This window comes from Dermacentor albipictus, chromosome 3, assembly GCF_038994185.2.
Source record: "Dermacentor albipictus isolate Rhodes 1998 colony chromosome 3, USDA_Dalb.pri_finalv2, whole genome shotgun sequence".
Classification (NCBI taxonomy): Eukaryota; Metazoa; Arthropoda; class Arachnida; order Ixodida; family Ixodidae; genus Dermacentor; species Dermacentor albipictus.
The window spans coordinates 119,783,380-120,002,536 of NC_091823.1; the positions used below are offsets into that span (position 1 = coordinate 119,783,380).

The 219,157-nt window shown below is 47.3% G+C and overlaps 2 protein-coding genes across 4 annotated transcripts; one reads left to right on the plus strand and one right to left on the minus strand.

Moving 5' to 3' along the window:
* Nucleotides 1-425: 425 nt before the first annotated feature.
* Nucleotides 426-39,044, minus strand: LOC135919468 (streptococcal hemagglutinin-like). Of its 2 annotated transcripts, XM_065453303.2 has the most exons (14): nucleotides 38,853-39,044; nucleotides 38,665-38,744; nucleotides 36,840-36,934; nucleotides 36,433-36,588; nucleotides 35,347-35,478; nucleotides 28,067-28,163; nucleotides 24,939-26,132; nucleotides 22,010-22,250; nucleotides 21,287-21,554; nucleotides 17,458-17,567; nucleotides 14,380-14,718; nucleotides 3,718-3,993; nucleotides 3,070-3,255; nucleotides 426-2,349 (listed from the first exon to the last, which is right to left on the minus strand). In XM_065453303.2, exons 1-14 carry the CDS (start codon nucleotides 38,943-38,945, stop codon nucleotides 493-495), a joined length of 5,124 nt encoding a protein of 1,707 aa, XP_065309375.2. In that variant the 5' UTR covers nucleotides 38,946-39,044; the 3' UTR covers nucleotides 426-492. The 2 variants fall into 2 exon arrangements, with proteins under 2 accessions (XP_065309375.2, XP_065309376.2); XM_065453304.2 differs by lacking the exon at nucleotides 36,433-36,588.
* A 23,323-nt stretch (nucleotides 39,045-62,367) lies between these two features.
* Nucleotides 62,368-200,709, plus strand: LOC135919475 (uncharacterized). Of its 2 annotated transcripts, XM_065453309.2 has the most exons (7): nucleotides 62,368-62,594; nucleotides 79,231-79,352; nucleotides 103,746-103,941; nucleotides 132,117-132,275; nucleotides 182,864-182,973; nucleotides 187,825-188,047; nucleotides 200,448-200,709. In XM_065453309.2, the coding sequence occupies exons 1-7, from the start codon at nucleotides 62,496-62,498 to the stop codon at nucleotides 200,469-200,471; spliced, it is 933 nt and encodes a 310-aa protein (XP_065309381.1). In that variant the 5' UTR covers nucleotides 62,368-62,495; the 3' UTR covers nucleotides 200,472-200,709. The 2 variants fall into 2 exon arrangements, with proteins under 2 accessions (XP_065309381.1, XP_065309382.1); XM_065453310.2 differs by lacking the exon at nucleotides 132,117-132,275.
* Nucleotides 200,710-219,157: the final 18,448 nt, after the last annotated feature.

Here is a 219,157-nt window from a genome sequence, read left to right on the forward strand (position 1 = left end):
GACCCCTCTCGCGACACTAAAAAGCTACCTTTAGATATTTGTCGCTGTGCGCTCACTCGCTCACTGACTGCCTTCGTTCGAACTCTTTATTGCGCTAAGGACGTATTGTTGCAAACCTGACGTGGACGAGCTTGACGTGGAGAAGCCCTGAAGCATAAGTAGCTCGGGTACACAAACCTAAATTTATCCATCACATACACCCCATAAAGTCGTTAGATACTGAAAGCACGATGAAATGATTCTACTTCGTGCAATTTAACACATCCGGCCACCCACGCAGGCACATGTTCGTGTTTCTCTTTGCGCTGAGTCTGCGTGCCGGCGCATTTTTTAAATGTCGTCGACAAAAGCACACAGGACACAGGATCGAGCTCAATAAGTACGCCGAATCACTAACAAGCACTCTGTGAACACAAAACAAGCTCTTTAGCAATAAACAAATGTGTATATATTGAAGTAAAATTGACGATAATACGTTGCACTAATAGAGTCTCAATTCAAATGCGATTTCTTGGGCTTTTTAGCACTGGATATAAAGAAGTGGGGTCGGCGCTCTGACAGGCGCGATGAGCACGAGTAAAAATCGGAAACCGCCGTCGGCGGTCGACCCCGCACCGGTGTGGCTTTCGGGGTGCAGCAACCGAAGGCGCTCTCTGCGGTGGGATCCTGCCGTGGCTCGGCTGTGTGCCGTTCAGGAGCCACTTGGCCTTTCTGCGTGTACCCTTCCTCCCCTGGAAGCAAGCCTACGCGGGCAGGCTTGATCGTCGAGAAAGATGTCGAAGGCTCCGATCGCTCACAATGCACTCCCGCGGAGAAGCCACTAGATGGCAATAATGTCAGGAAAGGCGCCTCCATTTCCCTCAGACTGCCGCTACCACGGACTTCGCTAGAAGGACCAAGCGGGACCAGCACGTCCGAAAACACGTCGGTGGCAGCAGCAGACGGCGGCTGTTCTTGCAGCTGGGGTGGAGGGAATATGTCCAGCTTTTTCATGAACTCCGAAAGGTACAGGCCGCTGATGAACGTCCCGTTCGTCTCGAAAGCTGCGCCGGAAGGATCGCCATCGTCGGTGTGACGACCTCCTTCGAGCGAGAACGACGGATCGCGACTCCTTGTTGTGGTGCCGCTTGCCGTGCTCTTCGTTTTCGCTGCTCCGTCGGCCGAACCGGTCGGTGACGCTGCAGAACACCCGACTCTGCTGCTCACCATCTCGGTAGCTTGGCGCAGGCTGCCAGAGGAAAGCGACGGAGAACGCCGGCGGCGAGTGTTGCTCTCTCGAGTTTCGCAAGCAGACAGCGTTGCTGTTCTGGACACGGCAGACGGCATGGTAGGATAAATGTCGGGCGCAAAAGGCACCGTCGGTGCCTCGGATAATTTTGTATTGGCTTCGCTACTGCCCAGAACGCTCGACCAGTCTTTCAACGAAGAGGACACGAGTAGTGCTGTGCACTTCTTTTCGATGTTCGCGGAAACTTGCGCAGAAACAACCAATTCTGTAGTGTCATTCATTTTTGACATTGGTTCCTTTAAGGAACCAGGATGATCGTCGAGTTCAAGGCGAGGTAGTGGCACGCCAAGGGCAGGTGACGGGTCTGTAGAGCCGATGGCGCCGCCTAGCTGAATGTTCTTGGTCTTTCTAGGCGGCACCGCTGGCGGCACGATGACTGATGCCTGCGTTCTCGTGCTACCGCCGTCGTTGGATCCCTCGTGTGGACGGCTTCTCCCTGCTGTGGAGGGAGCTCGGCTATTCGACACGTTCCCCTGCCTGTCACCCGAGAAAGCCTTCAGCGTGGCTACATCGGAGGCTTCACTGCCGGCTGCTGCTGTACAGGTGTCTTCGGGCGTCGTCGATAGGGAGGCGTGTCTCTCGGGCAGGTCAGCGATGGCCGCGCTGTCGGGGCTGGCCTGTGCCGTAGCGACGAACGCGGCCAGGCCCGACCAAAAGCGAGACCAGCAGTATGACGGAGGCTCGCCCTGAATGGATGGCGCCAACTCGTTTCGCCCTGCTGTGCCGCCGGTTGTCGGTATCGTCGGAATAAAGCTGGACGTGAAAGCCTTGGTGTCGTAGGCTCCGCCATCGATGCAGCTAGAGTACGGCGAGACGGAACTGTGCGCAGACACATTTCTTTCATTGGGCCGAAACTCTCCGCCAGAGCTGCCACCATCCGTGTTCCTACTGACGGCAGCCTGGAACTCGGGCAGTGGCTCTGCGGTATGCGTCTTTACGGCAAAGGGGCTGCGCGACCGCAGAGGCTCGTAATGGACGTGGCTCGACGCATTCGGTGGCTGCATCCTGCGTTCCAACGCCACAGCGCAGCCATCGGAGAAATGGTGCGGCGGAGAGGAAACCTGCGATGAAACAGCCACAACAAGCTTGTTTGTTAAAGAAGGGCGACATCAAAGTACAATATTTACACCATGTCATTGACATCTCAGTGCAAAGCTTTCCCGGCGAACCTTCAGTCATTCGGCAGTGTTTAAACCAGCCTTGTATTAATGGACATGACCATTAGCAACTCAGAGCGCTTCTCAGTGACGTTCTCGGTAACAGGGCATATGCGCCGGAATTATCTGATTGTCACGCTCCCCAGTGCAGCGCAACGAATACATTAATTAAATTATGGAGCTTTTGCGCCAAAACCACGATCTGATTCTGAGGCACGCTGTAGTGGGGGACTGTGGAATAATTTGGACCACCTGGGATTCTTTAGCGTGCACGTAAATCCAAGCACACGACGGGTGTTTTCGCATTTCGCCCCCATCAAAAATGCGGCCGTCGTGGCTGAGATTCGATCCCGTGACCTCGTGCTCAGCGTCCCGACACCATAGCCGCTAAGCAACCACAGTGGGTACAGCAAACAAAATAGACGCAATGAATATTACGCGTCGCGATCACAGCACCGTGTTCCCTCCCGACACACAAATGTATACGCCGCCCGCATGGGCGCCGACGGCTCCGACTCTCTAAGCGCCTGTAGTGAGTGGTCGGTGGTTCGAGCGGCGCTTGCACACACGTCCAAATCGTGATCAACCGTTACTGACTCCGACACGAGCGCCTGCCGCGCTTACCCTCTCTATCGACTGGGAGTGGCCAATTGTCTCTTTGCTCCCCTCGCCGTGCGGTACCTCAGGCGTGCCCTTCCGCTTCGCCGAATCTGTGCGGACTGCCTCTCCCTCGCCAGAGAAGGGCACCTTGGAGCGCAGGGGCACAGATGGGGCCTGCGTCTCGACGCTGTGCAGCACTTCGGCGATTACCTGCGAAAAAGCAGGCATTTTGAAGAAGACACGCGCGCTTCTGGCTCTTCTCCACCATTCACCCCTCCACCTCCACCCCATCAACGGTGCGGCGCTTCCCAAAACTCAGCACATTACGTGACCTCCAACACTGAGCACGCGGGAAGACAGTGCGCATCGAGCCGTAGTATTCGTTACACTATAAGTTAGCCGCCAGGATTCTCGGCTCGCTCTCGAAAGTTCGTCTGGCAGCCGCAGCAGACACCTCGAACGCACTGCGCACGTGCGCTCGGCCACGCGGGCGGAGCATGCTGGGTTGAGTGGTGGTGCGCCGCGCATACCCGGGATAGCCCGGCGGTGCCGACGGCTAAGGCGCGAATGTGCTTCTGGTGTACGTATTGACTGCTCACTACGGTTGCTATTGCAGGGGAAAAAATATTTCACTGCAAGCCGTGCCTCTCCCAATGCAACGCATCAGCGCACCTGCAGCTGGCTCGACGCGGTCCTGCGGAAGCGGATGGACCTCTTCTGCGGCGCTGGCCTGAAGGTGGGGGCCGCGGGGGGCACCAGGCGACTGTTGGCGGTGCGATTGCGGTGCAGCTGCGCCAGCAAAGACCTGCCGCGGTGCTTCGAGGGCGGCTGGGACGACGTCGTCGCGTCGGCGGTCTCGTCCTCCTCGGAAAGCGAGGGCAGGGCCGGAGGCGGCTGGTGTTCGGACGAGGCGCACTCCGCATTGTCCTCCTCCTCCTTGTCGGCACGCTGAGGACCACATGGAATGACAAAATCTAAGGAAAAGGGAATCGGCTTTCTCGAAAAATTATGCTGCGGGCTGAAACTGACATTGTTCGCCAACTGTTCACGAGGTATATAGTGTTCCGAAACACCTGCTAATTCACTGTGAGCGTCATATGAGTATACATACATCACAGTACTTGTTTTTGTATTTAGCGCCTCCTTGTATGCTCCTGATAAAATTCCTTTCCCGTGCTTAGTCATCTCTTTTGCTGAGGCGATGAGAAATTACTAGGGCTGTGAGAAAAGTAGTTCCAGAGTGTCTGAGACCGAATCGAACATGAATCAAACAGTCCCAAAGGCAAGAGCTACCAAATATCGAATATTATTTGAATAGTTTGACTATAGTTTACAGCCTTCTCGCCATTTATACCAAACAATTTTTATATCAACAACATGAAAAAAGGTTATGTTATTTGGCCGCACACTTGAAAAGCATGCTAGATTATATGCACAAAGGAAGCCGCTGAAACAAGTAAATTATTAGCAAGTTAAGGTTAAGAGCATACGGGGTCATGCATTACCCCATAAAGCTTAAGAAGGCAGCCTTATGGGCCAATTAGGTTTCGTGCATACCTTCGCGACCAAAGCCGGAATGTATATCGTCGGTGGCGTCGACAGAGTGAAAAAAAGGTTGTTTTTTCTCTAGAATGGGCGCGGCAGATAGGGGCACTATAATGTATCAAGTAGGTTGAAATGAAATGTATTCGAATATAAGCCAATGAGATGACACAGGTACTGCCACTATGAACAGGACGTGGAAATACCTACTGCGGAATGTCAAAACGAAAGTTACAGAGGCACTTAAGTCTCCTTACGTGCAGGTAATGCGAAAGCAGTATGACTTTTCCGCGCGATGCTCCTTACTTGGTCATCTGGTCGAATCGTGCAAAGTCAAGCTCGTGGGTGGGTCAAGTCCCTTATCGGAGTGGGCCAGGTCGATTTTGAACGAGGGTCAACTCAATGTTCGAGTTGGCCAAAGTCAGTTTTTTTGGGTGGCCACCCGAATTTTGGGGGCGGGCCAAGTCAATTTAGGGAGATGGCCAGGTCAGTTTTGAACGTGGATCAATTCAATTTTCGAATGTGTCGTAGTTGACGCCGTACGACGCCATGGCTGTTCACTGTGGGATCGGACAGTGCGAGCCACAGCAGGTCCAGCACCGGGAACGTGACATCATTACTTGGTCACGTTGGTTTTCTTGCTATTCGTTGGTAACGCCGGACGCTGGCCGGATTTTCTGCCTTGTGGGCATATAAGGCTCTCACCTTAAAATTTTATTGCGGATGACGATGGTTAAGCCGGAAAAGTATGGTTTCACGGGAGACGCGGACTGCTCTAGTACGTAATGTCCACTGTGGATGAGATGAAATTCATAGCATTCTGAATTCAGTTGTGTGCTTGATCGTGCACAGTCGACGATGCCTCTGTGTTTTTAGAAAACGATTCCAAAAATACTCCGAATATTGAATTGTGACCATTTGGACTGGTATAGGGATTGCAGGACCGATGCGAATGTAGAAGAATATTTGATCAAATATAGAAAATTGCGAATAATCGCGCAACCCTTAAATTACATTTCGCTGTGACTTTGTAGATTGTTTTCATTGCATCACTCTTAAATTATAATGTAGAACTTATTTTTTCTATATATGCTTTTGTTAATGTTTTCCTCTTTGATTTCAACTCACACGCTTGTTAGTGCCCATCAAGCCCTGCTAGAAAAGCCTTATTGGCGTTGCACACCTGGGGCCCTGTAACATAAAACTATTCCAATATGTTTTTATTCCAATCTCCTGACGTCAAATTTGCGTAACAGCTGACGCAAGCATCGGGAGGTCACCCGCAGGGTCGTCTCAACAGGCCAATCAAACGCTCTCCTCGTTCACAGGAAGTCACTTTTGTTTGCTTGAAAAACAAATAACACTGCCTACACTGAGCGGCTTGTCTTATCTAATTAGCTCACAAGAGGCGAGGAGCACGCTGAAGTGGAGAGGTACTCGATGGGCCGAGCCACCGCACTGAAAATCGATAACCGGATGAAGAGGGTGGTGCCGGCATCTGCGATTGGTCCACTTTCCGTTACTTAGCTTGCGGTGGCTCGTCGACAATCGCGGCGGCATGCAACATAAGCTTAAGAATGACGCTAAAACGGATCCTCAGCAAAGAAAAGTTGGCACAACGAGGTCTTAAATGTGCTGAAAGTGCTCGAAAACGTTACACGGCCACGCAAAAAGCTTTATTACACGCAAATAAACCCATGCTCTCCGCAGGCGCGAGTAGCAATTGGCTGAGCGATCGGCGACAGCCATTTTTTATTCTTTCGGAACGGGGCAGCCTGCGGCTATTCAGAAAAAAATTCAGTTTTGTTCGGCATATTAATGCATCTTTAACGCGTACAGGTCACTTTAACGAGGTGAGTTTTTGCGGTTTTGTAACACCGTGTGACAGGCAGGTGAAATCGTTGCAGCCCGAAAACTCTTGAGCAATAGCCGAGGGCTAATGGCGAAAAGGCGCCGAATCAGAAATAAGTATTTATTTTTCTTCGGTCAAATCATGCATAATGAGTGTGCACACGTCACATCAGATGAGGAGCTATCGCGGTTTTCGTGACGTCGCGTGACAGAAAGAAGTGGGGGTGGTCCAAAAAAGTTTTTGACCAATCGCGGAGGGCTGATTGCAGAATTGGAATAGAAAAAGTTTGGAATAGTTTTACGTTATAGCGCCCCTGATATGTGCAGCGTAATTCAGTTTCGAATAATAAAAGCTTATTGATGCGAAAGCATCAAATGGCCCTATGAGGGAAACAGCCGGCGTCTGCCGTCTGGACAAGCGAAAACCTGTACCGAAATTTCCATTGGCTGCGACAGCACGTCACGAGAGCGCTTCGACGGAACAGAGCGGGTGTACGGGAAGAACTGCTGTACGATAGCGCGCCAGGTGTTGCATAATGGGTGAGGGCATCGCCGCGACGCCACGTCATCCTCGCTCTGGGAAGCCTTTGTTATGCGCGCGTTCTTTTGTAAGCGCAGGATTTATCCTGTGCTTTAACCTTACTCGGTAATCGTTGCAAAAAATTGCTGTATAAAAAATTCGCAGTTCCGGAGGAAAGGCGAAGCACCGATTGCGATAGCAAATTAGTAGATATCTGTGCGAAGTAACGATAGTTGTTTTATCGGTCGTATAAACTTGTAAACATTCGCTTACTAACTGAATTAACAATGATGGAATGTATGTGTAAGCATGACTCAACACAGAGACAGCGCTGTCCTTATGTGTCTGATTCTTTCTACGTCCTTGTTCAGTCGCGCTTATGCATTATATCATGAATTCAAACCAACTAGCCCGCTACGGTGTTTTAACTGAATTAACCAGCACGCGTTCTCACGCGCGCGAAGGTAAACATGAACACATCTCATGACTCAACACAGAGACAGCGCTGTCCTTATGTGTCTGATTCTTTCTACGTCCTTGTTCAGTCGCGCTTATGCATTCTATCATGAATTCAAACCAACTAGCCCGCTACCGTGTTTTTACTGAATTAACCAGCACGCGTTCTCACGCGCGCGAAGGTAAACATGAACACATCTCATGACTCAACACAGAGACAGCGCTGTCCTTATGTGTCTGATTCTTTCTACGTCCTTGTTCATTCGCGCTTATGCATTCTATCATGAATTCAAACCAACTAGCCCGCTACCGTGTTTTTACTGAATTAACCAGCACGGTGTCACGCGCGCAAAGGTAAACATGAACACATCTCGCTCGATGAGCATGGAAACTCACCGTCAAAATTATGGAGTGTGCAATCGCGGCAGCACAAAGCGAGTCGAACTTCATGCATCTCTGGCTTCTACGTGAACGAAACGTCGAAAGTACAGCGCGTACGAAGCTACTGGCACTACGCCCACTCTGCAAACATCGCAGATCGCTTTCAAGACACACGAGCGCCGGCAACGCGTGCCTACTGCGTCTGCCGAAGGGGTCTACTACGGCGTCCGTGATTCCCGTGGCCAACACCGCAGTAGACGCCGCGCTTGTCTCCACTCTGTACGGAGCGGCGGTCGAGGAGGACATCGAGACACCTTAACAGCCAGCCGGAGAAGAACGTCCCTCCTCCCTTGCCTCAACCCCCTGCCTCGCGCGCCACAGGAGAGCGTAAGTAGAGAGTTTTAGCCCAGCGGGTTTACGGCCAGCGGAGCGGAGCGGTCTCCACCGTTGCGCCAGCGGAGCGGCTCGCGAAAAAAGAATTTTAGCCCAGCGGATCACCCGCTCGAGCGGAGTAAAGAGCGGGGCGCTCTGCTGCCCCACCTAGTGGTTCGAATAGGAGTTACTGAGAAATGAAATTGAATTACTTTTGCATTTATTATGCAAGAAATGTTGAATAAAAATACATTACATGTTCTCAGTGCATTATTTGTTAATAATGTACTGAGTACTAATGTACGGGTCAGCGCGGCAGTCGCAGTCTTCGTTGCAGAACTGCCGGCGTTCATGTTCGCGGCTGCCGTCTTGCATTTCCCATACACGCCCGCGCGCCCTTACGCACGCTCGCGCGCTGCGTATACCCTCCGCTGGGGAGTGCTTTCCAGCGGGCGTAAACGCTGCTCCGTAAAACCGCTGGCCGTCTCAGCGTGGTGCGCATGCGCAGTCGCGTCTCCGCTCGCCCGCTCCGCTCCGCTGGCCGTAAACCCGCTGGGCTAAAACTCTCTAGTATCCGAGCAGTATTCCTCGCTCGCGTACGCGAGATTGAACCGCCTTGGCCGGCTCACCCTGTCACGCTTTCACTCGTACGGAACCTTACGGCGACGCCAATGGCAGAAATGCACCTGGAGTGTCCATGTAATTGCTATCGCAACAGAATTTGAAAGAAAAAAAAAAACGTTGGTGCTAGCGAGTTTCGAAATTACGACCCCATGCTAGGAAGCCGAATGTCTTACGGACTGGGCTAAACCAGCGCTTCCTAGAGAGCAGGACTGTGCGCTGCGCTTTATGACGTCATGCTATTTGGACCAAAAATATATATATTGCCAAGCCCGACGTGACGAAAGCTGTACCGTCAAAATCACCGCGGCTTACTCGGGAGCGCCCCTATTAGATCCTGTAGCAGTCGCGCAAGGTAGCATGACGTCACGGAACGAAGTACAGCAGCCTTGTACTATCTAGGAAGCGGTGGAAAAGCGTCTCAACGCACTTGCTTGCCCACGGGGAGTTCAACACTTCGAAGGACCACTCAACGGCGTTCGATTGGACATTATTGCTTTGGCATTCACAACTCATAAGAAGTTTCCCGTTTTCTTCTCTTGTGTGTGTCTGTTTATTGGCGTCTTCATATTTTATAATGAATAGCTACCAACAAGCCCAACAAGAAGTGCTTTTAAGTCATAAGAAGTACTTAGGTGTCCTGGGACTTTATGGTGATCGCAATTATATGGACACTCCAAGCGCATTTCTCCCGTCGGCGTTGGCGTGGGCGTCGCTGTGAGGTTTTGTTATAAAGTCCAAGGGCGATAACACCGCCCGTACGCTCTGTGCGCGATTGAAAGCGTGCGAGTGGAGCCGACTGTAGCGGCTCAATCTCGCCCGCGCGGAAGGGACGAATGCGAAGAGAAAGCGCGCCGTTGTTCTCTCCCGCGCGTGGCACCCAACTTTGCGAGGCGCCGGGGGGAGGGGAGGAGGGCGGTGTTCTCTCCGGCTGCAACTGCGCATGTGCGTATCTTGAGAGCGATCTAAGTTGGAGCCACAGTCGGCGCATTCATTCATTCATTAAACTTTTTTTGCCGAAAGATGTCGGAGTCGATGTGGTCGGGGCCCTCAGTCCAGGGCTCCGCTGGCCTTTGCTGCCCGCCGGACCGGTTGGATGAGGGCTAGTAGCTCTCCTGGATCAGAGCTGGCGAGCAGTACCTCCCACTGCTCCTTATTAAGGGCTCGTCGGCGGCTCGTAGCTTTGGGCGTACTGCGTGTTCTCGGCGCTCGCTTTGCGTTGACGCGATATACAGCACGAATGTCACTTCGCTCGCTGCTGCTGCGCGTGTCCTCACGCCAGCGCTTTGACAGCGAGTGTCCGCAGTCAGCGAGTGTTATGTGTTCATATTTGCTGTGCGCGCTGACACCATGCTTATCAATTTAGTTAGCAAGCGAACGTGTACAAGTTGATACGGCCGATAAAAGTACCATCCTCACTTCGTATGGCTGTCCGTTAATTTGCTATAGCAATGGATGCTTCGCCTTTGGGCGAAAATGCGTCTTTTTTAATGATTCTTATTGATATTACTACTATTATTATTATACTCAGGCCAAGGTATAAAGGTGCAGCTACTGCTAGGCATTTGCGATGTGTTGCGTAAGCGCATGTGCAGAACTAAGGCAATGTGGAATGGTCCAGTTATTAATTTCAGCATTAAACGATTTCGCAGCGAACAGGTTAAAGTGCTGCGTTCGGCAGCGACACCAACCGACCCGTTTCGAAACCATACTCGCCATCACTGCCCCTCCCTCCCTCTCCCTCTCCAGGCCATCTCCGCGCCCCGTCATTGCGGTTTCTTGCGTTTCTTATGTTGTGGCCATCTCTTCGGCTATCACTGCTTTGCAGCAGTCCGAGCAGCCCGTATAGCCTGCGGTAGGACATCTATTCGTGACATGCAGCCGCTGATTGTTGTACGTGTTAACCGCAGCAGTTTGCCAATAAAGTGTGCTGTATTCAAAATTACTGAATTCAGTTTGCTCAACTCTGCGTTCCTCTCGTTCTTCGAGGTGTGCGCTTTGACTAAAGCAACACATGAAGTAAAATTTCAGTTAGTCACATTTCGTTCAATTTACACATTTCCGCAAAGAAGGTACAGGTGCCATTCCCCATTTTTCACGTATGCAGCTAAATAAAAAAATTGGCTGAGGCTTAGCTTGGTTAAGCCTAGTCAGATGCGAAGCATATTGGTGGCGAAACTTGGTAAGTAACTTGTCGCCGAGCCGCATACTGAGCACGTTGCTTGGCCAGACGTTCTTCCCGCTCTTCATCAGTCTCTGTAGCACGCCTCAACCTTCGCTTCTCATTCCAACGAGCAGCTCTGTCTCCAGGAGGCATCTCACCTCGTGAGTGTCTAGCAGAGGCAAGCGTAGCTGCTTATATACCGCCGCGACGCCGCGAGCGACGGCGCGAGTTGGAGCCCCGTTTCTCCTCTGTCGTGACGTCACGGTGTCACGTGGTATTGAAGGCGACACCGCCGCGCCTGAGGAGCTGGGTTGAGCTCTAGTAATATGCTTCGCATAAAAAAGTTCGTGACGTTTCACTTCGCCAATGCGGGTTACGCGGAAGCGTATGCATATGCACACACGAAGCTATCAGCCATCGATCGGTGCGCTTAGACGCCTAGGCTGTCCGCGTCGCAGATGGTTTTCAAGATACTGTTCGCGCGGCCGCGCCATACGCAGCAGCCGCCTCAGTATGATCCCCCCCCCCCTTCAAGTGGGAAGACGGCGCGCATCCTCCCCGCTTTCCTCCCTTGCGCATGCGAGATTGAGAGGGCAAACCATTGCGCCTCCGCCTACCGTCCTCCTTCCCGACGATTCGCCTCTGTTCTCCTTACTCGCTTCCCTCAACGCCCCCTAGACTATCCTCTAGGTGGCGTCTCTTCGCCGCGCGCTCAGCGCGCTCCTTCGTGCGTTCCCCGGCGCGCGATTCACTGCACCTCCAGGCGCATCCCTCCCTCTGGCTTTCCCAAGCCACTTCCAGAGAACGGCCTCTACAGAAGAGACCATTCCACACTCCTGCGCTTGCGGACTGGCTGCACCTGGACTGCGGCCCGGCTGTACGCCAAGGGCCGCGCAACGTCGCCTGCCTGCAAGAGGTGCGGGGACCCCGAGACTCTGGAGCACCTTCTCTGTGCTTGCTCATCCTTGGCGCAGGAACGCTCCACAGTGATCAACACCTACAGACGCCACGGCCTTCCAGCGGCCACAGAGACTGACCTGCTGTTCCCAGTGTGTCCACAGCTCCCTGCGCTGCGAAGCCTGCTGGAGTTTATAAGTTTCACGGGAATAGACACCCTATAAGCGCCCGCTACAACGCTGGCAACTTTACTGAGGACGGCCACCTGTCGCGCATAGTGGAGTCTATTAGGCCACATCCTTCCTCTTTCTCTGTCATCTTTCACTACCCATTCCCTCTCCCCTGATGACGCTTCGCCGTGCTCCCTGAGGGGTTGCAGAACCAAGCGTCCTTCCTTTCCCTAGATCATTATCACTATCTCCCTCTGGCTTTCGCCTCCTTCTTGACTTTAAACTTAGCTCCGCCGATTCCAATGACAGGCCACTTATAATTTCGCGCAAAAACACAGAATTTCTGTCTGCAAGATACGTCCACCTCAAAAGTGAGACAGTCGAGGTGACGCTGCTGGACGCGCAATAACTTCTATGGACCAGAGTCAATGCCACCGGGCTTTGTAAGCTTTCAGCTGCAGCCATACAGCGGAGGCTTACAGTCGCTGCGTCATTTGTGAATAATCATTACCAGCCCTTGTGCGCTTCAGCGATCGTCAGTTACCCGCGTACTACGACTGCTGACGCCGGCCTACGCTTGCGTATTTCCTCACCTTATCACTCCTCCGATTCTATTTCATTTTCAACTGCGCTTAGTTTCCGTTGTTTATCAGACGATCGGTTACCGGTTCCACAAATCACACGGCTTGGTTAAGAGGAAGCTTTAGCTCGGGTCCGACTCCGACGACACCTATTCAAATACATGTAAAAAGGTAGAAATGCCTTTCTGAGATAAACCATGGACCGATTTTAATGAAAACGGTTCAATATGAGAGAGGAAATTACATTCTAATGTCTGTTCAAAATCTTGATTTAAGGGTTGAATGTTTTTAGACGAATTGCCAAAGATCGTTTTGTGAAAATATAGACCAACGCAGTTTACAAATCCGTTAGTCTGTACGAAGAACAGATATCGCCATTCTGTAAACTCCATCCGTTAGAACACCAAAAGCGAACACATTTTGTACATTGTTAATATATCATACGTGAATTTGTTACAACGTTTACAAGGGTTTTTCAAAAGCCCTAGTCCCACATTAGTGGTCAGTTTAAGAGCCATGTATCATACATCGATTTTGCCATCTTTTAATACACTATTAGATGAAATTTACAGCATTCTTATGTAACTTTTCATTGTTGAGTTACAAAGTTTAAACTCGGTAGTGTCGTTCTCTAAAAATTTTGCGCTTTTCAACAATTTTTATAAACGCATCGGCGGTCAAAATCTAAGATCCCCTTATACCAGCCACTAGATTCTGTCTTTATTTTTCAAATGCAATTAACTTCATAAAGTTTGGTGCAGTGTTTGCATCGAAAAACTAATTCTCCTGTCCCATGTATTTAGATAGGAGGCCCCGAAACAAAGCTTCCACTGAAATCAACTTTCTTCCTCTTAATTAAAAATAAGATATCGGCGGCATACATTGGTCTCTGTTCCGTAGTACCGTCTTGTTGCCCCTTATCTTTACATGAACAGCTCTCCGTTACATCTCTTTTTGCGCCGTCATTAACTTCTGCTGATTTTTAGCCCGACATTCGCGTCCCATTACAGCTTTTAATTGACCCCCTCACCCGGTTTATGCGGCGTGAGCAAAAAAGTGCGGTGCGTTAGGTCGCACAGTGAGGTTGGCATCTGCAAAGTAGTACACTGATGTACTCACAGACAGGAGCCAATAATTAAAACGAAATCCCACGTGTGTTTCTCGGTTCTCGCGGAATCCACTCACTCCGCCAGCAGAAATGACGTCACAGGCGTGGGGCTTCTATGCCAAAGGCCTCTGCAGCGCTCAAATAGTCAGCAGCAGCGCACACTCTGGAACTCCCGTGAAATGCATAGCGCACAATAGCAAATGCTATCGCTTCGCAAGTGGGGGGAAAAAAAGAAAGAGGCTAAAGCCATGGCGTAAACGTGATGTGGGCCCTAGGCTACCATATGGGAGAGGGTGCTGGTGCTTGCCTTGACCAGCACCTACAAGGGTGCTGGTGAAGGCAATGGGAGACAGAGCCCCCGCTACGATTAAGGGCAGCTCGCCGCCTCGCACTATGGCCTCGAAACATTCCTTTCGATAGTATCTCGGCTAGCACTAAATGTTCTTTGACATTGCTTGCTTCAAAATGTTGCCCGCACGGCACATTACGAGTTCTACAATATAGAACCAAAATTTCAAACGGGCCCTGCAGATAGGGTCACCTTAGGGAGTTGCCGTTGATGACTTGAACGTGCCTGCCAAATACTATCACGCCTATTCTCCTTGCCAGAATTGATGTTCGCCCCCTTCCCCAGCAACTTGCTGGTCTATAAGTGTCAGGCATTGCCTCACCTTTCTACCGGAGTCCGTGAGCGGCGATAACTCCGGCACCGCAACCACCACTTTAGCTGGCTCGGGCACGGAAAACCGTGCAGGTACGGCAGGTGTTGCTCCCGTTTCGACATTACGCGCTGTTTGCTCGGCTTCACACGCGTCTTCCAGACGCGCTGGAGCGTCGATCACTGCTGCTGCGTGCGAAGCCGATCGTGTGGAGCGCAGTCCATTTGCAGAATCCGCTCGCGTAGGAAGCGAGGGTGCCGCAGCCGGTGCAATCCTGTTCACCATGCCAACAGAATACTCGCGTAGCAGCGTACGCTCGGCCCGGCGGTGGCTGCTGTACAGCTGGGCGACCTGCATCATCACGTCAACACGCCAGCATGTCCGTCAGACTGCGTGATAATAAGAAAGAAAGGCTAGCTGACTTCTTTCTTCGCTATGTCAACATTGGCTTACACCATTTCTGATTGCTATAGCACTACATTTAAATTTCATTTCACTTCATTTTGTTTCACCCAAGGGGTGGCACGTGGAAAGGTTTAGTAGTATTGCTTATAAAAAGTTTGTGCTTACTCGCTCACTCTCTCTCGCTGGCAACAGCAATTGCTCATCACAGCTGCTTGCTTTTCTATTGCTAGTGAAGCTGCCTGCAGTACCTTCCGCACAAACAGTTGTATACTTCTTTGTGTATCTTGAAAGATCATCATCATCATAATCTTAATAATGTCCACTGCAGGACGACGGCCTCTCGCAGCAGTTCCCGTCTGCTTGTTTGCGCCAGCTGATTCCATCTCATGCCTGCAAATTTTGTAAACTCTAGAAATCCGACATTCAAATTATCCGACAAAGGCACTCCCCAAGGCTCAGTAATTTCGCTTCTCCTGTTTTACATAGCGATGAGGCAGCTGCCTGAAGAATTCAAGAAAATGTAGGGTCTAAATCCTGCCCTTTACGCCGACGACATCACACTGTGGAAAAGAGCCTCAAGCATCGGCAAGCAGCAGGACATTTTGCAAACAGCAGTTGATCGCATCGAACGATATCTCTGCATACGCGGCCTACACTGTGCCCCAGGGAAATCTGAACTCCTATTCAAAGCGGGCACCCGAGGCGGACCACCCGCCTGCGAGATGCCTGACCCAAACATTACACTAAACGCAAATGAATTCACGAAAGAGAACTCCATACGTAACCTCGGTCTCGTCATACACAAGGTCGGATCAGGGACTGCGGCAGCTCCCTAGCTGCAGAGATGGCTCAACCAAGTGACGCATCTCATCAAAAGCATTGCCAATGAACGGCACGGTCTCAAGAAAAAAGACACGCTACAATTCTACAAGCACTCCTCACCACTCGTATAGTCTACGGAACTACCTAGCTGGCCCCAAAAAGTGCTCAAGTAAAGAAGCTTAAGATTATCTTACGCAAATACATTAAAACAACTCTAAGGATTCCCGCCGCAGCGTCCACAACACGACTCCTCAAACTTGACCTCCACAACACTTAGGAGGAGCTCGCTGAAGCGTATAAAACCAGTGAAATTGAATGGCTGAAATGAATCTTGAGTGACACAACTATCCTACGAGGTCTTGGCTACAGAGTAGACCTCACGGCAACATCTGACGGGAAAGTCGGCATCCCGACACATATCAGAGACTCCATCACGATAGCCCTATTACCGCAGAACGTGCACCCCACACACCACGAATGAAGAAGACAGGCAAGCACAGGCGCGCTTCACAACAAATACTCTGCAGAGCCAAACACACGATATACGGATACCTCCAAGTACCGAAATCTCGCCGCCTACGCAGTAAGCTCCACAAACTAGCAAGAAGAAAAGTCTCTGCTACTATTCTAGCACAAAGCCCCGCCATAGCCGACGAAGTGGCTGTCGCGCCAGCTATATCAACGCGCACCAACACCACCATCGTACTAAGCGTCTCCAACTCAGCATGCAGCAACTCCCAGAAATGTCTCATGTCCACGATTGTGCTTAAAACAATGCAAAATATCTCAAAACAGAAGCAACGTTCAGAGACCTTCGTTGCCTGGACCCCGCGTCCTGAACTCTTGGCGAGAAACGAAGGGGCGCATACCGCAGCCCGATGTCAAACAAGCCAGGCCTTCCTGCAAGAGGGGACTCGTAAGGTGACGAGGCCTGAGGACAGCCCCAGGAAACATTTTAGATACCCTATAACATTACTAACTAGAAAGAAGCGAATATCCATCGCTTCATCAACTCAGCAGGGAAGAGACAGTCGCCCTTTGGCGCCTCCACACTAAAACTTAAGTGCAAAGCATTATATTTCACAGCTTGCACCTTCCGCCACATGGCGGGCTAGTGTCTGCGGCACCCAGTATCTAACAACCAAGCGGGCACCAGAGAAAACGAGGGCGAAGCATAAGAGGACCGTGATGATCCGTGAGAGGCTTCGCTCGCAGCTCTAGAAATGCAAGGTCGGCGCATCCTGGTGAACCAGGCATGGGAAGCCGCGATCACCAACGATTTTCTGCACTAAGGGAACCAGTCACTTTGGGGGAAGATATAAGAACTACTTCACGCTTATTCTCTGTCTTTCTCTCTCATCACACGACTTAGTTCTCTGCCATCCTAGACTGCGCTTCTCTTCCCTCGACAGAAGAATAAAAATGCGTTGGAGCGCATGTGGCAGGCATTACCCAATCATGATTGGCAGCTTGCGGCTGTCCTTGAAAGAAAAGTGTGCAATATTTATAGTGTTCTGGTGCTAACATATGGGGCAGAAAGGGTTAACAAGAAACTTGGGAGAAATTTAAGGATCGCGCAGCGGAGCGATAGAACGAAAAAATGTTAGGCGTAACCTTACAAGACCCGAAGAGAACGGGGTGGATGATAGAGCAAACGGCATTAGCTTGATATTCTGACATTAGGAGCAAAAAACGGATTTGGGCAGGCCACGTAATGGGCAGGGCGGATAATCGGCTAGTGGTCTGCTAAAGTTACAGAAGGGGTGCACGTCTTGTAACGGGCACATGCGGCCGTCATACAATATGTCCATGCTGCTGGACAACAACAAAAGGTGTAATACAGGTGTCCCAAGGCTGGTTCACCTTGAGGCTGGTGAGCATCTCGGCCAGGTTGTCGATGTCCGTGGAGGACGACGAGCTGTGGTCCGCTTGCACTTCCTTGGTATGACCGTTCGGTGTCGTACTACGAGAGCCTGTCCAAGTAGAAGCGCGCAGAACTGCTCATTTTCTATTTCCGGGGAAGCGGTGTGTGACGGCAGTATGTGCTTTGCACCACAAACGTAAAAAGCAGTCCCATCGGCAGCGTTAACAAAAAAAAGTCGTAGTTTCACCCGTAAGGGAAAGCACCGATTGCGATAGCAAATTAGCAGATAGCTATACGAAGTAAGGATATAGTTATTAAACATTTGCTCACTAACTAAATTAACGAAAGCATAATATGTAAGCCGGACTAAACGAGAACGTAGAAAGAAACAGACACACAGAGACAGCGCTGTAGCTGGGTGCCTGTTCCTTTCTGCATCCTTGTTCAGTCGCGCTTACACATTCTATTATGGCTTCAAACCAACTAGCCCACCAACGTATTTTAATTAAATTAACAAGCACGGTATACGTGAACACATCTCGCTTGATGAGCGCGGAAACTCGCTGTCAGAATGCTGGAGTGAGGAATCCCGGCAGCAGCAGTGATCGAATTGACCTTCGTGCATCTGTCGCTTGAAAGCGGACTGAACGTCGAAATAACAGCGCATACGAAACTACCGTTACTACACGCACTCTGCAAACATCGTAGATCGCTTCGATGATGAGACCCGCGCGGGCGCGCACTTTGGCCACGTCGCAGATCGCTTTCGAGATACGACGCCCGCACGGCCGCGCTGTAAGCAGCAGCCGCCAAAGAATACCTTTACCTGCCAGTAGCTCAACGCTGGCTTTACCTGCCAGTGGCTTTAGCTACTGGCTTTACCTGCCAGTAGCTCAACGGCGTGGTGCTGCCGTCAGTTGTTGAATATGGCGGTTGTGCTTCACATGTCCATGGCGTACAAGCAACGAATTGTGATTCGTTTGCTATGGAGCAAGGGACGAACGCCCATCGAAATATACAGGGAACTGCAACTCACGTATGGGAAAAGTGTCTTTTCGTTCCGCTGAAGAAGTTCCGGGCCGGAGAGCGATTCGCGTGGAACGATGAAGCCAAGAGACAGCAGCCCGACGGTGGTTCCACAGTCAGATGAAAGAATTCTATAACAGGGGCATTTCAAATTTACTGCTGCGATGGGACTAATATCTGAACTGGTGTTGGGACTATATGAAAAAAAAAACTCCGTGCCCTTGCACTCTCTGAAGGATGACCAGCGAAGGTGTGCATGTGAGGCCGGCCCTTAATGGCGAACTGCACCTCCGCGGCGGGTCGGCCCAGCATTTCCCTATCTTCGGGATCTGCCCACTTATGGGGAGTGCTTAACGCCTGCTTCACCTCCGGGTCGGGATCGGCCCACGTATGCGGAGTGCTTAACGCCTGCTTCACCTCCGCCGCGAGTCGGCCCGGCATTGTACTATCTTCGGGATCGGGCCACGTATGGAGACTGCTTAACGCCTGCTTCACGTCCGCCGCGTGTCGGGCCGGTATTGCACTAACTTCGGGCTCGGCCCACGTATGGGAAATGTTTTGCTTACCACAAGGTCATGAAAGTTTCCTTGGACGGTAGAAGTGTAGAGATTCGCTGTGGAATAGTGTGATGTACGTAGAATAGTACGTAGATTTGCAATTAACTGTGTGTACGAGGTTGAATCAGAAAGTATTTGCCCTTATTTTTTTATTAGCCATTATAAGGTACAGATCCGGAATTACAAATATGCGTATTATTCTACGTACTACTACTTTTCTACTACTTTTTTTCCACATAGTCCCCAGACCGGTTCATACATTTCTCCCATCGCAGAAGTAAATTTGAGGTACCCTTGTGGTCTGTCAGCGACGCACGCGGCTTCCCCGAACGCTCATTGTCATGCGAGATTTCACGGCCTTATGCGTACTCTCAACACCACCACCTCACACTTCTCACAGCGAGACTCCTTTAATCATGCGTGGGCTGCATTTTTCTGTGGATTTATATGGGCGTTTGTTCTTTGCTCCATAGAAAACGAATCACGCTTCGTTGCTCGTACGCCGTGGACGTGCGAAGCACAACCGCCTGCTTCAACAACTGACAGCAGCGCCGTGCCGCGGTGCTACCGGCATATAAGGCCGGGCCGGTCCAAGGAAGGTCCAGCGCTGGGAATGAACATGTTTACTTCGCATTTACGGCCGTACTTTGGCTAAAGAACAAGGGGCAAATACTTTCTGATTCGCCCTCGTATAAGCATGTCGCACGCATATACCAAAACATAAGCAGAGCCTCACGGCGACTGCAACAACGACGGCAAAAATTTGACTTACACGACCATATAATTGCTCTTGCAATGAAAAGAAATTAAAAAGAAACGCGCAGATGCGAGTTGAAACTCCGTGCGTTGTGCTCGAAACAATACGGTTAAGAACAAGGATCATTTCGCTGGAGCTTGCTAGGAACTAGTAGAGGCAGTGTAGACAAGCCGTGGATTAGTTTTTTAATAGCTGGATAACTTATACAGAGTGTGCTTATCAGTTCATATTGTTGCGTTGCAGAATTCACATATAAAGATATGTTTACGAGATCTACAAGAAAATCAGCGATGCACAAACAAGGTGGCTGTCGAGACCGATTGCACCTCTACACGCCAAATCGTGTTTTTCTGACGGGTGCCACTCTTTGTTGCGCCGTAACATAACCCCCGCCCGCAAAGATGCCGTCTCGGCGCTAACTATAAGGGAGGTGAACTCGCGGCAAAGTAAGGCTCCAGCCGGGACACATGCACAACGTCCGTGGGGACACGCGAGTCCAGCGGAGCGATCTCGTAGTTCACATCACCAAGCTGACGCAATATCCTGTAGGGCTCTTTGTAGCGCGGCAGCAGCTTTTCACACAAGCCGACGCGGCGACGTGGTCTCCATAGGACAACGGAGCCGTGAGAAAATCGGACACCCCGATGTCGGTTGTCGTACTGAATCTTGCGCGCGGCCCGATACTTAGTGAGCCGGGAGCCGGAAATCTTGCAGGCCGTGTGAGCCCGGGCTAAGAGTCTTGCGCATATTCAGTGGGAATGTTCGTCGAGGAAGGAAGCAGTGTATCAAAGGGCAAAGATGGGTGGCGGTAGAACAGAAGCTAAGGGTGAAAAGCCAGCGGTCTCGTGATTGTGCGAATTATATGTGGAGGTAAGGACGGGTAACGTGCTGTCCCAATCACTGGTCGTCAGAAACGCACAAAGACAGCATTTCTGTCAACGTGCGATAGAGCCGATCCGTCAGTCCGTTTGTTTGTGGGTGTTACGCGGTGGAAATCTTTTAGACCGCGTCGAAAAGATTACACTCATTCGTCCATTCGCTTTCAAACAATGCGACACCCTCGCACTGCGATACTCAGTCTAAGTGAAGCTGTGGTACGCCAGAAAGACGAAAAAGCGCATCTCGACAAGAGACGCGTAGCGGACTTCGGCGATGAACGCATTCCTTAACCTTGACGCCAAACCGGGCGGCAGAGTAAAAGGCAATAGAACCTAACACGCCTGAAAGCTCTCGTGCGAGAGGACGTATCTACCTCTCAAAGAGCTGTACTGTAGTTCGGTGAAGAACACGACTCGCAACTCGGCCGCACAAGAGCACGTGCCCGTTGCACTAAGAGGGAAAGCACTGTCACCAACCACGAAAACAGCTGAAAGACCCGAAGAAAGCTGTTCGCTTTAATACATGTAGTCACGCTGCAACGACTAACACACAAAGCTCGAGCTGCTATAGACGCCGTTACTCGAGCAGGAAAACGAATTGGCTACAAACCATTTCGACCTCTCCGAGCAGCAATCGGGAACAGGCGCTTCAGGGAAGTCTGCGACGAAGGGTTAACCTTCCACCCGCGCGCTGACGATCCAGGTCTTGATGGGGTGGCGCGAACACACCGTGCCTCGACCATCATGGCGACGCGCGCTTCCTCGTGAGCCGCCCGATCCGCACCACTCAGTGGCAGAGGGGGCGGCGCCCCGTCGCTCAAGGATGCGTCTTCCAACGCCGAGGCCACGAACGTCTCCACCAGTCGAGCGTCTCCCGCCTTGCAGATGTAGATACTTGGAATTGGTGGTACGTACCCACTAAGGGGAATTGGACCCGAACCGGGTCTTTCGAAATAAAATACGAATAAATGTAAAAAAAATTAGACCAAATTGGGGATAAGGTAGGTTGGAATTAATATATGGATGACAGTTAATAAATGCATGTGACATGAAGAAACCAATGGGACGAAAATTGTAAATGTCGAGGAGCTTAAATCGCAATGACCCTACAAAAATCCTGGATGGCAGCGCAAGCCTTCCCATACGACGGTCCGACTGTCCATGCATCCGAGGACAACAAATTAGTAAGTCTTATCTAATCCGAGAAAAGAAAGAGTTGTTTATAATGTTCTTTTCTTGAGATAATATATATCGTTGATAAGAAAGCAAAGAATAATGCCGTCTGCTATAATATTTCTTACGAAAAAGAACCAAATAGGTGAGGGTGCCCGACCAGATCTTTGGAGGCAACGCCATCATCGTCCGTCTCTACCGCGTCCGCCGCCCTGATCATGGCGCTATCGATGTCCGGCCTGGGCAGCGTCACATCGCTGCTGGGCGACGATGTCGGCGAAAGGAAAGAGAGCGCAACGGACGCGGTGTCCGAGAGAGGGTCCTCGCTGATGTCCGCGAAGGGGGTGGCCAGGCCTAGCCGGTTGCTGACATCGGGTGCGAGGATCTGTCCCTGCACCTTCCTGCACAGGGTGCAGCGAAAGCGTCGGCTAGATAGGTGGCTCTGAAGCCGCAGGTGACTTCGTACATTAATCAATTACGTTTGCAATATCGTACAGTCAGGTACAATTTCACTCACGATATTGATTCGAACTCTGACAAAAGAAGATCCCGTGGCAAGATGCAGGATCGTGACTGAACGAAGAACGCAGAGTCATACGAAGTTAGGTTAGTTGGTAAGTTAGACTGCAAGATTGCAGCTCAGTCTCCCCGTCGTCTGAGGTTTCCGTAGTAAGACAGACAGACGGACGGAAGGACAGACTGACGGACAGATATGCAGACATATAGACGGACGGACAGATAGACAGATAGACGGACGGACTGATAGACGGATGGACGGGCAGACGGACGGGCAGAAGGTTATTTAAAAATGTGGTGTGAAGTGTACATTTCTTGAGAGTGATTTTTGTCTGAGTACCTCATTGCGGTCAAAAGAAGAAAACAGCATGACGGCGTATTAAGGAATGTACTTCCTCTCCCACTGTACAGAGCCTAATATAGTGGAGGCTAGTGTCAGAACGTACTAAAACAGGTAAAAAGAGTGCCGGTTCCTCCAGGTGTGAAGCCGTTTTTGTTGAAATTACGCACAAAAACGCTTTCTGTCGGAAGAACAAGGTTTTTAAATGCAGTGGCGTTCACGCAGAAACAATAAATCTCGTTTTTCTTCAATGCTGGGAAGACGTTTATTTCTCAGAGGTAATAAAGTGCACAATAAAGAAAGAATTTTCTTAATATTCACAGGCGCATCAGATATTTAGCAATAGAGAATGAAGACGGAACACCCTTTGACCTTATAATGCTCATTAACCTCTATCGTACATGGCGCTCCCATATGGCTGGCTTCTACTGCGATACCGATAGAACGCCAGCTCGTATGTATTTTCGAGAGCACATTAGACGTTATATAGACGTAATTTAAATGCGGGATTGTCCTTCATTATGGCTTACCAGGGTGGAAGCTTTCAGTACGTTGAAGGACTTTAAATCACTATGCCAATCGCAATGTGACCGAGGCGTTAGGCGCTACCAGTTTGGGATTGTTATTAGGTTGCGTTCAGTTCTAAACACTTTTGTATACGTAATAGCCGCCACGGCGGCGTAGTGTCGTTTGGGTTGCGCTGCTAAGCCGCAGGGCATGGAATCAAATCCCGGCCGCGGCAGTCGCATTTCGACGGGGGTGAAATGCAAGAACACCTGTGGTACCGTGCATTGGATGCACGTTAAAGAACCCCAGGTGGTCCAAATTAGGGTCCCCCATTACGACGTGCCCCAAAATGATATAATGGTTTTGACACCTAAAACCAGTGAATATAATTTTTAATGTGTTATTCACTTTCTCACTTGCCGAAATCCGGCAACACACACACACACACACACACACACACACACACACACACACACACACACACACACACACACACACACAAATATATATATATATATATATATATATATATATATATATATATATATATATATATATATATATATATATATATATATATAAACACGTTCTTTTAATAATATATACACGCTCTGTTTACAAGAACTTGCTTTCACGTACGTCGTGTGCGTGCTTTTTTCGCCGCCACAATTATGTACATATAGTTCGCGGCGCAGCAGGTAGCTGGTGCGTTGGAGGTTGTAAATGACGTGTTGTATTTGTAAATCAAATGGCTAGAGCGAATAAATAGCAATCTCGTTTAAGAAGGGGGCCGCTAACAGCAGTCATCCGTGTCTTGTCTGTGTCCTCGTTTAACCTTCGCACTGTACCCCGGTGCTATAAATTGGGGGAGACGGGAAAGCATAGATGGTGCTCCTAAATATTGGTGTGTCTACAGCATTCACTCCTTTGCATGTTTTTTTTCGAATTTGTTTGTCCCGATCAGTGTTTAGCTCCTGTCTATTGATTATGGTTCCTTTCTAAGTTCCATATTGAGATAGCACCTATTGTAGCGCAAATTGTCCGCTGAAGTGCCACGTGAGCCACGCCCCAGTACACACACAGTCATCATGCGATGTGTACGCCATATTTCATTCACCATGCTGTACACACTAACACTTGGCGCACGTTCTTGAGCCGCCTCGTTTTCTACGTGGCTACGCTTTGCAACTTTCGGCGCTTCCCAACGTGCGGGCTTCGTCATCGCCGCGCAACCTTGCCGCTTCGAGATCAAGGATGTCGCTCGGCGGCATCCTTCGGTGACCTCCTCGTCACTTACACTTCGGTTTGGACATGCAATTCCTGTATGTACCTCTGTTTGGCCAAGCATCAGCGACGCAAGTCTTGAACCACAAACTTATCCAAGACAAGCGCTTTGCAGATCGCCGGCGACAACACACTTAAGCACTGTCCGAACCGACAGTGCTACTCCTCAGCTGGGGGCGCGCGGATAATAAAACACGGGTGAGCCCGGATGAGTGCGCTATGCACGCGGTTGGAGATATACATCTCCAATCTGCGGAGCACTGCTGTAGCATTGCCCGTCCTGTAGAATGCGCCCGCATTAAAAGGACAAGTTACACCGTGCATGCCACCCTGTCCTCATTAACTTGCGTCTCCTCGCGCTCTACTTTTTAATTGCGAATTTCGACCACGTTTGTCGGCGGTAGCCGGTGTAAGAACGTTCGCGCACATATACATGACGTACCTCTCTTGCCCGGAGATATCGCGGTCGCCCAGCGCCACGGGAGACGCGTTCGATGCCCCTAACGGAGGTGCCGACTTGTGCCGCTGCTGTGGTCTGGCCAATGCCAAGCGCGCTCGTGAGAAGGGGGGCCCCACGCTTTTCGAAAGCCACCGCGTCTCTGCCTTCAGCGAGCCCAACCTGACACAGCTCCGCTCGGCGAGGGTGGCGTCATCGGCGTTCTTCGGGATCGGTACGGACGCAGGCTGCAGGGAGTATCGCGGCGGCGAAGAGGCCTTCTCGACGTCCCTGGACGGGTGAAAAGGCAGCAACGATGGGGTAATCTCGAAGGGGACGTCATTTGCGGGTTCATCGCTGTCTCTAGTCTCTGGGTCAGTGGCCGACGCCGCAGGCAAATTGCACTCAAGAGAATTTCCACGACGGGTCGCCAATGTCGTGTCCCACTCGATGGGCAGTGACGAACTGCTGCCGCCGCCTTCGTCGGGACCCTCGCCTTCTCGAAGTGTCGCGCGGGTCTTGGAACTGCTGTCGGAGGGCGGGAGGAGTGAACGCTCGTCACGTCCCTGCGGGGGCTTCGACTGCGACGTAGCCGTCGGCGACACTTTCTGATCTTCCCGTAGGACGCCTACGTCTGAGCGGTGGTTACGTCTCTGCGGAGGGTGCGCCTGCGACGTTGCCATCGCCGACGCTTTCTTGTCTTCCCGCTGGACGCGTACGACGATGCCATCGTCGTCATCGGCCCAGGCGTTGTGCAAGTTCGAAGCGAGCAGCTTCTGCGCGAGCCATGCTGCGGAAAGCGGCGGCGGCTCCTGCAGTGGCGGCCCCTGAACCAGGGGCGACTTCTCGCAGGGAGCCCCGGGTGACGTCTTGTCACTGCCAGACGCCCGCGTTGCCGCACTGGTCTTGGCGCTCGTCGAAGGCGCCGGTGAGCCCCCTTTACGGGGGCTCGAAGAGGTTTGCTGCCAGCGGTCAGGCGGTATGCGGATGATGCGGGGGAGGGGAGGCTCCTCCGAGCGGCTCCACTCGCCGTTCTCCCACAAGGCCCGCAGTCGCCTCCTTACGGAAGGCGACGGCACGAACGATCGTGGCCGAGACATAGTCGCGCTCTTCGGCCGAATGCCATGGCGGTCACGGTTCTGGTTCCACGGTATCTCGGCATCGCGTTCCGCTTCCTCCCGTTTGCCACCAAGAAACAGCCTGCATAGAAAAGTGTCATACGCAGAAGATAGGTGACCTGGTGGGCGAGGTTAGCTGATCTCGACGAGTCAACTGTCGCAACACGAGGGTAACTGGAGATCGCTGGGAAAAACCTCGGCGTAGCACCGGACTTAAATAGGCAGACGGTGGTACGAGCAGTTCTTCTGTTTCCTTGCCTTTACAAGGTGTCAAAGGAATAGGAGAAGGAAAGCGTCATTCCATTATAGAAGATACGGAAATTACTGTATGCTGCGATTATAGCCTTTTTCAGGTTCTGTGTTTTCTCGCTATCGTAAGATGGCCACGCTGAATGGGCCCTCTTGATACGCGCAAATCTTTGCTCATAGCAGCGCGTTGAAACTGTTGAATGAAACATTATATGTAGGGCAGGGAGATTGCTATAAATAACGCTTTTAAGTGATCGGTTAATGCTCAAATCGCCACATTTTTTTTTCGTTACGGTTAATATGTTGAGGTAACAAAAGCAAGGACCCAGGCAAGTCCGCACCGGCGTCGTAGAATAGCTAGCTCAACAGGAAGGAAGGGAACCACAGACTGATCGTCAATCTCACGGCCACAGTTACAACCATGGCGGCGCCCGTAAGCGTGTCGATCGAAAATCAAGTGTCACCCAAGAGTGCTGCACGTCAGCCCAGCGGCGTGGACAAGTGGTCGAGTGGACACTCTCGCTGCAGCTGGACTTAAGTTCAGGTCTGGACGAATTTGATACCCTTGATGAACGTGTGCCCACTCAAGCAGGCTGCCGGCCACGTGACATTAAAGGTAATTGTTCTTCGTACTAGGTCAGTGTATTCGTCTTCGAAGTTCACGTACGAAATCATGCCGTTTGGATTTTTCGTCGTTCCTAAATGCACAAATACGATTATTCGACTGAAAGAGTCCGACTGAGAGGTTGGGTTTCAGTTTTTAACCAACATCGAGGCTTACTTACAAACAGAAATGTGGCACCAATGATATCTCATTGCTTTCATTGTTCAGATTATTAGCACCGGAATGTCGCTGCGTTGAGTTTATGTGAGCAGCTTTTCATTAAAGGCAAGGAGTTAATTTTTTTTGGCGAGTACGTGTATGCTTTCAACGACGTAAACACATTTGTATCACAATACAGTTTCTTACACTGCGGGTTACAATCCAATTACAAGCGTAATTTGAAAAGTTAGCACACGTCTTCTGTACAACGTAAATCGATAACGGAACTCTGTGTAGAGTTTACTGCGAAAATTACTAGAGCGAAACTGTGGCATGGGAACTGTTCAACTACAACGAGAACGCGTAATAGTGCATGTGCATGTGTTATACTCGTGTTATACTGTGGGTTCGGTTCCCACCTGCGGCAAGTTGTTTTTTCATCCACTTTAATTTCCATTAATTTATCGTTTCTTTATTTCATTTACTAAGCACAAGTAATTTCCCCTATGTTGTCCTTGGTATCAGTGTTTGTTGGCTTCTTATGATATGACTAATAAAAATCCGGCCCCTCGGTTAACCCCCCTTTCTTCTCGTGATTACCTACAATCGTAAGATAAGTGTTTAACCTTTATTTTTGTAAATATCCAATATACCGCAGTTTTATTAACACAGCGATGCAAGTGCCTATACACACGCAAATTATAGCACATTTGTAACGCAATAATTTTTGAAAATGGTCAATCTGTTAAGTCGTCATGCTGTTTGAAGCCAGAATCAGGAGGTTTAGACAAATCCACGCGTATACGGTGCCCATAATTTCGATGATTGCTCAACCTGGACTCTCTTGGCTCCTGTAGAACTACGCGCCTCCAGGGTTCTCTATGGTAATTTTTATTGGAAACTCTACGGTATTCTTCGTGTCATAACGGTCCTTGAGTACATTACTAAAATATTGCATCGTGCGTTTGTTTCAAGTAAACATCAACCAGATCAAGATAGAATACCTCCTAGAGATGAAGGCAACTGCGATTCCCAACGTGATAACGAGTAAAATGGTTGCTGGTGCGACCGAAGTGAAGGTCTTGCCCGATGAGGGTCTGGCTGAAAAAAAAAGAAAACAAACAAATGAAAAACAAACAAAAACACACATACTGGACGTTGCAGTTTCATTTAGAATACAAAATAAAAACGTACAACAGAATCTACGAGTGTGGGATCATCAAATAACTACAGAACTCTTCGTAGCTCCTCCACTGATTTCAACGGCAATCAAAGCTGGTGTCAAGCCCCCCCCCCGAAATTTTCTCGTGCTGTCAAGCACCGCCGACCTAAACAACCCCCGGCGCCGGAAATCACTCTGGATTTTGTCTAGAATGTACTTTTCACGCTCAAAAAGACATTTCGGCTTTGTGAACTCGGGCTGGATTTCGTGGCAACGCCAATGCACCTGAAGTCACATGACGCAAAGAGGCCCATTCGAGCGCAAAGTTTCAAGGGCGTTTTGTTGGTGAGCGGGCTCGTCGCGGCATCTCGCGGATGCCGCGGAATCTAGGGCGAGCATGTATTTCAATTCCGAAACTTTACAGGTATAAAGATCACATAAACTTTTGATGCGAAAGGTGCATTGTAGGGTTTAATGTTGTCATAAACATTTGACGCCAAAGGTGCAGTGACTTCTCTGAAGTCGTACATCGAACCATACAACGAGACAAGCCAAATCAACACACTATAAGACATGTTGACAAAGCACGCAGCGAGGTGCGATGAAACGGAGCGTGGTGGTGGTTGATTTGTGCCATCATGTCAAAGAAAAGAATATCTACATTATTTCACCTCCGCCAAAGCATCCATGTCAAGACACTAAAGCCAGCAAAGGTAACTGCGTTCTTATTTCTTTTTTCTACTTTGTCTTTTATTCACAAGGACACATTGAGCCTCTACAATTTTCTTGTTCTCACTAACCGCAGGCTGCCATAGCCAGCCAGAGGTCTTACGTATTTCGCGTGTTGTCCTGAGAACTACGCGGCGCACTTCGGTGCGCGATCGTTTTTCTCTGGCCGAGTGGATTTCGGCCTCACAGAGTTTTGGTCACGTTCTGGCTAGCCGCCGAGAAAAAGAAGCAATGGTCGCTCGCCGCCATCACTGCGGGGTATCGACGGATTGCAACGCGTTCGCTTGAGGGCACCACCTTTAATTCGATGTTATCGCAACCTCTCCGGAAGGTCTTTTGTCTCGCCAGTGGAGGATAACGAGCAGCATGCATATGGTTCTTTGTGGACCAAGCGTCTCACGTGTTCTTTGATATTACTTCGGTAGCCACATTAGGTGCCCAAACTAGGCATTGGATTGTGACCAACATCCTTTGCTTTGCATTTTTTCCTTTCGGTGCCCCCGCCCCACAGAAGGAAAAAAAAGTATGAGGCGCAGCGAATCGTCGCATGGTGAAAGTTCGATTTTGTTACTTCTTTTGTGGAAAGGAATGGGCCATGGCACTGTTCAGTTGCCGGATACTCTTACTATATATTATTGCGATAGCAACTATATGGACACTCAAGGCGTATTCCTGTCGTCGCCGTCGCCGTCATGTTTTGTATGAAGTCCAAGGGCGATAACATCGTCACCGCGCGCCGCACGCTTTATCTGCGACTGAAAGCGAAGGGGGGGGGGGATGAGCCGACGATAGTGGGTCAGTCTTGGGCGCGCAAAGGAGAAAAGCGAGAGGAAACGCGCCGCCTTCCGTCGCGCGCGGTGCATCGGAGCGAGGGGCCTTAGGATTCTGTGATCAGTGAATTTATGATTGCGCAACATGTTAATTTGAATTGTTTGACCCACTATACTGGGTGTTTGAGCGAACTTTAGCTAGAGTTTAAAAATATGCCGATGCACTTTCAGACGACGCGACCAAATGCATGTCGGTCCCTTTTGCATGCAGTGTGTCATGCAATTTTGTATTTTGTTTAGTTAGATAATTAGTCAAGATGAATTAACCTATTTCTGAAGCAACGAAGCTAGAAAAAAATTCAATTAGAATGTTGCAGAGCAGTTTGCACTACGTTCCAATAAACAATTTCTGTATTTCCGTCTATTAGGTGTTATTGTTTTTCAGCTTGCTGGGGATGCCCGCGAAATAAAAAAGACAACACATGCCCGCTTGCGCATCGTGATTGCACTACTCCCAAGCATTCTGCGCACAAACAGCCATAGGTGCGCTGCCACTTAAAAAGCGACAAGGCCGCGACGCAAGCGTTGGCTGTTCGATTTAAGCTAGCAACCGTTATCGCTTGCGCTGCGTAAAGCGACTGACGGACGTGGTTGTGGTGGTAAGTGGTAGTTCCAGACAGCGATAAACTGTCGTGCATCGGCTGTTAGAGCACGAGCAATTTCGTGATGCCTTATTCCAACGAGGAAAAAGCACACATGATCCTTGCCCTAGGAGCTGCAAGTGGAAGAGATGGCAGGCTGCAAGAATATTTCAAAGCTGGCACCCAGGTACGCGACCGAGACGGATGACAATATTCAACACCTACGGGTTGCTGAAGCAAACCAGAAGTTTCGCGAGAAAGAGTCAAATAGCTGCAGTCATAAATAATTGAATTTAATTCTGGTGTTTTACGTGCCAAAACAACTTTCTGATTATGAGGCACGCCGTAGTGGAGGACTCCGGAAAATTTGACCACCTGGGTTTCCTTAACGTGCACCGAAATCTATGTACACGGGTGTTTTCGCATTTCGCCCCCATCGAAATGCGGCCGCCGTGGCCGGGATTCGATCCCGCTACTTCGTGCTCAGCAGCCTAACACTACAGCCACTGTGCAACCACGGCGGGTAGTCATAAATAATGAGGTTCACTCCAACGTTTTGTCTTTCATGGCGGCTAATCCACACGGCAGCACGCGCAGCTCGGTGTGTCCAACTGAACTACCTGGAGCATTTTTAAAACAGCTCGACTGCACCCCTCTCATCTGCAGTTGCATCAGTGCCTGGAGTCAAGGGATCTACAAAAGAGACTCGACTTTGCGAATAGGATTTTAATTCAGGAGGAGCAGGATTCTGACTTTCTCACCAAGGTACTCTGGACTGATGAGGCAAACGTTTCCCGAAATTGCCAAGTAAATATCCACAACGCACACTATTGGAGTGAGCAATATCCCTACTGGCTAAATATCCCGCCACCAATATCAGTGGTCCTTTAACGCTTGGTGCGGAATATGTGGCAGCACAGTCATTGGCCCAGTTTTTTTTAACGACACTCTGACCGGCAATACGTATGTAGGTTGGTTCCTCAAAGGGATGCTTGAAGACTTCTGCTGCAATATGCCACTAGCCCGGCTTGACGCAATGTGGTATCAGCGCGACGGGGCTCCAGCCCACATCTGCAGTCAAGCACGAGTATGGCTTGATGTTAGCTTCCGAGGGCAATGGATAGGGAGAAACGGGCCTGTCCTGTGGCCGGCAAAGTCACCCGGCCTCAACCCTCTTGACTTTTTCTCGTGGGGCTATATTAAGGAGCACGTATACACGACGGCAATGACGACTCCAGAAGCCTTGCAGGAGAAGAAAATTGAAGTCTGCCACAACATTTCACCGACGGCGCTCAAGGCAGCGACAGCAAGCCTTCTCAGAAGATACCGGTGTTGTATCACTGCAGAAGGTCACCTCTTCGAGCACTTGTTGGGAAAGCACATGAAAAATGAACGTAAATTCAGTGAAAGACGGCGTCTGGCCATTTGTGCTACTATTATTCTACCATTTTCATCCTTCTGAAAACTGAGTTCTTTATTTAGGGATGTTCCATTTTCTTACAGCTGTGCGAAGTGACGGACTTGTTGCTTTCGGAAGCACAAGCGATGACCTCTGCGTTTGCTTATCGCTATAACGAACTGTAGCGAGGGGAGCAAGCACATCGTTGGCGTAAATCGCACAGCCAACGCCTACGTCGCTGCCCTGTCGCCTTTTAAGCAGCAGCCCGCCTATGGCTGTTTGAGCGCGGAACGTTTGGGAGCAGTGCAATCTCGACGTGGAAGCGGGCATGTCAAGTAGTGTTTTGTATTTCGCGGGCATCATGAGTAAGACGAAATACACTAATACATGATGGATACCAAGACAGAAACTGTTTATTCGTACGTTTCGCAAACCACTCTGCAACTTTCTAACTGGAATTTTATCCTAGCTTCGTTACTTCAGAAGTTGGTTAATTAATCTTGACTAAAAATCTAATTAAGCAATGCAAAAAATGGCGTGACACACTTCACACAAAAGCAAGCAACATGCATTTGGTCGCGCCGCCTTAGGGTGCATCGGCATATTTTTAAACTCTGGCTAAAGTTAGCTGAGACTCCTTCTATACACTGATTTTTGCTTAGACACGCAGATTTATTGGAGGCTTATAAGTATATTTAAATATCTTGTTGTGAGGTTTTGTGGACTGCACATGCATACACATACATGCACTGCATACACACACATACATGCATACACATGCATACATGCATACACATACATGCACATACATGCACTGAACTTTGTTTTCAGTGGCACTTTATTGCCCTTTATCAAGCTGTATCTTCGCATTTGTGTATTCCATTGTATCTGCGCATTTCCAACTTATATTTTGCAGAACTCCTGCTTTGTATATTTAATCTGCTGTTGCGACTATAATTTCGGTGCAATTACAATCCAGAACTGGTAACAGCTGCTCCTGCGCAATACATTGAAACGAAGGACAGCGTCATTGAGATTTTTCCCTGGCCGTTGCATATGTACAAAAATGTAAACAAGGTTCTTCAATTACAGAGTTTCATTAAAATATTTGTCAACTCGTTCATTTCACGGCCTTTACATTTATCATATGAGCAGCATGCACTGCTTTGCTGATTTCGAACTTATATATTCTAAGGTCCGTGTGATATTTTGTTTACTTATTAAATAGATAAAAAACGTGGAAGCTTAAAGAAAATTTTTTGGTATATACGAATATAATCTTTAATGAAGAAATACATATTTTACGTGCGCAGGCTGCCGCGTTTCGAATGCTGCAAACGGACTTGCATCCGTCACGAGGCCTACTAAGTCACTACAACTCAAACATCCCGGCAAATTGCCCAGACTGCCCAGAATTTATTGCTCACTCTCGCACATGCTATGGTAATGTACCGCGTTACCAAAGGGCCCCCTCTCCAGTGAGCCCGAATGGGAAGAAGCCCTCAAAAGCCCGGACCTCAAACTCCAACTCAAGGCCATCCAGAGGGCCCAAGAATTGGCGGAGTGTCACCGCGTTCCCGTCCCGACTTGGGCGTCGCCTACGGTTTCGGCCCGAGGAGCTCCCTGCGTGGGATCTCCAACGGCGCAAAACACTCCAGGACCTCAATAAAGTTCTCTGACCGACTGACCGACCGACCGACCGACTGACTGACTGACTTGCTTTGACAGTGCGTAGCGTCCAAGGATTCGTATGCAGCATGTTTGGTAACGGAAACGCAGTCATTATTCATGTATTTGATCCCTCGACAAATTCTGTAAGGAGCAGACCGAGCTCCAACGTGAGACCCCCCCCCTCAACGAAATTTCTGGCTACGCCACTGGTTACGGGGGATGTCAACGAGCGGATCACACCTTTGAACTATTTCCTGAAATACTTTCAGCAGGATTTCTGGGAGGAGTGTGCATATCAGACCAATCTGTATCCTGTGCAAGAAAGAGGTAAATCTGTCGAAACAAATTCAAGAGAACTGAGGATTTTTGTTGAGATCCATATTGCTATGGGCGTACTGAAGTTCCCAAGAGTACAATTGTGCTGGTATCGCACGCTCCGGAACTACTTGCACTTCGTCGACAAGCTGGCCTTAACTCAAGAAGAAAAGGAGCAGAATAGGCTTTTTTTAGTTAGGCCAATCATCTAATATTTCAGACGCGCATGTTTGCAGCTGCCTCGTTCTTTGGAAGTGTGCATAGACGGGCAAATTATTCGGTTTTCAGGGCACTGTCCTGTGCGGCAGTATGTGCCCTCGAATCCCAACCCTGTCGTGCTGAAAAACTTCATCGTGACATCCCTAGAGGGCTTGGTGCTTGACTTCACTGTCTATTAGGTAAAGGCACAGTATCAGAAGATGATATGCGGGAGTTTGGACTTGGCGGAAGTATAGTGAAGAAGCTCCTAGAAACACTGGGAGGAAGTGAGCAGACTTTTCGTTTCACAGACAGATAATTTACAGGTATGAAGATGGCAGAATATTACAGGTATAGATGGCAGTGGAGTTGCGGCGACATTTCCCTATGACCGATTGCTGCAGCAGGGTGAGTCGCACTTTAAAACGCGCAGGGACGATAAAATATGCATCGTCAAATCGAAAGACAATAAGTCGGTCTTGCTACTGTCGATTGCCTTCGGCATTGAGCCAGAAGGCTCTTGTGACAGTTGGTCGAATGACGAAAAGAAGATGAAGGTGAATCAGCCAGACGTGGTTGCCAAGTACAAGTTCATGGGCGGGGTAGATTTAATCAACCGCTTTGCGTCCTACTGCCGCATTTTTTCGCGCACAAGAAATCGCATGTTCGCACACTTTTTGGATATGGCCTGTTGTAATGGTTGGATCAATTATAGGAGGGAGTGTGAGCAGGCAGCGGTCTCGAAACCCAGAGACTAGACCTGCTTGAATTTGAAATGAACATTGCAACATCTTTAATTCAAGCGGCAACCGCTGTGTCCAAAAGACAACGAGAACAAGGAAGCGAAGAAGGTAACGAAAATGAAGAAAGGCCGGCTAGCCGACAGTGGAGCAAGATGATCCCGTTGCCTCCCGACGATGTGAGGCATGACATGAGAGGACACTTCCCTGAACACCGAAAGCTTTGATCACTTAGCAGATGCAGAAATCCAGGGTGTGGAGGTAAATCTAGAGTGAAATGCCTCAAGTGTGGCGTTATTTTTTTGCCTCCAGAACAGAAGCAGTTTTGTGGACTTCCACACCTGCTAAATGCCACACGGCCCGTTTCGGCACAGTCAAATTTTGCAAGGTTTCTTCGTGGTTCACGCGATAAAATCTTTACCCGTTTTTTTCTATACTTAAGGGCGAAATAAAGAAGTTTGAACGAAATCGACCAAAAGTTTTCGTCTTGGGACTTAAGGGGATATACTTATGTGCGTTACGCACATTTTTGCCATCGCCCGCTTGTGCGCCTAATTCTTTGAATCGCAACCTGAGCAAAAGTGCGAGAAAATCGAAGTGGAGAGCCTGCTTTTACCGGCTTCCAACACGAATGTCGGCACGCTTTGCGGCTCACTCACACTCGAGGCATTCGCCGTTCCCTCCCAGCTCGAAGGGCTGCGGGCAGTAGCAAACGGAGTCGACGCAGCGCATGTTGGCGCTCCGGTAGCTGCACTCCTGGTGGTAGTGGCACGACTCGTACAGGGACTTGGCTGCACGCATAGCCGCACAAGATTTACTTGAAGTACGTGCTCAGTGAACCAGAGACGTCTTCTCAACGTCATCTTTGTGTCATGTCAACGCGTGAGCCTTGTACACACCATGTGCTTACCTTGAGACTGTCGTAAGGAAATGGTGTACAAACTAGCTACAACTAATCCAGATACCACACTCATACGCATTTAAGAAACCTTGTTCTCCCATTATGCCTCTTCAACCTTGTTTCCGAGGCAAATATATGTCTTTGAGCAGGCGCACTCACTTGAGAGTATCGAATGTAATGAACGGTCTCGAAGCAAAGAAGTGCTAGGTGCAAACCAACAACGCGTATTTTGCACTGGTGTCTTGTATCTACGGCGCAGCTTCTTTAGAACGAGAAGCCACTCTGCCTGTTCGGAACATCATGGCATCGGTTTGCCAAACAATTCGCGCAGCATCATCGTTCACCCGTTTCATCAAGCACGCATTTCACCTACTCGATGGTGAAAAGAACACCTTAAGTACTTAAATACATAAGAACGCCAATTCTAGGAGGCATACCTAAGTGTAATATCCGAGAATCGGTCACTGTATATAGCAAATAGCCGGAATTTGGTGACCAAGCAAAGTTTAAGCGAGAACCGGCTTGTTCGCCGCAACCTTTGATGCTTATTTTGCTGGTACTCTGAATTTCGCCGGGCGCCTGATCATCTACGAGCGGGAAAATGGCATTACTGTGACTCTTTGGCCATGCTGGTCGGAAAATGGCATGACAAGTCGGAGACGCACAACATCACCGTGCTAATAATGAGGTGGCGTTTACGGGCTTCGAGACGAGTGGACAAGCTGGTGTGCGCACACTAAACCTCAGTGCTCCCGCATTCGTTGTCTTATCCCCGAAAACGCTGCTGTGCAGGTCGTGCGCTTCTAGAAATGGCCGCGCTCCTGGTCAGTGACTAAGGACGTACCTGACAGGCAGGTGTCCACTCCTCGGACCTCGACCCTAACCGGCGTGATGGGGGCGCATGCGCACAGCCACTCCTTGCACGTGAGGCCCCTCGTCGCTATGCAGTCGCCGTCGCGGGCGCACGGATGGCCCAGACCCCGAGGTGCCGCACTGGAGTCTGTGGCGTTTGCGTAATATTTATTGACGATATGTAGACGGAGGGGCCGACTGAACTGAATCGTTGATTAACTAACTGACTACGGTTGACTGACTCCCTTCTTGAAAATCTTTGAAAGTTAGAATCCTTGAGCTTTTTTTCTTCGATTTTTTATTCAGCAGTGAAGCTGTTCTCCTTAAGAAAACTCGCGTATGTTTTTTTATACATGTAATTTTGCGGAGGAATGAAGTTGAGAGGAGGAAGCTCCCCACCTTGTCCTTCGGCGGTCGTGGTGGCCGTCACGTTCTCCCTCGTGACAGGTTCATCCGGGATCTCGACGCCGGGAGCATCGTACCTAAATGGAGAACTGCGGCACGAGAAGGTGGGTGCATGGATGCTGCGCATCATAAGTAACTAGTAATTTGAAACCTACAATAAGCGCTGTAACTTATCCGATGGACGTAGTACTTTAGCATAGTGCTGTCGTTATACCGCTACAACGTCCACCCAACTGCGCATGCTCGATCAGCGGCAGATGGCTGACTCTGACGAAAAATGGTCATTCAACTTCAAGAACGCGGCAGTGGAGGTTTTAGGCAGCTCAGTCTGCAGTGGTGCGCGCGGTTAAGCGTGAGGTCCCTCGTAAGAAGGCGCGCTACAAGGAGAAATGTTCGCGCTACTAAGTGTACCACATATCATAAGAAGCCAACAAACAATGACACCAAAGACAACACAGGGCATATCACTTGTACTTACTGATTGAATTAAAGAAATGATAAATTAATGGAAATGAAAGTGGATGAGAAAACAACTTGCCGCAGGTGGGGAACGATCCCACGTCTTCGCATTACGCTTGCGATGCTCTACCAGATGAGGTTCCATGGCTCCGTTTTCCCATCCACTTTCTTGGGCATTTATGTTTTACCGCTAGAACTAACCCTGGGCGTGTAACCCTGGCTAACACTCCCAGGGTTAGTTTTAGCAGTAAAACATAAATACCCAGGAAAGTGGTAGGCAAAACGGCGCCGTGGTAGCCCAACTGGTGGAGCATCGCACGCGTAATGCGAAGACGTGGGATCCTTCCCCACCTGCGGCAAGTTTTTATGCGAAGCATATTACGAGAGCTCAACCCAGCTCCTCAGGCGCGGCGGTGTCGCCTTGAAACCACGTGACACCGTGACGTCACGACAGAGGAGAAGTGGCTTTGGCTCAACTCTTGCAAGACGGGCTGGGTGGGAATCGAACCAGGGTCTCCGGAGTGTGGGACGGAGACGCTACCACTGAGCCACGAGTACGATGCTTCAAAGCGGTACAAAAGCGCCTCTAGTGAATGCGGTGTTGCCTTAGAAACGAGCTGTTTCTAAGGCGTGCGTCTCTTGCCAGGCGCACATTTCGTTGCCGCGCCGAACGCTGCTTTGCTCGACGCTCACCGCGTCCAATGCGGGGCGCGTAGTCGCTGCCCTGTAGCCCATTGTCTTACACCCCTTGGCGGGTCGACGGGAACGCTGTCGCGTTCCACTCTTGAAGGCGAAGCAGTAATGCATGAGTTGTTTCTTCGTCTAGCCGAACCAAATATAGCCAAGCAACAGCAGTTCACCAGGCTAAACAGTGGTTCAACAACTAAAATAAAGGCTAGTATGATTCGCATCCTGGGCTTAACCTTACCTAAGCCACAGCCATTTTTTTTTTCATTCACTTTCACGAACTAGGCTAACTAGTACAGCGCTTTCGAAATGATAGCACAAAAAAAAGAAAAAAATTATGGAGTGTCACGTGCCAGAACCACGATTTGATTATCAGGCTGAAGCGTTCAAACGTAGCAGTTACAAAAGCATCTACGCGTGGCCAGGTATGTGCTTAGGGAATGACATGGCCTGCTCAAAAATACCTCTAACGTTTCCTCTTAAACGAATACATGCGCTTTCATTTTCTATTCCGTCACCGGAAAATGATGACAATTTGTATGTTAGGTTTGGGGTACTCAACTCCACGGATAAGGAATGAAGCAGCACGTCCGTTGCCCGATCATGGCGTGGTTTCCCTGATCACGTAAAATCGCAGAATATCCTTTCGCATTTGACTTCAGGAACAACTTACAACACATCTTCAAAGCCTTCTTTCGTGAGGGCAGGCTGCAGGAGGGGCACAGCTGTGGCCAAGAGCGCGCTCAGGAGAACCTGTATCGTGGGATACAATAGAAAGCTATGAATGTGGACAACGGCACTAGCATCATCGGAACGTAACATTTCGTTGGCGATTCATGCGTTCCATCGGAGTTTACTTACGAAGAGCCTGGAGCAGCAAGGCATGTCCGTCATTTCGTTCTCGTTCACCAGGGAGTGGCACGTTCTTTCGGGCGCAATGACGATGATGATCATGACTAAACGTTGCACGTACCCACAATGTGGGATAGGCCTGTGTTGCGGCCTCAAACATGGCTCATATCCACGACGGGCACTGGCCCCACCGAAGGTGATGAAATGTACATGCAAGGGCAGCATAACGAAGCAAATATTTTGTTTGAAAACAAGAACGGAGAACGGAAATATAACTAAGCGTTCTTCAAAAGAAAGAAAGAAAGAAAGAAAGAAAGAAAGAAAGAAAGAAAGAAAGAAAGAAAGAAAGAAAGAAAGAAAGAAAGAAAGAAAGAAAGAACAAACATCACGGTAGGCACGACTAGCAGTGTTATACATCCGAACGCTTGAACGAACATCTGCAGAGCTGCTGTAATGAACGTGTGGACGCTACCCGAACAAGTCAGCTGGATCGATATCCACTTTTGTGAGACCACACGACGTGAATTTGAAGTGATGACGATGATCTCAAAACCAGAGCCACGCACCTACTGAAGGCATAGAGTTTCTAAATACATACCCTAGAGGGAAATGTGGCGCTAGTGTCTATGGGGGTTCTCATGAGCGTTGCCTCAACCTACATGGGAATGATGGGAAGTACAGGCTTCGGATTGACTTCGATCTTTAGACTAGTGGCGTTTGCTTCTGGCGCAGTAAACAAAGCTATACTCAAATATTATCGTGTAAAATCTAATTCTATTTCTGCAGTATGTTATGTAATGTGCAACACGCTACATAAACTTTGTATGAATTTGAGATGAAAGTATGGTTTACTATGGTTTGTCACCAGGACACACCAGGGTATGCATATTTGTGCGATTCTGTTCTCAATTTAACGCCAAAGAATAATTATTTATTCATTTTTGTAACAGCAAAACAACCGTGCATGTACTTATATACAAATACTCACCAAGTATTTCTGGAAATAAAAATGTTGTATTGTGACAAAGCGTTGCGCCCTTGAGCGGAATGCTAAAAGTGTCGTCTGCTACGACGCCTGCTCGCTGCAAACGCGAGACTTTTCTCGCAGACGACAGGCACTTGCGAACTCTCTCGCTCTTTCGAAAGGTTGCGTCGGCTGTCACGATTGCTGAACGTCTTCAAGTACTTTTAAGCACATCTGCTGCAGTGCTAGCTAGGACGCTAGTGGCCTCCTACGAGTATGCTTCATCATATTTTATATTGGCGTACCGCTTCCGAAGCGTTACAGCGTGGCTTTGCGGGTACCCATTGTGCGACACTAGACTACAGCTCGGAAGCAGCTATCTTTCCTACCACAAGTAAGTTTGTGTTCTCAAAGTCCTAAAACACGCATGTCAATGAGCACACGAACGAGCACATAATGAAGCCAAGCCCTCAATAAAATTTGATTTTCAAGCCAAAAGTACAACTGTATATGTCTTGTATCAGTAGTGCCTTCTTTGTCCTATTCTGCAGTTTCATAAAGCACGTAACGCTATAGTGTCAACCTAACACACTTAACCAACCAAGGTCCAAACGCTCAAAACATGTTCTTTCAACGTTTATGATGCCGCCGCTTTCTCGTCACGGCTTCGACGCCACACCGCGACACAAGCATCGTCCCAGTCGCTGGCCCAGCGCTCTATCACCACTCCGAGCAACATAACAAAGGCAGAGAGCTTTGCGTTGAACTGTCACACTGCAGGTTATAGCAATTGCGCTTGGAGCGAAACCAAAACTGCCAAAAAAATACTTGTAGACTAGTTCGCCAGTCAATAGAATGCCAATCCGAAGCCTGTACTTCCCATCATTCCCATGATGGTTGAACGATCGCAGCGCCAGATTTGCCTCTAGGTATACTAATATGAAACTCTATGACTGAAGGATACTGATTCGTTAAAGCAAGAAGGAAAAAAGATCGCTGATTGTGCGGTTGTACACGTTTGTATAAGAATGTAACAAATAATAAAAGTACGCCACCCTGGTAAAATTGTTACTGCTCAGTCGGTTTTAAAAACAAGGCTGTCAGCAACAGCCATACTTGCATAATGTCCACATCCCTGCCCATCCCCCTTCTTCGCTATTCTGAATCTCGTAGGTGCTAAACATTTACTCTAATCTGAAGCCCAGGAATATGTAGGAAAAAGTGTGAACGTGCTTATAAGTTACCTCATGTCGAGGATGCGACGTCGGGCTCAGTCTCAATTACTTTGTTACGTAAACAGTGCCCCTACCTGCTTTTAAAGAAGAAAAAAATGATAACGCGGGACAGATGCTGGTGACGCTTGCGAGCTGTAATGGTACGCCCACACTAGCGACAAGAAAATTGGAGGACGCTTAAGCTTCGCCTTCAAGAGTGGAACGCGATAGCGTTATCGCACCCCATTCGCACCGCCTACTCAAACGCGCTACGCCAGCCAAACGTCGCGATCGGCAGAGATAGCCGGGCCCCGACGCGCCATGAAGGCGGACGCGGTCAAGGGGCGAATGGCGCGCCACGTGTCGGGGCAGCGCCGTACATTGCGAGGAGGGGGTCTTCTGTGTTTGCCGCAAGATGGCTCTGCGTGTGCGCAGAGCGCAGAAGTTTAGCGGAAACGTACTTCGCTACTCGTGAAACTGCGACTTCTGTAACTTACATGGTCATAATTACCGATATACACCGCAGTATAACTTTCTACGGCACGTTTCTAAGGCAACACCGCATTCACTAGAGGCGATTTTGTCCCGTTTTGAAGGAACGAACTCGTGGCTGAGTGGTGGCGTCTCCGTGTCACACTCCGGAGACCCTGGTTCGATTCCCACCAGCCAATCTTGCAATGTGTTTTTTATTTATGAAGTGCCTTCTGGGATTTATCGCTCACGGCCAACGCCGCGGACGCCGACACCGACGCCGACGACACCGGCTTTTCTGCGACACGAGCTCCTTAACGCTGTCGCGTTAAAACGCGCGCGACACGCCGCACGCGGCAAGCGCCCGCGCGGCAGACGCATGCGGGCAAGTCCACAGTCGCGTTTTGCGGCACGCGGCAGCGGCCCGTGGAGTCCCGCGTTGTCTCGTTCCATTCGATACTTCTCGCGACAACGCGCTCTCCGTTCTGCCCACGACCGGGTCGTGGTTCTGCCCATTTCGTCTTCCATCGGAAGTGTGTGTTTTTTTCCGCCACTGCCGGCCACGCTCAGGCATGTCGGATACGGACGAGGAGCTACTGGTGACTGTGAACACTATAATACTTGTTTGTTCTTTACTTGTGCGACGCCGACGTGCCAGACAGCGGACAAGAAAGTTTTGAGTGCGGTACAGGGACACTGAGGGCCAGGCGCACACTCTGCTTCCCCACCTTCACCAATTACTCACCTGTCATGCCAAACTGCTGTCCATAATGTGCCAGCGGTTGGCGCGCAGCTCCTTGTCCGACGCTCGATTTATCATAGAGGTACGCATATCTGCGAACGGTTTCCAAAAACGCCTCCATTGCGAGGCGAATTCTTCGTCGACGCCTCAGTGGCGGTGTGGTAAGGCTTAACAAAAACAGCCCCCTTGACTGGAAATGGCCTCTGAGATTTTACGGCGCGCGTGTCACTGTTCAGTCTCGGAGCCCATAGATTATGATTCTTTGCTTATGCGACAGGTGGCGCCACAACAGCGCGGCTCGTAAAGCGGCTCGCTTCTGATTGGTGGACGTTTCGCGTCTGCCGCGAAAAATGGGTCTCGCACCCATTCGCGCGTTTGCCGCGCGTTGCTGCCGCTTTTCGTGAATCTTGCCGCGCGCGACAGCACCGCTCGCCGCGCGCGTTGTGTCGCGCGCGTTTTTGTCGCTAGTGTGGACGTACCATAAACGTAGGGACCACGTTGACGTTTATCGTCGGCACTAAAGATATATAACTTTGCGCCGCCTTTCACTGTGTTGTGGCGATCTTCTTCATCTGCGTCGTCTATAATGTAACCCATGCAACCCATGAGGAACTAGCGCTGAAACTTCGCGATGCAACGGCAAAGCCGTAACACACAGAATAGAAATGGGGGGGGGGGGAGTTCTCAGTAGCACACGCTGCACTTTCGCATTAGCAAAATTTCCGTTCATCTTGAGGCACCCGTGTCTGGCTTCTGACATGAAGGCGTCCGGCGTGTATAGAACATATGTAGCACTGCATATGCTCCTTGCGCACCGCGTGACGCTCCATTTATATAGAGCTCGGCTGGACGCATCTGGCGAAAGCAAAAGTTGATAAAGATGCGGTAGCTGTTATCGCCCAACTGTCGTGCCATTTTCGTGTATTCCGTACCGGATGACGTTACGCTATTTCTGTTTCACAGTCAAACTGGGGGCGGCCGAAGCCCCTCTGCAGTGGTGACTGCCCATACGAGCACGCTCAGCACTCACATGTGCGCCACAGGGCAAGCGGGGACATTGTAAGCGAGTGTTCATAAGATGACATATACCAGCATTTTGTAGTGAGCAAGAAGAAGAATGTGTATAGTGATACTATCGCGACATTTCTACCGCTTGTACAGAAAAATGCCTTATCGGGCAGCACAGTGGACCATGCCCGCTTACATATATTATAGTCGGTTCACAAATCGCGCATCTTGACTGCTCGTCGCAAGAGTTTTTGCAAAGGGCTGTTGCACGCTTTCGCCACACTGCTGCTGCATTGTCATGCTCTCTACGGATTCATGCTTGAAGTGAGGGCATACATTTAAATACAACATACAAAGGTAAACCTAGAATAAAAAGAAAAGCGATCGTGTGAGCATTTAATTAACCTTACCACGCTTACTTAAGTTAGTTTTGGAGCTGTCTAATTGAGATTATCAAAACATCTTGATGAATGCATGGTTACGTGAAGCCTTTCTTACCACATGTTTAGTGCAAGTACGTATCTGGCCGATGGCACGGCATATATAGTCAATAATGTTGAACTGCTAGGTAGTACATTGAGCGCGCACTTCCCTTTTGTGTATTAAAACACTATATCCCGACAAAAAAGAGCAGTGCACGTAATGTCAGCTCATAATTCTGCATAAAGCACGCAGCCGTCCTAATTGAATCAGCGCACTGCATTCAGAGTATTCTTCTAGTTTCTTACATCTGCGTTACCTATGTGTTGGTCCACTTCTTGTGGAACTGCATAAAGAAGCGTGTTGGTGTGAGACTCGGCATGCGCGGCCTTGAGGGAAGGTTGTGGCAGACAGCTGCCGGCAGAGAAGCGAAACCACGGGGCGGGCGATTGGGATGGGGAGAAGGACATGAGTGAGAGACGTGCGCGCTGGTGTCTCCTGCAGCTTGGTTGCGGTTCGTGCTCCACACATCTACAGGTCTCGTGCACCAGAGTACATGTGCAGTGCGACGGCTTCCTCGTGATGTACTGGCATTCGTTTCTTAGTGCGCCACTCCGCGGAGGCAATGGTCCCAGGCTTGTTGCACCGGCTGAAATTGCTTGTCACGCTTGTACATTTTTTTTATATTTCATCACCAGCGTGACGGTTCAATGACTACTACGACGGCGTCCTACACGGCAACGTACCTGGCGAAGTGACTCAGTAGATATAGCGTTCTGGCGATTGCGGTCCCTGTTTTGAAGCAGGGGAAACACCCATCCATGGTGGCAAGTTATCGCCCGATAGCTCTTATAAGCTGCCTCTGTAAGCTTTTTGAAAAAAATATTAATCGCAGACTCATACATTTCCTCGAACTCAACAATATATTTGATCCCTATCAGTGTGGCTTCATAGAAGGGCGGTCGAAAACAGATCATCTTGTGCGCATTGAAGGATATGTCCGTGATGAATTTGTCCATAAACAGTTTTTCTTATTAATATCAGCGGTCTGTGTTGATTGTTATGTTTTTGACCTTTGTTCTTTTCTACCTTGTACACGCTCCCCCCTTAGGTAATACCCCGACAGGGGCCTTTAAGGGACAATAAATGATGATGATGATGACGATTCCTCGATATGGAGAAGGCGTATGAAACAACTTGGCGTTACAGGATCTTGCGAGACTTGTCCGGAATGGGAATCTGTGGAAATATGCTGAAAATTAGAAGCTATTTGTTGAAGCGTATCTTCCGCGTGAAAATCGGCAACGTGTTATCGCGACCTTTTATACAAGAAACTGGTGTACCCCAAGGAGGCGTACTCAGTTGCACTCTTTATCGTTAAGATGAATACACTTCGTGCTGCACTGCCACCAGCTATTTTTTATTCTGTCTACGTAGGCGATATACACATAGGTTTCAAATCCTGCAACCTTAGTGTGTGAAAGACAGGTACAACAGGGCTTAAACAAGGTGTCCAATTGGGAAGACCAAAATGGATTTAAAATCAACCCCACAAAAGCTCCTGTGTTCTCTTCACAAGAGAAGCCTGGTCCCAGATTCTTGTGCTCAACTGTGTGGACATCAAATACCTATCAACAAAGAACATAAATTTCTAGGTATTATACTTGACTCCAAGCTTACTTTCATTCCACACCTTAAATAGCTTAAAGAAAAAAAATGGCTACGGACAATGAACTTACTTAGAATTCTATCCAAGAGAACATGGGGTAGCGACAGGAAGTGTCTGATGAATTTCTATAACAGCCTAATTCGATCACAATTGGTCAATGGTGCCGTCGTATATAACTCCGCCGCTCCGAGCGCACTAAAGTTGTCACACCCCGTTCATCATCTGGGTATCCACCTGATCACTGGCGCATTTAGAACAAGCCCTGTTGAAAGTCTATATGTAGTCAGATGAGCGGTCACTCCATTTTCAGTGTTCATACATCAGCTTCACCTATTTTCTCAAAGCGCGCTCTAATATACATTCGTGTTTCACAACGGTTAACGACTTGATCTTTGAAACATTTTTTCGTAATAGACCCTCTATTCGACTTCCTTTGTCACTGCGTGCAAGAGAAATTAGTGAGGCAATGGATGTCCCAGTTCTCGAACATCGCTTAATGCCTCCAGCTAAGCTATTACCGCCGCGGGAGTGGCAGGTGATAGTCTGTAATGTATACTTTGTAGAGGTCACAAAGCACGCACCTGACCTCAAAATCCCTATGCATTTCTGTGAACATAAACCGCAGTACTCCTGCTCCGAATTCTATACAGACGTGTCAAAATCACATTCTGGTGTATCTTATGCTGCTGTTGGTCCCTATTTTTTCTGAATCTGAGGTACTGGCCCCGCAAACAAGTATCTTCACTGCCTGTCTGCGGCAAAACATGTAAAGAAATGAAGCTCGACAGCGCAATAGTATTCAGACTCGTTAAGTCTTGTAAAAGCATTAATTTCTTTACAAAAGCATACAAATCCTGTTTTCATTGAACTTTACTCACTCTTACGCTATATTTATCGATCACGTAAACATGTATGTATGTATGTATGTATGTATGTATGTATGTATGTATGTATGTATGTATGTATGTATGTATGTATGTATGTATGTATGTATGTATGTATGTATGTATGTATGTATGTATGTATGTATGTATGTATGTATGTAAACGTGTAAACATCACGTAAACGTGTATGTATGTAATATGCTGGGTACTTGGCCATAGAGGCATCGAGGGGAATGCACTAGCTGATAAAATAGCAACATCACTCGCATCAGTATCTATTATTCCTACGGCTGCTGTCCCTGTCGCAGATCTGAATGCTTTCTTACGAAAGAAACTGCGAAAAGACTGGCAACGTATGTGGAACGCGGAACTAATAAACTGCACGCTATAACGCCACAGTTAGGTTTTTGCCCCCCTCCCCCCCCCCCCAAACAAAATCACGGCGAACAGATGTCCTATTCGGTCGTCTCAGAATAGGGAACACATTTGGTACCCACAATTTTCTGCTTACTGTAAATGAACCTCCAACCTGTGCTCGATGTGGTGAGAGGCTGACCATCCCCAGCTTCGCCTACAGGGTACTTCTTAGACAATACAGGTTTTTAATGAAATATGCTATAAGCACGGCAAACGTGGCGTTTTCCAGACAAGTTCCTAGGTCAGGCGGACATAATTTACCGCTAAGAGCGTGAGCTTCAGATGAATGAACGAACATTTCTAGTTATTTTTTGTTGTGCATTAGGGGCAGCGTTAAACGCCGAATTTGAAGGCAGTAACATTTTAATGCATCCTCACTGTTTAAAGATCTTGAGAATCGCACCTAATTACACACATTCATCGCGGAATTTCAATGGTGAATTTTGGCAACATCAAAACCAAGCGCCGCGGGAGCGTAGAATAGCCGGCCTCGCTATCACATCGGATCGAAGCACCCCGTGCCGACAAGAGCGAGAAAGTTTGAAAACGCCTCCGTCAGTCGCGAAAGCTGCTGATACGTTACGCTTTGCCCGGCGAGCATGCGCTGTAGTGCACTCTTAGAAAAATTTACACCCTTTGGGACGTATCTTGTCCCACAACAATAATTGTCATCCGTGCTGCCCGCGTTTCCTTTCTTTAACGCTGCGAGCACGGCACTTTCCAGTCACGAACGGCATGCGCCTTATCAGTGTGACGCAGCATTCTCCACAGGAAAGTAGCGAGCGCCGAGTTTTAGGAAAGGAAACGCAAGCAAGGCAGATGACGATTATTGTTGTTGGACAAATATACACCCCAAAGGGTGCAACCGTTTTAAGAGTGTGCGTTGTGGGAAGATTTTCTGCAGCATGCCATCATTCGAACTTCGCTCCACACTTCTTTACGGGGCGTTGTCTAACGCGCAGCGGGACGCGTTCAGTCTCAATATTCTCTGGAGTTGGACTTCAATTTCGCTGATGAACATGTGAAATTATGTGCTGCTCTAAGGATTTCTAAGAAAATGAGTCTGCCATAAATTGTGATCCCCACAAGTTTTTCATGTACGCGAGGCTACAAGTTAGTAGGCAAGCTTATTAACAAATTAATTTTACCAGTGTAAACTAAGCAGCGGCAACGTATTTCCGCCTTGCCGTAGAGCTCGTATGCGAAAAAATACTCTGTAGATCTTCGCCTTCATGTTGCACTGGAGGAAATTGTACGAAGGGAAAGAAAGGCTCCACAAGAAGGTGAGCAGAAAGTAACGTACATGGTTCTTAACAGTATAAGTCACCACAATTTAGCTTATTAATTTGTAGTAAGCCTCGCGCAGCATGGCGAAATCCCGTGTTAACATTTTTAAAAAGTTAGTGATAGGAAATAAACATGTCGCAAACGTCGGAAGCCTCCTTTACGACATTTTTCATCTTAGAAGATGTAAAGGCACGTTTATAGTCCGACGTTATCGGTGCGCGGGCGAGTGTCGTTCGCGGTCAGTCACGCTACGTCGGTTGCGCTGCGCGAGCCGAGATGCCATCCCCTCTATTAGCCCCAAGAACGAACACGAGCGGCGCTGCGAGCGCCGCTCGCGTGACGTCAGGGCACGGACTCGCGCCTGTCGTCTGCTACAGTTCGTGCGTTGTACGGGCGCTTTCTGCGGTGTTTTCGTTTGTTCGCCCTCGTTCTCTCTGCTTGTATACTTATGGTGGTCGTCTCAAATATATTTTTATGACGTCTTCCTTTGCGAACATTTATTCAAAGAGCTAATTTCTTAGACAACAATGCAGCTCTCGAAGGCAACGCTACAGTGCCAGCCGAAGCGACGCAGACCAGCCCATTGCGGGTTTTTCATACGCGAATAGACAATCGCAAAAGCATAGCCTATAGGAATCCAGTTATGATACCATACCTGCCGCGGTGCAAACAAGTATGTCACAAAGCTGGCTATATATGACTTCTACACCAGTTACGTTGATTTTATTCCGCTAAAACAGGTTTGCTCACGACGAGTAGTTCATGGTATAATATCGAATTTTTGCATTTCCTCACAGAAACGCTCGGCAGTAGCACGGTGACTTAACTAATACTGGAGCTTAGATTCTACACGCCTCACTTGCTTCTTTAACTGCTTGTCCTCATTAGGCGGTTCTTCACGTGTTTATTTTTTTTTTTAAGCGGCGGAAATTTGAAGTAAAGTTAATGAAGGCTTACAGCTATTTACAGAGTACAAATAGGAATGCACCAATATATATTCCTTTTTCCGTGCTACACGTTCAACTCACCTCTTTAGAGCGCGTTTGTTAATGATTAATAATGCATGTTATGTTCCTCTTTTTTTGTCTATGTTACCAAGTGTATATCATTTATTTATTTCAATGCCGCAGTGTGTTTTGCATTGTTATCGTGGAAATATTTCACTGTGCTTTCATATATTGTAGAACTACAATGTTTTATGGCCACTATATAAATGTAATTTATATGGCGCTTGATGTGTTACCCCATGCAGCCATATTGTACCTAAGAGGGTGAGATTACCTCAAGCCGCGTCTGTGCGGCTTTTTTCCCTCATCCTCCTCCATTTACCACTCCTCTGTACATGTGTGTGTGTAAATGGAAATTAATAAATCAAATCAAATCAAACTCACTTGAGAAATTTACTGGTGCTTGTTGCTTGAGGAATATACATGACGAATCTGTTTGGCAAACTGACACAGGCTGCTCTGCCCAATTTTTTTAGTGAAGTATGCCTGATGGACCGCATAGCTGCAGCCAGAAAGCAGTCGAAGCGTCAATGACTAGTAGTATGGGACATATTGAAGATATCGAAATTCCCCCTGTGGAGGGTCAGAAATCAAGTGAAAGTATATGCAAGGCTTGTGGTGCTTTCTTTATGAATGTTTGCGATTGGATTGGAGCAAACTTAAATTAGCCTGCAAGGTTCTCTTTTATGTACCGACGAAGCGAATAGTTATCCGTTTGTATAATTAAATAACGCTGGATCGAGACATGGTGAGACAAACGGTGCTTGAATTTTCCTTTTGTAGGCAATCTAAGCTGCGTAGTAGTAGCTCGAGAATGCTTTAGCCATTCCAGTTGGCGCTGTAAAAAATGCTTTATGGTTTTAATTCGAAGTTGAAGTGAACTGATGGGTTTCGCGAACATAGCGTGCCTCGCCATACGGACAGTCGATTGCTACCGTTACGTGATCAGGGGTGTGCCATATTGTCGATAAAGGCTACTGAGGGCCACTATGATACATTTCATCACTTTCAATTGAGTGGCTGTCGATCTAAACAACGAAACTTTTCTCTCAGGTGATTGCCACTATGGTGTTTGAATTAACTATGTAAATACTCTACATGACACGCCGTCGTGTTAGCAGCCATGAGCAAATCGTTTTTTGGAGGCCTGTTTCAGAGGGTGATGAAAGTAGCAGCAAACATTTTCACAAGAAATGCGCGCCTAACTATTTTTTTACGCATTAATGAATGGCCATATTTGAATAGAACAACACACCAGAGTAATAGGAATCATGATGACAGCTTCGCTGGGCAGTGTCTTTCTAACATCGGATAACACGTTGACGCCAATTACCAAATTTTTCTTCCACGTAAAATGCAATACCTCTCATAGCTAAATACTAAAGGAATGTTAAGTGTTTAGCGAAGCATCACACACAACTTCGCGCGTTGAATTTGCAGACATTCTTTTTTTAGTCAAAATTTACCGATAGACACGGCGCATATATGCATTGCAAAAACTTGTAGACCCCTTTAACGCTACTTAGCTTGCGATATCCAAGTCGCAAAGTTTCTCGACTCACACGCTTTTGAAGAAGAAACTGTGGTTAAGGTATTGCAGCTGAAAGAAGCCGACTTATTCTTCAATACGTACGGCTCGAGCCCCAAGCATACACGAAGGGAACGAGCGCGCGCGGCAGCCGAGCGAGCCGAAGCGAGCGGCGTCCTGGCCGTGACGTCACTCGCGAGATGGCGCCATTCCTCTTTCTCGGGGCTAATACTTCAACGCGCGCGCCGTTGGCTGCTATCTTCGGAGCATGCGCAGAAGGTTCGCCAAGTCGCGCGCCGTCCGCAAAAGCCGTCTGCGGAGTTGAGTTGGCGCCTTTTTCTTCGCGCGCAATGCATTGTGGGTCGACGCAGTCGGCGGCGCCGGCGTGCGAATGGAGCAGGAGCCAAATTTGCGCCGGGCCCGTCGGGGCGCGCTGGCAGCCGCCGGTCACGTCGGTGCTGCAGTGCGTCGGACTATAGACGAGCGCACGCCAAGTTTCGCCCGAGACGCCAGCGCTCGTTTCTCCCCTGGCGGCACGGTTTCCCCTCCCCCGGGTGTTTGCTTCCGCCGGTTCCCTTCGCTCGCGCTGCGCCAGAGGAGGCCAGGCTGAGCGCGCGCTGCACGCGAGAAGGCTTTTGTTAGCGATGGCGCCTCGCCGGAAGACTAGTAATTACTGTTGTGTTGTGAACTGCCATAACAGCAACGCGAACACGAAGGGGCAGCAGCTCGAGCAGGCGCACACGCTTGAGGGGCGGTGTCGTGATCTGCGTCGTCTGCTACGGCGGCGCGCGCTGGCCGCATTTTCGGGAAGCGTGGTACTGTCAGGGGCAGTGCACCGATTTCATCGGTACTGCGGGAACTGAGCAGATATTCTTTACTAAACGTTGTGCGTCGCCACACTCTGATCCTTCATTGGCGCTAATGGAGTTCCACAAACTTCTTTTGACAACATGGTTCATTTGTTCTTTCGAAGGGCCGGAGTACTGAGCGTACGTATATTTCTTCACTGTGTGTGCTACCGTAATGAGCAGCGACAAAACGCACCAAGATGTGCGCGCAACGTGCTCAGTCTTTGTTTGACTCGAAAGGAAAACAAAGCACTCAACAATGGGAGTCGAACACGGTGAAACAAACGGACACGATTAAATGAACGTTTTAGGTTCAGACAATGAGCTGGAAGTCATTTTTCTCGATAATCATTCGCTACACCAGACAGACCCTGCCCGCCGGTGGGGAATTGGACACGTCACGCTCGGAACTTCAGTTAGTATCTCGTTATGTCCCCAGCGGCAGCGATGACAGCGCTCATCCTGGAAGGCAGTGAAGTGTAGAATGACTTGATCAGGGATGTGTTCATTCGGAGCACGTCTCAGTCGCTGACGATGGTGGATCGAAGGCTATCCTCGGGCGACTGATAGAGGGGATGTTGCGCCAGCGATACTTTCAACGAGCCCCAGACATTTTAAATGATGTTGGCGCCCGGGGATTGAGGCGGCCGCTCCAAGAGAGTGACTGCGCGCTTTTCTAGCAGTTCTTGCACAGCACGAGCAGTGCGGATCGGCGTCCTATCGCGTTAGAATATATAGTCGCCTTCCAGAAACGGGCCGTCAAGAATGTATGGAATCAGTACGTCGTCTATGACTGCCATGCAGCGATGAACTTACATTCGAGGCGTATCAGTGGGCGTCGCGCAACGCTTAGCAAAGAATACCGGCTCCTTTCACGCAGTAACGATGTGATCAGCGCCCTGCACCTGACAGTAGAACGTTTCTCGACAATGCGGCCAGCGTGCGCCGCCGTAGCAGACGACGCCGTTCAAGATCCCGCCCCTCGAGCAGCTGCGCGAGCTGCTGCGCTTCGAGTTTTCCCCTAAATGTGAGAGAGACTGTACACCGCCCTTCGAAGGAAATGTCCACGCGCACACACCGCGCGCGGCGCGAAACGTGCCCAAACACGCGCAGTGCAGGAGGCAATCAAGGCGGCGCGAACGAGAGATGGGAGAGGGGTACCACCGCTAATAGAATTTTGCTCCGCATGCGGCGCTCTCAACGCCGGCGCAGCAGCGCCGCTCTCGGTGCCGTTCTTGTCTATTAGCCCCGAGAAAGAGGAATGGCGCCCTCTCGAGAGTGACGTCACGGCCAGGACGCCGCTCGCTCCGGCTCGCTCGGCTGCCGCGCGCGCTCGTTCCCTTCGTGTATGCTCGGGGTATAGGTGGCTCGAGCCGTACGTATTCAAGAATAAATCGGCTTCTTTCAGCTGCAATACCTTAACCACAGTTTCTTCTTCAAAAGCGTGTGAGTCGAGAAACTTTGCGACTTGGTTATCGCAAGCTAAGTAGCGTTAAAGGGGTCTGCAAGTTTTTGCAATGCGTATATGCGCCGTGTCTATCGGTAAATTTTGACTAAAAAAAGAATATCTGCAAATTCAACGCGCGAAGTTGTGTATGATGCTTCGCTAAATACTTAACATTCCTTTAGTATTTAGCTATGAGAGGTATTGCATTTTACGTGGAAGAAAAATTTGGTACTTGGCGTCAACATGTTATCCTATGTTAGAAAGACACTGCCCAGCGAAGCTATCATCATGGTTCCTATTACTCTGGTGTGTTGTTCTATTCAAATATGGCCATTCATTAATGCGTAAAAAAATAGTTAGGCGCGCATTTCTTGTGAAAATGTTTGCTGCTACTTTCATCACCCTCTGAAACAGGCCTCCAAAAAACGAATTGCTCATGGCTGCTAACACGACGGCGTGTCATGTAGAGTATTTACATAGTTAATTCACAAACACCATAGTAGCAATCACCTGAGAGAAAAGTTTCGTTGTTTAGATCAACAGCCACTCAATTGAAAGTGATGAAATGTATCATAGTGGCCCTCAGTAGCCTTTATCGACAATATGGCACACCCCTGATCAGGTAACGGTAGCAATCGACTGTCCGTATGGCGAGGCACGCTATGTTCGCGAAACCCATCAGTTCACTTCAACTTCGAATTAAAACCATAAAGCATTTTTTTTATAGCGCCAACTGCAATGGCTAAAGTATTCTCGAGCTACTACTACGCAGCTTAGATTGCCTACAAAAGGAAAATTCAAGCACCTTTTGTCTCACCATGTCTCGATCCAGCGTTATTTAATTATACAAACGGATAACTATTAGCTTCGTCGGTAGTTAAAAGAGAACCTTGCAGGCTAATTTAAGTTTGCTCCAATCCAATCGCAAACATTCATAAAGAAAGCACCACAAGCCTTGCATATACTTTCACTTGATTTCTGACCCCCCACAGGGGGAATTTCGATATCTTCAATATGTCCCATACTACTAGTCATTGACGCCTCGACTGCTTTCTGGCTGCAGCTATGCAGTCCAGCAGGCATACTTCACTAAAAAAATTGGGCCGAGCAGCCTGTGTCAGTTTGCCAAACAGATTCGTCATGTATATTCCTCAAGCAACAAGCACCAGTAAATTTCTCAAGTGAGTTTGATTTGATTTGATTTATTAATTTCCATTTACACACACACATGTACAGAGGAGTGGTAAATGGAGGTGGATGAGGGAAAAAAGCCGCACAGACGCGGCTTGAGGTAATCTCACCCTCTTAGGTACAATATGGCTGCTTGGGGTAACACATCAAGCGCCATATAAATTACATTTATATAGTGGCCATAAAACATTGCAGTTATACAATATATGAAAGCACAGTGAAATATTTCCACGATAACAATGCAAAACACACTGCGGCATTGAAATAAATAAATGATATACACTTGGTAACATAGACAAAAAAAGAGGAACATAACATGCATTATTAATCATTAACAAACGCGCTCTAAAGAGGTGAGTTGAACGTGTAGCACGGAAAAGAGAATATATATTGGTACATTCCTATTTGTACTCTGTAAATAGCTGTAAGCCTTCATTAACTTCACTTCAAATTTCCGCCGCTTAAAAAAAAATGAACACGTGAAGAACCGCCTAATGTTGACAAGCAGTTAAAGAAGCAAGTGAGGCGTGTAGAAGCTAAGCTCCAGTATTAGTTAAGTCACCGTACTACTGCCGAGCGTTTCTGTGAGGAAATGCAAAAATTCGATATTATACCATGAACTACTCGTCGTGAGCAAACCTGTTTTAGCGGAATAAAATCAACGTAACTGCTGTAGAAGTCATATACAGCCAGCTTTGTGACATACTTGTTGCACCGCGGCAGGTATGGTATCATAACTGGATTCCTATAGGCTATGCTTTTGCGATTGTCTATTCGCGTATGAAAAACCCGCAATGGGCTGGTCTGCGTCGCTTCGGCTGGCACTGTAGCGTTGCCTTCGAGAGCTGCATTGTTGTCTAAGAAATTAGCTCTTTGAATAAATGTTCGCAAAGGAAGACGTCATAAAAATATATTTGAGACGACCACCATAAGTATACAAGCAGAGAGAACGAGGGCGAACAAACGAAAACACCGCAGAAAGCGCCCGTGCAACGCACGAACTGTAGCAGACGACAGGCGCGAGTCCGTGCCCTGACGTCACGCGAGCGGCGCTCGCAGCGCCGCTCGTGTTCGTTCTCGGGGCTAATAGAAGGTGTTGTTTTCGCCAACGTAACGTAGCGTGCGAGGGCGCGCGCGCGCCCGCGCGTTACGTCGGACTATAAACGGCCCTTAAGAGTGCAGCGTCATCGTAAGCTGGCCCTTTGATATACGTTCGCTACATTTCACTGCTTGTCCGCGCTGTCTTGCTTTGTTCCCGGCTAAAGCACGTCTTTTTTTTTTTTTTCGTTGGCCATACCACAAATGAAAGTTTTCAGAATGAGCGACTGCAACAGCAACTGAATTGCTGAGCATTGCGGGGGCAAGCCCGCAAGCGCAATAGAAATAAGAATTTTACGAGTGGAACAATCTACAAATGTTTTCAGTATAGAGCGAAGCGCTGGAGTGTTATTTCTTGCGAGGTATGCGTTACCAGAACGTGCGCTATCCAGCACATGAATATCACACGCCCGCTGCTTCTCCACTCTGGAGCGGAGGCAGGGCTGGAATAATCAGCAATTTTCACCTGGGAGGCTTACACTTATGAAAGAAACCTTAGACGTTTTGGTGTTTAGCGATGATTATGATGATACGAAATTGAAACGGGATGATGAAATGTGTCACCAAGGGCCAGTACACCACATTCAAGTTCTTTTTCGCAATTCAAGTTTTTATGTTCCGATTATTACAGATTGTCCGCACGGCTTTTTTTTTTATTGCTAGCAGAATTTGTTAAATTAAAGGTTGAAGGTTGAACTTAAGTAGCGGCAGCATGGTAGATCAAATAGGGTATTTATTCTAGAAATTTCGCTAATCATCTTTAAAAGAATTACTTTATATATGGCAAATATTCTAATTTACTAATGTTAGCCGGTCGTTTCGAAAGTCATATCCACTTTGAACGAATAATAAGGATATGATAAATTTTGAGACATGGAATCACGAAATTTGTGTCTAAATTTATTCGTGCCGCAGTAATCTTTTAGCTTCGATTCGCAAAAAAGGCGTTTTACTAAAAACAAAGATAAGTTGAGCAACAGTGCATTTTACTGCAACTTTGACAGTGCGCATGAAAACTTCTGCTAGTACGAAAGTCCGTTCTAAATGTTAGTGCCTCCTAAAATCACTAGCTTGAGCTCGTATGTTGCAATATATACGCTACACTAATCACTTAAGAAGCTGATTTGCGAAATTTTATAATTTGGCAATTACATATTTTGTTTTCCAATGTAAATAATGTACGCTGCCTTTTGAGTAATCCAGCTGAATGAGTGGGTTAGGCTATATGCCTCAGGGGATTCGAAAAAAAAATTGAAAAAGAAAAACACATGAGCACGCTTAAACACCTTAAGCCCATGCGTACGCTATCCAGAAGCAGTCTACCTGTTTTTATTTGACGTCACTCTGTTGTTCTCCAATTAGGCGCCGCTAATCTTCCAACCGTATCTTCCTTACTTTCACCACGATAATGTTCACGACGCTCATTACGTAAATTCTGGGGTTTTAAGCCCACACCGCAAGTACACATGCAGGCGTGCTCAAGCTCGCGTCTACGCGCCTAGCGCCTGCCGGGCCTCGCGAGAAATGGCGGTGTGCATCCAAAAAGGCGCGCGACAGCGCGCGCTCACTAGGCTCACTCATAGACGCCTTCGCAGACGGCGCTTCTTTGTTATTAAAGGTGTTTCAAAATGCTTCGATATCTATAAACGTAATTGTTACATTTTTATAGCTCTTAGATCAGCACAAAACGGAAAGAAGCACTTCCTTGCATGGAAGAACTGCTTCGCCGAGAGTTGAATGTACCGCGCCGCAGCTGCGTAGACAGGCGCACCGACGCGAAGCAGCCCAAGCCCGATAACACAGAGGAGCTGTTCCCTGAGATCACTCTGCGTTTCGACGCGTACGAGTCGGGCCACACCGTCTGCGCTTGTGTGGGCGCGGCGAAACGAGCTTGCACGCGTCCGCAAGCGTAAGCGTGGTCTCGGCGTTACGTGCCAGAACATGATCCGATTATGAGGCGCGCCGTAACCGGGGACTACACACCAGTTTTGCCGGCCTGCCTGGGGTTATATAAAGCACAGCCTAAATTTAAGCACGCGATCGCTTTTTTTTTCTTTTTGCCTACACTCTAAAAACAGTTTTTACGTATTTCAAGTAACTGCAGCACCCGATGGCATTACTGCAGGGGGGAATACACAGTGTACGTAAGCTCGACAAAATACAGAACTGGTCAACCAAAAAATAACACAACAATAGAAAAGTTCACGCCGCTATAAGCTCAGCAGAAATGTTCTGAACGATACTTCACTGCGACAAGCAGCAATTTCCTGCGGTAGCTGATTCCACTGTGATATTGTGTGTGGAAAAAAATGAATGCTTGAAGACGTTTGTTCTACAAATAAGTTCCCTTATTCTTAAAGAGTGGTCACTTCTGTGAGATAAGAATTGAGGAGGTAAAAGGTAAGTTTCCCTATCTATTTTAAGCATACCGAAATAAAATTTAAAAAGCATTTCTAATCTCATGTTTTGTCTGCGTGTGCTTAATAATTCCCAACCCAAGTTATCCTTAAGTGCTGTAATACTAGAAGTAAGGTCATAGTTATTACAGAGAAAACTGGCTGCGTGGTTCTCTACATGCTCGAGCATATTAGACAGAGTTTTGGTTTGCGGGTCCCAGGCCGTACAGCCATACTCTAATATGGGTCTTACGTTCGAAAAATAAAGTAGCTCTTTAATTTTGGGAGGAGCTAACCGGAAGTGGCGTTTAACAAAATTTAGCGTTTTACAGGCTTTCGCTGTAACATATTGAACGTGCTTAGTCCAAGGTAAATTGGATGAGAAATAAACACCGAGATACTTATACTGAGTTAGTCGCGATAGCTGGACATTGTCTAATGAATAATGAAATAGATATGGATTTTGTTTACGTGTAAAGTACACGTACTGACACCTACTGGGGTTCAAAGACATTTGCCACCTAACACACCAGCGTGTAATACAGTCCAAATTGCGTTGCAAGCACTCGTGTTCAGTTGCAGACCTAATGCAGTGATAAATCACACAATCATCCGCATACAGACGCACTTTGGATGGCACAACCTGAGCAATGTCATTGATGTAGACAAAAAACAGCAATGGCCCCAAAACAGATCCCTGGGGAACTCCCGACGTAACAGCAACATAATCATATTGGGAGCCATTAATTACAACATGTTGCATGCGTTCTTGTAGATAACACTTAATCCAATCAAGCAATGAAGGAGAGATTACCAAGGGATGATAGCTTATAAGACTGTAAAACATGGTGAACAGAATCAAATGCCTTTCTAAAACCCAGAAATATGCAGTCAGTCTGTACATCGAGATCAATACGAATGAAAAAGATCGTGGCTGAATTCTAGGAGCTGTGTCGGACAAGAACGACCAAACCTAAAACCATGCAGATATTCACTAAAGAATTATTGTTTTCTAGATGTTTTATTATCGCACTGTCTACAATGTGCTCCAGTGTTTTACTACACACACTCGTTAGAGAAATTGACCTGTGGTTGGAGACAATAGTTTTTGGGCCACTTTTATGGATTCTTACCACGTTTGCAACTTTCCACTCCTTAGGTAAACAAGAAGTACTTAACGATTTCTCAAAAATAATAATCAGATAGTGGGCGATTGTGTCAGAACAAGCCTTTAACACATAAAAAGGTATGCCATCAGGAACACTTGCAGAAGAAACATTTATATTGCCAAGTAACTGAAGTATATAACACCATGTGTCACGACCAGTTCCGGCATAGGTTCGAACACATTGTCGGAAATACGCGGTAATTCATTATGACAGGGAGTTGTGAAAGAAGATTGGAAATAAAGATTGAAGCAAGAAGCTTTATCCAAATCATCAGTAAGAAGTACACTACCGTTTTTTGTGCTCGGGATGCCAACTGATTCTTTGCTAATTGTTTTTAAACACTTCCACATTTCTTTCGGGTTATTTTGTAACTTTAGGCCCTATGCTAAGAAGTATTTTTCCTTAGCAACCTTGTTCTTTACTTTAATATCTTTTCCAAGGGTTTGAGCATAACAAATACAGAAGGGTTACGCTGCTTTCTATAAGCATTCAGAAGACGATGTCTCTTATTAATCAATTGCTTGACTTCCCGAGTTACCCTAGGCTTATCACTACATTTTTTTGCAGACAAATGTTTACGTGGAACATGTGTGTCAACCAGGAGCTTCAGTGTGGAGGAAAATGTATCCCGTAGGGTATTGCAATCTGCGGCCTGAGCTAAATGACTGAATTTTTGCAGGAATATGGAAGATGATTAGATAATGAAACATAATTGCCTTTCTCAAAAAATATACCTTCCTTGGGTGATCATGTACACATGAGAAGGGGACAATCTGCACATGCGCCACAATGCAGTCATGGTCACTAATACCGGGAATTACGGCGTTATCAGACACAAGCAATGGCTGGTTTGAAAAAAGCAGATCTGAGGCAGAAGAGCTATTCGGACCACACCTAGTAGGTTCAGTAACAAACTGATAAATATCATTGGTAACGATTGCCTCGCGGAATACTATAGACAGAGCGAAATAATTAGGAAGGACAGGCTTATAGTGAACCCAGCTCACGTCAGGCATATTGAAATCACCGCCAATAATATAGTCATTATTTACTGCAGAAAGAAACTCGGATACGCTTGTGAAGGTCTCAGGTGATGTGGAATCGGGGGAACCGTAAAACAAGCCAACTGTCAGCAACTGCCCAGTTTAAAATCGGATATTGCACCAAACTGACTCGGGACAGTCAGTTGGGATTAACACGGGAGAGGATGGCAAGCACGAGTCAACAAGTAGAAAGACACCACCGCCATGCGCATTGCGATCGGAACGGTAGACGTGAAAACCAGGTGGAAAAACTTCGGAACTACCAGCAGATTCGTCGAGCGAAGACTCCGTACCTATAATCACGTGGGGTTCTACTGAAGTGGTCAGAGTAGCAAATTCATCAGTTTTGTTTTTTACACTTCTGCAGTTCACGACTAAAATGGTAAGCTCTGAAATTGGATGACCGGAACGTCCTGTGTGCACACATTGCTTTGAGGACTGATTGTTCGGGCACCGTCTCTTCCGCTTCATTTCTCAGTTCAACAGCAATATCCTGAGTACCATCATAAACGTAGCATTTCTTATTAATGAGTAGCTTATCATGTCGAACTTTGAAAGAGCTATTCGATGTTTTTGCATAACTTACAAGTTTGGATCACGCAAGCCTGACGTCAGAGCTGAGATCCTCACGGATCGCAAAGTTAGTACCCTTAAGCCTGATACCACGAGATAGGATACGTTCCTTATCCTTGAAGTTTACAAACTTAATAATGATAGGCTTGTTTTTGCTTCCGTGAGATTTACGAAGCCGGTGAGTACGCTCTATACTTTCTGGAGTAATCTGTTCATCCAGTTGCGTTTCGACGATAGACTACTTTTTCCTCCGATGCAGACCATGTCTCATCGGCTGAATCATCCAGGCAAAAAAATGAGGTTGTTTCTTCTGGATCTGTTGCTTCCGCTATCAAGTGACGCCCTAAGCTTCATCATATCATGACGAAGGGCGTCAAGAGCGCATGGAGCTGAGGCTGCGTTGAGCGTATCAATCTGTTTGAGAGAACGCATATAAGTTTCCAGAAGATTCACCCTGCTAACAAGGGCTTGCAGTGACGTGTTCAGTACATTTTGCTGTTCTTTAGCAACTTGTATTTCCTGAAGAAACCTCGCCCGATTCACTTCCAAGCCTTTAACAACTTCAAATATTTCAGTGATTTTGGCACTGTCAGAGCCTGTAGGTGCAACATTGGTTCTGGGGCCAGGGTTACTCTCGATATCTCCCGAGAGCATTAACAGAACACTCGATACAGCAACAACAGCAGAAACCAACCGTACAAGGCACTTTCGCAAAAACATATAGCAAGTTGGTGGGGCACGACACCGCTACTGCACAACAATTAGAACTACGATAACATTTGGCAGGTAACATTTGGCATTTAACATGGCGATAACATTTGGCATTTAACGGACCTGTGCGTAGAACGCGTGTGAGAACATAGCCAGAGCGACGTCGTGCCCCGGACGTTCAGCTGACAAGTGCTGCTTATATACCCGACCCTCGGATTGCGTGACGCTGGAAGGCTGTGGTTGCCAGGTGAGATCAGATGTCGCAGTCAGTCTTGGATGTTGGCACGGAATTGGCTGGGAGCGGTGAAACTCAGCCAGCAAATCGTCATCGATGAAGCTCGTCGAAGGCCGCACCAGTGGTAAGGGAATGCCCGGCGTAGTGAAGCCCCCAAAGGAAGCTTTCAGGAGGGACAGCGCCAAGACCTGTGCGTAGAACTGGTGTGAGAACATAGCCAGAGCGATGTCGTGCTATCGTGATGTCGTGGAAACGCTGCGCTCGTTACTTTCCTGTCGGGAATGCTCTGTCACGCTGATAACGCGCATGCCGTTCGTAACTTCGAAGTACCGGGCTCGCAGCGTTAAAGAAAGGAAATGCGGGCAAGAGAGATGACGATCATTTTTGCGCGGCAAATATCCGCCCCAAAGGGTACAACTGATTTTAGAGTGTGCATCGAAATGTGGCCGCCGCTGCCTGTGTTGAACCCGCGACATGGAGCTTGGTAGCGCATTGGCATAGCATCTCGCCTACCGCCGAGGGTACGCTCTATTTAATGTATTTTAATCTCTAAGGCCATAAGGAGACTGACTCCCTTTTTGTATACTTTCGGATATATAATGCGACTTTCGAACGAAGCATGTGCAACTGCCTATACAGTATCGAGACCATGCAACACCTACAGTGGACGTGGCGGCGCAGTGTCATCGACACCAACGATTTATGCTGGTTTGCGGGCGCGCCGCCAGACCTCGGACACCATGCGTCCACTGCCTTCACAAACTATCCGCCCTGTCGCGCGCGCACCGACTGTTGCGTTCGAAATCGATGGGTACGCCATGTTGACACGGCGCGTAACTCAAGAGTGGAAAACGATTTTAATGAGCGAAAAATAAGGCAAAATAAAGCACCCTTCTTCCTGAAGTATTCCCGTTTGCAGGCACCATTCGTACGTCTATATTGTTCCATAATTTAAATTTTGCTGTAGAATGAAATAAATAACGTGCATTGAAGTACCTCATCGTTTTCAAGTGCGTTTCTGTTTCATTCACACCATCGGCGAAGAGGTACGCGTCAGCCATTCTTTCACAGTTATAAGCTAATGGCTAAACCCGTTGCCCTGGGTGAAGATAAATGGATGCTCCTCGGAGAACGCTACGGCGCCTACATACATCAAACCGGGTCGCGATTGTTCTGTACGTACCGTCGCAGGTGCATCTCCGGTGCTCTTCGCAATAGAAAACCCCGATTCTGTGCACGGATTTCACCTGAAGCACTTCTGAGCCATCCAGGCCCTGGCCAGTACGACAGATAGTGAATTCGCAAAGTCACATTTGTAACGGTTCTCACGATGGCGTACCACCTGACACCACTTGAAGATCTCACGGCCAAACAACTTGAAGTTATCGCTGAACAAAGGAACAGGAACGGTTTTCACGCCTACTACACTGTACGTATGAACAATCCTAGTGCCCCGAAAGAAAATTTTCGTATTCGTTAAATGATTCCGTTCATATTGAACTTGTTTTTTATATATATCCACAAAAATCATCCTTATTGAATTTTTAATATAAATTATTATTGCTGTAACATTGAACAGAACACATTGCTTCAAGTGCCTCCAGAATGCTTGAATGAAGTCAATCTGCTAAATCTGTTACACTCGCCCGATCCTTTCTATGTTTCCATAGTTATGCCTGGTCGTAGTTACGAACCGAATATGGTTGTGGCTTTGTGTACAGGCACGAACACCAACACATTCACACCATACGCAGTATATATATATATATATATATATATATATGTATATGTATGTATATGTATATTAGCAAAATAGAGAGAACGCGACAAATAACACACGCAGCGTGTAGAAAGAACGGAACGTTTCTGATGTTTCGTCAGCCGCCGGTGCGGCCTTTGTCGCAGCACTGCCCTTCAGAAGGCCGTTTCCGCGATCGAAACATCGGATAAGTCCTGTTTTTTTGTACATGCTTCTCGTCATTTTGCCCTCGTTTACTGCCTGATTGTGTGATATGACCCTTCACCGACTACTCGAGCACACGAGGGTTGGAGCCTGCCGCGGGTAGCCGTGCGCGGCTTAGCCGTGTCCGGGCAAAGGGGGTTCCTGGGGGTTGAGCCGATACCGGGTGTTCGGACCTTTCAGGCCCCCTGGCGGAGGTAACGCACCTCTTTGGCCTCTGCTTCACATAGACGGCACCCCCGGACTGGCCCACCCGGGGGAAATCAGCAGTCAGCTTTTTCCTCTCTCCCTCTACCCTCATCTTCGTCTTTCTCTTCCACTTTCAACCTTTCCTCTCCATTCACCTTTTCAATTCGCTCCGACTTTTCCTGGCGGCAAGGGTTAACCTGGTGTGGCTGTCCTACCTTGGGTATACCATATTGGGTTATAGTAACGGCATACTGTTGGCGCTCTGTAGACTTGTTTACATGTTCTGCCACGCCCCCTTGTTGCGGTCCGTGGTGGGTGGCAGACGCCGTTGCTGAACAAATAACTGTTTTACATGGAATCCTCGAACCCTTTTTCAACCGATCGTGCCTCGAAAAGCGTGCGCACCGACGCAACCTCGCTATTCTGGCCCAAGAACAAAGAAACTTTCCCGAAATTCCACGTCTTTCACTGTGAGCCATCAGCTACAAAAACTAGAGCAATTTCACCATTTCTTGTGGCCAAGTAGTTAAAGGAGATCATTGGAACTTGTTATGAGGTAACAAAGATGGTAAGTGGGGATTTGCTCCTCGAACTGAATGACAAGGACCAATACAACAGACTCGCACACCTCGTAACCTTTGGTAACATCCCTGTTTCTGTGAGCGCACATCGAACTATGAGCAGAGTCAAAAGCGTAGTATCACATGAAGACTTGATGACATTGAATGAACAAGAACTTCTAAATGGATGAAAGGACCAAGGTGTAATCCATGTGCAGCGCATCAAAATTAGACGGAATGACAACGAAATTTCAACAAAGCATTTAATACTCACTTTCAGCTCAACTACTTTACCCGAGACTTGAAATCGGTTGTGTGAAACTTCATGTTCGACCTTACATTCCGAATCCGAGACGTTGCTTCAAATGTCGGAGATTTGGTCACGCATGTCAGAGGTGCCGAGGGCAGCTTATGTGCGCAAAGTGCGGCACAACCGATCACTCTGCTGACGACTGCAGTAATGACGAGGTACATTTTGCGAACTGCGATAACAGTCACTCAGCTTGCTCCAGAGGTTGTCCAGCCTGGAAGAAAGAAAAGGAAGTAGTTACCGTAAAACTTAAGGGAATATAACATTCCGTGAAACACGACAACGGATCTCCTCGCTATTCTTACTGAAAACATCTTTCGTTGAAGTGGAAGAACAGGGAGCGGCACCACAACGACCTCTGGCGGCAGCCCAGACCACGCCTAGTGTGCTGAGGCCAACGTCACCCGCCCCTACGGTAGGAGCAGCCAACGCTACCCTGCCATCTCTCAGAGTGTCCACACCAGTGGACTCTTCAAGCTCCGGCAGCAGCCAGGGCACTGCAGATGCCACAGGGATCCTGTCAACTTCCTGCCCGGGGGGGGGGGGGATGGGGGCGAAGGCTTCGTTGCTTGCGATGAAGTGTGCGCGACGCACACATCGCTGTATGGAGCGGGTGTCCAGTGCCTCGCAAGAGGCTATGAACACCAGTCCAAGCCAAACGGTGCAGGTAGCGTTGAAGGAGCGGCGAGGAGGTTCTCTTGACCGCTCCAAAAAAGACAAAACAGCAATTATGAGGATGTAACATGGCTCTGTAAAGTAGGTCACTCTCCTCTCTTTTGAGACACACACCACAATTTGTTTCTTTTCAACATGGACGACATCATGCAGTGGAATGTTAGAGGACGTCCAAGAAATTCTCTAAGTTTAATCCTAAAGTGCCGTGTGCGCAAGAAACACGTCTAACTTCCAAGCACACCAACTTCCTCCGACAATACATGACTTTTTGGAAAGAGCACGAGGATGTATGGATGTATGTATGCACTGTAATTAATTTTTTCCCAGTTTTGTTTTTCCATTGTAATTACATTTACGCACTGTTCACCTCACCTATGTAACATTTACCCTATGTATTAGCCTCCCTAGAGGGCCTTTAGGGTTATTGTGAAATAAAAAAAAATAAAATGTTGTCGCATGATTTAGTGGTGTAGCCATCATTGGTGATAGTAGTGTGGCGTGTCAGCATTTGAAGCTCCAAACGGCCCTTTAGGCCATGGCCGTTCGAGCCGTACTTTTAAATAAACTCATCACCACCTGCTCTTTGTATATAGCACCACATTATCAGCTTCACAGACGCGACTTAGAATCATTAATAGATGAGCTCCCAGAGCCCTATCTCATTCTTGGGGATTTTAATGCACACAGTAGTTTGTGGGGCGATTCACGCTGTGATGCGTGAGGTCGCATTATTGAACAGCTGCTTTTTTCCTCTGGAGCATGTCTCTTGAATACGAAGGAGCCCACGTATTTTAACCTAGCTAACAATTAAGTCATACTCTACCACAGATCTTAGCATTTCCCCGCAGGGGCGTCTGCGTCAGCAGGCGTTTGGTGTGTTGCGCCACCACGTACCCGAGCACACAAGGGTTGGACCCTCCCGCGTGTAGCCGTGCGCAGCTTAGCCGTGTCTGGGGAAAAGGGGATCCTGGGGGTTGAGCCGATGCTGGGTGTTTGGACCTTTAAAGCCCCCGGCGGAGGCAACACACCTCTTCGGCCTCGGCTTCACACAGGCGGCACCTCCAGACTGACCCACCTGGAGGAAATCGGCAGTCGCCTTTTCTGTCTTTCTCTTCGCACACCTTCGTCTTTTCCTCCCACGTTTAGTCTTTCCTGTCTTCTTTTTCTTCTGATAACTTCCAACATTCCTGACGGCGAGGGTTAACCTGGTGTGGTATGACCTACCTTGGTTATAACATATGTGGTTATAGCGACGACGTACAGTTGGCATGGTAGGGCTTGTTTCACCATATACCTTGCCTTGACCCCTTGTTGGGCTCGGTGGTGGGTGACTGGCATCGTCGCTGAATACTCAACATATTTCATGGGAATTTCCAACCCTTTCTCAACTGATCGTCCCTCTAAAAGGGGGCGCACCGATGCTACATTTCAGTTTTCTCTCAAAGCCACTCAGACTTTCCCGAAATTTCACGTTGTTCAGAGTGATAAACCTGACAAGATGGCAAGAATGATTTCACCATTCATTGTGGTGAAGTATCTCACAGAGACCATTGGAGGCAGCTATAAAATCACAAAGCTGGCCAGTGGCGACTCATTACTCGAATTGAAAGACAAAGCACAACACGACAAGGTAACGAACCTTGTAGAACTTGGAGACATCTCCGTCAGTGTAACAGCACACCGAACCATGAATACGGCCAAAGGCGTAATTTCTGACATTGACTTGATGGACTTGACCGAAGAAGAACTCCTGGAAGGATGGAAGGATGAAAATGTAATACACGAACAAAAAATAAAGATCACACGGGACAACAAGGAACTGCCAACTAAGCACCTGATAGTTACCTTTGGCTCTAGCACGTTACTAGAGACATTAGAAACTGGAGATACCAAAATCAGAGTACGACCGTACATCCCCAACCCGTGACGCTGTTTTAAATGCCAGAGGTTTGGCCACGCTTCCCAGAGCTGCCGAGGGCGGCTAACATATGCGAAATGCGGCATCAATGATCACTCTGCAGATGACTGTAACGCGGAGCCCCGTTGTAGTAATTGTAACGTTGGCCACCCTGCATATTCTCGATCATGCGCAGTCTGGAAAAAAGAAAAAAGAAATAATTACGATAAAGGTAAAAGAAAACATAACTTTCAGAGAAGCAAGACAACGCATCTCACCAACATTTGCAAAGAGCACATCGTACTGCCCCCCGAAGTGGTACGTCGGGGGGCAGTACCACAACGGCACTTGGCGGACGCCAGCGCCACTCATAGCGAGCGTGCGGCAACGCCACCCGCCCCCACGGTGGGAGCAGCGAAGGCTGCCCTACCTCTCCCGAATTTTACCCCAGTGGAGGCCTCTGCTAGTGCTGGCACCAGTCAGCACAGATCGGAGGTCAACACAAGCCCATCAACCACCAGCACGGTGGGCTCCAGGCCTTGTCTCCGAGACAAGGCCTCCATGGAAAACAGACCGCTCGCAAGAGCACGTGTCCAGTACCTCGCAAGAGGCCATACACAACACCCAGTCAGAAGGCGCAGTTGACGCCTTAGGAGCGGCACGATTTTCTGGACCACTCCAGGAAAGACAAAATTCCAATTACAGGACCCCAAAAGGGCACTGTAAGCTAAACGAAGTACATTCTCTTTGGAACATAGCACAACATTCATTTTAATATGGATACACTAATTATTCAGCGGAATATCAGAGGCCTGCTTTGCAACCTCGATGATGTCCAAGAAATCCTTACTGAACTAACTCCAAAAGTGATGTGTGTCCAAGAGACTCATTTGAAATCTAAACATAAACACTTCCTTCGTCACTATGTTATTTTTCGGAAGGATCGCGATGGTGCCCTCGCATCATCAGGCGGCGTAGCCATCATAGCTGACAAATCTATAGCCTGTCAACACACACAGCTACAAACACCCCTTGAGGCAGTGGCCATTCGAGCTGTAATTTTAAATAAACTGATAACCATCTGCTCCCTATATATGCCACCGCATTTTCAGCTCCACAAACGAGAATTCCAAACACTAATAGATCAGTTACCTGAACCATGTAGTGTGCTTGGAGATTTAAATGCGCACAGCAACCCATGGGGCGACTCGCGCTGCGACGCGAGAGGTCGCTTGATTGAACAGTTCCTTTTTTATTCAGGTGCATGTCTTTTGAATGGGAAGGAGCCCACGTATTATAACATGGCAAACAAAACATACTCCTCAATAGATCTTAGTATAGCATCTCCTACTCTTCTACCTTTAAATGGAAAGTTATGAAAAACCCTTACGGGAGCGACCATTTCCCTGTAGTTCTAAGCAAACCAATGTCTAATGAATGCCTTCCAGAATTACCTCGCGGGAGAACTGACTCAGCTGACTGGGAAAAGTTCAAAAATCTTGCTTCTTTATCCTGGGAAGGCATGTGTGCTTTACGCATAGACGCTGCGGTTAAATATTTTACGGTTTTTCTCCTTGACACCTCCTCCAAATGTATCCCAGTAACAAGTGGATTGTCCACAAAACGCCGTCTCCGGTGGTGGAACGATGACTGTCGAATAGCGCGTAAGAAGCAGAACAAGGCATGGGCTTTACTTCGGGATTCTCCGACGGCAGAAAATCTAGTCAATTTCAAGCAGGTCAAATCCCAGGGTCGGAGAACGCGGCGACAAGCTAGGAGAGAGTTGGAGAAAGTATATATCGGGCATTAACTCTTATACTGATGAAACAAAGATTTGGAATAGAGTGAAGAGAATAAACGGTCAACAGCCTTACTCGCTGCCTCTGGTAAATACTCAAGGCGACAGCATGGAAGATCAGGCGAACTTTGTTGGCGCACATTTCGAACAGATATCCAGCTCATCGCCCTACTCTGAAACATTCCAAATGTACAAAAGGCAAATAGAAAGGCAACCATTAGAACGGAAAAGCACAATATGCGAGGCATACAATATACCTTTTTCCATGGCGGAGCTTCAGGCAGCACTAAATAGCTGCAACAAATCTGCACCAGGTTCTGACCGCATCTTATACGAAATGCTAAAACACCAGCAGTCTGAATCACAAAAAAAACCTTTTTTGTCTTTACAATTCTATATGGTCTTCCGGCCACATTGCCTCTGCCGGGAAAGAGGCCATCATAATTCCTATTTTAAACAGGGTAAGGACTCTTCTTTGGCAAATAGTTATAGGCCTATAGCATTGACGAGCTGCTTATGCAAAGTTTTTGAAAAGATGGTAAACAGTCGCCTGGTCCACTATCTAGAAATAAACAAGACATTATATCCATATCAATGTGGCTTTAGAGAAGGCAGATCGACGACAGATCAGCTTGTACGCTTGGAAATGTACAGTGACGTGCAATATGACCTGCAATGCCTGTGCCCGTGGTCGAAGGGGCTCCAAGACTGTACGGCGGCACAGACACATGGTAAGTTCCGGACCTAAACACAACTTCAATTAGTGGTATTTATTAAACCATGATTTCGCATGTCTGAGCCGCCGCGCAGCCCTGGAGCCCCTTCCACCACGAACAAGGGTGTTGCTAGTCATATTGCACGTGACTGTACATCAGGGATACGTTTGTCCACAAACAACTTGTGTCGTCAGTGTTTCTTGACATGGAGAAGGCGTATGATAATACGTGGCGCTTCGGGATCCTTCGGTACCTTTCTGCAATGGGCATTCGCGGCAACCTGCTGAGAATAAGTGAAAGTTATCTCTCTGACAGGACATTTCGTGTTAGAGTTGGCAACGTGCAATCGCGACCATTTATACAGGAGACAGGTGTACCGCAGGGTGGAGTACTGAGCTGTACGTTATTTATTGTTAAAATGAATTTCCTCCACACCGTATTACCTCGCACACTCTTCTACTCCGTCTATGTGGACGATGTACAGATAGGGTTCAGGTCATGCAATCTTAGTATTTGCGAGAGGCAGCTACAGCTTGGCTTGAAGAGATTCTCAAGGTAGGCGGACGAGAATGGTTTCAAATTGAACCCTCAAAAGAGCACGTGTCCTATTTCCAAAGAGGAGAGGTGTACTACCACTACCAGATATTAACCTTAATGGAGAAAGACTAACTGTCAGCCCTGAACACTAATTCTTATGTGTTATACTGGACACAAAACTTAACTTCATTCCCCACCTAAAATATCTTAAAGAAAAGTGCCTGAAGTGCCTGAAACTCCTTAAGCTGCTCTCTCATACAACCTGGGGCAGTGACAGGAAGTGTCTGTTTAGCCTGTGTAAGAGTCTCGAACAATCACGCCTCGACTACGGAGCCGTGGTGTACCACTCCGCAACAGAGAATGCGCTAAACATTCTCGACCCAGTCCACAACCTCGGTATACGACTGGCAACAGGCGCCTTTAGAACGAGCCCTGTTGAAAGTCTCTACGTTGAGCCCAACGAATGGTACTTACATCTACGAAGAATATTCTTAAGTTTATCATGCTATACTAAAGTAAAATCAGACACCGAACATCCATGCCATTCCATCGTTAGCGACCTGCGTGCTGCCAGACTTTACAGTAACCGCCCACGTATTAGAACTCCTTTGAGCGTACGCTTGGAAGCAATGGTAGAAGAAACAGACATCCATCTCTCAGAAAATATCCTAATGCCTCCCACTCGCCTTTCACCGCCTTGGGAATGGCAGACCGTGGAGTACAATATCTCGTTTGTCGAAACAACAAAATATGCATCTGAGGCACACATACGATCACACTTCCTCGAACTCCAAGTGAAGTATTGCTGTGCCGAATATTATACAGATGCTTCCAGATCATCTGCTGGTGTCGCGTATGCAGCTCTTGGGCCATTTCTTTCCACCTCGGATTCTCTAAATCCTAACGCAAGTATTTTCACGGCTGAGGCGTACGCGATACTCTCAGCTGTAAAACATATCAAAGTAATCTCAATAAGGCCACCATTTTGAGATTCATAAAGCGTAGTAAGGGCCTTAAGGAGTTTTCGAAAACATAAGAACCCTGTTTTTAACAAACTATACACAGAACTATGCTTAGCCTTAATATACAACCAAAACATCGTCCTACGTTGGGTACCTGGCCATAGGGGCATAAAAGGTAATGTAGGTGCTCACTAAAGTGCAACGTCAGTCGTCTTTAATAAAACGGATGTGAATAAACCCATAGCAGTAACAGAACGTAAGCCATTCTTACGCCACAAGCTGAGGAAGCACTGGCAGGACCAATGGGATAATGCAAAAGAGAATAAGCTGCACTTTATCAAACCAAAATTAGGGAACTGGATATCTGAAAGAACAGCAAGACATAAAGAAGTTCTTCTTTGTAGATTAAGAATAGGACATATTTACGCCACTCACTGCTTCCTTTTGACGGGAAGCGAGCCCCGAACATGTACCAAATGTGGCAAGAGGCTTACAGTTATTCATGTTCTGATCCAATGCACTGAAATAGAGGCAGAAAGAAACAAGTACTTTCCCTCCGCTTATATCCAACACATACCTTTACATCCAGCAATTTTTCTTAAAAATGAACCCCTTTTTTCTTTTCAATCAGTATTCAACTTTTCATTTGGAAATGACACCCTAAACGTGATTTGGCCAGGCTACTTGTAGCACGGCTGGAGGTCCTGCAGCTACGACCTGGAGGTGTGAAGGAGATTATTTCGCATTTATCTGTATTCAGCGAGATAAGCCATTTTTTTACACCAGTTGTTAATGCGGTAAAGGTCGTTTTGCAGCGTTAAGTGGTCATGGGCACAGGTTATTGGACGATATATGATGCAATCGTGAGCGAAGATTCGCATGCAGGAAGAAGTGTTTTCTGGCAAGTGGTTTATGTAGATTAAAAACAATAGGGGGCCGAGGACGCACCCCTGTGGTACGCCCGAAGTTACGTGAGAAAGAGAGGATTGGAAATTGTTAATAACCGTGAACTGCTGGCGGAGTGAAAGGACGTTACGGAGACAAGATAAGGTTAGCGAGTCTAATCGAAGGGCAGATAATTTAGAAATCAGACGGCAATAGGCGATGCGGTCAAACGCTTTTGAGAAATCAAGAAAAATACAGTCAGTCTGGAGGTTATTGTTCATGTTGCAGTGTAGCTCTGTACTTAGTAGCTGGGTTTCGCAAGAGAAATGTTATGCTATGGCTATTAAACATTAAAAGCTGGTTGTTCCCAACGAAAATAGGAACTTCCGAGTATTGATGACGTTCCCTCCTGATACAGTATGCGAGGATATTCAGATTTCGCACTAAAACCAGTAATACAAAGATACACGTAGACAAGTATCTGTCTGACAAAATGCGCAACTATGGTGGCATTGTACATATCTCTGTCGTTCCGAGCGCGCTAAAGATGCAATATCCTATCCATAATCAAGGTATCAGAGCAGCCACTGGCTGTTTTAGGACAAGCCCTATTAAAAGCCTATAGGCGGAATCAAATGAATGGTCACTCCATCTGCAGAGAACTTACATCAGCCTCACATATTTCCTGAATATGCATTCCAATAGTGAACATACATGTTTTAATACCGTTAACGATATGACGTGTGCTACAATTTTCCGTAATCGTCCCTCTGTAAGACCGCCTTTCTCGCTGCGTGTGAGGTAGCTTAGTGATGAAATGCATGTCCCACTACTCGTGCATAGCTTGATGCATCCAACCAAACTGTTTCCTCCTTGGGAGTGGCAGGTGGTAGAATGTGACATATCCTTTCTAGAACTTACAAAGCACGCTCCAGAGGTCGAAATCCGAATGCATTTCCTAGAACATCAGTACAAGCACTCGTACACAGAGTTCTTCACAGACGCTTCCAAGTCACATGCGGAAATGTCCTATGCAGCCGTCGGTCCATTTTTCTCGGAATCCGATGTACTGCATCCGGAAACAAGTATCTTTACGGCCAAGCCCTACGCACTATTGTCGGCTGTGAAGCATATAAGGAAATCAAAATTCCAAAAAGCGCATATATATATAGGCCTTGATGTCACTTAGACAAGCGGCTGTGACCGTGATGTCACGTACCGCACAAGTGTGACGAACTGTAACTGACGATGCGTGTGCTGTGTTATCTGCTCTCTCCCTCTCCTCCCCATCTTTCATCCCCCCAACCTGCTCCCCTGTGTAGGGTAGCAGATCGGTTAAACTAAACCGGTTAACCTCCCTGTCTTTCCTTCTCCACTTTTTCCTTCCTTCCTTCCTTCCTTCCTTCCCTGATGTCACTCTGTAAGCACAGAAATCCAGTACTAATTGAACTCTATTCCTACCTGTGTAAGGCGTATCCATCTAATTGGCATATCATTATATGCTGTGTACCTGGCCATAGGGGAATCGAGGGTAACGTTCTGGGGGACCAGATGGCCACGTCGCTTGCATCACATGCTGTTAATCCAGCCGCTGCGGCCCCTGCCACAGATCTGAAGCCTTTCTTACGAAAGAAACTGCTAAACCACTGGCAACGTATGTGAGACGCAGAAATGAATAAGAACCTGCACGTGATAAAGCCACAGTTAGGTTTCTGGCCCTCCGCAACAAAATTACGGTGAACAGATGCCCTATTCTGTCGTCTCAGAATAGGACACACATTTTCGACCACTCATTTTCTACTTACTGTAAATGAACCTCCAAGTTGTAGCAGATATGGTCAAAGGCTGACCGTAATCTACGGCTTCCGGAAATGTCGGGTAGCCGAAGCTGACAGAAAGAAATATTTTTCCTCTTGCATACCGCTATTACATCCTTCTTCACCCGGCTATGTTTCTTCGTAACGAACTGCTTTTTAATACTAAAGCAGTCCTCGATTTCTTGAATGATGTCCTGCGTGTTATAAGCCCATTAAATGCACAGCGCATCCTCTTCCCAGAGGATGCTGCTGTGATACTGTTTTGTATAGCACATGCCTCCAGGCCCGTATGCTACAAGGGCCCTAATGACGCAGTAGTGCTCTAGCAAATAGTCGCATCAGACATATTTGTACATCGTATCATTATTTCGCAGTGCATCTTAATGCTCATAGTTCCTACCATTTTCAACGCCATAATCTTATTAGACATAGATTTTACGCACTTTAGAGCGACTATTTTAAAGGCCCCTTTACAGCCACTTCACATCAACTTCTTAGAAATCGTACCTCAACGGCAAACCCATTAACACTGGCATGGCGCTCTTTGGCCATACCTGGCCCTTGCGCCAGTAAACATCACACATTGATTCGCTGATTTTATGTCGAACAGACCATTCCAAATCCGTCTAGGCACTGTGCTATCGCGCATATTTATCCAGGAAAACGGCATGCCACAAGCTTGCATAATTAGCACAGTACTCTTTATGGAAAAATGAACTCTATTAACAAAGTCATTGCCCCATCTGTTATGCACTCCATATACGTCGACTATGTGCAAATGGCTTGCCGCGCCTCCAACTTACCAACATGTGAAAGCCAGCTCCCGATAACAATAAATAAACTAATAGAGTGGACTGAGAAAAATAGCTTCTGCTTCTCTACTCAACAAACTGGCTGAGTAGTGAAAGTATCGCAAGAGCGAGTATTGTACTTAGACCGGGTTTCAAAATTGTATGATGTCGCGCTGCCTGTAAAACAAGAATACGAATCCTTGGGAGTAATCTTTGACAAGAACTAAACTTCCTACCCCACATTAAAACGGTGAACATTAAAGCGCCAAAGATTAAGCCAAATAGAGCATTGAATATCCTTAAAGTTGTATCTCATAAGCACTGGGGTTCCGACTGAACGTGTGTTTTACGTATTTACCGGTCTCTAGTGGGTATAATTTTACACTACGGCTCCGTGGTTTATCGCTCAGCCAGACAGTCCGACATCCGACGATTTGATCCAGTGCATAACCTGGGACTGCGACTGGCAGGTGGGGCCTACAGAACAACACCCATTCCAAGTTTATACGTTGAGTATAATGAACCCTTGCTACAGCAGCGCGAAGCGTTACTCACTTTTTCCTACGCACTAAGAATTCAGTCATCATAGGAACATATATGCTACATCATCCTCACACAATGCAACTCACGCTTACACTATACAAATAAACCGAACATGATTAGGCCGCTTGTCCTGCGATATGAGGAATATTGGCGGGATTAGGCCATTCCTCATGAATTCCTCGAGATTGCCAAAAAACCACAAAGGTTGCCCCCATGGTACGATTTCACAGTTAGGGGACTGGACGTCAACGCATCTGAAAAAAAGAGACGCTCCGCGCGAACACATTGTACAAGAATTTCGTGCTCTTCAGGACAAACATCAAAATACCATAAAATTTTCCACTGATGGCTCGAAATCGAGGGAACATGTGCGCCTAGGGGCGTAATGGAAAATTGGGAAACAAGTGCTCGATTGGCCAATTCATGACTCTGTTTTCACGGCTGAGGTTTACGCTATATGGGGTGTATGTAGTTAAGATCATCACTGACAAACGCATAAATGTAGTCATACACACTGAATCTTCAAGTACACTAAAGGCTCTAGATCTGAAATATGAGTGTGAACTCCTGATAGGGGACATTTTAAACATGGTGGCGCTTAACAAATACGGGAGGTCAATTCATTTAGGCTGGGTCCCAAGCCATGTTGGGATACCGGGTAACGAAGCAGCTGATAGGTGTGCATCGATGGCAGCGTGCAAAGACATAGCAAACACAACACTTGCATATTAATATAGTATCCGTGCGATTAGGAAAGCCTTAACGTCAAAATGGCAACACGAACGGGACCGTAATGTCGACAACAAGCTACATCTCATTAAACCCATACTTGGTGAATGCAATTCATGTTACCATATGGAGCGGTTCTTCGAAGTAGTTTTATGCCGACTACGCATTGGGCGCGCACACCTCGCAAACAGTTATTTACTTACGGAAAAAGACACACCAACATGTGAGAAATGCGAAGAACCACTAACAGTTACGCATATATTACTGACATGTACACATAATGAAATACACAGACGAAACCTCCTGCACAACTTATATCAACTACACATACCTTTACACCCTGCTTTAATTTTAGATGATCCGCCAGTCCCATTATCTGACGTGCGTCAATTGCTAGACGATGCTGTATTGTTACATAAAATATGGATTATTAACACAGGATTTTTCTCCTAAATTGGACTTTAAAACACCTCGTTCTTGGCTGAGCATAACGTTAGCCACTTTTGCGGCTTTAAACCACATTTAACTAAATAACCGTTTCTAACGTCCATACAGTCCTAGGTTTACTGAAAGGTGTTTTATTTCATGTTACGAGTCCAATAATTCATAGCGGATCCTCTCTCGAGAGGATACGGATGTGAATGTAGTTCTGTATAGCGCATGCTAAAAAAGCATAGCACATGTTTTGCATAGCACGAGGGCTCTGTTAAGGCAGTAGTGCTTCTTGCAAACGTCTGCCTGTGACCTATTTTAGTGTATCATCGTTGTTTTACCATTTATATTACGTATGCACAATACACATCATTAGGCATTGCCATAATTTTATTACATGTAGTTTTTACACACTTTACAGCGACCGTTTTTAGGCCCCGTTGCAGCCGCGTCACATTTAACTCTCGTAATTCATCGCTCTAGTGCAGCGTCATTAACACTGACCTGGCGCTCTTTGATCATACTTGGCCCTTGCGCCCAGAAAACACCACATTAATCACCATCAGGACAGTAAGGCAAGAAAAATCACTTTGCTAACCACGAGGCATTGCGATAAATGCACGCGTGAAGTAGTTGAGTGTCTTCACATGTAAAACGATTGGGGGTGCGCATGAGCCACCACTGTGCAGGTGTAAAAGTAAGGTGGAAAAAAAGCAGGGAACAAATTCTTATGGCCGGATCTCTTCAGTGATTGCTTGCAGTGCAAGGTAGATTTTGAAGAGAAATAATAAGATTAAGGAGATGTATACAAAACTGCTAGATAAAAAAGATATACAGCGTACCTGATTAAATCAAGCAGTCTAGGTGACCATTTGTCACCGCCTCATTTCAAAGGGGATGCCATAAAATGATAATCATAATAATTGATAATAGTGTCTGTGTAGCTATAATATTTGGTTTGAAAGCATATACACACTTAACAGAAAGAAGAAGAGAGCGGGATGCAGGCTGGCAAGTACCACAGAAAAGGGCACAAGTGAGTGAGTGAGTGAATAAACTTTTATTTGGTCCAGCGAAGCGCGATAAAACGCGCACCCGGCTAATCCCACGACGGGACTGACAGATCTAGTCTGCCGGTCCGATCGCGGGTGCGCTGGACAGCCAGGATTTGGTCCTCAACGACGGGACTTCGCAGGAGCACATCCCACTCTTCCTTGGTGAACTTCGAGCCCAGCGACGCGCACTCCCAGAGCATATGAGGCAACGTAGCTACCTCACCACAGGCCACGCAAGAACAATAAGTACACCTGCACATTCAGCTGTAGGAGGGTTAAGGAAATTTAGAAATTAAAAATAGGAAAAAAGAAAGAGGCCTTTTATTGATCACTCATGACTCTTGCTCATTCAACATTAGAGGGTTTTCTTTCCTATTGTATATATTAGGACATTTTTCTGAATAAACATTCAGTTGACATAATTCGCCTTGTGGTTTCTTGTCGACTTCCTCTGTTTTCTAGCTGCTTGCAATGGAGCTTAACAAAAATTGGCGGAACTCGCCTCACCATGACTTTCGACGGCAATGTGTTAGTATTGAATTAATATAGTTACACAACGTATTGCTATTGTCGAAACGATTATAAATGAAAGATAAAAAAGATACACAGCGTACCTGATTAAATCAAGCAGCCTAGGTGACCATTTGTCACCGCCTCATTTCAAATGGGATGTCATTAAATGATAATCATAATAATCGATAATAGTGTCTGTATAGCTATAATATTTGGTTATAGATGTAGACTGCAGCGGGGCTCCTCTTTCGCGCTCCTCTAAGAACACTCAGCGTCATCTAGCGCTGCCTGCGCGAAGCCTGGGGTGGCATCCCAAATGCATAGCGCGATGGTGCGTGCGAACACTGAGAAAGCCGTCATGTAGCAACAGGGCTCCCCTTTCGCATTTCGTTGTGGACTCGCGGCGCCGTATGTTGACACTGCCGAGAAGTACGCGTGCTGCCTCCGAGACGAGGAGCGTGGTGCGCCGGGGCCTGCGAACGCTGACAATTGTTCCCTTGCTTGCCGCTCGCTCAGTGGCAGGTACTAGGGGACCCAAGTTGGCTAAAGCTTCATTGAAGAGTGGCACATACCCTACGTATTATGTGCTGCTTTTGCCCCATTCGTGGCGCAGCATGCTAAAGCGGTGGCATGAAAGGCGTTCATTGAAAGCGTCCCCTTGTCCAGGGCATTTGGGGCGCAGCCTGCTAAACCATCGCGTTGTTGTCCTTGAGGAACCCTCGTGGCGTAGGTTCCATTCCGCTCAGCGTAGGAGAACTTTAAGAGATCTTTGTCGTCAATGTAGAGCGGTACATTCTCAGTGGCACACACCTAGTTACTCAAGTTGGCTTCAATCATGTTAACTGAAGAGCGGCACATACCTACTGGTAGATAGTCAGCCATACAATTTGGCATAAAAGAGGTTTATTAGGCTATTACATACCGAGTGGCACATACCCCATGCTCCAACTCGGTGTTAAGGAGTTTCTTCGATCAATGGTGCCGACGCAATTCCGTATATAGTGACCCACGTCCCATGGCGAACAACCGATGCGCTACCCAGTCGACCCTGTAGTACCCAGTGTCAGAGGCAGGCATGAAAACAGTTAGACACAAACATACATAGATACATACCTACAAGCAAAGCCCCAGCAAAGTGCATGACATATCCCAAGAATGATAACGTATTTACCTTGTACGCAAGCGACATAGCGCACTCAAATGACCCAGCGCACTCAAGTGACTAGCGCACGCAAGTGACAGCGTACGGGAAAGGCCGAATTCCCCATGTGTTCTTTAGTACTCTTCTTGCGTTTGTTTGTGTGAATGGCCCATGGCATCTTCTAGCTCTGGGTCCTCTGTTTCTCCAAATACCTGTTGTAAGTTAGACTATTGCCGAACAGTGTGCTCACAAAGTGCACTAAGTTGCATAAACTTTCGCTACAATAAAACTTCTCGACTGCCTTTGTAGATCATTGAAAAATCTTTATCAGGCTCCTCATACACTGGTGTAGGCCGGCTTTGAACAGCTAACGTTGCCATCTGAGCAGTCACCTGCCGCCATAGATGTAAATGAGGCGAGGACAGGGTGCGCGTGAGGCATAAGTCAAAACTCGTAGCAGCTGATGTGAAAGGAAGCATGCCGTGGATGTTGTTCACCAGTTTCTGAATGCCCACTGACACCACCAATGACAGGCAGTGCTCTAAATGTTCACAGGGCGGCTTCGACGCCAGCAAGAAGTTCTTCCAGGTCACCTGCCCCAGCTACATGAGGACCGGGTGCATCTTCATGACAGTCTTCGAGTATCCAGCTCCGAGCGGCCTGAAGGGTGGACCTGAGTGAGTTACGCTTTCCTTAATTTCTGCTCCTACTACGACGCGCGAGAGCGCCCCGCTCATGTCCCTGCGTCGAAGAATTATCAGTGTAATTTTGTTGTCCCAGCGACAGTGGGTGATCATAGAGGCTCAGTTAAACAAAGCGCAATAGGAAACGACCGAAATTTCCCTAACGACGGCCTTCACTATAAATAATCTAAGGAAGATTGCGCACCCAACCACGTTCATTTTCAAAAAAATTCGAAAAATGTCACTCACTGCAAGTTGTCAGTAAGCTAAATGAGATTTACATAACTTTGAAATCCCCTGTTTGACATCCGAGCCCTAATTCACAAATCTTTTCTTTTGTAAGTGCCCTTTGTCACTGGTTCGCAGCCTTCATTACTAATACTATGTCCAGTATCAGGATTGCCTGGAATTTGATCTTACGATCAATTGTAGCGTAACCGTTTTTGTGAATACATACTGTGCATTTAATATTTTCGCGTCGTTTGGTGCGCTTTGTCACGCAGCAATGCTGCGTCAATGTTGCTGTCATCACAGCAGAGAATCCATCCCTCTATCTCAACGTACCACTGCTTCCACAAACCACAGATCCCCGCGCAAGAGCACTTACGTCGCTACACTTTTGTAAATACTGCCCTTTCCAACAATATTTATCGGGTGGAGCCAATCTCCACGTGTAAACCTAAGGTCCACGACGTGAACACGACTGGTAGTGTCAGAATTTTTCGACTCCGGCGTTTTCGCCGGAAGCACATCGTATGCTTTCAACGTACCTTGAGACAAAGACTACCAGTGAAAAAGCACTCAGTCCTGTCATGTTACGAGATCGCCTATCCCACAACTCTATGCGATGGCTGATCGACGACACAACGAAAGTCTGTCATATGGTAACTACATAAAACGGCACTAAAGGTGCCGACTTTTGCCCGAGAAGACGGACATGTCCGATTTAGTATATCGTCACCGTGCCTGTAAAAGACTCTAGGAGAGGTTCTTTGAAGTGTATAAATAGGATCTGCAGATTTTTAAGCCAGAACACGAGCTTAGAAGTCTGAAACACAATTAATATGAAGCAACAACACCTAATTCATTGACAAATGTAATTTTTCGTAAAGATCAGTACATAACTAACCCGACCCCGCAGAGGCATCTGCGTCAACAGGAGCTTGGTGTGCTGCGACAGCGCGAACCCGAGCACACTAGGGCTGGACCCTCCCGTTTGTAGCCGTGCGCGTCTTAGCCGTGTCTGGGGAAAGGGGAATAGTGTGGGGTTAATCCGATGCCGGGTTTTCGGACCTTTAAGGCCCCCCGGCGGAGGCAACACACCTCTTTGGCCCCTGCTTCACACAGACGGCACCCCCGGACTGACTCACCCGGGGGTAATCGACAGTCGCCTTTTTCTGTCCCCCTCTTCAATATTTTATCTTTATCTTTAACTATTTGACCTTTGCTGTCTCCTATTTACTTCAGTTCATTTCCATGTTTCCGGGCGGCTAGGATTCAGCATATCGGCGTCGCGTTGCCTCGTTATGGTCATATGATTAAAGCAGTTATGCATCGCTAGTGGTTTTTAAAACACTCTCGCATTGGGCTCCATTGTAGGGGGCCAGCTCAGCAGCCGTACGTATATGTATTTTCATGGATAGAAGGACCTCTTCAGCAATGTCTGATCGGAGGCCGAAAAGGCACCGGACCGAGGTAATAAAGTTGAATAAACCTAGAGGTAGCTTGACAAAGTTTTTCTGTCATCACGTCTAAAACTGAACGAATAATTCATGACATATCCCCTTTCCTCATCGCCGAAGCACTTAACGAGTGTATTGGTCAGATCTACAAATCGAAGAAAGTGAATTCTGGAGACTTCTTGCTTTCATTAAGATACTTGAGGCAGATTAAGAAACTTGAGAAGGTCGGCGACAACAGTGTGTCTGTGTCGCCACATCCCCACCTGAACTACGCAAAGGGTGTTATCTCAGATACACAACTGCTAAAATGCAGACGAGGAAATCGAAGAACCCTTGAGAGATTGGGGTGTTCTAGCTGCAAGACGAATAAAATTTAGAAAAAATGACAGTGGAATTCCGACCAAACACATTGTACTGACCTTCAACTCTATAACGCTTCCACCCCGCAGGGGCGTGTGCGCCAGCAGGAGTTTGGTGTGTTGCGACACCACGTACCCGAGCACACGAGGGTTGGACCCTCCCGCGTGTAGCCGTGCGCGGCTTAGCCGTGTCTGGGGAAAGGGCGATCCTGGAGGTTCAGCCGATGCTGGGAGTTCGGACCATTAAGGCCCACCGGAGGAGGCAACACACCTCTTTGGCCTCTGCTTCACATAGACGGCACTCTCGGACTGACCCACCAGGGGAAATCGGTAGTTGCCTTTTCCTGTCTCTCTCTCCCTGCAACCTTCATCTTTTCCTTACTTTCCACCTTTCCTGTCTTCTTCTGGTTTCCTTTTATTCCAATTTTTCCGCGCTTCTCCCACTGCGGAGAATCTTATTAACCTTAAGAAAGTGAAGTCTGGAGGCAGGAGAACGCGCCGACTGTCCAGACGAGAGAGTTGGCAGAAGTTTTTATCGGGCATCAACTCATACGCAGATGAGGCCAAAGTTTAGAATAATGTTAATAGGATAAGATGGCGACGAACATATTCCCTCCCTCTGGTAAACACAGAAGGCGATACCCTGCAAGAACAGGCAGACTCACTTGGGGAGCACTTTGAGCTAGCGTCGAGCTCAATGCACTATTCTTAATCATTTCTTAAGCATAAACGAATAGTACAACGTAAGCCAATCATACGAAAATCCAGGCAGAATGAACCCTATAACCGGCCTTTCAGTACTGTCGAGTGGAGAGCTGCCTTGAACACATGCAAAAGCACCGCTCCGGGACCTGACAGAGTCATGTATGACATGATCAGAAACTCACATACTGACAGACAAATTACACTACTTACACTTTTCAACACTCTGTGGGCTGCGGGATACCTCCCATCTACATGGAAAGAGGCGATTGTGGTTCCTGTCCTGAAGCAGGGAAAAGACCCCTCTTTGGCGGCAAGTTACCGTCCGATAGCTCCAACAAATTGTCTGTGTAAGCTTTCACAAAAAATGATAAATCGCAGACTTATACATTCCCTGGAGCTCAACAATACGCTCGATCCTTATCAGTGTGGCTTCCGAGGAGGGCGATCGATAACCGATCATCTTGTGCGCATTGAAGGAAATATTCGCGATGCATTTATACATAAACAGTTTTTCTTATCGATATTCCTCGATATGGAGAAGGCATATGACATGGCATGGCGTTACGGGATCTTGCGAGACCTGTCGGAAATTGGCATCCGTGGAAATATGCTGAAAACAATTGAAAGCTATTTGTCAAATCGTACCTTCCGAGTAAAAGTCGGCAATTAACTGTCACGTCCCTTTACGCAGGAAACTGGTGTACCCCAGGGAGGCGTGCTCAGCTGCACTCTCTTTATCGTTAAGATGAACACACTACGTGCTTCACTGCCACCGGCCATTCTTATTCCGTATACGTAGACGATATACTAATAGGCTTCAAATCCTGCAACCTCACAGTACGCGAGAGACAGGTACAGCAGGGCTTAAACAAGGTTTCCATGTGGGCAGACGAAAACGGATTTAAAATCAACCCCCACAAAAGCTCTTGTGTTCTTTTTACTGGAAAGAGAGGCCTGGTTCCAGATCCTTGTGTTCAACTGTACGGTTGGCGCCTGCAGCCTTACGCATTAAGGCCTGCAGCGTCCCCATGTTGGGCTCCGTGGTGGGGGGCCGCCATTGCTGCCGAAAACGAACCGAAATACCATGAGAACACCCGCATTTCCCCGCCTACTTGATCGTCACCCTCAGAAGAGGGGACGCACCGAAGACTTCAGCACATGTTCGACCCGCACAAAAGAGAACTACCCGAAATACCATGTTGTACATAGTGAAAATCCTGAAAAGCAAGCCAGATTCATTTCGCCATTCACAGTAGCAAAATCTTTGACCGAAGCCTTAGGGTCAGGTTAAATATCTTAAAGAAAAATGTCTAAGGACAATGAACTTAAAATTCTATCCCACTCAACATGGGGTAGCGACAAGAAGTGTCTGATGAATGTTTATAAGAGCCTAATTCGATCACGATTGGACTATGGTGCCGTCGTATATAACTCTGCCGCTCCGCGCGCACTAAAGATCCTAGATCCTGTCCACCATCTAGGTATCCGCTTCTCCACTGGCGCTTTCAAAACAAGCCCGATTGAAAGCTTATACGCGGAATCAAATGAATGGTCCCTCCATCTACAGAGAACTTATATCAGCCTTACATCTTTCCTGAAAATACATTCCAATCATCAACATCCATGTTTTAACACAGCTAACGATATGGCATGTACTACACTTTTCCATAACCGTCCCTCTGTAAGACAGCCTTCCTCGCTTCGTGTGAGGGAGCTTAGTAATGAAATGCGTGTCCCACTCCTCGAGCTTCGCGTAATGCATCCAACCAAGCTGTTACCACCTTGGGAGTGGCAGCTAATAGAATGTGACATATCCTTTTTAGAAGTAACAAAACACGCACCAGAAATAGAAATCCGAATGCATGTTCTAGAACTCCAGCACAAGCACTCCTGCGCAGAGTTCTACACAGATGCTTCGAAGTCAAATGCCGGGGTGTCTTATGCTGTCTTCGGCCCATCCTTCTCAGAAGTGGTGTGCTACATCCGGAAACAAGTATCTTCACGGCCGAGGCCTACGCAGTATTGTCTTCTGTAAATCATATAAGAAAATGAATACTTCAAAAATCAGCGATATATACAGACTCCCTAAGCGTCGAGAAGGCCTTGCTGTCACTCTATAGACACAAAAATCCAGTACCTAACGAACTGTACGCCGTCTTGTGTAAAGCGTACATATCTAACCAGCATATTATTACGATATCATCGAGTGATGCTGAAGGTACGAGCCGCCGCTAGAACGACGACGAAGTGGATCTGTGCCTTTTGCCGCGAGCGAGTGTCGGCCTGGCGATCTGGCTCCAGTGTAAATAACCTGTATATAGCTTCTTTATTCTGTGTTTTTCCACCCGTAACATTCTGGTGGAGGTCGGCGATCCCGTCCTCACCACGGAACTCCGGAGTGGTCGGTACATCGAGCTTGTCACCATGCGTTCCGGTGACGAGACCGCCTCTGCAACGGCTTCGGCTTGTCCGACGGCTCCGATTATCACGGTTGCCCAACATCGCGACCCTGGTGTGTTCTCTGGCCTGGAGGGAGAGGACTTTGACGTATGGATCAAGCTCTACGAACACGCCAGTGCTAATAACAGGTGGGACCCAACGATCATGCTCGCCAATGTCATCTTTTATCTCGGCGGCACCCCACGCGTGTGGCACCAAACGCATGACGACGAGATAAACAGCTGGGACAGTTTCAAAGAAAAGCTGAGGGAACTGTTCGGCGACCCCATTGGGCGCAAGGCTGCCGCGAGAAAGGCTCTTGCGTCTCCTGTTCAGACATCTACGGAGGCGTACGTTTCATACATCCTCGACGTCTTGGCTCTCTGCCGCAAAGCTGACGATACTATGTCTGAGGCAGATAAAGTGTCGCATGTCCTCAAAGGCATCGCCGACGATGCTTTCAATTTGCTTGTTTTCGGCCACGTCTCGACTATCGACGCCATCATCAAAGAATGCCGTCGCCTTGAACAAGCTAAGAGCCGCCGTATCACACATCAGATCACGCGGCTCCCCAACACTGCCGCTACGTCGACATGTGAGGGTCGACCGCGTCAAACCACCCCCTGTGACGATGTAACTCGTATTGTTCGCCGCGAGCTCGAGGCCGCCTGTTTGCCAGCTTTCTCCGCGACGCCTCCCGATACACCAGCAACCACGATTGCGCTGATTCAGGCCATCGTCAGAAAGGAATTTGAGAACATGGGTCTCAACTCCGTGTGTCCATCGTCTACACCAACGGTTCCCCAGTTCTCTAGCAGCCCTCCTCGTGCCCGGCAGCCTTTCGCTCCCACACCGCGCCGCAACCCGTCCGAATGGCGTACCCCTGATGAGAGGCCGATCTGCTTTCACTGCTGTCGCATCGGCCACGTCGCTCGTCACTGCCGCAACCGATGGCCACCACCTCCTCGGACATACACCGCCGCTCATTCCCGCCCCTTTGGACCTTCTGTTTTCTATGCCACCCGCCATGACCCCATTGCCGCTGATGCTCCTCCCCCGACCCTTTGCTACAGCCGCTCGCCCTCACCGCGACGCCATCAGTCTCGTTCGCCTCAACCCCGTCGCTTCTCTCCGTCGCCTATCACCTCCCGTATCCAGCCGGAAAACTCGGCACTGCAGCTTCTGGAGGTGACGCTGCCTTGTCCACTCTGCCCTCAAATCCACTGCTGATGTTACACACGAACCAAAACCTTCTTGACGTTGACGTTGATGGCTATCCTGTCTCGGCACTCATCGATACAGGTGCACATCTTTCTGTTATGAGTGCTGCCTTCCGACGACGACTGAACAAGCTCCTCACCCCAGCGTCGGCAAGCGTCGTCCGCATTGCGGATGGCGGTACTGTCCCTATCATCGGCATGTGTACGGCACGTGTCAGCATCGCCGGCCGCCGCCACACTCCTGTCCTCTTCACCGTGATTGCTCATTGCCCCCACGCCCTCATTCTCGGCCTCGATTTTTCTCTCCGCGCATTCTGCTCTTATTGACTGCTCTGCCAGTACTCTTCGCCTTGAGTTGCCGATTCTTACAGAACCTTCTGACGCACCCCAGTGCCGCCTACGCTCCACCGGCTTTATTCGCCTGCCGCCAAAATCAATAGCCTATATTGAAATCTTGTCTTCCCCACCAGTCCCTGATGGCGAGTACCTCGTCACTCCTCTGCCCGACATTCCGCTACAGTATGACGTTACCGTGCCTCACGGTATACTTACTATTACGGCGAACCGCACTTTCCTACCTATCTCTAACTTTGGATTGGCAAAGCAAATTCTACCGCAAGGTATTTGCCTTGCCAACGTTGATTGTCTCGGCGACCATCACGTGGCAACATTACCGACCGATGCTTCTTGCGAGCTTAGGGGGCCCATCATGCCAGCCTCGGCCGCCGACCCCCAAGATACAGAAAATGATTGCGACGGACCTGTCTTCTGCGCAGGCTGAAGACCTTTCCCAAGTGTTATCGTCCTACAGAGATATTTTCGGCTTCGACGATCGCCCTTTAGGCCAGACGCTCGCGGTCAAGCATCGGATTCTTACTGGAGATGCTACTCCTATTCACCGACGACCAACTCACCTACAACTCTCCACGCGCCTTGGATATTTAACAGCACCGTGACGGCGCTTTTACCGCCGGGAGGTAGTATTACGATATCATCGAGTGATGCTGAAGGTACGAGCCGCCGCGAGAACGACGACGAAGTGGGTCTGTGCCTTTTGCCGCGAGCGAGTGTCGGCCTGGCGATCTGGCTCCAGTGTAACTAACCTGTATATAGCTTCTTTATTCTTTGTCTTGCCACACGTAACAATATCATTATATGCTGGGGGCCTGGCCATTGGAGCATCGAGGGCAACGTTCTGGCGGACGAGATGGCCACGTCTATAGCATCACAAGCCGTTAACCCTACCGCTGAGGTGCCTGTCACAGATCTGAGGCCTTTCTTGCTAAGGAGGCTGCGGGCCCACTGGCAACGCATGTGGGACGCGGAAACGGATAATAAGCTCCACCTAATAAAGCCACAGTTAGGGCTCTGGCCCTCTACAACGAAATCGCGCCGAACAGATGTCCTATTCTGTCGTCTCAGAATAGGACACACATTTGGCACGCATAATTTTCTACTTACTGGAAGAGAGCCACCAACCTGTGGTAGATGCGGGGAGAAGTTGACCGTACTCCACGCCCTCCTGGAGTGTCGGGAAGCCGAATCTGAGAGAAAGAGGCACTTTAGCATACCGACAGCACATTCCTCTTCATCCGGCAATGTTTCTCGGTCCAGAACCGCTTTCTAATACAGACACAGTCCTAGGTTTCCTCAGAGATGTGGTCCCATTATTCCATACAGAATCCCATACATTCGTAGCGCTTCCTCTCTTTAGAGGATGCCGCTGGGATAGTCGTACTCTATAGCACATGCCTCCAGGTCCTTGTGTTTCAAGGGCTCTAAGAAGGCAGTAGTGCTCTAGCATACCTTATAACCTGATAGCTTTTTACATATCGTATTATTTTCTGAAATGCATCTCAATGTTCATAGCACACATCATACATCATCGCCATAATATTATTATGCAGATTTTATGCCCTTTAGCGCGACTACTTTTAAGGCCCTTTTACAGCCATGTTACACCAATTTCATAAACTCATAATTCAGTGCGAACTCATCACCAAGGACATGGCGCTCTTTGGCCATACCTGGCCCTTGCGCCAATAAACATCAATTATCATCATCAGCATGAATCCCTTAACAAGTGTCTTCACTGCAGAAGCCTATGCAGTATTGTCTGCAATAAAACATATCAATAAATTAAAACTCGAGAGAGCAATAGTATTTACAGACTCGTTAAGTCTTGTAAAAGCGTTATTTCTTTACAAAAGCATACAAATCCTGTTTTGATTGACCTTTACTCGCTCTTATGCAATATTTATCTATCGCATAGGCACGTAGTAATATGCTAGGTGCTTGGCCATAGGGGCATCGAGGGTAATGTGCTAGCTGACAAGATTGCCACATCACTCACATCACTAACCACGTTTTGTACAGCTGCTGTCCCTGCCACAGATCTGAGGGCTTTCTTAAGAAGGAAACTGCGACAACACTTGCAGTGCATGTGGAACGCAGAAACAAATAATAAACTGCACGTTATAAAGCCACAGTTAGGTTTTTGGCCCTCCCCAACAATATCTCGGCGAACAGATGTCTTATTCTGTCGCCTCAGAATAGGGCACACATTTGGTACCCACAATTTTCTGCTTACTGGAAATGAACCGCTAACCTGTGGTCGATGTGGTGAGAGGCTGACCGTCCTTCACGTCCACTTCGAGTGCCGGAAAGCCGAGTCTGAAAGAAAGAAACATTTTCATCCTGCATATCATTATTGCGTCGCTCTTCACCTGGCTATGTTTCTTGGCAGGGAACTGTTTTTTAACACGAAGGTAGTCCTCAATTTTTTAAATGATGTTGTCCTGCATGTTATAAGCCCATTAAACTCGTAGCGCATCCTCTTTCCGGAGGATGCTGCTGTGATAGTTGCTTTGTATAGCACATGCCTCTAGGCCTTTGTGCTTTAAGGGCTATTATGAGGCCATAGTGCTCTAGTGAATTTTAGAATCTTATACATTTTTTATATGGTATCATTATTTCTCAATGCACCTTAATGCTCATAGTACACGTCATCTGTCATCGCCATAATCTTATTGCATGTAGATTTTGCGCACTTTACAGCGACTATTTTAGGCCCTTTTACAGCCACGTCACATCAACTTCACAAAATTCATAACTCCACTGCAAACTCATCAACACTGGCTTGGCGCTCTTTGGCCATACCTGGCCCTTGCGCCAATAAACACCACACATTCATTCATATGGAAAGATAATTCTATCATCACCACAACATATATGCTATAATATCGTAACACAGTGCAAATCACGGGTACACTACACAAAGAAACCTAACATGATTTGGCCACTTGTCTTAAGACACAAGGAATATTGTCCCACCAATTGTATTTCTCCTGAGCTCGTGGAGGTTGCTGAAAGGCCACCATGGTTGCCCCCGTGGTGCAATATCACACAGCAATATGAATGGACACTAACACACCTAAAGAAAAAAGGCATTCCACAAGAACACATAATACAAGAGTTCCGAGCTATTCAACAAAAACATAACAATTACATACAATTTTACACTGGCGACTCTAAAACACAAGAGTACGTGGGTGTCAGAATCATAAGGACAAATTGGAAAAATACCCTGCAGATAAATAATTTTTCTTCTTTCTTTACTGCCGAAGTTTATGCGATATAGACGGCAGTGAAAAAATTACCACCGACAAGCAGAAGAATGTTATCATTTATACTGAATCGTTAAGTGCACTCAGAGCTCCAAACTTAAATTCCGCGTGTGAATCTCGGCGCGGCGATACCGTAAACATGACGGGCTGTAATATATACTGAAGAACCATACGATTCTCAGGGTCCGAAGCCATGTTGAGATACCAGGGAATGAAGCAGCAGATAGATGCTCGTTCATGGCAGCAGACAAAGGCATTGCGCACACAAGACTTCCATACAAAGACAGTATCCGAGTGATTCGAAATGCCCTGGTATCAAAGTGGCAACTACGATGGGACTCTCGCATATACAACAAGTTACATGCAACAAAACCCCTGCTTGGCGAGTGGAAGTCGTGCAGTCACCAGCAACGCTTCTATGAGGTGATCCTATGTCGACTTCGAATTGGGCATACACACCGAACACACAATTTTCTACTTCGAAACGAATACCCACCAACTGGCTTGAAGTGCCATGAACCACTTACATTAAGGCGCATCATTCTGACAAGTCCACATACTAAAAGACAGAGATGGAAGCTTTTGCAGAATCTCCATAACTTACACATACTTTTACACTCCGCGTCAATACTGGGAGAGGATCCGCTATTTTCTTTCACTGACTTGTTGACCTTTTTAGAATAAACCGATTTTTTCCCAGACTTTAACGTAATGCAGCGTTCGCTGCTTTACCATTTGATTTCTTGATATCTAGCGGCTGGAGCAGCATGGCCTTAGTCGCTTTTGCGCCATTAAACCAGAATTAACTAACTTTGCACCCGATTAATTTATGGAAATATGCTTGCCGATTTTTTGCCTTTTTTTCTACCCTGACAAATTTGAAGTGTCATAGTATGCATCTTTCTTGTCGTCGTCTGGTATTTTCTTATGTTCTTATTTTTTGCCCCACTGAACTTCTTAGTTCAATAAAATTACTGCTTGAATGTTTTTCTGTTCCTGTCTCTATATATTACTCACCGATGGAATTGTGAATAATTGTACTTTCATTGCAATTCTATTGTTCTTGTATTTGGAATACTATTTTACTACAATTTGTGTTATTTTTAATTACATTTATCCACATTATATGTCCACCTGCTATGATCCCCTTGAGACTGGCATTATATTAAAAAAAATAAACGAATAATGCGTAACGTTCGTAGTACTGAACCTCATCGATGGATAAATAATCTTGGTTGCAGCCCAAATTGCGGAAGAATGCATGAGCTTGCGTCTTAAAGGCAAACATTGAGAAAGAAAGTTGGAACTAGCAGCTGGTGCTCCGTGCCACAGCTTACTTAAGGACTAATTATTATTTAAGGCAAAAAGCAGTGGGTTGGTCCTTTTACAATTCGTAATAATCATGAAAATCGCACGACATATTCTTATTTTTCAGCTGTTGTTCCTTCTTGCTTGTAACCTTTCGACGGCCGCCTCACCATGCGTTATGGTCCCTCGTTTTCTGTTCATGGAAGGTTCTAGGTAAAACGCGTTGAACTTTAATGGGTGGAATTTAATGGATTGTAAGTAAACAACGCTGAAACAGGACAAAAGAAGATAACGCTACACAGCTTGCTGCTACTGCCAACTGAAACGTTTATTTCGTGAAAGGTGCCTTGTATGCCTCCCAAAAGTAGTCAAATTGTTACGGATGGGATGGGCTTATTTACAAGACGATAGATGGTTAGCATAGAGCACGGGGCAAGACGGTCATACAAGGCCAACAAGCAGCAGCCAGCCCCTCGCGCGCAGCTCTAATTTTTCATCCTTTGGCTGTGTCGTGCTGCGTGACAGCTTCTTCGGGGGCAGACGAAGATGTCCGAGAGAGTTATGTAGCCCCATGGTGGTGCAGTTTGAGTCGGGAGACAAGCGCGACTTGCGTTTTACGTCACCGCCGGCTCTGCGAAGTCATCTTGCGATGGGGTATGTCACGTCACTCAATCGTTACAGTATGACGTATGAGGCTGTGTATAATGACAAAAATTGTGTGCACAGCCCCCTTTTCCATACAAGTGTCCAAAGCCAAACAAAGTCCCCTGGAGCAAATGTGACGAGCATATGTCCAACGTCATAATAAGCCTAGGCACGATATTGATAGGAGGCTGTATGTCCGGAGGTGGGCCAGTCGACAGGCTTCTTCGGCACGACATAAAGTCTAGCCTATGGAAGAGTCATCATGTTGAGACCAGGGAAGGATAGTGTCGATAAAGCTTTGGGGTCTGCGAGCATACAGAAGGAAGGCGCATAACCTGTGGTTTCATGCTTGGCAGTATCGTAAGTGCACGTGACAAATCGTAAAATAGAATGCCAGTTTTGTGCTTTGTGGAGACATACATGGCAAGCATGTTGGTCAGGTTACAATTCGTGCGGTCAGTGAGGCACTTCGTTTGCTGTTGATAAGGGGTGGAGTACCGGTAATCACATCTACAAAGACGTAGTAGTACTTCAACAACGTCCGCAGTAAACTGCCGTCCACGATCACTAATCACAACACGCGGAACAGCATGACGGAGAATCACGGAGTACAGCAGGAAAGATGAAACGCCAGCTGCTGTAGCCGAAGCAAGTGCCGCCGTCTCAGTGTGCCAGGTCGAATAGTCCACATACACAATAATCCAGTGGCGTCTGGTAGTAGACTTGGGGAAGTGACCCAGCAAGTCGATACCAGCTTTTTCAAGTAGCAAGGTTGGCGGCTTAACTCGCTGCAGGGTGCCCGCAGAAGGCATTGTTGACTGCTTATGGCATGGTCAAATTGCACAGCTGGAAAGTTATTCCTTCGCCGTCTTCCAGAGCTTGGACCAATAGAAACGCTTGAGCAGTCGTTGGAGCGTCCGAGCAAAGACAAGGTGGCCTGACGTGATGTCATCATGCATGGCCTGAAGGATCATAGGTCTCATTGTTTGGGAACCACGGGGAGAAGTGGAGTGCCGTCAGTAAAATAATTTGTCTCATACAATAAATCGTCCGCAATAATGAAAGGTGAGCCCCGTGCTGGTGACCGAGCGGCGTCAAGAATATGTGTAATAGAAGGGGTCATGCTGTTGTTCACGCTTGAAGGCGGTCGCATCAGGAAGCTGTTTAGATATGATAAGGAGATATTCATCTAAATCATCGTCCGTATGTCGTATGCTTACTGACTCAGGGCTGGATAAACAGTCAGAATCGGTGTGCAGCGACCACTGTTGTATGTGACAGAACAGTCATATTCTTGAAGCCGTAATGACCACCGACCTAATCGGTTAGATGGATCGCATAGTCCAACAAACCAGCGGAGAATGGTGGTCTGTCACTATCGTGAAGTGGCGGCCGTGTATGGTCGAAACTTGTGGGTGGCGAAGACTACCGCGAGGCATTGCAATTTGGTTACGATATAATTTCGCGCAGCCTTGGTAAGAGTACGGCTTGCGTATGCGATGATTTCTTGGCGTCCGGCACGTATCTGTACTAGTACTGCTCCGACGCCCAGACCACTAGCATCAGTGTGAAGCTCAGTTAGTGCCTCAGGATCAAAGTGGCGCAAAATTGGAGCTGAAGTGAGCAGAAATTTTAGTTCACAGAATGTAGACTCACAGTCAGTAGTCCATGTATGTAAGCAGTGTGTCCTCGTGAAGGAGTGCCGTGAGCGTCTGAGCTAGGCGTGCAAAGTCCTTAATGAAACGGCAAAAGTGCGAACATAATCCCTGGAATCTGCGGGGGTCTTCGGAGGTCTTCGGCTGGGGAAAGTCACGAACGGTGGCAACCTTCTGCGGGTCTGGGCACATGCCTTGTTTGTCGTCAAGGAAAGCCAAAACAAGTGTTTGACGCTCACCAAAGTGGCACTTTTGCAGTTTAATATCAGTCCAGCTTGCTGTATGCAGTTAAGGACAACTTCCAGTCGTTGGTTGGGCTCATGAAGTGTCTTGCCGTAATGACAACGTCGTCCAGGCCACAGATGCGTATTTCCCATCGAAGTCCGCGCAGCCTCGTGTCGAGAAATCGTTCGAATGTTGCTGGGGCATTACACAAACCACCCCCGCAGGGGCGTCTGCGTAAGCAGGCGTTTGGTGTGTTGCGACACCACTTACCCGAGCACACGAGGGTTGGCCTCTCCCGCGTGTAGCCGTGCGCGGCTTAGCCGTGTCTGGAGAAAGGGGGATCCTGGAGGTTGAGCTAATGCTGGGTGTTTGGACCTTTAAGGCCCCCCGGCGGAGGTAACACACCCCTTTGGCCTCTGCTTCACATAGACGGCACCTCCGGACTGACCCACACGGGGGAAATCGGCAGTCATCCTTTCCCGTCCCTCTCTTCAACCTTTTTCTTTCCGATCTTCTTTCTTTTACTATCCTATCTTCTCTCTTCCGTGACTTCTTCATTTTCTCAGGCCGCTAGGGTTAACCTTGTGTATGTGCACTCCCTTGGGTATAATATATTAGGTTATAGTGGCAATGTACGGTTGGGGCCTGCAGCCTTACGCGTTAAGTGCTGCAGCGTCCTCAAGTTGGGCTCCGTGGTGGATGGCCGCCATTGCCGCCGAAAAGAAACTGAAATACTATGGGAACACCCGCATTTCCCCGTCTACGTCATCGTCAGCCTCAGAAGAGGGGACGCACCGAAGACTTGAGCACATGTTTCACCCGCACTAAAGAGAACTACCCGAAATACCACGTTGTGCAGAGCGAGAACTCCGAAAAACAGGCCAGATTCATTTCCCCTTTCATAGTTGCAAAATCTTTAACCGAAGCCATAGGTTCAGGTTATAAAGTAACGAAAATGGCTAGCGGGGACCTTCTCCTTGAGATCCCTCAGAAACATCAGTACGAGAAGCTTGGCAGTCTTGTGACATTTGGTAACATACCAATTTCTGTTACACAACACCGAACAATGAATAGCTCACGGGGAGTCGTGTCAGAGGCAGACCTCCAAGATTTGACAGCTGAACAGTTGAAAGCTGAACTCCTGGAAGGGTGGAAAGACCAAAATGTCACTAATGTAAAATGTATTATGCTTAGACGAGACAACAAGGAAATCCCCCCTAAGCATCTTGTCCTAACTTTTGCATCCAGTGTACTGCCAGAAACCATCGAAACAGGATACATCAGGTTAAATGTGAGACCATATATTCCAAACCCCAGACGTTGTTTCCAATGCCAAAGATTCGGGCATGGCTCGCAGAGCTGCCGTGGTCAAATAACTTGTGCGAAGTGTGCAGTGCAGGGCCACCCCTCCGACAACTGCAGTGGCACGCTTCACTGTGCAAACTGCAGTGGTGAACATCCACCCTACTCACGCTCCTGTCCGAACTGGAAGAAAGAAAAAGAGATAATCACCCTTAAAGTCAAGGAAAATCTTTCGTTTAAGGAAGCCTGTAAATGGTGCTCACCTTTCCACAACACACCTTATGCTGATGCGGCGTGTCGGGGGGCAGCGTCGCAGCGGCCATTGCCAAGTGCCCAGCCCACGAGGAGCGAGCAGGTACCTTTGGCCCCTGCCCCCAGGGTGGAAGTAGGTAAGCCTACTCCATCCAACCAGCAAACAGACCAAGCTGCCCTTGGGTTGCCGGCCACACAAGAGTTATCTGCGGCAACCTGCGCTACACGCAGTGAACCCGGAAAAGCGATAGCGGCCCAGAAGGTAGACGCAGCCGAGTCTGCCCCTACCTCCCTGGCCCCTCCCAGCGCTGGCAACAGCCGGCGCAGCCAAATCCCCCAGGGAGCCCTATCGACCTCCGGGCTGGTGGGCGCAGAGGTCTTGCCCTCCAAGGCGGGACCCTCGCTGGTAACTTCTCGCTTGCAAGAGCACGTGTCCGGCGCCTCACAAGAGGCAATGGACACTACACGTATCCTCAAGGCGCACCAAGCGCCTAAGAAGCGGCGAGGCTCCCTCGAACGCTCCAGGAAGGGCAAAACCCCGATTACAGGGCCTCGAAAGAGCTCTGTAATCTAAGGCACAACTTCTGTCTCCGTACACACAGCACTAATTTACTTTAAATATGGATACACAAATATTACAATGGAACGCCAGGGGACTCTTACATAACCTAGATGATGTCACGGAACTCCTGCGTAAATATAGTCCAAAGGTGCTGTGTTTACAAGAGACCCATTTCAAACGTACACGGACAGGCTTTCTACCACAATTTAACATTTCCCGCAAAGACCAGGACGATGCTCTCGCTTCGTCCGGTGGTGTCGCTATTATAGTGGATAAGCGTGTAGCATGTCAGGCCTTGAAACTCCGAACGCCTCTTGAGGCAGTTGCGGTCCGAGCCTTACTGTTAGGAAAACTCGTTACAATCTCCTCTGTGTACATACCACCCCACTATCGACTCAAAAGAACAGAATTTCTTAGCCTAATCGATGAGCTGCCTGAGCCCTACGTACTCGTTGGGGATTTCAACGCGCACCATTATCTCTGGGGAGACTCTCGTTGCGATGTAAACAGCCGCCTAATAGAAAATTTTCTTGTTTCTTCAGGCGCATGCTTATTAAATAAAAACGAACCGACATTCTATAGCATAGCACATGGCACGTACTGTTCGATAGATTTAGCTATGTGCTCGGCTACACTTGTACCATGCCTGGAATGGGAGCTGGTTAAAAACCCCTATGGGAGTGATCATTTTCCCATCTGCCTCAAAATTTTGAACAAAATGAATTCCTACCACACCCCCCTCAATGGAAAGTTGCATCCGCAGATTGGAAAAAGTTTAAGGCAATCACCCAGATGCAGCGAGATGCTTTTAAAGATTTTAGTGTGAACGATGCTATTGCTTAGTTTACCGCTCTTATAATTGACGCTGCAATAGAGTGCATTCCACAAACGCAGGGGACTACAAAAAAGAGGCGCGTGCCGCGGTGGAATGAGCAATGCAAGAATGCGCGTAAGGAGCAAAACAAAGCCTGGCGCTTACTACGTCGATCTCCAATGGCAGAAAACCTCATCAACTTTAAGCACGTGAAATCCAAAGGCCGATGAACGCGTCGGATCGCTAAAAGAGAAAGCTGGGAAAAATAGGTCACAAGCATAAGTTCCTATACACAAGAAGCAAAAGTCTGGAACAGGCTAAGAAAATTAATTACTCGACAAACCTACAACATGCCTTTGGTTGATGATGAAGGCCACAGCCTTCAAAACCAGCCGAAAACTCTCGGAGAACACTTCGAGCGAGTTTCTAGCTCTGCGAACTACTCACAGTTATTCCAGCAACATAAACAGATAGCTGAAAGTAAGGCGCTGAACCGTAAAGCTAGTGGAAGTGAGCCGTACAATCATCCTTTTAGCATTGCTGAGTTCAGTGCTTCCTTGAACGGCTGCACGAAATCGGCACCAGGAGCCGACAGAGTCATGTACATAATGATAAAACATCTTCACCCTGACGCACAGATGGCTCTATTGTCTATTTTCAACACTATCTGGGAAACAGGAGACATCCCATTGACATGGAAAGAGGCGATTGTAGTCCCTGTCTTGAAACAAGGTAAAGATCCTTCCTCTGTGGCAAGCTGCCGGCCCATAGCGCTCACAAGTTGTCTATGTAAGCTCTTTGGCAAAATTATAAATCGCAGGCTCTTGCACTTCCTTGAATCAAACAAGCTCCTTGACCCATATCAGTGTGGTTTTAGGGAAGGCCGATTGACGACAGACCACCTCGTTCGCATTGAAGCATACATTCGCGACGCTTTCATACATAAACAGTTCTTTCTTTCTGTATTCTTAGACGTGGAAAAGGCTTCAGATACCACGTGGCGGTATGGAATTCTACGTGACTTATCGGAAATGGGCATCTGCGGGAAAATGCTCTATGTAATAGAAAGCTATTTATCAAATCACACGTTCCATGTTAAAATTGGTAAGATCCTCTCGAGGCCATTTCTACAGGAAACTGGGGTACCGCAGGGTGGCGTGCTTAGCTGCACACTTTTTATCATGAAAATGAATTCTTTGCGCTCATCAATACCACGTAATATATTTCATTCGGTATGTGTTGATGACGTTCAGATTGGATTTAGGTCATGTAATCTCGCTATCTGTGAGCGACAAGTACAGGTCTGTCTAAAGAAGGTGTCTAAGTGGGCTGATGAAAATGGCTTTACGCTCAATGTCAGCAAGAGTACCTGTCTTCTTTTCACACAAAAGAAGAGGTCTTATAGCAAATCCTGAAGTTGAACTTCAGGGGCAGCATATACCTTTGAGCACAGAACACAAATTTTTAGGCGCAATTTTACACACAAAATTAACCTTTATTTCACGCCTTAAGTACCTCAGACACAAATGCCTAAAATCCATGAACATTCTTAAAATTTTGTCGCACACAACGTGGGGTAGTGATAGAAGATGCATAATGAACCTTTACAAGAGCCTCATTCGAACATGCTTAGATGATGGGGCAATATGTTATCAATCGGCTAGCCCGAGTGCATTGAAGATCCTAGATCCGGTACATCACCAAGGTATCCGCCTGGCGACCGGTGCCTTTAGGACAAGTCCTGTAGAGAGTCTTTACGTTGAAGCTAATGAGTGGTCGCTTCATCTTCAGAGGTCGTATTCAAGTTTTATGTATTTTTTAAAGGTAAATGCAAACCGTGAACATCCCTCTTACTCAAGTGTAAACAACATGACATCTGCAACTCTATTTAATAATCGACCGGCAGTTAGAGACCCTTTCTCACTGCTTGTACGGAAATTCACTCAAGAAATGGATGTTCCACTTTTTGAAAGCCCTCTAATTGCTCCTGTCACGCTATGTTCGCCGTGGCGATGGCAGCTAGTTGAGTGTGATACTTCGTTCGTTGAAATAACGAAGAACGCTCCCCAGGTGCACATTGAAATGCACTTTCTTGAACTTCAATCGAAGTACTCTTGCCAGGAATTTTACACAGATGCCTCAAAGTCACATGCCGGCGTTTCGTATGCAGCCGTCAGTCCATCATTTTCAGGCTCTAACGTCCTGTACCCAGAAACAAGCATATTCACTGCTGAGGCATATGCTGTACGGACAGCTGTTAAACATATGAAGAAAATGAAATTACAAAAGGCCATTATATTCACAGACTCCCTTAGTGTCGTAAAATCCCTAATGTCATTCCAGAAACGCAACCATCCTGTACTCTATGAGCTATATTCGCTCCTGTGTACAGCATATACATCTAATCAGCACGTCATAGTATGTTGGGTACCTGGGCACAGAGGCATTAAGGGCAACATGCTTGCAGATGAAATTGCCACATCCATTGCAATGAAAGCTGGCAGCTGTTCCGTAGGTATCCCTACCTCAGACTTAAAGCCATTTTTGCGCAAAAAACTTCGAAGGCATTGGCAACACAAGTGGGACACCGAAACCTCGAATAAACTCCATTTGATCGAGCCACAATTAGGAAATTTGCCACCGATAACGAAAATAAGGCGAATCGAGGTCAGTTTCTGCCGCCTTCTTGGCGCACTCTTATCTCTTGACCCGTAGCGAACCTCCCATATGCTGTAGATGTGGCGAGACACTAACCATCCTCCATGTCTTGCTGGAGTGTAGAGAAATGGAAACTGAAAGGAAAAAACACTTCCCTCTAGCCGACCGACAGAACATTCCTTTTCATCCTGCAATGTTGCTTGGTGCTGACCCATTTTTTCACAGAAAGTCAGTTTTTAACTTTCTGGAAGATGCTAATTCATTGCACGTTATAGGCCGAAGAGATGCGTAGCACAGCACCTTACCAGACGCTACTGCTGCGATAGCAGCATTTTGTAGAGCACGTGCCTACAGGCCCTTGCATTTAAGGGCCTCTTGAGACAATAGTGCTATTGGTATTTGTATATTTTATTCCATCCTTCCATCAGAACATATCTTTTAAATTCATAGTACATCTGAAAAAGTCACTGTGACAATTTTAATATATATATATATTTATTTTACTATTGTTTTTAGGCCCATATACAGCCAGGTTACATTGTTATAACAACCACGACGCCATTGATCATTATTTGCATCACTGACTGCATTAAAACATTGCTTGGCGCTCTTTCGCCTAGAGTGGCCGTTGCGCCATAAAACCCCACATATCATCATCATTACACAAACCGAAATGCATTACGTTAAACTCGAAGATTTCATCCGGCGTTATGAGGGTAGTCTTCTCCTTGCCGGGGGTGCATAAGTATTTGGCAGTAGCCTGAGCGCAGATCAACAGAAGTAAGAGACAGAATTTAAACAGTCAATGACGTCATCCATACGTGGGTCCTTCTCTGTCACTGCGTTTAGGCGCCTGTAGTCGACGCAGAATCGCCATGAGTCTTCTTTCTTCTTGACCAATATAACTGGAGCCGCCCACGGTCTATTGGACTCCTGCATGACACCGTTCTGTAGCATGTGTGTAACTTATTTGGCGATCACTGTGCGTTCGGCTGATGAAACGCGGTACGGCTTCTGCCGTATTCGCGACGCTGTTACGGTATTGATGCGGTGGTATACGCGGGACTGCGGCGATAAATATGGACGCTCTTGTGCAAAGTCAAACACTAAAGCATATCGGGCAAGGAGCTTTTGCAGCGCTTGGTGGTGAGAAGAGGCAAGCGATTTAATAATCATGCTTTCTAATTTTGAAGAGTGATCGCTGAGCGACGAGCTTGCTTCCATGGAAGTAGCAAGTGCATGAATGCTTGCGACACTATCTTCCTGGAAGCGTACTACTTTCAGTCCGGTAGGCAATATGACTGACTCAGAGGGCACATTCACCATCCACACGTCAGCACAACCTTCTACAACTTCGGTAAGTGAGCGAGGGACAAATACATTTTTCTTTAGAGGGTTGACGTGTTCGTTTTCAATTAAAAACCAACGCGGGCGCGCGACGAGGTCACTGGGATGAACATTGCAGTCTGCGCAGGCACACGTACATCAGGGGACACGCAAAATACTATCCCTCAAGTCCTGGCTGTCCAGTACGCCCGTGATAGGGCTAGGAGGCTTGACCTCCCGGTCCCAACATGGAACTAGCCAGGCAGGTGGCAACACCTTGTACAGGACCAGAATAAAGTTTTTCCTCCCTCCTCCTCCTCCCTCCACTACTTGACAATCTCATGGCACGTCGTAGAGCGTTGGTGGTCTGACATCGCTGCTGAGCGAAATTTCACCAGCCCTGAAGTCGAATGTTGCTCCACACTCCCGTAAAAAGTCGATACCAAGAATGATGTCATGCTTGTAAAGTGCAAGTACAGTGAATTCCCTTCGAAATGCCTTTCCACCAACGGTTATGACAACTGAACGTACTTTCACAGGACGTAAAAGTTCACCGCCAACTCAGCGAAAAGTGGTATTTCCGTCCTAAGCAAACATCGATCACTTTCGGTCCTAGGATGTTCTTGAAAGAAAGGCACATCCCAGACACGGAAGCACCATTATCTACCAAGGCCAGAGTATTTACACCATCGACACAAACAGACACTTTGTTCTTTAACATTACGATAGGCGGAGGAATTTGAAAAACTGACCGTCTCGAGACCTCACTTCCATCGGTCGCACCAGCTAGTTTCCCAGCTGGGGCGGCGTAAGCGTGTGGCGACACCGAGATGGCGATTGACGTGTCCGGGTCGGCTGTGGAGTCAGACTGCGGTCGGATACTGGGGAGTCATTCCTTGACGTGTATTCTCGAGGTAGCTGAAGAAAAGGGACAAATGGTTGCCAGGTTGTAGCATTTTGCATCCGGGATGAATATGCGCGATCTCGCAGAGCACGCTGTGGGTGACGGCTGCAATACCTCGCGATGTGTCCCTGAGCCGAACAGCTGAAGCAAACAGGTGGCCTGCGATTTTCGATGAAGTTGGGCACAGATCTCCAAGACGTCTTGTGGACGGGAGACGTACGTCCCGGCTGTCTGTCATGTTGACGTTAAAAAATCTTGGGCGGAGGCTGGATCATGGGGCTCTGGGCATGGATGTTGTCGCAAACGAAACAGTCGCTATCGGCAGGTTATGGCCAGGCTGCCTGTGCCTCGCAGTAGCGCTCTTCAACGGAGCATTGGTGGCATCCGCGGTTGGCATCTGGGCCTTGAAAATGAGCCAGGTCAACTCTTATAACTCGTCGTACTAAGGCCGCGAGGCCGTTAGAGGCAGATACGTCCACACTTGCTCCTTTGGTCACATTGTCTAGGCGACTAAACTTGGGAAGAATGCAGCATGTTTTAAGAGCCTCGAACGTACGACAGTGACGGCTTAAGTCGGAAAGGGTAATGAGGGCGTCCTTAGAGATGGAAAAATTGTATACATATTCGGCAATTCCCGTGAGTAGGTGTCCAACCTTTTCATCGTTCGACATACTTGCTTGCAGAATTCCGCAAACTTACGGACTTCCTCAATGTAGGTAGTGCACGGCTCTCCCAGTAATTGAGCCCGTCGTGAAAGTGTCTGCTAAGCCCCTTTCTTTTTCGAAAGCGAATAACGAAAGCATTTCGTTATCTCCATGACGAAGTTGCCCCAAGTTGTCAGCGAGCCTTCGTTATTGTTGAATCACATAAGGGAAGTTCCGGCAAGGAAAGAGACAACGTTAGAAAGCTGCGCGTAGGCGTTCCATTAATTCTGGTGGCTCACCCTCTAGTAGTGCCTTAACCAGTCTTCGACGCACTCATTCGCTTTACCTGGGAATGTGCGTGGTTCTCGGTGAGGTGTCCAGTAGCCAACTAGCCTTAGGCGAATGCTTACTTCCGCGATTTGCTCGCGAACGTCGCCTCCGTCCGAATCACTCATGTCAGCGTCTCCCGGTGGTAACCCGGCGAACCGCTTGCTGCGTCGAAGGGGTAGTATACATAGGTCGTGTAATTGTTACTGGTTGAATGGGTTTAGCTGCAAGATGATAGATGGTTAGCGTAGAGCAAGGGACAAGACGGCTATGCAAGGACAACAGGCAGCGGCCGGCCCCTCGTGCAGGCCTCTACTTTCTTTTCATTCGGCTGTGCCGTGCAGCGCGACAATATTCTTCTCCTGTGCCATTTTTTTGCTGTTTGCGTCGGAAATATAGACCAGCTTGTTCACCTAGTCGTGTTATAGTAGCCTAATGGATGCCTCGCGCAACATTGAGTCAGTGCGCCGCTCTAGTGCTTTATGGGCGCCGCTTTTGGAAGTCAACGCTTTGCGAAGTGTAGCGCAATACCAAGCTGACTCCGGCAATCTCGGCGATGTCTTGCAATTTCCGCATTTTCACCGAGATATTAGGTGGTGCCATTGGGTGTGTGATGCCCACGTTGTGCGACTCTGGGGCGCCTGCTGAAGACAAACTGAACAGCGGTTGAGGCATAACGTGGGTGGAAAGGGATCCGAGCCTAGGTGCTAAAGAGCCGGCCTGGAGAGCGTTTAACATTTTACGAGATTTGGTGCCTGTCGCGGCAAAAGCAAAGTGTGATTTGGAGCTCTGTGAACAAGGGCTGCCTAAGGCATTCATGCAACTATTTGAAAATTTTTTCATCGTACCGCGTTGCAGCCTATGCGAAATAATGATGACGATAAAACTGTTACTACTCGTATAATTAAAACCTACCTTCGGAGGGACATATGGGGACTGGAACTACCTTTCCACAAACATCATTCTTTGTTGCAGTTCAGCTCAGTCGCGAGAACAGTGTTAAATTTACAGCTATTTCGAAATTACCCATCCCAGGCTATGGAGGCATTAATATGTTTCGAATTAATGAATGAAGATGCGCTTGGTTTGAAATAATTCCGAGGTGCATAAACCTACATCAGTATGGACAGTAACCCAGCAGATTGAAAGGGTCGTCGAATGTGGTCGGATGCTACGCGTTGTTGGCGGACGTTCAGCGCCATCTGGCATAAACAGTTGCACGCGGTGGTTTGGTGATCGCGTGGTGCGTACCTTTTTGCAATATTGACACGTGTACTTATCTTTATCGGGCGACCAAGCTTCGCCACCTAACAAACGTTGTCGCACAGCGCGGGACGCGCCTGCGTGTATCCGAAGTTTCTGGAAAGTTATCGATGCTTCTATCCGCTGTCTGTTGTCGCCGAACCTTATGTTATCTGATGTCATCGTGTGACGCGAATGGTGTAGAACTTTGTGGAAGGCACGCAGGTCCCAACGATTAGTCTGGAACATTCGATGACTGCTGTATAAAAGCCGACGCGCTGGACCCACTGATCAGATTTCCGACGATCGCCGACCGTGTTCGCCGCTATCGTTGTGCTATAAGTGTAGCCTGTTTTTGTGGGCACAGGTTCGCCCAATAAAAGCTAGTTTTGTATTCCACCGTATTGCTTATTTCTTCACCGTCACTACTACGTGACAATATAGAATAAAATAAAGCAGGACTAATTTCGCGCGTTGTTGTTTTCTTTCCAGCGAGGACTACCCGATTTCCCTTGGCACGTTTAACGACCACGAAGGTACCTTTGTGAAACTGATCTTTCGCGGAACAGACGAACTGAAAGTGGAGCAACGCCGCAACGGAAATACAATGAATATTGACACTTGGAAAGAGAGGACTACAAAAGGCTTACATGTTCTCCATTTCGTGAAAAAAGAGGACCAATTGGAGGTATGTGGTGCAATGCTTCCTTTATCTGGTTTCTTACAAACTAAAGGGATGTATGTCTACACTAAGGCAACTAGTTGTGTGTGTGTATGCGGGTGGGGACGAGGAGTTCGGGTTAGCAGGCGGACAGTGCTCCCAAATCAAGCTCAAACAAGTAACGTCCCTTGTCCAGAAACAGTTGAAATTGAAAATACCGAAAATCAATAATTGCATGGCTTGCAGTCTTGTCGCTATAAGTTTTTCTTCCTGCAGGGGCGCCTGCGTAAGCAGGCGTTTGGTGTGCTGCCAAGTGTTTGTCAAGGTGTGTTGCCAAGTGCCAAGTCATGTGTTGTTTGTTGTGGTGCTTAGCCGTGCGCGGCTTAGCCTTGTCTGGGAAAAGGGGGTTCCTTGGGGTTGAGCCAGTGCCGGATGGAGGCAACACACCTATCGGGCCTCTGCTCCACGTAGGTGGCACCTCCAGACTGACCGACCTAGAAGAAATTGGCAGTCGTCTTTTCCTGTCTTTCTCTCCGGTCTTCGTCTTTCTCTCTCGCCTTTTCACCTTTCCTCTCTTCACTTCTCAATTCTGAATTTCTGGGCGGCAAGGATTACCCATCTGTAGTTATTCAACTTTCACATTTTATATTAGGTATAGCGGCGATGCATGGCTGGCATGTGCAGGTATTCTTAGAACCTTGTAGCGTCCCCTTGTTGGGCTCGGTGGTAGACGGCTACTATCACCGAATTTTTCGACGTTAAATGGCAAGCGTTCTTGCACCATTACCTGATCGATCCGTGAAGACGGAGCGCGCTGCTGTAACATTCAGCTTTTTATGCAACCAAAACAGTCGTTTGCTAAGTTTTACGTTGTACACTGTCAGCACGATACCCAAACAGTAAGATTGATCTCATCATGCGTTCTTGCGAAATGTCTCACGGAAGCAACTGGTCTAGCTTACAAATTAACGAAGATGGAAAGCGGTTACCTTCTTCCAGAACTTTGCGACAAACTACAATATAACAAACTGTCGAAACTTGTGGCATTTGGGAAAATTCCCGACTCAGTGGGCCCACAAAGCACGACGAACACCACGCGCGGAGTCGCCTCGGAAGATGAACATCTCGAACTCAGAGTGAAAGCGAGCTACTTGATGGCCCCGCAGGGACGTCTGCGTAAGCAGGCGTTTGGTGAATGGCGCCATCACGTGCCCGAGAACATGGGGGTTGGACCCTACCACTTCAAACTGTGCGTTGCTTAGCCTTGCCCGGGGAAAAGGTCATCCTGGGGTTTGAGCCGGGGACGAGTGTTTGGTCCTTTAAGCCCTTTCGGCAGGGGTACACACTTCTTTGGCCTTGGCTTCACGTAGAAGTCCTGGCCCGGACCGACACACCTGGGGGAAATGGCCAATTGCCTTTTCCTGTCCCCGTGGCGAATCTTCGTCTTTCTCTCACACTTTCAGTCTTGCCTGTTTTCCACTCAATTAATTTTACTTCTCGTTTTCCAGGCACTAAGCGTTAACCATGTGTACCTCCCCAGTCTTGGGTACATATTGTTATGGAAGGATGAAAGAAGAGAGAGGAAGAAAAGATCGGAGACGCTCGCTGCTGCGTGTTGTTGTTGGTGATCCATCTTAACTACTCTGACTCATCCTCTCTATATATTGTAAACATAGTCTTCCTATACTCGCAGCATCCCCGTAACATGTTGGTGGAGGAGCGGGCTATCGCGGCTTGAAACGGAGCTCGGCACTGGACGCCGCATCACCGTCCGCACCATGAATGTCGGTGAGCACGCGGGATCAGTGTCGTTGCCGCCTCCAACGTCACCGTCGCCCGCTACATCAGTGTCACCTTCGGTTGTGGTTGCGCAACCTAAAGATCCTGGAACGTTCTGCGGCCCCGATGGCGCCGACGCCGAAGAGTGGGTGGCTATGAGTGTAATCAACAGATGGGACCCAACGCTAGTGCTAGCTAGCCTGTTCTACCTATGAAGCTCGGCAAAGGTGTGGTAGGAAAAACACGAAGTGGAGCTAACCAGCCGGGACCAATGCAAAGAGAAGTTGACAGAGTTGTTTGGGAAACCAGCCTGGCGTAAAATTGCCGCAAAGCAGGAAGTGGCTTCCCACGCCCAATCCCCAACGGAGTCCTATGTCTGCTACATCCAGGACGTGCTGGCACTTTGTCATAAAACCGATCACAACATGACAGAAGTTGAGAAGGTCGGGCACGTGCTTAAGTGCATTGCTGACGGCGCCATTAATCTGCTCATGTGCAAAAGCTGCTCTACAGCTGATGCTATCATTAAAGAGAGCGGACAATTCGAGTAGGCCAAAAGCCGGTGCCTCTTGACCCATTGACCAGATTTGCCAATAACAATACTGCCGCAACGTCGACGTGTGAAGATCAACCCGCAGTTGATCCACAGCGTGCATCGCCCTCAGAGAACATGGAGCGAATCGTTCCACGTGAATTGGATGCGATGGCGCTCGCAGCTTTCTGTTCGCGTAGCCATGATGCTACCACTTTTTCCGTTCCACTCGTACAAGCCATTGTTCACCAGGAACGTGAAAAGATTGGTTTACATTCTGTATGTGCTGTCGCCAATCCCAGAGCTAACGAACAGCCTTGCAGTATTTTTGCTCCACCCCGACGCTTCTCTGTGCGTTATTGCAACCCGACTGAGTGGAGAACTATGGACGACCAGCCGATCTGTTTCACCTGTTGCCTCATTGGTCATGTCGCCCGATACTGTCGTAACTTGTGGGCCTCAACGCCTCGCACGCCTACCAACCTGAGCCGTTTTGATGCAAATGTCCACAATGTTTCATCCACCGCAGACTGTAACAGCGCCGACAACTCTGCTAGGAACACATGGTACAGTTGATCCCCATCACCTCGCGGACACCAGTCTCGCTCACCACAAACACGTCGTCCATCTTCCCGTTCGCCGCAGCCACGTCGCCTTTCGTCCACTGTGACGCTTGGCCGCACCCTTTCGGAAAACTAAGAAATGCAACCCTCGAAGGTGGTGCTGTATTGCCCACTACCGCAGCAAATCCTCTGTCAGTGCCCACAAGGAGAAGCGTAATAGACGTTAAAATAGATGGCGTACATATGCAAGCACTCGTCGACACTGGAGCCCACATATCTGATCAGTGCTTGCCTACGCAGATTTTCAAAGAAGATCCTCACCCCAGCTACTGCCCGAGTGCTTCATGTCGCCGGCGATGGCCTGCTGGTTGTTCTTGTATTGTGTACTGCGCGGAAGGTATAGGCGACCGCCCTACTTCTGTTTTATTTGCTCTGATCGACAACTGCCCTCACGACGTTATCCTTGGATTGCACTTTTTATACACTCATTCTGCTCTCATCGACTGCGCGACCGTTCTTCAGTTGGGACTGCCTCAGCTCGCCAATGCTCCGAACACCGCACTTGTACTCGCTTCACGTTGAGCGTCTGTCACCCGAGGCAGTAACATACGTCACATTCACCGCCCAGCCAGAGGTTCCTGACGGTGAATATGCGCTTCACCCCATCATCGACGTGCTTTTGAACTGGAACGTTGCTGTCCCGCCTACGTTGGTCACAGTTACTAATAACGACGTCGTTCTACCGCTTCTGAATTTTAGCCTGTGCCCTCAAGTGATTCTGGCCGGCATGTTCTTGGCCAGCGTTTCTAGTGGTTCCAAATCTGACATTGAGAGTCTGAATGCCGAGAGTGGCTTATTAGCGCCAAGCGCAGCTCACATCTCTGGTTCCTTAACGGATGACTTCGCGAAAATGATTGCACCTGACCTCACCTCTGCACAGGCCACAGATATACGTCTCCTGCTGGAATCGTGCAGTGAGATCTTTGATTTCGGCGACAGGCCTTTAGGCCAAACATCTGTTCTTCACCACGGTATAAACACTGGAGACACGAATCCTATTCGTCAGCGTCCCTATCGGGTATCGCATGCTGAATGTCGGGTCATCCAATCAGAAGTGGACAAAATGTCCCGCAAAGGTGTCGCCGAGCCATCAGCCAGCCCTCGGCCTTCACCTGTTGTCCTTGTGAAAAAGAAAAATGGTACTGGGCGTTTTTGCGTCGATTATCGTCACTTGAACAAGAGCACGTGAAAAGACGTTTGCCCACTCCCAAGCGTCAATGACGCCTTGGTCTGCTTGCACGGAGCTAAATACTTTTCGTACATCGACCTCCGATCCGGCTATTGCAAAATTTCGCTTGATGAAATGGGCCGCGAGAAGACGGCCTTCATCACGCAGAATGCCTTATATCAGTTCAAATTAATGCCCTTTGGTCTATGCAACGCTCCTGCGACATTTTAACGTATGATGGGCTCTTTTCTGCGAGGCTACAAATGAACCACCTGTCTTTGTTACCTTGACGACGTTATTTTTTTCTCTCACGTTCGGCAGCCACCTTACCCGAATCGCTGCAATTCTTGCGGTCTTCCGAAAAGCCGTCCTTCAACTGAACTCCACGAAGTGTCCATTTGGGCGCCGTCAGATTACCGTGTTGGGACACCTCGTTGACGCATCGCGTGTTCAACCAGATCCGGAAAAAGTTCGCGCCGTAGGCAGTTTCCATTAGCCACGTTCTGCTTCTGACGTGCGCCGCTTCGTGTGCCTGTGTTCTTACTTTCACCGTTTCGTCAATAACTTCGCCGACGTTGCTCGGCCGCTGACAGATCTTCTAAAGAAGAACACGCCATTCTCATTGGGCTCGCAGCAGGCTGAAGCGTTCGCCGCTGTCATCGGGTTTCTGACCAGCCCTCCGATACGTGCCCACTTCGATCCATATGCACCGACGTCCACGCTGACGCAAGCGGCTATGGCATAGGCACTGTTCTCGCCCAACAACAGAATGGTACCGAGTGCGTGATAGCTTACGCCAGCCACCTGCTGTCGCCTGCGGAGGAAGATTACTCCATCACCTAGCGGGAGTGCTTGCCTTCAGTTTGGGCTGTGGCCAAGGCTCGGCCATATTTGTACGGTCACACGTTTTCGGTCGTCACAGACCATCACGCACTCTGCTGGCTGTCTCCCCTTCGGGACCCATCTGGACGGCTTGGTTGCGGACTTTGCGGCTACAGGAATATTCATTTAGTGCGCATTACAAAACTTCGCCTTCTGGTTATTTCAGTCATGAGACTGAAATAATAAGAAGAATAAGAATGGGCTGGGGTGCGTTTGGCAGGCATTCTAAGATCATGAACAGCAGGTTGCCATTATCCCTCAAGAGCAAAATGTATAACAGCTGTATCTCAACAATACTCACATACGGGGCAGAAACCTGGAGGCTAACGAAAAGGGTTCTACTTAAATTGAGGACGACGCAACGAGCTATGGAAAGAAGACTAATGCGTGTAACGTTAAAGGATTAGAAAATAGCAGATTGGGTGAGGAAACAAACGCAATTTAATGACGTCTTAGTTGAAATCAAGAAAAAGAAATGGGCATGGGCAGGACATGTAATGAGGAGGAAAGATAGCCGATGGTAATTAAGGGTTACGGACTGCCCCGTAGTGGCGTCTGCGTCAGCAGGCGTTTGGTGTGTTGCGACACCACGTACCCGAGCACACGAGGGTTGGCCCCTCCCGCGTGTAACCGTGCGCGGCTTAGCCGTGTGTGGGGAAAGGAGGATCCTGGGGGTTGAGCCGATGCTGGGTGTTTGGACCTTTGAGGTCCCCGGCGGAGGCAACACACCTCTTCGGCCTCGGCTTCACATAGACGGCACCTTCAGACTGACCCACCTGGAGGAAACCGGCAGTCGCCTTTTCCTGTTCCCTTCTCCAATCTTCATCTTTCTCTTCCACTTTTCCATCTTTCCTGTCTTCGCTTCACTTCTTATTACTTGCGTATTTCCTGGCGGCAAGGGTTAACCGTGTGTAATATATCCTGACTTGGGTATATATATATATATATTAGGTTATAGCGGCGATGCATGGCTGGAGTCTGCAGGTATTCTTCCAACCTTGTAGTGTCCCCTTGTTGAGCTCGGTGTTGGGTGGCCACCATCGCCGCTGAAATTTCCAATGCTATATGCAAGCAACTTTCCTCCGTTACCTGATCGCCCCCTGAAGAGGGGGCGCACCGATGAAACATTCACTTTCTTAATGCAGCCAAAACAATCTTTTCTAAAGTACCACGTTGTACATAGTCAGCACGATAAGAAAACAGTCAGAATGATCTCACCATTTGTTGTTGTGAAACCTCTCACTGAAGCAATTGGCCCAGCCTATAAAGCAACGAAGATGGGAAGTGGTGATCTTCTCGAACTTCGCGACAAAGCGTAATATGACAAACTCTTGAAACTTGTAGCATTTGGGGAAATTCCAGTCTCAGTGGGCCCACAAGATCCATGAACACAGTGTGCGGGGTTATCTCAGAAGATGACCTTCTCGAACTGACTGAAAGCGAACTACTAGAAGGATGGCAAGAGCAAAACGTAGTAAAAGTGCACAGAATAACGTTAGGGCGAGATGACAAACAAATAACGACGAAACACATAATCATTACTTTCGGAGCCAGCAACCTGCCTGAAACAATAGAAACCGGCTACTGAAAGCTTCGTGTTAGACCATAAATCCCAAATCCGCGTCGATGCTTCAAGTGTCAGCGTTTTGGGCATGGGTCGCAAACCTGCAGAGAGCGTGATACTTGTGCTGAGTGTAGTTCTTCTAAACACGCTTCTGACATCTGTACTTCACCAAACCACTGTGCCAACTGTGAAGGAGATCACCCCGCCTACTCGCGATCGTGCCCCTCGTGGAAAAAAAGAGAAACAAATAATAGAACGGAAAGTCAAACTAAACCTATCTTTTCCAGAGGCACGTAAACGTTTCGCTCTCCACAACCAGTCTAGTCCTTCGTACACCGATGTGGCGCGCCGGGGGGCCGCGCTACATCCTTCGGCGGCTGCCCAAGTCACACGGAGTGTGACAGTGGTCACGCCATCAGCTCCCCAGGCTGGAACACCCAGCGCCGTTCCAGCCCCCGCAAAGGAGGAACAGCAGACGCCGGGCCTCTTGAACACAGGGCCACTGCCCGTGCAGATAGGCCCAACACCCCCGCGAACGTGCCAGCTCCGCAGGCACTATCCACCGCGTCAGACGAGGTGATGGGTACGAGTACAAATCCGGCGTCTCAGAGGCCCAAGGAATGGCGCAGCTCCCTCGAGCGCGTCCGGAAGATAGAGAGATATCATTTCATGGGACCTGGAAAGGTCTCGTGAGCTTATATAATCTATATTTCTTAGACACACAGACCAACACACATACATTATGGATACGCAGATAATACAATGGAATGTCAGGGGTTTACTCCACAACCTCGACGACATTAGGAACTCTTAAAAAAGTACAACCCAAAGGTGCTGTGTGTCCAAGAAACGCATCTTAATCCTTCACACACGAACTTTCTCCGGCAGTATGCCACTAACCGAAAAGACCGAAACGACGCCCTTGCCTCGTCTGGCGGTGTGTCAATAATTGTAGGTAAGGGGGTTGCTTGCCAGCAATTACAGCTTAAAACACACCTAGAGGCAGTAGCAGTCCGTGCGATACTGTTTGATAAACTGTTAACAATTTCCTGACTATACATCCCCCCAAACTACCATCTTTCAAAAACAGAATTCCAAAGCTTTATGAATGAACTGCCCGAACCTTATATTGTCCTCGGTGATTTTAATGCGCACAACACCATTTCGGGAGGTTGTCGTTGTGATCCCAGGGGACGCTTAGTAGAAAGCTTCCTCTTCACTACAGGTGCATGCTTGCTAAATAATAAAGAGCCTACATTCTATAGCGTGGCAAACAATACATTTTGATCGATCGATTTAAGCATTGCATCTGGTACACTCGTACCGTATTTAGAATGGAACGTGCTTAAAAATCCATATGGGAGCGATCATTTTCCAATTGTCATAAAATTAGCAAAACGTGATGAATGCTCTCCATGCGTCCCCCACTAGAAAGTCGAGTTAGCCGACTGGAAACGTTATAAAGAACTCACCCGCATGACTTGGGAAGACATCTCTGCACTTTCTATTGATGACGTCGTGGCATATCTGACAGCATTTATTGTTGATGCGGCGTCACTATGTATCCCTGAATCAAAAAGGTCGCCCTTCAAACGACGTTCTCCCTGGTGGAATGCGGAGTGCAAAGAAGCTCGTAAAATCAAAATAAGGCTTGGAGTCACTTTCGCGAATCTCCAAATGCCGAGAATCTTATCAATTTCAAGAAACTAAAGTCACTAGGCGGAAGAACACGCCGCCGGGCTAAACTGGAATGTTGGCAAAAATACATCAGTACAATCAATTCATATACAGACGAACGGAAAGCCTGGAATGGGGTCAACAAAATAAAAGGCCGAGAAACTCATCCTTTACCTTTAGTAAACACACAAAGAGACACTATTGAGGACCGAGCTGATTCGCTAGGGGCACATTTCCAGTACATCTCGAGCTCATCCCATTACTCAGATACATTTTTAAGATATCAGCGACAAGCGGAACGACAGCCTCTGAACCAGAGAGTAAATAAAAATAACCTTACAACCGGCCATTTAACATGGTAGAATTTCAAGCTGCACTGAACTGTTGCAATAAATCAGCTCCTGGAGGCGATCGAATAGTTCATGAGATGATTGAACACCTACACGCCGAAACACACAAAACACTACTATCACCCTTTAATTCCATATTCTCTGTCAGTTACATTCCATCTGCCTGGAAGCAAGCAGCCGAAATTCCTATTCTCAAAGAGGGCAAGGATCCAAGTTCGCTCTGCAGCTACAGGCCTATAGCCCTGACAAGCTGCCTATGCAAACTCTTTGAGAAAATGGTAAACACACGCCTAATTCATTATCTTGAAAGCAACAAAATACTAGACCCCTTGCAGTGTGGTTTTAGGGAGAGTAGATGTACGACAGATTACCTTGTCCGCATGGAGGCGAATACCCGAGATGCCTTCGTGCACAAGCAGTTTCTATTAGCCGTATTTTTAGATATGGAAAAGGCATACGACACAACCTGGCGTTTTGGAATTCTTCGTGATCTGGCTTGTATGGGTGTCAGAGGCAATCTCTTGAACCTGTTTCAAAGCTACCCCTCTAATTGTACGTTCCGTGTGAGGGTTGGTAAAATGCGGTCTCGTCAATTTACACAAGAAACAGTTGTGCCACAAGGTGGTGTGCTGACCTACACGCCTTTCCTCGTAAAAATGAATTGCCTCTATAGCGTCATACCACGAACAATGTTTTATTCAGTTTATGTGGATGACGTACAGATAGGATTTAAACCATGCAATATTTCTATCTGTGAGCGACCTATACAGCTTTGCCTAAACAAAATATCTAAGTGGGCTGATGAGAATGGATTCAAGTTAAACCCCTAACCCTAACTTCTCTAAAAAGAGAGGTATAGTACCTGACCGTGTTGTCCATCTTAATGTACAGCCGCTATCTGTCAACCACGAACATAAATTTTTAGGAATAATCTTAGACTCGAAACTAACATTTGTCCCTCACCTTAGGTATCTGAGAGCGAGATGTCTTTAGACAATGAATTTACTAAAGCTCTTGTCCCGCACATCTTGGGGAAGTGACAGGAGATGCCTTTTGAGCTTCTAGAAAAGCCTTATACGGTCCCGCCTCGACTATGGAGCAATAGTATATAGCTCTGCTGCACCTAGTGCTTTAAAGATGCTACACGCCATTCACCACTTGGGTATACGCCTGGCTACAGGCGCTTTTAGGACGAGTCCCGTAGAAAGCCTGTATGTGGAGTGTAATGAATGGTCATTACATCTCCAAAGGACATATTTAACTTTTTCCTATGCTCTCAAGGTTAAATCAGACGTACAGCATCCATGTCACTCACCTATTCTTGAAGTGTTTTCAGCCAGATTATTTTGTAACCGCCCAGCTATTAGAGCTCCATTGAACCTTCGTTTGATAACACTGGCAGAAGAAACAGGTGTCTTAGTCCCAGAAAAGGTCCTAATGGCACCCACACGCCTGCTCCTACCATGGGAATGGCAGACCATTGAATGCGACGTCTCTTTCGTAGAAATATCTAAGAGGGCGCCAGAAGCACATACACAATTCCACTTTCGTGAACTTCAGGAGAAGTACTCCTGCACAGAATACTATACAGACACTTCCAAGTCCTCTAAAGCAGTTTCCTACGCAGCTCTCGGTCCTTCATTTTCAGTATCCGGGGCGCTAAATCCACACACAAGTATCTTTACAGCGGAAGCCTACGCTATACTATCGGCTGTTCAAAACATAAGGCTCACAAAACATGCTGGGGCTATTGTGTTTACAGATTCATTAAGTGTAGTCAGAGCCCTACTTAGTCCAAGAATATATAAGAACTCAGTTTTTAGTGAGCTGTACAGTCTGTTGTGCTCCCTATATATGTGCAATCAAGTGATTGTCATTTGCTGTGTACCTTGTCACAAAGGTATAAAAGGCAACGAAGCTGCTGACCAAAGCGCTAGGTCAGTAACGTTTAGCGATACAGATTCAAACCTAAAGCCTTTCCTACGCAGTAAATTGAGGAATCATTGGCAAGGCGAGTGGGATTCACAAGCAGTGAATAAGCTTCACATAATAAAACCAAAACTGGGGAACTGGATAAATGGGAAAATAGCAAAGTAGAAGGAAGTACTTCTTTGCCGATAAAGGATAGGCCACACATACGGTACCCACTCTCATCTCTTGACTGGGGGCGATCCTTCAACTTGTGTTAAGTGCGGCAATAGTCTCACAGTCCTACATGTTCTTATTCAATGCCCTGGAATAGAAACAGAGAGGAAAAATATTTCCCTGCTACATATCGCGAGAATATACCCCTTCACCCTGCATTTTTTCTTAGTGATGAACCGCTTTTTAATCTGCAAACAGTCTTAGGGTATTTAGCAGAAACGGACACCCCGAAAATCACTTAGCTAGGCAACGTTTAGCACACGACTAACAGCCCTGCACTCATGGGCTCTCTTGAGACTCTGGTGTCAGTGTTATGTTTTATTGCACCATGTTTTAACGAAAGCCCATTGCCATAGCGCACATCACATCCTAGTCACCGTCATTATTTAACACCTATATATTCTACGCCACTTACAGCGGAAGTTTTTAGGCCCTTTTACAGCCATATCACATCCACCATGATGAGTTCACTGTGCACGTCATCCACAATACATCGTCAACATTACCACTTGTCATGGCGCGCTTTGGCCAAACCTGGCCCTTGCGCCATAAAACACCACACATCATCAAGGGTTACGGAATGGGTTCCAAGGGAAGGGAAGCGTAGCAGGGGGCGGCAGAAAGTTAGGTTGGCGGATGGCATTAAGAAGTTTGCAGGGACGACATGGCCACAATTAGTATATGACGGGGTAGTTGGAGAAGTATGGGAGAGGCCTTTGCACTGCAGTGGGCGTAACCACGCTGATGATGATGATGACAAACCTGGACGTCTCCACAAGGACGCTCGCGTCACCACGTGGATGCTCCCAATCCTGTTGCCCATGATCCGGTGACCTGCGTGATGGCTTTGACTGACATGACCGACATGCGCGCTGAACAACAATGTGACGCATCCTTGCAGTCAATTATCGCCGGAGTGTAATCTGGCGGCACCGACGGCACGTGCCGCATGTTCGTGCTGCATGGCGGCATCCTCTACCACCGTACTATCAACCCTGATGGCCCTGAGTTGCTCCTTGTCTTTCCTCGTCATTTGCGATCTGTTATTCTCGAACAAGTCCACGATACACCGACTGCGGGACACCTCGGGGTTTTGCATACATACTACCGCGTACGATGCCGGTTCTTCTGGGCGGGTCTCTACCGCTCTGTATGTTGTGGTGTCGCAACTTGTGAATTGTGTCAGCGCTGGAAGAAACCTCCCCTGGCACCTGTCGGACGACTCCATCCTATTAGTTCCCTCTGAACCGTTCTTTCGCGTAGGCATTGACCTGCTTGGTCCTTTTCCTACGAAGACAAGAGGGAATAAGTGGATCACCGTCGCTACTGATTGCGCGACACCCTACGTGGTAACAAAGGCGTTGCCGACTAGTTGCTCAACAGGCATCGCCGATTTCCTCCTCCCCGACGTCATTCTCCACCATGGTGCAACTCTACAGTTACTTACAGACCGCGGCCGCTCTTTCTTACCTCGAGTTGTCGACGACCTCCTCCCCTCTTGTGCCACTGAGCACAAGCTGTCCACCGCTTACCACTCACAAACGAACGGTCTTACGGGACGTCTCAACCGAACAATCACAGAGGTGTCGATGTACGTCTCCAACGATCCCCGCGACTAGCACGCCACGCTAGCTTACGTGACGTTCGCGTGTAACTCGTCCCGACATGACACCGCAGGATATTAGGCCTTTTATCTCTTGTATGGTCGCAACCCACATTGCCGTTTGACACCATCTTCCCTTCTGTGCCGCGTGTTGCAACTGAGTACGCTCGTAAAGTCATCGATGGCGCTCGCTTGGCACGTCAAGTCGCCCGAACTCGTTTAATTGCCTCGCAGCGTATACAAAAAAAGCGTTACGACCACTGCCATCGCGATGTTAAGTTCGCGCCAGGTGCTCCTCTTGTCACCATGCTTTAAGTTGGCCTCTCCCAAAAGTTTCTCTCTGGCTACATAGAGCCTTTTGAAATCGTACGCCAAGTTATCGACGTAAATTACAAAATTTCGCCGCTGCACTTTGATGCGTCGTGAAGTCAGATGCCTGGTGACGTCGTGCACGTTTCGCCGCTAAAGCTATACGTCGCTCGCAAATCTTCGGCTACCATGCGCCGAGACGGCGCTTTGCCACCAGGGAAAGGATCCTGTTACTGAAGGATGAAAGAAGAGAGAGGCAGAAAAAGATCGGTGACGCTGGCGGCTGCGTGTTATTGGTGGTCAGCCATCTTAATTACTCTGACTCTTCCTGCCCGTGTAAAAATTTCTGACAACATTTTTAGACTGTCTCGAGACTATTGTTACTAGAAGCTACCAACAGTCAAATGAAATCCTACCAGCTGCCATTATACATCCTAACAACGCTCTAGTAACACCCTAGAAAGAATTGGCCACCAACTCCCAATAGAAACGAATTCATAGGATGTCTTTAGGCTTCCTACCAATTTAATATGAACATTTGTCTTTATACACCCTAGTAACATTATTTGCAAAAAAAAACAATGTTCATATATTTTCTGCCAACTTCCTACCAATCCCCAATTAACAGGCCTTCTTTCTACACCATATTGACATTCTTCCAATTGAAGAATGTTTGTAAACGTTCTGCCAACTTCCTACCAATCCCCTATTAACAGGCCTTCTTTATACGCCAAATTAACATTCTTCCAATTGAACAATGTTTGTAAACGTTCTGCCAACTTCCTACCAATCACCTATTAACATTTGTCTTTATACACTCCAGTAACATCCTATCAAGAATTCGTCACCATACTTCAATTGAAGCATGTTCATAGATGGTCCGTAAACATTCTACTAGCCGTCAACCAACACAAGTCCTTAGGCTCTGTAGTAACACTCGGGCAATATTTTACTTACATGTGCTTATGTACTTGCTACTGACGTCTTTCTATTCCCCTAGTAACATTTGTCCGACATCCGACCTAGTAGCATAGTGTAAAAATTTGTCAGTATGTGGGAACATGTTGGTAAAAGGCAGTACGCAACGTAGAAGGTGTAGTAGTAGAATGAGTAGGAAAGAGCATGTACATGGAAAACAAATGCAAGTTTGCACTGAAAGAAGTTTATTCACACAAGAATGTTTACACAAAATTGTGAGAGAATAGAGAAATTAATAAAATAATAAATGAATAATGACTTAGTTGATTACGGCATGGCAGCTGTCGCATAATCTCTAGCAAACATCGATTATAATGCATTTTTTACATTCAGAGCTGATGTCGCTCAGAATGATTGCAGAATAAACCAACCCTGCACAGAAACAAGATGGTCAGTGTTAACATCATGTTCAGGTTAGCATATCACATGTATAGAACAGCGTTTCAACAAGGTTCACATGAATGTTAAAATTGTCACCTTCATCCATGTTTACTTGGAGAGGAGATGGCAAGGATGGGGCATACTTTGCAACGCATATCCTGTGCTGCGTTGTATTTACTACGTATTATTAAAATTAGGAAAGTGTCCAAAATGTTTTTTAACCAATTATCTGCATAAATAATTTACTCACTCAAAAAGTCAATTGCATGGTTTATTCATGATCAAACTTGTAGTGCGCACAATAGACACGGACGCAGAGAAGGTGGACACGCGAGCGTACTCACAACTGTTAATTTTTGGAAAGACAGAACGTAACAATGCCAGCTAGCTGCACTGAGCATGTGTAAAACGTGTCATCCATTTATATATTGACAGATTACAGAGCCTGAAGCAGTACTCAAGAATACAAATGCTTTGTCAGCGATAGCAGTCAATGGCAGACTGATGCATATTTAAGCACGCCTTACTATTTGGAACGCTTCGGTACTTTGACGTGTTCGTTTATTTTTATTCGAAAAGAAAATATCAGTGTCATAAAATACCGGTTCACAATGACATAGGTTGCAGTGGTTAGACAAATGCCAATGATTTTCTTTCACATTCCCACTTGTCTAACCAATGGAACCTATGTCATTGTGAACAATGAAACTATACGCTCAATATTTTACTATCTCTCATCCTGTGCAGCCAGAGTAGGAAAGAGCAAATAACGAGTTCATGATCAGACAATATTTACCAGACATTAAGTCATTGCGACCGCTGTGAAAACGAAGTATTTCTACGCTTCTTGTTTATAGCAACTTCAACTTCAAGCGAACCGCATGAAGCGGAGCAGCTGAAAAATGTAAGAAAGTTGTTCTTAAGACATTTCTCGTCGTTACAGTTCGCACTTTAATAACCTGCCAAAATGCGGCATAACAAACTGAAATAAAATAACATCAAAACAATATGTTTACGAAAAATGATGGAAAAGACCATACCTTTTATTATAATTTGGAGATAGAGAAAACATCGGCGCATGGCAGTCTTGAGGAACAGCTGTTCGCTATTTGTGCAGTTTAAAACACGGACAGTGCCAATATTAAATCACTTCACACGACACTGCATCGCAGCTGGCGGAGAAGTTTCAGAAACGTTAGCTAGTTCGTTTGGGTTTAATGGCACAAAGGCAACTAAGGCCATGCTGCGCCACACACAAGACAAAATGAAATGCAACGTTAGAGTAGGTAAACCTGTATTACATTATAGTTGGTGTAAATTACCAGTTTTTACTAAAAAGTAGAGCAGGTTAGCAAATGGCACTAGGGGGTCATCTGCTAGTAATATGGCAGGGTGTAATGGAGTGTGCAAATTATATAGGCTGTGTAAAAACATCCGTCTCAGTGTGTCGATGTGTGGACATGTTATTAGGATGTGTATGACTGCGAGAGGTTCAAGGCATTTTTCGCAGGTTGGCGGGTTTTCTTTTCGGAGGAGGAAATTGTGCGTCAGATGTGTGTGTCCAATTTGAAGTCGACACAAGATCATCTCGTAAAACCGTTGCTGGTGTATGCATGATTTCCACTCGCCGATTACAGGTTTAATAAGATGTAGCTTGTTTTCTGTACAATGGTCCCATTCGTGCTGCCACTATGACGTTAAGACCTTCCTAATGGCACGGATAATATTTTTATATGGAAGTGCTGTATTTTGAATGTTTTTGTACGATGCCATTATTGCGCATCTATCCGCAGCTTTCTTTACCCAGTATCCCAACATGGCTTGGTACCCAGCAAAACCTAATTGATCTGCCGTATTTGTTTGACAATAATGCGTTTAAAATATCGCCCAACAAGGGTTCACTTTGAGATTTCATATGTAGAGTCTTCAGTACGTCTAATGAATCTGTGTATATGACAGTGTTTTCAAGTTTGTCAGCGATGATCTTTTCAACTACCGTCCATATTGCGTACACTTCGGCTGTGTAGACTGAGGCATGCTGAGGTAGACTAATACTTGTTTCCGAATTTTCTGTTACGGTCCCCCCACCCACGTGTTTTTCGTTTTAGAGCCATCAGTATAAAATTCCATGTAATTCTTATACTTGTCTTGAAGAGCGCGAAATTCTTGTATAGTGTGTTCATGTGGTGTGTCTCTTTTCTTGAAATGTGTTAGTGTCCAGTCGCATAACGGTGTGGAATCACACAACGGCAGCAAACGTTCTGGCTTTCTGGCAACCTGTAGGACTTCCCGAGGGATGTCATAATCCCGACAGTATTCCTCGTATCGCAGGATAAGTGGCCTAATAATGTTCGGTTTATTTATATAATGTAAGCGTGAGCTGCACTGTGTGACGATGTTGTAGCATATGTGTTGTGGTGAGGATCGGATTCTGAGTATGTAGGAAAAAGTTAGTAGCGCTCTGCGATGCTGTAAAGGAGGCTCATTACATTCAACATTTAAGGTCTGGATAGGTGATGTTCTCTAAGCACCGCATGCCAGTCGCCGTCCAAGGTTATGAACTGGATCAAGTCGACGGACGTAAGACTGTTTAGCTGAACCGTATATGTTGCTACCATAATCTAATATGCTGCGCACCAAAGTACGGTAGATGCGTAGCATGCATTCACTGTCAGAGCCCCAGCGCTTCCGGGACAGGACTTTCAGGACGTTAAGTGCATTGTTCGCTTTTATTTTAAGGCTCTTTATGTGTGCCAGGAAGTTTAACTTTTTATCAAACAGAGCACCCAGACACTTGTGTTTTTGTTTTACTGGTAGTGTGGCTTGTTGTAGCTTAAAGGTGGGGCCTGGTTGTAGGCCTCTTTTTTGTGTAAAGGCAACACTAATAGTTTTTTCACTTGAGAAACGAAAGCCGTTTTCAGACGCCCACTGTGTTAGTTTGTTTAATGTAATTTGAATTCGCCGCTCGCAGGATGTCAAGTTGGATGCACGACAAGCAAATTGTAGATCATCCACATATGATTGCATTACAGAGGATGGAATTACCCTATTGACCGAGTTCATTTTCACCACAATGTTGTGCTTAATGCGCATCCTTGTGGCACACCATTTTCCTGGATGAATACACGTGACAGCGCCGTTCCTAAACGCACCTGGAATTTTCGGTCCGACATGAAATCGGCTAGACATTTGAGCATTCTACCTCGGATTCCTAAATCTGCCAAGTCCCTTAAGATACCAAACCTCCATGTTGTGTCATACGCCTTTTCTAAGTCAAAGAAAACAGTGAGACAATATTGTTTGTGTAGAAAGGCCGCACGTATCTCCTCTTCTAGCCGGACTAGGTGATCTGTTGTGGAGCAACCTTTCTTGTATCCACACTGATGGTTATCTAGCATGTTCTCTGTGTCAAGGACGTATGCCAATCTTATGTTGATGATGGCTTCATAGGACTTTGCAAGACAACTTGTGAGTGCTATCGGTCTGTGGCTGGTTGCTGTTGTGGGAGGTTTTCCAGCTTTCAAGAAAGGGATAATGATGGCTTTCTTCCACTCTTTCGGCATTTTTCCTGTTACCCAGATTTTATTAAAAAGAAGCAAGGTTTCAACTGCATTAGGAGATAAATGAGCGAGCATCGCGTAATGTACTCTGTCCGGACCAGGTGCCGTTTTTTTGTCAGTTGTGAGCACTCTATTGATTTCCGGTAGTGTTAAAGCGGCATTGTATAGTCTTTCTGAACTTCCTTTGGTCGGAAGTTTTAGTTTTTCTGCTAATTGCTTATGTTTAAGAAATGCAGCTGAATAGTTTACCGAGCTTGATATATCATGGAAATGTTGCCGTAATATGTCTGCGTGTTCTTCTGTATTTGTTTGCGTGCCTGGAGGTGATAGTATGGGGATTGCGTAAGAAGCGTAGTGGCCTCTAAATTTACGAACTTGATCCCACATTCGTTTGGATGCTATTGAGCTATCTATAGACGAGACATAATTTTTGCAGGACTGTCTTTCGGCTTGTCTGCGTATGTACCTGGTTTTCGCTTTTGCTTTTTTGAAAGAGAGTAGATTATCTTGTGTTGGGTATCGCCGAAAGATACCCCGCGCTTTGTTTTGTAGTTTTTTTTTGTTTGCGTACATACCTTCGTCCACCAGGCTTTCAGGTTTTTTCTTAAGAAGCCACAGGATTGTGGGACTGTCTGTTCTGCTGCAGCGAGTATGCAGGCGGTAATCTTACCATTCATTTCATCTATGGTTAACCCATCTGATATGTTATCTAGAGTGTCTTTTTCAGTAAAGAGAGGTCAGTCTGCTAGATGGAGTTTCCACCGGGGTGGCCTCAGTGGGATGGTAGGAAACGCAGATGTTCTTTTAATGATAGCAGGCATATGGTCACTACCATAGGGGTTCTCAATAATACTCCACTGAAAATCGCCAAAAAGTGATGGAGAGCACAGTGACAGATCTAGGCAACTCATAGCTCCTCTGCTTGGGCAATAGTAAGTTGCCACAGCAGTGATTAAAATGCATATGTCGTTCGTTAGAATAAAATCTTCAAGTGTTTGGCCCCTGGTGTCAGTATTTTCACTACCCCACAACGTGTTATGTGAATTAAAATCATCGCCTAATAAAAATGGTTCAGGTAGCTGGTCTAAAATTATCTCTAGATCTCTTACGGTAAAATGTGAATGTGGTGGAATGTAGATGAACAAATGGTGATGGTTTTGTGAGCTAAAACGGTGACAGCAACGGCTTCTATGTGAGTGTTAATGGGATCTTCTCTGGCTGCTATACCACCTGGCAGAACAATGGCTACACCACCTGACAGCCTGTTCGCATGAGTATGGTCGCGCCGTACAACAGTGAAACCTTTTAAAATGTTTTTGTTTCTTTCGCCTAGGTTTGTTCCCTGTAGGCACAGGGCCACATGAGAGAAGTTTATTAACATGTTTTTGATGTCACCCAAGTTAAGTTCCAGAAACGTTCACATCACTGAACGAAGAAAGCAACATGGGCTTCGCAAACACCCGCGCAGCGGCGTCTGCGTCAGCAGGTGTTTGGTGTGTTGCGACACAACGTACCCGAGCACTCGAGTGTTGGACCCTCCCGCGTTTAGCATTGCGCGGCTTAGCCGTGTCCGGGGAAAGGGGGATCCTGGGGGTTGAGCCGATGCCGGGTGTTCGGACGGCTAAGGCCCCCCGGAGGAGGCAACACACGTCTTTGGCCTCTGCTTCACGTAGACGGCACTTCCAGGCTGACCCACCTGGGGGAAATCGGGTGCCGCCTTTTCCTGTCCTCATCTTCAATCTTCGTCTTTCTCTCGCGCCTTTTTCATCTTTCCTGTCTTCACTTCTCCTCACTTCCTGGTTTCCCTGGTGCAATGGTTAACCTTGTGTGGCTAGCCAGCCTTGGTTATGCTGTATTTGGTTATAGCAGCGATGTACGGCTGGCGTTGGCAGGGTTTCTCTAGCAGGAACTTCTGTTACGTCCCCCTGTTGGGCTTCATGGTGGGTGGTTGGCATCGCGGCCGAAAACCCACCATTACCTATGGAAAATGCTTTTCCTAAACTACCTGATCACCCTCAGAACCGAAGGCGCGCCGAATATGTTTTTCAGTTTTTCGGACAAGTCCACAACTTTCCTCGATTCCACGTAATTCACTCAGAAAAACCAGACAAACTAGTGCGATCCATTTCACTCTTCCTTGTTTTCAAGTGTCTGACTTACGTTTTTGGTGCAGGATATAAGGTGTCGAGAATGTCAAGCGGTGATCTCCTTTTGGAGCTCCAAGATCAGATGCAATATCGCAAACTGCCGAAACTTGTGTCATTTGGAGAGACCCAAGTAACAGTAACCCCGCACCGTACTATGAACACCACCCGTGGCGTTGTCTCGGACGATGACTTGCTAGAGCTCACTGAAGCTCAACTCTTGGAGGGCTTCAGTTGGAGCTGACTGAGGCTGAGCTCTTGGAGGGCATCAGTGAGCAGAACGTCATAAACGTTAAGCGAATTAAGATGAAGCGCGGTAGTAATGAAATTCAGACCAAACATCTGATACTCACCTTCAATTCAAGCGTCCTGCCCGAGTGAATCGAGGCCGGGTACATCAAGCTCCGTGTAAGACCGTATGTGCCAAATCCCCTGAGATGTTTCAAATGCCAACGTTTTGGCCACAACTCGCAGAGCTGCTGAGGCCGCCAAATATGTGCGAAATGCAGTGCTCAAGAACACACGTCTGAAGCTTGCGAGAACTCTTTGCATTGTGTAAACTGTGATGCAGAGCACGCCGCGTACTCGCGGTCGTGCCCGTCTTGGAAAAAAGAAACAGAAATTGTCACGATCAAAGTGAAAGAAAATATATCGTTCAAGGAGGCACGTAGGCGGGTGGCATACGTGCCTAAGACCACATTTGTCGAAGTGGCGCGTCAGGGGGCAGCGCCACAACGGTCTCCGGCGGCTGACCGTCCCACACCCAGTGAGGCGGCAGTGACGCCATCCGCCCCCTGGCGGCTGCAGCTAGAGCTGCTGCGCCAACCCAGCAGACGGGGCCATCTACCTCCGGGCAGGTGACCACAAAGGCCTTGTCCGACGTGCCGAGGCCTTCACGCCAAACAAAGCGATGGACACAACCACCAGTAAGACGGCGCCACCAGCGCCTAAGGAGCGGCGAGGCACTCTCTATCGCTCCAAAAGAGACAAAACTCTTGTTACGGCACCAGAAAAAGGCCCGTGAGCTAACCTCAGTCTCTTAAGCACACAGTACCCAACACATATAGCATAATGGATACACAAATACTACAGTGGAATGTACGAGGACTTTTACGTAACCTCGACGACATTAAAGAACTGTTACACAAACATAATCCAAGGTTGTTGTGTGTTCAAGAGACACATCTGAAACCCAGACAGGCAATGTTTTTACATCAGTACATAATCTATCGCAAAGACCGCAACGAGGCTTGCGCCTCCGGCGGTGTTGCAGTATTTGCGGATAAATCTGTAGCTTCTCAACAGATTGCCCTCCAGACGCCCCTTGAGGCCGTGTAGGTTCGGGCAATTTTTTTTAACCAACTGGTGACTGTGTGTTCTTTATACATAACGCCTAACTATCACCTGAAAAAAAAACGATTTCCATAAACTAATTAATCAGCTTCCTAACCCCTGCATACTCGTGGGTGATTTTAGTGCCCACAATACGATGTGGGCAGATTCGCGATGCGACGTGAAAGGTCGATTAATTGAACATTTTCTTTTGACCTCTAGTGGTTGCCTGTATAACAAGAAGGAGCCGACGTATTACAGTGTCCAACACAACACATATTCAGCAATAGATTTAGCAATCGGTTCTTCTTTTCTGCCTCACCTAGAATGGTCCGTGATCAATAAATTGTATGGAAGTGACCACTTCGCTGTAATTTTAAACCTGATAACATTGCATGAGAACCCTCCGCATATTCCTCGATGGAAATTAGCATCGGCGGATTGGGAGCATTTTAAAGAATCATCCTATTTATCGCCAGATTTTATAAATAATTTTACTATAGATGGTGGCATTGCATATTTTGCCGCTTTTAATAATGATTTAGCCGAGAAGTTTATTCCACAGACGAATGGTGGTTCACTAAGAAGACGTGTTCCCTGGTGGAACCAAGACTGTAGAGAGGCGCGAAAGAGACAGAACAAGGCATGGGGCGTATTGCGCAGATCGCCTAATGCCAAAAATCTAATTCACTTTAAGTAAATTAAATCACAACGAAGGCGGACACGACGACAGGCAAAGAGAAAAAGCTGGGTGAGGGTTCTCTCCGGCATTAATTCATACACGCAGGACGCAAAAGTGTGGAATGGCTTGAGAAAGCTACAAGGGCAACAAATCCATCCGTTGCCTCTGGTGATCGACCAAGGGGATACCTTACAAGACCAGGCAGACTCTCTCGGGGAACACTTTGAGTTTGTGTCGAGCTCAATACACTATTCTGAATCTTTCTCTAAATATAAAGAAATAGAAGAACTTAAGCCATTTGTACGTAAATGCAGGCACGATGACCCGTATAACCGGCCATTCAGTATTGCCGAGTTAAGAGCTGCCTTGATCTCATGCCGGAGCACTGCACCGGGATCTGACAGTCATGTATGACATGATCAAAAACATGCACACTGACGCACAAATTACACTACTCGAACTCTTCAACACTATTAGGGCTGCTGGATACCTTCCACACAAATGGAAAGAAGCAATCGCGGTCCCTGTTTCGAAGCAGGGGAACGACCCATCCCTGGCGGCAAGCTATCGTCCGATAGCTCTTACAAGCTGCATGTGTAAGCTTTTTGAAAAAAATGATTAATCGGAGACTCATGCATTTCCTTGAACTCAACAATATACTTGACTTCTTTCAGTGTGGCTTCAGAGAAGGCCGGTCGACAACAGATCATCTTGTACGCATTGAAGGATATATTCGTGATGCATATGTACATAAACAGTTTTTCCTATCAATATTCCTTGACATGGAGAAGGCGTATGACACAGCATGGCGTTACGGCATCTTGCGAGACTTGTCGGGAATTGGCATCTGTGGAAATACGTTGCATATATTTGAAAGCTATTTGTCGAATCGCATCTTCCGCGTGAAAATCGGCAACGTATTGTAGCGACCTTTCACACAAGAAACAGGTGTACACCAGGGAGGCGTGCTTAGCTGTACGCTCTTGATCAGAAACGTACACACTGACACACAGCTCACACTTCTCACACTTTTCAACGCTATGTGGGCTGCGGGATACCTCCCATCCACATGGAAAGAAGCGATTGTGATCCCTGTTCTTAAGCAGGGTAAAGACCCTTCCTTGGCGGCAAGTTACCGACCGATAGCTCTTACAAATTGTCTCTGTAAGCTTTTCGAAAAAATGATTAATCGCAGACTCATACACTTCCTTGAACTCGCCAATGTGCTCGATCCCAATCAGTGTGGATTCAGAGAAGGACGATCGACTACCGATCACCTTGTGCGCATTGAAGGAAATATCCGCGATGCATTGGTTCATAAACAGTTTTTCCTATCAATATTCCTCGACATGGAGAAGGCGTATGACACAGCATGGCGTTACGGGATCTTGCGAGACTTGTCGGGAATGGGCATACGTGGAAATATGCTGAACACTATTGAAAGCTATTTGTCCAATCGTACCTTCCGTGTAAAAGTCGGCAATGAACTGTCACGTCCCTTTACGCAGGAAACTGGTGTACCCCAGGGAGGCGTGCTCAGCTGCACTCTCTTTATCGTTAAGATGAACACGCTCCATGCTTCATTACCACCTGCCGTTCTTTATTCCGTCTACGTGTACGACATTCAAATCGGCATCAAATCCTATAAGCTCGCAGTATGCGATTGACAGGTGCAGCAGGGCTTGAACAAGGTTTACAAGTGGGCAGACAAAAACTTATTTAAAATCAACCCCCACAAAAGTTCTTGTGTTCTTTTTACTAGAAAGAGAGGCCTGGTCCCAGATCCTTGTGTTACATTGTGTGGACATCAAATACCTATCAACAAAGAACACAAATTTCTAGGTATTATACTTGACTGCAGGCTTACTTTTATACAGCACATTAAATATCTTAAAGAAAAATGTCTAAGGACAATGAACTTACTTAAAATTCTACCCCGCTCAACATGGAGTAGCGACAGGAAGTGTCTGATGAATGTTTACAAGAGCCTAATTCGATCACGATTGGACTATGGTGCCGTCGTATATACCTCTCCCTCTCCGAGCGCACTAAAGATCCTAGATTCTGTCCACCATCTAGGCATCCGCTTAGCCACTGGCGCTTTCAGAACAAACCCGATTGAAAGCTTATACGCGGAATCAAATGAATGGTCCCCCATCTACAGAGAACTTACATCAGCCTTACATATTTCCTGAAAATACATTCCAATCATCAACATCCATGCTTTAACACTCTTAACTATATGACGTGTACTACACTTTTCCATAATAGTCCCTCTGTTAGAGAGCCTTTCTCGCTTCGTGTGAGGGAGCTAAGTGATGAAATACATGTCCCACTCCTTGAGCTTCGCCTAATACATCCAACCAAGTTGTTACCACCTTGGGAGTGGCAGGTCATATAATGTGACTTATCCTTTTCAGAAGTAACAAAACACGCACCAGAGACCGAAATTCGAACGCATTCCCTAGAACTCCAGCCCAAGCACTACTGCGCAGAGTTCTACACAGACGCTTCAAAGTCTAATGCCGGGGTGTCCTATGCTGCCGTAGGCCCACCCTTCTCAGAATCCGATGTACTACATCCGGAAACAAGTATATTTACGGCCGAGGCCTACGCATTACTGCCTGCTGTGAAGCATATAATAAAATCAAAACTTCAAAAGTCAGCGATATATACAGACTCCCTAAGTGTTGTGAAGGCCCTGATGTCACTCTATACACACAAAAATCCAGTACTTAATGAACTATATTCCGTCTTTTGTAAAGCGTACATATCTAACCAGCATATCATTATATGCTGGGTGCCTGGCCATAGAAGCATCGAGGGCAACGTTCTGGTGGACGAGATGGCCACGTCTATAGCATCGCAAGCCGTTAACCCTACCGCTGCGGTGCCTGTCCAGATCTGAGGCCTTTCTTGCGAAGGAGGCTGCGAGACCACTGGCAACGCATATGGGATGCGGAAACGGATGATAAGCTGCACCTGATAAAACTACAGTTAGGATTCTGACCCTCTACTACAAGATCGCGCCGAACAGATGTCCTCTTCAGTCGTCTCAGAATAGGACACACATTTGGCACCCATGATTTTCTACTCACCGGAAGTGAGCCTCCATTGTGTGGTAGATGCGGGGAGAGGCTGACCGTGCTCCACGTCCTTCTGGAGTGCCGGGAAGCCGAATCTGAGAGAATGAGACATATTTCCTTAGCATACAGGCAGCACATTCCTCTTCATCCTGTAATGTTTCTCGGTCCAGAACCGCTTTTTAATACAGACACAGTCCTAGGTTTCCTCAGAAATGTGGTCTTACATGTTATTAGTCCCATGCATTCGTAGCGCTTCCTCTCTTTAGAGGATGCCGCTGGGATAGTTGCACTGTATAGCACATGCCTCCAGGCCCTTGTGTTTCAAGGGCTCTAAGGAGGCAGTACTGCTCTAGCATATCTTATAACCTGATATATTTTTACACATCGTATTATATTTATTAAATGCATCTTAATGCTCATAGCACATGTCATACGTCATCGCCGTTATCTTATTATACAGATTTTACGCACGTTACCACGACTATTCTTAAGGCCCCTTTACAGCCACGTCACACCAATTTCATAGAGCGCATAATTACACTGCGAACTCATCACCAAGGACATGGCGCTATTTCGCCATACCTCGCCCTTGCGCCATTAAACGTCAATCATCAATCAACATCTGGGGCATTAAATCCAAATTCTCTACAGCGGAAGGACGCGCTATACTCTTGGGCATTAAATATATGGGGCTTACAGATCTTGCTAGTTTGTGTTATGTTCACAGCTTTATTAGGTGTAATATAAGAGCCCTAATCAGTCCACGAGAACATAAGAACTCCGTTTTTAGTGTACTGTAAAGCTTGTGCTCCGCATATACTCACCATCAGGTGATTGCCCTATGCTGGGTATCTGGCCACCAAGGTAACAAAGGCAATGAGGTACTTAGCGACACAGACGTAAATATCCCTGTCCCTGCCACAGACCTAAAGTATCTTCTATGCCGTAAGCTGGGGAGGCATTGGCAAGGAGAGTGGAAAACGCAAGTAATAAATAAGTGACCGCTGATAAAACCAAAACTAGAGAACTGGATAACTGAGAAAACGACAAGATATCAGGAAGTTCTTCTTCGTCGATTAAGATTAGGAGATACATACGGCACTCTCAACTATTGACTGGGATGGACCCTCCGGCTTTTTGTAAGTGCGGCAATAATATCACGATTCTTCATGCTTTTCTTCAATGCCCTGCAAATGATGCAATGCGGGAGAAGTGTTTCCCTTCTGCATATCGCGAAGGAATGCCTATTCGCCCGATATTTTTCCTTAGAAATGAACCGCTTTTTAATTTGAAAATTGTCTTAGAGATGTTAGCCGAAACCGACACCCTGAAAATAATTTGTTTAGGTAATTTCAACACGTGATTAACAGTCTTTGTATGAGAGGGCCCTGTTGAAGCTCTAGCGCCATTGTTGTTTTTTAGCGTATGTTTTTAACGCAACCAAATTGCCATAGCCCACAACTCTAACCAATCAGTGACATTATTTTAGTACATATATGTTTTACGCCATTTACAGCAACAGTTTTTAGGCCCTTTTACCGCAACATCACATCGATCGCGAGGAATTCATTGTCCACGTCATTCACAATACATCGTTAACAGTACCATTTCTCATGCTGCTCTTTAGCCATGCCTGGCCTTTCACCACAAAACACCACACATCATCATAAGGCTTCGGTTCGGAGCTGACTACGATCTCCCAATTCAAGTACACGTAAACCGTAAAAATGGTTTCTATATACAGGTAGTCTACCGATCTGAATAAGATTTAATGCATTTATTAGAGAAAGCAGCAACTATACTCAGCAGAATTGTGATTTCGAATTGTATACTATAGTAAAATTGCCTAAAATAGACACGTTAAGAAAAAATAAATGAAATCACAAAGTATGGGAGTTTTTTCAAGTGTACATGTGAGAGCATGTCAGAGAAACGTAATTTGTTAATTTACGACTTACGCAATATAGTTAAAATGTTTTTGGAGAATTTTGTAAAATGTCTGTTCACTGAAATATTGGTATACTTGAGGGCGATCTACAACATATCAATAACATGCACTTCAGCTGTCCGAATAGATGCAGTTTGCAGAAATATATCTTTAGTCATTGTTGAAAAACACAAACAATTAAAACTTGGTACTTGTTTATCTTTCGTTACGTTTCCAACACTTTTTCAAAATATAACGAATTGCCGATTAAAAAAAATTATTACATTCATTACTTTCTTTTATAATTTTTAGATTCAACGAACCTAATGAAATTTCATGGAGCGGGTGACGAACAAAAGTATTTATCTCTTCATGTGTATTTAGGTTACAACTATCCCTGGCCAAAGATTCCTCTTAAAGAAAGAAAGAACGGCGGCCAAAATGGTGTGGTCAAACAGCTTGGAAAATATTTCTGGCTTCATTCGGAATTACTGAGCTAAAAAGGTCGAAACTTCACCTTTGTCAAATAAATGAAACGCACTAGAACAGCATATTTCGAGCCTTTTATCTTAGTGAACAAGCCGAAACGTCTTCTAGCCACTTTGACGACAACATTCCTTTCGGCGTAGTGTATTTCTTCTGTCGAGTTCCTCTGCCTAGAAATTTCGCCTTTTTTAATATAAAGAAGCCTGTTCTATGTCATTATATATGAAGGCATTTTCAGTGGCGGATTTGATTTGTGCAAAAATGTGAGTGACAATGGACAGAATTATCGAAAAATTTTGGAATTCAGAATCCGACACTAAAATAAGAGACGCTATTGGCTTTGTGTACAAACGAGCGCGAAGTGTTAAAAAAATCCACGCGGAACTCCTAGTTCTGCGCTTGCGCAGTGTCGCCGACTCTATATAGGTGCGCTAAGCTGCTTCGGTGGGCGATTCGATGGTTCCTTTTAATTCGTTTGATGTAGCGCCAATTAATGATTGACGTACCGTTTTAATTGCAAGGAATTGGTACAATAGGTTATTTGCGAATACTCACAGAACGGCGCTACCATCACTAAAGCTTTACTAGTAGAGAACTCCGGCAACGAATTTAAAAATATATCGTAAACTGACAGCACTGGCTTCGTGCTCCATCTTCGAGTCGTAGTTTGCGAAGCGCAGAGGCAACGACAGGGACTAACGAAAGACGACACCATGGCAGTGATCCTGGTCTTTGTCGTTGCTTGTGCGCTGTTCATTTTAGTAATGTTGCACCAAGAAGCCGAGGTCTCAAGTATTGCGAAGCGCTTGTATACTGTGCGGCCTAGTGCGTCTCGGTGATTCTAGGCGTCCGACCATTCTGGACTCTGAAATGGAACAGTCCACTTCATCGCCAAACGCCCATAATCATACATTTAAAAAAATAAAAAAAAATCTGTGTTCCTCGCAGACATCATTTTCTGACAATTTCCTTCACGATAATTACAATTTCGCAGATGTTGATTGATGGTTACTCACCTATTTATCGCAAAATCTTGGTCGGATCCGATATCGAGTCTCATGTGGTGCTGGGCAGCCACCGAAATCTAATGCTAGCCCCATTCGTATTCTACGAGTCGCACTACACCTTGGATGATGTGGCACCGGCGATCAAGGTAAGACCTTGTTTTCGTGCAATTTTTCCATCTGTTGCTTCGCAGTGTGTACTCGGCGCTTGTAGAACGATAACCATACCTAACACACAGTCTTCCCCGCAGGGGCGTCTGCATCAGCAGGCGTTTGGTGTGTTGCGACACCACGTACCCGAGCACATGGGTTTGGACCCTCCCGCGTGTAGCCGTGCGTGGCTTAGCCGTGTCCGGGGAAAAGGGGATCCTTGGGGTTGAGCCAATGCCGGGTGTTTGGACCTTTACGGCCCCTCGGCGGCGGCAACACACCCCATTGGCCTCGGCTTCACGTAGACGGCACCTCCGGACTGACCCACCCGGGGGAAATCGGCAGTCGCCTTTTCCTGTCCTCCTCTCCAATCTTCGTCTTTCTCTCTCGTCTTTTTCATCTTTCCTGTCTTCTCATCACTTCTCCTCACTTCCTAGTTTCTCGGCGGCAAGGGTTAACCTTGTGTAGCTAGCCTGCCTTGGTTATGCTGTATTTGGTTATAGCAGTGACGTACGGCTGGCGTTGGCAGGGTTTCTATAGCAGGAGCTCCTGTCACGTCCCCCTGTTGGGCTCCATGGTGGGTGGTCGGCATCGTGGCCGAAAACCCAACTGTACTTATGGAAAACGCTTTTCCTAAACTCCCTGATCGCCCTCAGAAACGAGGGCGCACCGAAGAGGTCTCTCAGTTTTTTGGACGCCAAGTCCACAATTTTCCTCGTTTTCATGTAATCCACGCAGAAAAACCAGCTAAACAAGTACGAACAATCTCCCCGTTCCTAGTATTTAAGTCCCTTACCGAAGTTTTTGGCCCAGGATATAAGTTGTCGAGGATGGCTAGCGGTGACCTCCTCTTGGAGCTCCGCGACCAGATGCAATTTCAGAAGCTGCCACAGCTAGTATCATTTGGGGAGACCTAAGTAGTAGTAACCCCACACCGCACGATGAATACCTCCCGCGGCGTTCTCTCGGACGATGATTTGCTGGAGCTCACTGAGGCTGAGCTCTTGGAGGGCTTCAGCGAACAGAATGTTACAAATGTCAAAAGAATTAAGATGAGGCGAGATGGAAAAGAAATCCAAACAAAACACCTGATACTCACTTTCGGCTCAAGTGTCCTCCCCGAGTCCATCGAGGCCGGTTATATCAAACTTCGTGTTAGGCCGTACGTGCCCAATCCTCTCAGATGCTTTAAGTGCCAAAGGTTCGGCCACAGTTCACAGAACTGCCGAGGCCGGCTGACATGTGCCAAGGGTAGTTACACTGAACATTGCTTCGAAACATGCCAGAACACTCCACATTGTGTCAACTGTGATGGCGAGCATGCCGCATACTCGCGGTCCTGCCCGTCATGGAAAAAAGAAAAGGAGATTGTGACAATCAAAGTCAAAGAAAACATATCTTTCAAAGAGGCACGTAGGCGGGTGTCATACCTGTCTAAGGGCAGCTTTGCCGATGTGGCGCGTAAGGGGGCAGCGCCACAATGGCCTCCGGCGGCTGTCCGACCCACAGGCAGTGAGTCGGCAGTTACGCCATCTGCCCCCGTGGCGGTTGCAGCTAGCGCTGCTCCGTCAACACAGCAATAGGGACCATCGACCCCGAAGGTGGGCGCAGCCGAGGCTGCCCCACCCTCTCCGGCCCCTTCCAGCGCTGGCAACAGCCGGCGTAGCCAAATCCCGCAGGGTGCCCCTTCGACCTCCGGGCTGGTGGGCGCAGGGGTCTTGCCCTCCAAGGCAGGACTCTCACTTGTAACTTCTCGCTCGCAAGAGCACGTGTCCGGCGCCTCACAAGAGGCAATGGACACTACACCTGTCCTCAAGGCGCACCAAACGCATAAGGAGCGGCGAGGCTCCCTCGAACGCTCCAGAAAGGACAGAACCCCCGTTATAGGGCCTCGAAAGAGCTCTGTAACCTAAGGCATCACCTCCGTTTCCATAAACACAGCACTTATTTACTTCCAATATGGCTACACAAATCATACAATGGAACGTCAGAGGTCTTCTTAGGAACCTTGAGGACGTACAAGAACTTATCCAAAAAGACAATCCAAAAGTGCTGTGACTACAGGAAACACACTTAAAACCACAACACACAAACTTTCTCCTACCGTATGTCAAGTTTCGCAAAGATCGCGATGATGCTGTCGTATCATCAGGCGGTGTTGCCATTTGTATTCATAAATGCATTTCCTGTAAGCGTTCACAGCTACAAACGGCTCTTGACGCAGTGGCGATTCGAGCTGTTCTCCAAAACAGTCATATTAGCTCTCTTTCCATACCCCCACATTACAAATTAAGGAAACATGAATTCCAATCCTTTATAGATCAATCGGCAGAACCTTATGTTGTTCTTGGCGATTTCAATGCGCACAGCACCCCATGGGGCGGCTCTCGTATGGACGCACGAGGTCGTCTCACTGAACAGTTCCTTTTTTCTTCTGGTGCGTGCTTTCTGAATAAGAAGAAACCCACATATTATTGTCTTGCAAAGAATACCTTTTCTTCCATTGATCTGAGCATAGTTTCCCCGTCCATACTGCCTGAACTCGAATGGGAAGTTACGAATAATCCTTACGGAAGCGACCATTTCCCCATACTATTAAGAACACTTAAAGAAGACGAATATCCACCACAGACTCCGAGGTGGAAGATTGAGACAGCAGACTGCGAGAAATTCCGAAACTTAACTAGTATATCATGGGATGACATGTCCTCGTTAGGAATTGATGCTGCCGTGGAATATTTCACAGCCTTCATAATAGATGCCGCAACTAAATGTATATCACAACTAAATGGATTAGCATGTAAACGGCGTGTCCCGTGGTGGAACGACGATTGCAGGATCGCTCGTAAGAAACAAGACAAAGCGTGGGGGTTGCTACGCGCCTCCCCCACTGCGGAGAATCTTATCAATTTTAAAGAAGTAAAATCCCAAGGCAGGCGAACCCGCCGACAGGCCAGAAGAGAGAGTTGGCAGAAGTTTTTATCTGGTATCAACTCCTATACAGATGAGGCCAAAGTCTGGAACAGGATTAATAGGATAAAAGGGCGACCAACATACTCACTAACTTTGGTGAACACACGGTGAAACACTGAGAGATCAGGCAGACTCACTTGGAGAACACTTTGAGAGCGTGTAGAGTTCAAACCATTATTCGAAATCCTTTTTGCAATACAAATAGAAGAATGTAAGCCAATAATACGAAAATCCAGACAGAATGAACCTTATAACCGGCCGTTCAGTATTCCTGAGTTGAGAGCTGCCTTGACCACATGCAAAAGCTCTGCACCGGGACCTGATAGAGTCATGTACGAAATGATCAGAAACTTACACACTGACACGCAGCTCACACTTCTCACACTTTTCAAAGGTATGTGGGCTGCGGGATACCTCCCATCCACATGGGAAGAAGCGATTGTGGTCCCTGTTCTTAAGCAGGGTAATGACCCTTCCTTGGCGGCAAGTTACCGACCGATAGCTCTTACAAATTGTCTCTGTAAGCTTTTCGAAAAAATGATTAATCGCAGACTCATACACTTCCTTGAACTCGCCAATGTTCTCGATCCCAATCAGTGTGGATTCAGAGAAGGACGATCAACTACCGATCACCTTGTGCGCATTGAAGGAAATATCCGTGATGCATTGGTTCATAAACAGTTTTTCCTATCAATATTCCTCGACATGGAGAAGGCGTATGACACAGCATGGCGTTACGGGATCTTGCGAGACTTGTCGGGAATGGGCATCCGTGGAAATATGCTGAACACTATTGAAAGCTATTTGTCCAATCGTACCTTCCGTGTAAAAGTCGGCAATGAACTGTCACGTCCCTTTACGCAGGAAACTGGTGTACCCCAGGGAGGCGTGCTCAGCTGCACTCTCTTTATCGTTAAGATGAATACACTACGTGCTTCACTACCACCTGCCATTTTTTATTCCGTATGCGTAGATGATGTTCAAATAGGCTTCAAATCCTGCAACCTCACAGTATGCGAAAGAAAGGTACAGCAGGGATTGAACAACGTTTCCAAGTGGGCAGACGAAAACGGATTTAAAATCAACCCCCACAAAAGTTCCTGTGTTCTTTTTACTAGAAAGAGAGGCCTGGTTCCAGATCCTTGTGTTCAAGTCTGTGGACATCAAATACCTATCAACAAAGAACACAAATTTCTAGGTAATATACTAGACTCCAAGCTTACTTTTATACAGCACATTAAATATCTTAAAGAAAAATGTCTAAGGACAATGAACTTACTTAAAATTCTATCCCACTCAACATGGGGTAGCGACAGGAAGTATTTAATGAATGTTTATAAGAGCCTAATTCGATCACGATTGGACTATGGTGCCGTCGTATATAACTCTGCCGCTCCGAGCGCACTAAAGATCCTAGATCCTGTCCCCCATCTAGGTATCCGCTTAGCCACTGGCACTTTCAGAACTAGCCCGATTGAAAGCTTATACGCGGAATCAAATGAATGGTCCCTCCATCTACAGAGAACTTACATAAGCCTTACATATTTCCTGAATATACATTCCAATCATCAACATCCATGTTTTCACACTGTTAACGATATGACATGTACTACACTTTTCTATAACCGTCCCTCTGTAAGACAGCCTTTCTCGCTTCGTGTGAGGGAGCTTAGTGATCAAATCCGTGTCCCACTTCTCGAGCTTCGCCTAATGCACCCAACCAATGTGTTACCACCTTGGGGGTGGCAGCTGATTGAATGTGACATATCCTTTTTAGAAGTGACAAAACATGCACCAGAGATAGAAATCCAAATGCATTTTCTTGAACTCCAGCACAAGCACTTCTGCGCAGAGTTCTACACAGACGCTTCGAAGTCAAATGCCGGGGTGTCTTATGCTGCCTTCGGCCCATCCTTCTCAGAATCTGGTGTACTGCATCCGGAAACAAGTATCTTCACGGCCGAGGCCTACGCAGTACTGTCTTCTCTAAATCACATAAGAAAATCAAAACTTCAAAAATCAGCGATATATACAGACTCCCTAAGCGTTGTGAAGGCCTTGATGTCACCATATAGACACAAAAATCCAGTACCTAATCAACTCTACACCGTCTTGTATAAAGCGTACGTATCTAACCAGCATATCCTTACATGCTAGGTGCCTGGCCATAAGAGCATTGAGGGCAACGTTTTGGCGGACGAGATGGCCACGTCTATCGCATCGCAAGCCGTTAACCCTACCGCTGAGGTGCCTGTCACAGATCTCAGGCCTTTCTTGCGAAGGAGGATGCGCGGCCACAGGCAACGCATGTGGGACGCGGAAACAGATAATAAGCTCCACCTAATTAAGCCAGGGTTAGGACTCTGGCCCTCTACTACAAAATCCCGCCGAACAGATGTCCTATTCTGTCGTCTAAGAATAGGACACACATTTGGCACCCACAATTTTTTACTCACTGGAATTGAGCCCCCAACCTGTGGGAGATCCGGAGAGAGGCTGACCGTCCTCCATGTCCTCCTCGAGAGTCGGAAAGCCGAATCTGACAGAAAGAAACATTTTCCGTTAGCATACCGTCAGCATATTTCCCTTCATCATGTAATGTTACTCGGCCCAGAACCGCTCTTCGACACTAACGCAGTCCCAAGTTATCTGAAAGATGTGTTGCATGTTGTTAGCCCCACATGTTCGTAGCGTCTCCTCTCTACAGAGGATGGCGCTGTGATAGTTCTTTCGTAGAGCACGTGCCTCTAGGCCCTTGTGTTTCAAGGGCTCTGGCGAGGCAACAGTGCTCCAGGCATTTTTACTATCTCATATATTTTTTATTCTGCATCATTCTTTTACGATGGATTTTAATGTTCATAGTATTCGTCATTTATCATCGCCATAATTTTATAGCAAGTAGATTTTACGCACTCTACAGCGACTATTTTAGGCCACTTTACAGCCAAGTCACATCTTCCACAATACATCGTCAACATCACCACTTGTCATGGCGCTCTTTGGCCAAGCCTGGCCCTTGCGCCACAAAACACCGCACATCATCATCAACACACAGTCTTTCCCGTTCTCAGCCATGATAAGTCACAGTCGACCAGCACGGAATAGCAAAGAGGGTGACAGAACATACATCGCAGTTCTCAGTACGCACACTCCTTGTGCTGTATCACTACGTGGTCCCAACTCAAAGGGCACAGTGACATGGGAAAATATTCCCTCGAGCAGAGTCATGAAAGCTCCTCATAACTCTTCGACTAACTGAAACCCTGCTGACAGTGCCTATGGGCCTGTAATGTTTACGTATTGTTACACATTCACGCGTGATCTCCAAACCATTCCTTTCCTGTCCCTTCGCTCACCACCATGACCTGGTATACTCTAGCAAAAAACATTAGAAGACTGCGAACTAAAGGCCTCCTCTGCAAAGAACTGGTCTCCGTAACTCGTCGTTTACGTTGTGGGGAATTCCAAGGACCAAGCTCCGGCTACTGTTTCGAGCAAGTTCTGTGCCGGTATTCAGCGTCTTCTCCCGAGTGATCTTGCTGAGCCTAGACCAGCGACAAAAATTTCAAAAGAATAAACCAATTCTCCCACCCGCAAAGGCGTCAGCTTGAGCAAGCGTTTTATGTGTTGCGACACCATGTACCCAAGCACATGAGGGTATGACCCTCCCGCGTTTAACCGTGCGTGATTTAGCCGTGTCCGGGGATAAGGCGATGCTGGGGGTTGAGCCAACGCCGGGTGTTTGGACCTTTATCGCCCCTTGGTGGCGGCCACACATCTCTTTGCCCTCCGCTTCACGTAGGCGGTACCCCCGGACTGACCCACCCGTGGAAAATCGGTAGTTGTCTCTTGCTGTCCCCTCTACAATCTTCGTCTTTCTCGCTTCCTTTCAGTATTTCCTGTTTTCTACTCACTTCAGTTTCTCGTTTTCCAGGCAGTAAGGGTTAACCATGTGTATCTACCCTGCCGTGGGTACGTATATTAGGTTATAGCGGCGTTGTACAGCTGACGTCTACAGGTATTTTCCTAACCTCGCAGCGTCGCCTTGTTGCGCTCGGGGGTAGGTGGCTACCCACGCCACTGAATATTTAATCCAAGAAAGTCATGGCAAATGAATTACCCCCCCCCCCCCCCTTCAGATCGCCCTTACAAAATCTGGCGCCCCGAAGCAACTAATGACATGTTACCACAATGTCACGTGGATTACCGCTTTTATCGAATTCTGGTTTTTCGCCCATGGATCCAATCTCTATTGACTGGGTTGGTGTTAGCTGCCTAATAAACAATCAAAAAACGTCCTCCTCTGCCGGCCCAGACTGCCTGAACTCAAAAATCTTGAAGTGTACTGATGTATTTTCTGCTGTTATCTTGTCACACATTTTCACTCAGTCATTACAGCAGTCTGTTCTTCCAAACGACTGGTGCGTGGGAAAGGTGATTCCAGTTCATAAATCAGGTAACACACACTTACCCAGCAATTACAGGCCTATCTCACTAACTAGCATTTCATGTAAAATTCTTGAGCATATAATATATTCACATTTGGCTGAGTTTTTAGAATCAAACTCCTTTTTCAACCCCTGTCAACATGGTTTCCGTAAGTTCTTTTCCTGTGAAACACAGCTCTTAACATTTACTAATGATCTCTTTGCAATTTCTGATCTAGGTACCGACATTGACTGCGTATTTCTTGATTTTGCGAAGGCCTTTGACTCTGTGACCCATGATTTACTTCTGCTTAAGCTGTCTCAACTTAACATGGACGCAAATGTACTCGAGTGGATAAAAAACTTTCTTTCTAACAGGACGCAGTTTGTAAACGCTAATAACTGTAATTCTCGGTTTTCTAACGTACCAGCAGGTGTTCCTCAAGGGTCAGTCCTGGGTCCACTTCTCTTTCTAATCTATATTAACGATCTTCCGAACTGCGTTCTTTCCTCTTCCATAAAGCTTTTCGCGGATGACTGTGTTCTCTACCGTAAAATTACTAACCCTTCAGATTCCCAAGAGCTGCAGGACGACCTTAACCGCGTAATTGAGTGGTGTTCTAATTGGTGCATGCAACTAAATTCAAATAAATGCAAGGCCATGCGTATATCTCGTAACACTGCCACGCACACCTACTTTATTAATGGTGCACCTGTGACGTCAGTTAGCTCTTACAAGTATCTCGGCCTTCACATATCAAATAACCTTTCTTGGCACTCGCATATTGACTATGTTACTAAAAACGCTAATAGCATGCTTGGTTACTTACGCCGTAATTTTAGCTCTGCCCCTTCTTCCCTGAAGCTAACCCTTTATAAAACTTTAGTTCGCTCCAAATTGGAATATGCTTCAGCCATTTGGGATCCGACTCAGTCGTCATTAGTTTCTTCTCTTGAAAGTATTCAAAACCGCAGTGCACGCTTTATATTATCTAATTATTCTCGCTATGCAAGTATTTCTTCAATGAAACGAACTCTTAACTTACCTGATCTTTCGTCACGCCGCAAATATTCCCGTCTCTCCCTTTTTCACAAAGTTTTTCACTTGAACCCCCTTTTAAAAGAGACCCTTCTTACCCCTCCGTCATATATTTCTGCCCGCACTGACCACAGCCTTAAAATCGGGGTGCCATTGTGCCGTACTAACCGGTACAGTGACTCATTCATCCCCAGGACAAGCACGGACTGGAATCGCCTTCCCGCCTCAATCGCACTCATCACCGACCCTACTAACTTCAAAACCGCCGTTCAGAATGCCTTTTGTTAATATCTTTTGTAAATTTTTTGTTAATACTTGTTTGTATTTTTTTATTTTTTACTGCATTACTTCTTGTTTTGACTCCACTCCTTTCTGTAACGCCTTCGGGCCTTGAAAGTACGTGAAATAAATAAATAAACTAATGGTTGAACTTTAACAAGCAACTTAGAAACATTGCCACGCTAGCATGTGATGCACAGTGAAGCCTCCACTCCAATGAGAACACTATCTACATTCCTAGTGGCAAAATGTCTCATTGAAAAAATTGGAAAGCAATACAAGGACTCAGAGAGGTCATCTGGGAACCTCCTTCTCTAACTCAAAACCAGAAACCAAGTAGGAAAGTTGGCTGTTCACACCAGCGTCGGTGACATCAAAGTCACAATCTCAGCACAAACATAAACAAGGGCGTGATATCAGCTCTCTTGAAGCTGAGCGATGAAGAACTCTTGGAACATTTCCAAGAGCAAAATGTACTCAAAGTTCAAAGAATGACTCTCCGAGGAAATGACGAACAAATCGCAAACAAACACGCCATTCTTACTATTGGTACCAGCATACTGCCTAGTACACTTGATGCAGGGTATGTGAAGATCAACGCCGGAGCGTATAACCCAAACCCGAGGCGGTGTTTCAAGTCCCCGAGGTTCGGACATGCATTGCAATCATGGAGAGCTAAATCGAGATGTTCAATGTGTAGTGCCAATGATCAACCATGGGCAAATGCAGTGCTCCTCCACACTGTACAAGCTGCAAAGGAGATTATCCAGCGTATCGCGATATTGCCCTTGCTGGAAGAAGGAGAAAGAGATAATTGCTCTTACGGTGAGAGAAGATCGCCTTTTATGAAGCAAGAAAGGAGCTATCGCACTTACCTCAGACAGCCCCGCAGGGGCGTCTGCGTCAGCAGGCGTTTGGTGCGTTGCGACACCACGTACCCGAGCACACGAGGGTTGGACCCTCCCGCGTGTAGCCGTGTGCGGGTCAGCCGTGTCCGGGGAAAGGGGGATCCTGGGGGTCGAGCCGATGCCGGGTGTTTGGACCTTTAAGGCCCCTCGGTGGAGGCAACACACCTCTTTGGCCTCTGCTTCACGTAGACGGCACCCCCGGACTGACCCACCTCGGAGAAATTGGTAGTCGCCTCTTCCTGTCTCTTTCTCCTCGAATCTTCATCATTCCCTCACTTTCTGGCCTTTCCTATCTTCTTCTCTCTTCTGTTCACTTCCTTTCTCCTTGGTGGCAAGGGTTAACCTTGTCTGGCTATCCTACCTTGGGTACGCCATATTTGGTTATAATGATGGCGTACGACTGGCATCGTGCAGACTTGTACGCAAGCTCTGCCACGTGGCTCCATGGTGGGCGGTCGGCGCTGTTGCCGGACAAACACATTCTCCTATGGCAGCGCAATCGTCTGTAGTCTATGATCGGCGTCTGAAAAGATGCCGCACCGAAGTGCCATTACAATTCTCCTTTCGTAGCAACGCTCCATCTTTGCCCAAATACTATGTGGTCCACAGTGAAAGCAACAAGCCTGTTAGAAAACTCTCTCCGTTCCTGTTAGCCAAATTCCCGAAAGATAAAATCGGACAGACATACAAAGCCTCCAAAATGTCTAGCGGGGACCTCCTCCTAGAACTCAATTACAAAGATCAAGCAGATAAGCTCTTTAAACTTACCCGTATTGGCGAGACGACAGTGACTGTTTCACCCCATAGAACACTTAATACAAGCAGGGGAGTAATATCTGAAGAAGACTTTATCAGTTTAAGCAACGAGGAACTGCTGGAAGGTTTCTAGGAACAGAATGTCAGCAAAGTACAAAGAATAGTAATCCGCAGAAACGATGAAGAAATCTCCACCAAACATGTTATACCCACTCTCGGAACAAGCGTAATGCTTACCTCGCTTGATGCAGGTTATGTCACAGTCAATGTGAGACCATATATTCCTAACGCCAGACGATGTTTCAAGTGCCAAAGATTTAGACATGCTTCAAATGCATGCCGAGGACAAACAACGTGTGCTAAATGCAGCTCCAACGAACACTAATCTGAGAATTACACCTCTTCCCCACATTGTGTTAACTGAAAGGGAGATCATCCAGCTTTTCGCGCTCCTGCCCTTGCTGGAAAAAAGAAAGTCATTGCTCTAACTGTCAAAGAAAAAATCTCGTTCCATGAAGTCAGAAAACGGCTATCGAACCTTTCTAGAAGTTATGCCGATGTGACGCAGATGGGGGCAGCGTTACAGAGGTCTCAGGAGTCGTCCGAGACCAGGCATACTGGGCTCTCGGTCCTCTAGCGCCTCAGAGAGAGCGATGGAGGTCGGCACAAAAACCCCGGTGTCATTGACACCGAAGGACAAGCGCTCTCTCGAGCGCGGTAAGAGGGACAAAATCCGAATAACCATTCAAAATAAGAAAGCAATAACCTAAAGGTTATCACTCATTTGTATTAGCCTTTTGAAATCCACGTCACCTAACATCTCAGCTATTATTCTTTCCGTAGTGCCATTTCCTACCTTTCAATTTAAAAATGGCTTTTATCATCCATTGGAATTGTAGAGGTCTTATGCACAATATAGGTGACATCAAAGACATCATCAACAGCTTTTCAGCAGTTGCAGTATGTCTCCAGGAAGCAAATCTCGGTCCAAAAATAGTCAAATTCTCAAAGGTTTCACTGTTGTCAGAAGGGACCGCGAATGTTCCAGCCGTTTGTCAGGTGGAGTGGCTATAGTCGTGCAGGGCGGCACTCCTACCCGAAATGTCCAATTAAGTACGTATTGAGAGGCCGTAGCTTCACCATCCTATCCTACAAAGCCATCACCATTTACTGACTATATATTCCACCCCACACACATTTTACTATTAAAGACTCAGAAAATCTAACAGATCAGTTACCGGAGCCATTTGTCTTAGTTGGAGATTTTAATGCTCATTGTAATTTTCGGGGCAGTGTCAAAACTGACCAAAGAGGGCAACTCGTTGCAGATTTTATTCTATCAAATGACATCTGTCTTTTAAAGTCAGGTGCGCCAACTTATTTCTCACCGACTTCCCGCACTTTTAGTTGTTTAGATTTAGCTTTTTGCTCGCCCTCTCTTTTTACTGATCTTAAATAGGAAGCTCCCGATACGTCATATGGTAGCGATCACTTACCCGCACTTATCAAACTCCTATAATCGCCACAAACCCTAATTACTTGACCACGCCCATGGAAATTACAGCTCGCTGAGTGGCAGGTTTTTGTGGAGAACGCGAAACTGGAAGATGTCTTTTCGCCAGAGCTTAGTATTGATAAATTTAATAAAAAATCACTGATGTTATAATCTCAGCGGCAGAAAAGGCAATACCACAAACATCGAGCCTTCTGCGCAAAAAAATCGACCCCTGGTGGACTCCTGAGTGCACAGAAGCAAAAGAGCTGCAAAATAGGGCCTGGGGCATTTTACGAAGACACCCCACCTATAACAACCTCTTAGGCTTTCAGCAGGCCAAAGCCAAAGCACGGTTTATCAGAAGGCAGACAGAAAAATCATTGTGGAAAAAATACGTATTTTTACTAAACAGTTCAGTCACATCTAAAAGAATGTGGGAACAGGTTGGAAAGTTTCAGGGAGATTACACATCTTACACAATACCGTTACTTACAAGTCCAGGCACACAAACAACAATACAGGAACAGGCAGACATACTTGGAGAACATTTCCGCGATGTATCCAGTTCAGGGAAATATACGAATGAATTTTTACAATACAAACAGTCTGTTGAAAAACAGAAGCTGCCCACTACTGGCGCATCAAATGAACCGTACAATTCCCCCCTCACACAACAAGAAATAAACAGAGTTCTTTCTGCAGGGACAAACACAGCGCCAGGTCACGACCGTATCACTACGCCATGCTGGCTCATCTATCCCAAGCATCTGTAGACGCTCTCCTTAAATTTTCGAACTTAATCTGGGAATCTGGCCAAATGCCGGAAGAGTGGAAAAAGGCAATAGTAGTTCCATTTCTAAAAGCCGGTAAATCCCCAACATCCGCAAGCTGCTACAGACCTATTGCCCTCACAAGCTGTTTGGCAAAATCATATGAAAGCATTATCACTATAGGACTCATTTATTTTAGAATCAAGAAACCTTATTGAACCCCACCAGTGTGGATACAAAAAGAGCTGTTCAACTACTGAACATCTTGTCCGTCTAGAACATGAAATTCGATATGCATTTTTACACAAACAACATTGTCTTACAGTTTTCTTCGATTTACAAAAAGCCTATGATACCACATGGAGATATGAAACTTTAAGAGATCTGGCTGACCTCGGCATCCGGGGTAAAATGCTAAACTGCCTAGCTGATTTTATGTCTAATAGAACATCTCAGGTACGTCTGGGCTCAGTACACTCTCATACATTTAAACAAGAAAACGGTGTTCCACAAGGCTGTGTTCTCAGCACGACACTCTTTATAGTAAAAATTAACTCAGTTAATAAGATCATACCGTCATCTCTTATGCACTCTTTATACGTAGACAATCTCCAAGTGGCTTGCCGCGCCTCAAATTTGCTAACCTGTAAAAGGCAGCTTCAACTCACAATAAATAAACTTACACAATGGGCAAACAAAAATGGTTTCCGTTTCTCTACACAGAAAATAGTTACTGTTTTGTTCTCTCAGAAACGAGGGCTGCACAGCGATCCAGTCCTAAAGTTCAAGGACACCATACTGCCGGTGAAACAAAACCACAAGTTTTTAGGGGTAATCTTTGACAGCAAAATTAACTTCCTAACTCACATAAAAACACTAAAGATTAAAGCAAATATATCTCTAAACACCCTTAAAATTTTGTCTCATAAGCACTGGGGTTCCGACCGAACGTGGCTTTTACGTTTTACCGGTCTCTTGTGGGTAGCCTTTTAGACTACGGCTCAGCCAGACAGTCCTACATCCAACGACTTAATACAGTACATAACCTTGACTGCGATTGGCAAGTTGTGCCTACAGAACTTCACCTATTCAAAGTTTACACGTCGAGTGTAATGAACCCTCCTTACAGCAGCGCAGAGCATTACTCACTTTTTCCTACGTACTCAGAATTCATTCATCGCGGCAACACATGTGCTACAACATCCTCACACAATGCAACTCACGCTTACACTATACAAATAATCCGAACATGATTAGGCCACTTGGCCTGCGGTGTGAGCAATACTGTTGGATTATGACATTCCCCACGAAGCCCTCCAGGTTGCCAAGAAACCACAACGGTTGGCCCCATGGCACGATTTCGCACAGTTGTGCGACTGGACATTAACACATCTAAGGAAAAGAGACACTCCACGCGAACACATTATACAAGAATTCCATGCTCTTCAGGACAAATATCAAAATAACATGCAATATTACACTGATGGCTCTAAAACAAAAGATCACGTGGGTGTGGAGGCCGTAACGGAAAATTGGGAAACAAGTAACCGATTGCCACAACATGCTTCTGTTTTCACGTCCGAAGTTTTCCGTATATGGGCTGTTGTTAAAAAGATTATCGCTGATAAACACAAAAATGCAGTCATATACACAGATTCTTTAAGCACACTGAAGGCTCTACATGTGAAATCTGAGTGTGAACCCCTGATTGGAGACATATTAAACATGGTGGCTTTTAAGGAATACGGCAGGTGAATTCGTTTCTGCTGGGTCCCAAGCCATGTTGGGATACCAGGTAACGAAGCAGCTGATAGATATGTATTGATGACCGCGCACAAACACATTACAAACACAACACTCCCATATAAAGATAGCATCCGTGCAATTAGAAAAGCTTTAACGGCAAAATGGCAACGCGAATGGGACCACTGTGCCGACACCAAGCTACATCTCACTAAACACATAGTTGGCGAGTGGAAGTCATGTTATCATCAAGAGCGGTTCATCGAAGTAGCTTCATGCCGACTACGCATTGGGCACACATACCTCACACACAATTATTTACTTACGAAAGAAGACACACCAACATGCGAGAAATGTCAAGAACCACTAACGGTTATGCACATATTACTGACATGTACGCATATTGAAACACACAGACGAGCACTTTTGCACAAATTACATCAACTACACATACCTTTACACCCTGCTCTAATTTTAGGTGATGATCCACTAGTACCATTATGTGACGTCCGTAAATTTCTAGATGGCACTCGCTTTTTGCATAAAATATAGATTAACAAAGTCTTCTTTCATAAACTGGATCTTAAAACACCTCGTGTTTGGCGCAGCATAGCCTGAGCCGCTTTTGCGCCATTAAATCCTATTTAACTAACTTACCTCAGACAACCTATGCCAGTGCGGTGCGGCAGGGGGCAGCGGCGCATTGGTCTCACAGGTCTACAGGGACCACAGTCAGTGGCACAGTACTAGCTCCATCAACCCTTTTGGCAGCAGCAGCTAGTGCTACCCCATCATCATCAAAGACGGGCCTGCAGACCCCGGTTTCGCAAAGGCCTAGGCTAAACCATACTTCAAGGCTTCAGACGCGCGTCTCAGCGCCTGGTTCTGGATCATCCAGCGCCTCCGAGAAGGCTACGGAGGTGGATGCAAGAACTCCGGCGCCGTGGAAGCCAAAGGATCAGCGCTCTCTGGAGCGAACTAAGAAAAATAAGCCCTGAGTAACTGTGCCCAGAAAGCGACCGGTAACCTGAACGGTTCCCGTTGTTCCAATAGTACACTTTTAACACATGTCACCTACAATTGTTGAGTGCATAAACATAAATTAACATTCGCAGTGCCGCCTTTATGGCTTTTACCATACACTGCAATTCTTGAGGACTGATTCACAATTTAGGTGACATTAAAAAGATAAATAAGTTCTCGCCAGTCGTATTTTGCATACAGGAAACAAATTTAGGCCTTAACCACAGTAAATTCCTCAAAGGTTTCACCGTAGTACGAACGGACCGCGAACACTGCAACCGTTCGTCAGGAGGAGCCGCTATAGTCATGCAAGGTGGCACTCCTACCAAAAACATTCAATTAAATACGTATTTCAAAGCTGTAGCTGTCACTGTTATATTATATAAAACTGTTACCATCTGTTCAGTGTATATTCCACCTCACATCCACGTTACGATTAGAAAACTAGAAAACTTAATAGAACAGCTGCCTAAGCCTTTTCTAAATGTAGGAGTAATGTTCATTCTACTGTTTGTGGCAGCGATAAAACTGACCAGATAGGGCAGCTCATTGACTCAGGTGCGCTAACCTATTTCTCGGCTACTTCACGGAATTTTTGTTGCCTAGATTTAGCCTTCTTCTCACCATGCAATGTTAGTGATTTTAAATAGGAATTCCTGAACACATCATATGGCAGCGATGACCTACGTGCACTCATCAAACTCGCATAATCATCACACCTTTACAAATGTTAAACCGGGCACTGCAAAGTGTATCTTGGTCACTGGCCGCTTTTCATGAAACACGCAAAACTCAAGAAAGTATTTTTGAGTGAACCAAGTAGAAACAAAACTAATAAAAAGTTAATTGCGGTCTTAATTTCAGCGGCAGAAAAGGCAATAACTCATACACCTAGCCCTGTGCGCAAGAAAATCTACCCCTGGTCGACTCCTGAGTGTACAGAAGCAAAAAAGCTTCAAAATAGGGCCTGGGGAATCTTACAAAGATGCCCCACCTGTTCCAACCTCTGATGCTTTAAACATGCCAAAGCCAAAGCACGATCTATCCGAAGGCTGGAAGAAAAATCATCGTGGAAGAAATACATTTCTTCAATAAACAGTTCAGTCACATCTAAACAAATGTGCGAACAGGTTGGTAAGTTTCGGAGAGATTACTCATCCTGCACAATACCGGTACTTACTAGTCCAGGCACACAAAAAACCCTACACGAAAAGGCAGCTATGCTTGGCGAAAGCTATTGTGGCGTCTCCAGTTCAGTGAATTAAACAAAGGAACTTTTAAAGCACAAATAGTCTGCTGAAATACAGAAGCTTCCCACTACTGGCGCGTCAGATGAACTGTACAATTCCTCTCTCACACAACAAGAAATTAACAGAATGCAGGAAAAAAAAAGCAGCGCCAGGTCACGACCGTATTCACTACGCCATGCTCGCACATGTATCTCAAGCATCAGTAGACGCTCTCCTAAAATTTTGCTACATAATCTGGGAATCTGGTATAATGCCGATAGAGTGGAAAAAGGCAATAGCAGTTCCTTTTCTAAAAGCCGGTGAATCCCTAACATCCGCAGGCAGCTAAAGACCCATTGCCCTCACAAGCTGTTTGGCAAAATCATATGAAAGCATTATCTATAAAACACTCAGTTATTTCAGAATAAAGAAACCTAAGGACACCTACCGGTGCGGATACAAAAAGGGTTGTTAAGCTACTGACTATCTTGTCGGTCTAGAACACGAAATTCGATGTGTGTTTTTACACAAACGTCACTGTCTTGCAGTTTTCTTTGATTTAGAAAAAAACTTATGATAGCACGTGGAGATATTGAATCTTAATGACCTCGCTGACCTTGGTATTCGCGGTAAAATTCTGAACTGCCTAGCTAATTTTATGTCTAATACATTTCAGGTACGTCTCAGCTCAGTACACTCTCATGCATTTACACAAGAAAATGGCGTTCCACAAGGCTGTGTTCTCAGCACGACACTGCTCATAGTAAAAATAAACTCAGGTAATAAGATTATACCGTCGTCTCTTATGCACTCGTATACGTAGACAATTTCCAGGTAGCTTGCCGTGCCTCAAGTTTGCCAAACTGTGAAAGGCACCTTCAAATCACAATAAATACACTTACACAATGGGCTAAAAATATTGGTCTCCGTTTTTCCACTGAGAAAACAGTTACTGTTTTGTTTTCTCAGAAACGACTGCTGCACAACTATCCAGTCCTGAAACTGAATGAGGCCATACTGCCCCGAATGACGCCATTCTGCCCATCACAAGTTTTCAGGAGTAACAATTGACACCAAACTAAACTACCTAGCTCACATAAAAACACTAAGGATATTGAACGCTTTATTTGCTTTTATCATAAAGTTTTATCTCATAAAAACTGGGGTTCCGACCGAACGCCTCTTTTATGTATCGACCGCTCTCTTGTGCGCAGCATTCTAGACTACGGCTGCGGGATTTACGGCTCAGCCAGGCAGTCTTACATTCGACGACTTGATCTAGTATATAACCTTGAACTGCGACTAGCACGTGCTGCCTACAGAACATCACCTGTCCCAAGTTCATACTTTGAGTGTAATTAACCTTCCTTACAACAGCGCAAATAATTACTCACTTTTTCCTAAGTGTTCAGAGTTCAGTCTTCAGCAGAAGACACATGGTACAACATCGTCACAGAATGAAACTCACGCTTACACTGCATAAATAAACAGAGCATAATTAGGCCGCTTGTCCTGCGATATCAGAAATATCGTCGGGAGTATGACATTTCTCAAGAAGTCACCCAGGTTGCCAAAATACCCCAATGATTGCCACCGTGGTACGATTTCACATAGTTATGTGACTGGACATTAACACATTTAAAGAAAATAGACACGCCACGCAAACAAATTGTACAGGAATTCGGGGCTCTTCAGGGCAAATATCAAGGTAACATATTTCGCACTGATGGCTCGAAGAGAAGAACACGTGGGTGTAGGAGCCGTAACGGAAAATTGGGAAACAAGTATACGTTTGCCAAACATGCCTCTATTTTCCCTGCTGAGGTTGGTGCTGTACGGGTTGTTCCCAATATTATCACTGACAAACACAAAGCTACAGTCATATACACCAATTCCTTAAGTACTCTAAAGGCTCTACATCTGAAATCTGAGTGGAAACCCCTGCTGGTGTAATATGGGGCATCGTGGCGCTAAGCAAATACGGGAGATCAATTCGTTTCTGCTAGGTCCCAAGCCATGCTGGAATATAGGGTAATGAAGCAGCTGATAGATGTGCTTCGATGGCAGCGTACAAAGAGATAATAAAAGCAACAATTCCATATAAAGATAGTATCCGTGTGATTAGGAAAGCCTTAACGTCAAAGTCCATTGTCCATTGCGCGGACAATAAGCTACATCTCACTGAACCCGTACTTGTTGAGGGGAAGTCGTGTAACCACCAGCAGCGGTTCATTGAAGTTGTTTTATGCCGACTATGGATTGGAAACACAGACCTCACACCCAATTATTGACTTACAAAAGAAGACGCACCAACATGCAAGGAATGCTAAGAACCACTAACAGTTATGCATATATTACCCACATGCAGAAATATAGAAGTACACAGACGAAACGTTTTACTTAACTTATATCAACTACTCATACCTTTACACTCTGCTTTAGTTTTAGATGATCCGCTAGTCTCATTACCTGACCTGCGTAAATTTCTAGACGACACTGTCTTTTTTACACAAAATATAGATTATTAACACATCCTTTCTCTTGCTAGATTGATTTAGAACACCTCTTGTTTGGCGCAACACAGCCTTAGCCGCTTTTGTGCCCCCATTCCACATTTAACAAGCAGCAAGCTAATTATCCTATTCATGTAGTTGCGGCACAACATGCGCGGATCCCGCAGCGGCGTCTCCGTAAGCAGGCGTTTGGTGTGATGGGACACCACGCACCCGAGCACGCGTGGGTTGGACCCTCCCACGTATAGCCGTGCGCGGCTTAGCCATGTCTAGGGAAAGGGGGATCCTGGGGGTTGAGCCGATGCCGGCTGTTCGGACCGTTAAGGCACCCCGGCGCAGGCAACACACTCTTTGGCCTCTGCTTAACATAAACGGCACTTCCAGACTGACCCACCTGGAGGAAAATAGCAGTGGCCTTTTCCTGTATCTCTCTCCTCAAATATTCGTCTCTCCCACTTTTTGGCCTTCCCTGTCTTCTTCTCTCTTTACTTGATTTCACCTTGTCGGCAAGGGCTAGCCCTTTGTGGCTATCCTACCTTGGATACACCATATTTGGTTATAGTGGTGGCGCATGATTGGCATCGTGCAGACCTGTGCGCAAGCTCTGCCGTGTCCCTCATTGGGCTCCGGGCGGACTGCGGCCTCCCTTCTTTGGGCTCCATCCTTTACAGCCTGCTTTAATTTTAGGAGATGATCCGATAGTTCCATTACCTGACGTGCATAAGTTTGTAGATTACACTGGCCTTTTACATGAAATGTACATCAACATCGCCTTTTGATTTAAATTGGATTTTAAAACACTTTCTGTTTCGCGCAGCATAGCCTTAGCGACTTTTGAGCCAGTAAACCACATTTAACTAACTAGCTAGATCCTATCGACAATTTAGGCATCCACTTTGCTACAGGCGTCTTCAGGGCCCTGTGAAGGGCCCTTCCTGTGCAAGACTGTTGCGCAGAGGTGCACTGGTTCCGGAACTAATTAACACACGGGGAATGGTAAACGTCATTCATTCATTCATTCATTCATTCATTCATTCATTCATTCATTCATTCATTCATTCATTCATTCATTCATTCAATCATTCATTCATTCATTCAGTCATTCATTCAACTCCTACTTAACAAGTTGCTAGCTGCCATTCCACATAATCTGCCCATTCAGGAGCAGCCAGTAAATCTGCTAACTCGATTTAGGCAAGAAAGTTTATTTTTTCTATAACGTCACCATTTTGTATCCCATTCGAAACTAATGATGATGATGATGACGTGTGGAGTTTATGGCGCAAGGGCCAGGTTTGGCCAAAGAGCGCCAAGCCAATGGTGATTATATCGAACTGAAGCAATATATTACGAGCAATGAATGTTATGGGGCTGTAAAGGGGCCTAAAAGATGGCCGCTGTAAAGTGTGTAAGAGCTACATGTAATAAAACTATGACAATTGCTATGAAGTGTGCCAGAGACTCGAAAGGTGCATTGTAAAAGAGTTACGATGTACGATTGGTTATTTGGATAAAAATTCGAAAAGCACTACTGCCCTAACAGATTCCTTGAAGCCCAAGGACCTGTAGGCGTGTGCTGTACAAAGACTAATATAACAGCATCATCCTCTGTAGAGAGGATGTTCTACAAAACATTTGGACTATTGACATGCAAGACCACATCTTTCAAGAAATCCAGGACAGCTTTGGTGGTAAAAAGGGGTCCTTTGCTTATAAACATAGCAGGATGGAGAGGGAGACAATAACGGCATGCTAGAGGAAAATGTTTCCTTCTTTCTCTTTCGGCTTCCCGACACTCCACGAGGACGTGGAGGACGGTGAGCCTTTCACCACATCTACCACAGGTAGGAGGTTCGTTGCCAGTAAGCAGATAATTGTGAGTACCATATGTGTGTCCTATTCTGAGCCTACAGAATAGGACATCATACCGTCTTGTTTTTGTAACGGGGGGCCAGAAACCTATCGTTGGCTTAATCAAATGCAGCTTATTATTTGTTTCTTTGTCCCACATGCGTTGCCAGTAGCTTCGCAGTTTCGTTTGAAACGCTTGAGGTCTGTGGCAGGAATAGCGGTGGTGGAGTTACCAGCTTGAGGTGTAATTGATGTGGCCATTTGGTCGGCCAGCACATTGCCTTCGATGCATCTATGACCAGGGACCCAGCATATTGTCACATATATACGAGACAAATAAATATTGCACAAGAGACAGTAAAGCTCAGTGAAAACATTATTTTTGTGTTTTCGTAAGGACATTAGTGCTTTTGCAACACTTAATGAGTCCGTGAATATTATCGCTTTCTCTAGTTTTAATTTCTTTATGTGTTTTACCGCAGGCAGTACTGCATAGGCCTCTGCAGTAAAGATGCTTGTATGGGGGTTCAGTACACCTGCTTCAGAGAAAGATGGTCCAACAGCCGCGTGAGACACACCAAAATGCGATTTTGATGCATCAGTGTAATATTCCGGACAACAGTACTTCAATTGCAGTTCATGGAAATGCATTCGTATTTCGAACTCTGATGCGTATTTTTTAACTCTTACAAAAAATATAATGGAATCTATCACCTGCCAATCCCAAGGCGGTAGCTGTTTCGCTGGAGGCATAAAGTGGTGTTCGAAGAGTGGAACATCCATTTCAACACTAAGCTCCCTCACACGGAGTGAGAAAGGTTGTCCCACAGAGGGTCGATTATGGAAAAGTGCAGTACATGTCGAATCGTTAATAGTTTCACAACATGTAAGTTCAGGATTAGAGTGCGCTTTAAGGAAATATGTGAAGCTGGTGTAAGATCTCTGCAGATTGAGTGACCACTCATTCGATTCTACATATAAGCTTTCAATGGGGCTAGTTCTGAATGTGCCTGTGGCCAGACGGATACCCAGGTGGTTGACGGTATCGAGCATCTTTAGTGCAATCGGGGCGGCAGAGTTGTATACCATGGTGCCATAGTCTAACCGTGATTGAATGAGGTTCTTATAAATATTCATTATATACTTCCTGTCGCTACCCCATGTTGCGTGTGATAGTATTTTGAGTAAGTTCATTGTTTTTGGACATTTAGCTTTGAGATACTGTATGTGTTGGATAAAAGTAAGCTTAGAGTCAAGTATTATAGCTAGGAATTTGTGTTCCTTGTTGACAGGCATTTCTTGTCCACACAGTTCCATGCACGGGTCGGGAACTAGGCCTCTTTCTTGTAAAGAGAACACACGAACTTTTGTGGGGGTTGATTTTAAACCCATTTTCGTCTGACCACTTAAATAGCTTGCTCAATCCCTGCTGTACTTGTCTTTCGCACACTGCAAGGTTACAGGATTTAAAACCTATTTGTATGTCTTCTACGTAGATGGAATAAAATATAGCTGGTGGCAATGAAGCGCGGAGTGTATACGTCTGAACAATAAAGAGGGTGCAGCTGAGCACACCTCCCTGGGGTACACCTGTTTTCTGTATAAATGGAAGTGAGAATACATTCCCGACTTTCACGCGGAAGGTATGATTCGACAGATAACTTTCCATCAGGTTTAGCACATTGCCACGGATGCCCATTCCCGACAGGTCTCGCAAGATCCCGTATCGCCACGTTGTGTAGTACGCTTTCTCCATATCGAGGAATATCGAAAAGAAAAATTACCGACGATTACGTTACTTCCTAATGCGAAATTTGAGCGCAGCAAATAAGCTGTTTCACCTTTTCGATAGATTGAGGCAAAGAAATCGAGCAACACATGATTTCGGCTCGGGCGGTGCACATATACAGATCCGCCGCCACCGATCTGGCTCTCTGATTGCCACCGCACAGGGCGAACGGCAGCGGCAATTTCGGCTCGGGCGGTGCACATATACAGATCCGCCGCCACCGATCTGGCTCTCTGATTGCCACCGCACAGGGGTTGCATTGGAGGAGGAGCGAAGAAAGGAATTAAGTTCGAGCCGGCGCTTTGACAACCGGAGACTCGCAGGAAGAGGGGGGAGGGGGGCGGCGTGTACACCCAGCGGCAAACGATGGGGGCAGAAGCGCGCGCAGCAAGCGGACAACACGATAAAGGGAGGAGGGAAGAGATAGCAGCGACTGACTGATGCCGCTGACGCCGATAGTGAGTCAACCCCAGCTGCGGAGTTGGTTTCAGGGACAACGCCGCCGATGCCGACACAAACAATATGATACCATCGCTTCCGCAGCGCTAAGAACCAGGTCTAGCCGTGGGAAGGTGGTCACGTATTCGTCGACGTGCCGGGGCCTACGTGAAATAACCGGCGCGTCGGCAACTGAAGAGCACCCTATCCGCCACACAAGAACAGGGGGGGGGGGACCCTTTCCTCCTCTTTCTGCATGGCGGCGACGGTGTTCTATGCAGTCAAATTATCTCGACTCTCTAGCGGCGTCAGCGGCATCCAGCGGTATCAGTCGGTCACTGCTAGCGCTGGGGGGATGAAAGGGGGGCGGAGCTGGTTACGAGGCCGACGACAACGCCGACGACGACGCGAAACCCAAGAACGGACGCCAAAGAGCTGCGCTCTAAAACTGTTTGTGTACAAACGCGTCACGAATATTCCCTCAATGCGCACGAGATGGTCGTTTGTGGACCGCTCTCTCTGAAGCCACACTGGTAGGGATTAAGTATTTTGTTCATTTCAAGGACATGTATGAGTCACCGTTAATCATTTTTTTAAACAGCTTACAAAGGCAACTAGTGAGGGCTAACGGGCGGTAGCTTGCCGCTGAGGAAGGATCCTTACCTGGCTTCAAAACGGGGACCATGATCGCTTCTTGCCATGCAGGTGTAAGATATCCAGCAGCCCAAATAGTATTAAAAAGTGCAAGTATTGACAGTTGTGTGTCAGTGTGTACGTTCTTAATCATGTCGTACATTATTCTATCGGATCCCGGTGCAGAGCTGTTGCATACGATCAAGGCAGCTCTCAGCTCGGCAATGCAGAAAGGACGGTTGTACGGTGCGTTTTATGGGCATTTCCGCTCAAATGTTTTACGTTCTTCTACTTGTCAGTACTTGTGGAAGGATGTTGAGTAGTGTATTGAGCTTGAAAGGGTGTCTGCCGGTTCTTCTAAAGTATTCCCTTGATCGTTCACCATAGGCAACGGATTTATTTGCTGCCCTTTTACCTTCCTTACGCCATTCCAAACTTTCTCCTCCCGTGTGTACGAATTTATACCTAAAAGGAACCTTGCCCAGCTTTCTCTCCTCGCCTGACGTCGTATCCGCCTTCCCTGCGATTTTATGTTTTTAAATTCAATTAGATTTTCTGTATTAAGGGATCTGCGCAATATTGCCCATGCCTTATTCTGCCTTTTTCGTGCATTTCTACAGTCGTGATTCCACCAGGGAACACGACTTTTAGATGAACCACCATTCGATTGCAGGATGAACTTTTCAGCAGCATCACAAGTAAAAGCGGTAAAATATGCGACAACATCGTCTAGACTAAAATTGTTTATAAAATCGGGTGATAAATGAGTTGATTCCTTAAAATACTCCCAGTCAGCCGACGCGAATTTCCAAATGGCAAGACGGGGAGGGTTGTCATGCTGCGTTATTAAGTTTAAAGTTATAGGGAAGTGGTCACTTCAAAATGGATTATTCATCACATTCCATTCCAGATGAGGGAGAAGGGAAGCGGAGCCTATTGCTAGGTCAATGAATGAATATGAATTGTGTTGAATGTTGTAATATGTTGGTTCCTTATTAAACAGGCAGGCACTAGAGGTCAGAATAAAGGTTTCAATGAGTCGTCCTCTTGCGTCGCAACACGCGTCTCCCCACAACGTGTTGTGGGCGTCAAAATCGCCCACAAGTATGTAGGGTTCCGGGATCTATTTTATGAGGCTATAGAAATTGGCTTTTTGGAGGTGATAACTTGGGGATATATATATCGTACAGACAGTTACCAACTTATTGAAAAGAATCCCTCTAATTGACAGCGCATCGAGGGGCGTCTGTAAGGCTACCTGGCGACAAGCTACGAACTTGTCTGTAAGGATTGCTACACCGCCGGACGAGGTGTTAGCCTCAACACGGTTCTTGTGGAAAATGGTGTACTGTCGGAGGAAGTTTGTGTGTTGTTGTTTTAGGTGTGTTTCCCGTAGACACAGCACTTTTGTATTGTGTTTGTGTATAAGCTCTTGCACATCATCAAGGTTCCTAAGAAGACCTCTAACGTTCCATTGATTTTTGTGTATTTTTGTGTATCTTGATTTTTTGTATTTTTGTGTGTATTTTTTGTGAGGAAACGGAAGTGTTGCCTTAGATTACAGAGCTCTTTCGAGGCCCTGTAATCGGGGTTTTGCCCTTTCTGAAGCGTTCGGGGGAGCCTCGCCGCTCCTTAGGCGGTTGTTGTGCCTTGAGGACAGGTGTAGTGCCCATTGCCTCTAGTGAGGCTCCGGACACGTGCTCTTGCAAGCGAGAAATTACTAGAGAGAGTTCCGCCTTGGAGGGCAAGACCCCTGCACCCACCAGCCCGGAGGTCAATGGGGTTCCCTGAGGGATTTGGCTGCGCCGGCTGTTGCCGGCGCTGGAAGGGGCCGCGGAGGTTGGGGCAGCCTCGGCTGCACCTACCTTCGGGGTTGATGGCCCCGTCTGCTGAGTTGGCGTAGCAGTGCTAGCTGCAACCGCCGCGGGGCAGGTGGCGTAACTGCCGACTCACTGCTTGTGGGTCGGACAGCCGCCGGAGGCCGTTGTGACGCCTCCCCCTGACGCGCTACATCGGCAAAGCTGCTCTTAGACAGGTAAGACACCCGCCTACGTTCCTCTTTGAAAGAAATGTTTTCTTTGACTTTGATTGTCACTATTTCTTTTTCTCTTTTCCAAGATGGGCAGGACCGCGAGTATGCGGCATGCTCGCCATCACAGTTAACACAATGTGGAGTGTTCTGGCAGGTTTCAGAAGAATGTTCATTGTTACTGCACTTGACACATGTCAGCCGGCCTCGACAGTTCTGTGAACTGTGGCCGAACCTTTGATATTTGGATCAACGGAAAGGGTTAGGGATGTACTGCTTTACTAAGATCTGAATGTAACCTGCTTCTATCGTTTCTGGAAGTACACTGGAGCCAAATGTGAGAATAAGGTGTTTGGTATCGATTTCTTTCCCGTCGCGCCTGAGTTTATTTCTTTTTACGTTCACAATATTTTGATCCTTCCACTCTTTCAAAAGTTCAGCCTCGGTCAGGTTCATCAAGTGGTCTTCAGAGGTCATACGGCAGATGGTGTTCATGGTGCGGTGTGGGGTGACTGAAACAGGGTGTCCCCAATCGACATTAGGTTACTTAATTTTTAGTACGGGTTTTTGTCATGAAGTTCTGAAAGGAGGTCGCCACTTGCTAGTCTATATGCGTTAAAGCCTGGGCCAATAGATTGAGTTCTCGTTGTCTTTCCTGATTTCTCAGAATGAATCACTTGATAGCGGGAAAAGTTTTCAGTTTGTCGGCCAAAAAATTTGAATACTTCTCCGGTGCGCCTCTGCTTCTGAGGGCAATCAGGGAGTTTTCGAAAGGAATAATCCATAAGGGATGTTCAGTTTTCGGCAGTAACGGCAGCGGCCCATCATGGAGCCCAACAAGGGGACGCCGCAGGTTTTATAAAGAAACAAGTCCTGCGGACGGCAACTGTACGTTTCCGTTATAATTGTACAGCTGTACAACGCCGCTATAACCTAATATATGTACCCACGGCAGGGTCGATACACATGGTTAACCCTTGCTTCCTGGAAAACGAGAAGTAAAGTGAAGTGAGTAGAAAACAGGAAGCATTGAAAGTGAGAGAGAAAGACGAAGATTGGAGAGGGGACAGCAAGAGGCAACTACCGATTTCTCCCGAGTGGGTCAGTCCGGGGGTGCCGTCTACGTGAAGCAGAGGCCAAAGAGGTGTGTTGCCTCCGACGGGGGGCCCTAAAGGTCCGAACACCCGGCATTGGTTCAACCCCCAGGATCCCCCTTTCCCCGGACACGGCTAAGCCGCGCACGGCTACACGCGGGAGGGTCCAACCCTCGTGTGCTCGGGTACGGGGTACGTCATGATCGTCAGTGCCATATTCAATGGCACTGACGATCATGACGTAGAGGACTGGCTGTCATCATACACCCGAGTAAGTGCGCACAACAAATGGTCTGAAGCTGACAAGCTTGGCTACGTCCCGTTCTACCTTTCCGGGGTCGCCCATCTTTGGTTCCGCAACCATGAGGCTGACTTTTCCACCTGGACAGCATTCCGCACGGCACTTCAAGAAGTGTTCGGTCGCCGTGCTGTGCGCAAACTTCGGGCTGAACAACAGCTTCGCTGTCGTGCCCAACAAAAGGGCGAAACTTTTACGAGCTACATTGAAGATGTAGTTGACATCTGCCGGCGTATAGACCCAGATATGACCAAAGATGCCAAGGTCAGGAACATCTTGAAAGGCATAGACGATGACGCCTTCCAAATGCTCTTGGCAAGGAACCCTCAGACGGTCAACGACATCATAACGCTTTGCCAGAGCTACGAGGAGCTGCGCAAACAACGGCTTTCTACGCGCCAAGCACTCGCTCCGGACGTCGCGCTTGCAGCTCTGAGTGATGGTCTCACTTCTACTCCTTGCAGTTCAGCATTTTTCGACAGAATCAAGCAATTTGTACGAGAAGTGGCGCGCCAACTCTCTCTTCTGCCAGTCGCTCCAGCCTCAGAGCCGCGCTTGTATCCCGATCTCCGTCACATGATACAAGAACAAGTCGCTACCGCAGTACCACTTGCTCATCAACCACCTCCTACGCCTGTGCCCCTTACGTACGCTGCCGTTGTCGCTAATCCAAGGCCTCCTGCAGATAATCAATCCAGACTTACCAGCGGCTTTCCCGCACCTCCGCAAGCAGCTGCAACATATTCTGCCCCCCCCCCCCCCCCCAAGCAGCTACTGGCCGCCACACCAGCCCATGCGCCCACCTCGGCAATATTTCCAACAATCTCCGCCGGCTGTTCTCAATCCATGGCGCACCAATGACAATCGGCCTATATGTTACTCGTGCGGCCTACCTGGGCATGTCGCACGGCTTTGCCGCCGACGTGGATGGTATCCTTCTGATTCTCCGAGGGCACGCAGTAACGGTTTCGACTTTCCGTCCCGTTCTGCTACTGCCGCTCAGCCCTTCGAAGCCTCGCCTCCTCCTTCCCGACCCTTCAATACCCGTCGGTCTCCGTCTCCCCGTCGGCGTTCTCTGTCGCCGCTTATCCGTCGTCCTGAAGCTATCCGAGCGGAAAACTAAGGACCGCAGTTCCGGAGGCAAGAACTGCGATCTCAGCGAACTCCTCAAGACCTCATTTATTTCCTGCGAACGTCCTTGAAGTTTATGCAGAAGACATTGCCGTTCATGCGCTTGTAGACACGGGAGCAGCAATATCAGTGATTTCGGATCAGCTTCGTCTTACCCTTAGAAAAGTCGCGACGCCATATTCTGCCATTTCCTTGCGTACAGCAAGCGCTGCGCCGATTGAACCCTTAGGGAAGTGTACCGTGCGTGTTGTTATAAGCGGCGCTTTATACCATGTTGAGTTCGTTGTTCTGCCTCGCTGTTCCCATGCCATGATTTTAGGATGGGACTTTCTGTCCTCTCATCATGCCGTTATAGATTGTGCCCGTGCTGAACTCGCGCTGTCGCCATTCGGCACCAACGTTTTTGAAGATACTGATGACACTTCCCGTCGTGTGTTCGTCACCACCGACACCGAGCTTCCTCCATACTCTGCCGCACTTGTACCCGTTTCCTGCGTTGGGTTTTCCGACTCCACAGTTCTTTTCACGCCGTCTAAGCTTGTTGCTCGCTGCCATCCTTTCTTGCTTCCTTTTGCCCTTCTTGCCATTCGACAAGGTTCGAGCGCACTTTATGTATCGAACCTGTTTCCTTGCCCTGCTAGGCTGCTCCACAATAAGTGTCTTGGTTATGCCGACGAAATCGAACCAAGCTTCCTTTACGATGTGCCTGACGACCCGGCTTCTCCTCCTGTTGACGCTCTCGCCCTTCAAGTTTCTCCTCCCACGCCGCCGTGTGACCCAACATTTTACCAGAGTATTGATCCCAACCTCACTCCAGCGCAGCACGCCCAGATCGTCCATCTTCTAGACCGCTTTCGCACGTCATTCGACCTACAACAATCTCGCTTAGGCCGTACTTCCACTGTTGTCCATCACATCGACACCGGCAACCATGCACCTCTACGCCACAGGCCGTATCGTGTATCCGCCACGGAGCGTAGCGTGATCGCTGAGCAAGTTGCAGACATGCTCCAACGCGGTGTCATACAACCTTCACACAGTCCCTGGGCTTCCCCTGTAGTGCTGGTAAAAAAGAAACACGGCACAATTCGCTTTTGCGTGGACTACCGGCGACTTAATAAGATCACACGCAAGGACGTTTATCCACTACCCCGTATTGACGACGCGTTAGACTGCCTCCAAGGCGCTGAATTCTACTCCTCCTTAGACTTACGATCCGGGTACTGGCAAGTGCCAGTGGCTGAGTCAGACCGCCCGAAAACAGCCTTCATCACACCTGACGGTTTATTTGAATTCGCCGTGATGCCATTTCGCCTGTGTAATGCGCCTGCCACATTTGAAAGAATGATAGACAACATCTTGCGCGGCCTCAAATGGCAGATATGTCTGTGTTATCTGGACGACATCGTTATCTTTTCACCGGACTTTCCTTCCCACTTACTTCGACTTGAACGCGTCCTACAGTGCATCGCCGATGCTGGCCTCCAGCTTAACTTGAAAAAGTGTCACTTCGCTGCCCGGCAGCTGGTCATCCTCGGCCATGTCGTGTCGAAAGAAGGTGTACTCCCTGATCCGGCGAAACTACAAGCTGTTGCCCAGTTTCCCCGACCAACAACTTTGAAAGAACTGCGCAGCTTCATTGGATTAGCGCCATACTTTCGCCGTTTCATCCGCAATTTTGCCACTATAATAGCGCCTTTAACGCAGCTTCTTCATGGTGGCCCCAACCTTTCAACCTGGTCACCGGATTGCGATGCCGCCTTCACAAAGCTGCGTCGTCTCTTGACGTCACCGCCAATCCTGCGCCATTTCGACCCCAGTGCTCCAACTGAAATACACACGGATGCCAGTGGCGTTGGCCTTGGGGCCGTTCTCGCTCAGAGAAAGGCTGGCTTCGATGAGTACGTCGTTGCCTTCGCCAGTCGTGCACTCACTAAACCTGAATTGAACTATTCTGTCACAGAAAAGGAATGCCTCGCTATAATTTGGGCCATAACCAAATTCCGTCCGTATCTTTATGGCCGCCCGTTTGACGTCATAACTGATCACCATTCGCTGTGCTGGCTGTCGTCCTTAAAAGAACCGTCCGGTCGTCTTGCTCGATGGGCCCTTCGACTGCAGGAGTACGCCATTCGCGTGCTGTATCGTTCTGGCCGAAAACACTCGGATGCGGATGCCTTGCCTCGTTCGCCACTAACAGCCGAAGCTAGCTTCCCGAAGGCCTCATTGTCCGAGTCTTCCCTTGCTGCCACGGACATTCTTCTGGAGCAGACGAAAGACCCATGGATTGTGTCCATGCTGCGTTTTTTGTCCAGCCCATCGACACCCACTAACAATCGCGCATTACATCGCCAAGCACATCACTTCTCCATTCGCGACAGGCTCCTCTACCGTCGCAACTACCTCCCGGACGGCCGCAAATGGTTGCTTGCCATCCCGCGCCACCTGCGTTCGGATATTTGCGCAGCGTTCCACGACGATCCCCAGTATGCGCATGCGGGGGTACTGAAGACATACGTGCGTCTACGCCTTCGTTACTACTGGCGGGGGATGTATCGATTCATCCATCATTATGTCCGCTCCTGTCTGGTTTGCCAACGCCGTAAAGATCCCCCTCGTCGTTCAACCGCTCCATTGCAGCCTTTGCCTTGCCCAGCACGTGCTTTTGATCGAGTAGGCATCGACATTTATGGACCTCTGCCAACCACATCAGATGGCAATCGCTGGGTAATCGTGGCCATCGACCATCTTACGCGCTATGCGGAAACTTCCCCTTTGTCCAGCGCTTCTGCACGTGACGTCGCCTTGTTTCTCCTGCGCAACATCATCCTTCGCCACGGAGCTCCCAGGGAATTACTCAGTGACAGAGGCCGCGTCTTCCTCTCCGACGTAATCGAAGCTCTCCTCAAAGAATGCCGCATCATTCATCGCACCACTACTGCGTATCATCCGCAGACTAATGGCATGACCGAGCGCTTTAATCGCACTCTTGGTGACATGCTGGCCATGTACGTTGCATCCGACCAAACCAAATGGGACCATGTTCTACCTTTTCTGACCTACGCATACAACACCGCCACGCAGACTACCACGGGATTTTCGCCCTTCTTTCTCCTGTACGGACGCGAACCTTTTTCCACAATGGATACTATCCTTCCGTACCGCCCTGACTCCACGGAAACAACTACCCTATCTGAAGCTGCTGCACACGCAGAAGAGTGTCGCAAGCTTGCCCGTATATTTACATCAGAAGACCAGCAACGCCAGAAGCACCATCGAGAAAGTTCCAATGCTCCTGTAGCCTATGCTCCTGGCTCACTAGTGTGGCTTTGGGTTCCAGCCTCTCCCACTGAACTGTCACCGAAACTCGCGTCGAAGTACCAAGGCCCATACCGCGTGATCAAACCAACGTCTCCAGTCAACTATATTGTGGAACCCCTCGAGCTACCTTTGGATCATCGCCGTCGTGGACGCGAAATTGTGCATGCCCAGCGTCTCAAGCCCTACTATGATCCGCCTGTGCTGTCCGACCCGTAGGTCGCCGGGACGGCTTCCTTCTCCGCGGGGGCGATAACTGTACTGTAAAATAGGGAGCAGTGGGACTGTGGCTCGGAGAGAGACAACGACGACGAGAAAGAACAACCTTGTTTCGGTGCTCGGTCGGCTACACTATTTCTCACTGCTCCAACGTTCTAGTCGCGAACGCTTAGTGCTCAAAGTGCTTCGCGACATAATAATAATAATAATCTTTATTCAGTATAGTTAAAACAGTATACATAACGGAAGCGCCGAAGCCACAAGAGGGCTGTGCGGCGACAACCGGCAGCCGCGGCAATCTACGCGCCACACCAGAACTCCATCAGAAGCTGGTTGTGCATTTGGCACAACCATCACACATTATCAAAGATGCACTGATAACATCAGTACATATTAAAAGTTCTCTAACGCTTGTACAGCAACTCTCAGTGTTTTTCGGGTAGCCAAAGAAAGTACATCGTCCGGTAGTTCATTGAAGATAGCAGGAACATAATAGCGTCTTGTTGCTTTACCGTAGTGAGTGCGCACTCTCGGTTTAAGATAACGAGGAACATGTCTCAACGGTACCGGTTTCGTATTTATGTGCCTGTATGCACTGCTCCAAAAATATTTAAGTACTACGATTTGTTTAAAAAGATTCTCGAAAGAAGGCAAACCGGCTGTTCTAAAGACACTGCTGGGCAAATTCTTCTGTGGCATGTAGAGGACGCTTGTAGCGATGTTTTTCAAAATTCTATTAACTCGACATTTCCATGTGAAAGAGCAGTTACAAAAACAACACATACCGTATCTTAAAGCACTATGTGTTGTTTTTGTAACTGCTCTTTCACATGGAAATGTCGAGCTTGAAGTCACTCTGTAAACACAGAAACCCCGTACTTACTGAGCGCTATACCATTCTCAGTAGAGCGTATATGTCTACCCAGCATGTCATTATATGCTGGGCACCTGGCCACAGAGACATCGAGGGGAATGTACTAGCTGACAAAATGGCTACATCAATCACCTCGCAAGCTATTATTACCACGGCTGCTGTCCCTGTCACAGATGTGAAGCCTTTCTTACAGAAGAATCAGTGAAGCCACTGGCAACGCTTGTGGGACATGGAAACTACGAATAAGCTTCACTTGATTAAGCCAAAGTTAGGTTTCTGGCCCCCAAAAACGAAAACATGACGAACTGATGTCCTGTTCTGTCGACTCAGGATAGGACACACCTATGGCACCCACAATATTTTATTGACCCGAAATGAGCCCCCAACGAGTGGTAGATGTGGTGAGAGGCTGACCGTCCTCCACGTCCTTCTTGGGTGTCGGGAAGCCGAAGCTGAGAGAAAGAGACATTTTCAACTTTTATATCGCCATCACAGCCTTCTCCATCCAGCAACGTTTCTTGGTGAAGAACCGTTCTTTGACACCAATACAGTTCTGGGTTTCTTGACAGATGTCGACTTGCAAGGTTTTAGCACCAGCAATTCATAGCAGATCCTCTTTCTAGAGGATGGCGCTGTGATGGTAGTCTTGCATAGCACATGCCTACAGGCCTTTGCATCCCAAGGACTCTGTCAAGGCAGTAGTGCTTATTGCAAAAAGTATATCTGTGAGATATTTCACTAAATCATCATTACTTCAAATGTGTATTTCGTGTCCATTGTACAGCCCATTAACCATCGGCATAGTTTTATCTTGTATAGATTTTATGCACTTTGGAGCGACTGTTTTAGGCCCCTTTACAGCCACCGTAACATCTGCCCTTCGTTACATTACAACCGGCCCGGCGCTCTTTGGCCACATTTGGCCCTTGCGCCACAAAACACCCCATTCACTATCTATCTATCTATCTATCTATCTATCTATCTATCTATCTATCTATCTATCTATCTATCTATCTATCTATCTATCTATCTATCTATCTATCTATCTATCTATCTATCTATCTATCTATCTATCTATCTATCTATCTATCTATCTATCTATCTATCTATATTGATACGTGTACTTACCTTTATCGGGTCACCACGTTTCGTCGCCGAACAAATGTTATCGCACAGCGCGGGACGCGCCTGCATGTATCCGAAGTTTCTGGAAAGTTATCGATGCTTCTAGCCGCTGTCTGTTGTCGCCGAACCTTGTATTATCTGATTTCATCGCGTGACGCGAATGGTGTAGAACTTTGTGGAAGGCACGCGGGTCCGAACGATTAGTCTGGAACATTCGACGACTGCTGTATAAAAGCCGACGCGCTTCAACCGCTGATCAGATTTTCGACGATCGCCGACTGTGTTCGCCGCTATCGTTGCGCTCTAAGTGTAGCCTGTCTTGTGGGCACAGGTTCGCCCAATAAAAGCTAGTTTTGTCTTTCACAGTACTGCTACTGTGTTCTTTAACGTCACTACCACGTGACATCTGGTGGAGGTGCTTGTGATGTTATTGGGCCGGATCACTCCAGAAAAAGGGAGAAGCAGCCCGCGAAAGCAAAAACACACATCAGACTGGTATTGACGTACACGACACAGATAACGGCACACACACGTGACAATGTCCCAAAATGCCTCATAGGCGACATCCACTATATGTATCGGTGGATTACGATTGGCCTGCAGTTCCGGCGGAAGCGTGTGTCGCCGTGTCTGAGACCTCGTTGAACCGATGTCGGCCAGCGGGGTCGGACAACAGTGTCGGCCGGCGGGTCGGACAGCCGTGACCAGCGGGGTCGGACAACAGTGTCGGCCGGCGGGTCGGACAGCCGTGTAGGACGGCCGGGACGGTCGGCTGGGTCGGACAGCCGGGTTGGACGGCCGGGACGGTCGGCTGGGTCGGACAGCCCGGTTGGACGGCCGGGTCGGACCGCCTTGCGGGGCTCAGGTAGCCGGCCGCAGTCACCGGGTCGCGTCCACAGCTGGCGGGGTAGCCCTGTGGCCGCTCACCCGAACGCTCGAGTGCCCCGGTTCCGGACCGCCAGCCCTCCTGGACCAGTGCCCAGCGGAAGAGCGGGGCGAGGTAACCTCCCAGCGGGCGACAGTGTTGCTTCAGGTGTGGCGTATTGGCGCGGTCGGCGATAGCTCCTATGGGCCAGACGCCCAGCGAGGAAGCTGTTTTTCGTCGACCGCCGAACCTCGCGCACTGCTCACGCCACGGGCCACGGGCCACACTCTCGCGCCACGCTTTTTGAGGCGCCACTGCCCATGATGGTGATGACTCTCTTGCGGGTATTTGCCAAGATTCACTGTCCTCTTCGCCCCCGCACGGCGCACTGTCTACGTATGTTTATGTTTCCACTCCCGCGTACCATATATTATGACAATACCCCCCTTTTCAAGAAAGTTGTTTACAACTATTCTAACACATGGACGCGGGATGAAAAAAAAAGAAAAAGGAAAATTGTCATGCATGTTTGTCCGATTGTTCATATGAGCACACAACACACTGTTCACAGGGCATTGCGCTCTGTTAACTAGCACAGGTCCGTTCGCTTTCAAATAAGACTAAGCTCTTGAGTGGTCGCATTGTCCAATCGCATTTTGTTATATAACATGTGATTACGCGCGACTCAAGTAGTCAGCTCCGACATTGTCACAAGCTTTTATGTAGTGAACAGTAAAGGAATACTCCTGTAAGATGAGACTCCTACGCAACACTCTGTTATTGACGTGCTTGGCGGAATTTAAGTACTGTAAGGGTTGGTGATCTGACTGAACAACAAAAGGCTTGCCATATAGGTAAATGTGAAATTTTTGTACAGCCCAAACGAGTGCTAAACATTCCCGTTCAATTGTCGAATACCGAGTTTCTCGAGGTAATAAGTTACGAATAGCGTAAGCAACAGGGTGCAGCAGCTGGTCGTCTCCTATTTGGAGCAATACTGCGCCCAGGCTTGTGTTGGACGCGTCCGTGCGCAGTACGAACTCTTTCGAAAGGTTGGGGGCAAGGAGGATGGGAGCCTCACTGAGCTTGCTCTTTAGTGTCGTGAACGCTTCTTCTTGAGTGGGGCCCCACACAACAGTACTACTTTGTCCTTTCTTTGTAAGGTCCGTCAACGGCTTGGTCAGTTCGGCGTAGTTCGGGATAAACTTCCTGTAGTAGCCGGTCAGGCCAAGAAATGACTGCACGGCTTTCTTGTTGGTAGGGCGCTTAGTAGCAAGAATCTTGTCTAGTGTTTTGAGAAGTGGTTCAACTTTAGACTTCCCAATCCGATGACCCAGGAATGTTATGCTGCTCTCTCCTATTTCGCATTTACTTGGCTTGATTGTGAGGTTGGCTTGTTTGATTTTCTCAAAGACTTGTCTGAGGGTATCTATGTGTTCTTGCCATGTGTCGGTGGCAACGACAACGTCATCGAAATAATGATGGACGTTCGCCAAGCCTCCCAGTACGGATCTCATGAGGCGCGCAAATACTGCAGGGGCTGTTTTAATACCAAACGGCATGTAGATGAAATGGTAGAGCCCAGACGTGCTGGAGAAAGCAGTTTTTTCTCGACTTTCGGTAGACATGGGTACTTGCCAATATCCCTTAGTGAAGTCAAACTTGGAGAAAAACTTCTTTTGACCCACAAACGCAAGTACTACATCAATACGGGTTATTGGCTCGCAATCCGGGATGAGTATCTTATTTAGTTCCCTGAAGTCGACGCACAGCCGAATAGTGTTGTCTGGTTTCTTAACGACTACAATTGGCGCGTGGTACGGCGACTTTGATCTCTCAATGACACCCATTTTCAACATCTCTTGTACTTCTTTTTCGACACTTTCCTGCAAAGCAAGGGGTATAGGGTACTGCGGAACGTGCACTGGTTTATCAGTGGTTAGACGAAGCGAACATTCGAAGAGCGCAGTTTTCCCAGGTATGTCAGAAAAAATGTCTGCATACCTTTCAAATAACTCCTGTATTTCCTGAGTTTGTTCATCCGTAAGACAGGCATTTGCTTCACTTCGTCCTATTCCCTGGTGTCACCTTCGGATGACCTTTCGCTGACCTCTGCAACAACAGAGACTTGGTGTGGTTGTGCAGGTTTCCGCTCCTCGTACTTCTTGAGCATATTTATATGAAAGATCTTGTTCTTTCCAGAAACTCCAATTACATAATCAACGTCATTTTTCCGTTCCTTAACTAGGAATGGTCCTTTCCATTGCATTAAAAGCTTGTTCGAGTCAGTTGGCAACAAAATTAGCACTTTGTCGCCGGGATATAATTTCCTAGGGCGACTTTTCCTGTCATATTAAGTTTTTTGTTTGCCGTGAGCTTTCTCTAGCTGATCATGTGCGATCTTGCATGTTTCCTCTAGGCGATTGCGCAAATCAAAGACATAAGTGTATGTCGTTCGCGTTTCTCCATCCAATTCCTCGTTCGTCCACAGTTCTCGTAATACCGTCAATGGTCCTCGAACGTGCCGGCCGTAAATGAGCTGAAAGGGAGAGAATCCGAGGCTTGCCTGCGGCACTTCTCTATATGCAAAAAGCAGAGGAGCAAGGTATCTGTCCCAAGATCGCGGTCTCTCTTGGCACATTCTCTTTAGCATCATCTTTAGAGTGCCGTTAAACTTCTCGACGAGACCATTTGCCATCGCATGGTAGGGTGTCGTCTTGAGTAGCTTCACTGAGAGTAATCGACTCACCTCTTTCATTAATTCTGAGGTAAAGCTTGCTCCTTGGTCCGTGACTATTTCTTTTGGCAAGCCGACGCGAGAAAAGATCTCGATCAGCGCTTCTGCAACACGAACTGCGTCGATTGCAGGGAGTGCCACAGCATCTGGATAACGAGTCGCAAAGTCGATTAACGTAAGAACGTATCGGTTCCCGCGGTCCGACTTTGGTGAAAATGACCCGATTAAATCAACAGCGACCCTTTCAAAAGGTGTATGGATCAAAGGCATGTTGCCCAGAGGAGCGACTCCTACTTTCCCCTTAGGGGTTGTCCTTTGGCATTGGTCGCACGACTTCACGAAGCGTTTGACGTCTCCGTGTACATCTGGCCAATAGAATTCTTGTAGGACGCGATCAGTTGTCCTCTTGATACCTTGGTGTCCTGCCATGATGCTCTCATGTGCCACTTCTAATATGCCAGATCTAAATGCTTTTGGTATGACCACCTGCTTAAAGGTTCTGCCAGTGGCCAGGCGGTAAAGGCGATATAGCAATCCTTTTTCTTCGACGAATTCGTAGCTGTGTCCCTTTCCAGAATTAAACGACTTGCTCACTTTGGCGAAACTATGCTTCAGCGTCGGGTCTTTGCGCTGTTCTTCAATGAGTTGGTCTTTTGTTACGTCACGTAAGACAATTGTTGGAACGCACAAGGGACGAATCTTGCCTTGTTCTTGTTCTTCAATTTTTGCTTCAGCCACGCTCGATACATGGTAAGGCTTCCTAGGCGCCTTATTACGCTTCATCCCTATCGACGACGACTCCTCGGTGGGAGCATCGGGGGGTTTCCAGTCAGAGTCTGGATCGTATGGTCCTCTGACGCCTGGAAGATTTCCCAGAACGAGGTCGTAGAGGGGCTCGTCCATACATGTCGCTGTTAACTTGCCTGAAAAATACGGCGTGTTCACTTGTACGACAGCTTCAGGCAGGTAACTTGTTGAGCCGTCCAGAAGAACAACGTTGTTCGTTCTTCCCGTCATATACATCTCTGGAACGAGTTCTCGTTTGACAATTGCGGTATTACAACCGGTGTCTCGTAGTACACGAACACTTCTTCCCAGCAGCCGGCCTTCCATCACTGGCATCCCGTCGACGAGGAAAGTTACAGCAGTCCAAGGGTTCTTGTCCTCTCTGTCACTTGATTGGCGAGTCTTCTTTCCTGGATGGTTTGATTCTTTCACTGGACGAGTCCGGACTGGCCGAGATTTGGTGAATGCACACGCAGAACTTGGTTTGCTGTCCCCGTACCGCGTTCGGCAATTTTCAGCTGTATGTCCCGTTCTGTCGCACAACTCACACTTCAGCATATGCTTAGGTGGGGCACGGCAGTCAGGAGCCAAATGTCCAAACCGATGACAAAGGGTGCACATAAGTTGCGGTTTCCTGGGAGCTTCAATGTTTTTTCCACCAAAATCCTTTGCGTTATCGGGACCCTTTCCCAGGTTTGTCCAGTTCTGCGCTTCAAGAAAGCGATCCGTCAAGCTAGCAAGTTCGTCAAGGGATTTGCACTATCGCTCCTTCAAGAAAATCACTAGCTTTGGCTCACAACAACGCAGAAACTGTTCAGAGATCATGTGATCTCGTAGACCTTCATATGTTTTAGGCACATTAGCCATCTCAATCCAATGGTCAAAATAGGCTGAAATTCTTGCAGCTAACTGTCTTCCAGTTTCCCCCTCTACTGCTCGTGCTTTACGAAACTTTTTTTGGTAGCCTTGAGCCGTGAATTGAAACCTTTGTAGCAAAGCTTTCTTTACCTTCGAGTAATCTAATGAATCGGTGGCAGTCATCCGACCGATCACAGTTAACGCTTCCCCAGTCAGACACATGCTCAAAGCATGTGTCTGACTGGGGAAGCATGTGTCTGACTCACAAAGACAAAGCATGTGTCTGACTCAGAGCCCATTTTTCTTGTGGCCAGTCCTGTCCTGTTGCTACGCGCTCAAATCGCTGTATATACGCGTGTAAGTCATCGCGTTTCTCGTCAAACAAAGGAAGTAACTTCTGTGGGTTGAGGGATGACGAGGAGGTGCTGGGTGCAGTCAAAATTTCAGAAGCCGCTGCCGGCATATTACGAGCTCCTTCCTGAAGCTGCAGCTTTAGCTGGAGGATCTCGCGCTGCCTCTCGTCAGCTTCCTTGATTGCCTCTCGCTCCGCAGCTCTCTCGTCCCTTTGTTTTGCCTGTTCGGCCTCAATCCATCTGCGAAGTTCTGCGCCTGACAATCCTATTTGGAGACCTATAGCCGTGATTTTCTCTAAATCCATGGTGCCGTCTACCTATGTGTGTCTGCGCTCAAGCGAAACTGCCCCCTTTCACTGTATTTACGAGTGGATCCTGGCAGGCTCGCCAGTTTGTGATGTTATTGGGCGGGATCACTGCAGAAAAAGGGAGAAGCAGCCCGCGAAAGCAAAAACACACATCAGACTGGTATTGACGTACACGACACAGATAACGGCACACACACGTGACAAAGTCCCAAAATGCCTCATAGGCGACATGCACTATATGTATCGGTGGATTACGATCGGCCAGCAGGGTCGGACAACAGTGTCGGCCGGCGGGTCGGACAGCCGTGTAGGACGGCCGGGACGGTCGGCTGGGTCTGACAGCCGGGTTGGACGGCCGGGATGGTCGGCTGGGTCGGAAGCGTTAACCTAAGGGGTTATATTATGACAGTGCTATTGCGTTCATGTACCGAATGCCCCCGCAAAGCCGCGATCCAAGCCCGAAGCCCGAGGACAAAACTAACATCGCCCAAGACCAGCGTGCCAGCCGCAGACTGCAAGGACTGCCCCCAGAGCACGGACTTCTACCTGAGTCGACAAAGAAGATCGTGGTCAAAACAACCTCAATGGCTGCCCCAGCGTCCCCCGTTATCCTACAACAGCCTCAGGACCCACCGACCTTTCATGGAGCAGCGACTGAATACCCAGAATCCTGGCTGGAGACCTACGAACGAATCGCGACTTTTAACAACTGGGACTCCGACGACAAGCTGCGGCATGTATACTTTGCCTTAGAAGATGCCGCCAGAACGTGGTTTGAGAACCGGGAGTCGATCTTGACGACATGGGACCTCTTCCATAGCGGCTTTCTGCGCACCTTTACGAGCGTCGTGCGCAAGGAAAGGGCCGAAGCCATGATGGACGCCCGAGTGCAGCTACCTAACGAGAACGTTGCCATCTTCACGGAAGAAATGCAACGTCTGTTCTGCCATGCTGACCCGGATATGCCCGAGGAGAAGAAAGTCCGCCTTCTCAGGCGTGGTGTGAAGGAAGAACTTTTCGGCGCAATGATACGAAGCCCACCGAAGACCGTAGAAGAGTTCCTTCGCGAGGCCACCAGCATCGAGAAGACACTCGAAATGCGGAACCGGCAATTCAACCGCCGTACAAGCTCTACCCACTACGCAGGAATTCAATCACTGGCCACGGACGATCTGCGCGAGACCATCAGGGCCATACTGCGCGAAGAACTGCGCAAGGTTTTGCCTTCGTCGCAGCCTCAAGTGGCCTCGATCGCCGACATCGTGAAAGAAGAGGTGCACCGATCGCTTGGAGTTCCTGAGGTGCAACCAGAATCACCACAGCCCCAGCCGGAAGTGATGACCTACGCCGCCGTCGCACGCCGTCAAGGCCCCCTGCACGACCGCGCCAGGGCCCTGTGACGCCGCAATTCCGTCGTCCGCCGCCGCCGCCGCCGCCAGCACGCCCACCCGTCGCCCAGCGCACCTACGCGAGGAAGACGGACATTTGGCGAGCCCCCGACCACCGCCCGCTCTGCTATCACTGCAGAGAAGCCGGCCATGTGTATCGCCGATGCCCATACCGGGAGATGGGACTGCGAGGTTTCGCCGTCAACGCTCCGCGCCCGCAGCAAGGTGACCGCCCTCGCGATATCGCCGACTACCTCGCCGCTGCTCAGTGGAGCTCTCGACGATCGTCGCGTTCGCCATCACCAGGCCGCTACCTATCGCCGCAGCGCCGACCATACACTGGCCCAGACCGGGGCCGCTCTGCGAGCCCATATCCGGAAAACTAAAAGCAGCAACCGATGGAGGTGCGGTTGCTGTTCGTCGAACTGACAAAGATTCTCCACCGCTGACGAAAACGACGAAGAGGCCGCCGTCCCGACGAAGTCAGGAAGCCAAGACTACACCGACGAAAGATGACTTGAGGACGCGACGTTCCAGCTTCAGTTCAACACGACGCAGCCGTGATCCGACGCCGAGACCTAACTGTAACGCCAGACAAAGAACCACCGACCTCGACGTGCTTCTCGACGGTCATGCTGTTACCGCCTTAGTGGACACAGGGGCTGATTACTCCGTCATGAGTGGACACATCGCTGCCCAGTTGAAGAAAGTTAAGACTGCATGGGAAGGCCCTCAAATTCGAACCACTGGAGCACACCTGATTACGCCGACTGGAATCTGCACGGCAAGAATAACTATTCATGACCGGACTTACCCTGCCACCTTCGTTATCCTCCAACAGTGTTCACGAGACGTCATTCTCGGTATGGACTTCCTCAACCAACACGGCGCAATCATCGACCTGCAGTCGAAGTCAATAACGCTGTCGGAAGATAAAGCAATAGCGCCGGAGAGCCCTCGTAATCACCACGCCTTAAGTGTGCTCGAAGATCAAGTGAGCCTCCCACCTCGCTCCAGCATTGTTATTTCGGTCGGCACCGCAATACCCGCTGACGTAGGTGTCATCGAAGGCGACCAACGTCTACTGCTAGACCGTGAAATTTGCGTCGCAAGAGGGATCGCTCGACTGCATGGAGGGAAAACTGAAGTGTTGCTGACAAACTTCAGCCAGGAGTTCAAGCACATCAGCAAGGGCACGACGATCGCGTACATCGAGGGAATTCTGGAAGCCAGTAATGCGTTTGTCCTCTCGGATTCCGCCACATCTACCCCGACGACCATGGTCCCCAAACCAGACTACGACATTAATCCAAGTCTCCCCGTGATTAAGCAACAGCAGCTCAGAAGTCTGCTCCGACGATACAAAGGCTGCTTTTCGACGTCATCGAGGATTCGACAAACACCAGTCGCCAAGCATCGCATAATCACCGAGGAGTACGCTCGACCACTCCGCCAAAGCCCTTACCGAGTTTCGCCGCGAGAACGTGAAGCTATAAGAGAGCAAGTCGACGAAATGCTGCGCGACGACATCATCCAGCCGTCGAAAAGCCCGTGGGCATCCCATGTTGTCCTGGTAAAGAAAAAGGACGGAACCCTACGTTTCTGCGTCGATTATCGCCGTCTGAACAAGATCACGAAGAAGGACGTATACCCCCTTCCACGGATAGACGACGCATTTGATCGGCTCTGCAACGCTAAGTACTTCTCCTCGATGGACCTCAAGTCTGGCTATTGGCAAATAGAAGTCGACGAAAGAGATCGCGAAAAGACCGCCTTCAACACCCCAGACGGCCTCTACGAGTTCAAGGTTATGCCATTTGGACTGTGCTCGGCGCCTGCAACGTTCCAGCGCATGATGGACACGGTTTTAGAGGGATTGAAGTGGCAGACCTGTCTCGTTTACTTGGATGACGTCATTGTATTCGCCGGAAATTTCCACGATCATCTTAGGCGGCTTGCCACAGTACTAGAGGCCATCAAGTCATCAGGGCTCACTCTGAAGCAAGAAAAATGCCGCTTCGCTTACGATGAGCTTCTGTTCCTAGGCCGCGTCATCAGTAAATCCGGAGTACGCCCCGACCCCCAGAAAACAGCTGCCATCGCAAAGTTCCCGCAGCCCACCGACAAGAAGACAGTGCGTAGATTCCTTGGCATGTGCGCCTACTACAGGCGCTTTGTCGAGGACTTTTCACGCATCGCCGAGCCGTTGACGCGTCTAACTAAATGTGATGTTGAGTTCAAGTGGGAAACGCCGCAGGCCGACGCCTTTGAAGAACTCAAACGACGCATGCAGTCGCCGCCGGTACTTGCGCACTTCGTTCGACGAGTACGCCGATACAGAAATCCATACTGACGCCAGTAGCCTAGGCCTCGGTGCCGTTCTAGTCCAGCGGAAAAACGGAGTTTAACAGGCGATAGCTTACGCTAGCCGGTCTCTGTCAAAAGCGGAAGGCAACTATTCTGCGACCGAAAAGGAATGCCTCGCCATCGTTTGGGCTACAGCTGAATTTCGCCCTTATCTTGATGGCAGGCCATTCAAAGTCGTCAGTGACCATTACGCTTTGTGTTGGCTAGCGAGTATAAAGGATCCTTCAGGACGGCTGGCGTGGTGGAGCCTCAGACTGCAAGAATACGGCATCACTGTAACCTACAAGTCCGGACGAAAACACTCCGATGCCGATTGCCTATCACGCGCCCCCATTGACCCGCGCCGCAAGACGACGAGAATGACGACGCCTTCCTTGGAATGATAAGCCCGGAAGACTTCGCTGAACAGCAACGGGCAGACCCGGAGCTAAAAGGCCTCGTCGAATATTTGGAAGGGCACGCCGACGTTGTCCCCAGTGCATTTAGGCGCGGATTATCTTCCTTCACGCTTCAAAACAATCTACTCGTGAAGAAGAACTTCTCCCCAGTCCGCGCCAACTACCTTCTTGTTGTCCCGTCAGGACTTCGTCCAGAAGTATTGCACGCCCTACATGACAATCCGACCGCTGGACACCTCGGATTTTCCCGGACACTATCGAGAATACAAGAAACGTATTATTGGCCGCGCCTGACCGCTGACGTCTCCCGTTATGTCAGAACATGCCGAGAATGTCAGCGACGCAAGACACCGCCGACAAGGCCAGCCGGATTACTACAGCCAATCGAGCCTCCTTGCCGACGATTCCAGCAGATCGGGATGGACTTGCTGGGACCCTTTCCGACGTCAACAACCGGAAATAAGTGGATCGTCGTGGCGACGGACTACCTCACCCGCTTCGCTGAAACTAAAGCACTGCCGAAAGGTAGCGCAGCCGAAGTGGCGAAATTCTTTGTCGAAAACATCCTGCTGCGACATGGCGCCCCAGAAGTCCTCATCACCGACAGAGGAATGGCCTCTACAGCGGAGCTCACCCAAGCCATTCTGAAATACAGTCAAACAAGGCACAGGAGGACAACGGCCTACCATCCGCAGACAAATGGTCTTACGCAGCGGCTGAATAAGACCCTCGCCGACATGCTAGCGATGTACGTCGACGTCGAACACAAGACCTGGGATGCCGTCCTGCCGTACGTAACATTCGCTTACAACACGGCGGTGCAAGAAACAACACAGATCACGCCGTTCAAGCTGGTCTACGGCAGGAACCCGATGACGACGCTCGACGCCATGCTGCCGCACGCCACTGACGAGGAGAACCTTGACGTCGCTGCCTATCTCCAGCGCGCCGAAGAAGCCCGACAGCTCGCCCGCTTGCGGATCAAGAATCAGCAGAGGATTGACAGCCGACACTACAACCTCCGACGACGCTTCGTCGAGTACCAGCCCGGCGACCGTGTTTGGGTATGGACCCCGATACGCCGACGAGGACTCAGTGAGAAACTACTCCGACGCTATTTCGGACCCGACAAGGTCATCCGACGTATTGGCACTCTGGACTATGAGGTCGTGCCAGACGGCATTTCGCATTCACAGCGGCGCCGCGCACGATCTGAAGTGGTCCACGTGGTGCGCCTTAAACCCTTTTACGGACGCTGACGAAATTCCTTTTTTTTTGTTTTCTTTGCTATACGGGTGTTTTTTATTTCTTTTGTATGTAGCATCGGGTCGATGCTTTTTAAGAGGGGGGTATTGGCACGTGTACTTACCTTTATCGGGCGACCACGTTTCGCCGCCGAACAAATGTTATCGCACAGCGCGGGACGCGCCTGCATGTATCCGAAGTTTCTGGAAAGTTATCGATGCTTCTATCCGCTGTCTGTTGTCGCCGAACCTTATATTATCTGATTTCATCGCGTGACGCGAATGGTGTCGAACTGTGTGGAAGGCACGCGGGTCCGAACGATTAGTCTGGAACATTCGACGACTGCTGTATAAAAGCCCACGCGCTTGACCCGCTGATCAGATTTTCGACGATCGCCGACTGTGTTCGCCGCTATCGTTGCGCTCTAAGTGTAGCCTGTTTTGTGGGCACAGGTTCGCCCAATAATAGCTAGTTTTGTCTTACACAGTACTGCTACGGTGTTCTTTAACGGCACTACCACGTGACAATATATATATATATATATATATATATATATATATATATATATATATATATATATATATATATATATATATATGTGTGTGTGTGTGTGTGTGTGTGTGTGTGTGTGTGTGTGTGTGTGTGGTAGTAGTAGCATGAACGCAGACAAGCGCAATAATCACGCGGCATAACAAAAGATAAAAAATACAGTCCTGTAATGTTCTACGATATACCATTTGGGCGGTCCGATCCCAAATACCATCGCGCAAAGTAGTAGATTAACTGAAATATGGCATGCGAAAAGCATTTTCTGGTTATGAGGTACGCCGTAGTGGACTCCGGAAATTTTGACCACCTGGGGTTCTTTAACGCGCACCTAAATCTAAGTACACAGGGGTTTTCGCATTTCGCATCCATGGATATGTGGCCGCCGTGGCTGGGATTCGATCCCGCGACCTCGTGCTTAGCAGCCCAACGCCATAGCCACTGAGCAACCACGGCGGGTGTGGCTTTGATTGTGACAGCGACATATATATATATACGCTTCTACAATCAGGAAAGCCCGGAAGGCAAGATAACAACAAAAAAGCAACCAAAAAAAACAGCAGAAAACGTGTGACAACTACATAACCACATGTGCCGGAGAAACCGAAACTTGTCACTGTCATACCGTTTCGTTCGACCTCCTGTCTTTGTGCGCGCATACGTCTCTAAAGAATCATAGGCAACCAGCTCGCCCAAAACTCAATCCTTCTGCGCCATACTTATCATTGAAGCAGCAGCGATCGCTGAAGGTGACTCGGCTAATAAGCCGTGAATTTCATTACCAGATAATTTCCTTTCGTTTCTGATGTCGCACATGCGCGCTCGTTCATCTTAAGGAGGCCCGGTCGTGGTTCCTCTACATTGTGAATGCGTACTGGTGCTGGCTTTGCGCTTTGGAGGGGGCGCTTTTGGTTTGGTGTCATTGCATATATGCTTGTTACTCAAAATAAAAATCAGTTGGAAGTCAGCGTTTCTCTTCGTCCTTCTTTCGGTTCGTCTGTCTGTGTACGCGCTATAAGTGATGTTTACATTAGTGGTACGTTGGCGCGGCGGTCCACAGAAGGTCATAGCAGTGTGATTGCACACTTTCGCTCGACCATGCCAGAAGTCGTCGACCTTAGAGTCGTAGCGATGATGTCTTGCCCACCACCACGGCTAGAAGCTCTGGCTGTGATGCTCTTGCCGGTGCTGTCGGCGGGATGTAGCCCTGCTGGTCAATCAGGTGACCTTGGCCGAAGATGCCCGTGCAGTAGCTTATGATCCATTCAGAGTCGTGACATACTCGATGGAACAGCGCTGACGCCGGAACGACCTGAACCAGGGTAGCTGTACGCAGCAGTATTTCTCAATGCCAAAGAAGGCGTTCTTCTGGTGGTTGTTGTGGTAGATTGTAGCCTCTTTGTTGTTGGGGAGGGTCTAAGAAGGCCTTAACGCTGTTAGATATGTTGGTTTTGAGGCTACGGCTTCGTCAGTGGTGTTCCTTTTCCTCGCTGCGACGAAAGTGGGGACAGTAGCAAGTGTGGCAGCAATTTCCACGGCTGTATTTCCTATGTTCACTGGATAGGCTCTGGGGATAGCGCACCGTGAGCACAATGTAGCGCCAGTGGGCAGGTGGGTACAGACGGTCGTCCAAGTCGGTTCGTACTATATGCCACTGGTCGTTGACATCTGTTCCACGTGCGCCGTAGGACGATTGGTTTGGCCTCGCGGATTGCTTTAAATGGAGATGGGTGGTATAGCAACTCGCAGCTCGACCTTGTCATATTTTGTAGTCGTGGCATGGGGGTCCTCGTCGACGATCGATTTGTTGTTGTTTAGGATCAGTTGACACTCTGCCTTCGCTTCGGCTTGATGCTTCGGTAGTTGTTACTTGCTCTGCGGCCGTGCTCTGGCGTTCGCGCGGACCTTCGGAAGCTTACCGAGTATACCGCCTGGATGTACTGCTTTCCTCTCAAAGGGCTGGTGGCCATTGGTAGAGATCCAAAAACGGCGTGGGAATTAAGGTAAAGTTGAACCTGGTTGATGGCGTGACGGATCTTCTTGTGCTATTCAAGCAGCTGGGTAAACTTGGCTTCGTATGCCTCATCGTCAATTGCGAGCTCTTCAATTTTGGCGTTAGTTTCCGCAAGGCAACGATGTTTGTCGTGGAGGTCGGCTAATAGTACCTGCAAGTCGGTAGGTGTCGGTTTAATTTCTTGCAAGGCTTCGGTTGCGGCGTGGACGACTCGGGAAGCGGCACTTCAAATTTCGCCGCGCTTATGGCGTAGTCGGTCCACGATCGGTTGCGCGTACAGCAGTCTCCTTCCCGTGATTCATGTCACCCTTCTGTAAAGAACGAAGAGAGTGCGTGTTCGTCGGTTACAGTTCCTCAGTGCTACTTTCTCTTCGTCGGCCAACGAATATCAGGACACTAAATTCACCCATAAGGAGAAAGCCAAAATTGCCAACCCTGTGGCCCGGCATAATGTCTCAAAATAGTGTAAGCAATTCGGGAGAACTGTTTGGGAGACGATTGGAAAATGATAACAGTGAAATGACGTTTATGTAAATACTATAGCCTACACCATACCGATGAGGCCATGATAATAGAGTGATTGGGCAAGTGATAATACAGAGCTTCATCACTGCGCCATGATAATGAGTACGCAGCACGCAAATACATTGCGGAATGAGAGCAGCATTCCGGGCAAGTTGGTTAGTTGGCAAGTTGGCAAGTTCTCTCGCGTCCGTGTCTTTTTTGTCGCGCAATATCTTTTAAGTAAACATTGCGGAACGCGGCATCGCGTGCCACGACAAGGCGCTGAGTACATGAGAGTGCCCACGTACCTAAACGTACGTAAACCTTCTGCGCTATCTGGAAGATGAAAATAAAAGTGTTTGAGGTCCACAGTCGAGTCATGTCAATATAAACGTGCTAGCCGGATTTACAGCCGGATTACGGCTCAGCATCCGCCATTTTGCGTAAACGAAGAGTACCTTGCGGTCCTAAACGAACTAGAACTACGAGAACAGCACGCGAGGTCCCCCACGCACGCGCGCAAGAATGGGCTGCGCTAGTACACGGCGGCAACGTACGCATCACGTACGTGGTCATGTCGTGCTGTGCCCATGCGCGCTATTCAGAACGTAGTGCTCTGACGTACGCAATGGGCGCCGTACTAAAGCTCTATAATAGTACAACGAACTTAATAGAGACTTTTAGCGTGTCCGCTATTCCGCTGAACTTGAGCAGTTTGGGAGGATTGCCAGATTTGCGGGGGCGTAAACGTAAGCGGCCAGAGCGGTGCAGCCGCCTGGTAGCGTAGAGTTCTACCAGACAAACACAGCTAAAACTGCAGTAACCCACTATGTCCTGCTTCGCTAGCGGTGCAAATTTTTGGCAGCGGCGTAATTGAGAACACGATTGCGTCACTGTCGAAAATTTACACAAACAGCTAAGCAGAATATAGTAATTAGCTTTGTGTTTGTGTGGTTGAGCTTTACGCCACCAGCCGGCGCCACCAATCCGGCCACTCACGTTTACGCCGCCGCTAAACCGGCAAACCGGCCGCGCTTGCCGGTATACCGGACACGCTAAAAGTCTCTAATAGGGGCTTTTAGCGTGTCCGGTATCCGGGAAAGCGAGGGCGGTTTTCCGGTTTAGCGGGGGCGTAAAGGTGAGCGGCCCGATCGGTGGCGCCAGCTGGTGGCGCAAAGCACAACCACACAACCACAGAGTTAATTACTGTATTCTGCTTAGCTGCTGGGGTAAATATTCGACAGTGGCGTAATTGTGTTCACAATTACGCCGCTGCCAAAAATTTGCACGAGTGGCGAAGCAGGATATGGTGAGTTACTGCAGTTTTAGCTATGCGTTTGTCTGGTTGAGCTCTACAACACCAGGCGGCTTCACTGCTCACGTTTACGCCCCGACCATCCGGTAACCCGCCCAAACCGCTCCCGTTTACCGGATTAGCGTACAAGCTAAACGTCTCTAATAAGGCCAAAGCGAAATAGAAGTACCGCACGTCCACCTTTACTGTTGGTACGGTCCTTCCGGATGCAGACGTAACGAGGTGAGAGGAATTCGAAATCTGACAATTGTTCATGTACCCACGTTTCTGCAATTCCAATAATGAGGCTAGTAAGAAGACACGAGTGATCAAACCTGTGCAGATTTGTTGGTTATGCTCCGCTAGCTAGTGTTTAAAGTAAGAAGTTCAGGCAGCGACAGAGAATATTATCAAGGCAGGGACGTAGTAGTAGAGAGACAGTGAAAAAGAGAATAAACTTGATACAGAACAGCACTCGAGTGATGGAATGATTGTCGCTCTTGTTGTTCACTGAAGATTTGGTTCATACATTCAACTGGGAGTTAGTCATGCAACAGGCAGGTTTCCGGCGGCTTTTTCTAACGAACGTCAGCCTTCATCGCAGTTGTAACCAACATTTTCGGTAAAAATGTAATCGTACCTCAACTTCACAGAATAGTCATGTTTGCCGAATTTGCCGAATAGCGCGCTCTGTATAAGAGAAACGATAAGTTAACTTATAAGCAATTTTAGGAGTCCAATTGTAAATATAGTCTTACAACTTCTTGACGGCCGAATGAGGACGCCCACTCTGAACTGTACCAAGTCGGCGGTATCACTGCATGTCGGGGCATATTAATTTCCTTTTCTGTAAAGTTTGAGCTTCGCTCGCTGTGAAATGCCCTGCACTGTTGTGCTCGGCCAACAAAGTGCCAGAAATAAATGTGAAGATTTTTTAGCGCTATTAAGTGGAACTCGCTGCTTTTTACAGATTCCTGCATTCTACAACCCAAGCGCAAACTTCTTTTTTCCTCACGTGAACGTTCAGGTCGCCGCGGGAGGCTACGTACTTTGGTATGGAGCGTGGCTTCCGGGGACAGAGTGAGTATTCATTTTCAATATCCGAAGAGCAGACCCAGTGCAATACAACGCGGAGCCCCGAAAATTATTGCCGGTCGTGTGAGCAAACAAACATATAAGTTGCCGTCAAGAGAGTAGACAGAAAAATTAATGATGTTTCGTTTCTTTCAAATTGGCATGATACAAAAGTCGTAGCTAATTGCCTGTTGGAGCTTAAAATTCTCGAATGCGGCGATATGTCCGTTATAAATTTTTTGACAGTGTCATCACCGTCATAAACAGCATTTTTGTTAGAGGCGAATAAAAAAAACACACAAAAAGAAGGTTCACCGACGATTACGATATTCCCTAATGCGAAAGTTGAGCACCGCTCTATACGTGCACCCGCCGTGGTTGCTCAGTGGCTATGGTGTTGGGCTGCTGAGCACGAGGTCGCGGGATCGAATCCCGGCCACGGCGGCCGCATTTCGATGGGGGCGAAATGCGAAAACACCCGCGTGCTTAGATTTAGGCGCACGCTAAAGAACCCCAGGTGGTCAAAATTTCCGGAGTCCTCCACTACGGCGTGCCTCATAATCAGAAAGTGGTTTTGGCACGTAAAACCCCAAATATTATTCTATACGTGTTTTCATTTCGCGGTATATTGAGGCATCGATGTAGCAGAGTCGGCAATCGTCGAAAATCTGACCTGCGGGTGAAGCACGTCGGCTCTTATACATGACTCGTCGAAGGTTCTAGTGGAAACGCTGGTGCCGCTTGGCTTCCACGAAGCCCTACGCAGTTCGCGTCGCGCATACAACCAGATTAAAAAAAAGCAATCGCAAACCACGACAATCGAAACAAGCGCGAACGAGACCAAACCAAGCAAACCAAACAAACGCGAGCGAGAGCTTACGCGAGCAGACGACAGTACGAAAAGAGTGGTTCGGCTGCATCAGATACGTGTACGTATCGAGTGGTCGGACGGGTCCGCATGAAACCAGTGTCCCGCGTGCACGTCACTGAAGGGGCCGCTCTCATAGGTCTCCGCCGTACGCGGCTTGCGTCTTTCGCCTCCCGCTCCGCGTTCACTCTTTCATCTTTCGCTGTGCTCGTTCGCTCGGTTACACCGCCGCCGCCGCCGCCCCCGTTCGCCGTTGGAACGGGCCAGTAAAAGCTGCGCTCTAAAAAAAAAAAAAAACAGAACCTGCGAAGGAATCGTGCCGCAATATACCAACGAAAGCGCCGGGATGCGCTTTTGCTTGAGAAATCGGGAGGCATCGCGGAATACTAGTTGATTAACATCTGAGGCCACGGCATACTGTTTAGTGGAGATACTATCGGTAAAGAAAGCAGACTGATATAATGGCATACGCTTGTCGTTTTTAGATGCCTACGGTAGCAAGGCAGCGCTTGGTGCAATCCAAGTCGCCACCTGCGCTGCCGCTAGCGCTGCCAAGGAGAAGGGGCAAATGCCGACTGTGTGGAAAACGACACATAGCGAGCATCCGCGGCATTTGGCATACGTAGCTGCAGTCCTTGAGTAACTGAATAGACCAATTTTTAATGACGAGTGCCTCTATATTGTTCCGCAGATGCCGGTAGTAGTAGTCCCTAGCGGCTTGAAGGGCAACTGTGACGTGAAGCCAGTACACACACACAAATACAAGCAGAGAGAGTATGAACGCTGAATGCTGAGGGGTTATCCGCAAGAACGTCTAATTGGCTACCCTGCACACGGAAGGTGTAGAGGAAAGAAATATGAGAGGGACAAGAAAAGTGCCGTTGAGTCAATGGCGATCAGAGTAGGCGATCTGAATAAACTCAATAGCAGCCTCTGTTACTTGTGCGCCCATTAACGGACCTCGCCTGTAGACACAGGCTGGTCGTTTGTCATTGCGTGTAGGTGAGCGACTACATCTGCGCCTGACAGGAAAGTCACAAGCGTTGCCATGTTAGAGACCTTGTCCCTAGATTTAGCGACTGTCTGGTCTCTTTAGCGACCCATGTTTCTTTTTAGCCTACCGCTGATAAATAACCAGCTTGGTTTCTCAAATAAAGTTCATTTATTCATTGCCTAGCAAGCGGTCACTTTCGTTAACGATGGCACAGACCGATTGGTGACAGTGTAGCGAGTTCCAAGACAAGAAAGTTGCTTCGAAATTGGTTGTATAATTTGAGCTTTATTATTCATAACCTGCATGCAAGCGGCCGAAATCGGCTGCGTGACGCGTCGACTTGGTGACCATTAGGAGGCAGCGGTTTCCTCCCCATCGTTGGTCTGCATACTGCTGTTTAACAGCATGGAGGTTAATCCCTCTGGTTATCACCGGATTATATTTGTCTTTAAAGAAATGCTTGTGTGTTTTTTCTTTATACATTACGGAATTAATTTAAATCGGCGTTAACGCTCCATGTTCTACATTTTCGCTAAATACGTCCGATCGATGGGCATTTGCAAGAGTTGAGGTTTACTGAACTTATTGCAATCAATTTTATGGTGAGATTTAGAACGCGCCAAGTGAATAACAAGACAGGTTCACTGAAAAGTGGCGTAGCTGCTGGAGTGACTGGGACTAGATCACGCAAGTCTGAGCACACGACTTGCTCATCTCAGGTTTTTGGCGAATCAATACGGCGAGTAACTTCCAGGTGGATCAAGGGGCAATATATTTGATATCCATGAAGGTCACGTAATGTTGATCGCCGTTTTGAGATTTCACCAATTGAGTGTCACGTGATTCCGCTTTCCTTTTAGGAGCGCAGAGAAACAGGAACTCTGCGCCATTCACGCATGCACACAACGTGCGAGCAAATACGAGAACACGTTAGTAGGGCGGCTGACCCGGAAACATATTGGTCCCAGGTTCGAAACCAGGACCAGGACAAATCTTTGCACAATTGCAAAGCATTCTTTCTGAGAAACATATATGGGCTTCGTTTGCACCTTTGTGCTGCAGTCAGGCTGCTGACAATGGTAACTTCTTGACACTCCCTGTGTTTCTCCGGATTTGCCACTGATGTGCATTATGCCGTGAACTAAACAAACTTATTTCTGTGGTGAGTTCACCTGTATTAAAATACAGGGGAAATGTTTCAAGAGCTCTGAGGAGGCAGTAGTGCTTTAGCATATATTATAACCTGATATATTTTTACCTGTCGTATCATTCTTCTTAAATGTATCTTAATGTTCATGGTACATGCCATACCTCGTCGCCATAATCTTATTATACAAATTTTACGCACTTTAGAGCGACCATTCTTAAGGTCCCTACAGACACGTCACACCATGTTCATAGAACTCACAAATTCACTGCGAACTCATTACCACGGACATGGCGCTCTTTGGCCATACTGGCCCTTGCGCCATAAAACATCAAATATCATGTATAGTACATTTTTGTACTATATAATTGCAAACTTATTTGTGAAAGACTTTACCGTAAACATAGTCTTGTGCCGGCGCTATGTTAAGGAAACTAGGCTTTGTTTATAAATGAAATAGTTCCTTTTTTTCTTTCATTTAAATTAAACTTCCAGTAGGGCTTTCATCTATTTTAGCAATGGCTAGGTGCGATGCCACTGCTTTCCGTGTTTGTACAAACACCACTCTTTTTCATAAGTCAAGTTTCCAACCAAGTCGGTTATTGTTTGTGTGTTTTAACATACGAAATGCTGTGTTAACGAGGCAAACGAGCTGATTGTGGCCAGCCTGTAGAAGAAAAATAGGCGTCTCTCGTAGAGAAGATCAGGTAAGAGACTGTACCGCTCACATATTCAAGGAAAAGTGTACTGAAGTAAAAGTAAGACACCCAACGGTTATTGCAGTGATGTGCAGTGCAGTGAACTGACGTAATCACTCTGAATTTTCGAATGCAAATGCCACTTCGACGCTGCGGTGAATCATTATGTTATTCACCTCCGATGAGAAAGATGGTCACAGAATGCACAGTTACCCAGCTATTCAAAGTGAATATCTTTTGCGATAGCCTAAACTGCCTCGGCGGACGCGGTAAATCTCTGCTATGGAAAGCTGCTGAGCATCTGTGTTTTAACTTTGAGCATAGCAAAAGAAGTAATTAAGTGTAACCTTTCGTTTTATTGTCGACATGCGGATATTGTCGTTGTTTCGCATATGGCCGTTTCTCATCGGCTCATAACTGTTGCAGTGTTATTTCTCGGCGCTAAATATTGTGTTCGCCCAATGTAGGGTTCGTGACTCAAAGTTTTGGCACTGTATGCATGGTTCTTCTGTGTCATTACAACGTGAGAATGTACTAATGATATCTTTACGCTTTAGCCGACGCTGATGCTATGTATTTCAATATCCACAAACTTGTTGCGTAATAATATGATAAACGAGCGACAGAAGTTGTAAGTACGGACTCTGTCCAAACGGAGAGTACACGACCGGCATAAACACTGGTGATCACACACAAGCGAATACATATAAATTAGGCCTGCAGTGCGTGCGCACGTAGGGCCTAGAAGCAAATTATCAATTTTACACGCTGCTTATTTCGCCTATAACTTATTCGGGTACGAATATACGTGGTTGCTATGAGTTTATTTGTTGGGCTTTCCCACGTGTGGTGATATTTGCGTTATCCTTCCGGTCCGACTCTGTTTCATACCATCCTCACATAAAAGCTTTTGGATGTAACTGAAAAGTGCACCTATTATTGGCTTGGTTAGATAAGTTCGTGGAAGGGAGCTGGTGCGGATAGCCGATGTTCACTCTTCGCTTTGAACGCTTTTTGAGACCGTGCTTATGACAGGAGTGTTATCCTACCGCAAACGTGTGTGACACTCGCAGTGCCTAACATTAAGCTATGTCGTCTCATTCTGGTAATTTTGCAAGATCTCACCATCGACCTTGTACTTTTGTTTCAGTGTCGCAGCACTAGGCCGTAATGGAACGCCCTTAGCTGGTGCAGTGCAGAGTCCTCAGGTGGGCGAGTTCAAGTTGCTGCTCAAGTTCTACAAGGACGGCTGTACCTTGACGAACGCCGACGACACAAGCAATGTACCAACACTGTCGCGTTCCTTCAAAAGCATCAAGATGGATGAACTATTCGTCAGGCCTAACCCGGTGTCCTTCTACGAGTTTAAAGCCGTGAGAGTCTATGCATCCCTGTGTGATGTCTCTTGCAATTAGCCTATCGTCTGTCAGGCGGGCAGTCTGCGCTCACTGAGGCGATTTCTTGCGGACGTCTTTAACGCGGTCGATGCGAGTCGCTGCTGCTGTTTCAGATTCAGTTGTCACTAAAATTGACTTCTTTTGTGTATGACGGGTATTTACATCGTAGAGCGGATCAAATAAGCAGTACGGAAAGCTATGTGATGTGGGGAGTTTAACGAAACAGCACAACAAATAGCCGTCTACTCGCAAGTATAGCACAAATCCACAAAGGAAACTGATGAGGCCTTCTTGAAAAAAAAAGGAAAAGCTTCGTAGTTGAAGAGAAATTCGTCCTGACCCGGTATTTGAATTTGGCACCAATATTTTTTCGCGATCGTTGCTCTACTAGGTAAACGCACCGTAAGGCTACAGGCGGCAGCACGACGCTCAACTATTCGTGAACTTAAAGTGCACGTACATTGGGTAAAGAAATCAGTTATGCTTGAAACTAGCTCCACCAAGTGTCTTTCCTCAGAACTAATTTCGCTTACTTGCAGCTCCCATACGTGCCCATGACAGAGTTCTCTTCAGTAATTTTTAAAATAATTTATATGATGCCTGCCAAGCAATGGCACCGAGCGTACGTCGTAATACTCGGTGGCGATCCTGTCAAACACACGTCGTAGAAGGATTGAGACCGATATCAGCCACCAGACGGTGGTTCCAGGCTCTGGTCCCGTACCAGGACGAATTTTTCTTCAACTGCGAGGCTTTTCTTTCGAGGAGCCCGTATGGGTTTCCTTTGTAGCAGTTGCGACGATTGAGCAGGTGTCTTATTTTCCCTTTATTAACTACTTCTCCGCACCTTGCGGGTTTCCGCAGAACCATTATGTGAAACTATCGCCTTTGCTTAGAGTTATTGATAAGTTTGACTTCGCCCTGCCATTCGCTAGCCGCCTATTTAGCTCAGATGGTAGTGCGGCTACTCCGGAAAGGGGTGGTGCCAGGTTCGAGTCCCGGACTAGGACGAATCTATTCTTCAAATGCGAGGCCTTTCTTTCGAGGAATCTGCATCGGCTTCTTTTCTAGGAATTGGTGCGGCTGGGTGGACGTCTCAATTTGCCTTGTTTTTAGTCTATTGACTATGAAGAAGCGTCTGGAATTCGTTCTGTGAGACGTACTGAAGTGATTTATGCCAGCATGACTGGCGTTCCTGCTGGCGCTGAGGCCGACGGAGCACCAACTGCGATGTGTGCGCGCGTGTTTGAGCTTACAATTAGCTTCATAGATGCGTTGCGTATTTCTAAAAAATTGTTTCCCGAATGTCACCTTGCTGCATCATTGTCACTGCATTTCTAAGCTGCCGTTTGGCAGCAATGAGTAGTTACGAAAGATATGACGATCGCAACAGCATGGGAACCGTCCTGCTGTGGAATAAGTAGCGCTGTTTACTTTGACAAGCGTTCAGAATTTCATCTGTATATACCTGGCGTGACTATCTCGCTTATTGGACGAGGCTTGCGCCCACGAGTAAAATAGTTGTCGTTATTAATAGCAGCATACCGTACAGTGTGAATCACACTCATGAAGGAGTCGAGCGACCGGATGCAGACTGCGCGAGCATCAGAAAGGGCGGTAGCAGCTGGGCTACATATCTGCCTGTTCTATAGCGCATCAGCCGAGCATGTAGTGTGGTCATGTGAAGTATTATTGCGGCGTTGTCCAGTATTGCTGCTTCCTATTTAAAAAGATTCGCGAGAGAAGAAGATGACGAGTGGTTATTTTTTGTTCGGTCTTCTTCGTCCCGTCCTCTACAACATGCTCACCTGTTTTACGGGAATTGTATCCTCACATGCCACTGGATTCATTTTGTGTGGTCTCCTTTGGATCTTACTGCGTTACAAAGCAGATATTGAAATCCCAAAGCACAAAGCTTATATTTATCAGGCAGGTTTGCCAAACACAGTGATCGCTGCGTAGGTGAATGTCATCGGCCTCACCGTCGTCGTCGTCGTCGTCATCATCATCATCATCATCACCGTCGCCGTCGTCATCGTCATCATCATCATTATCATCAGCCTGCTTTATGTCTGCTGCCACGATGAGGCCACTCCCGGCGATTTCCAATTTCCCCTCCCCTGCGCCAACCGATTCAAACCAGCGTCTGAAAATTTCTTAATTTCATCATGCCACCTAGTCTTCTGCTATTCTCGCTAGCACTTCCCTTCTCTTGGCACCCATTCTGTAACCCTAATTGTCCACCAGTTGCCCAACCTACGCATTACATGACCTGCCCAGCTCCATTTCTTTCTCGTAATGTCAATTAGAATATCTGCTATCCCCGTTTGCTCTCTGATCCACACCGCTCTTCCTGTCTCTTAACGTTACGCTCAGTATTCTTCGTTCCATAGCTCTCTGCGCGGTTCGTAACTTCTTCTCAAGCTTCTTTGTCAATTTGCAAGTTTCTGCCCCATATGCTAGAACTGGTAACATGAACTGAATGTACATCTTTCTTTTCAGTGATAATGGTAAGCTTCTAGTCAGGAACTGACAATGTCTGCTGTATGCACTCCAACCCAATTTTATTCTGTAGATTTCCTACTCGGGATCAGGGTGCCCTCTGAGTAGCTGACCTATGTAAATGTACTCCTTCACAGACCCTAGAGGCTGACTGCCAATGCGGAACTCTTGTTCCCTTGCCCGGATATCGATCATTATCTTGGTCTTCTGCACATTAATATTCAACCACACTCTTATACTTTCTCTGATAAGGGCCTCAATCATTTCTTGTAACTCTTCCCCAGTGTTGCTAAACAGGACAATGTCATCTGCAAAGCGAAGGTTACTGAGCTATTCACCGTTGACCCTCATTCCTAAGCCTTTCCAGTTTAAGAGCTTGAACACTTCTTCCATGTACGCAGTGAACTGAATTGGAGAGACTGTGTCTCCTGGTCAGACCCCTTTTTATGTGTATCTTCCTACTTTTTTTGTGTAGGATGAAGGTAGCTGTCGAATCGCTTTAGATATTTTCAAAATATTTATGTAAGCCTCCTGTGCCCCTTGATTGGGAATGCCTCTATGACAGTTGGTATCTTTACCTGAATCAAACACCTCCTCGTAATCTGTGAAACCTATATAGAGAGGCTGATTTCTGCCGATTTCTCCATTAGCTGATTGGTGGCATGGATCTGATCCCTTGTAGATTATCCCTTCCGGAAGCAACCTTGTTCCCTTGGGCATCGACCTTATAGAGGAGGCACCCGCCGTGGTTGCTCAGTGGCTATGGTGTTAGGCTGCTGAGCACGAGGCCGCGGGATCGAATCCCGGCCACGGCGGCCGCATTTTGATGGGGGCGAAATGCGAAAACCCCCCGTGTACTTAGATTTAGGTGCACGTTAAAGAACTCCAGGTGGTCGAAATTTCCGGAGTCCTCCACTACGGCGTGCCTCATAATCAAAAAGTGGTTTTGGCACGTAAAACCCCATAATTAAATTACTCAATTATATAGGAGGCGTATCATGGATGTATAGGAGGCGTATCATGGACGTATCATGTCCGTATTGTGTTGGACATCGATGCGCTAAATATTCTATTCTGTGTTGCGTTCATGGAATTGTAGCTGTAGGGATCAATGTGGCGTCTCAGAATGTTTATTGCCTGAGGGAGCATGTGGGCGAGCACTCATGGCGTCTAGTATTCATGGCAAAGGGAGCTTGTTCCTCAATATTTGCTTTGTATTATTAAATATTATCACTTAGGTTTAAACTGGTGGAGCTTGTCATCGTGTAATTCAAACCCAAGTAGCATTGTGCACTGTAGCACAGATTTGTTCAGGGCAGACCTTTTCTACCGCCAATCGCTGCTGGTCGGGTACTTATTAATTTGTTGCGTGTTTGCATAGTTCATGCGAACATGTGGTTTTAGCAGATTTTGCATTCTCCCTCGCAGTCGTTCACGTCAGTTATCGTTCTTTTCTATTTTAGGTGAGCATACATGTTTCTACAAAACTTCTGGGCACATGAAATAAAAAGAAAGATGGCATTTGTCGTGCCATATGCGAGAAGCGCTCAGTTAAGGAGAAAAGATATCCAAAGTGCGCATCTCAGCTTTTATTCGCGCACTGAGACAGCAAAGAACTGAAGCCTGTTTTGTGAACGGCCACGGACAAACCTAAGCGCCACTCGAAACCAACATGTTCCCCTTTCAAATGGGGACCACTATGGCCCCGGGAGGGCAAATACAGTAAATTCCGGTTACTTTATTCCATGGCCATTCAAGCGGCGTTGCTTCCTCCGCGCGACGTGAGGCATACACCATATGGGTATACGGTGGCCAACGCGCCCAAAGCCCAATTATTGATGCTTCGTGAGGTCTCATAAATCTTAATGATTCCAAAAAAGAAATCGCTTCTCGTGGTTGGCCTTGATATCGCAAAAATCGGGGCAAAAACAGGTGCTGTAGAAGTATGTCTCGTTCTGCTCGGTGAGCGAATAACGCTGGCGGTCGAATTTCTTCATATATTTTTTCCACATAGGTTTATGTTTGAAGGAACAGCTAACAACATAATTATCTGTCAAGAAGAATCCTGCCTTTGCCGCACTCCTCGCTGTGCAGGGCCCAGGCAGTCACTCTCAGACTTCTGCAAACACGTACTTACCCGAGCCCCGCGGCGCTGCACACAATGTGCCCCGAACGGTTACCAAGCCCGGAGCTGCCATCTGTGTGGTGATTATGCGGACTTCGAACACGTCCTGTGGGGCTGCGCCTCAGCCGGCCCTCTTTCACCCAAGAGAAAATGATGAGGCTAATTAGGGCCCAGGATCAGACCTCTCAAATCCTGGCAGTCCAGAGGGCTCGCGAGAGGGCTGCCAGGTTTCACCTGATGGTCCCCGAGTGGGCCTAGCCAGGTGACATTGAGTTTGCTTGCGTCTATAGCGGAACAAATAAAGTTGCTTCACTCATTCACTCACATAGGCTTAACAAAGCCAGCCTCAGACTGGAGGGAGTTTTGCTACGAGCGGGGTTGTCTTCGTTGTTGGTTTGACAAAGACAAGCCCCCTTTTTTGCAACATCAAGTGCATACTGAGCTTACCTTCATAGGCCACTGTTTATCGACTCTCCATGTTTTGTGAACGCTGTATCTTGTGCTGACTCAGCCGTTCTGGAAAGTTTAGCTGTTCCAAATGTAAGAGAGGTCGCACTCGCCACATGGAGTGTGATGTACGACACCTCGCGCTGTTTGCTTAAGCAGGCAGTGTTTTTGTTACTGCCATTAGCACTCTTCGCCTGCTTCCGCGGCTTTGAATCTATCTATCTATCTATCTATCTATCTATCTATCTATCTATCTATCTATCTATCTATCTATCTATCTATCTATCTATCTATCTATCTATCTATCTATCTATCTATCTATCTGTCTGTCTGTCTGTCTGTCTGTCTGTCTGTCTGTCTGTCTGTCTGTCTGTCTGTCTGTCTATCTATCTATCTATCTATCTATCTATCTATCTATCTATCTATCTATCTATCTATCTATCTGTCTGTCTGTCTGTCTGTCTGTCTGTCTGTCTGTCTGTCTGTCTGTCTGTCTGTCTGTCTGTCTGTCTGTCTGTCTGTCTGTCTGTCTGTCTGTCTGTCTGTGTCTGTCTGTGTCTATCTGTCTGTGCCTGTCTGTCTGTCTGTCTGTCTGTCTGTCTGTCTGTCTGTCTGTCTGTCTGTCTGTCTGTCTGTCTGTGCCTGTCTGTCTGTGTCTGTCTGTGTCTGTCTGTCTGTCTGTGCTAACACAGGAGCCCAACATGCCTACCTCCTTGAGCGGCTAGGTACATGCTCCTGGTGTTGATGTCATCCTGGTCGTTCCGCTGTCCTTTCGCCTTCGTGATCTGACTCTCTTCACGATGTCGTCGTCACACCTTCAACGCTAAATGGCCGATGTCTAATAGCTTGGGCCACTAGGTCTGGACTCGTGGTCGTGATGCCGTCGTTATATTGTCGTCATTCAAGTTTCGTCATACGACTCTCGTCATGCCGTTGTCCTCACGCCATCGTCGTCATACAGGCTTCGTGATACGGTCATCGTTATGCCATTGTGGTCATACACTAGTAATGATCCCATTGTCCTCATATAGTTGTCATATCATCACATCATTGCGTCGTAGTCATATTGTAGTCGCCGTGCATTCGTTGTCATGTCATCGTGATGCTGTCGAGATACTCCCATCGTCGCAATTCCGGCTTCGTGATCTAAGTGTCGTCCTCTCGTCGTCGTCCTGCTTTCTACACCAGCGCAGTGGCCTAAGTTCTCTAATAGCTTAAGAGGAAGCTTTAGCTCGGGCGCAACTCCGACGCGGCCTATTCAAATACATGTAAAAACGCGAAAACGTTTTTCTGAGATAACTCCTGGATCGATTTTAATGAAATTTCTTGCATTTGAGAGATAAAGTTAAGTTCTAGTGACTGTTGGAAGCGGAATTTTGATTTAGGGCTTGAATTATGTTAAAAAGAGTTTCAAAAATTCAGAAGTTTGTAAACTTCGTGCTTCTATATTTTTCAAACTAATAGCTCAGCATCAAGAACAGATATCACGGTTCTGTGAACGGCATCCATTAGCTCATTCAAAGCGGATAAATTTCATATGTCATTTTACATCTAACGTGAATTTGTTACGTTGTTTACAAGGGTTCTGGAAAAGTTGTAATTACATATTAACAAAGATTTTTTAGATTCATGTGTAAGATGTCAAATTTGTCCGCTTTAGATGTGCTATTAGGCACAATTCACAGAATTGCGATATCATTTTTCCTTGCTGAGTTACAGAGTTGTAAACTTGATAGTTTCGTTTTCTGAAAATTTGCGATTTTTGCCAATTTTTAATAAAAACTTCAAGCCGTAAATCGAAAATTCCAAACCAACAGTCACTAGATTTTAAGTTTTTCTTTTAAATACAACAAAGTTCGTCAAATTTGGTGCAGTAGTTGCCGAGAAAAACGAATTCTCCTTTTACATGTATTTAGATAGGAGCACCCGAGCTAAAGCTTCCTCTTAAGCCAATAGGTATGTGCTCGAGGTCGCGATGCTCCGTTGTTCGTTGCATTGTCGCCATTTTAGCTTTGTCATCCGACTCTCACCATTTCATTGTTGTCATGCTATGGTTGTCATACAGTCTTCATGCATTCGTCATCATAAAAACGGTGATCACGCCATTCGTGTGATGCCGTCGCGGTCGTTCTATTGTCGTAATTCGCACTTCATCATCCCACTCTTGTCATGCCTTCGTCGACCCGCCATCGTCGTTCTCTCTCGTCGTCGTACCAGTTGTCAAGGTGTTGTCCTTATCGAATCGCCATGGCTTAGGAGTCGTAATCTCATTGTCGTCATGCTGTCGCCTTCGTACCACCCTTCTTATTCCATCGACGTCACTGCGGCGGTTTCATGCAGTCATATTTATTCCGTCATGCTAATGGGAATCAAATGGCGAGCGAGTGCCATAACGAAGCGGAGTGGCAGCGGAGTATATCGCGTACAGCGGAAGCAACGGAACTCTAAGGATGACCACTACAGAAGTAAAATAAACGTGACCTAAACAATAAGGCGTTTCCACGCGTAGCTCAATTGTTAATCGCATTACCATCGTCAGTCATCGTGAGATGAATTCTTCTGTAATTGATTCTTATGAATTGAGACTGGTTTATTGGGTGCCTAACTTACAGTTTCTCCACGACATGTCCTAGTGTTTTGAAGAGGCCTTAACATAAGGGAATCTACTCCTGTTTGAACGTCTACGAGGGTGTGGTAATAAATATGGAGCAATGCACATAACAAAAATTTGCTAGGGAGCTGCAATAGACCTGGTATAATGGCTTATTTCTCTGCAATCTGTGACACAACAACCAGCTGCCTATGTTTGCAGCTTATCTTTCTGTTTCAGGCTCAGCATTGTTGTGCCCGCATAAAATTTCAGTCTGGAAGAGCATAGAACCATAATGAAGTTTCTGTTTATGTAAGACAAAGGGGTGAAGCAGATTGATGATTAGATGTCCCAAACGTTTGCCGAAATCGCTTCCCTCCCCCATATGTTACCGCTGAACGTTGGGTCCACAATTTTAAAACTGCTCATGTTAGTGTAGAAATTGACAAAGCTATTGGATGGCGTTTCTGTCGTGTGCCGTCCAATTGACAGCCATCCATTATATGATCACGGAAGATCACATATCAGGGAACGTCACAAAAGAGAATCGGTGCCATGACAACTTGGAAATGGGAAATGATCCTGCAAACAGGATTTGCACCTTTCCACAACTTAAGAAAATGGGAAGCATGTCGGCACATTGGTGGCTGTTTTCGAACATTTTGGAAAAATGAGTAATATTTTCTAAATATGTGTAACTAGTGATTATTCATGGATCAACTGTTATGATGCAGTGACAGAAAAACAATCTAAGCAATAGAGGCACGTCTATTTTGCCAGGCCAAACATGTTTTGTGTGCAGTGGTCGGAGCAAAATTCAATCTAAAGAGTATTTTTCGAATACAAAGTGAGTTCTTCTAGTGGCCTACTTCCAACATGGTGAAACCAACACTTCAGAATCTTACTGCGCTTTATTCACGGTTTTTTGCCAAACATAAGAAAACATCGAGGAAAGCTCTCCAAAGGTGTCACTTTGTTGCATGACAATGCCTCATTACACAATACAGGCAAAACAATGGGAAAACTGAACTTTTTAGGGTTTCGAATGATGGCCCGTCCACCATGTTCGCCTAACCTGGCTCCTTCTGAGTATAATATTTTGCACTCTCTCAAAAGGCCCCGAAAATAACAAAGATTTGAATATGTTTTGATAGGAACATATGATGCGTAACGATAAAAGCAAGAGTAGAGCAGTGTGGATGAAAGCTCAAACGGGGAAATCCAATACTCTAGTCAACATTATGAGAAAAACTGGACCTTGATAGTTCCTGTGATGCCTAGGGAAAATGAGTACGTAGGGTAGGGAAGCGCACTCGAGGACGTTAGGAAAGTATGAGGGCGGTGATGAAATTAGGAAATTTGCAAGCGCAAGTTGCAATCAGCTAACGCAAGCCAAGGGTAATTGTCAGTCACTGACAGAGGCCTTCCTCCTGCTGTGGTAATAAAAATACGGTGATGAATATGATGGAATTGTGCAAGAGAGGGGTTACGTCAGTAGACAGCAGATTTTTATTTGCACGGACTCAATAGGACGAATGGACGGAATGGACAGGACGAATGTCGCGAGTTCACCGACTTCCTGCGGGATAATTTAAAATAGTGGCAGTTACATCTCCCTAGATATATTTTTTCGAGATTAGCTCCAATACTTATCAGCATCGCTCCCAGGCCTGCGTGTGCGGCCCACATTGACTATCGTAGTATGCGCATGGATCACATGGGCAGCTACTGTGCGTCATATCGCCCGCAATAACTTCACAATATTGCAGGCATCACAAAAGTTTCGTCGTCGTCAAAGCGATGTGTACAGCTCTCTTGGTTCCGCTGTGGTCCCCTGGTAGGTGTATAGTACCATCGTATATCCCAGCGAAGCAATAGCGTTTAATGCCGCATCACCGACATGGCCTGTGAGATTGCCCCATCACACCTACAGGGCTATCTACTCGAGCATTGTTGTCACCTACGTTGTTCGGTTAAAGCCGTGTAAGCAGGCTCCTCATGCGACCCTCAGATCTGCCGAGTGTGAATGTTTATGTCCGGGGTTAATGTCGCAATACTGAATGCAGGAGCATTATCTAAATGCTGACGAATACGACGGGGATGTAAGACCGACCTTTCTTGACTGCTGTTATCCTGTGTCACTTACCTAGTAACCTCATGCATATATTCGTATTTGTGCGAAATATGGCCTAGTTAGAAGGCACCTTGTTCATCTTGTTGAGCTTGTTGGTTCAGTTCCTGGAGCGGTAACGACTTTTTGGTAGACATTGAAAGTGGACATGCATTTTAGTTCCGGGAATCTGCACCTTAGGTCTTGATTTATTAGCTGTATATCGGAGTTGTTGCACTGTTGCGTCCGCATTTTGAGCGCATGCGGCCGCAGAAAATCCATTAAGTTAGAAGGTGCCTTCAGCTTATTCATATGGCAGTGCGCTTTACGTTCGTGCCAAGGTACTGAGACTTGAACCTGTTTCAATATTGCGGAACGTATTAACTAGATTATATAGACGTACTCATGGGTACGTGAGTTCGCTATGCGGCCAGCTGAAATAACGTCCTTCAACCTGTGAAGCTAAATCAATATGGTAGGTAATCAGAACTACGGCAACATATCCCTACTTCAAGCATACCGGACATCCTGGGGCGACCGAAATCCAGCGGTGTATTTCTGTTGGCCCTAAGAAGCAGGACTAATCTTGCTTTATTAGGTAGCAGCAAATTTCTAGGTTGGTTGCTTTTGCAGGCATGCCGTCTATTACGATGCCGGTGGTGTCATTGAGATTACGCAGGCGCATGTCCGAGAATTGAAGGCTAGCTGAGTTAAAGTAAGTTTCGTTGCAAATAAAGAAAATCGAATAAATTAAAAATTGCGAAATGCTAAGCAAACACGATTGAGTAAGAGTGGTGATATTTCATCAAAACTAAGCAGAGATGATGTGAACTTTGATTTACCATGACGCAGGAATGTTGCACTGAGGTCACCACAGAAGTCGCCGAAGAAGTGTCATGCTATTTTTACAGAAGGAATGCTAATCCCCCACTCTAATACTTCCGTAGTTGACAATCCTTTTTATCATTTTTGTGACTATCACGCGATGCCGTGATGGCCACTGCATCCTCATTCGAACTTCGTAATCCGACTCTCGCTTCCGATTCTCACGTGCCATCTGCGCTCGAGACAGATGGCAGGCGTAAGAAGCTCCCGCCATCTATGCAGCTACCGGCTGGTGGTCGCGTCGGTTAAGAGCGATTGAAGAGGAAGCTTCCAGCGAGCGTTGATTTCCGAGCGCTAACGCGCCGCCTCCTAGTTCCTTCTGAATATCATACCTAACTTTGACGGCCCTTTTCGTCGTTACCAGGCCGCATTTTCAAACCACGCTTCCTGTTTCCTGGTGCACATAATCCGAGTACGACCATACTCCATCGAATTTTACAGTGACAGCGTCCGCATGGCTCGGACAAGGCGAACAGCTGCAACACAACATTCGTCTGAATGGCTATAAAAAAATACGGGTTGTAGGCTGTGCTACGGCATCGCCACCAGGTCACCCGCTTGTGTTCTTCAAGTGATAGGACGTGCTGCTATCAATGAGCATTTAGTTTATGTATTTCTTACCCATCTCACGCCTCTATGCCACTCGTCGACATGCAAATCATGCAATCGTCGTTGCCTACGTCGTCGTCTTGCTGCTATCTTGACATACACACGCAGTAGCGTCAATCCAGGTTCACTGTACTCGCATCAGACAAACAAACATTGAATTTTGGCAAATACATAGGTCAACCTGGTAATGCTTTGCAGGACCCCAAACAATACTATATAGTCAGGTGTCTGGAAAGTGCTTCTTATAACGTCAATTCTCACAGTGCGTGGGATCTGTTTCCTTTCGTATTGTACCGTTCAGCGCCCTGAGGCCAGCATTGTAAGACCTTCGGTGAGAGTATGCGGGGCTCCGAGAGATGATGTTGTAGCATTCAGCGAACATACATTCAAATACTGTGATAAAAATGTCAGGGCTGCAGTGACGGTGCTCTGTTCCCAGTGTTCTGTGATGAGCAAGGAGTCCTGATGATTGATGTCTTTACTCGGCGTTTTCGAAAACCAAGTGCAGTGCGCACTGTACACGCCTCCCTTTGTTAGCCTTTTGAGCAAACTTGACGCTGGCAAGGTATGGACTGCTTTTACTTGAGAAGACCACGTACCAACTGCGAAAAACAAAAACAATATCAATATTTTTGTGTTCTTGGTGTATAAGACGGTCCTGTCTATAGCCTCGCATCAAAAATTGGCAGTGTTTCTGCAGCAAAAATTTCGCTTTCGAACGCATCTAACTTGAGAATATATTTTACTTACATAGTGCGTTGAGCTCCCAATGACAGCGTCCGCACGGCTCGGACAAGGCGAGCAGCTGCAACACAACACTCGTCTGACAATGACACAAAAGGAAATCTCCCAATTTCCTTTTGTTTGCCGTGTTCGGTTATATCCGATCATTCCTATGGAGTTCCGTCGGTCGCACAAAAATGTTTTCGCTAAAGCAGGCAGCGAATATTTACCAGTATCGCGGGGGCCTCGTTGTTCTAAATTATGGCTCAATAATTTTCTCGAGATTCAATAATCTTCGAAGTACAACAATGTGCCATGTGTTTTTTTTAAATGGTTCACGATTTTGAGGAATCACGAGTAATTTCACAAAACGCTTCTTTTGCAGGTGACGGGGTATATAAATTACTAGCAGCTTACTTCTCGGAGAACCGCAATGGAACCAGACAGCAGCGGCTCGCCGAATCAAGATGTTCCGTTGTTTCAATGACGACATGACCTGTGCTCTCTCGTCTTTTTTAGCACTCAATCTTACAAACAATTTCACCGCTAGTTTGCACAAACAATTGCTTGCGTTTTCTCCTGCTTTTATTAGTGCACCAAACACTTCGGGAATATTACAATGTCTTCAATAAAAATAATTATCATGACACTTCTGTTTTAATGTGATGATTTTATGTTCGCTGCATGAAAGAGTGAAAATTAAATTGTGCTTTCGCAGGAGCTGCGGTGTGTATACAATCTACACATTGAAGGTTTAGTGCGGGTATCTGTGGGTAACATTACTTCACTACAACTAGTGGCATCTGTTGCCTTGATGACGAAGTGGCTTATCGCAAACGATTATTAAGTGAAACGTACATAGAAAATGAAACGTTTTACGACTAAAATAACACACTGGAAATAAACACAACTAGCGAATGTTACGTGAATAACGATGTGGAAGAGAGAGTGAGAGGTCGTGCAAGTTTATCTCAGAATAGGGTGGGCAACATGAGCTGTATGTTTTATGTCAAACGCTGTGGAGCTCTTCATGACATTGCAAGTTCACCTGTAACTGCGCTTGCATATCATGCCCAGTTCTTGACGACCATGCGGCTTCGCCATCTACACTTGGAATACCAATGGTAAATTTCTAAATAAACTTATGGTAGTTTAAATTCCAATGCTCAATTTCAGAGTAAAAATTACTGCCAGTCAAGTGAAGGACTTCGAGCAAAAGAGCTAGCGTGGCTCGAAGCTAGCTTGGCTGACTGACGACAAAGAAATAGTTTCACGTCAGTCGGAAGAGCATTTCTCATGCTGGTTTATTTGATTCAAAAATGAGAGTTCTTATGCCATCCGGTTAAGGCATTTTTATCGCTCTGTTTAAGGCATTTCGTTCACCTTAAATAAACAGTATTCAGACTAGTAAAAACAAAAGTGAATTCTTTGAAATTTTCGGACAGACACCTGGGACTCGCCGTATTGCTGAATGCTATTCGCGCTACCGCTGACAGTCATCGTGAGATGAGTTCTGCCGCATTTTTTTTGCGGAGTCTGTTTTCACTTGTGCTGCCAGAATATCAAGCGGACTGTTTGATTTGAAGTATGATTTATTCTGTCACATCCAAAACGCATTGCAAGTTAGGAATATCTTCTTAACGCCATGCTTGATAGTGAAGGAACACGAGTAGTGGTTCTAACACTTCTAGTAGCTTCACGGCAGCCTTAACAACCGATGTATATAGGCCGTAAATAATCCTGCGAATTGAGTCCATCAGTTTTTAGCATGTTCTTGACGTCAGTTTCATCCGCCAGGTAACGAAGGCCACTCAGCATTCGACGTGTTCGGGGCCGATAACGAATCCCCTTGTCATTTAGTAGAATCTATAGACTTTGAAGCACGTGTTCCTCCATTCCTCAAACGACGGAGTTGTGAAGGCTGAACATGAGCCGCAGATCCTTCAACGCGACGAGCGCTGCGTTCCCGTTGGTGTCCGTGTCATGAAAGGCGTCTGCAGCCGCGGATGGCCCTTGCCGTATCCGTGTGCGTGGAAGGCTCTCTAACCATCTTCTGCAGAACACCGATTTCAGTCCTGATCTTGGGAATTCTTTCAATGTAGGGTCGTGGGCACCAGAGCGATTTGGAGACTTTGCAGAAGCGTTGCAATTGCTGTCTCCATGAGGGCCACCACATCGCTTGTATGTCACTGTACCGTTGCGAAATGCACAGACCTGCCCAAGTTTCATGCTCTTACAACACTGTAAAAGCCTCGGCACGTAAGGACGTAGCGAATGCCCCAGGTAGCGAACCTTGACGTGCGTTGGCAAAGTATCCAACTAAAATACTATATTCACACATTGGGACCGTTCAATTGAAGCTGCGAAAGCTGAACACAGGCGCCGGCGATGGTATACTTCTCTCGAGGTCAGTGTTTTTAATCTGCATGTCCACATCGTCGATGACGCCTCCTGTCGCTTTCTTGTAATACGTGGAGGATGAGCCGACAGGGATGCTTCCCAACTGAGGGATGGCTTTCAATTCTTTCAGTAGGGTTTGTGTATTGCACCGAAAAGATGTTCTTCCGAGCGTCATTGCGTATTTCTTCATATTGATCAGGGGCAGTTATTTCGAAATAGTCCGACAGGCTCTGCGTATTCAGTGAGTTGAGGTTGTCTATTGTCGTTGTTGGTACGTATGCGGTAGTGTATACTCGCCTTTTCCTGCGCCACACGACTAATCGGCGATGCGTTCTTTATCATTATTTTCAGACGGCGGCTTGACGCCAGGCTAAAACCACTCTCCGAGCGCATATCATCAGTGTAGGAGCCATCAGATCTATCAATCGGGATCATGCTTGGGTCGAAGTGGACACTGACGTCGGAGGCATGACGAAGTGATCCTTCAGCACCCCATTGCTGAGCTTGGTTTGGGTAACCCATTCTACAGCAAAACGTCTGCCAGAGTTCTTGTCACTGATTGGAGAAGTCGCGGAAAATAGAACAGAAAACACAGAGAGTCCGAAGCCCCTCTCCATACAAGCATTTCTTCCTTCCATGTATTGGCGTACTGGACTATGAGATCGTGCAATACAGCTTCACTCAATCACAGCGTAGTCGCTTGTGACCTCAAGTAGTCTGTGTTGTGCGCACTGAGTCCATCTACCAGCAATAGCGAACTCTTGGACTATGTTTCATTATTTCATTAATATTTATTTACTACGTGGGCTGCTACGCGATGAGGCGCTTTCCGAAGGACCAGCTTAAAGTTTTACCATACCATACGTGTGCCTTAGTTTTTGCTCTCATGTATGTAGCATTAGGATGATGCTATTTAAGAGGGGGGCATTGACACGTGTACTTACTTATCCCTATTCCGATGGCGGCATTTCACCCGCTAACGACCTAGTGGTATCGTTCAGCGCAAGACGCGCAGATATTATTGGGAACTTACTCATACGGCATTGTTAATTCTATCTGTTGTGTGTGTTCTCCCTGGGCCTTGTTTACTCAGATTGTATGCCTGACAGGAATTGTCTAGTGCTTTCTGGAAGGCATGCGGTCACCAGCGATTCGCTGGAACCTTCGACGAGTCATTTATAAAAGCCGTTCCGCTTCACCAGCAGATCCGATTTTCGACGATCGCCGACTTTGCTCGCGGCTATCGATGGGCTTGAGAGTTTATTGTTTTGCCTGACGCAATAAACAGATACATCTGTAAATCACAGTTTTGACGATGCATCTTTCTTCACCGTCACTACAACGTGCAATATTTACAAAGTTCATTAAATAGGCTGGAGTAAGTGATAATGTGTGTTCGGAATTTTTATAAAAATGGTATATTTCCGGAAGAAGCCAACTGTCATCTGCTCACACTCATCCGCGGCTGCCCGAGCAGTAATTAAACGTTAGCCATACTGCTTATCTTTGTCGTCGTCGCTGGGTCTTAATTTCTGTTAGTTTTTAACGCTTATCTAGCCTCGAATCACGCTAAGCATAATGTGAGGCCACACGTACGCTTGCAAGCAAGCGCTCACGGAGGGATCTAACCACGCGTGGCTAGACTTAGCACGCACCGCTTCGTATTGAGCAACTCTCGACTCTAAGTAACCGCTCGCTGCCTAGCGGCCGCGCCTAGGAACAGCTGATCTAGATTGAGACTTGAAGCGAAAGAGGGTCTCCTATCACGGCATGTCCTGAACGCCTCATACTTCACAAGCCATCGTGATGCCGCGTCGCGCAACTCTGAAAAAAAAAAAAGAAACAGGTTTTGAAACACTTTTGCTGTTTAAGATTGTGCACGTCTCACGACGGTGAAAAGACCTAAAGGTATGGTTTCATCGTTTCTCAAAGAAGCACACGACGCGCATTTGAGAGCTTGTAAAGGAAACTTGCCCCCTGGGCAAAGTTGTCTGACAACACTATGCTGGTTTTCACTCGGAAGGACTTCTTTCGTACCCGCAAGTAGACAGTTTTCTTTTTATACACAATGTGTTTCAGCGAACACTTTCGACATATTTGTTTTTTGAAATGGGGGTGGCAGGTAGCACAATTCTTGTCGATGAGCTGGTCTACTCGAAGAAGCGGGTATTCGGACAAGAAGAAAAACAATTGCTACTGAACTCACGTCTCGACGGCAGTCGATGGAGATGCGATTAGCATTCGAGCAACATAGCGGCGCAGCGTATTTCTGAAGAATGATAATAAGACTTCTTAAATAAACGTAACTTCATAAATAGGGTGAGTCATTACATTGCTCGAACGCTAGTTGCTTTATCACGGGCAGTCATCGTGACATGAGTTCTGTCGTAATTTTGCGTCTTTCGTTTCTAACGCACCTGTTTTCATTTGGTGGCTATATTTTTACGTGTGAGTATTCGTAGTGTATTTCACGCACTTTCTAGGGGGCCAACCATATCTACCCATGTTTCTATGTGTGTTTGTATCTAGCCGTGCTCCCGTCTACCTGGATTACTGGCTACACACTAAACAAAAATAACGCGAAACGGGAGTAAACCGCTCGTCCTGTATCGCATTCCCGTTCCTGGGTTTTTTTTACTACGTACCAGCCGAGGTAAAAATTTACTACCATGCTGACCAAGGTTTTTGTATGTAGAAACGAGAGTAATTTTTTAATCTGCGGGAAGGTTTTTGGGGACGATAGTGGTACTATATTTTTACTCCCATCACGAAGTTCTAGCGGCTATTCCTCAGAGTTATTTTTCAAGCCCATTCGCGAGTTTCTTGGGTCTGATGTGGGAGTATTTTTTTACCTCTTTCATTAACTTTTCTCGGCTTTATCTGATAGTAATTTTTCAAGCCCATTCTGGAGTTTGTTGGCGGTGATGTGGGATTACTTTTTTACATAATTCATCCAGTTTTCTAGGCCATTCCTGGGAGTTATTTTTAGGCCTATTCTCGAGTTTGTTGGTACTGATGTCGGGGTATTTTCTTACCTCGTTATCAAGGTTTCGTAGCTCCACCTGAGAGTAATTTTTCAAGCCCATTCTGTGGTTTGTTGGGCCTGATGTGGAAATATTTCGAAGACAATTGAAAGATTACAAAGATGATTTCATGGATCCCAAGCACGAGTGATTGTTTATTAGTTCTGACATGTTTCTCATAAAAAGTCAGGCATGAGTTAATCATCACAAAACTATAGCCTTATAAAATGCTGTGATAAGCATAATAAATATTTGTACTAACACACAGACTGGGGGCTGGTAACTGCCCATTAGATCTCTCATAGCAAAATAAAATACATCACAACACATTCAATGTGCAAAGTACAGTGAAAACAAGCAACATACAATAAAAATCTAACTGATAAATATACAGTCAGTACTAGAGACGTTCACATTAAACCCACTGAATATGCAGGTCATTCCTTCAAACAGGCAGTTGTCCAGAACATGGGTGTGCAGTGCATTCAATGGATTAGTATGAACATAACTATGCAACATAAAAATATTGCACATAAGGCCAAATGACATCTGCTGCTAACGGCCACTAGTGCCTCAGACGAAATGAAACAACCATGTGGTAAATACAGCAAGCATTCGTACTATCACATTAGTGCAGGCAACTGCCCACCACATCTGTCACGGCAAAATAAAAACTATCACAACACATTCAAGCTGTAGTGAAGCTAAGTCAGTAGTAGAGATGTTCACATTAGACCCACTGAATATGCAGACAATTTCTTCAAACAGGCAGTTGTCCACAACATGCGCGTGCAGTGCATTCAATGGATCATGAACAATACTATGCAACACAAAAACATTGCACTTAAGGGCAGCTAGCATCTGCTGCTAATGACCATTAGTGCCCCAGTGAAATGAAACAATCGTGATAAATACAGCAAGCATTCATACTATCACATTAGTGTCGGCAACTGTCCACCATATCCAGTCAACTGTCCACCGCAAAAGAAAAACTATCACAACACATTCAAGATCTAGTGAAACTAAAGTACAGTGAAAATAAACAAGTGACACAATATACAAAATTTAACTCTTCAGTATTGCAACAAGCAAATGAGAGGGCACTAGAGATTATCATTAGACCCATCGATAGCATACTGACCTTCAAACAGCTAGTTGCCCAAGACATGGGTGCACAGTGCAATGAATGGATAGTTAGGAAGAAAACTGCAACAACCATGAGCAACATGTTCTATAAACTTTCAAACTTTCTAAAAAATGACCTCACTCAGATAAGAAAAGTGGTGATTGCTAATACACACGACAAAACATATATGTGAAAACAGCCATTAACTGATACTAAAGCCCCTCCATACCTGTTTCCGCCGACCAGATTAAGTACCGCCAACCTACCCTCTTTCTCCACGGTCCTCTGCCACTCACCCCCTTAGCTTCCGGTGTCAAGCGGAACTTCCGTAGCTGCAGCTTCCTGTTCCGAGTGGAAGTAACGCTATTGTTTTTCTTAACATTGTTTACTTTCGCGTCGATGGAGAGGCTTTAATTGCACCAGCTGCAGTTTAAACTGTGAATGCGATTCCATCCAAGTACCACCGCCTATTGTAATCAGCGATCTGATCGTGTTCGCTGTTTCGCGTCAAGCTGCGACGGGTTTTGCCACGAGAGACAACGTACAGTGGAATGTAGTGCCTGGGCGCTTGGAGACCACTACCGTTTTTCGTGCATTTAGAAAACAGCGACCGCGAATTACTACTTCAGCGGAATATAACAGCTTGTCGCCTTTGCATTCTTCTCATGGTGACTCCTACAGCTCTGCAAAGCATGCGTGGGCGTCTGACCATCGGCAGTCAAAGCGGAAATTCCCGCAGCACAACTCCAGGAAGCGGTAACACCGGAACCGGAAACTTTTAAACCGGAAATGCTGGAACCGGATTTGGTGTGAGGGGAAAAGGCGGCGCACAACAAAGGTTGTCGCTACTTAAGAAAGCGGCAGTAGCGCGTGGATGGAGGGGTTCTAACTGATACCACTCTCCCTTGTGCTCAAAGAAAACATATGCGGCCCTTTTTCCACAGAAGAGGAACATGTTGCACAACTGTATTGCAGTACTTATGGGTACAAGCGAGATTTCAATTTCGTTGCCTAAAAATTGTAGTGCTTCTTAGATAGACTAAAAGGGAATTCAGTGTGTTGCCCTTGTCTGTTTCTAGGCATGCAGTTGTGATGGATGCCATATGCTTGTGTGACAAATTGAACATAGTGCTATAGGTACGACTACAAGGATGTATATTTGTAGCTGCCCTCAAACCCCTTCATGTTGCCAGTCAGCATCTATGGTGTATTTTTGTATTGCTCATCTAACACTGTTTACACACAGAAGGCATGTCTGAATACCAAACCACCTTATTCTCCACAGTTACTTTAAAGTGAATGCGTTGTGACAAAGTGTAATGTGAGAAGTCCATGATAAAGAAAAAAAAAGAAAAAAATAGCTAATTCAACTCCCCCCTCAATTACCAATTTCTGGGCCATTAAGTTTTGCATAATACACTTGTGGTGATTAACACAGAGCCACATTGGCCTAACCCTAGTGGCACAGGACATCTTTCAAGTTATCAGTTGGTACAGAATCATTGAGCATGCTGCTGGCGCTTTTGCCCCCGCTGAGAATACCTGTGGCATACTAACACACATTTTGTTGCTGAAGGTCCATTACAGAGATACTAAAGAGAAACAGTAAATCATTTTAGACTGATAAAACAATCTTTCAGAACTGTATTCATGAACATTGTGGCAATAAGCGGATTAATAGATGAGAAAATGAAGATTTAACTTTCATTTTTCAAGTTTTATGCAGTGCCCGCACATCAGTGTGGAGTCATACTTCAACTAAGTATATTCTTTGACACCTTTAAAACAGAATTCATCAATATTGGCCAGTAGAACATTAGCTAGACCCGAACAGACACCGTCAAATTCCACATCACAGCGAGCTGGTGCAGGAACTATAAGGTGGTGGTGGCGACACCAGTTTTCGTTTTTGCAAGTTATCTGGCTTATCAAGCCAATTCTCATGGTGGGAGCTCAAATAAATTTTCTCTTTCGTGTCCCTTTAAAGCAAGCACTGTGCTACGTGGCTTGGGCAACCTGCCAGCCACAGAACCCACGAGTGCTTTTGTTAGGCAAAATAATTTTTACAGAAACTTTCTTGAGGATATGCATCTGAAAATTTTTTTGCCTAGCAATAGTTCTTGTAAAAATTGAGTAAATCCAATGCTTTCACCTGCGGCTTTGTGTAGCAAAAATCCAGAAAGCAGTGCTCAATAAATGTCAAAATCCTGTGGGCCTTTTTCGAGTACGTAACGTGGAAGACCCAGAACGAAGCGAAAAGGCAGGCCAGGCCTGCCAGCAGTGAGGCTGTCACAAACAATCGCTGCGCGTCCATGTGTACCGCCTCCCTTCAACCTCTTCTTTTGTAAAAGGAGCCTTAAGGAGGCCCCCCGCGAACTGAAAGCCCGAGTTGTTAGCATCCAGGCGCAGCCTTTTCAGCAGGCCCTTTTCAACATATACACCATCGCCGATGTCTACCTGTGAAACAACAGAACAAGCACAGATTAATTTTCTACACTTTTGATCAAGGAAAGGTTAGGAAATAAGCTAAGGTTTGCAAAAACGGAAGTAGCTGCTTCTTGTTGATACGGTTTAAAGAACAAAGTACTATTACGTATACCATACATGCGTTGTGCTGAGCTGTGTACTTTCACCTAAGACTAGAAAGTATTGGGAACTTCAATGCGAAAGAAAAACATTTATCTGCCTAGCTCTAAGCAAATGCGTTCCACCCCTTGGCACAGAATGAAATCTGGTGCTGTTCTAGCGATTAGCACACATTGAAAGCTTCAAGCCTGATTTAGTATTAGGCCAAGGGCCAAGCTGTGCTCGATTATAGTCAGATACAACTTTAGAAAAACAGGGGCGTTTACTCCTCCGAGGCGGATGCACACGAGCATCCACTATCGGGTGCGCACTCTAGACTGACGTCATGCGCCAGACGGCCGGTGGCCCGCCGTCGTTGAAGATGGCCGCCCGCGCTTCGAACTGGGCCAAGTCGCGTCAGCTGTGCGTGTCAATGCCTCGTCACAGTGAATTCCCAAACAGTTTGTCATTGTCTATCATGCCGGAAATATTACTGCAAGCTTACAATGCGGCATCTGTGCCGCATGCGTTTATTCTAAGCCGTGATCCGGCGAAGAAACATTGCAGCGAGCATCGCTGATGCTGCGCTACGCTTTGCCTGAAAGCAGGATGCCTCGGTGACTGCTGCAAACACGCATCCTGCCTGTTTGTTTCATGTCTTTTTTATTTCGCTCCTGAGTGAAGTTAGGACAAGAAAAGTTTGCCAAAGTCTGGTGCCTGCTGTCAGCGGCGGGTGAGTTCGTGTACCGTGTCGCTGCATTTTTCTTCGGACGGGGTAAAGTGATGGAGCAGCACCATTCTGAGGAGAAATTATAAAAGCGTGCGCGCGTGAAACAAACCTACGAGCGTCTCAACAGAAAATATTTGACAAAGAAGCCTCCAATGCAAAGATTTGTCGCCGTCAACTTAGCGTGAGTGATCGTTGTCAACAGTGATATAGCCGAGCGTCTAACAGCGGTGTTCGAGCGTTGTGTATAGCACCGTCGATTGATTTCTTTCCACCAGTGCTCGCCGCGCACGCAAGCTGTAGAATGCGTGCTGTGGCACAGTCACGCATAAGTTGTGTTGCCAGCGTTCCTGCTTCCAGGCGTGTTTGCACTTACTCATATTTGTCCTTTTATGTTATATTAGCATTTGTTTTTGGTAGTTTTCTTTCAGCAAAGTCCTTACACATTTTCATTAGCCAATCTCATTCAAAGCACTAACTCCTGTACACTGCAGGACTGGCCTCTTCCATCTCATTAAAACCTTTCTCACTGGTCTACCTCGTCTTCTCAATCTGCCTACTCGCTACGTTTTCTGTCCTCGTTTCTTGTATTGTTGCTGCAATGTGATTAACCAACTTGCTCAAAACAAATTTTGATCGCCTATCAAAACAGAAAGGTTTAGAGATATATTTTCTTAAACGCGTTATGTGGGTTGCACAGTAACTTTGCCTCTTACCTCTGTTCATGTTTATGCGTCAGTGCATGTGGCAGCTAGCCAGAAGTGCACATGAAAGGCTGCATATTGTGAAACACCTTGCTATGCTGTTGCATTTTTCATGCATTCAGTCTTAGTAAACAAACGGTTTCGCTGCCTATCACATATGATGGCGAAAATTTTCAGAACGAATAACAATGTGCAGTGGGGTGTGATTTCTGTCCGACGCTTTCGCCGTTGCAAAGACATTCTTCAGTGAATGGAGCCCAGCAAAGCAGTGCACTGAGAGCTTTTGCAACTTTCACCATTTATTACTTCACAAATGACATTGTCTGAACCTGGCCATTGATCGACATGCCGATGGCTTGTAAATTAAATAATTGCCTCAATAAAACACATTCAACTTCACTCAACATTTTTTAGCACAATGCTAGAAGAGCTATTCAGGGTGAATAATTGTGCTTACATTGGTGTTACTTGCCCGGTCGGATAAACAAATACAACAATGGCTGCGGTATGACTGTGATTTGACATGCAGACTGCTAATGGTGCCTTTCCAGCGTGCCCTTGACTACTGCTATTAATAGCTACCCGCCTGGGTATATTGGGCCTAACTAAGCTAATGATGTTTGATAATAGTTCTCTTATTCGCATTGCTTGCCTGGGCCAGGTAACCAAAATAAACAATGCCACCACATGAATGTGTGTTTGCATGCAAGCTGCCAACAGTGTTTTTCATTAGCCAATCTCATTCAAAGCACTAACTCCTGTACACTGCAGGACTGGCCTCTTCCATCTCATTCTCGCATTGATTGCTGCCGTTTCACCAACAGTGGTGACGGCTTGACTGGGCTTTGATGTGCACACTGCTAAAGGTGCCTTTGAAGCGTGCCCTGATGACTTATTTCATCACAGGGCCTGTCATGCTCATAGGTGGCTGCCCAATAGAGTATTTTGGGCCTTCTGACATTGGCTTTATTCATCTCAACGGGCTGGAAAAAACAGTAGGGGCAGCACAACTGCATGCAAAGCACAATGTGCTTTGGCGTGCAGGCTGCTAAGAGTGGCTGTCAATTTCATTCACGTTGACTACTGCTTTTTCGTGTGAAGCTGGACAGTGGCTGCCCGAATGAGCATTTCGGGCCCCACATAGTTATTCAGAGTTAATAACTGCATTTGCATTCAGATTTTCCGGCATTTCATCACGTTTCCATGCCAACGCTTATATTGAGCATGATCTGTGCAGGACGTTGCTTTTTCAGAATTGGGCTTCCGTTACAAGGAATATGTCATCAAATGAACCGCTTATTTATTTGAGAGGTCACGGGAGAATGCTTGGCTGCTGTGCTTGACACACAGTACACCGCTTCAGTGATGGGAGATCCATTGTTGCATTTGCCGAGGTATGTGTGGCTGGCAGGAGGTCTGGACCTCGCTTCACGCAGAGTCAGAGACGAGGAGAGTTTTCTCTGCGAATAATACTTTATAGAATGTTTACATGTTGTCGTCGTTATCAGGACAGAGACCAACAGAGCAGCTGCAAGCTGCTTAAATAACACCCCTCAGTCCAAAGATCCCCCAGACAGTCCCCAAGGACGAAACAAGGTCGTGAGAGAGAGGGTCCGGGCAGCCTCCGAGGTCATAACGCCGCTCTCGGTGGCCGGCGCTTCCTTGAACCGCGCTGCGGCGTCAGGACGATTTGGCGGTCGGTCAGAATGGTGCGCCGGGCAAGTTTTATGGCCCGCATAGGACCAAGGGAACCAACTGCAAGGAACCGGGTCGAAACACAGCCCTCCTTTGGAAACTGTCCCAAACACAGCGGGAGTCGTTTGTGGTGCGGGCGCCGCCGGACAAACGAGGGGGGGGGGGGGGGTTTGCATTGCTGCCGGGACGGGGAGGGGCCGAATAGCAGTCCGTGATCTGGTGGCTGCTTCCGTCGTGGACGCCGAGCAGCCGGGAGGAAACTCGAGCCGTGCACGTAGTCGTGTCCGAAGCAGGCAGGCACCATGCGGGGATGAATGCGGCCTCCACAGTCGACAAACCATAGCACTGGCCTTCCGTCAGGCAAATCCCAGGGCACAAACATAACACAATATACGCTTTGAGAACTCGTTAGTGATCTTCTCGATCGTCGGTATCTCATTGTGGTGAAAGAAATTGTGCACACGACTTCAGCGCACACGTGTCCTACTTCGTGCTGCTTCTTCTTTTCTCCACATTTTGTGGGCGTTTTCGCGAGGGCGTCGATAGTTTGCCACCCGAAATATGCGAAGCTTTGACCTCCTTCCTCACCTTTAACACGGTGCTTTCGCTGACACTGAGCATCTTGGGTTTGTAATGGTTGCGATAAATGCATTGTTTTATATAAGTACTTGTTCAGTAGCAACTGATTCATTTGAAGCTCGGAGCAGGAGTAGTAAATGTGCCGTGTACATGTAAACAAGCACAAATGCCATGCAGAGTTGCTCTTTCTACTTTTGCCACTTGCAATGAAGCTAAAGAGCAGACGACGGGCAGCGTTGTGGAAGGCACGGGGTTATTTTTCTGTCGCGATCTGGCATGTGCTGTAGCACATGAGAGCTCTACTAAACCAGTCATCAAAGTCTTAATTTATACTGAGAATTGTGCGTTTCCTGAGACCATTTTTTGAGCGGGATTATTTTAGTTGCGGAAGCAATCGGACGTCGTGCTTCATTCACCTGGGCGGGGCCTCCCCTTTTTTCTAAATTTGTATCCGACTATAGTGACGCACAAGTGCTCGAGAACTATTGAACAAGACGCAATTGTTTTCGATTTACTGACTGCACTTGGGTGTAAAGCTTTTGTCTGAGAAATGAATAAACCACATACACAAGCAGCATTTTCTTAGTTAACACAGTCTTTAATAGGTACTGATACCTTCAATTTAGAAAGCCCTGTATATTGGGCCTCATCAAACTAATTTCATAAAAGGTTTGGCAAGGTAGAAGCATAGAATTTTAGAGTCATTAGAAGACAGGTGAAATGAGTTATTTATTGCAATTATTACTCAAAATTAAAATTTAGACCACTCATCCCAATGAGAAATTGATGCAAGCAGTTTGTACATGCCACATAAGCATTTAGATATCAAAAATACGGATTAGAGAAAACCTTTTCTTGGAGGTTCATTATTGCAAGCAGTCCTGCCCTCGAGGAGAAATAACTTCTTTTTCTGTAGGCAGAAATGAGGCTCGAGTATTTTATTGGACACATATATATGCCCATGCATATATGTTATCTCTTTATATATCTCTGTTGTAAACCTTTTTTTCATGTTTATGCAAGGTGTGTGTGTAACATTTCATTGTGCACAAAATCAAATCCATATGAACCCGACAAGAAGCTAAACAAACAAGAGAGCAATCCCAGTAACAAGCCATGTTAAACCAACGAGGTAGCCATCCCAGTAACAAACCGTATCAAAAATTTTACTGACATGAATTCTGACCTATGAAACATAACATGTGTATATGAATACTATCTACATTAGAGCAATGGGCAACTTTAAGCAATGGCTACGCCAACATCAGAACGATGTGGATGAAAAAAGAGTGGCATCAAATGCTTTGGTAGAGCATGCCGCAATGACTAAACACAATAGTGACTGGATAGTGTCTAGCATAATCGGCCAGGAAAGAAATTGGAAGCCATGCCTGTACCCAGATTCCCTGGAGATGCAATCAACAGGACACACGTTTATCTGAAACCAAGGAGCCCACGCCCATCTTATGCTAAAACTTACTTAATTAAATATGCACTTCCACTTTTTTTAGCCTTATTGTGAACAAGGCTTCCATATGGAAGCCAAAATGTATTGCTTTTAATGTTGTATTTGGTTGGTCTATGTCTGTCTTTGTCATGTTTCATACCGACCGCACAGGCTTCTCTGAAACTCTTGATGATACAACTTTTGTGCGAAAGCATTGCTTAAGGCACTTTTGCGTAAACCATGTCTTTAGGTGGTACAACGCATTTTTCTAGACACTCTAGAGCACAATATTCAAGGCACGAAACCTGAATTCATGGTTCTTAAGAAGGCATTTTGGCTAGATTAATATAGTATATATGGAGTATATAAGGCATAATTACTCAAGCGCCCAATTATATTGAACTCAGAGGAGGCTACTTTAGGTAAATTCATTAAACTGAGGGCACTCCACCAAAACATAAAATTCATGATCAGTTACTAGAAATCCTGAAAATGGCAATACAGTAAAATGATTGCATATAACACAAATGTATCCTACAACTCAAAAGGCAGCGCCAGTTTTGTACGCACCTTTGAGAAAGCACACAGATCACGTGCTTTATTGTCGTGCTGTCCAGCTTCCAGCAGTGCAGCAGGTTCCTGCTCGATGTAGGGATGCCTCCAGAATCCGCATAGCCTTCAAAAGTAAGAAATGTTTAATTTATTGCGCTGTGAACCTGGGAATTTGTGATTTACCAGTGTCATGTGAAATTTCAAAGAGAACCTCACGCAGCAAGCTGCATGAATTCGCGCCTGGTTGCACAACTGTCTCTTTGTTATATCTAAGGAGGTTACACTGATATTTTGTAACAAGTGAAGTTTCAGGAAGGAACGAAATCAGCAACAACAGGCTACCAGGACAATCAAAAACAAAACTCATATATGCAGTAAAACGTGGCGCATTGGATTAAACAAAAATATATAGCACATGAAAAGCATTCTGAAAGCTAGATCACGATTTTGTAGCGATGCTATTCCTTTTCGTTATTCGTTAGTGGTCTGACCGCCGCCCCGGCCCGTGCTACGTACCGGAACAGCCGGCCGTTTGCGGTGGCCGACAAGCGTGGTATAGAATCGAAGGGTAAGTATCGCTACAAAATCGCAGTCCTTACTTTATTACGCACTGCCGTATAACCTACGATTGCATGAGCTGGCATCCCGTTCGTAAGAATTGGTTGGTCTATGTCTTTCTTAAAGGCCGGTGTCCGAAATGTCTCGATTAAAAATAAACTTCGTTACTGTAATATCGGCCTATGTCGGGTTTGCAACATAGAAGACAAATACGCGAAGACACTCAAGAACATAAACAATACACAGGTTCTCGCGACGTGGTCCTCCAAACCAAACTGTATACATACAAAAATCTTCATACAAGCTTCTATCCGCTTAAGCGTCAAACACAGGAATCGTGTGCCAACGCGCGAAGCCCATGATACATCGACGGATACATTACACATGTACTGTACTTGCGGGAATGCATATATAACGAATAACTTCTTGCCAGAAAACTACCGAACGAACAGCAACTTTCAGTGTTTTCATAATTGTGTGCCCATTCAGGCATAGCAATCAAGGCGGGTAGCATATATTTTACAGCAGAATGCAAGTACGCTTACTGTAACATCAGAGGAAGCCTTCGTGAAATTGCTTGCTAAATGTGCACAGCAAGACGGCCAACCTACGATCAGAAAGCGCTTTGCTCTAGCTAATTACACAACGTTCATTACATAAATCATAAGTTCAAGAATGCGCGCAAGGGCCAAACTTGCTTACCTTTCAAAAAGACTTGGCCAACGCTCCTTCGTCTCAAAGGTACCGAGGCACCGACGTCTTTCTGGCGCAAGCACTGTAGAACTTCCGATGAACACCAGCTCCACAAAAGCACAACCTTCAACAGCCTTCCATACACTACGATTCGAAGCTCCAGTACCAGACTTTTCACGGGAGCGCTGGCAGGCAGCTCGGCAGAACAAAGGCAGCTCGGACGGGCGCTGTTGTAAGACACTCACTGTCGACACTGGTAGAACGCACGAAACACACGGCGAACTAACGGCGTTACACGAGTCCGGAGGGTTTGCGATGGTTACTGCACATGACAAGGAGCACATTTTGTCTAGGCACTTCTAAAATATAACTCAAATACCGCCTTACTGTAATGTGCTTTACGAAAACCAACGTGGTATGTCGACCAAACAAATACTGCAGTGGCGCCACTCTGCGGTTTTTGGAAAAATGTGTCGTAAATGAGAAAATTACGTGTTTCTTCCTAACAACAATCGGTAGAGACACTTTAACAAATTTTTTGGGTCCAAAAGTGTTAACTTTGTATAAATATGCACTTTTTTATACGAAGTTTAAGAAACTGTACTGTATATATAAAAAAATAACGAAACGGATGTCGCCTTCAAGATTCGCAACCACTTCAGTCGCATGCAGTTTGCAAAAGCACGGCCTTCGAAATCAGACTTTGTCGCTCAAACGAAACTGTAGCTGGGAAGAGGGGAGGCATTTAGGCGCCAATTGTTGGGTTTACAGTGCCTAGGTAGGCGTCCTTATTTATAAAGAATATATAGGGACTAACGCCGAACCATGAGCGAGCTTTAAGCAGGGGACACACGGTACGATTCGGCGTCCGATCCAACGTGCGTGTATCCGAACGGTCGAGCGGCGCGTAAGCTCCGCCCAGATCCAGCAGCCCCCCCCCCCCCCCCCCCAGCTTGAGCAGGTTCACGTCGAGAAAGGCAATATAAAAACTCTGCACAACACTGCTTCGCTTTACGTGAACACTGTCAATAAAATTATGCCCCTGCAAGTGACAGAACACTTCACGACGGCGCGTTGTCCACTGACGGCTCCGGTAACAGCCAGCGATACGGCCGGCAGGCATAGCTAGGCGGACGCTGCGGCCGACGGCGCTTGATTCAGCCCGAGCTCGATGAAGAGGGCTTATTTTTGCCAAAACAGTTAACGCTGTGCACTTAGGTAGCCCGTAATCAAATACAATTGGTTTACTCGACGCAGTCATTGCGAAGGGCAAATGTGCAAGCGAAGCGAGCAGCCTCGCTCGGACGGTCGGTGCAGAGATCGGTGTGTGCTGTTTGTCCGCGGAAAGGCCCTCGCGTCGCAGCTCCCGATTTCGACGGTAGCTTAGTGCTAATGTACTAGGCGCTGTTTTGCATAATAAGCACATGTTTGAGATAACTTTATTGAACTGGTAACTATTTCGTGTCGGCAACAAACTGCAGCAGGCAAGGGGGAAAAAAAATTGGAGGACGCTTAAGCTTCGCCTTCAAGAGTGGGACGCGACAGCGTTCCCGTCGACCCGCCAAGGGGTATAAGACAATGCGCTACGGCACAGCAATCACTTACGATGCGCCCCGCATCGGACTTGGCGCCCACCTATCACGCGGTGAGCGTCGAGCAACGCAGCGTTCGGCGCGGCAACGAAACGTGCGCCTGAGCGAACGAAACGAACCAAAGAACTCGGTGTCTCGGAGGGGAAACGATCTACGCCAGCCAAACGTCGTGATCGGCACGGGCAGAGAGATAGATAGTAATCTAAACCGGGAGCACGGCGAAGCGTCGTCAGGGGAGAGGGAGTCCCGCGACGCGCCTGGCAGCGGTCCCAATGCGCGCGCGGCGCGCCTCCTGTCGGGGCAGCGCCGTACACTGAGAGGAGGGGGTCTTCTGTGTTTGCCGCAAGATGGCTCTGCGTGTGCGGAAAGCGCAGAAGAAATGCAGCGGAAACGCACTTCGCAACTCGTGTAATTGTGACTTCTGTACGTTACATGTTCATAATTACCGATATACACCGCAGTATAACTTTCCACGGCTCGTTTCGAAGGCAACACCGCATTCACTAGAGGCGCGTTTGCACCGCTTGGAAGCATCGAACTCGTGGCTGAGTGGTAGCGTCTCCGTCTCACACTTCGGAGACCCTGGTTCGATTCCCACCGGGCCAGTCTTGGAAGTTGCTTTTTATTTATGGAGCGCCTGCCGTGATTTATCGCTCACGGTCAACGCCGACACCGACACCGACGACACCGGCTTTTCTGCGACGCGAGCTCCTTAACGCTATCGCGTTAAAAGACGGCGAGAAACCGGCCTGCCAGCGCCGCCTCCGTGGAGGGAACGTCAGAGAACGTCACATTAGCTGCGGCCAAACGACGGTGCGGAGAGTGCGGTTGTCAGACACATCGGACGATGAAAATTTGCCCGGTTTGTCGCACGCCGGACGTCCGATCCGGCGCTTCGGCACGGCAAAACACCTCGATTCCGGCTGCCGTTCATGCGCGTCGGACGCCGGATCGGACCGTGTGTCTCCCGCTTTAGTTGGCGAACACGAGCCCATCAGCGCGCCGTCTGTGCAGCTCCGTTTGCTTGCAGTGGTGGATGGCCTACGGGCTTCTTTGACGCCTACTGAGCACAAATTCATGATCACCGCTCGTATACACGCTTCCTACAGCGCTAGCTGTCGTGTTTACGAGATTATGTGCCCTCACCTTGAATTGGTGAGACCGCTCGACATGATCGCATTTATTTCTAGTGCGTGAGGCTTTCCATTGACTGTTACTACAACTAACCAACGTTTTGTTTATTTTGTGCTACAGTGGGTCGTGACGATTCCGTTCACAGCTTCAAAGTAGACAAGAGACAGTCGTTTTCTCGCTCGTAGAAGCATGAAAAAGCGGGCTTGTGCTTGGCAATGAACTTTGACCGACACGCTTGCTTCCGGCCGGAGCAGCAGACGCGACAACTCGCCGTTTGTAGGCTGCCGGCCGATGGCGGTA

Coding starts and splice junctions, on each gene's coding strand:
- LOC135919468 (XM_065453303.2), bottom strand. CDS start 38,945: ATGATCATCATCGTCATTGCGCCCGAAAGAACGTGCCACTCCCTGGTG. Junction 28,164..35,346: donor GAACGGCGAATGCCTCGAGT/GTGAGTGAGCCG, acceptor TTTTTTTTTCAG/CCAGACCCTCATCGGGCAAG. Junction 17,568..21,286: donor TGCTCGGAGAGGTCGAAATG/GTTTGTAGCCAA, acceptor CTACTTGGACAG/GCTCTCGTAGTACGACACCG.
- LOC135919475 (XM_065453309.2), top strand. CDS start 62,496: ATGGCGTACCACCTGACACCACTTGAAGATCTCACGGCCAAACAACTT. Junction 79,353..103,745: donor GGCCTGAAGGGTGGACCTGA/GTGAGTTACGCT, acceptor TTTTCTTTCCAG/CGAGGACTACCCGATTTCCC. Junction 132,276..182,863: donor ATGTGGCACCGGCGATCAAG/GTAAGACCTTGT, acceptor TGCTTTTTACAG/ATTCCTGCATTCTACAACCC.